This window comes from Nyctereutes procyonoides, unplaced genomic scaffold (genome assembly GCF_905146905.1).
Source record: "Nyctereutes procyonoides isolate TBG_1078 unplaced genomic scaffold, NYPRO_anot_genome, whole genome shotgun sequence".
NCBI classification, from domain to species: Eukaryota; Metazoa; Chordata; class Mammalia; order Carnivora; family Canidae; genus Nyctereutes; species Nyctereutes procyonoides.
Window position 1 is genome coordinate 22,987,548 of NW_026575159.1, and position 288,358 is coordinate 23,275,905.

Genomic DNA, 288,358 nt, shown 5'->3' on the forward strand with positions numbered 1-288,358 from the left:
GGGGATGCCAGCCTAGGTTTTGACCCAGAGCTCCAAGTCCAGGATGGGGTGGGTTATCTGCATTCTTGCCTCAGCTCCCCCACTCATGTGGCCAGAAGGTTCCCTTGGAAGACTGGATCCATTTGTCATTTATATGGTTGGAAGATTGTCATGGATGGTGTGAACACTCTGCCCCCCCCCCAATCCTGTAGCTCTCCCAGTTCTCCTGAGGAAAGAGGCATCGCCATATAAGTGAATTCAGGAGGGGCACCTGGGTGGCTCACTGGTTGAGCATCTGTCTTTGGCTCAGATCGTGATCCCAGGGTCCTGGGATCAAGTCCCGCATCAGGCCTTCGCAGGGAGCTCGCTTTTCTTCTGCTGTGTCTCTGCTCTCTCTTTGTGTGTCTCTCATGAATAAATAAATAAAATCTTAAAAAAATAATTGAGTTCAGGACACTCACTGGCAATGATTGGCTAGATGCAGAGGGACATAAGCATAATAGCAGATCTTCTTCTCTGTTTTTTTCTAGACTTTCTGTCCCTCTCCATGTGCAGAATGGTAAAACTGAGCCAGGATCCTCCCCTAACCCCTTCCAGCTATGAAATCTTGACCATTTCTCTCTTTCCATCATTTCTGCCCTACTCTGCTTGGTCTCAATTGTTTCCACTGGTGGAGAAGTAGAGAATGAGTACAGAAGCTGCCACACAGTTCAAGTTTGAGCCAGAGGGCAGTCTCTTGGGTCACAGTCAGCTGGCTAGCAGCTAAGAAAGTAGTACTCCGACTCCTCTCTGCTATTGCATGTGTGTGAGCGCATGCAATACGTTGATAAAACTGTCCTTGACAAAAATTTGTTAGCTCCTCTGAGCCCTCTTCTCAACTAGGTCCTCAACCTTGGCCTCTGTGTCTGTCCTGTCCTTGCTAGGTCAGCATGAGCAGTTTAGCAAGATTCCAACTAATCCATCACTTCCATCCTTGATATCTGATCAGATTCCTCAGTCCCACCTTTGAGTTTGTGTCCTCAACCAGCTTGGCCAAGAACCCTTTAATTCACTTAGCAGAACCACCCCACCCTTCACATCTCCGTCAGTGAATTTTTCATCCAGTGCCCCCCACCCCCTCTCCTTGGTTGTAGAATCCCCGCCTGTCCTGTCGTGTTTTGGAGTGGAATACCATCTCTTTCCCCTTGTTGCAATAGTCTTGAATAAGTCTTCCTTACCATTTTAATAAGTGTCAGAATAATTTTTTGTCTTTAAAGTATGTACGTTGTAAGTCTGTGTAGACGAGTTTCTCAGCTTGTCTTGGATGAAGAGGAAAAGGGAAAGACAGGATTAGGGTGCCTCTGTTTCCTCGCTTAAGCATCATTATGAAATCTAATAAATTCACCAATCCTAACAGTCCAGGCAGACCCTAGAAAGCAAGTCCATAGAGAAGGATTTGTATGTTTTGTTCACCACTGTGTCCATCACCACCTAGAAGAGAAAATGAATACCTATTTGAATAAAGAAATAACTATGTGCCCAGGGGTCAGCCCTGAGGGCAAAGAGCCATCTGGACAGAGGGAGTCCTGTGGTTTGCATGTGGGGCAATATGTGGTGTTTCCAGCACGGAGTGACCTGAGAATAAACTGGACATGGTCCCCCTTCCTGGCAGTACAGTCTAGTGGGAGAAAGCCAGCAACCAAACCATAATGCAAAGTCTAGGCAATGCTAAATAGGCAAAGTAGGGCAAGCTTGGAAGCACACATGAGAGCAGCTAACCAGTGTAGTGAGGTGGACAAGGAGGGTGCCCCAGAGGAAGTGACTTCTAGGGTGAGTCTTGAACTCAGCATCCGCAGCCGAGGGAATGGTGAGAAAGTACAGAGAAAGCAGGGAGCAATGCTAGCGGACTGGGAGGGATGAAGTGGTATTTGTCTGCCTGGGACATGGCAGGAGGGTGTGAGTAGAGACATGGTTGGAGAGGAGTCAGGGGCCAGGTCTGGATCGGAAGGGCTTTCCAGAGAGTTTGGGCTGTATACTCTGAGGTGACATGGTGACATGGTCCCAGTCTCAAGGGGTTCACATCTGATGAGGAAGCTTGAGAGGCCATGAATCTGTTATTTGGGCTCTGCATTTCCTTCCTCCAATGCATCCGTTCCTATATGAGGCCTGGATGCTATTGACCTTAACATTGGCCAAAATACTATTTTCAGGGGTTGGATTGTCTATCAGACATTGATTCCTTCAATTTAAGCAAAGGGGACGCGGAGCATGGCTTTTTAAACTGTTAACGTGAACTCTGATCTCATCTGTAATTAGCAGATGGGGAAGTCACAGACAATTAGCAATACAATGTGACAGCATCCACCTGGGTTGAGAGGCAGTGTGATGAGCTGTGGTGCACACTGGGAAATTGGAGGGGACAGCCCTGCTGTGCTGGTTGTCGGTGTCAATCTGGTACCACTGTCACCTTCTTCTAAGGTCTTTTTCTGCATCATAGAGAAGCCAGGGACTGGATCCCCAAACTGCCTCCTGCATGCAGTTCTGGGCTAGATTTTTAAGGTGCACAGTGTTTGAGGGATTGGGGGTCTGGTCAAGGAAAAATAGGTCACTACAAAGTGACAGTGGCTTGCACAGGTCTTGTTTGGGCAGCAGGTTGATAGGTTTGCAATACAGGACACCTAGCCCCAACATCCACACACTTAACCACTAGATGACATGGTTTCACTGGATTCCAGGAAGGTGAGCTTAAAGTCAAACAGCTTTAAGCTTCTCCTATGGGAGGAGAAACCAGCCTATTTACCAGCCTATTTACTCCGTCCTCTGGCCAGGAGTAACTGTGTGTGTGTGTGTGTGTGTGTGTGTGTGTGTGTGGTTGTGTTGGTAAGGGAAGCAGAAGGAGGAAGGAGAAGGGGAAGGGGAGGTGGAAAACCAGCTAGATGGGCCTTAGCTGAGCGGGGATTCAGGGGCTTGCTCTCAGGGCCATAGGGGCAACAGGAAGTTCAGGGCTCCTTCACAGAGGATTAGACAAGAAGCTCACAGGGCATCCAGGTGGTGGTGCCTGGATGTTTGGTTTCCCAGTCCAGGAGAAAGGTCTGGGCTTACCACCCAGGTTTGAGAATTATCAGTGGAGGTGTAGTTGATGTCACGGGAGATTTATGATAGATCTGGACCACATGGATGGGATGAAGGCAGTTTAGGATTAGAGTTGGACAACTGCTCTAAGAAGATTGACTGGGGTCAGAGAGGTCAAAGAAACACCAGCAGAGACGGGCTACAAAGAAGCCAGTGCTCTACAAGAAGGGAGTGGTGGGCTGGGTCAAACTCCATCAGGATCAAGCATCATGACTATCTCCAGCTTGGACTTTTCCTCTGAACTCCACTCACACGTCCAGATGGGCAATAGACATTTCCACTTCACCTGTCTAGAGGCAAACTTGTAGTCTTCCCTCCCCTGAAATCCATGGCCCTCCTTCCCCCCAAACCTGGCTCCTCCTTTTGTCCTTCGCATCTCAGCACCCTTTCTAGTTCCTCAGGCCTCAAACCTTGGGAGTTTATCCTGGCCTCTTCTCTTCCATACCTTACATCCAATCCACCATCAAATATCGTGAGCTCAGGGTTTATATATCCAGATATCCCCAGAATCTGACCACTTCTCACCCCCACAGCTACTAGCCTGGTGCAGGCACATCCATGTCTCACGGGTTACTGCAGTGGCCTCCTGGCTCATCGCTCTGCCTCCACTCTTGTCCTTATAGCTGTAACACAACATTGCTGATAGATGTTACTGCAAAAGCAGAAGCCCAAACATGTGACTCTGCTGTCCCAAACCCTTCACTGGTGGCCCATTTAATTTGGAGGAGAGCCCTCAGTGTTGAGGGGACAGCCAAAGGGTGTGGGCAGGTGGGAAGGTGAGCCAGTCTCTTTCTGGCCTGGCTGCTGAGGGATTTGTTTCAAACCTCAGTATGTTCCCAGTTCCCCACCACATCCTCACCCATGCCTTTGCTAAAAACCATTTGATGATCCCAAGTACAGGTCATCTGAACAAAAGAGATGTATTACTTTCAATCAAGAAGACATTTATTTCAACAGGAACATGGTAAGTGTCAGGGGAGATAACTCTCAGCTTGTGATGTCTTCTATGGACAGTGGGGGTTTCCCTTGTTATGTCTGTACACTCATCAGAAGCCACCCTGCAGCGCCCAAGTGCCATCAAGAGAGGGCACTTCTCTCAGAGACTGGTGCCCAAGGGAAGGTGTTCCAAAGTGTCCATAATTTGGGTGACTTCAGTAGTTTCTTTTTGGGTCAGTTTAGTCATTTTTGTAGAACAGCAAGCTATCACTCAAAATAATCCTTGGTAGATTGTTCACTGGGTGCTCCAAGCATGTAACATAACTGCCCCTCCAGTTGTTAATAATCTCTATCCCCTGAGGATGGTGAAGGTGGTTAATGGTAGGACTTCCGGTGTTAAGGAAAGATGAGAGGTTGGCTGCTGGCATTTGTAATAATCATCAGTTTGATCAATGACTCTAGGAGGGAAGGAGTTTTAAGACAAGGGACAAGGAATGACAGTATTTCCCCATTTTCTTGTATCGTTGAAATGTTTCTTTGGATTGGGAACCAGGGTCAAACTCGTAGTTATGGAGGAAGCATGAGTGAGATGGGACAGTCCTTTGATGTGGTGGGTGCCCCGTGTGTGTGTGTGTGTGTGTGTGTGTGTGTGTGTTGGGGGGGGGTGCAGTGATGCTAATCCTTTGAAACAGGCCTTGCAGAATTCCCCAGTGAGGAATGAGTGGGGTGGGGCCTTCAATGAGTATAGAGTTTTGAATCGATTGTTTTGCTAGGTTCTTTCTAAAAATCCTCTAGGCAAAAAGAGAGACACTACCTTAATCCAATAGCTTGGGAATTTCCAGTCCTTTGGATCATAAGGAAAATACAGGACATACCATAATGAATTGAAAACTTTATCATACATCTAGCTGGGATTAGCATTCTCCCCTGAAGGGAACAGCAGTATTTGGGAAAATACTGTAAGTACCCTGGAGGTAAGAACTTTGGAGGTGAGATACTGAGTGCAGCTCAAACAAATGAATTATCAATGACTCCTTGGGGCTGGCTCCCAGCTTTCTCTCTGACCTCATCTCACACCACACTCCTCCCCCTAACCCTGCTCCAGTTCCAGGCCTCCTATGGTCTACCCCAGGGCCTTAGAACCTGCTCTTGAAAGGGAGACGGAAGGAGGAGTGAGGAAGGGAGAAAAAGGACAGGGTGAGGAGGCCGGGTGATGAAGAAAGTTTGGGGTGATGGGAAATGCACTTGGAGAGAAGGTTAAAGAGCACTTTAAAGAGGGGAGATACCTAATATTTTTTTTCGAGGTATTTTGTTACTTCAGTGTTACTTCAGGAATGTTCCCTAATCCTTTGTCTTCCGTCCCTAAATTTTCAGCTACTGTATACGTGGGTACTTTGGGCAAGTTGTGTGTGTGTGAGTGGATGTGTGCACGTGTGTGAGTGCATATGCATGTGAGTGTGTGGGTGTGTGGAAGTGTATTTGCATGTGTGAGTGTGTGTGGGTGTGTTGGAGTATCTATGCATGTGAGTGTGTATGTGTGGTACGTGTGTGCACAAACTGAGAAGGGGCCGAGTTTCGGGTTGGGTCCCAGCAGTGTGGAGCAGAGGTGGGCTGTGGAGAAGTGGGTACCAGAAGCAGGTTATGACAAGGGTCGTGAGGGCTGTCAGGCACCACGGGCTTCCGGAGGCCTTGGAGCCAACCTCACTAGGGCTCCTGGGGCGGGGAGGACCTAAGATTACAGGGAGACCTTATTTACAGTGAGCAAATGAGAAGAGGGCAGAGCACCCACGTGGAGTCAAAGGGCACAAGACAGGGATCTGGTTCTCTGCACTGGCTGTTTCTACTCCTGGTTGTTGAATTTTGGCCAAATGTGTCCCCCCCTGCCTCCCCTTTGGGGCTTTCATTTTCCTCTGTGCAAAATCCAGTCTTTGGACCACATAAGATCTTTCATCTCTTTTCAGCTTTAACACTGTATTTTTAGACAGAGTTTTTTAAAAATTTATTTTTATTAATTTTTATGAGCCTTGGTGTGCTAGCATATTGAGATAATAAAATCTCTCCCTGAGAGTTATTATGAAAACCAACTGAAATCGCTTTTGGAAGTGGACTTTACAAACCATAAGGCACTCTGAAAATGGTTCTTATTACCATTATTGTTATAATAATGTCAAGACAGGAGTCAGTGTATTATGAAAGAACTATATTTGAAGTTATTTCCAAACGGAAGCTGATTGCACTCGAGTCAAGCTGTCTGTTTTATAAATGGAAAAGACAGGTGCATGGAGTCGACTCAGAGTGCTTATCAGAATGGCGATATTATCTTCCTGGGGCCAGAGGGGCAGGATGGTGGCTGGGTGTGTGTGGCTGATATGCAATTAATAATTCAAATCAGCACAGGGTGCTATTCGGCAGGGCACCCTGCCCCCTGGTAACTCATCCATAAAATATTGGGTTCAGTTGTTTGGAGCCCACAGCTAATCTGAGAGCAACATTCTCGCTTGCAAATGCTGGTTGGCACAGGGAGTAGAGTGTCAGAAAAGCCTGCGGGTCTGGAATAAAAATGTCAGGGAGGGAAATGAGTCTCCGACACTCCTTCCCTCACTGCATCCAGAAGGGCAGCCTTGAAATCTGGGTCAGCAGCAGTTACTGCAGCCCTGTGACAACTCGGCCTCGTGGGGAGCGCCATGCACGGTGTCCAGCCAGTCCCCTAGGTGAGGTGTCCACCTCCATCCCAGGAGTGGTCCAGACCCTCTGGCTCAGCGTGCAATCTCCGAGGGTCCATTGAAATCCTTTGCAGACCTTTAAGGCAATCCACATGCTTTCCTTTTGCTTAATTACTGTTTTTCCTATTATTAAAGCAACATATACTCATTAAAGCAAATTTTGGAAATGTGGACAAATAAACAACATGTAAAGACAAAAGCAAATGACAAATGTCTATTATTTCAGAAAAGCCATCGTGTGTAATAACAGCAACAAGCTATGTTGGGTGCAGCAGAGGGCCAAGCTGCTGGATGATGAGGTGCATTGTCGCTTGTCATCTGCCCGGCAGCCTTACAAGGCGACGGTGGGTGGACAATCGTTTATCGACACTTTGAATTCCACAACGCTCTAAAAGCTGACGTTTGTTTTATAAGGAATTTTGGTGCAAACAGGACCTGAAATGGGTCTGAGTTACAGACTCTAGCTATGCTATTTAGTGTGAATATTCCTGTATTGTTAGAACATTATTAACAGGTTTAATGACTGAGCACTGCCTGAGACCTCTTTGGGGGTATTCCCTAGTATATGACATTTTAACCAGTTCTGCTACTGGCCTAACATCAAACCACTGACAAGTGGGGATTCAAACCATGGTCTGTGCACCTCAAGGAACTGGCCTCGGAACTCTCAACCCAGTGCATTGGGACCTTTTGCACATGACAACTCACAAAGAGAGTGGGAGGCTTTCTGATCTCCTGGGGGTGGGGGGGTGGAGGAGGGCAGGTTGTTTAGGACCAGAGGGAGTGGTGCTGGGCTGTCCTGCAGGCTGCTGTTCCAGAGTTCTGCATGGCCTTCCCTTCTTAGCCTTCTGGGCCTGCAGGCTGCTGGCAGGGAGTCTGCTCACACTTTCAACTTTCATTTAATGCATATTATGCAGCCACTGCAGGGCTAGGCAGTGGTGCTTCAGGGGCAGGACTCTGGAATGAGAGCCCCTGGGTTTGAATCCCACCACCCACATATTCTGGTTCTAAGACCTTACCAGGTGAGTTGTTCAGATGTCTGTGCCTCAGCTTCCCCATCTGTAAAATGGTGATGATAACACAGTCCTGTCTTAAGTTCTAGCTCACATAGTCCCTAAGAAGGAGGGAAGCAGTGGGGCTGGTGTGGGACATGTCTGAGCTCCAAGTGATCCCCCTGACTTTTTGGGAGGGCAGAATGGGAGGCAGCAGGTCCTCAGACCCAGCCCTTGGAGGAATGCCTTACCCCTTCTCTAAGAGGAGCTGTGCTGTGCATCACCCACACAGGCTGATAAATGTGGGGAATGGGGTGCAGGGCGACCCGTATCAGCACCTAGATGTCAACATCATCAAAGATACAGGGTTATCAAGAAAGCCCCTCTATTGGGCCTGAACATATGTAGACTTAGCCAGCCCCTATCTGTGTTTCTCTTTGTATTTCACAATTTGGGGGAGAGTTTATACTTGCCATTAATAAGATCAAAGCTAAGATTTTCCCAAGCAGAATTCAGTGAGGGAAAATGTGAGGTTGGAGCCTCTGGCTGGAATATTATGCCAGGTTTGTTTCTGAGTTACACCAGGTTCCTAGAAATCATGTGACATTTAAGCTCTTTTAATAAAATGAGATGAACAGACCAAAAAAAGGGGTCAAACAGAAAACAGCTCTAATTTCAGCAAGACCGCCTTATACGGGGCCCAAGAAGAGGCGTGCTTCTCAGATAGTCAACCACAGGCCAGCTTCCTGGTTCTGTCTCTTGCCCTTCTACCCTCCCTGTGGAAAGGCTGGATACCTACCCGTGCCATGAAATGGGCTGACCCAGGGGCAGGGACTCAGTGATTCGGGGCTGTATAGGAGCAGAGGCCAGATGCCCCCTGTGGTAGGGTTCTGGGTGATCCAATGAAGATTCTCGACACCATCTTGCCATCTTGCCCTCTTGTTCCTCTGTTTGATGGAGCCCTGAAGGGTTCTGGACACCTCCAGACTCAGGATGGGGATGCCCATCACCTCCCTCTGTTTCACTTTGGGCCTTGTCATCACTGAGCCAGGGACAGGTTCTGGGTGAAGCTTGATAGCAGCAGCCCCACTGTCACCCCTATATTGGCAGCATCCAAGACCCTGGGCTGGCCCGATGCCCCCTACCTTGGTTTCTGCTTCATGATCTTGCTTAGGGCCACATTCTGCTTCTAGTCCAGAGACTTTGTCCTAAGTTCTAGCTCAGAGTTTAGAGACAAGATCTGTGCTTAGAAAACTATCTCCCTGGGGCTGGACCCATCTCATCATGGCCTGTCTGTTTCCCGGGGCATCTCTGCTGAACACTGCCCATAGATTCCAGAAGGACGCTGTGCTGTGGATCCAACCAAAGTTTGACAAACCACGTCAAGTTTCCTCTGTCTTTGCGATACTGTGCTGTCAGAGCCCGACCGCATCACTGAGGCCAGCCTCTTTGCTGGGACGTTTGCCAAGTCCCCAAGTCCCCAGCCTACATGAACTCAGCTCGCTGCCACCCGTGCCCCCCGCCACCGCTTTCCTGTGGTTCCAAGTCTCAGCACGCACTGAGCTTTACTCTGCTTAATGTAGCAGCTTGCCCTGAATAAACCTGGAGGCTTTCTCTGCATCTGTGAAGGTAATAAATGAAGCCTGGCGTTAGGAGGGCTTTATAGTTGACAGAGGTTTTCACCTGATACCCTCTTTTCACTCCACTGGGACCTCATGTATTTCTTTGATACATGTAGAGTTTCTGAGAGCAAAGGCCATTCAAAGACAGCTCAGCGTTCAAGGCCCCCACGCCCACCCACCGCCTGGGCTTTGTGCCTCTCTAGAGACAGTCTTTCTTCTACTGGGGCAGGGGGTCCTCACTGAGCTACTTCAGGTACGTGTTTCCTTGAGAGCGTGTCTCCTGGAGCTAGGTTTCTTCTGAATGGTTTCTTCTGTTGTTAAACGTCAAGCATCTAGAGAATGATTGAGATTTCAGACTTCTCCTTCCATGACTTAAACCTTGCACATTCTTCTAACACAGAACTTACCAGAAGAGCTCAGTGATGGCAGCAGTGAATTTAGACAAGGGTAGATTCTTATGGAAGAGATTATGCTTCTCACTACCTTTCGTTTTCCTCTTAGTAGTGGACACAGGAAGACCCCTTTCCCTAACTTCCCCTATAGTGAGTGGGGCCAATGACTGAGCTCTGGATGATGACAGAGCAAGAATGTGCCACTTCCAGGCCAGGTGCCTAAGACCTTCTGAGCAACACCCTCTCCTTCCCATCTTTTCTTTAGCTGGCTGGACATAGAGGATCAAGCAGAGTGCTTTACAACCTCAGTGGCAGGAGGTTAAGTCCTGAAATCACTGCATGGAGGTCCCCCTGCCCCACGTCCTACAGGATATGAGTGGGACAAATCTCACCGTGCTTCAGCCACTGAAGTGAGAGTTACCTGCTACAGCGGTCAGCGTTGACCGACCCATAGAGCTCTGATCCTAGTTCTGCAACTAACCACATGATCTGGGGAAAATCTTTTGATTTCCTGAGCTTTCTCATCTGCATCAAACTCTCCTGGTAGTGTTTGTGATCATGGGAGAGGAGTGGAGAATGCAGTCTTCCCAGGAGAGGCTGTAACCCACCTGCAACTGCCTCCTCACCCTGATGAGGGTAACTGTGCTTCCAACAGATCATGTGGGCTTGATCCCCACTTTGGGGCCTTCCCGATTCCTTTTGACTCCTTCACTTTTCTCCGGGGGTGCCTCTTGGTTGTCATTTAAAGCTCATATTCAACAGCAGGGCCTCAAAGAAGCCTTCCTTGTGAATTCCAATTCAACAGCATCCCTGACCCCCAGTTCTTTATCCCAACTGTCCTGATTTTCTTTATTGCATTTACCCCTATCTGGAAGTAGATCATTTACATGTTGGTTTATAGGAATATTGTCTATTAACCTCACTCCAAATGTTAGCCCTATGAGGCCAAGATTTTCACCAGGATTTCTTTGGAGCTTAGGAAAGCAGAGGCACACTGGGTGCTCAACACGTGCTGGTTGAAGGGACTTACTTACAGGGTACTGTGGGGGTTACATGAGGTCATTATGTAAAGAGCTTGGCATTGGGCCCTGCACATGACAGGGGCTCAATAAATGGCGGCTGTGTTGAACGTCTGTTTACACGTCCCTCTTTCACACTCAACTGTGAGCCTCTCAAGGTCAGGGACGTGGTCTTATTTTATCTGTTTCCCAAAGTACCTTGTACATCAGAGATGGCCAATAAGTGTTTGTGATGGAAGAGAAACTCAATCCTAGCTTCAATTTAGTGTAGCCAAAGACCAATGAAACCATCCTCGTTCTAAAAAAAATTAAACCTTTTTATTAGTATATTTATTTTATATATAAAAGAAATACAAAAAAAAGAAACACAAAGAAAATGCTTTTATGGCAAATCGGACTTGTCGGTGCCTTCAGCTTGGGCTCCAGGCTCTGGTCCGCTGGGTGTCAACAAAGTCCGCCGGTTGTAATGACCCTTGATAATCCCCGTGTTGTTGTTCTCATTGAGAAGCTGCTTCTGCCTTTGCCTGTTGAGGGACTGGACCAGGCCCAGGACCACCGCGGCCAGGGAGTACTGCCCGGGCAATCTTCTCGGAGGCAGGATGAATGGGTTGGGTTGGACTCTTCCCAGCAGAAAGTACGTTTTGATCTTTCCTTCCTGTTCACTGATGCCCTTCACGTAGATCTCCCCTCGGTAGTCAAAGGCAAAGCCCTGATCCTTCAGGATAAGATAGGTCTCCTCGGGGACTTGGATCCTGCCACTGACCCCCGTGCTGTCCATTCGACTCGCCAGATTCACGGTTTTGCCCCAAATGTCATACTGTGGCTTCTTTGCGCCGATGACGCCAGCTACCACCGAGCCGTGGCTGATGCCTGCGAGTGACCAAAGGGGTGAGAGATGAGAGGAGAGGGACATCAATGAGGTGTTCTCAGTTCTGCTGGGAGAGTGACCAGTGAGGGTGTAGTCTCTGTGGATAAACCGCAGGGCCCAGATCCGGCCTCAGTCACCCATGACACCTGGGTGGCCTGGGTCGGTTACTTAGCCTATGTGGACCTCACTTTTCTCATCTGCAAAGTAGAAGACGAATTGAGATAATGGAAGTAAAGCCTTGGCATGGTGCCTGGCAACCAGGGGGTGCGCAAGAGGAAGTTATTATTATTCTCACACGGATGCTGACTTATCTTGGCCTGTGGGACATACAGAGCACTGGACCAGGAGACAGGACCCTGGGGTCTCCTCCAGCCTCTGCTATTACAGTGCTCTGAGAGCTTGGGTGACTTTTCCTTTTCTGCCTGCATCCAGGTCCTGAGCATCATTCCTTGGTCCATGGCCAAAGCCTCCCAACAGGTCTCGCAGTCTCCCCGCCTTGTCCTCCTGCAGACCATCCTCCACACTGCTGCTGGAATGGGAGGGCTCTTGCTGGCACCCGTCTGACCAAGTTCCAACTCACTTCAACACCTGCTATGGCTCCTTTTGCCTGTAGGATGATGCCCATCGGCCCTGGGATCACAGGCAAGGGCCTCTCGAATCTGGCTCTTGCCTGCTTGGTCAGCCTCCTTCACCACCACTCTCCCCTCTACCTTCCCTCACACTGTACCCATGCTCAACTGCTTGAATTTTCCTCACCTGCTGGCCACCACCACCTCTATGCCTTTGTCCCTATGAACTATCCTGTCTGCCCCATCCCACAGTTTATTTGGCAAATGCCTTATAAGACAGTTTCAATGACTCCACTTTTAAGAAAAATAGATTTCTCCTAGGATGGATAGGAAAAATAGATTTCCCTAATAATGTTGGTGGGTATGCGTGTCTCCTTCTTATTAGACTTAGAATTTCTCATGTATTCTATAAAACTGGCTGGACACCTGCACAGTTTCAGCACTGTTCCAGGCACTAGGGAAATGGTGGGAAAGAAAAGAGATGCAGCTCCGACCCTCATGGAGCTTACTTTCTACTGGGGAGAGATGGAAACAAAATAAGTAATATATCAATGAATAATAAAGGCTATAAAGAAAAATCAATCAGGTTAGAGGGAGAGAGAAGTAGGAGGGGGGCATTTTGGAGAAGGGTGGTTAGGAAAGGCCTTTCTGAGCAGACTCTGAAGAAAGTGACAAGACAAGCCATGCAGATATCTGGGTTAGATGATTCCAGGCAGAGGGAAGAGTAAGCCCCTCCCCGCCCCACACAAAATAAAATAGAAGTGGCTGAGAAATTGGAGAAAGACCTTGCAGACTGCATGGGATTCACAGGGACGAAGATCTCTCCATGATTTGTAGAGAACTTCCCAGGCATTACCTCATCTGATTCCACATTACAACCACGAGGCGGATGTTGGGGGGAAATAATATCGTGCCCAGCTTGCACACGAGGAACTGACATTCAGAGGGTTTGAAAGGCTTGCCCAATGTCATACAGTCAGTCCCAGCAGACCCAAAACACAAACTAAGAGGCCCAGGGAAGTCGGGAAAATGATCTCCTAACCTCTGAACTATGCCAACATTCTGAGATTTCCCACCCAGAGTTGTCCCTGACCCTTACTTCGTTCAGGGTTGAAGATCTACTTTTTTTTTTTTTCAGTCCTGGTTCAATTGTGTGGTCATTGATTTCAGAGAGGACATGTAGGATCAATGGATGATGTGGGAATAGGCCCTGAACACCCCAGCTGTAGATAAAAAACACAAACATGACTTCTTTTTATTTCGATGAACAAAGGTGCGTGGCATTTGTGAGAGCTGACAAGTCAGATGCTGGGGTTTGTTGACCTCCATTTCTTGAAAGCTACTCAGGGATGGCCAAGTCAGTTAGACGGCAGGCTGGCCAGAGGACACCTGAACCATGACGATGGCGGCAAAGGCCATTTTAGCCTGCAGCCTGGCAGCCAGAATGTCACTGGGCTGTCTCCAAGTCTTGGAGCCACCACCAGAGCATCCATTTGGCTGCGTGATTGTTAAGCTATTGATCCCCATCTCTGGGCCTGCGTCTACCCGATATGAAAGCAGAATGTGGACCGGAGCAGGGATTGTCACACTGTGCTGGAGGAGGTCTTCGAAGATCAGCAGGGATCCTGAAGAAACTGGCAAGTTTTATACATGATAAAGGGTCACTCATCACATCACTGTGGTTTCTATTGCATTGTGGTGTTGTTCAAGGGTGTCTCTAAGCTCAATGAGCTGTGTGGCCAGGTGAACAGTCAAGAGGCTCTCTGCCTGTCCCTGCACGAACACAGCACCTGACATCCTTAGGAATCCAATCCTGCTTTTGCTTTAAGTTGTTGTCCCGAGGAACCAGGCAGCAGCACACTGGCCCACAGCATCAGAGGACCTGAAGTCAGGATGAAATGACAGGCCACTCCGCTCCCTCCCCCAGCAGGGCTGTGTGTGGATGGGTAACCACACAAACACGTTGCAGGAAAGGCAGGTATGGCATAGTGTTTGCGCTGCATTTCTGCACTCAGGCCAGGATCTTTCCCTGGCTTCCGGCACCCTGACAGAGAAGGATGCCAGTCAGGCCTGGGCTGATGCCACCCTGGTCCTCAAGGTCACCCTGAGCCCGCTGCATCTCACAGGACAAAGGGAGGCCCAGGGCAAGGGAGGCCCAAGGCAAAGGAGGGTCTGATGGAGGCAGGACAGCCAGCTATGTGGGGGGGTCCCCTTGCCACACCGTCAGCTGCGACTCACCAATCCGGAGTTCAAAATTGTTGAAGGAATGCTTGTTGATCTCCTGTATGCTCTCAGTCAGGGCGAGGGAGAAGTCGGCCAGGGCACACAAATGGCCCCACTTGTCTTCACATTGCTGGAGCAGAGGAGAGACAAGAAAAACAGTCACTGTGGTGAACGTGAACCTTTCCCCAGCGGGGGCTGCCCTATGTCCTAACCCAGCTGTGCAGCCCTAAGATGGACACAACCAAGTATGTGAGCCCCTGTACACTCGAGTGGGCAGGGTCCCCGAAATGTAGGATGATGGCGGATTTGCTTAAGCAAGTGGAATATGCGTGGTTCATCATATTCCTTTCTTCACGTCTACACTCATCTTGGCGGGTTGACACACCATGAATTCCTGAGTGTGTTCACCGATGTGTATGTGTGTGAGTGTGTGTGTGTTTGGGCTCTTATGTTTGCACGTGTAGTGTTTCTTTTTTTTTTTTTAAGATTTTATTTATTCATGAGAGACACAGAGAGAGGTAGAGACACAGGCAGAGGGAGAAGCAGGCTCCTCGCTGGGAGCCACCCAGGGGCCCTGCATGTGTAGTGTTTCCAGCCTAGGAAATCTGTATTTCCTTTGAAGCACTCACACTGTTTAAGGGACATTTCGCATAGACATTTCATGGATCTCCTGAGGGAAAAGCAGAGCAAGCACTCTGTGTCTCTCTGAATCTCAATCTCCTCATCTGTAAAATGAGTGATTAGTGTCCGTGCCCTGCCTGCCTCCCTGATTGTGTGAGACTGTGTGTGTGAAAGCACTTCGTGCCTCGCCAGAGCAGAGGTTGGCGAAACGTTTCAGTGATGGGCCAAATAGTAAATATTTTAGGCTTTGTCCTGGCTACTCAACATGCCATTTCAGCTTGGAAAGAGCCAAAGATAAACTCTAAATAAAGGGGTATGGCTGTGTTCCAATAAAATTTTATTGACAAAAACAATGGGTCAGATCTGGCAAGCAGGCCGTACTTTGTGGACCCCTGCTATAGAGCACCAGTCACCCAATGACTAATGGGGGTGTCTTACCAGATAGTTGATCATGGAATGTTTCTATGTTCTTAGTTGGAAAGCAAGCGAAGGAAGAACGAGAGGAAGAAATGAGGATTCCTTCTTCCCAGTAACTTAGACTCATAGCCATGTAGCATTTGTTGAGGATCTACTGGGTATAAGGCTTTTGTGTGGGGAGCATGACACGGTCTCAGGTCATTCATCCACTAACCCTGGAAGGTAGATGCTGGTGTACCCACTTGGCACTATGCCTGGCAAACAGCCCTCAAGAGAGTGGGAGCTATTATTATTATTAATAATCCCACAAGAACAAAAAAACAGGCTGGTACTAGGGGTTTGGTAACACTCACAACTAAATCATATCTAGGGTATTTCTTCACCCTGATTTTGTTTATCAAGTCAACAACAAGGTTCAGAATGGAGCCTAGAGGTTTCTCAATCATAAAGCAGCATCGATTCATCGAGTAGATCCTACTTCCCTCAGGAGCAAATGTACGTCACCCAACTAGATAATCCAATTCATCAGATTATCTCCCTACCAGTCCCTCCCCACACAGCCTGGTGACAGTGGCCCCACTGCCTTCAGGGACATGACAACAGTGAGGCCCCTGCCATATGTTGTGACTGAGTGCAAGGAGTTCCTTTACCTGTTTTTCAGGTGACAGGCCTGACACAGCCATGTAGGTGCTGCCAATTGTCTTGATCTTTTCAATGTCTTGAAACCGGTCTTCACCGAGCAGCTGAAACAGATCCAGGCAATGGTATTAGTCCTGGTGTTTATTCTTCGAGAAGACGGGGGCTTTCCTGAAAGAAGTCCCTGGCTCATAACGAGGACTACTTTTGTCTGGTTCAGCATCCTTGAGACAGCTACTTTTCTCTCTGAGAATCATGGAGTTGGGCAGTCAACATATGTTTCCTGAGCACCTGCTAATTGCCAGGTGCCATGATGGGTGTGCCCAGATAACTCTTTAAGGAGTATCATCATATCCAGTTGTTTTGGATTAAAAACATCACAACCCACATCCAACCTTTCAGAAGATCCCTAGCTCACCTTCAAGGATACCTAGATTCTGACTGTGTCTCACTGCCCACGCCACACAGGTCACATATCCATGAAGCCAGCCCTGAGTGGACAGCATAGGTTCAAAACCCAAACCTCCTTGGCTCCCAGGGCTAAGTTCTTATTTCCCTACTCTCTTATTTCCCTATGTTGGCAGGTATAAACATAACTTCTGGTTGTCCAACTCTCTGTTTCCTTTGAAGACTGAAATATGCTCAGGGGCTCATGCCACCCTGGGGCTGTGCAGACAGGTGGGCCAGACCAAGATGACGAGAAAGTGTTTTCTACACATGTCTTGCTATAGGCATCCTCTCAAAATTAATCCAGAGCTAAGAAAATCAGAAAAATTCCAGCTGGAGAGAAATTCTTCTGGGAAATAAGGGAAAACACTGGCAGGTGTTTTGTGATTTGCTTTGGGGTGTGTGTGTGTGTGTAGCCCGATTCACAGCTGAGGCAACCTTTGTTTATTATTTTTGTTTCTTGAGCTAAAGTGAAGCCACTGTTCTGCCCTGGTTGAGCTTCCACAAACTATACCTAGAAAAGGAAGTGGCTGGAGCAGCCTGCAGGTCTTCAGCCTGGATCATGTCTGACATTTGCCCTGAGATACCCCTAAGCAGGTTTGGTATCTTAGCAGCCCTACAATTGTTAAAATGTTAGCTCAGGGATCTTGGCATGTCTTCGAGTGCCCATCTCCCTCCCGCCACCTCCTTACACCTGCCTTTCCCCAGATTCCTGAGGGGACAGGGGGACTCTTCCTTCCGCTCTTCTCTTGGAACTACTTGGCCAAGGGCCAATTTCAGGCCAAGGCAAAGCTGCCTCCTCCTCAGAAGTCAATCAGAAGACAGCAAGAGGCTTCATCATTTCATCTAACGTCCATGCAGCACATTTATCCTGCATATAGCTAAAAGCATCTAGGGGCATAATGTGGTTCTGAATCAGCCCCTGTATTAATTCACTAGTCCTGCATGGAGTGGTGAGGTGTGGGAGCACCTTTCGGCCTTCAATGAAGTGGGGGCCGTAGGGTGGGGAGCCCCGGTGTCAGGTTATTGCAAATCCAGGCTGGGAGCATGTGCTCCATGCGATGTTCTGCTTTCCTCTGAGCCAAGAATGAATTTTGCAGGTTCCTGTGGTAATCTGATCAGTAAGAAGAGCAGCATCTTGGCTTAAGTCAGCACCAGGGCATCTGGCTAAAGCTCAGCCAACATAGAACACAGAAGGTCTCTCTTGACACAGAGGGAGAAGGCATGTCTGGGTGGCCCGGGGACCCATGGGGGGAAAGCTGAGAGTGCATGGGGTTGGCAGGCCAGGGAATGTTTCTGCTGATTACATGCCCTTCCCTCTTCTTCCTCTGCCCCTTCTCTTCTACTTCTTTCTGTTTCCTCCTCTTCTCTTTTTTCCTTTAAAATTTTTTTATTTAAAATTTAATTTAATTAATATATAGCGTATTATTAGTTTCAGAGGTAGAGTTTAGTGATTTACCAGTTGCATACAACACCCAGTGCTCATTCTATCAAGAGCCCTTCCTAATGCCTATCACCCAGTTACCCCATCTCCTCACCCTCCTCCCCTCTAGCAACCTTCAGTGTGTTTCCTAGAGTTAAGAGTCATGGTTTGTATCCCTCTCTGATTTTGTCTTATTTTATTTTTCCTTCCCTTCCCCTATGTTTATCTGTTTTGTTTCTTAAATTCCACATATGAGTGAGATCCTGTGATAATTATATTTCTCTGATTAACATATTTTGTTTAGCATAATACCCTCTAGTTCCATCCATATCATTGCAAATGGAAAGATTTCATTCTTTCTGATGGCTAATAGTCCATTGTGTATACACACCGCATCTTTATCCATCCATCTATCGATGGACATCTCAGCTCTTTCCATAGTTTGGCTATTGTGGACATTGCTGCTATAAACATTGGGGTGCAGATGCCCCTTTGGATCACTGTGTTTGTATCCTTTGCATAAATACCTAGTAGTGCAATTGCTGGGTCATGAGGATAGCTCTATTTTTAACTTTTTGAGGAACCTCTATACTGTTTTCCAGAACTGCTATACCAGTTTACATTCCCACCAGCAGCTTAAGAGGGTTCCCCTTTCTCTGCATCTTCGCCAGCATCTCCTTTTCTTGTCTCCTTCTCATCTCTGCCCTCCTCTCTTCTCCCACTTCTCTCCAGCTCCTCCTCCCCACCTCCTCCTGATCTAAAACCTAGCTCCTGGACCAATCAATCTCCCGCTCTCCTAGCCAATCCAACTTCCTTCTGCAAAAACCCACCTCTACCACTAGGAGCGTTGTCTGTGTGTGTGTGTGTGTGTGTGTGTGTGTGTGTGTGTGTGTGTGTTTAAGACATCAGATGCCTACAAATTGGGGTACAGAGAACAGATTTAGTTCAAATTCATTTACCACAATTTAAAAACATGCTCGTGAGCACTTTTGGAGGATGGAGGGGCTATAGTGCTTAAAATAAAACAAAACCTGATGGCTCAATCTTCTGTTAGGGGTGGTTTTTTTTTTTTAGTGTAGTGTTTTAATTTTTCTTAATTTAAATATGTTTTGGATTGCACCAGTTTATCGTCTCCTTGCTATTTGCCAGCTGATTTTTTGTCCACCATTTATTAATTGATTGACTGGTCCCTTTAGCAAATACTTAGTAAGCATCTGTTATGAACATCTTATGTTCTAGGTACAGCACTAGTCTTTGAGGATTTAACAGGATACATAAAAGTATAATTTCTATCTTTATGAGCTTATGTCCTGCCATGAAGACCTGGAATAAAGGTACTCACCCTCCACTCTCCACAACACAAGGCCCTCTTTATGAGTAAACTTACCACAGACTTCCCGTGTAAAGGTGACTCAATCATCTTGTCCCTCACTAGACTGTGAAGCCATGGAAGCAGGAGGTGACTATGTCTTACTTATCTTGATCCCAACCCCCATCCCTAGAATAACCAAAATGGCCTTTGTTGCCTTTTTGATTACAAAACTGGAATCATAAGTGCCAGTTAATGATTAAAAACCAAAACAGTATGGCACACCTAGTTTCAAATGTTGGCAGTGCTACTTAATGGTGGCAAAGCCTGAGCTCTCTTGATGTCTCTGAGCCTTCACTTATATTTATAAACATAAAATAAAGGCTAATATTCCTATCCTGTAGGTTTTGTTGAGGGATAAGTGACGACTGAATGTTACATATTGAAATTGTTTTGCATTTGCTGCAACAGGCGGTAAACACCTATATTAATAAGATGGGTCTCTGCCCCAGAACCTAGTGGCTAGTTGGGGAGGCAGATCTGTACACTGGAGGGTTTCAGGCTCTATGATGGAAGGTTTCAGGGTATAAGTTTTTCATTAAAATAGGAGTGACAACATTTACCTGGGTAGAAGGAGGATTAGAAGAGATGTCATAAGTAGAGATGATGTTTGAATGGACTGTTCAATATTGGGTTTTCATGATGTTGAGGGAGACAGGACAGGGTATGGGGAGGATGGCATAATTTTGGGCAGAAAGAGCAGAGTATGGAATAGCCAGGTGGGCATGCTTGTAAGCAGCTGGGTGGTGCTGAGTGGGGGTACTGGGTGGCACATGGTGGGAGGTAAGGGTGGAGAGGGTACAGGGGCAGCAAATGGAAAGCCTCAGGTGACCTCATGAGGAGTTGGTGAAAGGGAGCCACTGATGGGCTTTAGGTTTCAAAGGCTGTGAAAAGATAGTCGTGCTTTTGGTGATTGCTGGGGTGAGGTACAGGAATGCCACAGTCATCCAGGGGAAAGTAAGATGGCCCAAGGCAAGAAGGGGGCAGCACTGATGCTGAGGAAGGGGCAGACCAAAGAGCCATCAAGAAGGAACCCATGGGACTCAGTAGCTAAATGGAATGTGGGGATCGAGGGAGAGGATGTTGTTGAATGATGTCACAAATGCTCTTGTTTGTCACCTACATCTTTATGGGGCCATTCTCAAGAATGCCATGGCATTCATTGTTTGGCTGCTGACAATGCATGGCTGGAGCCTTTTTTTTTTTTAAGAACTGCCTTGGGCCATTGGGAGCCTCCTTGCTGGAAATACCTGGGAAGTGAGGCACTACCCGCCCCCCCCCCGCCCCCAACCACCACACACAAGGGACAGCCCACAGCCAATGGCTGACCAACACAGGTTTACAAAAGCTTGGCCCTCTTGCCTCCATGGGAAACATCTCTGTGGTACCACTTCTGCTCCTGAGATCCTGGGGATCAGGCTAGGAGGCTAGACCTCAATGAACCCTCATCTTTGCATGGCTTCTTCCCAAGCATTTTCTCAATGAATCACTTGCCTTCTCAGACCTGGGCAAATGGATGGACGACGGTGCCCTACCTCAAGCTAGAACATGGGGATCTGAGGACGATTGCACCTGCCAAGTCTGTTAATGTATATACAGTGTAGTATGAGTATATCCCCTCATGTCATGTGTCCTTTAGACTCTTGGAGCCTAACAGGAGCCTCCACTACCTGGAGCATGTGTATACTTGTATTTAGGTCTCTGACCAAATGCTAATTGATGGTTTCATCTCTGGCACTTTGAACAGATGGAGAAATGTCCCCATCAGTGCCCAGCCTCTGCAATGTCTGAGTAGCACCAGCCTCCAATCAAGTCCTGGTTTTGCCATTGGATGGTTATTTGCCATTGGGTTAGATTACCCAGCCTTACTGAGCCTTCTGATCTTGATCCCCCAGATGGAAAAACAATGGTGTGGTTATCTCCCGGGATACTAAATTAGCTAATACGTGTTTATGTTCAGACTGCAGCCTGGAGCTCTGTGAGTGCAAACCATGGCTATTGCTACAGTGAATGTGGTGTTGTGACAATAGTGATGCCCACCGGTGATCGTAGCTTTCAGAGGTTTTGGTTTTACCTCATCGAAGTCAGCAATGATCTCATTCAGCAGGCGCAGGCATTCCACTCCTTGGTTATTCATTTCAGTCTGAGAGTAAAAGTCAGCAAACCCGGGGATGGAGGCGAACATCACCCCGACGGCATCATAGGATTGAGAATACAGCTCCTGGACATGGAAACACACAGAGGGAGCCAGAAACAGTCAGTAGAGGCAAGGTTCTGCAGTGATGCTCCCTGTGCGCACGTGTATGTCTACACCCACACACAGGTTACCATGGGAAGGACAGACAATAGGGTTCTGACACCATCATGTCCACATAGGACCACTGACAATTCATGGTCTCCAGCCCCGGGGGGGCGCGGCGAGTTCTGACAGCACACCTCTTGTCCTTGGCTAGCTTCCTTCTCTGTTCCAGTAGCGAGTCCAAACCCTCACCCCGTCCCTAACTCCACTCCCCACTGGATTCCTCTCCAGAGATGATTTTGTCTCTTGCCTTTGTGGCAAACCTGAGGCTCTTGGGAGCTGCCCAGCTCTGTTCCAGTACTCATCCTTGTGTCTACATTCATTCTTGTTTTCATCCCGTTTGCTTCAGCTACAGACAATGCCTGTTCCTGCTGCCAAAGGTCAATGTTTCTACTGGATGTGTCAACAGCACCTGCTTCTAACTTCTTCAGCAACATCCTCCTGTTGTGATCCTTTTCTTTATTTCTTTTCTCCTCCCCCACATCCCTCCCCCTCTCCAAATGTTCCCTATATGGAGAAGTATGACACACCCTGGATCCTGAACACACCTGTGACCACCCACCAGTCTCTCTTCCTCTTCATCCAAACTTCTCAAACTGGTTCCCTCCACTGCCCGTTGCCACCCTGGCAGCGTTCATTCACATGTCAGCTGAGAGCAGGTCAGCCTGCCAGCCAAAGTGGAAAAAAATCACTACACAAGTACCGGGTCATGTCCTTGGGGAAACCTGTGCAGGTCGGTGTGGTCATCACTCGCAAGACCATGAGCCTCTTGACTTCCCTTGTTTTGGTGATGCCGCATCTGTGTTCCTTATTCCTGGTTCCTTCAGAGATGCCTTTTTGGGGGGGCTTGCCTCCCATCTGAAATGTAGGCGATTGCTGTGGTTCTGTCCTTGACCCACTGCTCGGGCCAATGTTCATACATTTACCTGGGCCATCTTATTTACTCTCAACCTTTCACCAACATTCAGGTGGGACAGACTCTGAATTCCTGTCTTCAAGTCAGCTCCTGTTCCTGGGCTCCCAGCTTCTGGGCCCCACGCTGGGTTGTCCTCATATTCCTCAAGCTATAAATGTTGGATGTTTCTCCTCTCCCCCTAAACCTGCTCCCTCATTCCCTCAGTGCTACCGAGTCATCAAGGTTAGAGATGCTCAGAGATGCCTTGACCCCTTCTTCCCCAACACGTCTGGATTCAATACATTGGCAAGTTCTGCTGGCTTTCTTTTCATCTCAAGTTTTTCTTTTTTTCTGTCCCTCCTGCCATTGCTATTTATCAGGGCCACTGGTTTTCCTCCCCATGCTGTGTTCCCTGACTCATCTTGTCCCATCCGGAGGCATGTTCCCTGTGGTGGCCGGAGTGATCTTTTAAACACAGAACACTGACCATGTCTTTCCCATTCTTAAAACCTTCCAGTGGCTCATGATTGCCCTCAGGATAAAGTGCAAACACAGCCGCATGACGCAGATTCATAGACTCATGCCCTCATTTCCACCCTTCTCTGCAGCCTCTACTGCCTGTGAGTCCCTGCATTGGACCTCGTGTTCCAGAAACACCGAAGCATTGTGCTCCTGCCTAGGCACGGTCGCTCCTCTCACAGAAGTCCCCCTGCGGGCCCTTGCATCGCTTGGCATGGAGCTTTCCTCTGACCGCCAGAGGGCACTATGCCCGCGGGAGCAGTGGGCTCACCGCTCCAGGAAATTAATGCCCCTCAGAGCTGCTCTCAGCCAGTGGCTTATGGTCCTCAGCTCCTTCATCCCCTGGGCCAGAGAGCTGTGAGGTAGGCTTTCTACAGGCTCCCGAATTCCCAGTGGGATTGAGCTCCAGGCGCCCCCAGAGGTTATGAGTCTGATAATTCAGCCCTGCCTTTCCTTCCCACTCTCTTGTCTAAGCTTGGCTTCCTGGGACCACCTCTAAGTGAATTATTTTCACCCAAATCCTTGTCTCAAAGTCTGCTTCTGGAAGAGTCAAACGAAGACACACACACACCTTCTTATCTCACTTGAATGCTTTTTATTCCTACTGTCTGTCCCTTGATGGGACATGTCCTTCCTTCCTGAAGTTAGCCTCCCTAGCCAGGCTACTTGTTTTCTGCCTTCATTAGCCATATAGATACAGTGGCTTCTTCTGCAAACCTTCCCGGACTGCAAATAGGGTCAGGAGGCTGAGTACACCCTGTGGACTGGATTCCATATCCCTGGCTGCCTGAATTATCACCTACAGCTTATCTCTTCCTTTAGTGTGAATTCCATAAGGCAAAGACCCCATGCCATTCATCTTAGTCCATTCTAATAATTCGGTTCATATTTTTGGGATGCCATAAATTATAGCCCCCACTATAATGCATGCTGTCCATAGGGTGTGGTACAAAGCAAATGCTCTAAACTGTTGGAATTAATGCCTCCCTGGTCTTTGCAGGAAACATCAAAGATTATGAAGTGCTTTCGTATGAATTCAGTGATTTAATTCTTGCAATGGTCCGGTGAAGTAGGCACGATTCTTATTGCCACTTTCCAGATAAGAATATGAGAGAGAGACAGAGAGAGAGGAGTAAAGCTAGTGTTTTGGATCATACAACTAGCAGTGGAAGAACCAGGGTTGGAGGTCCTCCAGGGTCCTCCCCACTCTGCACACTTGGGCTTGTCTCATCTGGTTTCCACGCACTCCATCTGAGAAAGATGGTGTCCCTGATTCAAGATCAATCAGTCTTGAGCTTCCAGAGTGGAGGAATCTGAATGAATTGGTCCAATTGCTGGTCCTCATCCAAAAGAGCACAGGCTGGTGGTGACTGGCAGCACTGGGTTGGGTTGGGCAGGGTGTGGGGAGTGCAGGTTGTGGTCAAGGAGCAGAGCAAGGGTACAGGGCTTTCTAAGTGTGGCCATTCACCTTGGCCTTGAGCAATGCAGTGATACCCCAGGAGGAGCCTGACTCCCTACTTTCTCTGATTCCTCCAATTGGCTGTGATTTGGAGAAAAAAAAACTGTCTCTTATGTATTATATCACTTTGTTCAGGCTGCCCTCACAAAGTGCCACAGACTGGGTGGTTTAAAAATCAGAAATTTATGTTCTCATGGTTCTGGAGGCTACAAAGTCCAGGCTCAAGGTGTCAGCAGACTTGATTTCTCCTGAGGGCTGTCTCCTTGACATTTTTCTCCCTGTATCCTCACATGGTCTCTCTGCTGTGTATGTCTGTGTCCTAATCGCCTCCTCTTAGAAGAACGCAGTCAGAGTTGATTAGGGCCCTGCCCTAATGGCCTTGTTGGAACTTAACCACCTCTTTAAATATCCTATTTCTAAATACAGTTGCATCCAGAAGTCTCGGGGGTTAGGACTTTAACATATGAATTATAGGAGATACAATTCAGCCCATAATGCTCCATTATTTTTATTTTCTGTTTAAAACAGAAAACAAGAGAAAACCCTACCAGAGCCCTCTGAAACCCCTTCCACAACACAGTGGGCCAGCTCACCTGCCATGTCTGCCTGGTGATATATAAATGCTGCTGTGGTATAAAGGCTGGTCACCAGGGGTTTCTCATCATCATTTATCTGCTGTAATGTTCTCACCAATCCTAGCTCCTGCCACCCTCTCCTTAGTTTCACTTCTCAGCCTCTGCCAACAACCAGAATGCTCCGATTGCTTATATAACACAAATAATGCTAATAATATCAGCTACATCTATGGAGCGCTTCCTGCACGACAAGCATCACACAGGATGCTGCACACACATCATTGCACTGAATGCTCACAAACCTCAGGACCTAGATACGGTTAAGATCCTGGTTTACTTGTGAGGACATTGAGGCATGTTGCAGTTAAGTAATTTACCCATGACCTGCAGTTGTTAGGAGACAAAGTTGGAATTCACACCCGCCCAGGGAGTCTGCCCAGAGCTCCTACTGCTGCTACTAATGCTAATAAGCAAACACCAGGACCATAGCCATCACCGCAATAACAACAATAATAATCAGGATGGTGCCTAGGAATAAATGTCACTGGGACTGGAAATTGGACCCAATAAGTCCCTCTGAATGGATGATTGATTTAACACTAGGTATTGGGGTTCCTAGGCCATAAACTCCAAGCCCTGTGACCTGAGTTCAGATCTCAACTCTGCTGTTTCCTATTGGAGGATGGGGGGGGGGTAGGACTGGGGTGGTAGGAGGCTCATTCCTCTCTGCCAAATGTTATCTGGAGAAGAGAGTGGCCAGAAGGAACCAAACCCAGGGCACAGGCTTTCAAGCACACTAGGTGGCCTAACTATACTGAACCCACCTTGCACCAGGCTGCGTTGGGCACTTCATGTGTTCTCACCTGATTTAATTCTCACACCAACTCAGCAAAGTCTGCATTATTTCCCATTAATCAGAGCAGGATATGTGCTCACAGAGGTTGGGTAAGCTGCCCTAAGTCACATAGCTAGTTATAAGCAAAGATGGAATTTGTGCTGCACACAGAAGAGGTGAGGGGTTTGGAGGGGCCATGGAAGAGCTCTAGTCACCTATCTACACCTTTAAAAACAGCCCCAGGGATGCCTGGGTGGCTCAGCGGTTGGGTGCCTGTCTTTGGCTCAGGTCATGATCCCCGGATCCGGGATCGAGTCCAAGCATCGGGCTCCCTGAGAGGAGTCTGCTTCTCTCTCTGCCTATGTCTCTGCCTCTCCTCTCAATCTGTGTCTCTCATGAATAAATAAATAAATCTTAAAAAAAATAAAAACAGCCCCATCATTCTACTCTCCCCAGTCAACTGCTTTGGATATGCCATCTGTTTTTGTTGTTGTTGTTGTTGTTATTTTGGGCTCAAAAAAAAATAAGAGCACTGTTAACTGGGGAGGGATTGGTGAATATAGAAGAGCAATTATTGTTCTATCATCCTCTGGTCTGGGCTTCGTAGAGGGTTTTGAGCATATGTGCACTCCCTGGTCTGCCCAGATATCAAGATGAAGACTCAGTCGGCTCTTTGTCTGGGGAACCCAGACCTCCCTGATTCCAGGTCCTGTGTTTCTTATACTGAGTCAAGCCACCTCTCTGCCAAGGAGAAGCAATGTCTGAGGCCTATTGACTTTATTAGCATCCTCAGGTTTCTGTGCCAACATCACCACCTTGGAGAGACCCTCCAGTGTCCACTCCCCCCCCTTCACTACTCTGTTCTCTTACTCAGCTTCTTCTGTCCTCGGAGGACTGATCACTCCTGGGTACCACGCTGCATATTTATTCATGTTCATGTCTATCTGCCCATGCAAACGCATGCTCCATATCACAGTTTGACCCCCAGGACCTAGAACAACACCTGGCATGGGGTTTCCCTCAATAAATACTTGCTGAATTCGAGTGAATGAGTGAATGAGTCGGGTCGGTGGGAGACTAGGCTCAGGAAGGAACCAAAAAGATGACAGCTCACACTGATCAAATATAACAGCGACAACCCGATGTGCTTCTAAAAGGTGCCAAGCACCATTTAGACACTTTGTGCATAGTTACTCATGGAAACATAGCAATAAGAGCAAGTTGGGAAGGATTGTTGCCTTGCAGGTGAGGAAAGTGAGGTCCAGAGAGGTTCATCACTTGCTCAGTTCCAGAGGTAGTGAGAGGAGGAGCCAAGATTGAATCTAGGGCATCAGGCTTTTTAGAGCACCATGTGGCCTTTCGATGCTGAACCCACCTGGCACCAGGCTGTGCTGGGCACTTCATGTGTTCTTACTCAATTTAGTTCTCACGCTAAAGTCAGCAAGATTGGAATTGTTTCCTCATTAATTGGATTACAAAATGGATTCAGAGAGGTTGGGTGAGCTGCTCCAGGTCATACAGCGGGCGAGCGGCAGAGATGAAATTTGTGCTATCTGGACTTTGCAGCACCTGGGACACCTGCTGTCATTAGTGTCCTTTCTACAGGTCTTAAAAAAGCTACAATGAGCAAGCAGGTTTCCCAGGACTGAGCAATAGCAATAGCCAGGTTGGGGTATTGGTGAGAAAGTCCCTGCCCTGGGGTGATGAGCACCAATCTAAGTCAGAAGTCCAGCGGAATGTAGAAGCTGCCAGAACCTTTGTGGGATGCCACAGCCAGAACCCACTGGACAAGATGTCCCAGGGGGTGAGGCTTTGCCCACCTGTATTTAGCTCGCTTGTCACTGCTGCCCCTTCTCTCCCATCCTCCCCTCACAGCAATGTGGCACAAAACACAAAATCTAGCTTTGAAGGTGAAGCAGACCTGGGTGTGAATTCAAGCTCACTACTCACTAGCATTGTGTTCAGACTTCTCTGAGGCTCAATTTCTTCTTCTAGGAAATGGGTATAATCATTCTTATCGCCTTACCGCTCACATCTGTGAGCCGTGCTGCGGCCTCGCGGAGGCTGGGACCCACACTCACGATGTCCAAACCCCAATCAGACTCTCAGAGGTTTGTATTGTAGTTCAGATTTGTAGCGGGAAGAGAAGCTAAGGATGCCTCTTGCAGTAACACAGCAGGGCACTGGGAGTTACTGCAGATCACAGCAGTCCCGCCTCTGCCTGTCACCCCTTCCCATGTCACATTACTCTTTCACACACATACACACACACACACACACACACACCCCTAGTCTTGCCAAACCCCTACAGGCACACGGTAGGGGCAGTGCAGCACAGAGGGAAGAAACCCAAGGGACTGGACTTGACTCACAGCTTTGCTTACATAGAGGGCATGTCATGGCCCTCTCTGAGCCTCCATGTCTTCGTCAATAATGTGGGGGTAGTGATCTCTCCTCTTAAGAATGTAACTGGAATGAAAGATCCTGGACATCACTTGCCTATCTCAGTACCTGGCTCACAGCAGGTGTTCGGTAAATAGTATTTATAGTGCGAACATTCTCTAGGCCATGTCAAAGCTTGGTGGCTAAGACTGGTCAAGTGTGAATTCCTGAAATAGTTAAAACCTCAAAGAAGCAGAACAGGACAGTTGACTGAAAATATCTTCTAGGATTAAGGCCGAACTGGTCATTTATTTTGCTCAGTGGAAGTTTGGCCTGGACCACAGCTGATGGCTTGGAGCCTCGGCAGCTCTGGGAGGTTCTCTCCTTTTCTAGAGAAAGCCAGCAAATTCCTGCTTTCCTCCTCTGGTCCCAAGTACCTTATTGTTTTGGTATTTTAACCGAAAAGTAGTTCTCTTTCCATCTCTCTTCTGGTTTTTCCTTTGATGGCTCGTGTTTCACCTGCTTCTTTGGGGGTCCTGCCCAATGCACATCACTAATCTCTCTGCTTCCTTGTCTTCATCAAGAAGCTCTTGCAGCAAAGGGCTTCCTGACCCTAGGGAGGCTTGAGAAAACCAGGTCTGAAGATGATTCTAGAGAGCTCCATCTGTTGAGTGGGGTGGGCGGTGCTTCGACATGCATCCAGGAGACCTTCAGGACCCAGTTGCATGAAGATTATTCAAGCAGCAGCTTACTCATCCCTTTCTCTTCTCTTCCGCTGATCTTGCTGTGGTGGCTTGGGTGGGAAACGGATCCTGGGGATTTCTCCTGATTTTACCCTCAGGCAAGGGTCATGCACCCAAATGTCTTCAGTGGATCAGCCGGTGACATCAGAGATAACATCTCACCCACATAGAGAGAGATGTTGCAGAGCCTGACACAGAAACACGTGCGCAGAGGTATATAAAACTCAAATCTCAATCCAGTCTCGCAATGGCTCTCACATTAAGGCCATCTTAGAGATGAGGCCCCTGGGGCCGGGGAGGCCCTGCACAGACATCGTGGTGCAAGGCAGTCTGGGTAGCCTGATGCTCTGGGGTAGCATGGTCTCCATTCTCCTGTGCTCACATGAGGGCAGCAGGATTCTCCCAGAGGTCAGGACCAGTGTGTCCAACTGCACCCCTCCCAACACCACTCTCCCTCCCGGCCAGACCAGCCTGAGCTCACCTCGTTGTCCCGGTCTTTCTCCAGGAAGTGGCGGGCTACGTGGCTGGGTAGAATGTTCCGGAGCATGTTCTCATTGTGTTCTCTTAGCTCTTTCATCTCGTTGATCTCCTCTTTGGCCTGTACTCGCCAAAGGAAGTCAAGGCGGGCTGTGTACTCCAGCTGTCGTGCATGAGAGAGAAAGAGAAGGAATGAGTGAGCTCTGGGGTGGGGGATACACAGCGTGAGAGGGGGAGAAGGCTTCTCTGGAATCCTTCACAAACAAAACAGAGCCCGAGCTGAACATTCGGAGGGGCATTTTGCCTGAGGCCCAGGGATCCAACGGTGATTAGACTCCACAGGCACCTGTGCTTTTGTGATTATGTAACTATCTGGGGATGTGTGTGTTGTCTACTAGATCGTAGGTGCTATGAGACCAGGAGTCCCTTCACCGGCTCAGTGACACCCTTACTGTGGAGTACCATGCCCAGCGCAGGGGAGATCCTCTGTCAATATTTGTTGACTCCACAAATAATAAAGCCAGCTAACACCCAAATGGTGCTTGCTATGTACGAGCTATTATTCTGAGCAATACACATTTCTTCACTCCTTTCATCACACAACAACCCTGATAGGGAGGTATCATTACCCATCCTTATTTTGCAGATGAGATGTTAAAGCAAACAGGGTTGAGTGACTTGACCAAAGTCACACAGTAGTTAGTGGGGAAGCCAGGATAGGAGCTAACTCCAGAGTCCAAGGCCAGAGTCTGAGCTCTTCATCACTGTGCAAGAGGAAGAAAGGAATAGAAGGATCGTGGATTTTACATTGTGCCACAGATGTGGCTTAGAGTCCTGGTCCCACATTCAAATGCTGTAACCTAGACTAGTGACTTCGTTAGAGATTCCTCATCTCTAAAGCTGATATGGACACCAGAGACCATGCAGGACCGGAAGAAGAATTATTTGGGAAGTTACAGAGAAGGCATGTGGCTCACAGTAGGTTCTCAACACATAGCATTACCTCCCTTGTGTCTTAGTATCGGTACTGGAGAGTGGACAGCTTCCTTTTTATTTTTTTTAAAGATTTAATTTATTTATTCATCAGAGACACAGAGAGCAGAGAGAGAGAGAGAGAGAGAGAGAGAGAGAGAGAGAGAGGCAGAGACACAGGCAGAGGGAGAAGCAGGCTCCATGCAGGGAGCCTGATGTGGGACTTGATCCCAGGACTCCAGGATCATGCCCTGGGCCAAAGGCAGGTGCTAAACCGCTGAGCCACCTGGGCTCAGCTTCTTTTTTAAAGAATCTCCAAAACCATATTTATCACAGCTTGGGGGATGCCATTCTTTCCAAGTCTTTAACTGTCGGAATGGACAACATGCTGCACGGCCAAACACGTGGTCAGACGCCCTGAATTCAAGGATCAAAAACATTCAGCTGGTTTCTTTCCTTTGTGTTATGTGAAAGCCTCAGTGGATGGTAAAAATTTGGAAAGACAGAGGCACAAGATTATTCCTTCAGCAGAATTTGTAATAGCAGAAGCTTGAAACAACCCCAGTGCTCATTTTGTTGGCTGAATAGACTATTGTACATGGCTATAAAATAAAAGGGGGGGCTGCTTCTCTCTACTTTGATGGACTAGTCTCCAAGTGGAGAAAAGCATGTGTAGTATGCCACCTTCGAGCTACTAAAGGAGCAGCTAGAAGGTATTATGCTAAGTGAAATAGAGAAAGATAAATACCATAGGATTACACTCGTATGTAGAATTTAGGGAACAAAACAGATGAACATAGGGGAAGGGAAGGAAAAATAAAATAAGATAAAAATAGAGAGGGAGGCAAACCATAAGAGATTCTTAATTCTAGGAAACAAACTGAGGGTTGCTGGAGGGGAGAGGGTTGGGGGGATGGGGTAACTGGGTGATGGGTATGAAGGAAGGCATGTGATGAGATGAGCACTGGGTGTTGTCTGCAATTGATGGATCACTGAACTCTACCCCTGAAACTAATAATACACTGTATGTTAACTAAACTGAATTTAAATAAAGAATCGAAAAAAAAAATAAAAAGGGGCATCTACTTCTCTCTTTCTCCATATATTTTTCTTTATTTATTGGAAAGTTGAAGAATAAAAAGTCAAACATTAAAAACTCATTACCGAAGAGATGAGGAAGGAAGGGAAATAGGGATAGAATTTAAAGTTTTAAAATTATTTTTTTAATTAATTAATTTTATTTTATTTTATAAATTTATTTTTTATTGGTGTTCAATTTGCCAACATATAGAATAACACCCAGTGCTCATCCCGTCAAGTGCCCACCTCAGTGCCCATCACCCAGTCACCCCCACTCCCCACCCACCTCCCCTTCCACCACCCCTAGTTCGTTTCCCAGAGTTAGGAGTCTCTCATGTTCCGTCTCCCTTTCTGAAATAAGTCAATCAGAGAAGGACAAACATTATATGGTCTCATTCATTTGGGGAATGTAAAAAATAGTGAAAAGGAATAAAGGGGAGGGGAGAGAAAATGAGTGGGAAAGTTTTAAAATTCTATCTTGTTTCATAAACTTGGGTGTAGAATCGTGGAAACATTTTACTTAATTATTTTTTTTTTAATTTTTTTTTTACTTATTTATTTATGATAGGCACACAGTGAGAGAGAGAGAGAGAGGCAGAGACACAGGCAGAGGGAGAAGCAGGCTCCATGCACCGGGAGCCCGACGTGGGATTCGATCCCGGGTCTCCAGGATCGCGCCCTGGGCCAAAGGCAGGCGCTAAACCGCTGCGCCACCCAGGGATCCCCATTTTACTTAATTATAAATTAAGTTTACATGGATGTTAAAAAAAAACTGTAAAAAGAAACACGCAGACAAACAAATGAATCTACACATATAACCATGCCGTGAGGAGATATCCCAAATATCTTAACACAATAATTTGATGACACATTTGTAGAGGGAACTATTCTGAGGATAAAAAGAACTCCAAGAGGATCTTAAAAGGATCTTAAAACTGTTTACAACAATTGTATTGTAGGTGGTAGTGTCTGTATCATTACTCTTAGACTACTGCATGTGAATTGCAGGACAAAGCAAATGGCTAATTGTATTGATGTCACTGAGAACTGGTATTTCTGGGAAGGAAAAAAAGTGCAGATATAAAAGATATAAAACTGATGGGTCTAAGCCAAAAGCCAATAAGTATCACTATGAATTCATGCTATATATATATTTTCTAGGTTGGCCCACTAATATAAAAGCCTAGACAATAGGGGCAGCTGGGTGGCTCAGTGGTTGAGCATCTGCCTTTAGCTCAGGTCGGGAGCCTGGAGTCCCGGGATCCAGTCCTGCATTAGGCTCCCTGCAGGGAGCCTGCTTCTCCCTCTGCCTATGTCTCTGTCCCTCTCTCTGTGTCTCTCATGAATAAATAAGTAAAATATTTTTTTTAAAGGCTAGAAATAATGAAAATCTAGTAGCAGTGGGAACTCCCAGTGTCCAGCCTGTGGTTTCCAACTGTCAATTGCTACAAAAATGAGCTCGCACTTTTTGCAGAAATGGCCAAAGTTTAGGGCAGAACATGTACAAGTCTGGACCATCTTTTCACACCAGAGAATAAGAAGACTCCCAGAAACTATGGGGGTTACGTGAACAGGCCCTCACATGTCAAAGATGTGACAAATTGAGCTTTAATAAGGATAATGATTGCAATAGATTGAAGCACAGAGAATACGGTAGCATGTGAGAGGTCAGAATGACACTTAAGACACACGACCTCTTTGATCATCTCTAGATGGTGTTTGGGGACAGATTGACTGGGAAACTTATGGGGAACACAGTGACAGGGAAATAATTAAGTATTTATCCTGACTTTGTTTTATGAGCTGCGCTTGGAGGAGTAGACTCTCCTTCAAACTGTATTCTCTCTAATGACTTAATGGAGTATTGATAGAATCGAGGTCTCACCACCTATGAAATAAAAGAACAAAGGCTATTCCTGTCAATAGCTGCTAATAAAAAAATATGAGCAGATATTACATGCCTGATAACAATAATCCACAAAACCAACCAAAAATATGTTTATTTTTGTAGAAAAAAAATTGAACCTGAATCTCAACAAGTTTCTAAACATAACTACCAATGCGGGAAAAACAATGGACAACAGACTGTTTAAGGCCCCAAGAGGATGCAAACTCTAAACTGGGAAGCATTATAGAAGTTAGATGACTCTCACCAAATATTGCCAGAAAAAAAGATATGGAGAGTAATCTTATAAATTAACAGACAAATGATATCAACCAATGGCAATACACAGATTTTCTTTGCAACCCAAATCAAGTAAATACACTTAAAAATATAATTATAAACCAATTAAGAAATTAAAACTGGGCCTAGAGATTTGACAATGTTAAAGAAACAGCATTTTCTTTTCCTAAAGTGTCTAATAGCATTGTTATTAGGTTAAAATTCTCTATCTTGATTAGATGCATATTGAAGCATTTACAAATAAAATAACAGGACATCTGGAGTTTGCTTCAAAATAATTGGAAAGGAGAGATGAGCAAAAAGAATAGGAAGACAGGCGAGAAAAGACACAGGAGTTCATGATTGTTGAAGTTGTGAGATCATTATGCAGTTCATAAGCTTTTGTATAGGTTTGAAATGTTCCATTAGAACAAAAAGTGAGTGGAGGCAGCAGGTTGCACAAAAGAATGCTGGTCTTGACTATTTAGCTGTGTGACCTTGGGAAAGTCATTTGACTTCTTGTATTTTGGTTCCCCTTTGAAAAAAATAAGGATAATAGTCTCCATTGTGTCTAGTCCAAGAGGCATGGATTATTATATGGATCTATCATGTGAACCAAATCACATGATTACATGCAAAAAAATTCTGAAATGTCTAAAATATAGATTTATAAAATACTACTGCACTTTAAGGCAGTAGGTCAGATCAAAGCTGTGCTTTAGCTTTTTCCCCCTCCAGATTCAAGAGCATCAAATTTTAATTTGTCAAGTTGCAGGACAGTATTTTCTTATCCGAATGAAATGTTTTGTTATATTCCTTAAAAATGCATGATTGGTTGAAGCAGGAGATCGTCTTTTATTTATTTTCTATTGAAAACCTTTCATCTGATTGAATTCAACTTGGAAACACAGGGAGGGAAATCTGGAGTCCTACAGTTGATTTCAGCTAGGATTTCCCAGTTACAAGAACACGTTTTACATGTCAGCCATGTGACGGCTGGTCACTGTGTTGAAGGCATGTCCATCAAGAGACTCTCATCCGAGTACAAGCTCTGCCTCTTGACAAAGCAAGTCTCAAGCAGGGAGGCATCACCTATTATTAAATGTCTGGGGAAGGAAAGTAGCCTTTCCAGCTTACTAAAGGTCTAGCATATAGAGCACCTACTACGAGCATGGTGCTGGGCGTACGAAGATGTGTGAAACTCTTCCTTTGATTTGCTCTCAGCTCATTGGTCAAGGGAGAAAAACAAGAGACAGGGGAACATGTTAAGGAAAGAGATAATTTCAACACAATGGTTAGAGCAGATGTGGACAGCACAAGGAAGGCATGGGCAGTGAGTTTCTTTCTTTCTTTCTTTCTTTCTTTCTTTCTTTCTTTCTTTCTTTCTTTCTTCTTTCTTTCTTTCAATATTTATTCATTTATTCATGAAAGACACACACACACACAGAGGCAGAGACATAGGTAGAGGGAGAAGCAGACTCCCTGTGGGGATCCTGATGCAGGATTCAATCCCCGGACCCCAAGATCACTCCCTGAGCCAAGGCAAGATGCTTAACCACTGAGCCACCCAGGCAGTGAATTTTTTTTTTCAGGCAGTGAATTTTTAAAAGTGAAAATTCCTTAGCATTTGGTCAAGAAATGTCAACTGACATGGAAGTGCAATCTCCTTCTTGATTTTCATCAAACCATTAGGGAAGTGGCTCTATGAGAAGAGTACCAGAGGAATGAACACATATTGTTCATAAGCTTTGTGCCAGGCTCTTAGCACATAAGGAGAGCTAATGCTGGTCCAGCTCTTGCCTTGGACCAGGCACTGTTCTAAAAACTTCCTATACACTGAAGCTCATTAGATACTGTATTATTCCCATTTCACAGGTGAGGAAATGGAGTCACAGTAAGGCAAAGTCAGGGCATTCTGATGCCAAGCTATGACTCTTGGCCCCTGTGCTATATGTACTTGACCTCATGGAGCCATTCTCCAACTCCAAGGCAACAACTATCATCCTCTTCTCCTTACAAGTAAAGAAATGGTGGCTCTTGGGCCTTGAGTTTCTCAATGTCAGTCATCCTCCCAGGGACATTGCTGAGACTCAAATTTAAGAATATGTGGTTCCAGGAGCACCTGAGTGGCTCAGTTGGTTATGCATCTGACTCTTGATTTCAGCTGAGGTCATGATCTCAGGGTCATGAGATTGAGCTCCACACTGGATTCCATGCTAGGTATGGAGCCTGCTTGGGATTCTCTCTTTCCCTCTCCTCCCCCCTACATGCTTTCTCTATTTCATTCTTTCTCTCTCTCTGAAAAAAAGGAATATTTAGTTCTAATGTTTGGATCGTTCCTTCTAAGGCACACAGTCCTGGTGCCTGTCTTTATCTGACCCGGAAGTAAGTGGCTGGAGACTTAATCTCTGTCCCCATCCATAGGTGTGTCTTCCTCTGCCATAAATGGAGCCCCTGTGGCAAAGCCCACACCTCAGGGCTGCAAGGGAACCAGGCAAGGTGGCAGACATCTGACTGCTGTTTCTTTCCGATGTTTAGAATGCTCACCTGCCTTGGAGGAGGAGGAAGTGATGGCATGTCACTTCCACATATGTGCAAGATGAAATTTCCCAATTGTTCACTTATATAACTCCCTCTATCCCTCTGGTGATGTCTAATTACCAGGCTGCTGCTGTGCACCATGCAGCTATGGGCATTATTCAACCTTTTAAAAAACTTAGGGCCCCTGAGTCACAAAGAAAAACTGGTAGAAGCAGGTAGCAGACTCAAGAGTGGACAGACTGGGTTCAGAGAAACAGGAGCCTGACAAATGCTGTAGACAGACGATGCAGAAGTGATGCAAGTGACACCAAAAGCCTCCTCTGGTAAAGAGGGACAGGGACAGGTGTGGAGACAAAAGAGACCTGGAAGTTTTGGGTTCCTGTTGCTATCTGGTGTTCCTTATTGGCTTTATGGCCTCAGTGACTTGGGACCAGATGTATAGTAATACTTCTCCTGTTTTCTCAGCGGCAGATCTGTTTTCCAAGTGAAACATTCATAGCTTCCAATTTTTGAAAACGTATTCTGTGTGCAAACTACTGGGATTTCTCATATAATCTTGTAACATTCTCATATAATCTTGTAACAACCCTATGAAGTAGAACCTGTTCTTAGTACACCTATTTTACAGGCAAGAGGAGTGAGACTCAGAAAATTAAGTAAATTGCTGAAGGTCGCATATCTACTAAGCGGCGGAGTTGGGGTTTGAATACTTCTCCCCAACATCAGAGCCTATAGACCTGTAACTGCTACTATTATGGGATGTGGTTATGTCATTTTAGAGCCTTTTGAAAGTTAAAAATTAGAAGGAGAAATATCAGATGTCACTTAAACACTCAGATCCTCACTATGCATGAATATACTCTTCCTTTACGCATAACCTTAACATGGTTAGGTTGTCTGTTTCCCAGGAAAACAAGAGAATAAAATACATTGAGTCAGAATGTCAAAAAGGTATTGAGAAAAGGCATTGCCAGGGCACAAAATAAAATTCCTTGAAACGACGGAAGAGGAGCACCTGGGTGGCTCAGTAGTTGAGCATCTGCCTTTGGCTTAGGTCATGATCCCAGGTCCTGGGATCGAGTCCCACATCAGGCTCTTTGTAGGGAGCCTGCTTCTCCCTCTGCCTGTGTCTCTGCCTCTCTCTCTCTCTCTCTGTATGTCCCTCATGAATAAAAAAAATAAAAAATAAAAAAGACATGGAATATATGACCCCAGCTCTGACAGATACCCAGAAATATCTAACTACAGGAGTTCTGGTGGTGGCTAGGTTTTGACATTTGGCTCAGTGTTTTGCTATAAATTCTGCTCACATTAAAAACCAAATCAATGACACACTGCAAGATTGAATGTCCTGGGCCATTGTGTTAGCTTCTCCAACTCCAAGGCAACAACTATCATCCTTTTCTCCTTACAGGTTAAGAATGTTAACCTCTTTCTGTCTCCAGTCTAGAGAAGTGGTAAGGGTGGGCTCTGGAGAAAGATCTGGATTTGAATCTAGTCCTCCTACTGACTAGATGAGTAGCATGACTTTCGTCATCTGTAAAATGAGACTGGTAGTTAACTACCATTCTGGGTCATCGGGAGGATGACATCAGATAATCCAGGCCCATGGTAGGAGCTTGATATACACTAACTCTTCCCCCTTGTCAAGTCTTTATATTTCTCTTTCTCCCCCTTGACTACATTTACCATCCCCCTTATTACATATAACTTTGTATGCATTTCTAGGTTCTAGGGGTTTGGGGCTGTTTCAGGGTTTCTCAGGGTTTATTACCTCCCCGTTTCCATGGTGATTTCTCAGTGCTATGTTTCTATTTTTGCTCTAGCTGAGAGTCTTCCTGTTTTGTTTTTCCCCTTTTCTGTTTTTTTTTTTTTTTTTTTAAATGCATGCAGACCAGAGAAAGATGGACCAGGATCCAGGCCAGGGCAGTGAAGCTGGCTGGGCCTGGCTTTAGCAGGGAGAGAAAATCACCCCAGCTGATGAACACCACAGCATCATGGTCTGAGTCCTCAAGGATGGAAAGTCCTACTGGCTACAGCAGGTAACCACCTCCTCACCCCCTGGGGCAAAGCCTGGTATCACACTCCCATGCAGAATAGTTTCTTGTCCTCCAACTCATGAAGTCCTCAGACAGTCTGATTCACACATAGCAGGTCCCTCATCCCATCATTTAGGGTTCCTCCAGGAGACTGGAACCTTTGGGGTCAGGGATGGGGTTTTGTACAGAGCCAGCCACAGCGCCCACCCCAGACCCCGGCAGAGTAGAGGCTCATAGGCAAGTGGCATCAATACACTTTAGGCACTTTATCTGCTTAAACAAATAAGTAATGAAGCACTTCCTATACTTATGTAAGGCAGTGTGCAAAATGCTGCACCTGAGAATCTCAAACGATTCTTCAAAACAGCCCCATTCAGGTGTTACTATCCTAATTTAGACCTGATCTTGGTTCAGGGAGACAAGCGACTTGCTTAAGGCGACAAACCGAGAGTCCGAGGTAGGACTGGAACCTGGGCCCAGCTGATCCTCAGACCTGCATGTTGACCTAGCACAGCACACAACTTCTCCAGCAATGATTTTATGTAGGCAATAATGCAATTGGGAGAGATCTCAGTTTGCTTCAGGCAGAAATTGAAAGCTTCCCCCACCCCCTTCCTCGTAACAATGACTTCTTTGGAAGAGATCTACCTGAAAGGCATTAAAACCACTTGGCTTGCCAAATCATCTTCTCTAGGGTTTTGTTTTTGTTTTTAGGTGGTTCTTAATAGGAATCAATTCATTAAGAATCGCAACTTGCTGCAGGCAGCTGGTGGTCATTTGCTGCATGGAAGAGCAGAGGCCTTGCAGGCTGGTTTCAGGGCAATGGGAAACACCATGTAGCCGAGGGGGGTTAGAGCAAAATGTCAGATTACCTGCTGTCCGTGGTAAAACACAGCAAGGAGAAACATGGCCATTAGCAGCAGCGATGCCTCCTTGGTCCCCAGAAAATCTCTGTTGGAAGAAGAAAGGCAAGTGGTGGTGTGGTTATAACCATGGAGGGACCCCAAGGAGACTCAATAGGAGACCGGGTTCAGGAAGGAGAGGGGAAACAGAAAGGGGTGGATATTTGTTGAGCGCCCACTGGATGCTGTCTGAGGGTTCCCACATAGGCTGATTCAGAAATCAGCTGGTTCTCAAGGGTATGAGGTCACACCTGGTGGCTGATGCTAGAGTCTAGTGTCTCAACAGCGCACTCACATTGATAACAATGTTTTCTCTTTGTGGGACACTTCCAGGCTTCAAAGAGCTTTGAAACTTTCTCATCACAAAAATCCGTGTGAAGACAAGGATCCCTTCCTTTCTCTTTAGATGCTATTCTCCTTCAGAGACAGGTACATGGTGCTGATGACATGGCCTCCTCTGTTCTAAGTGCTTTCACTTAGATTCTTAATTCTATGAATTGGGGGCTATTTTAATTCTTCTATCAATTTTTAAAATTCTTATACCAGTTCTGTGAGTCAGGCACTGTTATAATCCCCATTGCAATTCTCGTATCTTTTAATAAAGTCTTTGTTCTCTATGCGTCATCTCCTTCTGGACTGACACCCTTCCCCCTGCCGAAATGCTCCATTCACAGTCCTTTTTGGGGCACAAGGTGAAGTGTTGCTGGTCTGGCCTGTCTTGAGCTCTTCCAGGAGACCAAACCAGGGGGCTACTGAAGATGGTCAGTGGCAAAAGTGTGGTTTTTAAATTTTATTTTATTATTTTTTAAATATTTATTTATTCATGAAAGACATACAGAGAGAGGCAGAGACACAGGCAGAGGGAGAAGCAAGGTCCTTGTGGAACGCTGATGTAGGACTCGATCCCAGGACCCTGGGATCACGACCTGAGCCAAAGGCAGACGCTTAATCACTGAACCACCTAAGTCCTCCTCTTCTGTCATCTTAAGGAATTATATTGTGAGCTCTGGCAGTGGACAGAGGTGATTTGTGGCAATAGAGAGTCACCTTGACAGGCTTCCACTGGCTAATGAAGAACACTCAGGATAAAAATGTTTTAGACAAGTCGTTTCTGGGGACATGAGACTTGCTTTCCATCACCTCCTTTCTCCATCTCAGCCAATGCCCCCCTCAGCCATTCACTCTGGTGCTTGAGCCAAGTACAAAGGCAAACCTAGGAATCAGCCCTCACCACCTCAATATCCAAATCCTGTCTGCTCTTCTACTCCAATTACCCCCCAAGTCCTCCACTCTCTCCATCTCTACCTAACACCTGAGTCCAGCCACCATGACTTCTAGTACCCCCAGAATTGCCCTCCACCATCTATCTACTTCCTACGTGGTCACCAGAATCTTCTGTGTCATGAAAACCAGATCATGCCACTCTATATTTTATTGTCTCCTAACCACAACTCCAAACATGCACATACTCAGGAGTGACTTAACTCTGATGAGGCCTAAGGACACAGGGGGGCTTCAGAGACGAGATGCAGTGTGTAGAAGGAGGCGGGTGTGTGTGTGTGTGTGAACACTGATATGGTGGCACCCAGGTGGTCTCTGGCCTTCCTTTTCCTCTCCTTACTGGAGATAAGCAGGAGTAGCCCTGGGCTCAGGCAGTGGGGGCGTGAGCCCAGCTGCCAAGATCAGCCTCTTGCCTAACTTTCTGTAAAAGACCCTCCCAGCTGATCCAGGGCGGGGCCCAGTCAGGCTGGGCAGATAGGACAGGAACTCAGGAATGGAAATGTGCTTTCTCCTGGGGAGCTCTTGTGCCTACAGGGACCCAGGGGGCCAGGATGTCTGTGGGCTGGCACAATATTCAGATTTGTGAATTCCTAATTCCATCTGCTTTTCCTCAGAGATAAGATGCTAATAATAGATGGTCCTCATTATTGTGTCTGCTGTCTGTGGCCCCAGTGATACAATTATTGAGCACTACTGTGTGTCGGGCACATGCTGGGATATGGAAAATGAAGAAGGCTCACGGTCTTTGCCTTCAAAACTGTCCAGTAAAGGAAAGAATCACAGAGATCAGTTCATAACATATTACGCTCCTTTGTTAAACTACATCCTTGTTGCCATGGGAATACATGGGATGAGAAAGTAACCCAGGATGGGTGTCCTGAGAACACAGGGCTGAGTCTTCAAGGGTGATAAGACTTCCTAAAGGTAGGATGGGCTCTATAGGTGTGGGGCATATATCTTGCTTAGCTACCTGGTTTAAAAACTGCCAGCATCTGTTACTGCACCTGGTGGTGATGCTTTAAACAAATCCCTTCTTTGCATAGATTCATTTGAATGGGAGACATCCTGAATTTAACTCCTCCTGAGTGTGCTCTGCCCCGAACTCCTGCTCTCCCACGCACTTCTGACATCCTTTCCTTTGGGATATCAAAGACCTTTGTAAGGCCAGCAATTTATCAGGAATAGCACACTTTCAAGAGAAAACACAAATATCTCTTGAAAGCAGTGGTCGACCACAAATAAGGAGCTGGCTAGATTCAGAGGAAAAGTAAGAGAAAATGATTATGAACGGTTTCTTAGTCTTTAAGCTTTATTTCGCATGGAAAATTGAAGGCCAGAGTCAAGATTGCAAAATATGCACAGCAAGTTGGTCAGGCCAAGGAATATACAAAAATGATTGTTATTTGAGTTTAGGACTTTTTTCCCCCCCTGGTAGCTTCTGTGATTCTTTGAAGAACTTCTAAGAGACCCAAATGACCAAAATGTGTATGAAGTTATAACACTTGCCTTGATAATGGGTGGCAGAGACTTAAAACCAGGGACATTTTGACCAATTTATTTATACTAATAAAATCATGGAATTAAAAGGACCATCTCCCTTTGCTAATAGAAAGGCACATAATTAAGTGAAAATATATGTAGAATAATGTTAATTCTCAAAAGCTTTAACAGTCTTTAGAGAGCATCCTATCTGATGTCTCATAAAAATTAATGTTTGAGTGTTACTCATTACAGAAGTATTTATGCTAATGGTGTTAAATTTGGAAGCTAATATAAATTTACAAATAAGAAAATAAAGATTGTTTTTATGCCTGCCACCCAGACAAAACAGTGGTTAATATTTTGGAGCTAATGAGGGGGCATTCTGGATGGCTCAGTCGGTTGAGCGTCTGACCCTTGATTTTGGCTCAGGTCATGATCTCAGGGTCCTGGGATCAAGCCTCTGTCAGGTTCCATACTCAGGTGGAGTCTGCTTGAGGATTTTTCTCCCTCTCCCTGTGCCCCTCCCCCAGGTCTTCCTCTCTCTCTCTAAAATAAATAAATCTTTAAAAAATATTTTGGAGGCAACTAAATGTCATTTCCTTTTCCTCCATGCAAAAATATGTTTACACATTTAGGATTCTATGGTTCCTACTATTTTCGTGACCTACTTCTGTACTTTAGTATATATATTATGAAAATAATTCCATGTAATTAAATACTTCACAAGGCAAGTTTGGGTGGATCCATTCTATTCCACATTATGTATATAATAGACAATGTTGATAACCCTAGCGTGGCTTTCATTTTATAGATTTAAGATTGAGGACCAGGGAGCAGCTGAGGTCCAAACTCATACCACTGATTTCTATCGGGGCCAGGATGAGCATTTACATCTCAAGCACCAAGTTCAGAGCTTTAGCCACTGTGCATCTGATGCCAAATTCTTAGTTTAGCCATTAGCACTTTTTAAAAAAAGATCTTATTTATTTATTCACAGAGAGAGAGGTAGAGACACAGGTAGAGGGAGAAGTAGGCTCCATGTAGGGAGCCTGACGTGGGACTCGATCCCGGGTCTCCAGGATCAGGCCCTGGGCTGAAGACGGCACTAAACCACTGAGCCACCTGGGCTGCCCTAGCCATTAGCTCTTGTTTCCCCTTTTGAAACTCAAAATAAACCAGCCAGTTTGAATGATGCTTTATTCTGTCACTATGCTAGTGACTACATTTGCAAAGTGCTGTTCTTATGTCATATCTGTAGTAACACTTTACATACATGTTCCTCTTTAATTGTCATCTCAACGATTAAGATACTATTAGCCATATTCCAGGAAAGAAGAAACTGAGGCTCAGTTGTTCAATGCCTCACTCTAGTTCACTGGTCCAGTGAATGGTGAAGCCTGGCTGTCAATCGACATCTTAGTGATACTTTCCCAGTAGCTCCCATGCCTTCCTATATGCACTTACTTATAATTGCTTGCCTCTAAGATCCTTGAAAATGAGAATAATGTCTGATTCATTCATGAATCTGCAGGGCCTAGCAAAGGTGGGACATGTAAGTGCTTACAGGATGGGGAACATACTTGGTTTCAGGGTGATGGTGAGCAATAATCATAGAGGTTGTGGAGAGATGACACAGCTTGCTGTGAGTCAACAGTGGAAGATAATTCCCAAGTAGCTAATGCTAGTCATTTGTTTGTTTCACTCAACAAATTTTTAATTGGACACCTGCTGCCAGAGACTCTCCTATGTGCCAAAATTCAAGCACGAGTAATGGCTCTTGCCTTCAAAAGCTCCTACTCTAATGGAAGAGGAAGACAAGAAAATCAATGCTTGCAACACAGAGGGAGAAGTGCAATGATGAAACATGATGGGCACTGATTAGAAAATGAGGAATGATCAGAGAGGGCTTTACTGTCCTTGAGTTGGACCTTGAGAGGGATGGATTGGAAATAGGGAGATGGATGCATCTGGCAGGGGAATGTGCAGATGCTCACCCATAGCTGGAACACAGGATGTATACATGGTGGTCTTGGAGCTTTAGAAGGATAGATTAGGGGATTCATGGTGGCCAGATCAGGGACATGTGGAGTCCTTGAGAAATAGGACTTTTTGCTCCTTAGAGGCAATAAAGAGGCCCTTAGAGAGAGTGTTTAGGAGGGGGTGGGAGTGAGGTGGGGAGTAGCAGAAGGAGATACAAAATCCCAAATAGACTTCCTGCTAAGTATGGAACCTGACACAGGGCTAGATTTCAGGACCCTGAGATCACGACCTGAGCCAAAATCAAGAGTTGGATGCTCAACCGACTGAGTCACCCAGGTGCCCTGGAGCCCCTTCAAGGTTTTAAGAAGGATAATGAGTTGACCAGATGGCTCTGATGGCTTTGAGAGGGGTGAATCAGGAGTGGGGGCTGGGGCAGCAGTTAGGTGACAGCCGCCAGAGATGAGAGTAAGGATCTTTCTAGAACAGCATCATTTACGGCATGGAGGGGAAATGTGGGATAGTAATTGTTAATATTAATCCTGCTTGTTCGATGCCAGGTCTTGTGCTAAGTTTCTGGGATCACATTTGAATTATCAGATATTCCTACAACATAGGAGCAAGCAGTCATTATCCCCACTTTACAGGTGAGAAAAACCATGCTTAGTGAGATCGTCACTTTTCATGAATTCCCTTGGGATCACACAGCTGGCTGATGGCAGAGCTGGGGTTTGACCCTAAATGCATTACCTCCTAAACATGTACTCACACATGTTGTGATAGACTGCTTCCCTGTAAGTCATGCTGAGAAAGATGAATCTCCAAAGATTGATAAGATACTGGGGGAGAGGGTGCCTCTCCTGTTTTGGGCTCAGCATCACCCACTGAGATGTGGAGTTGTCATTGAGAGGCATCCTGTGCAGACTGGGAGATGCTGGTCTGAAGCATCTGGGACCTGCTCGCTGGAGATGCAGTAGGCAACCAGTGTAAGGCTCTTTGCAGTCTCCTTTACAGGGGTACCTGGCCCTCAGGAATGACTATCAGAATCCCATGAATCAATGTCAGGTCCTAAAATGTTGGCTAACTCCCCGACAGCATGAACAGACTGTGGCTGCCAACTGGTTGCACAGTGGCTACTGCACAGCTGACAGAGAAGGCTGAATGATTAGTTTAGATCTGCTGTGAGCCAAGTGTGAGTTGATACAATACTCTCCAGTGACTGACCCTGACTCAGAAAGAAACAGAAAGACACTCAGATGTCAGCAGCCATGAGCTTGGGATTGCATTGACACTTACAACCCTACCTAACAATTTCACTACAAGCTTTTCCTGAAGACCTCAGAACAGAATTCAGAACAAAGCCTCTCTCCTAAGGAGGGAGGGGCTAGGAATGCACAGTTATCGATCACCTACTATGTGCCAGGCCTACCAGAGCCTCACACAGCCCCAGAGAGAGGACAGCTATTCCATCTCACTGACTAGTAGACTGAGGCCCAGAGATGGGAAATGACTCCCTAATGCAACAGACTCTGGATCTGAAGCCAAAGCACTGGCTGGTCCATTAAAGCTGTGTTCCCCTTTGAACAACTAAATTGTAGCTGGTTTAATTTTATTTTTACCACAAATGTGGCTTATTTTGTTTGTACATCCCTTCGTCCTCTGTTTGGCCATGGGCTACCCATTGCCACTAACCATTTTACCTAATTTGAAACTGCCTTGACTTTCTTTGAACCCTGGGCATATGGTGAGAGATTCTTCAGCTTGGCTTAGAAGAGATGTATGCAGTATTGACAAAGGTGGACTTTGGAGCTGGGAAGAGCTGAGTTTGAATCTAGATCTGTTCTTTTTGGCCATATGCACCACGAAAATTGTTTAACCTTTCTGAGCCTGTGTTCCTCAGACGATTGCTGCAAGGATCAAACAGGGTCATGACCATAAAGTGTCTGATGCACACTCATGACAGATATAAATTAGCATCTAGAATTTATAAAGAACTTTTGCAAATCCAGTAAGAAAAAGGCAAATAAGCTAACAGAAAACCAGCCAAAGGATATGACCTGACAGTTCACCTAAAAGGAGATCCAAATGGTTAGTAACCAAACTTGCTCATGATCAACGACGTACTAATACAAATAATGTTGTAAAATTCACATTCATAATTTCAATAGGAATTTTAAAAGTCTAATAAGGTTGGAGGTGAGAATAAGGAGCAAAAGGACCATTGCTTGTGAGAGGGAAGTTGTTTATACAATTTGGTAATATTGTATAAACTGGAAAATACAGATTCACAATCCAGCAAGTTTGCTTTTAGATGTAAGTTTCAGAAGAGGTTTTCAATAATGGGCACTGAAGCATTTTTTAAGTAGGGAAAACTGCTAATAATCTGAATGTCTATTAATAGGTCAAAAGATAAGTATGTTTTGGTACGCTCCTATTATATCATCAGAACATATTATAGTTGCAGATTGTGGAAACACTCTGCAGAACTAAATCTGTGGATATCAACTTATATGTATCTAAAAAGTGCAATATTCCTTGACAATGAAACAAAGTTTTAAGTAATTTATAATATAGACAAAACTAAATATGTATTTAAAAACACGGATGGGAATGATACACATTAAGTGCATTAGAAGTTGGCTCTTAGGAGAAAGAGGAGATTAATGCCAGGAACAAGAACTTCAGCAAAATTATCTGAAATACTTTATCCTTTTAAAAGATGCAGAAGTAGGGGCGCCTGAGTGGCTCATTTGGTTAAGTGCCTGACTCTTGATTTTGGCTCAGGTGGTGATCTCAAGGTTGTGAGATCGAGCCCCCCATGAGGCTCCATGATCAGTGCAGAGTCTGAAGTCTGCTTGAGATTCTCTCTCTCTCTCTCAAATAAATAAATAAATCTTAAAAAAAGAAAGCAGAAGTAAATATGATTCATTATCACATTGTTTATTTCTAGAAGTTGGTTCATAGATGTTCATATGATTAGTATCCAGCACATTTTCTGAAGCTTTTTGGGCCATCTTGAACTTTTTCTCATGCAGTGAGCCCCTTACTGTGGTCTCAGGAAGCCCTGTGCTTCCTACACCTGAGGCCGGTTGCCTCTGTCATTTCTGGCTCAGGTGAGGCTCCATGTTGCAGGTGTGGGGTCTGGTTTCCCCATGGGGCTGTCACCAGGAAGCTCATGCAGAGACTGAGCTGTGACTCAGGAAACACAGGAAAGGGATGGAGCCAGTTGGGAGATTCCTCCCCCTTTCTCCACTTGAGATGCCTTTCCCATCTCACTGACCATCCAGAGACATCTGAGCTAAGTGGCTCCTTTCAATCTCCTCACAATGCACAAAATACCGTTTTGGCTTGCCTTTACTCCCAACCTTTTCTCCCTTCACTTTCCCTGTCCTGGAGTTGCACTGGCTTTTCTGCCTTATCTCTGACTCTGTCCCAAGAAGTCTAAAAAATCTAGCCTGAGATCTTATTTTTTGTGCTTTCCTGTATTTTGCAAATAATACAGTGCAAGGAGTGTAGCAAGTGTTTGATGCGCAGTGGCTGCTACTATTAATGTTGTCACAGTCAAATTATAATCAGACCCTACGCATCTTGGAGCTGTTAAATTGAAAGGAGTCATAAATTATTAGGTTTGGAGGAGACTGGAGTTACTCTTCAGCCCAAACTTTAAAACTGAATACTAAGGATTTTGCCTAGACTTGTCAGCCAGCAAATGCCTGAGCTGTGAACTAGAACTCAACATTCAACAGTCCCCAAGTTTTGGTAACACCATCTCAATAATTTTCCCAATGGTTCTATTTCCCTGCTAGGAGTTGAGAGCTTTTTGAGCTGTAATGGTGGGCACTTACTCTCCACTGTGGTTCAGGTTGTCGTAGCGCAGAAAGAGGCCTGCATAGATGGTCTCAGTCAGCAGGGCGTAGATGGCAATCATAATCAGCAGCACAGCCAGCTTCAGGACAGAGTTTAGGCGGAGGAACACTGCACAGGTCACCATGGCCAACACCCCAGTGAAGACAAAGTACTGGAAACAGAGAGAGGGGAGGTGGTCAGACTCAACAGGAATGTGGGAGGGTGGCTTTCCTTGGCCTGGGTGCTCACGGGGTCTCCTGATGGAGATGGCAGCAGAGCACCTCTGTCTGGAGACCTCAGGCTGTACTCAAGTCCAATTGCCTCCAACAGAACTTATCACTTCCTCACCACCTCCCAAAACCTCCGTTCTCTGGCGTTTGGGGACCATATACAACAGCCCTAAGCTACAACCCTCAATCTCTTCTTTGCTGCCGTTCTCTTCCCCATGTTCCATAGACAGGCCACCCTACACCTGTAGCCTCCACTTCCTTCAGAGAGCTCACATCCATGCAGCCCTCCCCTTCTGAGCTCTTTCTCTTTCAGTTCTAGAACAGTTTCCATCAGCTCTGTCTGCTTGTGGCCTCCAACCCCCCACTGAACACACACTGTCTTTCTCTCTCTGGAATTTCTACAACACAGACCTCATCATGGCAATCCTCGACTCAAAGGCCTTTCATGGCTCACCATCCCCTCAAATGGTGTTCTCCTTTCTGAGTGGGAAGCTCACATGGCCAGTGCGGGTCACATTCTCTTTCACTTTCCAAACCCAACATATGCTTCATCTCACCATCTACCTGTGCCTCCCAAGGCTGTTTCCTGATCCTCCTGGGCCTCTGTGCTCTGCATCTCATGTCCTCTTGCTCAGAGCTCATCCGTGTGACTAAGCCTCACTTCCCTGACAAGTGTCCACTCTTCTGAGGAGCCTCAGTGGGCATCTCCAGGTGCCCTGGACACTGTCTGCCATGACACCACCCACCCCAGGACAAGATAAATCTTCCTGTACAAGACATGGCTGTTCAAAAGGACAGGCTGGCAGCACTCGAGCTGGAATACTAGCATGGCTAGCATGGCCCCTACAGGTCAGTCAGCTTAGCCAGATTTTAGCCTTCTTTGGGATCCTTCCCACCCTCTTTCCCTTACAGAAGCATCGCACTGTATCACTCTGGGTGGCAGGTTTGGGTTCTGACTATCCAGTGGGGAAAAGAATAAAACTGGCATTGCCAAGGCCTACTTGGTGGCAGTACTTTGATCTTTATATACTTTTTCTCTTACAATTTTCAAAATACCTGGCCATGAGGGGAATCATAATTCCCACTTTACAGGTGAGGAGACTGAAGCTCACAGAGCTTATGTAAATTGTTCAAATTCTCACGACTGGAAAGTGGCACCAAAGACAGCCGCATGCAATCATGTCCCTGTATGTGTGACTTGTAGCAACTGGCTGTCTCCTCTCTCCTATCACAGAAAGATACAGTTTCAGCATGGGTGGAAGAGACCAATAAGAGCTTCTAGAAATATTTGAGCAACTATGGAAGATACTTTTATTGAATTCTTAAGCCAAATCAACTCATTAATGTATACTTTCAACAGTGATATCAACAAATCTGGATAGCACCCTGAGGAGAGGGCAAAGGCCCCGTGTCTTTCCTGTGCATTGGGTGGACTCAGAAATGAATAAGGCAGCGTCCTGTCCCTCAAGACCTCTGTGTCTGGAGCACCCTTTAGTTTTGTCTTTCTTAATCAGTCCAATTATGTCCATGTCTCAAATGGAGGATGAGCTTCCTTCAATTCTCCTTTAAGGTCCTCCCTTGGCAGGATTTTTCAGGTAACTCATCTTGATGCCACGAAGCCATCATTTTAACAGAGAGAGGAGAGGTAGAGAGACCTGACGTGTCCTGTTTCATTGTTACCTGCATCTTAATGAAGGGTTGTGCATGGTTATGTCAATGCAAATGATGCATCATGTATTAAATCAAAGCTGTCAAAAATGATTATGCCCTTGAGCAAAACTTTATGAGGGCACAACAGCTAAGTTTAAAAAATGTGATAAGGATTGCCTGAGTGGCTGCTGCAATCAGGGCATGTTGCTAGGCATTGGGAATTCCAAGGTGAGAGATGGCCTGGACCACACCCTGTGGTCTAAGATGTGAAGCAGATGTCAAGAGACCAACAGCAATATGCTGTGGGAAGTGCTCTGCCAGCAACCTGATCAAATGTGATGGAGAACAGGGACAAAAGGAACATGTTTGGATTTATGGGACAGGTGGATTTGAACTGGATCTGAAGGATGGATAGGATTCACATGACAGAAAATGGGAAAGGGAGAACATTCTAGAAAGATGGAATGACATGCATGCAAAGGGACAAAGGAACAAATCTACAGAATGAACTCCTTGGATATATCAAAGAACCACCTATTTCATCATAAAGAGAGCTAGTAACATAAGCAGGCAGGTAAGTTTCTAAAGAGTTACTCTCCTTCGTCCTCTGCTAAGACATCTGAAATTGTAAGAGTTAAGTACAGTCCCACATTTGCACAATGGATTGATGGATCTTTTTCTTTTTGTTGCCTCAACCAACTGTGTTGGTGTGCTCTTGGCAGCTCTGCCAGCTGCCCTCCTCCTACTGAAAGGAACCACCCTGATGCCTTGCACAGTTTTGGGAACTTTCTGCTTTGAAGTATAAAATTGAACCCTATGGTGATGCTATAAGCCACATCAAAGGATGAGGACCTTGGATAAATAACATCAGGAGCTTTAACCTCTGTCTCTTTTCTGGCTTGAATAACTAGCAGGAGTGGGATCAGGAAATGGAGAGGAACAGGAAGCCACAGAAGTCTCATGACTTTCTGAAAACCTCTCTTTGAGCTGCATCTGGACCTCTAAGTTGCATGTTTCCTAGAACCTAGGAGGATGCAGGATCCAGCATAATGACTACCTTCCTATCAAATGACAAATAGTCTGTGTCCTTTGAAGTTAGCCCAGGAGCTCAGAAGCTCCACAACTCCTAGAGGGTCCCCTGAATGGGTTCTGGGCATGAGGAGTTCACAGGTGTGGCAGGGCAGAGATAGAAGGCAAAGGCACATTGCAAAAACTCTTGTATGCCCTGCTGAGAAGTCTGTGCTTTGTTCTGCAGTCTGCAAGGAGCCATGGATGGGTTTCAGGTTTGTAATGGAATCATGGATCAGTGTTCTAGGAATAAACTGTCGCGTGGACTAGTCCAGGATGAATTGTAATTTATGGAGAAAAGCTGAAGGTTTAATGACAAGTTTGGGGACCGACTTGATAGATGGGGCAAGAGATACGTCTAGTTTTATGTGAAGGTGGGAAGAGGGAGGAGTCAGAACTGGTGCTAAACATCCCAGCAGGGATTAATCTATTAACTCAGAAAAAAACCCAACTACAGAATGAAAATGAGGAAAGGGAATGCGTTCAGCTTTAGGCTTCTCAAGCTTCAGGTATTGAGGATGATTCAGGAAGGTCAGCTCATGGCAACCACAGGTGACACGGTTCAGCTGACCCCATAGCTGTGGAGACCACCCAAGCAGAACATGAAAAGTAAAGACGGAAGATACAGAGACCAACCATAGAGACTCCCATGTTTGAGGGGCTGTGGAAGAAGAGAAATAAGACCGTTGATTAGAGATTGTTGGGGTATGAGAGGACAACGAGGAGATGGGAGTGAAAAACACATGTAGCCTCCCCCAAACAAAAATCTCCACAGACAAAGATTTTCAGGGGAGCATTTCAAAGGTAATGTATAGAAAATGTTTTCAAAATAATACTGGAAAGCAAGATGTAAAATTCTATATGCACTATAATCACAACAGTGCAAAATCTGGACACAGAAAGGACATGGCTTTGGAGTGGATTATTTCCATCAGTGAAGTCCTTTAATCTGATCATATCAAATGAAGCAGTGGGTCAAATGCATTCTGTTGCAGTGAGTCCTTCCATTCCCGAGAAGTCTGCATCTCATATAGTCATGGGGTTCTCTGCTTCTTCCTAGGTTTTAATGATGAAAAATAGTAATGCAGGATGTATATGAGAAATGTTAGGGACCAGGCAGTTTCCAGCAATCTTTGATAAAGAGCACACCATGCTGTGGTAATGTGAAGAAGGACTTGAATCCTGATCCACACAAGTCACACATGCTGGGCTGTCGAGCCCATTTGGTTACTGCCAAATTCTGTGGCATTATAAACTCACAGGAAACAAAAGGAAAGACAGCTGACAATTTTCAGAAGTTAGTGTCCTTCAAAGAAAGAATCCAAACTTTCAGATTCACACAAAATCTGATTCTCAATTATAACTCTTGGTACAAGCAACACAGTGAAGTGCACACAGGTCAAAGACAGAGGTAGCTCTGCTTCATCCTGAGCCTCCCTTCCTTGCATGGCCCAGAAGTGATAGTGTCAGGATCCTGGGGTCACCACAGGTACAGGTGGAGATGACCAACCCGCTTTTTACTAGAATGTGTAAGGCAGGGGAAAGGGACATTTTGCATATCCTGGGTGCTCCGCCACAATCCGACTGCTTTGGCTTATTCTAGATACTGGTTTCCATGACAGACCTTTCTTTTTCCCATACGAGGGGAAGAATGATGAATATTCTCTAGTTTATTATAGTTGTTAGCTTCAACCTGTCAAAACTGCATTTAAAGTCCACAAGTAGGAGCACCTGGTGGCTCAGTGGTTGAACGCCTGCCTTTGGCTCAGGTCGTGATCCCGAAGTCCTGGAATCCAGTCCCACATCAGGCTCCCCAGAGGGAGCCGGCTTCTCCCTCTGCCTATGTCTCTGCCTCTCTGTGTCTCTCAAGAATACATAAATGAAATCTTAAAAAAATAAAGTCCACAAGTAGATGAGATGCTTCTATCTGACTTTTGTTGAAGGCAGATGGACTCTTCTAGATATTTCTAGAAGCAACTACATTCTCAGTCAATACTTTCACCTTATAATCCTTCCTGGAAAGACATACCTGCATTGATGATATGTACAAATATTGACTATCCCAGGAAAGCTATGGATCAAAACTAATCAAAGAGCCTACACAGTATCTATTTCTTATGTAAAGGCATTATGACACAATGTTTTTTTTTTTTTTAAACGTGGGATGATGCTTATCTTGGCGGTGCTTACTGGTTGAGTCAATACACTCACTTGCAAGACTATGTCCTTATATTGGCTGAGCTTCTTTGATGACTGCTCAGATCTTTGTAAATTATCATCAGAGTCTTTTTTTTTAAATCAGAGTCTGTTTTTAAAAAACATCAAAAATGCAGTCTGTATTTGATTCCTAAACAGTGATGTCCAGGGAATCCCTGGGTGGCTCAGTGGTTTAGCACCTGCCTTCAGCCCAGGGCATGATCCTGGAGTCCCAGGATCAAGTCCCACATCAGGCTACCTGCATCGAGTCTGCTTTTCCCTCTGCTCCCACCCCCCAATCTCTCATGAGTAAATAAATAAAAATCTTAAAAAGAGAGAGGAGAGAGAGAGGAGTCTCTTATGGTTTGTCTCTCTCTGATTTCTTCCCATTCAGTTTTTTTAAAAAAAGCAATGATGTCCAGCCAGATTATGAATCCCATTGACTTCCAGAAATTAAGTGTGAATTTCAACTAACCATAGAGAGGACAGCAATCTGACATTGTGAAACATACATCTAGGAGGTATCCACTGTCAGCTAAGAATGATTAACAGAGAGGAACATGGTGACGTTGTTGGAATGAGAGTGTGTGCTCCAAGACCACCCCCTCAGCATGAGCAACAAGTGCAGAATCTGGAAGGATCTGGCTCCCTGAGGTCGATGCAATACAAGGAGGTCACCATCTTGGAAACAACTGGTGAGGCCAGGAGAATAATACGATGAAAGGGAAATAGGCTATGAAAATGTAGTCTGTTCACGTTTTTAGTCATACACTGGACACACGATCATGTCGATAAACCCATGTTTGGAGCATGGAGCCTTGTGCATTTAAAAAAATTTGTTATTGCTCTATCTTCCTTAAGTTCAGATCTCCACTTGGGCAGCACTATTTTTCCCTTGTTACCAATGGCTTCAAGGGAGAAACTAACATTTAATTAGTGCTTTATGGATGTCATCTCTATTTGTCACCCCAACAATCTTATGAGGTAGGTATTATTAAGAATCTCATTATAGGGGCACCTGGGTGGCTTAGTCAGTTAGGCAGATGAGTCTTTATCTCAGCTCAGGTCTTGATCTCAGGGTTCAAGACCCACGTTGGGCTCCACAACACAAATCAAAACAATAACAAATAATCCCATTATATAAGTGAGAAAACTAAGGCTCAGAGTAGTTAAGAGACTTGTCCAAGGCTGCACAGCAAGTACATGGCAGAAGAAGAGTCCTCGCTCATTCAAGGTCACCACACAGCCTCTGCCACCCATACCTGGTATCTTTCCCAAGTTATGTTAATGTCCTTAAAGACTTGAAATCTAAGCTTTAATGAGGTGGGACTTGTTGGTTTTTGGATCACCCTGTGCTTTTATGGCTTTTTTGCTCTTTGTGGGGAAAGGCGATTCCAAAAATTGATTGTGATTTGGGAAAAAACAAATTGTTCTTCTTTATATATTTAGTCATAACACATTATTGGCTCTGTGCAGAAAAAAAAATAAGCTCATAAAACATCCCTCTGTTCCACTAGAAAAAGTTCTGAAATTACTACAAAGCTATTTGATGCTTCTTCGTTTGAATGTTCTGGTGGGCTTCCTTCTGCAAGGAGTGTGGGAAAACCTAATTTTACCCTGTATTACAGCCAGAGACTTCTGACCACCCTGAATAAAGTGTCCTCCAAACCACTTGGAGTTCAGACTCCTACATGAAGAGTTAACCAGAGAAGTGAAGGCACTAGTGTTTTTTAATCATTACTTTTGGAATTTAAAAAATTTGCTCATTTACTCAACCGTGTATTCTTTTTTTCTTGTAATTGTTTCTCTTCCTCTTTCTGGCTCTTTCTTGCTCTTTCTCCCTCTTGCCTCTTTCAATCCCCCCCTTTCTTCTCTCATCTTCATCATGACAGTTAATATTTCTTAAGCAAAGACACAGATAATGACAACTCTATGGGAGACTGGCTCTCCCGGGCCCTTGAAAACGTTAGCAAGCTTGGACTGCTCCTGCATACAACTGACTATTCAAATGTGCCAGCACATATAATAAAGGGCTTGACTCTAAAATGGAGGTCTTCCCATCGAGGCTACTGAGAACCCTGTGCAGGTGTTTGAGATAATGACACTCTATATTTGTGTGTGTGATCTGCTTTTGTTTCACAAACCCATGTCTCTTCCCCCCCCCCCAGGCAATTTCTCACATCATCCTTGGAATGCCACTTTCTTCACTGTCATTTACTCTATCTTCATCCATTTTGAGTAATTGGTGAACTCGAGTTCAATACTAAAATAAACTTGGTACCATATATTAGAACAGCCTCTTATGCTTTATAGCACATCATCCATGTTTATTTTTTTTAATTTTTTTTAATTTATTTATGACAGTCACAGAGAGAGAGAGAGAGGCAGAGACACAGGCAGAGGGAGAAGCAAGCTCCATGCACCGGGAGCCTGACGTGGGATTCGATCCTGGATCTCCAGGATCGCGTCCTGGGCCAAAGACCGGCGCTAAACCACTGCGCCACCCAGGGATCCCATCATCCATGTTTATATGATGTTTCTAGCACATGCTTTCGGACTGAGTCCTGTTTCTCATAGGTTGAAGTAGAGAGGTCAGGTACACAGACGATGAAGCCAAAGCTCAGAGAGATGAAGGGATTTGAAGACAAATGTGTGTTGAGTACTGGGCAGCCTTGTGTGTAGATTAAGCCTTTTACAAGGTCTGAGTGTCTGATTCCTTCTTGTTTGGTAGATAAATCCCCAGGTAGAGAGGCACAGCCATATATATTAAGATGGCAACCCGTCAGTCAAATCAGGTTGTTTGTGGTAGATGGTGATGGAAAGAGTCCAGATGCTCACTTTTTAGGCCAGTGGGTACCTGCATCTAGGATGATGCCAGGAGTTGGCAAACATTTTGTCTTAGTGGGCCACACCATCTCTTGCAACTATTCAGCTCTGCCAATTGTACTATCAAAGTAGCCATAGTTGGGGTACCCAGGGGGCTCCACTGGTTGAGTAGCCAATTCTTGATTTCAGCTCAGGTCATGATCTCAGGGTCCTGGGATTGAGCCCCTGTCATGCTCTGGGCTCAATGTGGAGTCTACTTGAGGACTCTCTTTCCTCTACTCCTCTGCCTGTTCATGCTCTCTCTCTAGTAAGTAAATAAATCTTTACAAAAAACAAAGTAGCCATAGACAATTGGTAATAAATGGGTGTGGCTAAGCCCCAATCAAACCTTACTTACAAAACAGGTGGCAGTTAGAATTTCACTGGAGGCCACAGTTTGCTCACCCCTGAGCAAGATGATCCTTTGGTTGTGGGAGGAAAGTACTGAAACTCTTATTTACCTCACTTTTAAACATTTCTAATTTTTGAATATGTTCCATACTGTACACAATACATTATCACAGTGATACAGGAATGTAAGTTAGAGATAAACATATATTGGTAGTGCAGGCTCAAAACCTTCTTACAGGAAATCATAAATGCATCATGGCTGATGTTTAATGAGCAGGTATTTTGTGCTAGATGCTACTCTGGACAGGTTACATGGATTAATGCACTTAATCCTCACAACCACCCTTGAGGAAGGTACTACTTTCCTCCTCATTTTATAGATAAGGAAACCGAGGCACAGAGATGATGCTATGTCATCCAAAAGCCACTTTCTTAGGACTGGCAAACCCATGAGAGCTGTCTGTGGTCCTGAGTTTAGGTTTGGGGCTAAGGGGATACACTGTCTTAGAGTGAACTGGAAGCCCAGATTAATAGCTCAGTTTTATGTCAGATGACCTGTTGGGAGCTCCACATCTGCTAACTTGTCTAGGTAGGCACCCTGACAACATGATTATTCCCTAACCTCATAACAGCCACATGAAGAGGGTATTATTTTTCCCACTTTACAGACAAGGAAGCTCAGGTTGAGAGGGAATAAGAGCTGATTCAATATTCCACTGCTAGCAGGTGAAAGGGCTCAGCCAGGAGTGAAATCCAGCTTTGCCTAGCTCTCCAGATCTGATGGTTGGCCAACTCACTGTCTCCCAGGACACTCCTCATGCCCTCCAAACCTAGATGTTCTCAGGGACCTGGTGTCCCACAGAGTCCATGAGGCCTGTGATCCTTCAGTACTTGGTGGGAGGAGGTCCCCCCATGACAGCTAGTCCCATCCTGCCCTGGACATCCTAAAGAAAAGCCTAGTTCCTCCCTAGGAACTGAGGACCAAGCCTGGATGCAGAAGCAGGAGGTCAAAAACAAGCCAGCTAGGGTTTCAACTGCAGTTCCTAGTCTTGTGAGCTGAATTAGGAAGAGGAGGAGAGAAGGAAGGAAGGAAGGAAGGAAGGAAGGAAGGAAGGAAGGAAAGAGGGAAGGAAAGAGGGAAGGAAAGAAGTGAGGGAGGATGGGAGGCAGGCAGGAGTGGCGGTGAGTGGCACTGAACATGTTTCTTTTGGGGCCTCTGTTATATTATCTAGAAAGTGGAGGCGACAACCTCTTATTCCCCCACACAGCTGGAGAATTTTATGATGCTCTGCATATCAAATAGACGCTCTATACCTTGTAGGTGGCAGGAGCCTTTCTTCCATTTCCAGAATGTTTCTCACACTGATTCTGGGGCCTAGGTGAGACAACACAGAGCCCTTCTCCCACCCAAACAGTGGAGCGGTCTTAGGGAACAAGGGTCTACCTGGGTCCTCAGGGCATGAGGCAGGCCAGAGTCTGTTAGGACCTTCCAGCTGTCCTCTGTCCTGACTCAGAACTTCTGCCCCCAGGTGTAAAAGTCTGGGCTGCGCCTAACGCAGCCTAAACCTGTCCTTTGCCCGACACCATGGGCTGACCCCAAGGCTCAGGGCCAGACCTGTGGCTCCGCGGCCAAGGGAGGGTGAGACTTGCACAAGGATGGTGGGACAATCTCTGCTGGGACACCTCCCGACCCTATGGTGCTGCACTTTGCTTTAAGTTCAGTTGTGGTTTGCTGTGATTGTGACTCACTAGCTTCCTTCTTTCTAGCTCTCCCTCCCTACTCCTCTCTCCCTCCTTCCTTCCCTCTTTTCTTTTCCTTCCTTCTTTCATTCTCTCCTTCCTTTCCCCTTCCTTCCTTCCTTCCTTCCTTCCTTCCTTCCTTCCTTCCTTCCCTCCTTCTTTAACACAGCAAATGCCATTTGAGCCATAACTCTGCCCTGCGCTGGCAACAACAGCACATTCTGCTCTAAGATTTCGAGATGAGGAGGGGGGATGAGAGGAGGAGGGAAGGAAAGGGAAGAGGAAAATGAATAGAGTGGAGGTGAGTAAGGGAGAGAGGAGGAGGAGGAAGGAGGGAGAATTAGGAAAGCCTAGAAGTGGGAGTAGGAAAGAGGCAGGAGTGAGAAGGGAAGGCAGAGAAGAGGAAGGAGGAGGAAAGGGAGGAGGAGGAGGGGCAGGAGGAGCAGGAGGCAGAAGAAGGAGACCAGCCTCTGGAAGGCTTTCTGAGACCTTTCAGCCAGTCCTGCTCATGCGGAACTGGTGGAGGAACCTAGGCCCAAGTCTTGCCAAGGGGAGCTCGGGAATAAATACCTCTGGGTAGGAGCAGATATCTGTAAACACAGCTGAGGAATTGAAAGTCAGGTTCTTCAAGGGTATCGACTTGTCAAAATCACACCACAGCTGCGGATTAAAAAAAAAAGAAGAAAAACAACAACAAAACAAAACACAACAACACAGGAACGACAAAGTCAGTGCGAGTGCTGGCAACAGAGTGTGAGTCACTGCTGAGCTTCGGCAGGAGCCTGGGCAGACCAGGCCCTACAGGGGGTTGGGCAGGGGAGGGGGGCTTCATTCCAGAATGGACGTGCCAGCTGGGATCTCCTCTTTCATTTTAAAGAAGGTGCTGGCTCAAAAAAAGCATTTACAAGCCAGCCACGGAGCCAAGCATAGGGCAGTGGGATGTGCTTGTGGGACCCTGAAGAGAGCCAGATGGCAGGAGAGAAGGCCTGAGCTATGCTCGCAGCCTGTCTCTTCATCCACAGCTGGGTGGATTCCAGGGATCTGAGAGGCACGTCTTCCAGAAAGACTTTTAACAAGGGGTGCAGGAAAGCCGGGGTTGGGGATTCATTTCCTAGGCCAGACATTGCTACAGATTTTGTAGTGCTCAGGAAGGAGTAGCTACCATGGGCTGAATGCCTCCTCTGTGCCAGACACTTTGGACAAAAAAGCCTCACAACCACCTTGTGACGTAGCTATTGTTTTCATCCCCATTTTACAATAGAAAAATATGAAACTCTGAGAAGTAAAGTAACTTGTCTAGCATCACCGAGCCGGTAAGCGGTAGAGCTGAGATTTGATCGCAGGTCTATCTGACTCCAAAGCCTCTGAACTTCCTACTGCACCCTTGTGGCATGGGTGGCCCAGAGTTAACCCTGACCTAGAGTCACTGAACTTCTTTCCAAATCCTGCACCCCGGAAATACCTGATTCGTCAAGACTTGAGATCCTGGCTACGTCTCCGCAGGCCATGATCAATGCTCCTAAGCACTTCCATTTTCAATTGCAATAATCTATAAAATAGTCATTAGATGATGACTTTAGTTAGATTAGGATTTTCCTTTCTCTTTATCCCATAGAATCCTTTACGACAAGGCCAACCACAGAGCTTGAGCAACATGGACTCTAGGTAATTATTGGGCCATTCTGGACAATTAATTTCAGGCAGTATAAGCCTCCGACTCACGGGCTGACAATTGGGGGAGTCCACAGTTTGGGTCCCTGAACTTGTGGAGACCCTCCCTCGGGCCCAAAGGGCACAATGATGGGTTCAGCCACAAGATGATGCCTCTCCTAGCCTCTCCCAATGTGCCAAGTTCAAAACCTGGAATCAGACAGATCACTCCTAAAATCTAAGTCATGGACAACACCGACTGTATGTATTATCACAGAAAATGCTGTCACTATCATATTACCATTCTAGAGAGAAAATGAAATCATTAAAACATGGATCACCAAATTAAAAGCAAATGATAAATATGGCAGCTGGAGAGTCATCTGAGTTCAATGTGTCACATCCAATATGAACTCTTGGAAAGTCATAAGCAAGATCTCAAGCTTCCTGAAGTTTCCTTATCCATCACATGGGAACGGTAATACCTACCTGTAGCACATAGTAGGTGCTCAAGAAATGACAGCTCTTTTATTTCCATTCCCCCCACTCCCACTCCCAGAGATACAATTTAGCATTTGAGCATGAGTATGAGTTGTGGAGTCAGACAGACCTTATTAGCAAGTTATTTCATGTCTCTGAGCCTCAGTTTCCTTAGCCATAAGGTGGGGATAAGGAGACTTACCTCACGGGGTTTATGTGAGGAATTAACAAGAAAAACATGTACAGCTCCTCCTTCAGTGCATGGCACATAGCAGGTAGGTACTTAATTAGACGGAACTCTGATTCATGGTTATAATTGATTGGCCACCAATAATATAGAAACTTACGGGTGTCTGAGCTCTTTTGGAGCAAATGACCTCCCCCACTGGGAAAGAGACAATTTGCCACCAGTAAAGTGCACAGCTCTGACAGTGGCCGCATCTCTGTTCTGTCCCTAAGCTCGGGGCTGCACCAGGCACATGAAGGGAAGTGGTACCCATGCAAGAAGCTGCAGGCTTCATAAACCCTTCATTCCTCCCTGCCCGCAAGAAGCCAGAGGGTTGATGGGTTTGGATTGCTTACAATATTCAGGATGGCGCCCAGGAAGTTAATCAGGATGGATGCAAAGATGATGACATTCCGGGCCAAATAGGTCTCGTTAATCCAACAGCATGTCTTCCGGAGGACAAGGGGCAAACACTTATAATCCTCTGCTGTCGTGATGAGGACCAGAGCCGAATGCAGCATAATCAGGATGGAAAACTGGATGGCCATTGGCATCACCCTGAAAGGAAACCCAGAATGTTGGGTCACATGGCGTTGATTGTCTGATCCCCACTCACTGGACAACACTGGAAGGTAAGCATATCCATGACTGCCCTTCCCCAACTCTGGCACCCAATAATTCTCTAAAGCTCTGATTATTCAGGAAAAGGACTATCAGCAGGAGACATTTTTATTATATCCATCCCTAGAATATTTTGTGGAGAAATTTTGAAATGACCATCAAATATTTGACTTGATTTATTGTTCCTGTCCTTTTTTTGTTTTTTTACTTCTTTTATCATTCATTGATCTTTCTCACTAGGCAACTGCTGCCAAGGTAACACACCACTGGAATTTTATCTCAATATCCCAGCTGTGAGAGGGACCCAGATGCCCTTTCCCCTTTGTAGTGGATTTTATTAAACATTTTCCCTCTTGGTCTACTCCAATGCCAAGAACTTGAACTTGGAACCTGTTCCAAGTTGCTCAGTTTGGTCCTTGATTACCAAGATTTGCATGGAATATACCAGGTGCCACTTGAGACATGGGTAAGGGTATGATTTGAGTAGTACATTAAGGAGAACTCATCCTTGCCCAAGGCTTCAGCATCACCCCAAAGTATACATCTTGCGCTTTAAGGTCTCACCAAAGCTTAGGCCCATGGTAGCCCCTGTCTACTGGGCATCTCTGCTGGGTGTCAGACTGTTTGTAGCAACTCCGTGATCTCAAACCTCATCTCTGGAGGCGTCTCTGACTGCTTCCTTTCCTTACCAACCAACCTCTCACCAGGCATATTGCTTCCCCTTGGGAATTCACCCCTTGTTCTCTGTCCAGCCAACTGTTGCACATTGAAGCATACCTTGATGGAAGTGGCTCTTTCCTCTATACAGTGACATTCATCCATTTGGCTTTAGCATCTTCCACTGGTTGGTGCTCAATAAACAAACATTTAGTGAATGAAGTTAGACCTACCTCACTATCCTTCTGCCTGAATTGTCATATTTATTATCAATAGCACTAGCGTTGGTAATATACTGAACCCCAATTATGTGCTAGACACAATGCTAAGCAATTTATATAATTGCTGATGTCCATTCCTTGGAACAGACTTATCAAGTCTTTTGATCTTTCTTTTTCTTTTTTTCAGATGAAGGTTTAAGGCTCAGAGAAAAGCAACTTCCCAGGGGTTGCAGAGTTGGTTAGTGTTAGAGCTAAGATTTAAAGTCCACTGTACCATCCTAATCCCTTTCACGAGTAATAGACCTCCCACATGTGCTGTCATCTTTTTTGTCTTCCGTGGTTTCATCTACTTATTCATTCTACAAGCTTCTTCCTAGATACACTAGTTGGCACCATGGGATACATGGACACATGTTCTCCATCCTCTAGGAGATCATAATCTATAGGGGAATATGGACATACACATGATGAACATACACATGATGAGGATAATACGCTATGATCCATAAAGGGTTTTGCACAACCATCATCTAGAAAACAGGAAAAGCAATCAAGGGAGGCTTCACAAAAGAGGGGACATTTGGGTCAGGCCTTGGAGGTTGAGGAGAGGGTTCTAAGGAGGGAAAGGTGGGCAGCAAGAGAAGAGCATCAGGAGAGTAAGAGTGACCACTGTGTTTAGAACTTCCACTAACCCAAGTGGTGAGGCTGTTGGGCTCAAGAGTGAGGGCTCTCCTAAATGCTGTGTATGAAGTTCTGCATGGAGGTGAGATACATATGTTCCAGATATTTAATTGGGAAGGACAGGGTCAGATCTGTGTATCTGAGGAACAGTCACGGTGGGAGGTGGAGGATGGAGTGAAGAAGAGAGAAAGCGTTTAGCAGAGGTTTAGATAGTTGGGGCCCGAGTTACCAAGGGAGGGACATAAGGTAGCAGCACTGATAACTGGGAGGTTCAAGGAAAGACCTGGTGGTTCTCTTCATATGTTTTTGTGTGTGTGTTAGGGGGAGGTGGATGGCAGAGTGGCATCATTAAGGCTGACTCTCATGCTTTTTCGTCTTAAATGGCAAATGCAGGAAGAGAAGCTGGTCCATAGAAGGTAAGGATGGTGAACTTGATTTTGAGAAAATTGAATTTTTGGTCCTTGTGGATCATCCAGCTAGGGCCATGCAGATAGCTAGGCAGTTAGAGGGACGGTTGTGGAACTATGGGTCTGGAGTGAACAGGTGGCGGTTGAAGATCTATGAAGGAAGGAGTGTGCCCAAGGAGGGTAAGAAGTAAGGGAACCATAGGTGAAGCTACAGAAGAAGTTGATGGGCTGGAAGAAGAGAAGGCAGCAAAAGGAATTTAGGAAATGTAGTCAAATGATCAGGAGAGAAGGACACCCAGGAGGCAAGTCATTTGCAAGGTGGGGAATAGATAAGACTGGTAAGTCCCTCTGCGTGCTCAAGCATCACAAAATCTGGAAAGTCACTCTCTCTGACTTTTTTTGTTGGAGGTTTTAGAGTTTTCTTCTTCTTCTTTTTTAATGCTTGCACAGTTTTGATTTTATGGATCACCTTAACAGGAAATCTCTGCAGGAGTTCTAGATAAGAACAGAAGGTCTGTGCAGCAGTGGGTTCCCAGAGGGCTCTGGGCAGATGGGAAACATCCCCCCAAAACAGGCTGGAAAAACACTCCTGAACAGCACACCATCCTTCTGGGGCACCCAGGGGAGGCAAATGAAAGGGGACACAGGTGGATCGCTTTTGTCAGATAGTCCCTGGAGAAATGGGGCCAATTTCAAGCCTGATGCATCTCAATACCATGGGGCAGCCACTGAGAATACGAATGCCTTGTTTCAAAGTGTGAGGCGGAAGCAAAGCGTGCAAAGATTGCTCTGAGAGCTGCTAGGCAGGAGCCTCAGACTCCTCTGTGGTCCCCGCTGCCATCTGGGTAGTCTGTGGACCTGCATGGCCTGCCTGGCCCCAGGCTCCTGCTCTCTCCTCTCCGCCCTAAGGACTGTGCTTCTTCTGCTTCTGTGCTCTCTCCTGGGGAGAATGTCTTGTTCATCCTTCAAGGCTGTTTTTCTCTGGATTCTTCTATGATACCTGGTATAGAGCTGAGCACACAGAAAGAGCTCAATAAACTTTACTTGCTGACTTAACGCTTTTTGTGGGGAGAGAAGATGCTGTTCCTCCCCTCACCAGCCTTCATAGGAAAAAGGCTTCTTTCTCATCCATCCTCCAGCATCTCTGCGCATCCCCTTGCTTCTAGGAGGAGTCTGCCATTGGCTGATCAGAGCCTATCTGGGATGGTCAGTGGACCTGGTTCTTCTCGGAAGGAAGAGCCACTGTTGAAGTTCAATGTTTATGTGAAGTTTGGCCTCTGGCCCGCCCCTTCTTGTAGACCCACTAAGATGGTTGGGAAGCCAGAACCAGGACCTTCTCTGTAAGAAGAGGCCTGGTTATCTCCTCTTGGCAATGAAGCTCAGATGTCACCAGGAAGTACCAACAGACAACTGCTCAGATCTCCTTCCTTTGGGACCGGGGACGGGGTGGCAGTCGATGTGCCTTGTACTGGTCTTTCTCAGCTTTGTAGTCGTGAGATCCCACACTGGTGTGGGAGGTAGAATAGGAGACACAAGTAGAGGTCCAGGAGATTCAGAACGGACACCATGTGGTCTCTTGACTTCAACCACGTTCTCTATTCCAGGCTGTAGTTTTGCACAGGCAAAGCATGCGTTTGCTTGGCAATGTACAAAACTGATGTTTTGTTGCCCATCCAGCAGTTGAGTTTTTGGGTCCACTTCTGGTGGGGTGTTTCAGTATGCTGGGATTGGCACAGAGAACCCACCTGAGCCCTTAATGCCATTTTAAAGGATCAGCACTCCCTTCTGGGCTTACTGAAACAAAGGAAAGGGAGAAGCAATGGCCTGAGGGCTTACATTTCCCCAAATCTGGATACTGAATCATAATGTCCAATGCGATGGTATTTGGAGGTGGGGCATGTGGGACGTGATGAGGTCATGAGGGTGGAGCCCTCGTGAATGGGGTCAGTGCCCTCATAAAAGAGGCCCCCCAGAGCTCCCTGGCCTCTTCCTCCACATAAGGTCATAGGGACAAGCCAGGCAGAGGGCTCCCACCAGACACTGAATGTGCCAGTGCCTTGATCTTGGAATTCCAGCCTCCATAATTATGAGAAGTAAAGGTCTGCTGTCTATAAGCCCACAGTCTGTAGTATTTTGTTACAGCAGCTGGAAGGAGCTAGGACAGTAGGTAAAAGGTGGGCATGTGGGGTAGTGAATGGAAGAGTGAACAAAACCCTGGGTGTTTGAACCCATAGCCCCAAAACCTAACCAGGGACACAGCCTTGGGCAAGGTAACTAACTCTCCTGAGCATCATTTTTTAGTCTGCAAAACCAGAATTTTTAAGTCTACCTCTTAAAGGAGGCTCAGATTAAAATAATAAAGCTGTGTGCTTAGCACATAATACGAACTTAAAGAAACATCAAGTCTTCTCTATTCACAGTGAAATCCAGATAACCGAGGGCATTTCAAAGATCGATGGGAAGCATATTAATTATAAGATGCAAGGCGCTGGCGCTGCCTATAAAATTTCTCCAAGATTCTCTGCAGCAGCTCCTCAGTGTTCATTTCTTTCTGCACACATAAACATTATAACAACCAATTATAGTTTTTTAAATCTAATTATAGGGCTACTCAGGCGTCCAGGGGCTTTGAATTTGCTTTGCATTGTTGGTGTCCATAAGAGGCAAGGAAACCTCTCATTTCTGAAATCGAGTCCAAAAAAAAAAATGACAAGGGATTTGCAAACAGCTCTCTCCAAATCATTTCTAGATATTAAGTTCTAATTGCTCTCCGCAGTCTGTCTTTAAAACAGAGTCTGGGTTGGCATCACGACTGGCTGTTTGCTGGGAAGGTGGAGATCAATGAGTGCGAGTGAACAGCCTCTGGGCAGCTTGGGGTGCAGTTGTAAATGGAAGCTGGGATCACACCCAAAGATGACATTTGTACCACCCGCCAGAATCTGCAAAGCCTGTGGGTCCAATAGTGCTGTTGAGCCTCACAGCGACCCTGAGAGGTAGGTATTCTTAGCCACTTCAACAGATGAAAATACTACGGCTCAGGAAAAGGAAGGGAACCAGAATTTATCAAAATGGATACGGTTCTTTTACCTCTCACAGCAACCTTGGGAAGTGGGTATTGCTATTTCCATTTTACAGATGAGAAAATCGAGGTTCCTGAGAGGTCAAGTACATACATACAGCTAGAGAGGTGCACAGAAGTAGTAAGATCCAGTGCCTCTTTTTTTTTCCCTAGCCTCCTTCTCTTGCTTGCATATTTTCTCCTCCCTCTTCTTTCCTTTCCTCTCTCGTCCCCCCCTTCCTCCCTGTCTGTCCTCTACCCTTTCATCACCATGCTTGCAGACTGAGATACACCGTGCTACCATCACAAAAGATAATATTTCTGTCCTTTCCTCAGTTTATCCTTTTGGGAGAGGAACATCTGCGTGCGTGTGGAACTTGGAGCCCAGGGCTGAGCAAGCACTGTCCTTGCCAGGGTCCGCGACGCTTTGCTTTGCGGGCTGGGAGTCAGCCGTGGTCATAGGGGCAGAGCCCGCCTCCTCTGCTCAAAAGCCCATGACAGAAGAAATGCCAGGGAAAGGCACCTACCATCTGTTGAGCCGCAAAGAATCAGTCAGACACAAAATGAGTTGGAGAGGAAACAAGCACATGTAAATGAAAGCCTGTGCTATGCGTCTGGGGCACAGGGACCCCTCAATCCCCACAACATGCCGACTGTCTGGTCAGGGATCAACTGGGGATGCTTTCCTCACTGTCAGTTTCTTCTCTTCGACTGTGCAGGTGAGTTTGGGGCTCCAGCTGCTATTTCAGCTTGCACCCCTGAGTAAGAGACTCCTGCTGGCCAGCTGCTGCCTGAGAATGCACGTCTCTTCCCCTGAAGCCAGGAACTGGGGCTCGGGGCTGAGTCCCCATCCTTGGTCATGGCCCTTGGGAAGAAAGCCCACCCAGCCTTTCTGTCCCAGTGCCGCCCTGGGTTCCTCTCTCTCTTCCATCCCCCATAGCCCAGTCCATCTCTGACCTAACCATCTAGCAAATTCTTCCTCTCTGGTCCCCGCCCCACCCCACCCCCAACGCCCCCACCACTGTTATCTTGTCCCTACCGTTTCTCACCCCAGAGTCTGGCAACTGCCTTCTATTGGTCTTCCCTAAAGGCCCTCCTGCCTTTCCATCTGCCATGTTAGTGTGATCCTTCTACACACAAAGTCAACCACATCACTGCTTTGAATAAAAGCTTCGGTAATGTCTTCTTTGCCAACTCATCACAACTCCCCAGCTAAGCCTTACACACCCCTCATTTGCAGACACTCACTTTCCAGTCCTCCCTCTCCCCCAACCTCAGTCCTCTCTGGTGACCTGGCTGGTCCAGCAGGAGGCAGTCCAGATGTCAATGTCACCTCCTCTGGGAAGCCTGCCTTGATCTGTTTGCCTCACCTCATTCCTACACATCCTAGCTATTTGGCTAATTACCTTCCCACCCCTGACACTGTAAGCTTTATGAAGGCAGGGACCAGGACTGTGTACCTCCGCTGTGTAGCACAAACAGGCACATAAAGGATGTTTGTTGGGAACGTCAACACCCCGTGCTCCAGGAGTCAGGGGGAAGCATGCACCAGATATGGCCCTTCTTGGCTTCCAACTCTCTACTGGCAGGAGCGAAGAGGGGAGCCCGGGAAGTTTGGGTGAATCTGGCAAGATCCTGTTGTCTCTTGCAGCTCGCCACCCTGAGAGCATCCTCAAGATCCCACATAGTTCTTGGGGAGTCAGGAAACCCATCCTCTTATGGCCCTCCTTAGTACCTTTCCTGATTCATTCACTGCCATAGCAAATACCTATCTACTATATAGTATGTGCATTATCTGCATGCACAGCAGAGGCACACCTACTTATGGAGATATAGCATAGAAGTACCTACATATTCATCTAGACATATGCATATATTTTAATTATTTCTTTGACTCCAACCACTAGATTATAAGATCTAGGAGGGCACTTTTTTTGTCTTTTTTTTGTTCACTGATACATTTTCAGGATCTAACGCAGGTCTGGCTCATAACAGGGATTCAATTTAGCAGAGGTACACAGTCTTTCTTTTTTTCTCTCACTAAAAAACTTTTGATAAAAATGAAGCATAAATACAGAAAACCGCACCAAAGTATAACTTCATGAGCTATTATATATAACGTGTCTGCCTTTGTAATGACCACTGAGTTCATAAAATAGAACTTTGTAGGGCACTATTATAACCCTTTCTCCCACCCCCAATCATTCTCCTTTCCCCTTTATAGCTTTATCATCTATATTTAGACACTACAGCTTAGTCTTGCCATTTTTAATTGAATTTCCTTTATCTTTTAAGTCTTTCAAAAATGTGCAGGTTCTCTCTTTGTCTCTTTATTTTCATTACAACTTATTTATTAAAGAATATGTGCCGTTGGCCTATAGCATTTCCCACTGCCTGGATTTTACTTTTGCAGACTCATTCAATATCCTTTATCCTCCATGATTCTTGCAAGTTGGAAACTGGATTCAAAACCCTGATCAGACTTAGATTTAATCCTTTTGGTAAGACTATAAACGTGTTGTGTTCTTCCCATCAGGAGACATGGTTGTCTCTCCTTTTGTGCTAATAACATCCTCTGATGCTCAATTCCTAGATCCATTAATTCATTGGGATATTAGAAAATGGTGCTATTTTAATTCTATAATTTCTTTGAAAATTATTAGCATGAATAATTTTATGATGTCTTCACTCATCTATTTGGTGATTTTGTGGTACACTTTGTGCAGGCAAGACAGAAAACTATTTTTTTCTTTTCTTTTTTTTTTTTTTTTAACAATTTCCAAGATAACCAATCAGTTCTCTATCTTCCACCATTGGTTACCAACTTTCAAAAATGTCATTATAAACTCATAAAGCTAAAAATATTTGGTGGGTTTTCACTGACCATTTTAACAACTAGCCATACTAAAGCTAAATGATTTCATCTTTGGACAATGGGAACTTCTTTACCATGGCTTCCAAGTCCTTTAGACACGGCTAATAAACTTGATGGCTTCCTTACTTTCTAGTAGGACAAGATGTTCCAGGCTCATCTTGTGTGTTTCTTGCCGCAACTCTGGAATCATATGTACCTTCAAAAACTTTTTTAATAAAAATTGGAATATCATTTCAACAGCACTGCCTGTCCCCTTGTTATGCTCATAGATACTGGGTTGGACATTCTTTATGGGACTTTTCATATTTATATCTCCAATCCAGGATACCACCTTCAATTTTTTAGTTGTCCTATTTCCCTAGGCTCTACTCACTGTGACAGTTTCTTAGACTTCCTTTGCTTTAAGTGACATTGACAGTTGTGAGGCGTACTGTTGTGAGGCGTACTGGCCGGATATATTGTAGAATGTTTTTCAATTGGAATTTGTTTTTTTAGTAATAAATTTATTTTTTATTGGTGTTCAATTTACCAACATACAGAATAACACCCAGTGCTCATCCCGTCAAGTGCCCCTCTCAGTGCCCATCACCCATTCACCCCCACCCCCCGCCCTCCTCCCCTTCCATCACCCCTAGTTCGTTTCCCAGAGTTAGGAGTCTTTATGTTCTGTCTCCCTTTCTGATATTTCCCACAGCCCCCCCCACCATGATTAGGTTATGGGTTTTTGAGAGGAAGACCACAGAGGTTGTGTGCCATTCTCATCCAACATGACTCGTCACTGTTGATGAGAACTTTTATCAGCTGACTGGGAACATTTGTCATGTTTCTCCATGCTTTCCCTCCATGCATACTGTACTCTTTGGAAGGAAGTTACTTTAAGCATAGCCACATCCCCCCCATAGGAGTGAGAAGTTAAATTCCACCAATGAGGACAGAGTACATAAATTATATGGGATTTTTCTGAATAGGAGATTGATCTATTCTTAATTGATTTATTCATTGAATCATTTATTTCTATCAGGATTAACCCATAGATATTTATTTTATATTTTGGGTTACAGCCCAATTCTATTTTATTTATTTTCTTCCTTAGGTTGTTCCATTTTGGCTCTTGGGAGCTCTTTCAGAGGATTCCTGTGTCCCTCTGACAATCTCCCATCATTGTGTATGTGTGTATTTTAATGCTTCCTTATTTTCTGGCCCTCATCATTGTTAATAGGTATGTGATGGTATAGCATCATTGTTTTAATCTGCATTTCTTTAATAGAAAATTATATTGAGCATCTTCTCATATGCTCTTTTGACATTCTTGTACCTTCTCCGGTGAGGTGTTTGTTCAGAGCTGTTGTCTATTTTAAAAAATTGGGTCGTTTGTTTGTTATTGTTGAGTTTTAAGAATTCTTTGTGTATCTTGGATAGAAGTCCTTTATCAGATATGTGAGTTACAGATACTTTATTCTAGTCTGTGGCCCGTGGTTTCATTCCCTGACCAGTGTTTTTCACACACCAGAAATTTTAATTTTAAATAAGTCCAACTTGTCAGTTGTTTCTCTTGTGGATCATGATTTCGGCATTATGTCTAAAAACTCACCACTAAACCCAAGATTACAAATTTCTCCTATGTTTTCTTCTAGAAATTTTATAATGTTGTATTTAGGTATATGGACCATTTCCAGTTGAAAGGTACAAGGTTTGTGTATAGGCTCTTTTGTTTTTCATATGGACATCCAATTTTTCCAGTACTATTTGCCAAAAAAAATCATTTTTCCATTGAATTGACTGTGCACCTTGTCACAAACTAGTTGATTATATATACATTAGTGTGAGTCTATCTCTGGGCTCACTCTTCTGTTAACTAGGTGTCTGTTCTTTCTTTAATATCACGCTCTCTTGAATACAGTAGTTTTATATTATCTTAAAATTATGTAGTATAAATACTCTAGTTTTGTTTGCTTGTTTTTTGGTGTTTTATTGGTTATGCTGCCTCCTCTGTGTAACTAACTTCATCAATGGATATCTACAAACTTGCTTGCTGGGATTTTGAGTGATACTGTATTGAATTTACAATTAGATCCAGTTGGGAAGAACTGGCATCTTAGTAATATCAAGTCTTTGAATCCATGAACATTGAACTTATTTATATTTTAAAAATTTATTTCACTGGTGTTTTTAGTTTTATGTATACAGATCCTGTACCTATGTTGTTAGATATATATTTAAGTATTTAACTTTTGGTGTTTTAAAAATATTTTCTTTAACTTCAAATGCTAATTTTTAATTGCTGGTATATGGGGGCAACTGACTTTTTTTTTTTTTTTTTTTTTTTTTATTTACTTATGATAGTCACAGAGAGAGAGAGAGAGGCAGAGACACAGGCAGAGGGAGAAGCAGGCTCCATGCACCGGGAGCCCGACGTGGGATTCGATCCCGGGTCTCCAGGATCGCGCCCTGGGCCAAAGACAGGCGCCAAACCGCTGCGCCACCCAGGGATCCCGGGCAACTGACTTTTATATATTGACTTTGTATACTGTGAGCTTGCTACACTTGCTCACCAGTTTTAGTTTTTTTGTGGTGGATTTTTTGGGATTTTTTTATGTAGAAAGTCATGTCATTTGCAGAAACACCTAGTTTTATTTCTTCCTTTTCCATACATATACCTTTTATTCATTTTTGTTGTCTTATTTTACTAGCAAGGATGTGTAATATGATATTAAGTAGTTGTAGTGACATAGTACATTCTCAACTTGTTTCTGATATTAAGGGGAAAGGTTCCAGTCAGTCACCACTAAGAATGATGCTAGTCATAGGTTCTTTGTAGATTGTGTTTATCAAGTTAAGGAAGTTCCCTTCTACTCCTAGTTCTCTAAGAATTTTCACTTTAAATGGGCATTGGACTTTGTCAAATGCTTTTTCTGCGTCAATTGATGTGATCATACAATTTTTCTTCTTTAGCTTGTTAATAGGGTGGATTACACTGTTTGATTTTCAAATGCTGAATAAACCTTGCCTATCTGGAATACATTCTATCTGGTCTTAGTGTATAATTATTTTCACACATTGTTGGATTTGATTTGCTAATATTTCATTGAGAAATTCTGTGTTTATATTGATAAAATATATTGGTTTATAGTTTTCCATTATTTCAAAATCTTTACTGGATTTTGGTATTAGGGTAATGTTGCCCTCATAAAATGAGTTAGGAACTGTTCTTCCACTTCTAATTTCTGGATGAGGTTATGTAGAATTGTTATTATTTTTTCTCTATATCTTTGGTAGAATTTATCAGTGAAGCCATTTAGATTTGGTGTTTTATTTTTTTTTTAATTTTATAAATTAATTTTTATTGGTGTTCAATTTACCAACATACAGAATAACACCCAGTGCTCATCCTGTCAAGTGTACCCCTCAGTGCCCGTCACCCATTCACCCCCACCCCCACCCTCCTCCCCCTCCACCACCCCTAGTTCATTTCCCAGAGTTAGAAGTCTTTATGTTCTGTCTCCCTTTCTGATATTTCTCACACATTTCTTCTCCCTTCCCTTATATTCCCTTTCACTATTATTCATATTCCCCAAATGAATGAGAACATACACTGTTTGTCCTTCTCCGGTTACTGTGGCCAAGTTCAAAAAGGGTGTTGCCTGAGTTCTCCTCTGGGATTTTGATGGAATCTTGTCTCACATTTAGATCTTTCATCTATTTTGAGTTTATCTTTGTGTATGGTGCAAGAGAGTGGTCCAGTTTCATTCTTCTGCATGTGGATGTCCAATTTTCCCAGCACCATTTATTGAAGAGACTGTCTTTCTTCCAGTGGATCGTCTTTCCTCCTTTATCGTATATTAGTTGACCATAAAGTTCAGGGTCCACTTCTGGGTTCTCTGTTCTGTTCCGTTGATCTATATGTCTGTTTTTGTGCCAGTACCACACTGTCTTGATGAACACAGCTTTGTAGTACAACCTGAAATCTGGCATTGTGATGCCCCCAGATATGGTTTTCTTTTTTTAAAATTCCCCTGGCTGTTTGGGGTCTTTTCTGATTCCACACAAATCTTAAAATAATTTGTTCTAAGTCTCTGAAGAAAGTCCATGGTATTTTGATAGGGATTGCATTATACGTGTAAATTGCCCTGGGTAACATTGACATTTTCACAATATTAATTCTGCCAATCCATGAGCATGGAATATTTTTCCATCTCTTTGTGTCTTCCTCAATTTCTTTCAGAAGTGTTCTGTAGTTTTTAGGGTATATTTTGAGAACCATTTGAATGGTAAATGGTTCTCCAACCTTTTATTTCTTAGTCAGTTTTAAAATCATTAACTCCATTTCTTTAATTGATATAGGGATATTCAGGGATGCCTGGGTGGCTCAGCAGTTGAGCGTCTGCCTTCGGCTCAGGACGTGATCCCAGAGTTCCAGGATCAAGTCCCGCATTGGGCTCCTGCATGGAGTTTGCTTCTTTTTCCTCTATGTCTCTGCCTCTCTCTGTCTCTCATGAATAAATAAATAAAATCTTTAAATAAAAAGATATAGGGCTATTCAGGTTAACCTTTTCTTCTTGTATGGATTTAGATAGTTTGTGTCTCATTCAACAAATTGGTCTATTTCATCTCAGTCATCAAATTTATGGACCTAGAGTTGTATGTAGTATTCTTTTATTATCATTTCAATGTCCATGGGATCAGTAGCAAAACACTTTCTTTCACTTATGATACTGATAATCTCTGTGTGTGTGTTGCTTTCTCTGCCTCTCTCTTCTGTTTACTTGGCCAGGATACTATCAATTTTATTGATATTTTCAAAGAGCCAGATTTCAGTTTTGTTGATTTTTTCTGTTGTTTTCCTGTTTTCAATTTTGTTGATTTCTGTCCTAATTTATATGATTTCTTGCCTTCTGCTTATTTTAGGTTTAAATTTCTTTCATTCTCTCGTTTCCCAAGGTAGAATTTAGATTATTGATTTTAGATATTCCTCTTGTAATATATGCATTTATTGTCATAAATTCCCTCTAAGCACTGCTTTTACTACTTCTTACAAATTTTGATAAATTGTATTTTCATTTTCACTTAGTTGAAAATATTTTGAAATTTCTCTTGAGATTTTATTTTGGCCCATGTGTTAATATTCACGTGTTTTGACACTCTCTTTGTAGGCAGATACAAGACATAACATACATATTGTTATGTCCTTTTTGAGACCTGACTTTTTTTTTATCATTATATAATGTCCTCTTTGCTACTGATAATTTTTCTTGTTCTGAGTCTACTCTGATTGAAATTAATATAGTTACTACAGCTTTATTTTGATTAGTGTTAGCATGGTATCTCTTTCTCCATGCATTTACTTTTAACATATTTGAGTTTTTGTATTTAAGTGGGTTCTTAAATGGTCTGACCTGCTTGTCTTTTTTTCACTTATTTTTCTCTTTGTATTTAGTTTGAGAGTTTCTACTGACCTATATTCAAGCTCTCTGATTCTTTTGTTGGCCTTGTTGAATCTACTGATGAACACATTCATAATTTCTGTTGCAGTGTTTTTATTTCTAGCATTTGCTTTTGATTCTTTCTTAGAATTTCACTCTTCTTAGGCTGCCTATCTGTCTAATTTTTCCATTAGAACACTTAATATACTGTGGTTGCTTCAGCAGCACCATAAACTAAAATTGGAACGACACAGAGAAGATTAGCATGGCTTCTGCTTAAGGATGATGTTCAAATTCATGAAGAACTCTTAATACATTAAAAATAGTTATTCTAAATTCCTTTTCTGATCATTTTGGCATCTTTGTCATCCCTGAGGCTGATTCTAATGACTGCTTTGTCTCTTCTTTCCTTTTGGGATACCTTGTAATTTTTGGCTGAAAACTGGTCACATTGTATCAGATTGGAGAACCTGAGGCCAATTGATCTTTACTATGAGGATTTCAGTGAACCTCCCTTGGAGTTGGGCTACATTTAGTGTTTGCAGTAGCTATACAGGTACCAGTGGCTTCAAATCCCTCTTGTTCTTGTTTTTGTCTTCCCTCTTGAACTGGGCTCTTCTGAGAACTCCTCCTCAGAAAGAGTCTGTGTCTTGCAGTTCTTTCAGCCATAGTCCACCATTAATATTCTGGATTCTTGTCAGTGTGGTGGGAAGGTTGGGGGAGGGGACTCTGCCTTTTACTCTTCTTTTTAATAATAAAAATAAATTCTTCCTTCTCACCTTCTGTTCCTCTCAAAGCATCCCTTGCTGTGTTTATGTGCTCTATGTTCCTTCTTTTTAGGTCTTCATTTCTGAAATGTATCTTTCTTTTCCTTTTTATTTCCTTCCTGAGCTCTCTTGTTGAATTTCTAAGTTTTTCTACTTCTGGTTTAGGTTGTTATTTCATGTCTTGAGTCACATGAGATGCTTCCATTACTTTTGAAATAGTAAATTAAAGGTTTGATATTTGCTGTGGGCTTGTTTGGAGTGTTTTCATCAACTGTAAGGACATTGATCTACTTTTTCCTCTCTTTTTTCATATAATAGCTGAGCATGGGATTGCCACTAGCATGTTTTGTTGCTCACCTTTGTGTCAAACTAACTTTGCTGAACTTCTAGAAATAGTGTGGTTTAGGAGAATTAATTTTTACCTCTCCAGAGCTCTCTCTTTAGTTGTTTTTATGTGGTGTTCAAAAGTGTGATGGCTATATTCTCTTTCCACTTTTACAACAACCCTGGCTTTTCCTCTTTTCTATAGTCCTTACTGTGGACTGTGGGATCTTCTTGATTACCACCACACAGATCCTTCCAAGGTGCTATCCTGGGAGGGAGACAGGGTGGTCGGTGTGGCAGGTTCCCAGTGTGTGACAGTTCTCGCTCTTCAGACCCTACTGTAGGCCTTTGCACTCAATGGGTGCTGGATTGGACAAACTCCCTCACTTCCAGCTGCTTTTTCAATTTGCCTTGTGGTACTTCCCAGTGAATATTTATTGGCTAGATAGATATTCTATCTATCTGGAGTTCTTTTGTTCCCAGACATGACAGGTGCCTACTTGCTTGTTTCTGATTCCTCCCGCATGGATGCTGATGTCACACTAATCCTGTGGCTACTGGGAGATTGTCTCCACCCACTTCCATTTGGGAATTTATGGAGCATCATCTCATCTGTTTTCATTGTCAATACAGTCCACCGAGTGGTTTTGCTATCTAGCTTTTCAGATATGTGGGAATTTTGAGAGATTCAGAAATACACCACCTTCTGCTACCGTGTCCCTGGAGTTCCCTTTCTCCTTCTCCTAGTATCCCTGCTAATCCAGAGAAAGTCAAGCATGGCCATTCTTGGAGTGTTCCCTAGCTTGAACCCCTTTTATCATTGCAGACACAGAGCCTGTGTTAGTTCACTCCTTCTTCAGCCATGGTGCCCACCACATCTTCACACAAACCCTTTACTCTAGACTCTCCCACAGGCCCTCTACACTACAAACACAAAGTTTTTCATACCCCTGTGCCTTTGTCAGTGCTGGGAATGCTCTTCCACATACTCTTTCTATCTCATCCCACTCAGCTCAACATACTACCTTCCCTACAAACTCTTCCTTAAGCCATCTGGTCAGAATGAAATGGTAATTTTTGTACAAAGTAGCTAAGTACTTAGAAACACAGACTCTATCCTGGGTTCAATTCCTAGCTCAGTCATTATATAGGTGTGTGACCTTAGGTAATTCCTCATCTAAAAAATGGAAATAAGAGTGACCACTCACTTATTGGTTGCCTTTGAGGCTTTGCTGAGACAATCTGTGGCAGGGATTTAGCACATTCCCCCTAATGACACACTCATTAACTGGACGTCATCAATGATGTCTCTCTCTCCTGTTAAATTACATCTTAGAGGATGCAGACCTCCTCTTACAACATTATACACCTTCAAGGACTGGCATATTGCCAACCTGTATTAGAATTTGACAAATATGTGTCAATTACATGAAAGGGGAAAATTCAAGGCAAGTTTAGGGAGAAGGGACTTTACTTGAGAAAAGAGGCAGCAGCTTCCTTAAAGTGGAGGAAGAGCAAAAAGCATGGCCACTGGACTGACCCAGGACAAAGTTCAAATGCTGGCTCTGGCACCTGTGACCTGTACAATATATGTCTGGGTCTGAGAGACTGTCAAGAGCCCAGACTCTGGAATGAGACTTCCTGGATTGGAATTTGGGCTATAACATTTTCAACAGTGAGACCTTGTACAAAGTATCCCACTACTCTGGGCCTCAGTCCTCTCCTCTTTACAATGGGGATGAGAGCAGTACCTACCTCATAGTGTTACCATGAGGATTTCATGAGTTACTGCATGTAAAGTATTTGGAACAGTGACTGGCCTCATATAGGTGTTTGCAGTATGATTAAAGTGCCAATTTTGCTGGCCCAGGAACCTAGGATGCTGAATCTATGAACAACAAAGAGGTGATGAACAGAGGAACAAAACCAGGGTGATAGAGGCTCAAATACTTGCTGCCTTCATGGGTGCAATGTCAAAAAGAGTGGGACCTGTTTTGATTTTGGTTGTTGTTTTTATTATGATTATGGGCAAGATCATTGCCAGGGCAGAGCAATGGGATTACTCAGAGTAAGACAACCAGGATAGACACTGATATTGTCAAGCATTTTGGTGTGGATCCTGGATCCCATTATTTTAAATTCTGATCCCTTGGAAAGATCAGCTGGCTGGCTCCAGGTGAGGGACCATGAATTCACAGAGATATTTCATCTGAAAACTTACCTTGAAGAAGGAAGCAAACTTTGTATGGCCGTGATAAACAGAAGAAGGATAAATGCACACACCAAGTTTGACTTGAATACTTCATCCCTCATTTGAGAATACTGTAATTTTTAAAAAAAAGGAAAATAAATTACTTCACTGCAAAGGTGGACTTCAGGATCAGTTAAGTTTTACCAGTGCTTGGGTTGAGGGAAGACAGCGAGAAGAAATAAAGCATTACATGATCTTTTTTTTTTTAAAGAGGAATCTGTATCTTAATTAACCCTTCATGGAACATTAACTCCATCCCTCCTTCCAACCTTCCAGGGAGAGCCCAGGAGTGAATACAATTCCCTTTGCAGCAAAAGGGAATGGGATGGGGACTCTGCGCAAGCCTCTCCAGCTCTCCTCCCTCTGAACTAGCATCACTTGGACCAACAGAAGAGCACACATCCATATATGTCACAAATCAAATTCACATTGACTTTCTTCATGAGTAAACTTAAGTCATGGAAGGGTCTTGCGCTGTTTTTTGTTAGGTGTGAGATACAGACAAAGGTTTCACCTGGGTCTTCCTGCCTCCTTTTTTCATGAAAACTATTAAAAAATAAGATCACAGAATATTAGAAGAGACAGCATCCTAAGAGAGCTCCAGCAAGTGCATTTCATTTCACATGGAGAAACCCAATGATCGCCCCATGTGCTCCATGTCCTTCTGTTGTTTGCTCCAGGCTGCCCTGTGGAATGGTGCTAACTTCATTTTGATTATCCAGAGGGCTCAGTAATTTCACTGTTTAGCCTGAAAAGCTTCTGGAAGGCCAACACTCAATAGGCACTCTCCCTATTCCTGTCTAGTTTTCTGAACCATCTTGGAGTCCCTAAATGAAGAAGAATCCAATTCATTTAGAAGGGGGAAAGGATCTTTATAACTGAAGAATTAGTCTCAATTAAGCCCCACATTTTCCCTCAATGCCAGAGAGGTCAAGCAACTTGCCATAGATGACACAGCATGCAGATCATTTTTAGGTCAGGGGAACAGAAAGCTAAGCCTGGCTTTGGAACTTTGTAATCCCTGGTTTGAAATTCCATAATTATATAAAAGAAATAAGTAAATAAAATTCTGGCAATACTGCAGGCTCCACATCCCCAATAGCAAGAGAAGGTTTGAGTCAGGTCAACGAAATAATAAAATCCGTCCAACTTGTGGTTGGTGCGGTAGTCACCATCAACAGTTGCATGATTTTTATTCTCTTGCCTACTTCTGGTGTGGTCGGGGTTTTAGACTTAATGGACTGCTCCGTGTTATGGCTAATATGTGGGGAATAGCAATGTCCTGCAGCTGGCAAGCTCCACAGGGGAAGTGCAACACTACTCAGAGAGTGCATGTTCACTGCTGCTTCGGGGCAATGATTTTCCATCTGTTCCCCAGTACTGAGACCTCTGTCTGCTTGCTGACAACCTGCTTGGTGTCTGGAGGGGAAACTTGAATATTTCCCCAAAGAATCATGAGAAGTCACCCTCACTCCTGAAAAAACTACAGAATATCTGTATTACAAAGAGCACTACCTAAGAATGGGAACACAATCGTAGACAGGTTTCCGCATGCCAGCATGGAAATCAGTAAGTTAGCCCCAAAGCAGTTAACGCAAGGGAAGATACATGTCTGAATTTCTTTTAACAACTAATTGTATGAGATATAATTATCCCTTGTCAGCTGGCTCATGAATTTCACACCAGCGTTGTGACGTTGACCAGATCGTGAGATTATTAAAACAACAACAACAACTTTTAGTATACCTAATCCATATCTTCCTCATTTTCTGCATCTTCATCATCCCCACAATCATCATCACAGCTTGGAGTTGTAATGGCCTTGAGGAATCCTTTCTGTGATATCCCTAAGATCTACTCAAATGCCTGCTGATTTTCCTCAGATGACCTTTTCTGCTTTGTTGGGGCAAGTGGGTTTCTTTCTTCTGGGTTGGGACAGGCTCTAAACACTCTTTACTTGGTCACTCCCAGTGCCTGAGAACTCACTCCTTTGCAAAGGCTTCCTTTTCCCTGTTGGGTCCGTTTTTACTGTGAAGAGATCTTTCCTATAGACCCCAAGTCTGAGTCTCTGCCTCCTTTCCTTTCCTGAATGCTTCTCACTGATGACCTTCAAAATGTCACATAGTCATCATTTGTCCAGCCTAAAGTTGCACATGGCTTTAGGTGTTTCAGGCAGTTTGGAAAGACTTTCTCGGGTTCCAAATCTTCCACTCTGTCTGTGCCTCACTGTGAGGGAAACCAGTTTCTTTGAACTTCGCTTTTCTGATCTGTCAGATAGGGAGATGAATATAATTCATAGGTTCCCAACGTTATCATCTTATTTGTCCCAGAATTTAATAATAAATTCTATTATTTTCATGTCTGAACTCCAGTGCCAGCACCGTCATAAGAAAGAGTCTTCTAATATTTGGGACCCTGATGTCAAGTGAATGTAAAATGCTGGATTTCAGAATGGAGCGTATGGTTACTTTGGAAGCACAAAAGAGGACAGAACTATGGAAAGAATATTCCTAATTGGCTCCGGATAATAGGGTACTGATATCGGGTAGTGATTCATTTCACTTCCTCTTGACTTGTGAAGGTCTGAACGCTCAGGCTCGCAGCTATATTAAGTTACACGTCCGTTCTCTCCTGCCATCACTAGACACTGCTCACCTCACGTCTATTCTGTCCTCACGCGGCCCCACTTATCCTTTTAAGTCTTAGTGGTGAGCAAAATGAACTAACCTAGAATGAGACTACCTGGATTGGATGCCTGGCTCCAATACCTCCCAGCTATAGAGCCCTGGACAAGTTTACTAAGCTTTTTATGCCATGGTTTGCTCACCAAGACAATAAGGATAATAATAGGAACTCTCTCATTAGGGTTGCTGAGAGAATGAAAGAGTTAACAGATGCAAAATGCCTGGAGCAGGCGCCTAAGGGGCATGGCAACCTCATACAAGTGTTTCCTGTAATCAATTAGTTGTACTTATTTTATTGCCATGCTTTTTACTTTTTCCAAGCCTGCTTTCAACCTTGGTGTTGCCTTCTAGAATGCTGTCTTCCATTCCTCTGTACACAATGGTTCCTTGTACTCCATAGGGTCCCCCAGAGTGTGGCTGACTGATCGGTCCATCCAGTTAGAAAGGTTTCTTTTGAAAGAAATTATAATCCGTATGTGGTTTGTGGTGTTTTTTTTTTTGTTGTTGTTTGTTTGTTTGTTTGTTTTTGTCTCAGGAAAAGACCCTGCCTTTATTCCTTCCCCTGCCTCCTAAAAGATCCTCCACCAGCAGGAAGAATTCTCCACTTCTCCAGGGACTTTTAGGAAAGGTATCCTTGGAAATGACCACTGGGCCTTTACAATTCAGAGTCCTTGGTCTGCAAGAGAATATGAATATATATGGCAAGAAAATATTAAAATATATATTCATATACACGCGTAGGTGTATGAGACATTTGAGCATCAGATATGGAGAAAGAGTTTGTCAAGGTCAGTTAGGGGATTGGTGGCAAAGTTCAGACAATAGGCCACATCTCTCAGCTCTCAATAGTGTTTGCTCTAATAGACCACTCTCTGAGAGCAGAAAATGCCTGAAACCAGTACTTGAGCCAACTATATTGGGATTAATATCAATTAAAAAAGCATGTCACTTGGAACAAGTTACAAATGCTTTTTTGAGATCTTCAATTAGAATTTAGATTACTTTTTTTTCCCAATCTGGGTTGGGTTCTGGTTGATTCAGGAAATGGTCAAAATCTTACAAAATATTTTAATAATAATAACTAATGCCTGGTGCAGGGTAGGCACCATGCCATGTGGTTTACATGGATGAGCTCTTTTGGCTTTCACAACAACACTTTGAGGAAGACACTGTTTATCATATCCCCATTTTGCAGATAACAAATCTGAGGATTAGAATAATTGAGTAACTCACCCTGGGACTTCAGGGATTGGAAGTAACGGATCCAGAGTCTAGCCCTAGAGTGCCACGTCTCATTGGCTGCACTATCAGCTGCTACCTTGCTGTTTTCAAGGCAGGTTTATCTTCTTCACAGAGTGCACTGTAGTGTGTCTTGCTATATCTCAGTGATGTGGTTCATGATACCAAGAAAGGAAACATGTTAAAAATTTGTGTTCATGTAAATTGTGGCTAGAATGAGAGTAAAGCATGATCTGGGCCAAGCATGGTCCTTAGAAACACCCTGTGAATGAGTTTAATAAATTGCCACTGCTGAATTTTCATGATTGATGGATGGATCCTCAGGGCAAAGCAATACCAAGGAAAGAGCCCTTTTCTTAAGGCCTGTGTGGGTGAACCAACAACAGGGAAGGAAAGACACAATGAACTTTAATGGAGTAATGGAATAAGAAGAACCACAATCTCCAAGTGATTAAAAGATGTTTTAAAAATAAAAGTTTTCTCCTTGTTTGACCAAGTTGAGACATGGGGTCCCTTCCAAGAAGTGGGGGCAGGAAAACTGTGTGCTCCATTTTGTTACTGTCTGGGTATGTCAGCCCTGCATCCTCTGGAAAGGGATCTTTAGAAATGACACTGGGGCCATGAGGATCTATGGGTTCCTACAGGTTCTATCAAAAGGAAGCCTGGGACCTGAGTTTGGTCACACAAAGAAAAGTCTATTCTAGATTCTTCATCTATAAAGGTGTGACCAGGGAAGCTAGCTTTCAGAGGTGATGAACAGGGCTTCCAATCTTCTGTATCTACACCTGAGTCAGGCCTGGAAAATCTTCCTATATATGTGGAGGAAAATTATCCTTTTCTTCTAGATTAGCCACTTCAGCTATGAGCTCAAGAGTGCTGGCTAATTTCTCGCATCTCTTTAAGATGTGAAGAGTTCCAGCCAAAGCAATGACCTAGTTAATTGTCCACATTGCAACATTACTGTCTTTTTATCCAGTTGCGTATGTGAGATCATACAATTTTACAGGAGGAGTGGATTGCATTTGTCACCTTGGTCCAATGCTTACTCATGCCAATTTCACTCCATAAAATCTCTCCAAAATGAGCCATTAACTCCTGCCTGAAGATTGCCAGTGATGGAGGAAATCACCCCTCACTTGAGAGCCTGTTCCATCTTTGGATAAATCTAATTGGAAAAAGAGATCATTTTCGAGAAACACCTCTCATTAGTATAAATTCCTATGTTTGTTAAATTAAAGAAGAATCTTAGCTGGGACCATCTGCTCATTTTCATGAATGAATGAAGGAATTTAACTTCTATTGTTAAACTCATGCATTATGTAGCATGACAATGGCTAGAGCACCCTGAATTGATCATCTGAGTAAAAGGCATGATTGCAACAAAAAATTGCAACTAATTTTCAATAATTTCATATTTTGAAATAGACCATCTTCCCTATCCTGGTGTCTAGTGTCTAACCAAATCATCATCAGGAGTACTTCTGAGTGACAGGTTTGTCTGAGGAATGTCTCACCGTCATATTGCTTCCCAAGTAACCTGACCTTTGAGCAAAGGTAGATTTCTTCATCTTTAATATTAAGCTCATGAGAAATCATGCAAACGCATATCTAAGATGAACAACTTCAGAAGAATGAGGCTGGGAGAACACTGTCCGAGGCACAACAGAAGATCCTTAAAGACCATACAATATCATTAATGTGTTTTGATAGCATATTATGGTATCCTTCTTTGGTAGGAAGGTTGGCTGACATATGAGAATTCCAAACCGGACTTTCCAAAGTTTTCAACTGAAATCTTCCAGGTCACTTTCTCCCAAATATCCATCCTTGGGAGGACAGATTCCTCGTTTCTTGACTCGCTCAGTTCCCCAAGCCATGATAAGCCGAAGGGAGTGGTAACTACTCCTATGTTCTTTGCCTAGAAGCCCCAGGCTGTAGGTGTTGGTAATGTCATCACACGAAGCTTTAGGATTGCTTTAAGGATGGGGCCAATGTCTTCTGGGTTGAAATCATCATAATTCTACCATTGTACATTGCACTTATGGATGAAGTTGGTCTTTTTGACACTGAAAATCCTGGCTTTGTGGGATTGGAGCTAGCTAATTGGCCTGGGAAAAAGAGACAAGTGAAATGCCTCTTGATATCATTTGACTGCCTAGAGGGTGTTAGAAATAGCAGTAATTTTACAGGATAATATCATGAACATAAAGGAGTCTCACAAAGCTACTGTTTGAATAGGGATGGATTTTCTTCCGAAGCCTTTTTGAAATCCATTCTTCCCACCTGAAGGAGATGGCCTACATAATTGCTATTTTGGGCCTTACAACAGCAGTAAGAACTCAAGAATAACCTGAGACCACAACAGAATAATTCTTTTAAAAATAATTTAAAACAGAAGGTCATGGAAATGATCAGGAAGCGTCTGATTCAGAAAAATAAGAGAGAACACCTGAGACCATATGGTTCAGGATCCAGATTCCTATCTCTCTGCACCTAAATAAGAAACAGAATGGTTCAACAAATTCTGAACATCTTCCAGAAAAAAAAATACATGCATTTTTCTTCATTACCTAATTCCAGAGTCCAATATTCTAATCCATTAGAAAATTCATTCATCCACCTAGCTTTCTTGGCTTTGCCAAAATTCCTCCTTAATGATGTCATTCCACTCGTTATACAGGAGTAGATGGGAAAAAAGAAAAAAACATGTCAAAGTTTATGATGAATTTTTCCAGAACTCTTTCAAGCCCCTACTTAACTTCGATTTCTTAGTAAAAGATAGACGAAACGGAGAGAAATTCTGAATGCAGACAAGAACCAGCTGTACTCAGCCAAAGGATTATCTAACGGCTCCCTTGTGTGACAAATCCTTGTTTTTATGTGGCTGCTGACAGAAAGAAGGGTAACATCAAAGGAATGTTTTGAAAGTTCTCAGCACAAAACTTGGTTCATTACAAGTACTGTCTATGACAGGTATTATTGTTATTACCTAGAAAGCGGACAAAAGCTGGTAGCTGACTTGTGTGTGAAAAGGAAGCTCACCCTCAGTTTAGTCTAACATGCCTTTGGCCCTTAGAGATGGCACTTCTCTGGTCTGCCTGCCCTCTCAAGCCATTTGGTCTCACAACTCATTCCTTTATAGCTCATGCCACCCAGCCTTCTTTCTGGATACATAGCTCAGGGACAATTTGAGGGCTCAACGTTCCTATCCCCTCCTCCCACCCCCACCCCCCCACCCTCGCCCTAAGACAGAGGGATCTTACATATCTGTTTATTCAGTTATTTGGCTTTCAGAGGTGCATGGACAGTGAGAGTGATGGGGTGGTCATTGTTTTATCTGGGTGTTGCCAAGAACATGTGGCAGTGTGTGTGTGTGTGTGTGTGTGTCTATGTGTATGCGTGCATATGAGTCTGTGCATGTGCATGGGTCTGTGTATGGGGGGGTGGTAAACAAAAGATGAGAGAAATTTCCATTTAATTTTACTCTTTTCCTGCCCCCCCCCAGGTATCTGCCACATGCATAGCTATATAATGCCTCCCGTGCATCCCACCAGCCTCACCCTCAACACATTTCAAATGATGTGAAAAGCAGACACTTGAAAACAATAAGATCTTGCAATGTGCAGTAGAAAAAAAAATCTGAGTTCTGGAAAAAGAGTTAGATTTGAATCCCTGTTCTGCTGTCTTCTACACGTTTGAGCCTTGAGAAAGTTACCCCAACTTGCTGAGCTTCCCTCATTTATCAAACAGTAAAACTAATACCTACATGAAAAGACTGCTGTAAAAATTAGATGAGGTAACAAATATAAAATGTGTATGGTGGGTCCAGTAGAGTAGTAAGCAATCAACAAATGTCAGTTGCATTGGAGCACTGCTGCCTTGAGGCACTCATTAAGAATTATCTGTCTTTCATCTGCACAGCAACCTTGTGAGGATGGGAAGTTCAATGATCTGCCCAAGATCACAAGCTACAGTGTTAAGTTCGGATAGAGTGGAAGCCATGTCTGTCTTCCAACAGCACCTGCCTTGGTCTATGTCTGAAGCAATCAGTATGTAGCAAATACTCTGAGCTGTGTCTGAGGGGCTTCCCAGGGATCATGAGCGTGGAGCAGAAGTAAGACCTATGTGTGAAATATAAAATCCCTAGCTGGCTTGGTGTTGAGGAAAGAAGGGCATGGCCTTTGGGGTTGATCCAGCATGCAATGCCCTTAAAGAGAGCCAATCTTGCCCATCTTATTTGGAAGATGGTGATAATGGAGAATTTGGAATAATACAATCACTTGGAGAAAAGACAACTGAATGACTCTTACATATTTCAATATATCCCAGGGGCCAAGACTACCACTGCTTGTGTTTTCATGACTGGCAGGGAGGGCTGGGAAGGCCTCCTGCGATGTCCTGCCGGTATGAACTTGGTTAGTGCCCACCTTTACATACTTAAGTGATTATGTACTTATGAAGGCTGTGACCCTGGTATACAAGACACAGTAACAATGTCTCTTCCCACCATTTTTAGTGAGGTAGTTTCCTTAAAAAAGATTTAGAAGTCTGAGATTTCTGTTAAGTGAGGGTCTAGCCTCACCCAGATGTGGATTGACATAGCATTACTCACAAAGAAAGGGCAGAGAATAACTATTGCATTTATTCAAACATCTATTACATGAGAATCATGTCAACTAATTTTCGCTACAACCTAGTGAGGGGCAGGTATCATGATCATCATTCTCTCAGTGAAATCAACTTGTCCTGTGTCACCTAGTCAGTGACTGGTAGAAACTGGATTCGAGCCATGTCTATCCAGTAATCAAGTGTATGTTCTTTTTCTGTCATTTAACAAAGACCAGACACTTGTGGGATAAGGGAGGTGTTATGAATGTCCATCTGCATGAGGGAAGGCTCTCAACATGTCAGCATCCTCTAAGAACCCATAAATTCATCAACCATACTTTACTTCTATTGCCAAAGTGGGATTTGAACCAAGGTCTGCTTGACTCCAGAGTCTGAGTCTCTATGAACACTGTGAGCCGCCTTATGGAGACATTCCCTCTAGGCCTGCCTGAGGCCATATTGGCATCCAGTGTGGATCTAGGACCTGCTGTTATGACCTGATCTCTGAGGGTGTTTGGCAAGTGACAATCCCAAATCCTAATGTGCAGCCAAGGACAGAGAAGGCGGAGGGGGGACCAACTTGGGACAAAAGAATCCTGGAATCCTAAAGATAGGTCCCCTTGGAAAATCAGAATCTTTTGGACAGAGTGATGGGCGGGTACTTGTATTTTTAAAAAGATCCTCAGATGATCTACTTGAAAAAATATCAGCATATCACAAAGAGGCTTTTTATCATTTTAAATTTTCACAATCATGTAAGGAGGCCTTTTCTCAAAGGAAAAAGTTTTGGAATTTAGCAAAAAGATGCCAGCATTGAAAAAAAAAAGAAGTAAATCTAGTCATCATTGATATGGTTTGATTTTAATACTTAGCCTCCTAAAATGCACACATCGAAAGCATAAATTCCCGTAAACCAATTCTGAAGTATGTATTAAACTTAGCTTACTCTTTACTCGCGATGAGGAAGGTGGCAATAACTATTTGAACACTAAGCTTATTGAGGTCCCTCTGAGTACATGTCCCTGTGTTACTGAGCTCTCTTCAGGCACTACAGGTATTGGGCTGGTTTATCTGGCCTGAAAACATCCATAAATAATTGTAATTAATTGTCTACCCCATCCTAAGCTTCACAAGTAATAAATAATAAGCCTTGTCCTAGAAGAGAAATGAGGACCAGAGGCTGATAAATGTCCCCTTCCTCTAAGTGTTGAGGGGTTAAGTCTTTCGCTATAGATATAAAGAATACTCACAAATCAGTAACACTGAGGTGAGCACCTCAATGAAAGATGACAATTAAGACAAATGCGCCAATCACAAAGGGAGAAATAGAAAGACCAAAACATAAAAACATGTACAGACAGACTTCCAGCCTCAAGAATAATTAAAAAAAAAAAAGCGACAGGGGGGTGCTCTTTCTTATCAAAGTGGCAATTTAAAAGTAAAGGCACCACTTTGACAGCAATTTCTGAACGCACATCAAGTATTTTTAAATGTATGTTCTCTTGCTGCCATTTTTAGGATCTTATCCCAAGGAAAGAATTAAGCATGGATGTATGATTTAACTAAGACAATGTTTCCTGCAATGCAGTTTATAATCTGTAACAGTGAAAATCTGGGTAAAAAGCCCCAAAATGGTTAAAACATGCAACAAATTGTTTTGCAACTGCATATTTAATAACATGGGAAAAGGCTCAAGCAAAGAGTGCTTAACAGTGCATCACAAATCATTATGTGCAACATGGTCCCATTTTTTTTTACATGGTCCCATTTTAATAAAAAAAAATTCCTTGGATAAGTATACAGAATCACAGTCGTGAAAATGTAGTGTGGCAGATGCCAAAATGCTGACAGTGGTTATCCTGGGTCGAGAGATCACTTTCTTCTTTCTGTCTTATATGCTTGGCATAAACTTTTGTTAGTGAAAGGCATTCATTTTTTATAAGAAAAAAGTCATATATAAGAAAAGAAAAAAAATCCAGTATGATCAACAGTATTTGACAAACATGTCATGTTTTTACATCCGTTTACCATAATTCTAATTTTTATTTGCTCCTGAGATCTGTAGCTCTCTCAGGGAATTCTTAGCTTGAGGCTAAAGAAGGGCATGGGATTTTTCTGTGATTTTGGGGAAGACCTGGAGGGGATCTTTGATGCCTGGATAATGCCCCCCACTTCCATCCAGGGGTCTGCCCAGAAAGTCCTCATGGAGTTGCTGGGAGCTAGAGATGCTAAGAGCCATGGGTTCGAACCTGGCTGAGGCCCAAGCCCTGGCTCATGTTTCTTGTTACCCACACTAGTGAGTTTTGAAAGTGAAGGGAGATGCTACTCATAATCACAATGAGGAAATAAATGCCTTGGGCAAACCAGAGAGATAAGGGAACATGTGCTGCCCAAACTTGGTGATGCCACGAGTCATGAGCATGCTGCTCTGAAGCTTAACTCAAAAGATTCCTCTGTGTGTGTGTGTGTGTGTGTGTGTGTGTGTGTGACCATGAAATGACATGATAGGGTGGGAACAGAACTTCACAGTCTTCTCTCGTGAAGCTCCACTGTCAAGTGTCATGTCCCTATACCAGCTACAGGAGTCAAGACAGTCTCCTCTAAACTTCTTAATTTGAGCCTTTGTTCATTCAACAATTATTTGTACAGCAGCACGAGGTCTATGGAAGTCCTATTTCACATAACACCATTGGTAGAGATGCCCAATTTTATAAGCGAATGGGATCAGGAAACGTCCGAATGACATTTCGGAGGAGCTTTTCTGTTCCCTAATTCACTATAAAAATGGGGAGGAGAATGCATTCCCTTGTTCACACATCTCATTGTTTAAACAAAATGAAGCCTTTTCTTCCCCATAAAAATTCTAATGGTAAAAATCAGGGTTTCCATTTCCTATTTTCCTTTCGGAAAACATACTTTTATGGTCCAAACTTGCTCCTGAGAAGCAGGGTAGGGCAGTGGGAGGAAAGAAGTTTTTGGGGTCACAATACTGTATGTGATTCTAAGATGCACAATTTTCCCCTCACCTTTTAACGTTTCTGAAACCAGAATGCATCTTTCGTTCTTAAAGCCTTGCTTCTGCTGGCCAGCAGGGGGCAACATCAACCCAGGACCTCTTCACATCCAATTCTCTGCCTGAGTTTTTTTATTTTTTTATTTATTTTTTTTTTTTATAAATTAATTTTTATTGGTGTTCAATTTACCAACATACAGAATAACACCCAGTGCTCCTCCCGTCAAGTGTCCCCCTCCGTGCCCGTCACCCATTCACCCCCACCCCCCGCCCTCCTCCCCTTCCACCAAACAGTGTATGTTCTCACTTATTTGGGGAATATGAATAATAGTGAAGGGGAATATAAGGGAAGGGAGAAGAAATGTGTGGGAGATATCAGAAAGGGAGACAGAACATAAAGACTTCTAACTCTGGGAAATGAACTAGGGGTGCCTGAGTTTTTTTAAAGACCATGTTCAGTGTGTGAAATCAAGCGCTAAGGCTACGTGGATTCCACTTTGGAGCTGAACCTCTTGGACAGCTCCTTATTATTTTTTTCTTTCTAGCCAATTCCAGGAGATGGGCATGCGGGTTTCCTTACTCCCTTTAACTGCTGGGTGGGATTTCTTTTCCTGTCCATCCTTACCTCGAGGGGTAAGCCCTCCGGAGGAGTTCCCTCCAGACTCCCCGTACTGGGTTTTTCTTACCTAGCGCTGCATAGGAAATGGGGCATCTCATGGTTGATGGTACCTTAGAGTCAACAGAATATTGCAGCCAGATTTTGAGATCTATGACATCTACTTAACCTCTCGGTGGCTCAGTTTCTCTTTTATAAGCAGGATAGTAATGTTTTTCTGAGGATCCGATAAACTGATACACATAAACACCAGGCACACAGTAGACACACACTGATATTCTTCCCCAGTTCTAGAACCTTATGGACTTGAAGGCACTGTGTTAATTCGGCTAAGGTTCCAGGATTCTTTCCTACTTACTTTCTCCCCCAAATCCCCTACCCCTGCCTCCCACCTCATCCAAAGTTCAAAGAGGAGAGAATGAAGATACCACAGAATTGTTGCATTTATGCCAAGGCCTGGGAGAGAACAAGCCCCGGGACTCCCAGGAGAGACAGTGTGGTGAATATACTAGACAGTGGCGGGGGGCTCACAGAGGGCTGAGATCGAAGGCCCTCTACAGACGGGTGGATTTTGGGTAGGCCACCTAATCATTTCTCCATGTCTCCATTTCATCAAGTATAAAATAAGGCTCATAACAGCACTCACTTCACACTAATTGTTAGTGAATTTGTGCTACCAGCTTGGAATAGTGCCTGGTATTTGGTAGATACCCAATGGTTATTACTTATTGTATATCCTCTGCTCCACAGTAATGCATATCCTAGAGAGAGAGAGTCTCAGAGCAAGAGTCAATGAAGAGTGTCTCTGCGACAGGAGGAGAGTGCTTTCTGATGTGCCCCACAGTCCTCACCGTGAGGAACCCAGGCAGTGCAGAGCCCACGCTGGATAGCGCAAGGTTGGACTGTCAGTGGGCAAATGCCCTCATGTTGGTTCAGGATGCTACACTTTGCTTCACCTAGAAGAAACTCTCCTGTGCCCAGAAATCAATCTCAGACACTCTGTGCCCTGCATCCACCCCCAGATCCACCTCTGCTCCACCACCAGGTCCTGCAGATGAGATGCAGACATTACTGAATAAAACACATTAAAAATTATCTACAGTCTGCAAGGGTCGGGTCATTAGCGGAGCAAGTACATCTTTAGCAAGAATGAACAAAAGGGTTTTATATAGCTCTGGATGTAGGCATTTATCCAGGCTAACTGAGTAGATTCTTTACCAGACCAGATCACCCTTTTTTTTTCTAACTCCTTTGATGTGGCGACCATGGAAGAGAATGTCTTTGATTTGGACCTTAAGCCCTTCAATATATTACAAGTAAGAAAAGCCTGCTTGCTATTTGGGGAGGAGGGTTGTTCAGTGAGACACAATCTTTTGTCTCTTTTTGCTTTATTAGTACACAAGCACAATCCATTTCAAATTGTGGGCCAGAGGTGAAGATGTTAATTTTGGAGTTTGCAACCTTCAGTTAGTTAATCACAGAAACTCATCGAGAACAGTGCATGTGCACAGAAGTGTGAATTCTCCAAATCGAGGAAAGCGGAATGTCCCAGGCAGCTGAGCAAAGTAACAACAACAACAAAAAAAATTGCTCACTGGAGCTTCTCAGAGTATTGGATCAAACTCCTGAAATTTGCTGGCAAGTTCCCTGCTGCTTTTGCCTGAGGCTCCTGCAGAGGCCAAGCACCTCCTGTGCTCATCAGGGAAGGTCTGTTAGCTCCCATCAGTGCAGAGGAGAGCAGCCCAGATACGAGGGACAGCACTTGCCTCCTTACCCTACAACCTTTACAGTTAGTTGGAAACGAGGGCAGGACAGAGGCAAGGGAAGGCATCGTTATCAGTATGGTGATGGCTGCCCTTTTTGGACACTTACCCTAATCAGGGCATTGCCTGGAGCCTCTGCAACAGCCTAATTGGGAGGCTCGTCCGTTATCCTCACTGTGCATTGAGAACTCGTGCTCAGGAGGCTGCTTCACTGAAGGTCCCCATGGCAAGGAACTGGCGAAGGTGGGATTCCAACCCAGTGCTGAACCCCACCACCTGGCTCCTGTTCACTAGGCCTACACCAGGGGGTCTCTGACCAGCAGACAACTGGGAAAATGGTAGAAGACGTGTCTGTCATCTAAGAAAGGCAGTGTTTTTTTTTTTTTTTATCACTAATGCTTGTGTCAAGTTATTGGGTTTCCTCACACATCATGTGAGAGGGTTACGACCAACACGAGTTCTCCTAAAAGCAAAAGCAAGTGGGTGCTACTATCATGCAGGGTTAAAAAAAATCCCCAAATCGAGGGAACCTCTCTATCCTTTTAGTTATCTTCTCCTTAAGGAGCAAAGCTGAGGCCCTCTTCATCTAACCAGCATCTCCACTCATGGCCTTCAGTCTACTCATGATTTGCAAAGAGAAAAAGAAAAGACGGTACCAGACCAAACCAAACAAACAGACGACAAACACACAAATCATCACTGCAGCTCCGGGGCTCACTCTTTCGCTCGCTCGCTCTCTCTCTCTGGTCCCGTGAACATTTACGACAAGTAACTTCAGAAAAAGAGCCACTATAGAGACCCAGCTCTACCTTGTGCTCCAGGCTGGAGTCTTTAAACATCAGTGAGAATGGCTTGATATGCTCTCTTCTCAATTTATCGCCACTCCGCAAGTCGATGGTATGTTCTATTCTCTTGTTAATTTCCTCAGGCCCAGACTGGACATGCAAAGCTTGTGCAAGATGGTTTGGAAGTAGATTTATTGAATTTCTTGTTAGGGCAGCCAGAGTCTAGGGGGAAAGCACATGCAAACACAGTAAACCTGCGAGTCCCCTTCGGGTTAAAAAGAAATGCAATGTGTTTAGATAAGGTTGCATTGCAAACAGTAATAGCACTCCGAGCATGCAGTCGTATTCAGTGAAACCTACAGAAGTCCATCAGTTAGCGTTTGCTTCAGAGAAACACACCGTGGCAAAATATCACATCAAGGGGGACACTTGCCTGTCCTCTAGGTAGGTGCACTGAATTCCTTTGGTTTGGGTATTTCAAGGGTTGTTGGCTTGGAGATGTTAATCAAGACCCTTTCTCTAACCAGGCACATGCCGGGGATGAGAGAAAGAGAGTCAACAGAAATAACAGAAAGTAAAATAGCTGAAAAAAAAAAAGCCCACAGAAATGATTTTCTCCCACCGAGCAGAGTCCACGCTTTGGTGTGGTCTTTCCTTTAACCGTGGTGGAGAGACTGGGAGACCCAGGGCTTGCATTTTTTTGTTTGTTTGTTTTGGGCATTCCTCATGGTCAGAGAGCCAAACGTGCCAGGATCTCCTCCTTAAATTCAAAGATGGTTAGATTTTTGCACTTCACAAATTTGGTTTTCCACACACCCCCCCCATAGATCATGATATATCTGTATCTTCACAAAGATATATGTGCTTAATTTCCATTAGGCAAAAAAATGCAAGCAGCTGTGCCTCTCACCATTTCCCAGGGGTAAACAGCATGATGTGGGGAAAGGCACGGCCACCCTGGCTGGTCACATGGACGCAGCAACAGCACTGGCTTTTACAATCCGCCAGGTGTGGCATGGAAGCTCCTTGTCTCCTGCTCTTTCTGCGGCAGGTGACAACACCAACTGGCTGCATCGAGCCAAATGCAGTGCTTGCTCGCAGCTCCAATTTAAGACAACTGCTTGGACAAACCAGTGGGAGCTGGAGCTGAAGGGATATGAGGACAGGGGTGCCCATCTCCTCCTCCAGGAGATTTCCCAGGATGTGGTGCATTTGTAGAGTCAGGAAGTAAAAATGCTTTGCCTCTGTACACGCTCACTGTATCTGCTTTTCTCTGCCAGCCTCCCAGCCTGGGCAGCCTGTGGGAGCCAACGGAGCACCTGGGATGCCCTCTTGCCCGAACCCTTTGTGTATCCATGAGCCTTAGAGACACATGCTCAAGAGCCTGCGGCTCATCTACAGCCTGGTCAGATCCTCTGACTCCAGAGTCAGAGGCAGGGGCTTTGAGCTCATGGAGATCTTCTAGCCAATTCCATAAGGAGTCTTCCTATGGTGCTGTTAGACTCGTCATTTTAACTTTAATGGAGATGGTCAATGTAACTCAAATTCGAGGTCTCTAAAGAACTTCATAGGAGGGTTTTTACCACCAGTAGAATTTACTGAAACCCTTTCTCCAGCCCAGGATAAAGGATGGAGTTGCATGTGCCAACATTAGAAAGTAAAGTACATGCTCATAGGACGCTGAAGCAGTTAATTTCAGCTCTGAATACCAAGGAGGCTACTGCAGAGAAAAAGATAGATGTTAGGGGGAGGTAAGGCAGGATGAGAGGTGAGGAGGGCTGGAACAGGGAGAAGGAAGCAGGGACCAATGTTCCAGAAAATTGAACAGCACTAACCATGCAGGGCCGGAGGGCTTGAGCCCCTGGAACTAAATGCTGTTACAACAGCATCTCAGAATGGTCACACTGTGCAGCTCCCACTGATTTCTTCAGCAGAAATTCTTTGCACACAGTTTGGAAAATGATAAGATTGAGTTCTCTGTCTTGGAGAGAGGAGGGAAAGCCCCCATGCTGCTGTTGTCTGGGCATGCACTTTCACCCTCTCGCTTAGAGGTGCCAAATGCTCCCCCAGCAAGTGCTTGGAGCTGGGGCCAAACAGCTGGACCTGGAATTGGCTAAGTATCAGCTCATCACATTCATCATTAGGTATTTCTTTCTCTCCCTGACATTTTAATTTTTCTCGCAGTTTTCCTTCTGTGAACGAAATTGATCCTACCTACTCTATCAATCCCTCATGCCTTCACCAGCTGTTGTGCCTCTGGTTTTCACAGAGAAGGGGAGTTGCAAAAATATTTTTGGAGCCGATTTATAAATTACAATAGCAGCCACCAGTGCCATAACAGCTGTCTGGTATGACCACCTCTTTATAAAATAAAGGGCATTTTTTTTCAACAAGAATGCTATACTCTCGAAACAAAGGACAGTCCTTTATATTGAATGTATTTAAACTAATGGATAACTCTCTGCTTTGCCCTCATTTTTCTTATGTTGATCAGCACTGGTGAAGATGTCGTGAGGGATCGACTCCGATCTATAAGCAGCTCTTCAGAAAACCAGCAATACATATTGCTTTCTGGTTGCCTGTACAATTGGCTGCTTCAGAAGGCAGAAACCAGTTAAAGTCACCTGTCAGAGCTTTCCTACCCTCCTCACACACACGTACAGTTCTATCAGCTGTGTGGCTCCTTCAAATAAAAGAGAAGCCTGGAAGCACCTCTCTTTTTTTTCATCATTATTACCAGGTTACAGTGAAAAGAGCTGGGAAGGAGCCCTGGTATCAACATGTCAATGATACTGCCCTGGAGAATTCTTTTCTTATCCAGGCAATTATTTTTATTCTTTGCAATTATAACCCTGGGATTTTATTGCAGTAGTCGAGTGTTCAGGGGACCCGTTCCTGATCATTTGCTTTGTCAATGACATATGACCATCATACCTGCTGTTTGACCAGCAATCTCTCTGGTACCCACCTCACAGCTTCAGGATGTATATGTTCAAGGGAAAACTAGCATCAACTCAAGGTGTCAAGTGAATTGGAATTAAGGAGGGAAACCATCGGCTTTCACTCACCCTGTCCCCACCCCCATGCACCATTGCAAAGCATGGATGGCTTTGGGGGTGACTGTGATTCGAGATGATCTGGGATACCTCTCCTCCTCTATTAGTGATGACCACTAAGCTTTGATCAAGTGTGATACGCCTGCTGACACCAAGAATCCATGTGCTGATAACCTTCCCAGGGATTCATTGATAAGTAGTATTGGGGAAATGTGTAACGGGTCTCATGTGAAGAGTTAGAGTCATTATGGAACCAGTTATTTTTAATAGAATAGGTCTTTTTCTCTTTTTTTTTTACGATGGATAGCTGCAGTGGGAGCAAGATTAAAATCATGTTAAAAAATAGCATAAGCTTTCAAATAGGATTCTGATTGCAATTGACCTCTAAAATGTCAAGATTTTTCTTTTATGTAAACAACTTAAGCAGTTGGCTAGGAATAAAGAAACAAATGGATGAAATGGAAGGAAATGGGAACTGCCTGGAGAGTGATAGAATCATATATATATATATATATATATATATATATATACACACATATACACACAATTGAATACATATATCTGAATATATGTTTCAATGTATAACTAAAATACATATTATGTTTCCATACAATCCTAAATGTGTATCCTCATTTATTCACCTCAGCTGCTGTTTCCTGTATTCCTGACCTGTATTTGGGAGGTCAGACTGGGGCAGCAAGGTTAGGAAATATCAAAGGTTGTGGCTGAGTTGGCCTCTCAGATAGCTGCCTATCTGAGTGTCTTCACAAAAAGGCACTGCAGCCCTAGGATTTATCCTAAGCAAGATCTTCACCCTCCTGACACATTCCAATTACCTCCTTACTCATAGGGACTTAGGACAGATCAAAGCCCAGATGAGAACCAGGGCCCCTTCTCCCAAGTTTCTGAACATAAGGTCTGCCTGAGAGTCTTGGGGTTTGGGTGACAATCACCATCACAGGCTCCAGGTATGCTTGTGTAAACTGCATTTGAATGAACTGGAGCAAGCCATAAATCCTCTTAAACTCATCATCTGGTTTTGGCCCATGACTTTTCTTTGGCAATTGTCTTATACTTTATACATAGTGAAAATCTGTTTTTCCTACCGCCCTGTCACTTCATGGATGGCCATGAACTTTGGTATTCCTTAATCAGGTTGTGTCAGAAAATAAATTCCTCGCAATAAGATTTCAGGCTAAAGCTGTACCCTCCAGAAACATCCAGTGTTGTTGAGTCTGAAACACTTTAGCTCTTAGGGGTCACATATTCTAATCCCCAAATGCCCTCTAACACATCCCTAGAGACACTGTAATCAGCTGACACAGCTGTAGTGTTAGCAGTTGGGGAGGTCATCATTAATTCTCCTAGCTGAATCTTTTCAAAAAAACTTGCTCCAAAGAACACAGAATGAAGGGATGCTTCTTTACGAAATGGTTCTGAGGACCAATCAGTTGAAGAAATATGGATCCATTGCTGTTTATTGCCATCTCTCCTTGCCAGTCCCCCTGAGAGAAGGAATTCTCTTTTGTTAATTTCTTTGACCCAGAGTGCCTATGCCAGTCAGTACCCGGCACTTAGCAGCCACTCAGCACATATGTTGAATGAACAATTCTTACGTCCTCCTATTGGAGACTTACAGCACACATTATCGAAATTAAGGTACTGTTAAATTCTGCAGAAATGAGATTTTAAAACTCTGCATTTGCCAAACTTAGAACAAGATGTTTTTGGTTTTTTTTTGTTTTTGTTTTTCTTGAATCACCTCTACATGTTCCATGAAATACCAGGTGGGAAGTGTTGGTTTTGGTTTGAGATTCTTTGCTGCTTTTGTTCACACTTTCTACCTGCGGACCTGTCTCTGATCCCTCAGGAAGATCCTATTAACTTCCTGTTTTGTGCCCACCTTCTAGTGTATAGAATCAGACACAATGCAAATGATATCTGACCTTGTGCCAGAGCGTAGACACCTGCCATATGACGCACTAAACAATTACTCAGCCCATTATATTTTATGCATTCGAACCCAGATTATCTCAGCTGCATGCCCTACCACTTTTTAAAAAACCAGTTATACATCATCTTCTCCAGGAAGCCTGCTTGGGCCTGCATTTATCCTCAGCACAGCGGTTACTGTGATGTAGTGTAGTTGCTGTGTGTTTGTTTGTTCCTCTAGGTTCTGGTCTCCTTGAGGGTCAGGTACTGTGTTTTATCCATAACTCAGCCTCGAACATCTGGCATATTCGGTAGGTTCTTAATAAGGATGTGTGGAGTGAATGCATGCATGCATAAATGAATGAATGGCTGTCAGGCTGAGAAACTACATAGAACACTAGTAAGGGTATTGTTTCCAAACTCTTGCTATCAAAAATCATGTTATTTTTTTCCTATTCTCTCCCCAGTGGACATTGATGGGGAAAGATTCTGTTTAACAAACTGTGTTTATTAAATAAAAAGTACTTTCTTTTTCTACTATCCAATCAAATGCCTAGTCTTTGGTCAGCAGGAGATAAAAGGCATTACCACGCAGTTGAATACAATTCCAGCCAAGAGCAAGAGCCTTGAAAGACAGCCTTATGATGCTTGTCAACATGAGGTTTTATCCAGGATTCGATTCTATAATCCAGAGAATGCCACCCCCCTTCCTTACTACCTCCCCGTGCTGACCACTGAGGCACCAGAGGTCACAGATGACAAAATCAAAGCCTGGATTAACATCAATTTGAGTGTTGGCCACAGGACAGCCTGAAGTGGAGGCTGAAGTCATCAATGAAAATGCCCCTGGGAGACGGACATGGCAGCCTTGAGATGTGGATGTTGATGGTTGTGATCGGGCTCCCATGGTATGGGCCAGCTTGTCACTGATGTGGGAAAGATCCAGAGAAAATGCCAAGTCCGGCAGGCTTGGGGCTTTCACTGTGCTGAGATGCTTCATCTTTTACCAAGATTCTGCTTGCTTCCAGGCTCAGGCTGAAGCCTGCACTAGGAAGCAGCTACAGCCAAGGCGTCCTCAGCCAACTCCTGCTCACCCCTCCATGGCCTCCATGGAGCATTTCCCTGTGCTCACCCTCGAGACCTCTGCAGCTCTACATCAAACTTGCCACTTGCTTGATTTGGGTTGTGGAAAAGACTGAGGTTTTGCCTTTCACTCCCTACCCCACTTCCCAGGTCCTACAATCAGGCAAACGTGAGAAGAAATGGCCAGGAACAGAGACTACGCCTGAATGATAGCACCCAGCTGCATACATTAGAGCTATTTTTTTCTCTGTTTATTAAAACCCCAATCCAAACCCCAGAAGAGAAAGCTCCTACCTTAAAAAAAAAAAAAAAAAAAAAAAAGGACGCCTGGTTGGTTCAGCGGTTGAGCTTCTGCCTTTGGCCCAGGGCATGATCCTGGAGTCCCGGGATCAGGTCCCACATCGGGCTCCCTGCATGGAGCCTGCTTCTCCCTCTGCCTATGTCTCTGCCTCTTTCTCTGCATCTTTCATAAATAAATTAAAAAATCTTTAAAATAAAAGGAGTTTTTTTTTTTGGTTCCGTTTTTAAGAAAGCTCCCTTCTTAAGGAAGTTTTGAGGTGATCTAATTTACGATGATTTGCATTCAGGGCCTCAGGGGTAATGTTTGTTGTTGGGTTTGAAAGAGACACAATTTTTTCCCCCTCCAATCTAGGGATAGGGGAGCAGAAATATCCTTAGATATGGTACATAACACTTTCCTGGGAAGAAGGCTTTCAGTGGCATCTGGGTAAGTACTGAGTTGGGGGACCCTTGGGGGAAACATCTTTATGGGGCTTCCTGGAATCTACTGCATAGCTCTTCTTTCTTATAGGAATGGAAATGCTAGGGAACTGAGCCATCCTCCATACACAAGGTGTGTTAGTCAAGATTGTTGCAACTTTACCCATCTCCTAAGAGAAAATGAAGAACCACGTGCAGATCACATGCCTAGCAGTGCTTTAGTTAGGGATACCACTTACTTCTCTTTTATGTTTTGTATTTCTGTCACAATAATCTGTTTTCCAAACAAAGCCAAATAATGGCCAATGATATCTGATTGCAGGAGAGGTCTATGTGGTATCACTATGAGAGGAAGTTTCAATAATTTTCATAAGCTCATAGCTTCTGCTTCTAGAAATGAAATAACCAAGGGCAGAACTCTGTTTGCTAAAACAACAGTCCAGAAGTTTCCAACCAGCCTGTGCTTCTAGCAACCGTGCATAATCTGGTTCCCAAACCTCCATCGTGAGCACTCAGACATGAGTCTGGGGCCCAGGCTACCTGGATAATCATTGCTTTCTGGGTTTAGGCAGAACTGAAAGTATGCAAATATTGTCTGCATGTTACATTTGATAAGGAACAAAGTTGTATGAAATGCTTTAATTGGCCTTTGTCACTTTGTGTCCTGAAATTTATGATTAAAAGAATAAAACAATGATGTAGGAGGGACCCCTACATCTGGTAGATCCCTCAAGAAGCATTTTCTAGAGTTTTCTACTTATCTGAAGCCCACAGCCTCACTCCTGACCTTTCAAGTAATATTGATAAGCTGGATCATTAAGACTGTTTCTTCATTTGGGGGTTGAGGTCTCAGACATGCTGAGCTCTCTTCCCCAGTGTGCTTTGCCTGACATTTAATGCTTTGCTTTTGCTTCAGTTCATCCTACTGGAGGTTCATGGTCTTGGACTCACTGGTTTTGGTTCTCTTTCGATGAAGCGTGGGCAAATAGTCAGCTGTGTCTGAACTTCCAGGCCAACCACAAATCCAGGTGATGGGGCAGGGCCCTCAGGGTAAGAGGACTCGGAGCCCACAGAGGGAATCACCAGTATTCCAGATTTTGTCTCCAAGCTCTGGTCCAAGACCTCAGAGCCAGGTTAATCCAGGACAAGTGGTGTCTGACACTGATTCTGTGCTGCCTGAGAAGTTTGACTGGCTCTGTTCAGCCGATCCTCTATTAAGCTTATTCAAGATTTCTTACTCTGATACTATCCTTTGAGTTTCTCAGAAAGATGCTCATTTCAGTATGAGAATATGATTGTGCTTGAGTCACTTACACACTTGAACCATTTTTAATTAAAAAGAGCTGCTGAACCTCTGTAGAATTGGCTGAAACAGAACTTAGCACAACCATTCAGATATGGCCACTTTGAAGCCATGTGATTTGAGGCAAGTTGCCAATCAAAGTTTTAGCTTTTAAAATATCACACCCAGCATAATGTGTAGAATACATACGCAAACCCCAGCCCTCATCTCAGGGTCAGGTTTGAATGAGTGAGAGGGATGGGATGGGGTAAGCCCAGGAAAGAAGCAGGGTTCCTGCTCAGGACATGACTCGAGTTGGGGAGACTGACACTAATGTGTTTGTTTATAGGATCACAGGGCAGGTGTGGATCAAAATATCTATAGCGTTGTAATAACTGGACCAAAATGTCATAGAGGCTGTGGCTGGAGAGGTAACCACTACCCACTGACCAAATGACCTTTGAGGTTAGGTTAGGTACTTTCAGCTCAGGAAAGGAATCAACAAACATATCAGGACCTAAGTTACTGCGTTTTAGTTGTTGTTGTTTTGTGAACCTCCAAGATGTAGATTTTTCAGAACTGTCAATGCCACAGGGGAAAACATGAAAGGGGGAGGGCAGCCCATGCTTGTGGGTAGAGTGTGTGTGTGCATGTGCATGTGCATGTGTGCGTTCTTAGAAATTTGGAGAGAACTGAAATATGAGCATTACCTAAACATTTCTCTTTTGCAAAGTCTTGAAGTAACTTTTTCTTAAGAGTAGGAAATAAGTATTGTGTGAATTGCTGATAAATGACTCATGTTTGGTGTTTTAAAAAGTCTGTCCATCTGAGGTGTTTTTCAGGCTCCTATTCTACAATTTGCTACTTAAATCTAGTTTTTTTTCTTAAATCTAGTTATTGATGTTTTTTGCTAAAAACATCAATTTTTTTTGTTTGCTATTGATGTAATTTGCTTCCTTTGGAGTTACAAATGACTGACCTTCAAGAACCCAGACTTTCTTACTTCTCAGCAGGTATGGCAGGACAGAGCAAGGAAAAGAAGTTACTCAGGTCATGTTGTGTCTTTAGGACTTTGTGTCTTCTTCTTAACTTCTCTACCATAGACTTTTCTACTGGATTATCTCACTAATTCAGCTTTTCTGGGCTCTTGTTATCACCAGTGTTTGTTTTTGAGTTTATCATACTGAGATACGGAGTCTCGAGTGGGTGCTACCGCATATGATGTATGAGAAGCCCTTACTTGTCATGGTGGGAGATCCTTTTGGGAACTAAAAATGTCATAGAATAGGAAAAATGGCAATGGAACCTAGAGGTTCCTAATGTGGAATTCATGACAGTAGTTTGGGACCTTGAGATCTGAGGAAACCTTTCAAAAAGTTGCATCAATGCCCAGGAAGCACCAGGGCGATACCTTTTTGACCCTAAGTGAAGTAAAAATAAGTACGTGCATGAATAGCCAAGACAAGGTGGCTGAGGCCACAAGAAATGTCAAGTGTCTGCTCTGGGTGGGGGTGGAACCATCTGAGAGTGGTAACCCTGGTTTCCCCATACAGAGAAGCAGCAATGGTGAGCTATGTCACATGTACCCAACTGCTTTAAAAAGTAGGAATACAAACTCATTCATATCAAGTGCCATTTTGTGTGGGAAGAAAAACCTTCACACATATGACTTGCACTGGGTCAGAACAAGAAAAAGTATCTTCAGTGGGGAGAAGACAAAAGAAATCTGATGTAGCTCAATGAAGAAATTTTACATGAAGAGTCTTAACCTAGTCATTGGCTAAATTAGCACCAAGGTTAATACAACTTAGAACAGTTCAAGGAAATAAAGGAGTCAGGGGGGAAAAATTCAGATTTTTGTTCTTTCTCTTGCTACCTATCTTCACATATGTAAAATATCATATATTAGGGGCGCCTGGGGGGCTCAGTCGGTTAAGTGGCTGACTCCTGGTTTTGGCTCAGGTCATGATCTCAGGGTCCTGGGATCAAGCTCCACTTTGGGGCTTGAAGATTTCTCTCCCTCTTCCTCCGTCCCTCTCCCTAATTGTGCTCACTCGCTCTCTCTTTGAATAAATAAATCTTTAAAATTAAAGATTAAATCTGCATTCATTGGCTCTAGTTCCTCAGGCCACAGTTTTGTGACTCCCCAAATAACAAGTCATTCCCTGGTGAAAGTTGAGTCCAGCCAGTTTGTTTAGAAAGGTTTTAGCCAGTTATCGGCCATCGGGGAAGCACAGGCTGTGTGCTGTACCCTTGCCAACTATGGCACATTTGCAGGCTGGCAATGCCACATGAGCCACAAGCTCACTTCTACCTTTCTCTCTCCCACCTTAATCTAGCCCTGGAACTTCACAGAAAAGAAGGATGATTAGTCAAAGTTAATAGATCAAATTGCCTACTTAATCCACTCAATGCTCCCCGAAGGCTTCAAATCCACTTGCCTGTCTGAAGAGAGTGAAAAACCAGACCCCTCTAATGACTCTCCCCAGCTGAACTCAGAGGCTATCTTCTGAGTCAGGGCTAAGGAGAGCCTGGGGAGATTTGTTGTCAGAAAAAGTCATGTTACGGGAAGAGGCCAGATGCACTGCAGGGAAATGTACAAAGTCCTCCATGTTCTCTACCCCCCCCCCAAAGCCTGCAGATGTCCCATCCAGTGAACATCAAGGCTTAATCTGATGTTAAAATGGTTAAAAATAAGTTACTGATGGAGAAAAACTCACTTGTGATTTCCTGCCTGCAAGATTGGATCTGGACAATTAGACATTCGGCAGCTTATCACAAAAGCAGCAAGGTCTGAGAACACACCTTCTTTCTCTTTAAAAGCAATACTCAATGTTGCAGGCGTCTTTAGGAGTAGGAATTTTAGATTGGAGTTCTCAGTGGGTGAAGGGGGTGTGGAAGAAGCAGGTGCTTCTTCTTGAGTAGCAGAAACCCACACCAAGGCAGTGGTCTTGCCATCCTCTCCTCCTGGGTTCTTGCTCTTTCACCCTTGACCTTTCTCCTACTTGTGTGTGGATCTCAGTGTCATTGCCACTTCCTTGGGAGGGCCTTTCCCAATTACCCTACTTCAATTTTCTGCCCTTTGCCGATGCTGTCCTGTTATAATGATAGCAAGCTCACACTGAGCTTTTGACCTGGTGGTGATTCTCAGGGACAATGAGGTCTCTGCCAGCTTGGATCTCTTTTCTCATTTCTCTCCCCAGCCCCCAGCACAGCACTGGACAAGTGGCCTTTAGTAATGAATAAATGAATGAATGAATCGATGAATGAATGAATGAGTAAACAAATGAACATCTTGGTAGGGAGTGACTTACTTGCTATCATCAAGAGGATGACAGAGGTAAAATAAGCTTGGATTTAGAGAGTTCTTCTTGTGGACATTGGTTTGCACAAAAAAGGCACCTGCCACTTTGCCTCCTGCCCTTTAGGGGCAGAAATCCAAGTTAAGAAACCAAACCCCTGTGATCAATATGACTCAACAGAACATAATGATCATGTTGAAAGCAGGATGCTGAAAGAAGGCAAAGCGTGACAATGTTTGTAATGATGTTTGGGTGTTTACCTCATATAGTCAAAATTCAACTATCCAGAATCCTGAGAGACGGGGTAGGTTTCTTCTCTAGTTAGGTAAGATTTGACCCCAAACACCTTTTTATTTATTTGCTTTAGCTTGTTGCTGAATTTGATATTGATGCCTTAAGACAGTTCAGTGGATAATAATTATGCTAAACTGCCATCCTCCACTAGGATAGCTGTAACCAGTATCCACTGGTCCCCATTGCTTCCTGGTGAATTATGTGTTTCCTGGGCTTGGGATTCTGAAGCGTAGGTACAGTAAACTGTACTCACCAGTACAGCCACAGACCCCCTGGCCTGCACCTGGGGCTGAGAAATGGAATGGGCCAACGTCAGTACTTTAAGGAAGTGAAGGGATCCTCCAGGCAGACCCGCCCTGGTGCAGATGAGACCACTGGGTCCCAGAGGAGAGAAGTGGCTGCCAAAGGCCTGAAGGTAGTAAGTGGAGAGATCGGGGCTCTATTTTAGTTCTCTGGAGTTTTCCCTTCCCACTCCCATTTGGGCAAATTTTGGGTCCTGAAGAGATCTGCCCCTAGATCACGAGACTCACAACTGACAGGACTAACTAGTTTAATACAAGGAGCCTGGGTCAACTTGAGGGTTTTGATCAGCAGGGCAACCACATGAGAATTCTTTTCTCCCTCTGGACACAGAGAGCAGGGTCTAAGAATAGTCGCATCTGGGATTGAGGATGACATAATAACCCAATATGAACCCACTCCCTCCACATCTAGTCTCCTGGGCTCAAAATTCTCCAATGTGAGTGGGGACTACATCAAATGGTGGGGTGTTGTTTTATTACTAGGTACACAGGACAGACTGCCCAGCTTAGCCTTTGCCATGCAAACAGCTACCACATCAGGACATTCATGGGGTGATACGCCACCTAGTATGCCAGGACAAGCTCAAGGAATATCAGGTCATTTCCTAGAGCTTTCACAGAAAATTCCTAAATATCAGTGGTGACCCATCTTTAGAGGGTGCACACACACACACAGACACACACATACCCTTTTGAGACTGACTGACCTGGAAACAAAGTAGAAATACAGCATCTAAAGGGGAAGCAGTGTGGCTTGATGGACAACAGTATGTGGCTTTTGGAGTCAGACATAACTGGGTTTAATTGTAGCCCTGCTATTTACTGGATACACGTCCTTCAGGGAATTAATGAATGTCTATGAATCACAATTTCCTCATTTGTAAACCAGGCACGTCACACTTACCCTGTAAGGTTGGTGTACGCAAATTAAATGGAAAAGAGAGGAACAACACTCCCAACATGGTGCCCGACCCCAGACTCTTGACCCCTGTTAGCCTTAGTGATGCCGTGGATAGTTAGCTCTACCCCCAGCAATGAAGCGCGTTCGCATTTTGTTTTGTTGTGGAACAACAGAAATTTTACCTACGTTTTCAGTCTTCACAGGGCCCACATTATTTTCATGGTAATAATGATGACCCAAGTCAGTCTGCGGTGTAGAAATGACTACTATAGACAATGAAGTAGCAAATGTATACTTTTCTCCAGATGATTCTTCTAAAAAGCCTGGAGGAATAACAACAGCAAAATGTCTGTGTTGGGATGCCATGGTGAATGTGAAAGGGATGGACGGGACAGTGCTGAGGATTGCACAGTATCTGAGGACAGACCCTTGGCTCTGACAGGGGGCTGGCTTCTGAAAGAGGAGCTGCACCTCCCCTGGCCTATCATCTGTCATAAAAAATCAAATAAAAATGACTAATGACCTCACACCATACTTTTTACAGTGACAGGAAAGCTTCACTCTTTGGCAACCTTTTGAATTATTATGTCTACAATGCAGTCCGTCTGATGATAAGTTCATTGTTGCCCCTAGAATCCATTCCCCACAAGGTAGCCAAAGTGATCCCTTAAAAATGAAAATGTGATCGTGTCACTGTCCTTCTTAAAAACTTTCTATCATGTCCCTTAGAATAAAATCTAAAACTGGCAAGCTTGCATGACTGAGTTCCCATCTCCTTGAACTTCATTTCATATCCCTTTCTTCTCTGCTTATGATGTTCTAGCCACAGGGCTTTTTTTGCTCCTTTCTAACACACCAAACTTTTTCCTACTCCAGGGCCTTTGCACTAGCAGGTCCTCTGTCTACAAGGCTCTTTTCCTGGTTATTTGCATCCATGGTCCTTTCAACACTCAAACAGAATCTTCAGAGGACTCTATAATCCTTCTACAGTATTCTATCCACCTGCTATTCATCTATCTCTACTTCTTTTGTAGCACTTACATGTTTTACTTGGTTGTCTGCAGTCTCCATTCCCTTAAAAGGCAAACTCCTAGAAGATAGGGACCAAGTTTGTCTCCTCACTACTAGATCCTCAGGATCTAGAATACTGAGTGCCTGTTAAATATCTAATTGAAGAAAAGCTCAAGCCCACAAACAGATTTTTAGATACAGCATGCAACCAGCAGGGAAATGTGATCTTTTACATAAGGACCATTTTCTTAAGTCTTAACATCCCAAGTTTTGTCTTTATTCTGAGAGATTCAATGACCCTGTTGATGACTCATCCAATAATCTCACCTTGAAGTTTCTGGACATCCTCCCCTAAATGTCAAAATTTTCATCTTTGTTCTACTTCAATGACCTACTTGTGCTATTACAATATTTACTTTCAATAGTCCACTTGTGATTTAAACTTCCTGCCTTCTAGTTTTCTTACTTTCATTCCACCCAGAGGCTCAGAACACAGGGAGCCTCACTGGTAACCAAGCCTGGGTTCAGGAAGCCAAGACACCAAATCAATGAGCAGAACACCCACCCATGTCAAGAGTTAGGGATGCAAAGCATAAGTGTTCAGCGTGTCCAAGTACAACCTGGATACCAGAGCTCAGAGGGTTGAACCAGTAATTTTAACCCACATGGGTGCAGATACAGGGGAGGAAAGGGACATGACATCAGAACCAAGATAATATCTTCAGGTATAGACAGGGACTAGAAGATTCACACAAGGAGTCAGAAAGAATTCTTAGTGACTCCTCTTACTCTTTCGAACTACTGATAGACTCCTGAAATGGTCATCAGGAAGGGGAGAGGGGTTGCATTCTGGTTCTTCTCGGAGATCCAGAGCTCTCTGTTATCAGCTGTGACAATCTGGCTTCCAACTTCATCACCTCAACAAATCTGCCTCCTGCCAGTGATGTATGTCAGTCTAATTCCAACTGGTAGATCTTAGTCTTCACCTTACTGGGTCTCTTAGTTATAGTTGACATTGTTGATCACCCCTTCCTTCTCAGAATGCTCTGTTCTCCAGTCTTCCATGTCATCGCTTTCCTTTATTTTCTCTCCATCATTTTGACTGCTTCCTGCCTGTCTGTCATGGGATCCTTTCTCTCTTTCACCTCCTGCCTGGTGCCTCCCAGTATCCGCCCTATGCCATATTCCCTAGTAATCTGTGCTTTCAGTGAGCATGCAAATCCTGATGACTGCCAGATTCACCTCTCTTGCAGTGCTCTTTCATGCCAGAGCTTCAGAAGTATGTGTCCAATAGCCTTCTGAAAATCTGTCTCTGATCCATCCCAGGCACCTCAAGCTCAACGTGTCCTGAACTGAATTCCTCGTGTTTCTCTCCAGTGTCTTTCTATTCCAGGAGTGCTTATTTCAAAGGGCAGTTGGGCCATTGACTCCGTCACTCAGGATAGAAACCTGGACATCAAACTCAACTGGTTCCTCTCCCTTGCCACCTGTCACTATCATTTCATTCATTCATTCAACAAACTGTAATCAAGTCCTTCTATTTACCAGGTAGTGTTCTAACTGCCGGCTAAACAGTGGGTAAGTGAACTATGTAATTCCTGTCTTCACAATGCATGTAAGCTACTGGCTGACTTTACCTCTAAAGTATTTCTTTCCTCTGCCTCCCCTTCTCTTTTATTACTAGCAGTAGCTGGCATATAATAGAGGCTCAATTAATCTATTGAATGAATGAATACATGAGAATGTAACTATCTGAACATCTGCTGTCTACATAGCACAGATTATGGCTCAGCATACTGATGTCATTAACAATATTTCTGAGCACACATTATGAATTAATAGAAGCCAAAACATCTGGCCAATTTAGCTGGAAAAGCCCCAGTGAAGCATTAGTATGTTTTATCTGTGCTATGCAAACACTCAGATGGTCTGGACTTTCTGTGGAACTGACTGGGTATTTGGCAGAGTGCAGGCTCAGCCAGACCATTCCTGATCTCTACCAGGTGCATGTCATGTTTCTGAGTTCCAAACACAGCTCACTGACTTCTAGAGCTAAGCCTAAGTACAAACTCTGAGAGCTTGTGAGCATTTCAATCAATTCAGTCATTTCCACTTGGTTATTTATGAATATCAATACACATTCACTGGCTTTTAGGTCTGAAGGCATCAAAATGAATTGAGATTATTCATGCTGAACATGGCACAGATGGGTTATATCCAGGCAAAACTCAGGCATCACAAGAAATACATGGTATGGTTAAAGACCAAGATTAATAATCATTGACTGATAATGACATGTCATCACAGCTATTTCATAACACCAGCAAATATCTTCAGGATATCAGCAAAGAGAGTATTTCAACTATTCCTCTAATTTTACCAGATGGATGAATCGTGACATAAAACCAAGCATCTCCATCTCTCTCTTCTTGGTTCTCAACTATTAGTGGCAAGGTTAGTTACCTCAGAGATTAGAGCAATTAGGAATTATCCCAGTTTCTACAGTTGGCTTATATAGGAAATTTTTCCATTGGAATGATCAAAAACAAAAACAATAAAACCAAGAGAGAATTTTATGCAGAGTTACTGAGGTATCCAGGTTGAGGCACGTATCTCCTTCCTCTTAATAATCGGCATTCAGGCTCCAGCTAACAACAGGCAGAGGGAGCAGGGAGGACAGTCGGATGGCCATCCACCCACTGCAGCAAGTGTACAAGACCATCATTGTTTATAACAGCAAACCGTACCATGCATACCAATCCAAGGATGGAAAGCAGTAGGTGCTGAAATCAGTGATGACTTGTGTGGACATATAATTTGGAAGGGTGGAATTAAACACTCACAAAAGAAAAGTGAAGACCTAAAGGTAGACTCTGACAAGGCATGCGGGATTCACTGGACCTACATCCTTCCCCAGTGGAATCTGATCCATGTTCTGTAGCTTCTTCACACAGAACTGGAAAGAAACCGTTAACCTGGCCTCAGGTGCCCCATCCATTTTTTCAAAGGCAGAAGGAAGAGGGAAGACTTTGAACATTTTAACCTTCTCCATTTTAAATGCCTGATAAATTTTTCTTATCTACCAGTTAACAAGAAAAGTTTAGGTCCACGGATTAGAACAATGAACTCATTTACATCCTCATAAAGCTGTTGACACTTTTCACAGTGCTTTCAGCTTTTACTTGCCTCAGGAGCCTGTCAGAAGTTGTTTCCAAGTCTTATATGTTGGCTTTTGTTTGTTTCTTTTAAAAAGTATGACGGAGCTACACCATGAACTTACATGAATTTGACTATCTGTACTTGGCCTAAATGATTAAAAGTAAACTCCAAGGAGAGCAGGTGATTTTGCCCAGTCTCTGGACAAGCACACTGGGGACAGGAGCATCTCTGAATCCCTCTGATTCTCTCCCTCATCAACCTTATTTCTCCAGTACAGCTCGGAGTCTGAGCAACTCATTGGATTTAGTGTGATTCTGGTAGTTGGAAAAAAATAGTTTTTACAATAATTTGTACAAAATAATTTTGTACAAAATAATTTTACAATAATTATTGGTGATTTACCCCTATGTATTGACTCTCTGTAGCCCTATCCCTTATTTAAGATGCAAATCCACACTAAATAGGAATAGAACTACGTGGGTGGCTTTGAAATTGCCGGTTACTCTTGAAGTTCTCATGCTTACCCTTGGCATCACTTGATACTGCTTTTATATTCCTGGATCAATGGTACCCTTTTGATTTTAAATTTCAGAGGGCAACTCAGAACTCCTGGCATCCTAGCTACCTAAGGAATGGCATTCTCATGGACTTGATCCATGGACTTTTGTTGTTAGGTTAATCACATCAGTTTTCCCAGCATGAGTAATTTTGCAGGGAGTTGAGGATGGGGGTGGGAATTATAATCCACCTTCACATGACATTTATTTTCAGCTAGGTCAAAGAGAGAGAGAGTGAGAGAGAGAGAGCACACTGGGAACCCTCTGATATTTCTGGCATTTCCTGAAATTGCATACATAGCTTAAGTCTGTCCTGAGGAGAGATGTTTAATCATTTGCAGTTATGGTACTCAGACCAGAAAGGTTAAAGATGAATTGGTTTTCTCTGAATGCGTTTGGGCTGGGGTTGCACTTGAGCATACATTCATAGCTAACCAGAAGAAGGAAGCCAGGACTTACATTCTGTTTCCCCACTATGTTATCAAAGGGCAGTTCGGGGCTCCAGGATCCTTCTGTGAACGTCGCCCCACTGTTTCTCCTGTCTGAGGAGCTCACCGACTCCTTGACAATGTCTTCGGGCAACGACAGCAGACTCTCCTCAGGCTGCTTAATCAAATAGGTCTCTATATTATGCTTCCTCAAGAATTCGTTTCTTTCTTTCCCATGACCCTCTTCCACATTATAGTCACCGTTGAGGCAGTCCAGCGTGGCTTTGGAAATGTGAATCCTCCTGTGTGCACAAAGCATAGGTCATTATACACTCCTGGGGTGGCCTTCAAAGGCCATCGCTGTTGGTTGTCCTGTGCAAAACCAACATCAGAGCTACCCATAGGTACTGAGAATACATGCTCTCAAGGACGATATGCACTCCCCTGAAAAAGCAGAAAGAATAAAAGAAAACAGGATTACAAGCACAAATCAATGAGCAGCGTATTGCTGACTTTACCTCAAGGGGCACTGCAGCCTCCAATAAAATACAGCCCTACTGAGTTATACCTAAGCACTTCTGTTGGCTTTTCTTATGACTGTCATCAGCCTGATCCCAGCAACCTTCAAGAATCAGTGATTTTTTGGTGTTGTTGACTGTATTGAGAAAACAACCTACATACATGTTTCTGAACCCAAGAACAATCACTGCTCAAATCACCATTCAACAACGGCAGTTCTCTTAGTGTCCTGGGACTTTTCTTACCATTTTAATTTTCATGTATTTGTGCCTAGAATCTTCAACTTGTCTATAATCTTAGGAACAAAGGCAGGTCTTATAAGTTCACGGGGCTGCATAGAGGGTCTTATAGAAAAACTCTTCAAGATGCAATTTCCTCTATAAGGTGTATATGGCAAGGAACAGGGAGCAAATCTGTGAACACAGGTAGGCAGATGTCTGGCTAGGCTCACTCACAAGGTAAGTGACTCATTACTGCATCATCACCGTCTCACATCTCATGATCCAAGTTGTTATTTTGTTACAGCAAAACAACAGATGACATCAAGACTTAATGATCCTTAAGGATCAGACTTGACTTGTGGGAACTTCACATGGTAAATCCTTCGGGGAAGAGTTTTTCTGTCCTTCTAACTAACTCAGACTACTTATTTGTGCTGTGTGGTGGTCTGGGTAGATTAGTATGGTAATTATGAGCATGGGCTATTTGGCCAGATTGCCTGGATTAAAACCCTAGTTTTACCACTCGCTAGCTGGGAGATCTTGAGCAAGCTACTTAAATTTTCTACAAGTCTGTGCTTTTACCATAAATATGGGAAAATAAAAGTACCCATCTCTTGGGGTCACTGTACATACTATAAAAGAACATGCTTAAATTATTAAGAGTATTCTCAAAAATGCCTCTGTGATCATAGTACTGTTGTTTATTCCATACTTTCTCAAGGCTTACAGGATACAACTAAGCTCTAAAGAAGGCTTATAAGCCCCAATTCTCTGGGCTGTATCACTGCAGGGCTCATTTTCTGACACTGCTCCCCTCCTATACCCTATGCTTTCTCCAACTAATCAAGTAATTGGCATTTCTTTAAATTCAAGATGCAATGTCATGCCTACCAAATTCAGAACAAGCCATTCTCTCTGCCTAGAATGCTCATCCCATGTTTTCTACATGACAATTTCCTATTCCCCAATTCAGCTCAAAAGTCATTTCCCTTAGGCTGACTTTACTGCTTCTCTGAATGAATAGATGGATGAATAAGGTAGATGATCAGTATTTTGCTTGGCTTTTGCGATCTTAGAATATGTATATCCAAGGATACAATAACATTTTTTAAAAAGAGTATTTCCAAATGCATCATACTTTGAGTACTAGCTCTACTTCCCCATTCCCCTTTTTACTCATCCTGTTATGCTCCTTGCTTCCAGAGAATAACCTACTGCAGAGGACATATAAGGAAACAAAACTAAAAACAAAATGCATTTCTGATCACTTCAGATACATTCACCATGTTTTCCAAGTAAGTGTCATCATACATAGTCATTGATTTCAAAGGCAAGGCAAGATATTAAAAATAAAAGCATGGGACACATGTTTTGAACTTTCTGGAGAAATGTCTTCTAAGTGCAAATTATTCTCATGATGAATTTTATTACCACGTGGTAACTCAGTCAAATAGAAAAGTCATTGACCTTCTATGAAATGGATGCTCCAAGTCTTCTTTCTAGAAGCAAGTTCAGAGGCAGGTGCTACCAAGCTGTCTTTTTCTCCCAGGCAAAATGAAACTCCTGGGATGATTTTGTTAAGACTGGTGGTTGATTCTCTCTTAAAATAATTAAGTTAAATACTAACCTCATTTGATATTTTATCTGGATTCTACATTTTATTATTCTGCTATCAGTGCTCCAGGAGACTAATATTTGCATATACTAAATCAATATTATGTTTTCCACAGTGGAAGACATCCTCACTTTTATTTATTGCTGATTTTTCTGCTGAAGTTCTAATCAATACACACTTAAATATTTTGATAGGAACTGGGCTTCAGATGTTCATTTTCATCCTTGCTAGTGCCTTGAGCTTGAGAATGAAGCTTTTGCAGATGACAGTGTGGTAATTACATTTTCCCCCCAAAGAAATGAATCTGTTCTTAGACAATATTCTCATATATTGAATGTCGGGTCAACATCTTCTGGTAATTTCAAATGCCAGGATATAATAATAAGAGTCATGAGAGTACATAAGATGTAACAATTGGGTAACACTTATTTTGCATAAATGTCATTTTGTGGCCAAAGGTATTACTATATGCTTGGCTCAGTGGATCATCTCATGTAATTTTCATCCTTCCCAACAACTTTCAGGCACAGGCATTTCTTCCCCTCTTTTTGCAGATGGTGAAATTGGCCCAGAGACCATGAGTAAGTAACTGGCCTGAAGTCATATCAGTGGCAGATGGCAGTGCAGGACTGAGACAGGGACTTCCATTTTCAGAGACTTTTCAAGACCTTATAGATGTATCATATAGCTATCATTACAACCATGACCACAGTGAAATTTCCTGAGCACAGGACAAGGGATTTTACATGTATTATCTCATTGAACAAAAAGCTCAGGAACAATGGTTCTCAAAGTGTGGGACCAAGGCCAGAAGCATCAATACCCCCTGGGACCTTGTTAGGAAGGACTATTCTTAGATCTTCTCCAGACATATGGATCAGAAACTCTGAGAGTGGGGTCCAGTGCTGTATGGCTTAACAAGCCCTCAGGTGATTCAGATGCATGCCTAAATTTGAGAATTCCTGCTGGCTTGGGGCCATGTGGCTGGTGTCCATACCAGAGAAAGGGTTTTAATCCAATTCTGCATGACCTCAGGATCAGGGTACCAACCACTCACTAAGCCAATAAGTTGTACACCTCCTTCTCTCTTCTTCTGTTCTATGCATCATGCTAACCTCTGGGGATATAGTGAGGTCTTGGAGAGTCACAATAAGAAGACAGCCATGAGCAAGTTGGATAAATTAGAGTCTAGTGATTTAACAGCAATGCATAGTGAGGCACTTAATAGCTGTTTTTATGTGACATCTTTAGTTTCTTTGAGCCTCAGTCTTCTTATAAAAACAAGAAAGCTAAGACTGGCACACCTGGTTTCAGCACACTTCACTTTATTGCACTTTGTAGATATTCCATCTCTTACAAATTGAAAGTTGGGGCAATCCTGCATCAAGCAAGTTCACTGGTGTATTTCTCCAACAGTGTCTCTTCACTTCAGGTCTCTGTATCATGTTTTGGTAATCCTCACAAGATTTTAATCTTTTTCATTATTGTTGGATGTGTTATGCTGACCTCTGATCAGTGATTATGATTTGCTTAAAGTTCAGATGATGGTTAGCATTTTTTAGCAACAAAATATTTTAAACTAAGATATGTACAATTTTTTTAAGACATGATGGTACTGCACCTCAGGAGACTACAGTATAGTGTAAACTATATGTATAGTGTAAATTATATGCACTAGAAAAACAAAATGTTCACTTGACTTGATTTATTGCCATGTTTGCTTTATTGTGGGGATCTGGAATTGAACCCATGAGATCTCTAAGGTATGTCTGTATTTACTATGTGGAGTGTCATAAGATCAAAGGATGTAACATATTGATGGTAGTTAGCAGACTGGTGACTGCATGGCAGGTACTCATTACGTGTTTGAACTGGGGGCTAATTCTCACTGAAAGGAAAGGTAAGCTAAGTTTATTCCTATATATCTTGATTGACAGGAAAAGAAAATAGGTATTTGAAGAGCAAATAAGATCAAACTATTTCAAACCACGGAGGATTTGGAGACCTGTCTTGGTTTTACTATATTTCTGCACACCGGCACATCCTGTGCCTCAGCAGACCTGGATACTGTACAGAAGACTAAGTACTCTGTAAGTACTCTCTTAGTGGAAACCAGCTTATTTGAGGTGGATAGCCTCCTCAGCCCAACTTTACAGTGAAAGAACCTGGTGGAGATTCGGAAACTTGCCTCAGCTTCTATAACTGAGAAATAGTAAATCCACAGTTCCAACACATCCTAAGATTTAAACTCAGTCACTCTTGTGTTTCTTGGTATGATTGAGAATATGAGCTAAACTGGCCTCCGGAAGTCAAAGCAGAATGTCACACCCCTCCCGAAGCTGTGCTCTGTGGTTGGCAAAGGGAATTTGCTGAGAGTGTGGCAACTCTTCTTGTGGCGACACATTAAAGACATAAACATAGATGGGTTAGCTGTCTGGTTTGTTTGAATTCAGCTGGTACTTATTTGTAGGAAAATCCCAAAGAATTTAAGGATTTAAAAAACCCAGTGGTGACACACTAGGCATATCTTAGTTCTAAGCCCGCATGGCAGGTAGTGGTGACCATTAAAGACAGTGAGAGCTCCCTTAAAAGGATGGCAACTGGCACGAGGACATCATCCCACAGTTTACAAAGTGCTTCACACCCACTGCCTTATATAGCCTCAGACAGAACCTGTGAGGTGGGCTGTGTACATTTGGCAGATGAGAGAACAAATCCCCAAGGAAGAAGGACATTTCTTCGGTATTACGGTCTCTGGTGAAGAAAGTGAGGCTCAGAGAAGTTAAGTATTGGCCCGAGATCATGCAGACATAGCAACGGAAGCCACATCTGTGCTAAAATCACATACCAGGTGCTATGCATGCTTCTTACGATTTGCTAAAGTAACAGAGCTTAGTATGGGCCCGAGTCGAAATCCTAGTTTCTGTGATACCACCTGCTACTGTTTATTTCCCATGATACCATGTTACCCGATATTAAATATAATTAGCAAGGAATGATGGCAGACACCAGAGAACTCTGTGACTCCAAAGGTAGAGTTGGGGAAAGGAATATGGGTCTGCCTTTTGGTCTATCTATCTATCTATCTATCTCTATCTATCATCAGTAATCTGTTAGAGTACATGCAAGAACTTAGTACAACTTACTGGTTCACATATACCTAAAATCTTACTAGGCCCCATCTGTGTAAGCAGAATATTACTACTACCTTTCAGGGCTCAGTGAACCCTCCCAAGTCACAAATACCATTGGGGATTCCAGTGGTACCAATATCCACTGGTCTTGCCAGTCAAATTTGAAGAGGTGAATTTTCAAGGTAGGGTAAGGTCATATAGAAAGTCAGGAGGTCTTACCCACGAGAACTTCTTTGACAAGTTACAGACTCTGCATATATTCTGCTTTACAGGCACTGGCATAGGGTCTGGACACCAGTGTTTTTAAAAGATTCCTCTGTTGATTCCAATGGGAAATCAAGTCTAAAAACCAATGTTTTGCAGGGCTGGATCCTGAACACCTACATGTGGTCCCACCATCCTCACTGCCTGTGATGAATTTCACTAGGTTTTTGGAGCCAATATTTGTATGACATTTAAATGTTCTGACTCCTCTTCAAACAAGTGCTTCTTAGATGGCTACCTCTGAATTCTGCACACAGGAAACCAATCGTCACAAAGTGAGCAAGTGACAGAAGTTAAACAAGAAGAGGGCTTTGCAAAAAAAGAAGAAGAAGAAGAAGAAGAAGAAGAAGAAGAAGAAGAAGAAGAAGGCTTGTCGCTTTGTCTCGACTTACCCGGGGATTCCTCCAGATTCAAGTTTGTTCGCAATGTCCACATCCCAAGACCAGACATCAAACTGCCACTTCCGTAGGCCCAACACTCCACACAGCACCGAGCCCGAGTGGATTCCGATCCGCATGTCAACATCATGCTTTGTCCTTGACCTCACATACCTGTTGACATAGGTGAATGGAGACACATGCATAAAGCCAGAGTGGGCACTCTTGGCCTTGGCAGCAGCCCCATCCTCCCCAACTCTGTAAGGTCCACTCCTGCCCATTTATATGCCACCTATTCTGAAGCCTTCTTAGATTTTCTGGTAACTGGAAGGAATTTCTTGCTCCCCCAAGCTCTCCTAGTCTTCTACCTGAAATTTTAATTGTCCTTATCACCTTTCTCCCCAAACCTGCTCATCCTGTGCAATCTATCTCAGAGAATGGCATCATCATCTTTCTCTGTCCACTAGCACATAAACCTGAGATCAACTATAGATTCTGTCCTCTGTGACATACTCCATTTCCATGCCAAGTATATTCATTTTCACTGTTTCTTTATCTCTGTTCCTCTCACCAATCCTCTAGTGCAGCATGCTCTAGTCGGGGGGCCCTGCCCCAGCCTGATCTTTTTCCAGCCCACGCTCTCTAGGCTATCAGAAATACAAATGTGACCTCATCATTCCATCACTTCCTCCTTGAAGACTCTTTCCTGACCTCCTACCTCAAAAGCAGTGGTCTCTGGAGCAAAGTGCTCCCATCCCAGGGTTGAGTGGGTTCATCCATGGGCATGCAGGAAGATAATATTAGAACTTCCATTTATAGCTCTTTGAACATCTTTACCCAAATTTGATATATGGGTTGCCCTCACTGACCTCACAGGGTCCATTCCAGACTGTAAGCATTGAGGAAGTTTCTTGAGAAAAGGAATTCTATTTTCAGAAGGTTTCTACAGGCACCCACATCCCTTCTTAGCTTTCAGAGCAGTTCAAACAATTTTAGTTTGAGTTAAATGATGTCGTGTGCGTAGAAAGAAATTCAAATGGTAAAATATGGTCAACCCTTGAAACCACACCTAGAGATTCATGTCTTGCAAATAGTTGGGCTTAAAAGCATGACCCGCTCCCCAACACTGGTCTTTATGCTTTCTTTTATTCTTTCAAATTTGAAAGAATAACCAAAAGAATGATTTCATGTACAAAACCAAATTTTGTATTTGCTGTTTCTAACAAGTTGTAAGATAACACAAAGTGATTTAAATAAGAAAGTAAAATTGCAGTGGGTTGAAAATATAGAAATATTGAAATAAATCAGTTATGAGGAAGGCAGCCACAGAGGAAGGTCTGTGGATGAAGACACAATTCTTGTCCCTGGTAAAGATTCTAGTTTCTGGATCAATGTTTTGACTTTAACTTTTAAGTTAAAACTATAGAGTATCCTTTGTCCACTGATGAAGTAAATAGCAGAAGCCAAATTGAAAACTTGAATAAGGCAAGAGGAGAAACAGCATCCAGCACTCAAGAGGCACATTTCAGCTCTGGCACAGTTGCAGAGTGAGTTTCTGTGGGGCAGGTCGCTGGGAGAGGTCAACTGTGGATCCGCCAGCTGTGTCAAGTACTACAATACCAAGCACCTGGTAGGATTGTACTTTCCTGTATATTTCGGGATGGTTTTGGTTCAACAAAATGTGAACAGATGTGACATGTATGATTCGCTTCTGGGCAAAAGCTTTAAGAGCCTGAACAATCACACACATTCTCTCTCTTTCTCTTTTTTTCCTTTCCTTCTATGTCAATTGTCACTCGAGGACACTTGGAGGAGATTTCTAAACTGGGGTTCTTAAATGGGGATGATGTAGAGTGGTACCTTGCCACTCCTCCCAACCCTACCATAGGGACAGGAAATATGAGTAAAAGGTATATTTTTGCTGTTGTAGGCCACTAAGATTTGGGAGGATGTTTGTTGCTTCAGCATAACCAGGGCTAGGCTGACTGGTATGATCATCAGTCCCAATCTACCTTCATCTCATCACTTCTTCACTGTAAGGGTTAATATGGATTCTGGCACCAGATTACCTGAGTTTATATCTTGCTCTGCAATTTACTTGCTGTATGACCTCAGGGAAATTACTTAACTTGCATGTATCAAATGGGAATAATAATAGCATTGTCAGGGTGAAGCAAACAGATGTATGTCGAGTTGAGGAAGTATCTGGCACATGCGAAGGCACTTGGTTGCTTATCACATATGGAAGAACCACAGCCAGAAAGTAAAAGGATTTCCTTGTGGTCACATAGTTGGCAAGCGGGATTCTAGGACCAAACTGGGGTGTTGGGTCTTTCCACCTCACCCTCTTTGCAACATAGGTCCTGCATATGGCATGGGATCCTGGGCAAATAGCTTGGTCTGACCCTGAGTTTCAATAGCTGTGAAATAAAGCTCTAGCAGATCGCTTCACTAACAGAGATTTTGTGAGCCCCGAAGGAGGTAATGGATGTTAAAATGCTTTGCCAACTAATTGTGAGGGACTATTGAACAGCACACTGTGCTAATGCCATTAGGTAATTAACATGATACAGGGAACGCATTGGAACATCTTAATGAAATGGCATTTAGATTTTTTATTTTCTTCTACAAAACAAAAATCCTAATAAGACAAAATTTTCTTACTGCACTGTTTTTTTTTCTTCCTTTCTTTGTGTTATGTCTGGGATTTGACTTAAATGAAAGATAGGAATGAACTGTGTAAAAGTAATGAATAATTTACAGGTATTGATCCTCCTTGGAGAGGCTACCCAGTGGTTGCACAGAACAGCACACACACACTATGTGTTTCAAGATCAGCTCTTGAGGGGAGGACCTGTGAGCATTCTTGAAGCTGAAACAAAGGCATTCTGCTCTGAGTTAACAGGCTTGTTCACTTCTTCCAAGCAGAGCCCCAGAGATACTTTGCTGTGCCTCATCAGTCACAAATAAAAAGAATATGGCTATAGATCACTTGCATTCTAACTATGTGTACCCTCTCTTTCCTCCCCACAAACTCTGAGCTTCTGGAAGGCAGGGGTACTATCTCTTCTTTCCACATGCCCAGATCTTAACACAGCACTGAGTGCATAGGTATTGTCAGTGCTCAAAAGCATTTACTGCATTAATGGACAAAGCTCCAAGGCTTTCTTGCTCTATAGCTCCATGCTGTCCTAGGAATTTTCTACAAGTCCCAGGGAACCACGGAGATGTCTTTGAACCTGCCACGTTTTCCCCTTCAAATAAAGCAGCTTTGATCGCATCTGTTTCTCATGGCGGGCTTCCATCTAAGATTTCTTTTAAGGAAAGAAATTATTATTAGTTTTTGCAGCTGTATGTCGAGCTGGGGACCAATAACATAACAATCAACCTGCACAAAAATTGAAGATGTCATTTCTTTTATTTGAACCATCAAAGAGGAGAGTGCTTGGTATATGGTAAAACATGAAAACCCCGAGAAGTTTTCTTTTGATTTCAATGCTTCAAATGGTTCTGTTTTAGCCAACTAATCAATCTGTAGAAGGTGCTGGAGGAATGATAGGAAGCATAATCTAGTAGCCATCACTGATCTGTAAATCAGACTCTCTCTACTGTTAAATGAATAGATGAATAAAAAGACCAACTTCAGCAGCACCTGGTGAGCTCAGTTGGTTAAGGGTCAGACTTTTGATTTGGGCTCAGGTTGTGATCTCAGGGTCATAAGATCGAGACCCTTACGGGACTCCCCACTGAGTGTGGAGCCTGCATAAGATCCTCTCACCCTCTCATCCTGCCTAACTTCCCTCAGCCCCTCTGTTTCTCTCTTTCTAAAAAAAAAATCAACTTTACCACTGGAGCAGTTAGTACTGTGGGGGGAAGGATGCCCAACTCTCCAGCTTTGGGGGTAGAGACCAGAGCTCTGATCCTTGCTGGCTGTGGGAGCTAGAACAAACACATATGTTCCCCCTTCTTCTCTGGCAGTGGTATGATATCACCTCTCAATGCAAATCACTCTCAATACCACCAAGGGGCAGAGTCTGCATTGAAGGAGGCCAGGATGTGAACTTAGGTTTCCTCTCTTGCTGGCTGTGGCCCTCTGGCTAGGTGCATTAGGCTCCAAATCCTGCTCTCTCAGATGCAATGGGAAAGAGAGCAAGTCCTTTGCAGAGTTCTTAGGAAGCTTTGTAAAATCATGTATATAAAGCACTTAACGTGATGTAAGCAAACACTCAAAAGTGATAACTGATACTAATTTTTGTTAGTAGTAACAGTTTATACTTACATGAGTATTACACATGTTGAATTGGATAAAAGATTATAAATTGATCACACAGCCCTTTCCTGCTTAACTATGCCTGCATTCACTCTATTTAAAACAAAATGTTGGGGATCCCTGGGTGGCGCAGCGGTTTGGCGCCTGCCTTTGGCCCAGGGCGCGATCCTGGAGACCCGGGATCGAATTCCACATCGGGCTCCCAGTGCATGGAGCCTGCTTCTCCCTCTGCCTGTGTCTCTGCCTCTCTCTCTCTCTCTGTGTGACTATCATAAATAAAATAAAAATTAAAAAAAAAATAAAACAAAATGTCTTCAACCCACCCATTCAATATACCAGGTAGGCAGTTATACGCATAAATCGGCTCGCAAAGGATGAACTAACATAATTTAATAAAAACTGCGTGGCCCTCAGCTACCTGGAAGAAACGGTACCCTTGAACATTCTGGAAAAAAAGAAAGGCAAGAAAGTTAGTTATGGAGGTCATCTGTGATCAGTGCGCAGGATAAAACACAGGTGTCAAATCTTACCTTTACAATAACCCTGTAATGTATTATTCTTACCCACACCATTTTCCAGGGAACTGAGTTTCAAGAAGTGCCTTTCTTTAAAGTCACACAGCTACAAATGAAACAGCTGGAATTTCGTACCAGATGTGTGAGCCCAAACCCAACGGTCCATTTCTACTACCCTACATAGCTTATTTGTATAAAAAGAGAAGCCACGCTTAGGGGTATATGGAGCACTGGGATCTGTTCTGACTCCGCCCAATAGGCCAATGACAATCTCTAGAAATTAATTCCAGAGGCATCAAACTTATAATGAGCTCCCTTCTGTAGATTCCAGAGTTTACTGAGGGTTCCCCAGAGGTCTCTCACCATAGTGGTGGGGGCTGCTGGCCTGGTCGCTATAGATCCTGGCTTCACCTTCTGCTATGACGCATTCTATGGCCTCTGCTGGACATCAGTGTCAGACTGCCCAACAAAACACGGGGCCCATGTGCTTCTTAAAGTGTTTGAAAGCCTAGCATAGAAACTGCAATTCCACTACGTGCTTCAATTTGATTCCCACGGCAATTCTGAGAGGTAGCATAGCATGTCTCATCCTAGCATAGAAACTGCAATTCCACCACGTGCTTCAATTTGATTCCCACGGCAATTCTGAGAGGTAGGTAACTCAGTGTTTTAAGCTTCCATTTTATAGATGGGGGAATTGAGCCTCCAAGAGAATCTATTTCCTTTTCTGTGTCAGGCCTTTTACATTCATGATCTCATTTCATCCTCACAACTATCAAAAGCCACAGAGTTCATTCACTTGCTCCTTCATTCAACAAGCGTCTCTTGAAGAACTCTGCAGATGCAAGCAGTTAACCAAATGGACAAGTCAGGAAGTCAGTGTCCATATTCATAGAGCTCTGTTAGGAGGGTTTACTCCACTGCACAGCTAAGAAAGCCTGAGCAAGAGAGAGAGTAAGTCATTCAGTCGAGGTCAGTAAGTAATGGCCCCAGTCAGTCCTCACTGTGCCAGACTCCAAGCTGAGTGCTCTCCAGACCCTTTGCTGCTGCCTGTACTTCCTTCAGCATTAGACTCCTATTTTTCGGGTGGAAAGTAATGGAAAGACCTAATGTTGCAATTCTGTTCCTAAACAGTGCAGACCTAGTGAGAGAAACCATCTGGCCATCCATTTTCCATCACAGAGCTTTACGTTTTTCTCTTTTTCTACTAAAATAGATTTTTAAGAAACTAAGGTTGCCCAGATGTATGTGTGCGTGTGTGTGTGTATACTCTAGAAAGTATACTTCTTTAAACTCACAACCATTTTCTTGTTCCACTGAATATTAATTTTAGTAAACCATGATGCTTAATAGTTACCCATTTTCCTATTTGGTAGCATGTCAAAATTTATCTAAGTATTTCTTTGCTTTTGAACATTTACAGAGTCCAACAAACTGGCTCAGAGTCTTTCTCTGCCACTCACAAGCTGTGTGTCACTGTCAGAAGTTGCTCATCCCATCAAAGTTTCAGGTTCCTCCTCTGGGAAGTGGGGAAAGTAATAGTAGTATCCCCCAGGGTTTAGGTCAGGAACTTTTGTATATATTCTGGCACATGGTGAGCCTTCAATTAATAATAGCTTTATCAACTCTTATTACTAAATATCATCTGTTTTCACCATTATAATTTTGCAAACAAACAAACAAACAAACAAACAAAAAAACTCCTGTCTGTGGACTGAAGACCACTCTGACTGCTGCATCTTTAAGAGGAGAGAGGACTTTATGGGTGCTGTAGTGAATGGCGTTTCAGAACAAGGTGGGAAATGGGTTTAGGGGAACAAAATTGGGAGACAAACAGTGATTGATAGGGGGACGAAAAAGAAGGCAGGAGGGAAGAAAGGAAGGAAGGAAGGAAGGAAGGAAGGAAGGAAGGAAGGAAAGAAGAGAGGGAGGGAGAAGTGAGGTAGTAGAGAAACAGAGCAAAAAGGAAGTATAAAAAAGAGAGAGAAAGAAAGAGCAGGAGACACCAAGAGGGGGCTTAGTCATTCTTGCCTCAAATGAGGGCAGCAGAAACTCCTATTTTTCATTCCTTGTCCTCCAATGTTGCTTGGCAAGGCAACCCTGCCACAAGGATTAAGATCTTGCTCCAATTAACTGTTGGGGACCAGCCAGTTCCTGCTTGGCATTCTGGTGTCATTCTATGACTTTTTAGCAACTGCACTGAAAAGACCAGGCTCTGCAATTTTCATTAAGATTCATCAAGGAAGCCTTTTTAGATCATTAATAAAGCTACTGCATGGAACAGCCCACCTTAACTCCGGTGTCTTCTCAGCTATCAAGCCTCCCCAAAATAGACCCGGGGCATGTGAAGAGGAGCCACCTGGAGCCACTTCTCAATCTATTTAATGGAACTATTATCTAAACCTATTTTAATTAATTTAATTTTATGAACAGACATGCATAAGATGGTATTAAATGCTTCATTAGAAATAAAATTCCATTCAATCACTTTTTTTGCCACTCATATAGCTAATATCATGTTTCTAAAATCAAGTGTTTTTGATGGAATGGATTTACCATGAGGCTTGATTAAGGCTTATTATCTTGTTATTCTCAGATGTTTACTGACTTTCTCTCCTTCTCAATATTGGTTCTGCTAATTTATTAGGAATAAGTATAGTATCTCCTGAGCTGTGTGTTGAGCCTTCGGCTATTAGTGGCACGTTTCAGGCATCAGAAGCAATTGTAGAAACCTGGAGCTGAAAGGCAGGGTACTGTGATGGTGAAAGCCAATGGCTTTGGTGTCAGACGGCTCCAGATGGGTATTCCTTGTTCTGCTGTTGACTAGTGGTGTGATTTTGGGCAATTACACAAACTTTATAAGCTCCAGTTTCCTCACTGGTAAAGGAGAAGCCAACTTCCAAAGTTTCAATTAGTAAGGATGAACCCAGACAGCTCTACTGGTTGCTAATGGCTGACATCCATTCTGACTGGCTGCCCTAGATGATTCTGATTAGCTGGTACTGCGGCCACTCTAGTTGTTCGATATTTTGCCTACCACCCCTGTCTACCTCTTAGAATTGTCACAAGGACTTAATGAGATAATGCATGTAAAACACTTATTTCAGTGCTTGGCAAGTAGTAGAGCAGGTGTTCAATAAACCCTTAGCTATTATTTTACTAGAATAGAAACCACGAGAAAGGAATAGGTTTCTATAACTTAACTGAGTCAAATTCCTAGTGTTCAAACTCAGCCCCAACTATCAGATTCTATTAAATATTTGTATGGTCACAATGTGCCTGCCATCTATTTGGATTTTCAATTGGTTGCTCCAAAGTTGGGATCCTATGATACACATTTTACAGAAAAGTCCACATAGGCTCTGACAATTGAAGTTACACTTGTCCTCAGCCACTCACCTAATAATAGGAAGAAGCAGAAATCTGCTGACCGCAGGCCATGGGCTCACTTCATACATATACTCAGCATGTTCCCCAGAAGTCACCATTCAGGGACCACGACCATGATCAGCATGATCCAGCAATGAACTCTATCTTCAATAAAGTGGAACCCTGCCCCAAATTCTTGGAGCATCATCAGTTGATACATAAGCTCACTGTACTGATAAATGCTTCATTTAATTTAAATGTCTATGTCAGGTATTGTCTCTTACGGAGGCTCTCAGGATCTCAGGTTTGATGGCATACTACCACTCTCCCCTTTCTGTTCCACAGCTCTTACTCCATTCAGGGCCTCACATCTCTTCCCTGGATTGCTACATTATCGCCTTCCAGCCAGTTTCCTCCCTCTAGCACCTGCCTCCTCTCCTCTAGAGTCAACTGGAGAGAGAGTGACTTATGTCCGCAGTTACCTTCTTCATGCCCAGGCTGGAATATGATGCCTCCTCTGGAACATGACCCCTGCCATTGCCCGAGGCATAAATAGCCACAGCTGACTTACGAGGTCACCAACTATGTGTGCACTAACCCCACTGTCTGATTTAGAATTGTGATCAAAAAGGCTTACTACAAACGCCTAATACACACACACTTGCACATACATGCTTACACACACATACAGACATATGCATACACGTACTCATGCACTCACACCTACATGCCACACATGTGTACACACACATGCCACATACATATACATAAACACCTCATTTATATACATATGCACATGCACACACATTCACACACACAAACAGCTTCTGACATTCTTAGCAACTAGGACAATATATTCTTCATGCTTTTGTTTTCAGGAAAACACGTCTGTTTCTTAGTCAAAAAGGCCACTGTGGAGACACTTCTGTAAAAGACAAAATGCAGGGGAAACTACTTCTGTCATGCTTGTTCTTCTGACTGCCTGGACTCTCGTTCACTTGTGAATACTGCTGGTACTCTAACCAGCAGCAGCTGACCTCAGTGTCAGCATGGAACCCATCCTCACCTGTCTGGGATTGCAGGAGGATCTCCATCCCATATTCAGACTCACCTGTGACTATGGTACATGGTTGTTTTGTGTGCTAGTTTGTCATTGGTGCCAAAATTGTAAATCTAATCTAACAAAGAAATCACTGGAGTTCCTGGGATCTAGAGACCCAAGATCTGGATACCATCTCACCAACAGAGCACCAGTCCCTCACTGCTAGTCTGCACTTTGGGGACCAGTGTGTGACCCTAACTCTTTAAGGAAATGCCAAAAAAAAGGACAAGGAGAGGCCTTGACAAGGTGGGGATCATACCTCAACTAGAGATCCATCTCTGATGACAAATATACAGGGCAGTTAAGTAGTCTGGGAACATTAGTCAATAAATGACTTATTTTCATTACATGACAACATGTGTAATGTTATGAATGAGATAGTGGATAGTGGGTAGTTTCCCAGGTAGAGCAAATGCCTTTGGGTCTAAAGAAAAAAAATTGCATCTTGTGTAAGTGATGGTTAGGATTGTGATAAAGTTATGTAAATGGGATTCTCTTCTACACACATTCAGGTAGAAATATTGTCTGCCAATCTTTCCTCAGGCTTCTACACTTGATTCTGAGTGGCAGCTCTAGAAGTCTGAGCCCACTGCAACTAAAGTCACCTCATTCCAGAGTTCTACATATTCCTCTGAATCATATTTTGTGGCTAACTAGAAGAATTAATGCAGGACCTCCGGTCACCTCCCTCATAATCAGAGTGTTTGAATATTAATAGACTCTGATTCATACAGTTAAAAAATATCCTACTGAATGGTCTTATTCTAAGAGAGTAAAAGCAGCCCTTAAGAAACTGATGAGACAAAACCCTTGAGTCATTTCAAGTTATCCACAATGGATGTCTTATTGACCTATTCCAGAACTCCAGAAAGGAGCCTTCAGTTGGATAAAATAGTCAGAAGGAATAAGATTCTCTCCAGAGAGAGAAATGATAACATGCTAAGTATCTTAAGCATTTTGATAATCCCTGTTCATTTCTTCTGTATTATCATGTCTGCAGCATTTCTTCTGTTTAAGTGCAAGATACAAACTCCAATGGGAAATCTGTGGATCAGTGGATAAAGAAGATGTGCTGTGTACACACACACACACACACACACACACACACACACACACACACATATATATATATAATGGAATAGTAATCAGCTTTAAAAGAGAAGGAAATCCTACCATTTGCATCCATAAGGATGATCCTGGAGGGCATTATGTTAAGTGACATAAGCCAGACAAAGAAAGATAAATACTGTATATGTGAAATAATAATTAAAAAAAAGTCACAGAGAAACAGAGTAGAAGAGTGATTTCTAGGCCTGGAGGTGTGGGGGAAACAAGGTGATATCGGCCAAAGGGTACAAACTTTTGTTATGAGTAAGTTCTGAAGATCTGATGTAAGCATGGTGATTATAATTAATAATGCTGTATTGTATCCTTGAAATTTGCCAGAAGAGTGGATCTTAAGTGTCCTCACCAAAAAAAGAGAAAAAGATCACTAGGTGAGCCAAAGGATGTGTTAATTAACTTGGCCACCACAACATATCCGCATATCAAATCATCGCACTCTGCACTTTAAATACATATAATTTTTCTGGGTCAATTATATCACCATACAAATTTAAAAAAAATTGAAAGAAAGCCTGTGGAAAGTTTTGCCACTTAAACTTGATTTTGATGTGGCTGACCAAAAAAAAAATCACAGAACTGACAAAAGATTTTTGGAGCTGGTCTGGCCCAATTTCCTCATTTCATAGACAGTAAATCCAAGTCATCTCCCTAATGGATACCCATGCATAAGAGAAAGCCCGATGACCTGTTCATCACTGTACTTCCAGGGATTAGTGTGGTGGCATCTGACACTTGGTAGAGCCCCACATATTTTTTGTTGACTGACCTACCAGTTGGCTGGGAGAATAAAGTTCACATACCTAATCAGCTGTAGAATGCATTCAAAATAGTGAGCCTTCTGGCTGTTGGTCCCATTGCCTCCCTTGGAGCTAGTTAAAATATTATAATTCATCATAGTTTCCAGGGCAAAACTCACAAGTGTCCAAATAAACAGCTAAGAAGAATCTGTGGCCTTTTCCATCTACTAAAAGGGAAATCTGGGTTGGAACTTGTGGGCTTCTCTGTCCATGGTTCCTAGAGATGAGAACTTCTGCACTTCTGACAAAGAAGGGGCATGTCCTCTCTCTTCCTCCACCTGTCCCCTTGGTCTTAGGGATGATGATGGTTGGGTTTTTATCACACGCCCCATAGCAAAGCACCATGCCCCCTTGACTGAACCCAGGTCATGGGTTGGTTCCAGAGGTGGGACCCTGTCTGTCTGCCAGGGTAGTATATCTACCCATCAGGAATATGATATCACATTCTAGTGTCATACCATTGAAGCAATATCATATTTAGGGAAATAGCTTCTGTCGTCTCCTTAATTAAGGGCCTACATAGCCTTTCCTGATGTCAAGAGACCTCTGCCCAAAACCCAAATAAAGTCAGGGATCTGTCAGCAAGTAGAAGGAGTCAGGCACAATTTCTTGGTCATGGGTCCAATTGCTTAGATCCCTCCTGCCCACTTCAGGCTTGGTCTTGGAAGCCAGCAGGTGAGCTGAGCCTTCAGTGGAGGATGTGTGTGGGGTACAGTTGTTGTTCTCCCGCTGCTCTTTAATCCAGGCTGACACAGCTAAGGATCATAAACATAGCTACTGGACCACACAACCAAGGCATGAATTCACTGGAAGATTATTCTGGCCTGATAATAGCAGGATCTTCTTCCCTTATAAGATGAAGCCATCAGCCACTGAGAAGATTTCTACCCATGCACCCTCTTTACTGTGTTTTCTGTGGTTGGGCAAAATTACAATACTCAAAGGTTCGATTTGGAGCATCTTATTTGGAACCTCAATAGAGCTCTGACAAAACTGAGCTCCTGTCCCAAAGCCACAGTCTAATTCCAAAGTCCTTGACCCCAATAACTCTTGCCCTCTTGATTAAACTTCTATTTGTCAGATCCACTGACCAAGCTAAAAGCACTTGTCACACACTCATGGAGCCATTCCTGTTGGCCTCAAGGTAAAGTACAACCCTTATCATGGCTGAGAAGGCCCTGGGAGCCTTGCCTGCTCCAAGTCCGCAGTCCATCTGTCATCACCCTTTCTTCTCCAGGCTTTGGCAGCTGTCACCGTAGCACATCCCAACACTCCACAATCCAGCCACACTCTTCAGCCCTCCAGGATCTAATGCTTTCTCACCTTTCAGATAACAGCTTAGACAGCTCTACTCTGGAAATCCTTCTCCAGTATGCTGGCCCAAATGAGTTGTTCCTCTTCTATTCCCCCTCAGGCACCCTGGGTTGGATTCATCTCTGAACTTACTGTACCATACTGAGTTGTCTCCCACTCAATGGTAACCTCCTCGAAGGCAAGCACCACACCCAACTCCACAGGACATTGGTAATACAAATACACTATACAAGTTATTTTAAGTGAGGCATGACTAGAATGCAATGAAGCTGGCAGGTTCACTGGCTCATATGGGAGAGTTCATGGGCATGCAGGCTTTGTGCCATAAGTCACAGCATATCACCTTTCAACAAACATGTGGTCTACCACAAGGGATAGACAAATATCACAAAGGTGGTTTGTCTTCATGCACATTGAAGGCTTGGGTATTAGGGAGGAGATACCAGATTACCTGATGGTTTTGATCATGCTGAGGCCCATTTCAACGCAGCAGTGGGCGTGGTCCTGGCGGGGCTCAGGAAGCCCTGAAACACAGTAGTAACAGTCCCCCAGGATTTTAATGCGAAGGCAGTGATGCTCCTGAAAGGAAGGGTGGAAAGGAGAGGACTGAGTCAGCAGACAAGTAAGTGCTTCTGAAAGGCTTGGGAAGGAGGGCAGTGGTCTTCACTTTAGGGGTGAGGGAACAATTACCTTTGAAATGCACTTCTATTTTCTTCCTAAGAGATTGGTGCAGGGGTGCCCTAAGTAAGAGTTTGAAGGGCTCAGAAGTGAAATAGAGTCATGGAAAAACACTGAATTTTGAGCTCAAGAGATACAGGACCATATCCCAGCCCTGCCATGTCCTAGCCTTCTGATGTACACCCATAATGTGGGCAGGCCTGGCAAAGAGGGGACATCAAGCACACATGTTCAGTGTCCCCCTGTGAATCCTGTCCATCGATGTCTTTTTTTTTTTTGCAGATCAGGTCTCTGAATTAACATTTCTTAGCAGCCTTGCCTAATAATAAGCACTTAAAAGTATACATCACCCAAGGATCCCTACTCTTTTGACTCTAGGATCCTTTCCCAACTAGGGTACTGGCACTTTAAGAAGAGGGGCTGACTATGTCTTAAGTATCATTTTATACATGTATTTTTATTCATGTATTAGTTCATATGCTTTTTCATAAAAAAAATCTCAATAGGGCACTATGATAAGTCAAGCATTGTTCCTGATACAAAGGTGAATAATAATCACCCCTACGATACACCATATATTAAACAGAGTTAACCCTCACAATAACCTTATGAAGTCGGTACAATTTTTATCCTTGTTAACGTAAGGGTAGTACCTTCAGTACTCATAGGTAACAAGGATGGCACCATTGTTTGGCAGATCGCAGTCTTGAGGACATGATTCTTATCGAGTTTCAAAGAGCAACAAGCTCCAGGGAAATGGTGCATATTTCCACCATTGATGACGCAGGTTGGATGATGCAGGTCTTAGAAGAAAGAGGCCTTGACACAGCATAATGTAGGGGCAAAGAGCACCAGCTAAAGAGTCATACTGCACAGGATTAAATCTTACACTCCCTACAGCTACTTCTGAGCCTCAACTGCTTCATCCGCAAAATGGTAAGTGAACAGGACCTTGCTGTTGGACTGCGAGGACTGTTAAGATGATGCAATCAAGGGCTTAGTACAGGGTCCATCAGAAGAGCACTAAATCAGGGTTACCTGTCTTTGTGATGAGGAGTTGGACTCCTGCCCCTATTTCCTCACATCTCTGTCTATGATCATGGGCAGATGCCTTTCCCTTTTGTCTTCCTTGGATACATGGGTGGGACCAAATGACTTCTGAGATGTGACTCAGATCTGAAGTCCTAAAAACTTAGGGGCTTTGGGAGTGTGAGGCTCTTCTTGGGAAAGCAGGGTCCAAGGGCAGAGGAGAGGAGGAACACACAGAAAGGGGCCCACTGACACACCAGCAGCACAGTGGACATCTTTGTCCTGCCAACCCACATGGCACATGCTGGTTTCCTGATCTGATCGGGGGATTCAGCCACTGTGTTTAGGTAACAAATGAATGAAATCATTCTCCCAATACAAAACACAAATATCAGACAGGGACAAGAGAATGAGAACTGGCATGAGCACTTTCCTGTTTGGATCCAATTGCCAGGGCTTTGCCAACCTTCCCAAATGGGCACAGATGCAATCTTCAGAACTCTGACAGCATGCACAGCTGTCCCAGGGTTATTTTTAGGAGCTTGTGGTTCCTGTCTTTTGGCTGCTTTGAAGCAGCTAATTTTGCAAGAGACCTTCTGGTGGGGGTCTGATCAATAAGAGAAACTCGAGGCCATGCGCTGTATCTTTGGAGACCCCTAGTGTGTGGCTGGAACAGAGCCAGAGAGTATTTGTCCCCTGGGTCCTGGCAGTTTCCAGATTTGTGCCATCCATCGGACAGTTAAAAAAAAAAAAAACAACAACAACAAAACACAGATGGCCTGAGGGACTGCTATAGAGTTCAATTTTGTATTTTGCCAAAGAAGTATGAAAAAATCCATCAACAAACAAAACTACTATCCTCATGACTTTATGAAAGAAAGGGCATTTTTAATATCCAAAAAGTAAAAAAAAATCCTAAAAGGAAAGGTTTTTAGAATTAAATAAAGCTTTACAAAAACTCACTACATTACAGATAAATATGTACATATCTTATCTCTTGGCCACAAATCGAACTGCCCGATATTTGATTATGAAAGAGCATTTGAGAACCACTGATCAAATAAATCACAGATTCAGATTTTGCTGAGAACACTGAGGCTGAGAGACTCAGCAGTTGAATTCAGTCAACCACACTCTGGGGGAACAACCTGCTGTGAGTGACTCAGGTTGATAGTATTTTGGAGCACTGGGTATTGGCAGTGGGGAAGGAGGAAGCAAAGGGTAGACCAGGAAATGCTTTAGTCTAAGAATCCAACGTCTGCATTCTGGTCAGATTTACTAGCTGTTTGACCTTGGCTAAATCAGTGAAGACACTGATAAGTGAGTTACTATGCCCCATATAGGAAACATGTCAAAATAACCCATCTTGGGGGCACCTGGGTGGCTCAGTGGTTGAGCATCTGCCTTTGGCTCAGGTTGTGATCCTGAGATCCTGGGATGGAGTCCAATGGGGCCTGCTTCTCCCTCTGCCTATGTCTCTGCCTCTGTGTGTGTGTGTGTCCCATGAATCTTTAAAAAAATAACCCATCTTGTTCATAATACATAATAAAGTAACCATGGCCATGTAGATAATGCTGCTATAAACACTGGGGGGCATGTATCCCTTTGAATTAGCAGGTTTATATTCTTTGAGTAAATGCCCCATAGTGCAATTGCTGGGTAGTAGGGTAGCTCTATTTTTAACTTCTTGAGGAACTCCCATACTGTTTTCCAGAGTGGCTGCATCAGTTTACGTTCCCACCAACAATGCATGACTGTTCCCCTTTCTCCACATGCTCACCACCACCTGTCGTCTCTTCTGTTGTTGAATTTAGCCATTCTGACAGGTGTGAGGTGATACCTCATTGTAGGTTTTTTTTCTTTTTTTAAAGATTTTATTTATTTATTCATGAGAGACACAGAGAAAGAGAGAGGCAAAGACACAGGCAGAGGGAGAAGCAGGCTCCACGGGGGAAGACTGATGTGGAACTCGATTCTGGGTCTTCAGGATCCCACCCTGGGCTGAAGGCAGTGCTAAACCACTGGGCCACTGGGGCTGCCCCTCATTGTAGTTTTGATTTGCATTTCCCTGATGATGAGTGATGTTGAGCATCTTTTCATGTGTCTGTTGGCCATCTGGATCTCTCCCCTGGAAAAATGTCTATTCCCATCTTCTGTCCTTTTAAAAATTGGATTATTTGTTTTTTGGGTGTTGAGTTTTATGAGTTCTTTATATATTTTGGATACTAACTCTATCAGATATGTCATTTACAAATATCTTTTTCTATTTTATAGGTTGCTTTTTAGTTTTGTTGATCGTTTCCTTTGCTCTGCTTTTTCTTTTGATAACTAATGAATGGATAAAGAAGATGTGGTATATATATACAATGGAATATTGCTCAACCATAAACATGAATGAAATCTTTCCATTTGTATAACATGGATGAAACTAGAGAGTATAATGCTAAACAAAATAAGTCAGTCAGAGAAAGACAAATACCATATAATTTCATTCATATGTGGAATATAAGAAACAAAACAAATAAGCAAAAGCGAAAAAGAGAGAAGGAGAAACCAAGAAACTTAACTTCAGAGAATAAACTGATGGTTACTAGAGGGGGAGAAGGTGGGGGGATGGGTGAAATAGATGATGAGGATTAAGGAGGCCACTTGGTGTGATGACCACTAGGTGATGTAGGGAAGTGTTGAATCACTATATTGTACACCTGAAACTAATATCACACTGTATGTTAACTAACTGGAATTTAAATAAAAACTTTAAAAAATAAAAGAAATGTTATGGACTATATGTGATATTCTCTGCCTCTTAATCAGTAATTTTTTTAATCAGTAATTTTTTCCCTGAAAAAGACAGAAGTAAAAGCATTTTGGAAAAACTTGAGTAGGGAAAGGAAGTAATATTTATTGAGCATCTACTACATGCCAGGCTATGTGTTAAATACATAATATTTATCTTAGTGAGTCATCTTGACCACATTTTGAGTCATGTGCCATTTCATAGATGGCTTATGTCGTTAAGTGAAGGTCACAAAGCAAGTTAGAGGCAGAACTGGAATTCACACTCGTGTCTATCTGACTTTTGCATTCTATGCTTTTTCTCTACGAAACTGAAGACATGATGACAGAGTCCAGAATGGTAGATCTCCTGATAAAAACGTGTTTTGGATGGAAACAGTGTAAAATGGCTTATTATCCTTCTGGAACAGACATAGACAATATAGTGAATATGTCTGTGCTCAGGGCCTATTTTTCTCGTAAACAAAAGGGGGGGCTGACAGCCTCTTTGAAAAACTTTGAACCCAACATAAATGGTGTGTGTGTGTGTGCATGTGTGAAATATAAAAATATATACACATGAAAGATTTGTCTGGTCTGTCAAGTTCTGACAATTCACAGGCATATTTTTCTGATCAATTCCTATGAACTGTCAGATGACTTGACAGTAATATCCAGGCAACTTCTTTTTACCAGAAATTGCTTCAGAAACTTTATATTAAAGAAACTGTTTTCGAAAAATATACTGAAAAGGAAAAATAAAGTAGGGCATGGGTCTTCTTGCAAACTTTATTGAGTGAGTCTTAATATAATTCTTTTCTTTCCATCTCGATGGCTGTGATATAGTATACAAATTTTGGAAATTTATGAAATCATATTATGTTGGCCATAGATGATAATGAGGTGATAAATGCACCAAATTATCAAAGATGGTTATTTTGTTGGAAGGGATAGGATCACAGGGATATAACACTTTCTGTATACCTTTGATGTTTGAATTTTACATAAGAATAAGTCTGGCTTTAGTAAATCAGAAAAAAAATCAATACAAAGTGAAAGACTCTCAGAACAAAAACATTATGTATTTTTGAAAAAGTTGTATTAGAAACCATGACAATTTTATAATATTCTATCAATTGTAATTACACAAGTGACATGAATATATTGCCCTGGTAGATAAATCCCCTTGGGCAGTCCCTCCTCCTCAGACACACAGCACCCTGGAAGCCTGGCTCAGTTGCCCTCCTCAGAGGCTACTATGCATCCATCTACATCACCTGTTTATATATATGTACTATTTTTCATGCTCTGTAGCCGTATCACATCCTTAGCCATATTACATACCATGTTTACACATCTCAGACATGCTTTTTCTTTCCAGGCAAAACATGTCTTGAAATTCTGTCAGTACAGAAATATCTAGCTGATTATTTTTAATCTGTTCATTAACTTTCCATAGTGTTGGGTTCATTCCTTACAGCAATAATTTAGGTTGCTGGTTTGTCAGGAATTTAAAACAACTGCATAACAGTAAATATGTTCTTTGTTTTGCAATTTTAAAACCTTCATGATAGTATGCAAATTCTTTGTTCTTAATTCAGATGGAGGAAGGACAGGCAGCCATTACTTTATTTTTCTAAAAAAAGATCAAAGATGGAAAGTCACTAAAAATTTGCCAGGGGCATGATCAAGGGTTAAAAAACAAAAACAAAAAGCTCTACTCTAAGCAGCCTGAACCACAAGGGCACCCAGGAGTTCAGTCAAAGTAAGAGGAACTTGAAGTGGAAGCTTTGAAGTTTCCTGCATTTCAATAATGCACTAGGATAAACGGGTACCGTGTGTGAAGTTTACAAGCAAGGTGAGTTCTCTCCAATATGCAACGTAAACAAAATCTACAGCAAAAAAAAATCATGGCAAGGCAGATAGAGAATCCTTATAAAGCCACAGAATTTTGATGCTAAAAGAGTGCTAAAAGGGTCAATCCTAAAACCCTTTTATACAGAAATAGAGTTTGACCCAGTTGGTTAAGTGACCCGTCCACGGGTGGGGGCAAGAGCACTTATAGTAGGTTTTCTCATTCAGAGGTGAAGAATTGTTTTTATTGGCAGAGTTTCTCAAACTTTTCCAGGGAGGTCTCTGAGAGTGGTAGATATGGATGCACCCAGGGCGGGAGTTGGAGCTACCAGGCACTACTGGATGCTGAGTACTTATTTGGAGATGGACTCTAGGTTAAGAGACAAGTCACTTGTATTTTCCTTTTTTTTTCTTTTTTCATCTATCCTCCATTACAATTCTGATAGAATTGCTTGGACAGCAGCACATCTGTCATGTCTTGTGTCCCATCTCCTGAAATGCCCGTGGCACTGCTTGGTGGTCAAGAGCAAGCACCTGGGCCTGAATCACAGATGCAGCCACCTACTAGTAGTCCTGGGAAGACTATGTCTTGGTGCTTCAGTCACTCACTCTGTAAAATGGGAATAAATAACCTGTCTTGTAGGTCTGTTGTGAGAATTGATTTAGGGCATCCAGGGCAAACCAGAATTTTGAATAATATGCACCAGGCAGTTTATGAACGTTTAATAGTCTTATCAAAATTAATAAGAATTTTACTCCATCATGTAACTGTGCTTCATTGGGTGTTTTCTTTTCCTTCAAACATTTTTTTTCTTAAAATTTCATCAAGATTGGGGCACCTGGATGGCTCAGTGATTGAGCGTCTGCCTTCTACTCAGGTTGCAATCCCAGGATCCTGGGGTTGAGTCCCACATCCAGCTGCCTGCAAGGAGTCTGCTTCTCCCTCTGCCTATGTTTCTGCCTCTCTCTCTCTGTCTCTCATGAATAAATAAATAGAATATTTTTTTAAAAATTTCAGCAAGATTCACCCCAGAAAATGGAGTAGAGCTCCTTTTACCCACTGGGGTACTCCCCCGCCCCTCCTCCCTTGGCATTGTGTGCAAGGTACCAGGGTAAAAGGCTTGGTTATAGGACAAAGCCCACATCCTCTAAAAAGTTGCACCATGCCCTCCAAGTGGGCTTCTGCTTCCTCTTCAAGCTCCTTTCTCACTACAGTGCCCCCTCCTTGATGTTCTAGTCCTTTTTAACTTCTTCTAGCTCCCCACACAAGCAGCACATTCTTGAATTTTCCTGCTTTCCCATGTGTGCCACAGATCAGCCTAGAAGGTTTTTTTTTTATTTTGTTTTGTTTTATTGTCTAATCTGATACCAGGAAAGCAAATCTTCTGCTCTTCTTCAAGACCCAGTCTGTACACTGTCCTGCAGTTTTTATGGATTTTTTTCTCCCTTTACCAGACCTGAGCTTTCTGAGAACCAGGGACTGTTCTTTTCTTGCCAGAATCTTGCACGGTACCAAGTACCAAACATTGGTTGAACAACTTGGGTTAGATGTTACTTAGCAACCCTTTCCATGGGCCATTGGAGTTTACTGGGACCCTAAAAATTGACCCCAATCACATCTGTTGGTTTTCACTGCAAGGCCATTTCTGTTCATCGCAGGTCTTTGAATGGAAATCTTCAGAACCATAATGCAAAGTAGAAAAACTCCTGGGACTGGCACCAAGCTCCAGAGGGGCAACAGTAAAAAGAGGTGGCATACAATCTTCCCCACCTCCAAATTCCCAGCTCTTCAGGGAAACCCGAGCTTTCTCCTGTTGTGAGGTGGGCGGGGCTTGGTTTGTACCCCCTCCTCTGCCATGCCAGCGTCCTATTTACAGCTGTCTGATAGCTACAGGTGACAACCTGGGTTCCTTGGCAGGTCCCTTTCTTTCTCCCTGGCCTCATCTCCACCTCTCCCCACCTTTCACTTGCCCCTCTGGCAGCACTAAATCTCTTCTGGGTTCTCCACACATACAGAATGGCGTCTTTATTTTTGTTCTCCCCTCAGCACAAAATGACCTTCCCTGCCAGGGGTGCCCTGGGTAACAGAGTTGGTTAAGTGTCCGATTCTTGGTTTCAGCTCAGGCCATGATCTCAGGGTCTGGGGACTGAGCCCATGTTGGGCTCTGTGCTCAGCTTGGAGTCTGCTTAAGATTCTCTCTCTCTCTCTATCTCTCTCTCTGTCTCTGCCCCTCCGACTCATGCTCTCTCTCAAATAAATAAATAAATAAATAAATAAATAAATAAATAAATCTTTTTAAAAAATGACTGTCCCTGTTTCTTCACCTTGCTAATTGATGTATAATTTATATACAATAAAGCTTACTATTTTGGTAAAGGGTACAGTTATGTTCACATCTAGAACAGCTACATCACTCTCCAAATCACTGTACCCCATGCTTCTGTGCAAACAATCTACTCCATCCACCTCCAGCTTCTCGGTGCCACTTACCTCTTTTCCATCTCTATAATTTTGCCTCTCCTAAAATGTCTTATAAATGGAATCATAAAGTATCTAGGCTTTTTGGTCTGGCTTCTCTCGCCTGGCATATGGCTTTGGAGACTGATTGCTGTTTGTCTCACTGGTTTACCCCTTTTTGTCACAAGATAGTATTCTATTGCATTTCCCATTTTTATTTATTTATTTTTTAATTTCCCATTTTTAAGACTCAGTCCAAGAGTCACTTTCTCTGGGAAGTCTTCTCTGATGCTGGGGTTATGTGCTTAGGTGGCCTTCCCACAGCTTCCCAGACTCACCCTCATCATACACACAGCACATTGTGTAATGATCACTTATTGATGTGTCCCTGACTAGACTTAATCCTAGGAAGGACAAAGTGTGTTTTTACTGTTCTCATCCCCTCTACACAGTGCACAGTGCACATCCGGCAGGTACTCAGACCCACGTATGAGTGCCTCTTGTTGGAGGGAGGCAGCCTTAAATTCAGACATTTTGATGCTCTGAAAAATGAACTCCCACTTGATGTGGTTGCATTTGAGTCTCTCAACAGCCCTGTGAAGTTGGCACTGATAGACGCACTTTACAAGGGAGGAAATTAAGGCATGCCTGTTTCAACCCAAAGCCCACTCTAAAATACAGGACGACAATGATATTCTTCTGCAATGTGAGTGATTTTAAGACTAGAAATATGTGTTTTGATAGCAAACGTCCATCTCCTTTAGCCTGTTCTCTGGAGCCAGCTGAAAAATAGAGGTAGCGCCTTGTTGGCTAAAAACAAAGATGTTAGGTTAGAGCAAGCAAAATGGTGGTCCAGTAAAAGAGTGGCTCTTAAGAACAGGCTAATTGGTTTCAGATCACTGGAGTTGATGGGGAAGCTGTGGGCAGCCATCGCTGCCTGAACCAAACTGAGGCCACAGCCTGATGGCACCTGGCCACATCCCAGGGACAGGGTAAAAAGGGTTTTGGCTTAACTGTTACTCAATCAGCTATCTCCCAACTAGGAAAATTCATCTCACAAACCTCCCATCTGAGATCTACAAATAACTAACATCGGTCCCCAGAAGGTGCGAGGGTTGGGGGTCCATGCCAGGGAAGAGGAAGCAGAACGGGAGATATCGGTGATGAAGCCTGAGTCCTTCTCTCTCTAACTTCACATGCAGTCTGTCACTCCCTCAAGAGGCTAGAAGGGAATTAAATTCCACTCACATGGGCCAGTCGATCAAATCTGGCAAAGAGCTCGTTGAGCATCCTGACCAGCTCCTGGGCGGATAAGGTCGTGGAGAGGTTGGTAAATCCTTTAACATCTGCAAAAAGAATACTAGACAACAGGGGAGGGGCGGGGTGGGGAGAAAGCATATTAATATTTTACTCCATCCTGGAAGACATCAACATTATCCAAATAAATCAACCGTGGTCTGAGGTTCTCGCTCTCCCTGCCCCGAGAGTCAGGATGAATGTGTTGGTATTTAACAAACATCTCGGCAGACAGAGTACACCCAGGGGTTCAGGAAGGACAAGGGGGCAACGGAAAGCCCTTCTTCCTGTGCAGGGCCATGGAGTGTGGGCAATGCAAACAACCCCAAAGGGAATTTGTCACTATGAACAGATCAATTTGTTTTGGAAAGCAAATGAAGCTTTGTGAATTACCTCCTATTTTCACAAGGAACAGCAATGCAGATGCTGTGGACACAGAGTGAAATGGACACAGGGGGAAAAAGAGAATAAAAAATCTCATTATCTCTGGCAAATGACATACCTAAACCTGCAGGAAAATAGAGTTAGGCATTCTTCAAAAACTATGGGAATAAGTAGCAGCGCTGGGAGACCACGAACAGAATAGTTAATTACCTAAAATTCTCACTAAGGATTTACTAAGGATTTAAGTGAGGTCAGGTCTTATCGCTGCATATATTTGGCATAAGGAACAAGGGAAGTAGGGGAAGGCAGGGGAGTCCTTGAAAGCCTTCTGAAAGCAAGGCACTGTCTGAGCACTGTCTAAGTTCATCCATCCAGTTACTCTGTGGGGAAGGCACTCCACTGTGAAGATGAGCAAATGGGGGCTCAGAGAGGCAAGGAGACTTGCCTCATAGTCTACTCAGAGCATGTGGCAGTTGGAACTGTTCACTTGCATCATAGGGCACCGCCCCACCCCACCTCACCACACCTTCTCAGGGACCCACACAAGAGCAGGGGCCCCTCTGTGTGGAGCAAAAGGAAGCCTCGTGCACTGCTGGTGGGAACACAGACTGGTGCAGCCACTCTGGAAACCAGCATGGAGTCCTCAAAATATTAAAAATAGGATTACCGTACGATCCAGTAATTCCACTACTGGGTATTTTCCAAAGAATATGAAAACATTAATTTGAAAAAATATATAGACTCTTCCATTTATTGCAGTATTATTTACAATAGCTGAATTATGGGAGCAGCCCAAGGGTCCATCAACAGATAACTGGATAAAGAAGATGTGGTCTACATATGCAATAGAATATTTTTCAGCTTTTAGAAAGAGTGCAACCTTGCCATTTCCAATGATGTGGATGGATCTAGAGGGTATGATGTTAAGTGGAAATAAGTCAGAAAAAGACCAGTACCATATGATCTCACTCATATGAAGAATTTAAGAAACAAATGAACAAAAAAATGAGCAAAGGGAAAAAAGAGAGACAAACCAAGAAACAGACTATAGACAACACACTGGTGGTCACCAGAGGGAAGGAGGGGAGGGGAGGGGGGGGAAACAGGTGAAGGTGATTAAGAGGACATTAATTGTGATGAGCACTGAGTCATGTAAAGAAGTGTTGACTCACCATACTGTACACCTGAGACTACTAGAACACTGTGTGTTAACTGTATTGGAAATAAAATTAACAACAACTAAAAAAGGACCATTAGAAAGAGCTGGGGTACTTCTCATGTTGTATCATCTCTGCAGCTAGGATACCAGCTTAGCACTGTGTCAAACTTTTGGCTTTTGTTTTCCTTAGTGTTGGATAAAATAACGGGGAGTCTTATGATCAGCGTTAACTTATTTTGAATGCAATAGGTTAATTAGCCAGAAGACACTGTGGAATGTGTGTTGACTTATATTGGTTGCTCTCAGAATTCAGTGGTTCTTAAATTTGTTTCCATTACAAACCCTTTTAAGAATCTGATATAGGCTTGGAAATTCTATTAAAAATGCACAAGTATTCACAATTTTGCACATCATTTCGAGGAATTTGCACCTTCCCTGATGCCCACTCATGGGCTCATGAGAAATTCTTAGGGCCCAGTTTTTAAAAAAACCTATTGCTTGAATTAATTATTTAATGCCTTATAATTTCAGCAAATATTTATGCATCTACCATGTGTCTAGCTACACACTGTGCTAGGAAGTTCGATTAAATGATAAAAAAGACGCAGTGTGTGTCCTCAAGATGCTCACAGTGTACAGACTGAGATTGGCCAAACAAAGGATAGAGAGAAACAACACAAGAGATGGGTACAGCGGCCCCCTCCTTATCCAGGGGCGGGTGGGGGTATCCTTTCTAAGACCCCCAGGGGATGCCTGAACCTGCAGATAATATTGAACTCTATTTAGACTGTTTTTTTTTTTCCTATACCTGCATGCCTATGATAGAGTTTAATGTATAAATTAGGCACAGCAAGAGATTAACAACAACAGTAATAAAATAGAACAATTATAGCAACATACCGTAAAAAAAAGTTATGTGAATGTGGTGTCTCTCCACAAACATCTTTCTGAACAAAATGAGATGAAGCAGGGGTGGAGGAGGCTGGGGGGAGGGAATGATGCAGGCACTGTGCTCCAGTGTCAGGCTACTGTCTACCTTCTGACATTAAGTCAGAGGAGGATCATCTGCTTCTGGACTGCAGTTAATTGTGGGAAGCTGAAACTACAGGTAACAGGGAGACCACTGTACTCTGGCAGAAGGACACACTGGGGGATGACCATTGACAGGGGATTAGGACTTTGCCAATGCAGCAAAGTCTCAGCTGAGTTTTAAAGGACCTATGGAACTAGACAGATGGTAAAGCAAGAAGGATGGGCGGTTTGAGCAGAGAAATCGGCATCTACAAGGATCTGGTGGAAATGTGGCAAATGTACCGCAGCACTGCAAGAATTCAAGGGCAGCTAGTCAGAGGGTAGCATTGGTCAAGGGGATTGGGGAAGGAAGAGGAAAGGGTGTGTGCGAGTTAAAGATGTGGGGCGGGGGAATGTTGGAAATGGGCTCCTAAGCCAGTTGAAGAACACAGACTTTGTCCCGAAAGTAATAGAAAGCTAGTGAAGGGTTTTAAGCATGGGCATGATGCCTTTAGATTTCTAATGTATGAAGCTTCCTTTGGGCAAGTCACGACACGGTTACTGTACTGTACAGTGTTCCAATGGCACGGCACCTGCCAAGTATGTAGGATTGAGTCTAGACAGATCAGAGTTCAGAGCTAAGCTCACCACTCATGAATACCAGGACTTCAGGAAACTTCCCGAGCATCTCTAAGCCTTTGATTTTCGACTGGAGATAATTGTAGAACCTGCCTCGTTGGTGGGCAGCAAGTGTGTAGCACAGTGCCTGGCACAGTAGGTGCTCTGTAAGTGTATTAGCTCTTTTTATTATTTTACAAAAAAGTACTATAATTGAATGACTGCATTTGAGAGATATTGAGAGAAGAAAGGTAACAGGGGAGAAAGTATGACTATTAATTAGATCATTTGTTGCTTGCAGCAAAAAGAATTCCTAACTGATGACAAAAACAGGAACAAAAGGAACAGCACTATTTACAGAGTATCTACTGTGGACTGATACTGTCCTAAGTTCCACACGTACTAATTCATTGTTCCTCATAACAATCTATGAGGTAGGACCTACTGTGACCATCTCCCGTTTACAGATGAGGACACTGAGACCCGAGTAACTTGCCTCCACACATGAAAATCTAGGATTTGAGCCAGGCAGCCTGGCTCTGGAATCTATACTCTTTATCACTCTGGTATGCTACCTTCAACTTAAGGACAGTCATTGCCATGGCAGGTGGGAGTAGAAGGGCCCATTGATCATCCAGTCCAACCCACTCAACAGATCCGTTCACCCAAAACTAGTAATATCTATCTGTCTATACCAAGAATGGTTCATTCATTCATTCAGCGACTCATTAATGGAATGCCTACTTGTGCCAGAAAGTGGAATTATAGTGGTGAGCAGAAAGAACCATCCATCACAGCCCTTACAGAGCATGTAGCCTATTGAAAGAAGAAATGGATTTGCAGGCCAAAGGACAAGAAAGTTTCAGATGTGCTCAGTGATCCAATATCATTAAGTTTCTTGTGGTCTTCTGAACACACTGGACTTTATGCAACTGTGTCTGAACCCAATGTACCTGCTCCCTGGCAAAGCCTCTCTTTCCCGTACAAGCTACCTATTAAACCCCTACTTGTCCTTCAAGAAAACACTCATATGTTGAGACCCTGCTTTTATACAGAATTCCCCAAGCACAGACAGTCATTCCTATTCCAGCCTCTGACCCAGTCTACGGGGTTGTCTGTCATGGCATTTAACACTTGACAACACAAATATTTAGGACTAAGTGTGCTCCATCTACTAACTAAAAGATAGGAAGAAAGTCACTGCTGTATCCCCCGTGCCTAGTACACGGTGGCCCCATGACATGCTTCCTGAATTGAATCAACAGAAATCTTCAGAATGCAGTCTTTTTTTTTTTTTTTTCAGAGTGTGGTCATGGCCACCACTGGCATCTAATGCAGAATCTCAGGCCCCACTCCAGACCCACTGGATCAGAATCTGCTTTAAAAAGAGTCCCTAGTGATTCTAGTACACATCCAAGATAGATAACTTATGTTTAAACTATAGTTATGCAACGAGGGTTTGTTGACTAAAAAGATGAGAGGCAGAAACTAGGGCCCTGGTTTTCTCTGCATTGTCCATTCTGCTACCCCCAAGTGAGGAGCTTCAGGTCAGGTCTCTTGATTCTAGGTATGAACTTGGAACCTTCTGTGATAATCATCTTAGAGTGCATTCATTCTAGAATGTATTGAAGAGGCCCTGTTAATTTTCAAAATTAATTTGCTCCTATAAGTTACTTATCTGGCTAAAAATAACTATCATTACCTAATAGTTACTCTGCAAATAGAGAAACTTTGAGGAAGCTTTAGCAGGGTTCAAAAGAATTATTAAGAATATGGGCCCTGGGTAGACTCTTCTTCTAAACTGTGTGTCCTTGGGAAGATTATTTAACCTCTCTGAGCTTCCATTTTCTTGATAATAAAAAAGAGATCACCGAAGCAACTCTGTACTATTATGTACCAGTAAGTAACTTTTAAATCACAGCATAGTCCTCGGTAAGTGGAGGGTTTGGGGAAATTTTTGGGACTCAGAGTGTGTTTCATAGATTGCCATGCAGATGGGTCTCAAAAGCCAACAGTTTCTCTGGACCCACTCAGTTGCATTTTGCTTGTACATGAAACTCTGGTCTAAACGGTCAATGTGGTGGCCACCCATCTGGGCAGGGCTGGATGGAAAGAAGAGGCAGCCCAGAAACCAGATAGACTGAGTAAGCCTATAAGATTGAGGGTTTTCTGATTCCTAATGAAGGTTCACTGAATTGTCTAGTCTAACACTGGGAGAGGTAAAGACAAATTTACCCCTTGAGTAGATCCAAACAATGTGTGCCAGCAAATGTGCCAATGGACATAGTGTGCGGCTGGGTAAGAGGAAGGGGGAAGGGAGCTTTGCGAGATAAGTAAATCATACACCAAATCCACGAACGCTTGTCACTAGGAGAGGCTGCTGAGCTGGGGACTCTGTTCCCTTGTGTCTGGGTAGGGCCATGCAATCAGGTCACATCAATGGAATCTGAACTGAAGTGATGCATGTCATTTCTGGACCAAGGTGCTGATGAGCAGGTGTGTCTTTTCTACCTTTTTCCCTCCAAGAACTGAACAAAATCTCTGAGTCCCAGTGGAGGGCACAGATATAAAACTCAGGGACCTTTGTCCCTAAGTGTCCCGTTGACCAGGAGCATCAGCAAGGGACAGTTGTGTGAATAAATTTTATTGAATTGAAATCAGTGAAATTGAGAAGTTATGTGTTAGAGCAGATAGTAGTACTCTAAATAATGTGTCTTAAATATTTGGTGAAAAATAGGAGAAATGAATGGAATTGGGCAGAGGGACTAGAAGCCCAAAAGGCTTCCAGTAAAACATCATGCAGCCAAGTGGATCTGCAGAGAGGACCTGGGGAAGTCTCACATGGAAAGAGCTGAAATCAACATGAGAACCCAAACTGTCCAACTGCAAACCATTCAGTTTTTGGATAAGGAAAATGAGGCCCTGAAAAAAGAAACGATGCTGCCGAAGTCTGGAAGGAGATGTGGCTCCGAGAACGTGTTCTGGAATGAAAGGCCTAATAATGCACTGGGTCCCAGGCCCCTGGGCACAGTAAGGGCACCCGAGTGCTGCACCTCTTACTGTACCCTATCCTGGCACATATACATGGCAGGAGAAAAAGAATGGTATGAAATATCATCAATAGTCAGACATGTCCAGCAGACTGCTTTTAGAGCAGGGTCACAGAACAACAAACAACAATAAAAGCAACAGAGAAGAAAGAATGAACTTTATTTCAGGTGGGTTGCCCTGAAGACAAAGACACAGGACTGGAAATAATTTTAAAAATGCTCCCAACAGGATGCCTGGGCAACTCAGTGGTTGAGAACCTGCTTTTGGCTCAGGGCATGATCCCAGAATCTATATCCCCATCTCTCCTCCCTCACTCTAGGTCTTCCTCTTTTTATGATCCATTTGCACCCTTTGCTTACTTTAAAAATAGAACACCACTGTGTTCTATCACTGTGTGATAATTATAGATACATCCCTGAGCCCATTACCTACACTGATACTGATGAGTCTTCATTGTCGATGGGACCAATTTGTGGATCTGGGGAGTATCTTTCATGGGAGTGGCTATATGACAAAGGCTGTGTTGCCAACCCAGGCATTTATACCCAGTGTAGCTCTACTCTTGGACAAAACTCTGATAATGACCTCTATGGATACACTCACTGGATCAGAATCATGCTTTCTGTTGGACTTCCTTTCAAATGAGTGCCCCAGCATGCCAAGTGAATGCCTAGAGAAGCTGGTAAGAAGGAAAGTTGCTCTTCCTCTGACTAACGGGTACACTGGTTAGTTTAAGAGCTGTTTAACGTGTAAATTTTCCCCTACATTTGGGGATTTTCACCCCATGATATTTAGTGGGAGGGAGATATAATTCTACTGGACGAGTTGAAAGTGTCAGAAATCTGCTTTTCAGGCACTTCTGATGAGTGACTGGTCTAAACCAATCAGACACATCTGCCCCAGGCTTTACCTTGCCTTGCAAAAAGGCAGGGGGAGCAGGGAGTGACTGCAGGGCAGAGGCAGTCACATCCAGATCCTGGGGGACTGCAGGAGCAATCCAAGAGGTGGTAGCTATGTTGGGGAAGGCGACAGAGCTAGTAGCACAAGCAGTGGATTCTTCAGAAACAGTGGAGGCAGTGTCCTCACTGGTCTAGCGCTCTGCTCTGATTCTGGCCCATTTGCTAAGCCTGCCTCTCCATCCTTCCCCAATTACTGTGTGAGCTACTACTCAGCCTTTCTAATTCTTTTAAACCAACCAAGGTTAGGTTCTTTCTGCCTATTTTTTAAAAGTATTTTATTTATTTATTTATTCATGAGAGAGAGAGAGAGAGGCAGAGACACAGGCAGAGGGAGAAGCAGGCTCCATGCAGGGAGCCCGATGTGGGACTCCATCTGGGGTCCCCAGATCACGCTCTGCACTGAAGGCAGTGCTAAACTGCTGAGCCACCCAGGCTTCCTAGGTTCTTTCAGCTTATAATTAGGAAACATGTCTGAGACCATCAACAATATGCCCAGTGTTCTACTGTATGCTTACTCCTATTCTATGCTTTGTATATATCTTCAGTTACATCATCTGCATAAACCCCTGCAAGGTGGTTTTTATTAAAATGTTCACCTTACAGAGAAGGGTCCTGAGATTCAGGTATGTAAATTGCCCAAGGTTACATATAAGGAAGAGGTAGAGATGGAACTTTAAAGCTACTCTGTCTCATCAAGGAGCCCCCACCTTTGATGTTTCAGTACACACCGTACTGTCCAGGGCAGTGCTGGGCATAGAGAGGACACTAATGGATGGATGGCTGAAGGGATGGATGGGTGAATGGGTGGAAGGGTGGGCAGGTACAAGAGTAGGTAGATGGATGGATGAGTGGGTGGGTGGGTAGTCGGGTGGATGGGTGGGTTGGCCAAAAATATGTTCACAAAAGAAAAATCAGCCACAATTCTTTTTTATGTTGTTTTAAAGAAAGTTATAGGGATACAAGGAGAAGATCTACGTAATTGCCTTTGAGGTCTCCAGCTCACATTCTGAAATTATTTTTTCAAACATAGTGTAAAAGGCTTTTGCTTTTCACCTCAAAATATAAAGGCAGGCAAGCCAACATAATTGCATTTCTCTGACATTCTTCTCGAGCCTCAATTTGGAAATGAACTCCGTGATGAATAATCACTGGTTAAGGAATTAATCAACCACATGGAGAAAGGCTTTGACATTCAAGCAGACAGAAGTCACGGCAGTCCAATGGGAGCAGCCAGGCACACACCCTGATCATGCACAGAGCTGGGGTGAGGGTGCTGTGTTTCTCACCTGACATTCTCGTAACGATGGATGTAGATCCGATGGAACTGGTGCTGCAAGTGTTCGTCTTCAACATTGGTCATGTCATTGATCATTTCCAGGACGACAAACCGAGGAAGCACAGATAGAACGAGCCGTTCCTGGAATAGAGCAGAGGAGAGGGACAGTCCCGTTAGGCTGACCAGCAAGTCTGAGATGGTGCATGCACCAGGCAGGAGGCATGGGGTTCTCGACTGACTTTCTTGAGGAATTACTAACTTCATGCCATTCTTGAACACCACCAGTATCTACTGAGTACATGGTATTTGCCACTGTGTGGGAGGTCAAGTAGATGGTGGTGATCCAAGTGGATGGGGATTCTACTATTGTGGAACACACATTCTAACAGTAAGGCCCACTCAAAGGCACCCACACACATTCACAAAATGTGACAAGTGCTGTGCAAGAGGAGGTCATAATCAGAGTATGACGTGACTCAAATCAGGATAGAAAGCACCTTTCTGAGGATATGATCTTCAAGCTGATATCTGAAAGACTGGAGTGAGCCAGCCCTGTGTAGTGCAAGAAGAGAGGTCCAGGGAGAGGACACAGCAAGTGTTCAATTGTAAAAAAAAAAAAAAAAAAAAAAAAAAAAAAAGCAATGGTATGGATGGAGGGCCATGACAGAGGAGTGTAGTAATAAGCAATGAGGTTGCAGGTGTAGACAGATCTCGAGTGCCCATGGAAGATGTTGGTATCTCATTCCATCTACAACTGAAAGCCACTGAGTGGTCCCAAGCTGAGGAATCATGTAAACTGATGTAATTTTCAATTTAAAAATTTTAACACATTGCCCTGACTATGCTTTGGAGAAGGGAATGTGAGGTGGGGACCCAGGGTAGAGGTAGAGACCAGCTGGGGAAACTGCTCAGTGGTCCAGGTGAGGGGTGATGCTGAGACCAGATCTGGAGGACTAGCAGCCAGCTGGGATGGTAGGAGAAAGACAGAGTGCGACCACGGGGATGGCCAGGCTCTGAGTCTGGTGGGTGGGGACAGCATGCTACGATTACTGAAATGGGGGACAAACAGCAAAGCAAGAGTTAGGAGGCACTCTTTTTTTTTCTTTTTCTTTTTCAAGATTTTATTTATCTATTTGAGAGAGAGAGTGAGTGAGACAGCATGAGCAGGGAGGAGAGTCAGAGGCAGAGGGAAAAGTGGGCTCCCCGTTGAGCAGGGAGTCCAATGCCGGGCTTGATCCTAGAACCCCAGGATCATGACCTGAACTGAAGGCAGATGCTTAACCAACTGAGCCACCCAGTCACCTCTGGAGGCACCAACTCTTTATCAAGAGAGGAGATGAGACACACAGCCCATGTGTGTCTCAGTCTTTTTTGGACTGTGTGTAGACAATTAATATTCTTCCATTGTGATCAACACGGTAGATAAAAACAAAACAACAAGTTAGTCAACTAGCAACAAGACCTAAATCCTAAAAAGACCTGTGTTGTGGAAAGTGGTAAAAAATCTGGCCTCTTTGTTGTATAATTTGCTACAGTGTGGAAGCTGAGCTTAAGACAGGTAGATTCCAATCATTAACGTTTCTCGTATCTTCATAGTTATTTATGGATCTTGAGGATTTTCACTATTCGTTTGCAAAACCCTGAAAATAAGCAGGCACAAATAATTACTGCCATCGAATGGACTGTGTCCAGGAGGGATTAAATTACTTGCATGACCTATATAGTTACCTAGTGGCCGTGCCAGGAGGCAGTCCTTTACCATGTTATATTCTCTGATGGGACTCTTGGGTGGGGGGAAGCCCTGAGTTTTGAGGTAGACTGGACTTTGGACTCTGTCTCCATCACTGATAGTCACGTATATTTAAGTGAGCTTGGTCATCTCTGTGACTTAGTTTCCTAATTTGGTAAATAGTAATAAAATTATCTACTTCCCAGGGTTGCTGTGAGAATTCAAGAAATAAAATGTGTGACAGGCCTGGTGTGAATTCCCTCCTTCCTTGCTGTTCCTATGCAAAGGGCTTTATTAGTGAAGTGCCCACAGAGCTTCATACAATGCAGTTTCTCCTCTCTTGAAAGCTACTTCATGAGGTGCCTGGGTGGTTCAATGGTTGAGCGTCTGCCTTCAGCTCAGGCTGTGGTCCCTGAGTACCGGGATCAAATCCCACATCGGGCTCCCCTCAAGAGCCTGCTTCTCCCTCTGCCTGTGTCTCTGCCTCTCTCTCTGTCTCATGAATAAAAACTAAATAAAATTAAAAAAAAATAAAGAAAGAAAGCTGTCTAATTGTGGGACTGAGAAGCATGGTTCTTGCAAATGGCCTACATCATGTCCATTTTGTCCTCATTAGCTCTATCTGCCAACTTCTTAGGTATCCATGGTCCTGCTCATGCATCACTGCTGGACAGGAGTAGGTGCTAATCATGGGTTTGAGGGGCACTCAGTGCCTAAATATAGTAGGCACTCAATAAATACTTCCTAAACAAATGGTGAACCCACAGATGGCAGAAACTGTGCCCAGCTCATGAATGGATCCCCTACTATGGCCAGCAGAGTCCATGCACAGGATGATTGCTTGCTGAACAGATTCTTTGAGTGGCAATGTGCATTTAATCCTCTAAGTATGACATTAATGCTTTTATGGGAGACTTTAGAACTAAATTTTTGTATGGGGGCACCTGAGTGGCTCAGTGGTTGAGCATCTACCTTTGGCTCAGGTTGTGATCCTGGGGTCCTGGGATAGAGTCCCACATTGGACTCCCCATGGGGAGTCTGCTTCTTCCTTTGCCTGTGTCTCTGCCTCTCTCATGAATACATCAATAAGGCCTTAAAAATAAATAAATAAGTAAGTTAATTAATTTTGGGGCACCTGGGTGGCTCAGTCAGTTAAGTATCTGCCTTTGGGGATCCCTGGGTGGCGCAGCGGTTTGGCGCCTGCCTTTGGCCCAGGGCGCGATCCTGGAATCCCGGGATCGAATCCCACGTCAGGCTCCCGGTGCATGGAGCCTGCTTCTCCCTCTGCCTGTGTCTCTGCCTGTCTCTCTCTCTCTCTCTCTCTCTCTCTGTATGACTATTGTAAATAAAAAAAAAAAAAAATTAAAAAAAAAAAAAAAAAAGTATCTGCCTTTGGCTCAGGTCATGATCTCAAGGTCCTGGGATCCAGTCCCGAGTCAGGAGTCTACTTCTCCTTCCCCCCGCCTCCCCATACTCATGCACTATACTCTTTCTCTCACTGAAATAAATAACATCTTTTATAAAATTTAAATTAAAATTTTAATAGCAACATTCTCCAGCACTAACACTTGCCGGCCTCTGGTCAGTGGTGCTACTGGAAACTGACCAGTACCTGCTCCTCCCTTTGTAAAGCATTTTATGCAAGATGATGGGAATTTGCCTGGTCTACATACAGAAGTCCATTTTCAATACTTTCGTTTCCCTCAGATCTGTTCACTGCTTGAGAAACATCACTGAAGTCCCCCGAAAATACAATCAGAAAGAAAATGAGAAAGTTCACTCCTTAATACAATTTCCAGCTCCTGCGGAGGCACAATATCTGATTCTCTGGCTTTGGAGATCAGAAGTACAAGAGTGTTTCCTGGAGCCAGACTGTGGCCTGGGTGGCCTTTGTGCTCATATTCTGCACATCTTTTTATTTCCCCTGAGTGTTTTCCATCTGCAATGAAAAGGGCCCCGGGTTGATTCAAAGTGTACCACTGGCTCCTGCCCAGACTTCCTCTCAGCTCACATAACACGTTCTATTCACGTCATCATCCAAATGGTTTCATGGGCATCAACTGCTACAGTGACCCCTGGGGGGATGTCCAGGTGAAAAACAGTGAAGGATTCAGGAGCTTTATCTTATGCAGATGCTTGTCCTGGGGGAGAGTAAGGTAGCAGGGCAGGCCTCCATGCAGGCAGCATTTCTGGGCTTAGACACAGCAGGGACTCCTAAGGGCTTCAAAAAGAACTCACCACTCCCCTAGACTTATAAACTGAGATCTCTCCCAGACCTGTCTCTACTGTGGGCAAAGAGGTGTTAACTGCAGTAAAGGTAAGAGACATATATCTGGGGTTACAGACAGTATCTTATTTTCACTGACCACTCACACTGTAGCACACCAAATGCTTTGTACTCAGGATCCAATCAAAAACCTCATATTTATCATAGGAGGTAGCAAGTTACAATTTTCATCCCATTTTATATACAAGGATACTGAAATACAAAGAGTTTAGGGGAAATAGGACAGTCCAAGGTCATGCACTTGGCAAGCACATGGTGAAGACTCAAGCCTATGTTTTCTTTTTTCACTGAAACTTGGACCGTAATTTATCCATTTGTCCATTTAGTTGCCTTGTCAAGGAGTAGGTGCCATGTGACAGGTACAGTGCTGGGCATGGAGAATCAGCAGAAAACAAGAACAGGCATGGCACTTGCCTCTGGAGAGCCAGTGTTGTAGAACTACTAAATGGACCTTGGGAGAGATTCAGGGGAGCTGGTGGCTGCTTTAGAGAATGGTCAGTGAAGGACTCTGCATGGTGACCTACACGGAAAGCTAAAGGAGAGAAGGAAGCAATCCTATAGAAAACTAGAGAAGGTGCCGCAGGCACAGAAGGACAGCATGTACTGAGGCTATGGGATACAGTATTTTTTGAAATTCACTCATTCACATTTTTACTGAGATTCTACTGTAGACAAGTATGTCAGCTGCGATGAATATAGAAGTGAACAAGCAGATGTGGTCCTGAATTCCATGAGGGGCTCACAGGCTCAGTTTCAGAGATGACAGACACAAGAAGTGACAGTCATGGTATCAGAGAGGTGGCCGGCAGGAGTTTGACAAGCACTGACAGTAAGTCAGGAGCAGGCTTTCACCAACAGTGTGGACAGATAACCCAGTGACTTGGGACAGACTGCACTATAAGCCACAGATGAGGTCTTGGGAGCCTTGAAAGAATTGCCAAGGTAAAGGAGGAGAGGCTGGGCTTCTACTCAGTTTGTCATCCAGACTCAGAGAAAGACACAGAGCAAGTGATGAGAACTGGAGTCTGCAGAGACTAGACATTTGGTAGTTGGTCTCAGAGGAAGGCATATACTCATCACTGGCATAGGGACTTGCCACCCAAGGGTTCTAAAACAGGCAGCTATTCAATATGATCATGTTCCTCTGATCATACTGGACCTGCCCCTGGAATTCCTTCTCTATCTGGTCTGCTGAAGTGACACCACCTCTGTAAAGCTCCCCCTGAATCCTACCATGCTGCGTTGACCTGCCTGTTTCTGCTCTATCTACAACCTGCACCAGCCTCTGGACCAGTACCTGTACCACTGTAATTCAGTAACAGCTCTCCTGGCTGACCTCCACCTACCAACTCCCTAGATTACCTGACTCAGTGCTTCTGCTTTTTCTAGACCCTTCTTCACACCTGTCAGCTGGGTACTCATAGGGAGCTCTCTAAATGCCCACAACTTCTATTCCGTATGTAGCCCTGTGCTGGCCAGGAGTCACTGGGCTTACTACCAAATGCAATTATGTTGGTTTAGCTGTTAGTGCGCTCACTCTATTTAATTAGATGTTAAATTAAAATTTTTAAATAAGTAAGAATGAGTGTTGCTGTTTGTGTGAACATGGAATTGCTTTGGCAAGACTTGATAATGCTTTTTTTTTTCCTGAAGGTTTTATTTATTTATTCATGAAAGACACACAGATTGAGAGGCAGAGACATAGGCAAAGGGAGAAGCAGGCTTCCTGTGGGAGCCTGATGAGGGATTCAATCCCAGGACCCCGGGATCACAACCTGAGCTGAAGGCAGATGCTCAACCACTGAGCCACCCAGGCACCCCAAGACCTGGTAATACTTAGGCATTCTTTGATTTGCCTCATTCTTTGATTTGCTGAATGCCTATATCCTGGGAGCAGTCAGCACACAAGAACCAAGGCCCCGCCTTCACAGACCACAGCTCAGATCCTGAAACTTAGATGTGTGTCCATAGGGAAGTGACTTAACGTTTCCAAGCCTATTCTCTTCATGTGCAAAATGGTGATAGTAGCTCTAGCTCCCTTCTGGGGTTATCCTCAGGACCCAGTGAGATACATTTGATCAACATGCTTGGCAGCGGCACCATGCCCTGAGAGTCAGGGGAGGAAGTGCAATATAAGAATTTAAAACAATAGTAAGAGGACTAAATGTTGCTTTGCCTTTTATTATTATCACCATTCGTCGACTGGCTGAAATGACATCAGTGACAAAATGCTCCCCTCCACTCCCCAGGCATCCACTTAGCAGAGCACCCAGCTTATTGTCCTCCCCACAATCATTGGCTCTTTGACCCATCATTGGGCAATGCATGCCTTTGGCACCAGTCCTGCCCTCACCAAGGCTTAGCACAAGCACGCTTATCTTTAGGTGAGGATCACCTCTTGTATCAACAACTCTAACGTTATTAAATAAAAAGGGAGGCATTTTTTTTTGCTCTGGCAATACAATGATAATAAACCACAGGCACTGTGATGCTCAGGTATGATGCTGAGCTCTCCTGAAAGGAATTTAGTCAAAGGTGAGGGATCAAGAGCACATTTGCTATGCAGAAGACATTAGGTGCTCAATATGCTGCCAAGAAGCATCTCTTGAAAAATCTTTCTTTTAAGCACTTCTTATGGCTTCAGGATTTCAGTCTTTTTAGAGTGTGCTGAGAGGTCCTTTCACATAAGGCTTGCCACTTTTCTCACACAACACTAAGCATTGCGTAGTTTTCAATAAAGAGACATTGATAGATAGGTTGGAAATCACAATCAGAAGACCCGAATTTGCGTCTCTTTCTGGCATGTGCTTCCTCACTGTCTGATCTTGAGCCAGCTCCTTAATCTCTCTGAATCTGAGTTTTCTGAGGTGTAAAGGCAAGCATTGAACTTTGCTTTGCCTTCTTCACAGAGGGGCTTTACTGGATATTATGATGTCTTAAAAAAATATAGGAGGTCGACAGTGAGAGTGAGGGAAGATCATTCAGGCGATGAGCAAAGACCCAGGGGTTGGACAGAGGACAGCAAATTTGCTGGTGAGTTCACCGGTTGAGGTTCCTTGCAAAGGACTGGTCAGAACTGAGACTTGAGAATTCCACTGGAAACAATTTGGAATGGCCCTTGTATCATATGGCAAGGAATCTGGTCTTCAGCTAATGGGGAATAGGGAGCCAGTGATTTTTTAAGTGAGAGAAGAGGTGGGAGGTGACATCATTATTTGCATGACTACAGAGAATGGATTTCAGGGTGAGGGGACAGACAGAAAATGGATGACATAGTTGTTGTCACATCTCCAGCAAGCAGAGCAGATCTGAATGCAGGCCACTGCAATGGGCAAAGAGAGCAATCCAGAGAGCTGGAGAGGTCAAGGGAAGAAGGTACCATGTTGTAGATGGGCTGGAAAATTGTCCAAAGAGTTTTTGAAATTCCACAGGGAATGAAACAGTACAAAACAGAGGAAAAATGGTATATAAACATATATATGCAAAGATAGAAACATAAATTATATATTAAATTATAAATATATGTATATATAAGATAGATGATAGATAGATAGATAGATAGATAGATAGATAGATAGATATCCTGCTTGTACAGTGGCCCAAGAACCCAAAAGTGTCCCGTCTTCTGTTTTACTATGGTCATTTCAGTAGTGCCCAGAATGCTGGTGGACCAACAGAACAACACATGGGCCCTGTACATTGCAGTGGAAACAATATGCAATGCTAGCAGAGACTGCTCACCTGCTGGCAAGGCTCTAGGAAAAATGCAGACACATTCCCTAGCCCCAAATCATTCAAACTCTCAACCACTCCAGAGCCGCACGAGGCTGTCTCTTACATAGCATGTCCCAAAAGGAAATTGCTTGATAAAGAACTGCTTCTGGTTTTCAAAACTCATGTGGGGCTTGGGCAAGGGAGAGCATGGTAAAGAAAGAGCCGTGCATCTCTCTCTCTCTAACCTGAGAAAGACCAGGCTTGGAGCTCACTGCCCCTTCCCTTCAGCATCTGCTGATCCCCCGCAACAAATACTCAACACACTCAACTAGCTCCCACTTCTCTGCTTAACAACTGGCATCTAGCGGATGAGAGAACTTGGATTTTAGAGGCAGAAGGACCTCTGTACTGCTCCTCCCTCTCTTCCTAGTTGTGTGATTACACAGCCAAATCTCTTGATACTGGGCTGATAACACCTACCTCGTGGGGTGTTGAATGAATTGAGATAATCTAATAATACCTGGTACATAGGGAGGTTCCATGAAAGCCCCTTTTCTGAGCTCAGTTTTTCCTGCCAGAGTCGCTGAACATGTGAGTCAGTATACCTGGATAGTGTATACTGTGGTATACAGTAGGAACCCAATAAATGCTTACTAAATATTTCTCACTTGTAGCTGGGCTAACAGGTGGCCATTGTCATGTTTATTATTTCCCGCTAATAATAAACTTTGGTTACAGCTATGTCCTTTGCATTCCATACTCTTGTTCAGGTTGTTTAGAAGTGAAAGCACTGCTCAGTTAGAGGGCACCTTGTAGAATAGAGTTAAGTGGGAAAAATCAAGACTGGCCATGAAATGAATGTACATCCTAGGAGAAGCCCGTGTAACCTGTAGTAAAGAATCTTCAGTTCTTTTTCCATTTCCATCTCTCTATGATCATAAATCTGAAAAGGGGTTCCTTTCAATATTATTCATCCATTTATTTATTCATTATTTATTCATTCATTATTTTTCAAGCTCTTACACAAAATGACACAATTTAATGAAAAAAAGTGGCTACCCTCACCAAACTTCAGACAAGTATGTAAAGATATTAAGGTGGTAAATGCAGTGACGGATGGAAGATCAGGGACACTGTGGGTCCAGTTAAGGACATCTTGACTTGGTCAGGGAAGTTTTCCCAGAAGAGGTGGTACTTGAGCGGAGTTTTGCATTTGAGTAGAGGAAACTGTATGAGTGAAGCCATGAGGAAGTAACAGAGATGGTGTAGTCACAGCATTTCAAACAGTTGAAGGTAGAGAAGATAAGGGGTGGTCTTACAGGCACTTGTGTGCTAAGGAAGAGTAACCTCATCTTAAAAACTAAGGGAAGGGACACCTGGGTGGCTCAGCAGTTGAGCATCTGCCTTCAGCTCAGGGCATCATCCCGGTGTCCAGGGATTGAGTCCCACATCAGGAGCCTGCTTCTCCCTCAGCCTTCCCTCCTTCTCTCTCAGAGGGAGAGCCTCCCTCCTTCTCTCTCAGAGGGAGAGCCTTCTCCCTCTGCCTCTCTCTCTGTGTCTCTCATCAATCAATCAATCAATAAATAATCTTTGGGGGGAAAAAAGCTAAGGGAAACCACTAAAGTATCTTTTTCTTATTTGTAGTGAAGTGTTATTTACATAGAGGAATGTGTTCATATCCTATATGTACAGCAGTATGAATTTCCACAAACTGAACATACTCTTCTGAACAGAACCCAGACCTGGAAGCAGAACAAGACAGCACCCCAAAAAGCACTTTTGGGTCCCCAACAAGTCACTACTCCTTCAACAAGTAGGGAACACACTATTTGACAAAGCAAATGCCTAAGGAAGAATAGCAATCATATCAACAAAACATAATTTTGTCCACTGCCACTGCTACCACCAACTCTTGTTGATCACTCCTATGTGTCAAGCTCTGTACATGAATCATCTTGTTTTGTAATCATCACAGCTCATGAGGAATCTACTTCTATTTTATATATAATACATATTATATTTTATACTTACTTTATAGATATGGAATCTGAGGCACAGAGAGACCAGAGAGCTGTGCCGAAGGCACAGATTAGTACATGGCCGCACCTGAAGGCAGACCCAGGTGTCTTGATCCATGTTTAACAAGTGAGGTCTACATACCAGGCTCTGTACTATGGAGCTGATTTAGAGTTTATTTTTTCCTCGGGTGCAGTGGACCACCTGGGGCTGCCTCTCCTGTCACAAGCTTTTCTGCTTCTTTGTGTAATCTATCACAGAATATCATCTGCTACTCATTCATGCATCTGATAAACTGTTACATAGCAAGCAGGTACTAAGGAAGGAGCGAGTCAGGCTTTTTGCTGTGCACCTCACTGGGCAAAGCAGGGGAAGGGCTTCTCTTCCGCCTTCACCATGCTTGTGGTCTAGTTGGCTGGGAGACTGAAAATGACTGCAACAAAATATTAACAGCATTACAACAAAAACCAGCACAGGGCACCACTCTGGCTCTTGCATGTTCCAAAAGATGCTAGGATAACAGATGTGAAAGATGAAATGCTTTGAGCTGTTGAGAGTCAGAACTCCCAGTGACATAGATGAGTTTTTCCTGTTTTTTGAGCTTCATATAGTGGAATCATATAGTATGTTCTCCTTTGCATCTTCTGGTTTCTGTCACTCTATCTACATTTAGGAAGAAGGGGTCACATGTGGGTCTCATGTTCCTTGACCTTCTGGCAGCCACTGAAAGGAGGCATCCACTATTCCTCCTTGAAACAATTTTTGGTTCCAGTCCATGCGCTCTGGTCTTCTGATTTGTTGTTGTTGTTGTTGGCATGGTTTTCATTTTATTATTATTTTACCTTTTTAACATCTTTGCTGATTGTTTCTCCTCTACTCACCCCTTTAATGTTGGGGGACTCCAGAGTTTCTTCCTATCCTTGTTTACACTACTTGCCTGGATTAACTCTTCTAGAGACATGGCTTTTTATACCGTACATACGTTGACCCACTCTAGAGACTGTATTTCAACCTGAACCTCTCTGTTGGACTCTAAGCTCTACATCTAAGTGCCTACTTGACAACTCCACTGGGATGAACAATACTAATCTAAATTCACATGACCCAGATACATGCTTTGGTCCAGTTTCCCATCACTCATCTCAAAAACCACTGTCATCTAGGCACATGAACCTTTCTGCTCCTTGGCAAGCTTGTTCACATCTTATGGCCTCTGCAGTAGGTATTCCTTCTGCCTGGAATATTTTTGCTTCAGTTCCCTGCTTGGTTTGCCTTTTCCAACAGACCTCAGTTCCTCTGAGCCCATCTGGAATAGCACTCCAGGCTCTTCTTGCCTCTCATCAGTTTCCATAATCATGGCACTCATCATGATGAATAAGTTCACAGTTATTCATTTGTTCATCTGCTCACTGCTTATCTTCTCTCATCTCCCTGCAAGTCCATGAGAGCAAGGATCTTAGTGGTATCTTGAGAACCTTGAACAGTGTCTGGGACATAGTAGGCACTTGATAAATGCCAGCAAATTCACTTTATGAATGACTCACACTGCATCTTTCAGAGATAATCGGATTGAGGAATGGTGACTACTCAGAGGAGAATGAGACGGAAACAGGTGAGTTCAGAACGAATAAGACAGTCCATAGTGAGAGACCATGAAACATCAATGCCCTCATGACAATCCTCTCAATAGTGTCTGAGAACCCTGGAAACAAATCACCGAGAGCAGTTGATTCACAGGGTAATTGTGTATTAATTGGCATATTCAATGGCATAGAACATCCCTTTCTTCCAACATTTCAGGAGAACAGAAATTTCAGCGTATATGGGTTAATATAGGTCTCTTATGGTTTTTCTCATGTGTTTTGTTAAACTTTGTTCCTTTTGTCAACAGGGCTGGGATCAATTTGCCATTCTCTCTCTCTCTCTCTCTCTCTCTGAAAGATCAAAACTTAGACTTCAATTCATTTGGCCTTGTCGGGACGAAATAACTTGCAAGGTATCACAACGAAAGCAGAAATAAGACAATATTAAAAATAAAACTTAAAAAATACAAAGCATCTATTTTGGAATGGTTTCCCAAGCCTGAAAAATGATATTCCTTAAATATAACAATGGAACCAAAACACTTTGATATTCTCTCAGGTATCAATTTGTATATATTAACTTGTTTTGTAGTCAGAGGTGAACATATTATGTTCATTTAAAATGAAGTGTTTTCTCTAGGGAGGCATTTAGGAAACCACAGGAATGAGTCCCCATATTCACCAGCCTGGTCTTCACATTACCTGTGAGGAGGAAGAGGTTTTGCTCTGATGTAAGACACATGAGGTTTGAGTTCATTTTTCTACCTGAGTGATCTTGCTTGAGTGTCAATGTCTTTATCTGGACAATGGGAATGATAAGCAGCCGTCCACAGTCCTGCGAGGGTCTCAAGGGGAGGTGACACCAGAGTTGCTCATGTACTTGGCGTTCTGCCAAGGTTGATGGCTTTTCTGTCACCTTTCCTTCCCCACATTCCTTCCTTTCTACACTTTAACCTCTTAAATGGACCAGAAAAGAAGGCTTATATTAGATAATATAAACATCTAATACTAGATACTATATCTAGTGTAAATAATATATTAGAACATCCATTTTCAACATGTGCCTTTTTGGATAAGCCACAACAACATTTTGCTGAGAAATGAGAAAAAATTTGCCCAAGAAATCTAACTGTAAGTCGAAGTACCAGACTAAAAAATTTGGTACGTTTGGTACTAGATACTATATCTAGTGTAAATAATATATTAGAACATCCATTTTCAACATGTGCCTTTTTGGATAAGCCACAACAACATTTTGCTGAGAAATGAGAAAAAATTTGCCCAAGAAATCTAACTGTAAGTCGAAGTACCAGACTAAAAAATTTGGTACGTTTGGCACAGAAAGCCAGTGTTATTTTGAATACTCTTGATGATGTGTATATGCCACAAGCTTCCAAAGCTGCCCCCCTGTCTGTAAATGAAACTAGCACCGGTCCACCAAAGCACCATGCATGCTTCTGCTTCATTGTCTTTTGATAGGCTGTCCACATCCCCTACTTCTGTGCTTTATGGTCAACAGTGGTAGCCATCACCTTGGAGGAGGGACAGATGCTTCCCCTTGGGGTCCTGGGTCCTGAGGCATCACAATTACGTACAAAGGCTCTGGCCAGAGGGACCAGAGAGTCTGCTGGAATGGCATACGAGGGGTGTGGTGGGCTTGGTGGCCTAGCCCTCAGGGGTCTTCCCTACCACACGCAGCATTTTAAAAATTGGAGTTTGTGACACGTTTGTGAGCCTGTCATCAAATTTAGTGGATCATACACAGCATTGAAAAATGAAATAAATAAAAACAGAAAAACATCAGAATGGTTTCCTGGATATCTTCTCTGAGTTAAGTGTGGTTTCATGGGTATGTTCTCTATCTTACATATATGCCTTTGTCATACTAGATCATCAGGTAAAATGTACTTCTTACTGGGAGGTGCAGTCTGAAGAGTGAGAAGATCCCAAACATCCCTTTCTGAATTAAAGAGCCTGCAAAGTTAATTCCTGCATTTACCCCAAATCCTGCAGCTCTGGGTAGGATCTGCAGTTTGCAAATTAGATGTACTCTTGCAAGATTTAGAACGTGGAAGTGAGACAGAGGCTATTTTCCAGCTACTTCTGCTTTTTGTCACTGGCAGTCGTAGTCATGGAGATATTGGAATTTTAAGTGCATCGCTCTGGAGTCTAGTCACAAGATTTGTGGTGGTCAGGAAGGTGGCCACTATCCACATTTGCCAGGGCGGACCCAGAAGGTGGCATGGCTCTAGAGCTAAAAGCTGTGGTGGTAGTGGTTTCCTGATCTCTGCCCTTCACAGTGACTGGGAAGCTGGTCCACGAGGTCTAGGAGAGGAACATCAATGTCTCCAGAGAGGATTTCACCCTCCTCCAGGGCCCATGGATATGAAAAGTACTCATGTGTAACTGTGGAAAGGGGCAGGGGAGAAGGAAGGCATTTTATAATTTAATCAATACTCAAAAATCTTTTCTAAAATCTATCAGGCCAGGAGAAATTATGTACACTCTGGAAGTCCTTCTGACTCCACATTTGCAAATGTCACACCACACATCTCTCTACTTTCCTATTACATACCAAAAAAAAAAAAAAAAAAAGCACATTTGTCTCTGTTTACTCAATTCAATTTCCTTCAATAAGCAGTAATCATGCGTGATGTGTGCCAGGCTCATGTGTTCCTGGGAGCTGAATCAGACTCTGGCCCCAAAGAACATACAGCCTGTGGGGATTCCAAGATGTGTGGACTTCCCGATGGCTCCACTCCATTAGCTCTGTCATGGAAACAAGAAGCCTGCACTTTGGAACACTTAGTCATGACATGGGGCTGGGGAAATGAGGACCCATAGGTGCCTGTTCCTCAGTCATGCCACAAGCATTTATTTCAAGTAAATCTCACGATAGTCAGTGAAGTACATCAGATTATTCCAATTTAACAGATAAGGAAAAGCCACATCGAGTGGCATTCTTGTCCAAGTTTACACAGTTACTGAGGTGCAAAGCTGAGATTCAAAACCAGGTCTGTCTGACTCTACTGTCATGCAGCAACTAAGTTGCCTATAAACACTGTAGGTGTTTTCTCGGAAATAAATTTTCCAGGACGCCTGGGTCAGTTGATTAATGTCTGTCTTCAGTTCAGGTCATGATACCAGGGTCCTAGGATTGAGCCCTGCTTTGAGCCCCTGCTCAGCAGGGTGCCTGCTTCTCCCTCTCCCTCTGCCTCGCTCCCCCTGCTTGTGCACTCTCTCTCTCTCTCAAATAAATAAATAAAAAATCTTAAAAAAAAGTCATAAGGAAGAGAAAATGCATTTATAGTACTGTACTGCATTTATTGAAAAAAATCCACGTATAATGGACCCACCGTGTTGTTCAAGATGGGTCACTTATATATGTAAAGAGCATCATAATACAGCATGGACCACACAGTAAATGTTATATAAGACTAGTTGCTGCTAATTCTATCCAGGTAATGTTTAAGGTGAAGAGAAGGGTAAGAAATGGACTGGATTCTAAAGGCAGTGGAAATTTGCATCAGATTCTTAATCACCACAAAATCAGGTGGCTTAAAACAGCAGCAATTTATTCTCTCAGTGTTCTCGAAGTCAGAAGCCTGGGATCAAGGTGTAGGCAGGTTGGCTCCTTCAAGGAACTTTGAGGGAAAGACTGCCCCATATTGCTCCCCTAGCTTCTGGTGGCAGTCCTTAGCGCTCCTTGGCTTGTGCATCTCTCCAATCTCAAGTCTACATGGAGTCCTACATCTGTCAATTCCAGTCTCTGCCTCCTTTTGCACTTGCCCCTTGCCCCAGAGGTCTCTCCTCTCTATCTCTGTTTCTTCTTGCCTCGAGACCAGCCTGTCTCAACTTTGTAGACTCTGCTTGCTAATCAAAAGTAGTTTCAATATTTTTAAAAGATCAGTTTGGATTCTTTTGATTTTTTATAAATAAATTTTTAAAATGTCATTGTGTTATAGTAGATCTTCACTTAACTGATCCATGGAGGCTTCCAATATGTTCATAGTTTGGGTGCCCTGGCTATCCACCACCCACCCATGTCTGCTCCCTCACTTATGTCCTATCTTAAAGAACAGGCAGTAGTGTTTATTCACAAATCTGTTTATATTGGTTGTACTTGCTATTGCTATCATCAAATTAAATTGAGTATAGTGTAAACAACAAAATATTAGAGTGGAAAGAAAACAAGCGCTTGTTTCTATGAAAAAGAAATTGAACACTTTGAAATACTCAGTTTCCTTCTAAAATATTGCTCTCAAATTAGGGGAGGCAAGACATTTGCAAAAGACTAGAAACAAACACAAACGATTCTAGAATGGCCCTGTACTCAGATTGCTTAAAAGTATTTTTAAATTATCTGTTTTCTTTTATGGTGGATCCATTTTGCCTGTGGTTTATACAAAACAGACGATACAGAATTCCCATCAATGGACCTGTACTCAAATCCAGCTGAAATAAGCTATTTTAGGCATGAATCGTTTTTTAAAAACAATTATTCTATTTTCCCCTGCTCTATTCTACTACCACTTTTGAGATGTGCCTTCAACTATATCCAGGCAACCGAGCATGCCCTCCCTTTGGCATTTTATAGTTGGGCTGTGTCAGGTTTCCAATTTCAATTTCTTTAGTCAAAATTCCCTAGACGGGTTTGTGAGATAAAAGAGGCCCATTTGGCTCTCTGGCTGCTCCTCATCTTCTCTAGGCAGGATTAAAGGTATTAAGGGCAGTGATGGTGACGGATTCCTTCTATCTGAACTACCTTTGAAAATGTTAATTGTATGCAAATGAATGTAGGGTGATAGCCTCTCTTTGAATAGGAGGAGTATTTAAAATTAGTACTGCCCAGGGATGGAAAATATGGGTAAGAACACGAACAGCAAGAGGAAAAACTATAGTTACTAGAATCACAGTGTGTTCTGCTATTAAAGGTCAGAATATGACCCAGGGGGTCCAAAGGTTCAAGAACCGAAGTGTGGCCTCCAACTTTCACCCATATGCTGGATTTCCTCACAGCCACCTTTAGATATAAGGATTATCATTTCTGTTGGATGAAATATCCAAAATTCAGAGAGTTTAACGGATACACACCCAAGGTGACCCAGAGGTGGAGCTGGAACCAGCAATCAAATCCAAGTTTTTTTTCTTCAAAGTTCACACTCTTTCCACCACATCAGAAAATACAAATAATGTCCTGGGAAGATCACAGAGAATCAGGCAGCCAGATGGAATACAAGAGTTGGTTTTCCACCCACAAGAAGTAAACAGAAAACCTTGAATGAAGTCAGCTATTCTAGAAGAGTCAAGGCCATTAACACTAAGTCTCTGTTCAACTGCTCAGAATCTTAGCAGCGCTTACAGGGAATCATGGTGCTAATCACGACACCAGGCAAAGTGGAAAACTCTTTGCTAACTACAAACCTCAGTGCCAATCACAGCTCATGACTGGAAAGAGCAGAGGGAGCTTCCTAGAGGGGAAGTCTGAGCATCAGCTCCCTACAGGGGGTGTTGGTGAGATTCTCAGAGGCATAGCTTTAACATTTGTAGAGTTCTTTACAGTTGAAATAACACTTTTTCAGGCATTATGTAATTGTCTCTCAACATCCCCATGGGTTAGGGCAGGAATTATCAGTACTAATTGAGAGATGAGAAAGCTCATGCACAAAGTGGTTCAACAACTTGCTCAGTCATATAATAGAAATGGGAGGAGCATCTAGGGCAGCCCTGTCTAGTAGCAATATATTGTGAGACACATGTAAAATTCCTTAGTGCACACATTTTAAAAAGTAGAAAGAAACAGTGGACTCTCACGTCAATAGTATATTCTATTTGATCAAATAGAACAGCTCAAATATTATTTTGATGAGTCATCAATATGTAACCAACAATTAAAAAGTTATTAAGGGCATGTTTTGCATTCCTTTTGCTTTTGATATTGTCTTCAAAATCTGGTATGTATTTTATGCTTACAGCATATTTCAATTTAGACAAAGCATATTTTAGGTGCTCAGTAGCCACATGTGGCTGGTGGTTGAGCCCCTCATCTTTCTAGCTCTACTAAACTGCCTTACGTACACAGGTAAGGGGTGGTAACAGGGCATCTCATGCAAAGGGAGCTAAGGAACATGCAATTCAGGGTCCTGGAAAGACACAATTGGTACCTCAAAAAGGGTAACAGAGACGTTAATGAAGTCTTAAGGAACCCAACAATGGATGGTACAATATCCGAAGGCTAGGAAGAGTGACTCTACAAATACTCTTGGAAACTGGCAAATCCTGTAGCTGGAGAAGAGGGCTGCCTGAAAGAAGCTGTGGTCCTGGGTAGAAAAATGCAGCCATTGTCATTCCACAGCTTAGCCACATGCTTCATGCATTTCCAGTAGGTGTCATATGTTGGTAGTGTCTTCCATTTCATAGAGCAGAAAGAAAATGCGAAGACAACCTCTTTCTCAAGAGGAATCTCAGGGTGGAGTGACTACAGGTTGATAGATGAGTTCACACTAGTTAGGAACTGGTTAGCACTCATTAGAAAGCTAATCAGTGCGGGAGAGCTTAAATGGTATTAGAAAAATAAATACAGGGACAGTTAGCACATACATGGTGGAAACAGCATCAAAGGAATTGGCGTCACGGTTGATGTGGATGGATTGCATCAAAAAAATGTGTCATATTGGAAGAAAGTACATTTGGTGGGGGGATGGTGGTGAGAAGCTCCTGAATAGGCTGAGCCAGTGATACCACCGGGACATGCAGATGAAGCTGCCCAGCAGGATACTGAGGAGAGGCTTCTGGAGCTCAGGGAAAGAATATGGTGATAGAGATACTGACCTGGAACAATCCAGAAGCTGATGGCTGAAGTCATGGTAAATCACCACATGGGAGACCAGAGGCAAAAATGGTGATTCAATGGCTTTTTAAATTTAGTCAAAATGTAAGAATCAATTGCTCAGTCACACTAGCCATATCTCACATACTGCACAGCAGTCTTATGTGGCTGGTGGTCTCTGAATAACACAGCTCCAGAATATTCTAGAATATCAAGGGAAATGGATAGCCCAGTTGCAGAGCATTATATACTGGGGGAAGACGATGACAGGAATAACATTTCACTTCTTATCCCCAAAATATCTGAGGGAAATGGAAGTAAAATCATGAAAAGAAAGGAAATGACACGGACAGAAGGAGAGCATGGAGGTGGAGAAACCTGCAGGAGTAAGACCATCAAGAAGATGCCTTGAAATGACATTTATTTTTTTTTAGATTCGAGGCTGAAATCTGCCGACGTGAAGTCATGAATGTGAAGGGAAGAGGAGAAAGAGCAGCTGGCCTGAAAGATGCAGGAAGAAGCGTTGTTAAGTCTCAAAGAGAGGTTGGACTACTGGTTTTGGAGGGCAAAGACCCTGAACACCCTAGAGGATTTGCCAAATCTATTTATTCACAATTATTATTATTATTTTTTGCATAAAAACTACCAGGAAAGATGCCTGGGTGGCTTAGTGGTTGAGCATCTGCCTTCGGCTCAGGTTGTGATCTCAGGGTCCTGGGATTAAGTCCCACGTCGGGCTCCTCTCAGGGAGTTGCTTCACCCTCTGCCTATGCCTCTGCCTCTCTCTCTGTGTCTCTCACGAATAAATAAATAAAAACAAAGATTTTATTCATGAGTGACAGAGAGAGAGAGAGAGAGAGAGAGAGAGAGAGATTGAGAGGCAGAGACACAGGTAGAGGGAGAAGCAGGCTCTATGCAGAGAGCCCGATGTAGGATTCGATCCCGGGCCTCCAGGATCACACCCTGGGCCAAACGCAGGTGCTAAACTGCTGAGCCACCCAGGGATCCCTAAATAAATAAAATCTTAATAATAAAAAAAAGAGACTACTGGGAAAACACAACACTCATGACTATGTTCATTGTCTCTGCTCTTCTTCCCAGCTTGGGCTTCTCCCTTTCTAGATCCAGAGTTATTGTGAAGCACATAAATGAAACACAGATTCCATCTCCAATGAATTTACAGTGGAGAAGGAAAAATAAAGCAAAGGGCACAGCTGAATGTGGAAAGAGATTAACACCTTAAAGAAATACACACTCACACCAGTCACAGAGGTCGCAGTTGGGGAGAACAGAATGGGTCTCTGTGGAGAGTGATATTTGAGCTGAACTCTAAAAAAGGGCTGAGGTTTAGGGATGGAAGGAGTGTTGGGACAGGTAGGGAGAAGAGCAGCAGCAAAGGCATGAGTGTAAAAAGGTAATAACAATGTTTAGGAAAGCAAGAACATTCCAGTATACACTAGAGAATAGTTAATATGAAATAAACTAATTACAGATAAGGATGAGCATGATGGAAGGTACATGAATAGTCTTGAATGCAAGCGATGGAAAATAGTAGAAAAATGGCTTGATGATAGGAGACTCCAGAGGTTTTTTGGGATATAATGAGAAGACAGCAAGTTGGAGCAGAAATTCCAAATATTCTAAGATTCTGGAATTTTTGGGTCAACCTTGAATGAGTGAATGAATGAATGAATGAATGACAAGGCTCTGCCTTACTTAGTTATCTGTAACTTTAAAAACAATTCCCGGGTGCCTGGGTGGCTCAATTGGTTAAGTGTCTGCTTTCATCTCAGTTCATGATCCCAAGGTCCTGGGATTGAGTCCTCAATCAGGCTCCCTGCTCAGTGGAGAGCCTGCTTCTCCTTCTGCGCCTCCCCCTGCTCATGTGCAGGCTCTCTCTCTTTTTCTTTCTCAAATAAATAAATAAAATCTTAATAAAATAAATAAAAACAATTCCCTAGATTCTGTAGGGCACAAATGTGAATCAAACTTAACTCAGAACTCAGTAGAAATCCTATCTTTCTCACCCAAACTATTGTCCAAACCGAGAGTTCATATCAATGTTGTCTAAAGATGTTTAAGTTAAGCAGAATTGCTTTAATACAGCTAAAACATCTGCTGCATTTAATAATAATCTTCATGCTGCTGTAACATATGGCATCATCAGAAACTTTATTTCAGTGCCCCCAGAGCTTCTGAGACACCTCAAAATGCCATGATTACCATAAGCAGGTTTCAATAATTCTCAAACTAAAAGAAAAGCAATTAATGCATTTTAATACTTAAAATAAACATGGGCCATTGCATCATTTGGGAGAAGTGGGATTATAGTAACTACAATAATTATAATTCAGCTCCCCAAAGACAGATGTTCTAAGATTCAGCTTCTAGATGGAAAATGTCCCTAACAAGTCTGTAGAAGACATGTGTTAGGCCTGTCCCAGTCTATCCTGAATTGGATACAACTCCTCTCCCCACCATTTTTAATGGGGGTCATGGGAGGCACAGGTCCCTTTACTTTTACATAGGACAATTATTACAACATAACCCTCATGTGGTCAGAAGGAAGACCAGGAGCCAAAGTTTGAATTCAATATAACTGAGTTAAATAGACATTAATCAGAAGATCTTATATTCCAGCCATTGTGCTGGATAAATGCCAGAGAACCAGATGAATTGGAAAGAGCAGGTGCCTTTAAGTGGTCCATACCGGCTGTGGAGGACAGAGAGCAACTCAGACTAGCAAACGTCATCAAGTGTGACAGGCTCTATAACAGAGTTAACTTTAAGACATGCTGGAAGCGGGAGCAAAGCATTTCCTTTCGACCTGGAAAGATGAAAGCAAGCCTCATGGAGGAAGGGATGTTGGTGCAGAATTTTCAGGGTGAATACAGTAGAAGGGAGGTGGGTTTTCCAGGCTGGGAGAATCACAGAGTGCAAGGCAGTCAAAAAGCAATTCGGGATCTGATGGCCATATTAGGATATTACAAGAGTGGAGGGAGGGGAGGTCTGGGGAGAGATGATGGGTGCTAGAAGGTGGAGGGCCTATTGGGCCTTGTGTGGGGGTTTGGATTTTATCTTGGAGGGAATGTGGCCACTCTTGCAGGGAAAAGTAACATCAATGTCATTAAAATCACAGCATCCTCTTTAATATAGCTTGAATTATCCTCTGCCTCGGGCTAATAAGTGTTCATCCTTAATTCTCACCACCCTTGGAGGAAGGCAGCATCATCATGTTCATCTTACGCCCACAACATCAAGGTCTCCAGAGGCAGTAGTTTACCTACATTTCCACAGCCAGGAAGCACAGAAAACAGGATTGAAATACAGATCTTCCAGAAGTTGAGAGTTTGGCTCTTAACCTCTATCCTATACTGGCTCTGAACCAGACCAGAATTTGGAAGGGAAAACAGACTGGAGGAAGAGGAGCTGGAGACCAAGAGACCAGCTAGGAGATGTTTATCATGAGCTGGGCTAGTTACAGCTAAAGATAAAGTGCCCTTGCCTCTTCAAAGGAAAGAGCCAACATGTGCTCAACCTCTTGATGCCAATTGTCTAAATGAAACACGTCAACATTTGGACCCATTCAGTAGTTCCTGCCTGCCATTGTGCCAGCTGCTATGGGAGGATGTTGAGATGCCATCTTTAAGAAGCTTTGTTAAAAACTTAGTTTGAAGAGACATTGATCACGAAGTATTAACATTTGTTCATCTGTCCTGCCTGCTTGCTCTAAACCAGAGACCTACACATGCAACCTTATGTTATCCAAGGAAAAAACCTTCTTCCCCAGACCTCAAGCATCTCATTGTGCTGTAGGACCTGCTAAGCAAGAAGGAGCAGGGCTCATGTGCCAGTTAGCCTCTAGCTACTTCTTGGCAACTTTCTTTGGAAAAATTATTGGTAACCACTATTAAATACTGACAATCTCAGTCATTTTATAACCATATATTCCATGCTGGTTTTCAGGCACTGTTGGTGGGCTAAATGGAGGAATGAGCCATGGGTTACTCTTAAGTGGTCAGTTACCCTAACAGGGTAACAGGTATGCAATGGCTGAGGTTCAGTGCTCCATAGGTGTAATGGATTTTCTTCATTTTGGCATGCATAGCACATCGAGCACCATCAGCGTATAGTTAACATTCAATAAATATATATTGAACGGAAAAGTGAGCACAGTGGTATGCCATTGGAGGAAGTACACAACTTTACTAGGGGGCATCGAGAATGCCTACTTCTGTATGTTGCTGTCTTTCATCACATATATATAATATCATCAGTATCTTCACTAATTCTTTCTTCCCTCTCTTCTAATAATTAAAGTTCTACTCATCCTCCAGGCCCAATCCAGAGTACAGACTGAGACTAACTGGTCTCTGTAACCCCACCATGAATGGATGAATGGATGGATGAGTAAATAAAGGAATGATGGGAGAAGTCATCATAGGAGTGCTCATAACTGTCCCAACAAACTGTGTTCTCCCTTCTTTCAGGATGTTTGTGTGGTTATACCCTTACGTGGCATTCTTCATTGCTTCTCTACTGAGCTAAATCCTACTCACATGTCAACTCAGGCATCATTTCTTTTATGTAGCCTTCCATCAGCCTGTTTCTAGATTTGACCACCCATATGTTATTGCTCGAGGCACCTGTGTAACTATCCCTTTCCATACCTGTAAATTCTGAAGGACTAGGAACCAACTGCTAGTCACCGTTATGTTTCCAATGTGCAGCAAAGTTCATGGCATATAATTGATCTTCAAATAAATTAATTCATGATTGAACAAATTAAGTCATTTAAACACTTCCTGTGTATCCTACCATGAGATAAAGCCAGCTCTTGAAAAGTCCCACAAAACTTGAACGTTTCTTTGGAATAAGACCTCTTGATTCTGCATTTTGTAAGTATAAAAAAAATATAGTTTAGTGTCCTCTGGGATAATTTCCCAAGGAAAAAGGACCTGCTGTCACTTAGGACCTTCTAGTGTCTCCTTTGCATGGTCTAGAATTTCTAAGTTACAGTATTATAATTAGCTCTGATAAGAGGTAAATGAGATTAGATCTGTTAACGACACATGATATTTCAACAGACATGGAACCTAATGCTGAGCTCTGGCTGCTGGAATCCTAAGGCAGACCACCATCCTGATTTCCCACCAAATGAGTAACTTTTACATGGGGTTTCCACTGAGACAAACCAGTCCATGATATGTTCCCACAGGAGTCCTCCTGGGACTGAGCCATGTTGGCTGACTCACAGAAATTATTATGCACAATCATGCTAATAGAAACTCTTCACTGAGCAGCAAGAGTACTACACATAGTACTTCTCATTAAGGTGCCTCCTCAGGAAGGGTATTATTCCCATGCCACAGATGCAGAAACCACAGCTCAGAGTTTGCTCGAACTCATTAAGAGAGTAACTAATTCACCAAAGATGTCAAATCCTGAGCAGTCTGATTGGAAAGCCTTCTCTGCCCATTGACCACCCAGGAAGTTGTCAGGGACAGTGGAGACCTGAAGCCAAGACAAAATGTTAGCATTGAATGATACAGAGCCAGCTATTTTAGCTACTGCCTCTGGGGCCAGGAGGTGGTCAATATACCAGAAATACATTATTAGAATCGTGGGCACAGGTCTGTAACAACCTATCGCATATTTTGCTGTAAATTTAGAACAAAGAATGTTCCACCAAAGACTGCTTTTCTTTTAATGAGCTGACTTATAAATTGTTAAGGATTTTATTTATTAGAGAGAGGAGAGGGGGGGGGGCAGGGCAGAGGGAGAGGTAGAGAGGAACCCAAGCAGAATCCATGCTGAATGTGGAACCCAATGTGGGGCTTGATCTCATGACCCTGAAATCAGACCTGAGCTGAAACCTGAGTCGGTCGCTCAAATGACTGTGCTACCCAGGCACCTGCTGACTTATAATTCCATATTGATTTATACACATTATTTTACTTGAGGCAAACACAAAGCTGGAAAGAAAGATCTTTCCACATGTAGGGCTGAGGAACCAGGGCAGAGGGTTCAGTGGCTTTGGTGACCCAACTAGGAGGTAAGATGGCTATGAATGAATTCCAGTGACTATACATTACATTCCAGCTGTCTCTTGTTCTCCCCTTTGTATAGGATTCTTTTCTTCATCCTTCCACCAGCTTATAAAAATAAAGCTTATAAAGGACAGAGGAATGTCCCTCTACCATGTGGGATGACTATAGTCCTCACTGTGACTCCAAGACACTCAACTTGAAGGATGAGAAAAGAAGGAAAGTCTTATAGGTAGGATAAGGCAAGCATTTTCAGTATTTCTAATATTTCATAAACAGTAAATTTGAGCCTGAGCTTCCCAGACATCTCACCCCCAATTGCAGTTCTCTTTGCAATAGAGCATCGAAAACAGTCGAATAAATTATTAATACAGCAGTATTCTCTGAACTGGCATGCATCCCATGGAAAGAGTGACGGGCCAGGCTGGCAACTGCTCTGTTTTGTGGAGGAACACAACATATAGTCCTGGGAGATACTCCTGTTGAGTGCACAAGGTGATTTCAAGTTATTTTTCTAAATTATTTTACAGGGATATTCAGGACAGCTATAATAAATCTCTTATGAGCTTGCATAATTGTTCTAGACATTCATTTAGAAATTTCCTCCTTCTGATTCCTGTGAAGTCCATGTGGGGCCTGGAAATTCAGTAGTTTCCTCTGTGCCCCTGGCAATGACATATGGCAGTGGGATTGGAGCTTCAGCTGGTTGCACCTACCTGCCTCACCCATGATCACGCCAAGCCAGCTTTGTTCACTTCAAAGATCCATGTTTTAGTGTCAATTTGATCAAGTTAAGATGAAGAAAATGCAGCACTTTTTTTATAATTTCACAAACTATTATTTCATCAAGCTTAATATAACAAGTGGGTATCCACAGATGTAACATTTTTAAGAGTGCCTGAGATGATAGAACTAATACATCTGTTGAACATAGAATTCCCAAGAACATATAAATTTAGATTATATGTTGATTCTATGATGAATTTTCTATATATTCCTGTTATTCCTCTTTGAAAAAGGCTTTCAGAGGCAAAGATATGCATGACTTTTGAATACTATATGAACAATTTTCATGGGGCAAATATTTTTCAAAAGCTAATTTCATTATGGGAAAACATATAAATTAGGGCCAAAACTATTTTTAAAATCCTTATAACATCGACCCAATCAGGATGTCCAAGAAACTTCATTTCAATCTCTTCAAACTGGAAACTCATGGCCCTCAACCCAACCCAACCTCTGCTTTCCCTACTACATCCCCTGTCCTAGGATTGGTATCCTGTCCCATAAAATTTGTTGTGTACTGTAATCTCTTCTGAGAATCAGGATGAAGTATTAGGAACCCAACCTGTTCAGGATTCTTCCATAAGCTTACTACAATCTGAATTGGCATATAATGAAAATATTCATTTGAAATAACAATACCCAGTTTCAAAAAAAGATGGTAAAAAAAGAGAATGTTAACGGTTTTCAAGAACCATGGCCTTGTTCACAAACATAGATATCAGCCAACGTGTCAGAAAAGCCCATTGTGACCAATCGTTTTATTTCTTGTAGACAGCATTTAACTGAATGTGGAAAACAAGATCAACCGGCTTTGAGCTATAAGTCTAATGTAACTATTTTAGACTCTGGGATCCATGATGCAAACTTTAAGGATACACTTGAGGTCAGGAGGTGTTTGGGAAGGAAAAAAAGCTCCAAGTAGTTCAGACACAAGGCCTTTCCAACCAGTACCTGTCTCTGGTTTTCTGTCTCCAGGCGCAGCCTGGCCTCCACACACCTCCGAGTCTCTAGGAAGGCTTGGCGCTGGGCCCGATCTGACAGGTAACTGATAAAGATTCCAGCCGTGTTCATACACATGAATAACACCGCCTGGGCCACCACCTGAAACACATTTGCAAACACAGGCTGGTCAGATGGTTAAAACAAGAACTGTTTGGAGATAAGGAGGAAAACATAAAGAAAAAAATTCTAAGGTAAATCTTTTTTTTAAAGATTATCTATTTATTTATTCATGAGAGACACACAGAGAGAGGCAGAGACATAGACAGAGGGAGAAGCAGGCTCCTTGTGGGGATCCCAGCATAAGACTTGATCCCAGGACCCCGGGATTGTGATCTGAGCTGAAGGCAGATGATCAACTGCTGAGCCACACAGTTGTCCCTCTAAGGTAAATCTTAGGGTGGGAATCCAAACATTTAGTGTCAGGTTAATAGAACTGTGCCTTTCACCCAGGTCTTGGGTGAAATGTCATCCCCTCAGAGAGGTCTCCCTTGACCTTTCTATCCAATTTAAAGCTTCTTCTACTGCAAATTTGGATTTGAACTGAAACTGGTGTGATTAGGAATGCTTCTCTCTTTCTCACTCTGCCTCACCTCTCTTCTCTCACTAGCTGAAGTTTTTAGCCTTTTAGATGGTTGGAAAGGCAGATCAGAAGAAAGGAAAGGGGCCAAAAGGAAATGGCTAACAATTCTATTATTATAGTCCTTATAACTTTTCTCAAGGATGGAAAGGTAAATATGCCAGCAATGAATGCAAATAAAATCTTAGCAGAGAAATAGAAACCGCACACACAAAATGAAAATTCCATAAGTGGAAAACACAACATTGAAAATCAAAACAGCCATTGGAGGATATTAATAGCATAATGTAGATAACAGAAGAGAAAAACCAATAAACTTAAAGATAAATCATTAAACCAAGAATAATCTTAAAAGTAGAGAAAAATGTTACAGACAGGGGACATGCTTTCCAGTTCTGATAACGATTTTTAGGGTAAGTAAAAAGAAAGACATTTCTAAAGTACACTGAAATGAGGGGTACCTGGGTGGCTTAGTAGGCTGAGTATCTGATTCTTGGGCCTGCTCAGATCATGATCTTAGGGTTGTGAGATTGATCCCTGCATCGGGCTCATACTCAGTGTGGAGTCTGCTTGAGATTATCTCTCTCTCTCTTTCTCTCTCTCTCCCTCCCTCTGCCCCTCCCCCTGCTCTACTAAAAAAAATAAAAATAAACAAAATCCTTAAAAAGTAATAAAATACACTGAAAAGCTTGAAAGTGAAAACAAAATAAAGCTGGTTTTGCTGTGTAGATTCTATATATGAAAGAGAGCTGAAGGTAAAAAAACCACTAGTGATAAATAAGGTCACTATAAAATGATAAGCACTTTAACTCATCAGAAAGAGCTAAAAATTGTGAACTTGACCACATTTCACAACATAGCTCAGAATAAACAATTAAAAGCATGGTATAAGTCTATGGCATTATTTACAAATCTATCATCAGTGATCTATTTTTTACATGTTCAGCAGTCAACAGAGCAACCAGATTAAAAGAAATCAGCAAAGATAGAGACAATTTGAATAGCTCATACAACTAACAAACTTGAAATGTAACACAGTATGCAACAACTACATGGTACAAATTCTTTTTATGCACATATTGAATACTTAGAAATAGGATTTTATGAGAAAACCTGAAGGTAGCTTCAGCAAATTTCAAAGAACTACTACCATATAACTATAGTCAATTACTATAATAAAATCAATTTATTTTTATTTTTTCAAAGATTTTATTTATTCATTCATGAGAGACACAAAGAAAGAGAGGCAGAGACACAGGCAGAGGGAGAAGCAGGCTCCATGCGGGGAACCCCGCCTGGGACTCGATCCCGGGTCTACAGGGTCACACCCTGGGCTGAAGGTGGCGCTAAACCGCTGAGCTACCCGGGCTGGCCTAATAAAATCAATTTACAAATAAATTTAAAAAGATAACTAAGACAACATCATGTTTGGAAATTAAAAATATTTCTCACTAACTCAAGGATCTAAGAATATATTATAATGGAAAATATGTATAGTTAAAGAATAATATGAAAATACTACTGAACAAGGGACATTTGGGTGGGTAGGTCAGTGACTGAGCATCTGCCTTCAGCTCAGGGCATGATCCCAGGGTTTTGGGATTGAGTCCCACATCGGACTCCCTGCATGGAGCCTGCTTCTCTTTCTGCCTATATCTCTGCCTCTCTCTATATATCTCTCATGAATAAAATCTTAAAAAATATACTACTGAACAAAATTTAGTAGTCCGCATGGAGGAATGTATAGTAATAAATGCTTTATTAAAAATAAAGTCTGAAAATTAAAGTGCTATCCATTCAATTTTAGGATTTAGCAAAAAACAAAAAGCAGAATAAATCCAAAGCATGTAGAAGGGAAAAAAAATAGGAGCAGAAAGAAATTAAAAATAAATATACAATAAAGAGGATTAAGTCAAAAGTTTGTTTTCTGGAAAGACTAAGAAAGGATAGCAATTCTTATAAACTTAAAGAGAGAGATAGGGAGAGAAAAAGTCCAAATGAGCAATATGAAAATAAGAAATGGGACAAAGATATTGCAGAAATTAAAAGTTAATATGTTATGAAGTTTAAAGCTATAAAAAATCTGAAATGGAATTGATGTATTTCTGAAAATACATCTTTACCAGAACTGACTCAAGAAAAAGGAGAAAAAGTCAATAAATGGAACTATAATTAAAAATCTTTTCACAAGGAAAGTAATGGGCCAAGATGCCTTCATTGGGGCATTTTATAAAATATTTGTGGAAGAAAGAATTTAAAAATTTCATATCTCTTCCAGAGAATAGAACATTACAAACACTCCCAACAGTTTATGATGATGACATAACTTTGATACCAAAACCAATGTAGTTGGTGGGTAAAGGTAAGTAACTGGTAAATCTCACTCATTAGCAGGGAGAGAAATGCCTACACATGATATAGCAAAAAATTCAACAACGTATAAAAAAAAATAATTCAAATTGACAATTTGAATTTTCCCCAGAAATCCAAGGATAGTTTAACAATATCACCTCAACTGATGTAATTCACATTTATAGCTTTTAAAAAACATAATTATTCCATTGAGATGAAACAGCACTGATAAAATTCAGTATGTTTTCATTTAAAAAAACCCCTGACAGTAAAAATAAACTTTCTTAATCATTATGTAGAATAAGTACAGAAACAAAACCAAAAATACCTAAACCAAACATCCTGCTCAATGGTAAAAGGTTCAGGAGCATTTGTTTAAAGACCAGGATGCCAGTTACCATCAAATGTATTCCACACCATTCTGAAGTTCTAGCCAAATTAATAGGACACACACAAAAACACAATAAAAGTGATAAAGTGTGGAAAAGAAGAAATATACTTTCATTATTTTTTGATGATTATCTATGTGGAATATCCAAAAATCTCCACAGAAAAATTACTAAAATTAATAATAATTTAGCAAGGATGCTGGTTATAATATCAAAATAAAATGTCGGTTGCATTTCTATGTACCCATAACAAACCAAAAGAAATGAATTTAGTGGAGAAAATAATGGGATTTAATTTAAAATAATCAAATAAGACCTACAAAGATGGAGGGTTATATTCCATGTTATGGAAAGGAAAGAATTGCTACAGTAAAGTTCTCAAATCTCAGTGAGTATTTTTACCCCCAGTGGAATTCAAAATGATTCTAAAATTTATATGGAAGGGCAAAGGGTTAAAAATACATAAGATATTCTTAAAGAAGAACAAAATAGAAATACTTGCAGTACCAGATATTGAGACTTATCATAATGTTGTAGCAATTAAAGTATCATGTTCATGATGTAGGTATCCAAAAATTGACCAGTGGATGTCAACAGAGAACCCAGAAACACAAAAGCCAAAGTTTGGGCATCGTAGGACTGAGGAGAAAAGAGGGATTTTTCAACAAAGGATGTCAGGACAGTTTGTTATCCACTTGGAAAATAAATTAAAAGTAAACCCCTGCCTAATGCCACCCAAAGAAACATGAAAAGCACCTGCAGATGGATTAAAGTCCATGAGAGGCAAAACTATAAAGAATTTTAGAAGACAATCTAGGAGAATATTTTTGTTACCTTGATAGATTAAAATAAATCACAGGAGCACCTGGGTGGCTCAGTTGGTTGGTTATGCATCTGCCCTCAGCTCAGATCATGATCTCAAGGTCCTGGGATCAAACCCCACATAGGACTCCCTGCTCAGTGGGGAGTCTGCTTCTCCCTCTCCCTCGTTCTCTGCCCCGCCCCACTGCTCGTGCTCTCTCTCTCAACTAACTAAATAAAAATCTTTAAAAAAATAACAAAGAATACAAACTAGAAAGAATAGATGAATATATTTGATTAAATTAAAATTTAAGAATTTCTATACATTAAAAGCTAGCATAAATAAAATGGAAAGAAAAAAACTACACACAAAACTAAGAAAAGATATTTGTGATACTCATAACCAGCCAAGAATTCATTTTAGCTTATATGAACTTACACAAATCTATAAGAATATAGAAACAATCCTATAGAAAACAAAGGCAAAAGATAAACAGATATTTTGAATCTGAATATTCAATATGTGCAAAAAAGATAGACAGAGTGCGATAATCAATCTGGGAGCTGTAAGTTAAAGTCTGCACCCATTCCACACTGACCAGATTGGCTGTAAAAAGAAAAAATATATATAGTGGAGGATCATCAAGTTGGCAAGGATGCCAGTGGGGATGTGAAACGATGCAGGTACTTTGACTTTACACATTACTGTTTAATTTGTCCCCCCCCCCCCCCTAGAATTTCACCTTTCCACTCCATAGCCACTTTTGCATGTGTGGTTAGGAGACATCCCCAGGACTGTCTGGAATAGCATTCTTCATTAGGGCTTAAAACTGGAAATAATCCGAATGTCCACCATTAGTGGGTACCTATTCTGGGATGCATTAAAATAATGAAATATTACTCAGCATTGAAAATTTATGAACTATCCCCACATACATCCAAATGGATAAATACAGAAAATAGTAACATTTTAAAAAGTATGATCCAGTGACATAGGACAAAAAAAAAAAGAAAGGCAAGTAAAAGTAGACAATATACTATTTATGGACACACGAGGTGTGGCATTTTTTTCTTACCCATCAAATTGTCAATGATCAAAAATTTGAGGACATCCTCCTCTGGCTAGGTTGTGGGGTAAAGTCACTTTCATGCCTAGTTGTTGAAGATATGAATTTGGCAACACCTATCAAAGTGGACAATATTCATGCACACTTATCACAAATTATAAATATTTATTTGCTGGGTTGGCTGTTTGATGCTTGTCTGTAACACTGGATTATAACGCAAGGATGGTACTTGCTTGAGACAGCGATTGACACCTAGTGCCTTGCAGAGTGGATGTGCTCAGCACAGTGCCTGCTAACTGCTCAGCACCTAATAAGTACTAGATATTTGATGAATGGATAAACTGCTTTCCTATGTACCACCAATCATCATTTACAGGATGTGATGAAACAGTGACCTTATTCACAATAGCAATGACAATGTACAACACCAAAGACTATCCTTGACAACAATAATAGCAAATGTGTAAGAACTGGGGGAAAAAAGCTGAAGTATACAACATTACAGAGGGTAAAGGAGGAAGGCATACAGGGAAGGGACGCTAATTGTGGTTAACTATGTGAATACTGCCCGAATCACTTTATAACTTCAATATTATACTCCCAAGTGGAAGCTAGTGCAGTTGGTTAAGGGTTCGACTTTGGGTTTGGCTCAGGTCATGATCTGGTTATGAGATGGAGCCCTGCATTGGGCTCATGCTCAGAGGGGAGTCTGCTTGTGATTCTCTCTCTCCCTCTCCCTCCTCTGCCCTTCCCCCACTTGTGCCCTCTCTCTCTCTGAAATGAATAAATAAATCTTTTATAGAAAAGAATACATGAGTTAGAGTACCAAAGACGTTTTTACAAAAAGGATTTGGGTGCGGATAGTGGGGGGGGGGGGCTTGCCCAGCCTAAAGGTAATACGAATCATCATGCTTCAGTAAGTAAAATTCTGTGACAGCTGAGAAAATCTCAACTGACAAACTAAAGAAATAAATGGAGTGTGCTGCCCAGAAATAGACAAAAGAGAAGATAGTGAGTTTTTATTATGATGCATACAGCTCAACAATTCAGTGCAAAAAAATAATTGTCAGTAAAACGATGTGCTAATAGTCAACTACTGGGGAAAAAGATGGATGGTCACCTCATGCTATAATGTACACCAATAGATGCCAGTGGATTAAAGAGTTACCTGTGGAAAATGAGCTACTAAGCACAAAATCTCAAATTAAAGATAATTAGTTTTTTTCTTTTATTAAAGCAACCTGATTATTCCTGAAGTAGAAAGCAAATTGGCAACATGTTGCAGAATTGTACCCATTTCTTTTGATTCCTCTGACCCAACTTTTTTTTTTAAGATTTTATTTATTTGATACAGAGGGAGAGAGATCAAGCAGGGGGAGCAGCAGAGGGAGAAAGAGAAGCAGATTTTCCACTGAACAGGGAGCCCGATGCCGGGCTCAATCCCAAGACCCTGAGATCATGACCTGAGCTGAAAGGCAGACACTTAATCGACTGAGCCACCCAGGCATCCCTTGGTTATCTGTTTTAAGGAAATAATCAGGCATAGGACCAGAAACTTCTGTTAAGGAATTTTCACTGCAGCTTTTTTTGTGGGGAGAAAAAGGAAACTGCATATATTTTTTAAAAGATTTTATTTATTTATTTGATAGAGTGAGTTCATAAGCAGGGGCAGTAGCAGAGGGAGAGGGAGAAGCAGGCTCCTTGCTGAGCAGGGAGCCAGACGTGGGGCTTGAATCCAGGACTCCAGGATCATGACCTGCGCTGAAGGCTAACACTCAACCAACTGAGCTACCCAGGCACCTGGAAACTGCATATTTTTACCAGGGTGTGCATACACAAAAGAACATAAAATCCAGGAAAATATTTGATGGCATGAGCCACCATGTATGATACATTAAGTAAAATATAATTTAGAAAAATTTTAAAGATTTTATTTATTCATAAGAGACACAGAGAAGGAGGCAGTGGAAGAAGACACAGAGAAGGAGGCAGGGAGCCTGATGCGTGACTCGGTCCCAGGACCCCGGGATCACGACCTGAGCCAAAGGTGGATGCTCAACCACTGAACCATTTTAAAATGTATTTTAAATTAACTTTAATTTGAAAAGCTTTAAAACTTTTCCATTTAAAACCATATTAAAACACAAAGCTACAAATTCAATGCTTAAAATAAAGAGAAATGTATATGCATATAAAAGGAAATTTATGTGTATATATGTTTGCATGGGTACATTCATGCATATGTGTTAATGTGTGTGTGTGTGTCTGTCTGTGTATTGAAATAGGACAAACTCGCTTATGAAATTCTAACAAGATGGCATCAGGGAGGGACCCCTGGGTGGCTCAGCGGTTTGGCACCTGCCTTCAGCCCAGGGCCCGATCCTGGAGACCAGGGATCGAGTCCCACATCGGGCTCCCTGCATGGAGCCTGCTTCTCCCTCTGCCTGTGGATCTGCCTCTCTCTCTCTCTCTCTCTCTCTCTCTCTCATGAATAAATAAAATCTTTAAAAAAAATGGCATCAGGGAAACAAGCTGAAGAGAGACAGCACTGCAGAGGTGCTGGAGGAGAACAGAGCCCAGAAACAAACACTCATACACAGACTTGTTTCTCTGTCAGTAACTGACTTTACAAATACCTGCATTTTACAAAATGCTGGATTTTAGCACCAACAAAGTACCGCCTAAACCCTGCAATGTTCAGTAAGTTATTGTTGCTTTTTGTAACTAAATTTTATGAAGAAATTCTATTCCATTGTGGCTGCTGCGGACCTGTGGTTCCATGAAGGAGTTGCATATAGTGTGATGACTCTGTTGGATTGGTCATATTATGTAATCCTCCAACCTACAGCTCTACCTACATCCCCGTGAGCCTCCTCTGTAAGCCACCTCTGCCCTGGAGCTGATATGCTAAGTGAGAAATGCTTAAGAAACATTTGATCAATGCTCTAATTCTCTACACTTGCAGATCTGTAAATTGCCATGGATAAGCCTTCCTGACCCCTCGCTCCTATTAATTAATGTATCTATTCAAAATTATTTGTAGAGCAAATTCTACATCAGATATAGTTTCATAAATTGGCTATGTGCAAAGCAGATAAAAGCCTGCTCACACAGTAGGCAATCCACAGGCAATCCACAAATACACCAAGGACTATTTAATGGTGGTGGTGGCATAGCATAAATGCTATGAAGAAAAATACAACAGCAAAAGCAGGATAGAAAGTGATAAGGAAGAGTGGGACTGTTCCTTCACAGGGAACTCAGAGACAGCCTCTTTGATATGAAGACATTTGAGCAAAAACCTGAAAGAAATGAGGCCATGAGTCATGAAGATATTTGGGAAGAGCATTCCAGGCAGAGGGAATAGAAAGTGCAGAGGCTCTGTGGCAGGAGAACTAGAAGCCCACTCCAGCCCAGCATGAAGCCCACTGCCTCTGCAGTGGAGAGGGATGTCTGAGAGTGGGAACACATTTAGGAGGTGAGCTCTAAAGGGAACAAAGGGCCAGGCCCAGTAGGATATTGCGTCATGATAGGGATACAGGTATGCCCTTTTTCAGAAGTTCATGTTATGCCATTTGCTTTTACAAAAACCTACATTAGTACCTGTTTTTGTTACCTGAAAGAAATCTGAAGAAGATTTTTGCTTTTGCTGTAAGTAAAAATAGTGTCTAGAATTGACTGGTATGTCACAGAAGCCACAGCCACCCTGAGCAAGGAGAATGACAGCACCCAGCTCCTTCTTGGGGACCACACTCAGCATCTCAGCATCAACCGCCAGATCTTTATGTCTGTGAGCATCTGTGCTTTATCTCAACTAATTGTGTGTATCCATTAGCAAGATGTGTCCTAAGTGTATCAGAAAAGCCTAAAAGGTGGGGTCTGGGAATTTTTGGTTTTTGGGGTCTGGGAATGCTAACATTTTTCCATATAAGTTAACCATAATTGCTTCTTGGCTTTACACTATTTTTGGTCTATTAGAAGTTCCATAGGAGAATTCTACTTTTGGAAAGCAGGGGAAACCTGCATTGGTTTTCTCTCTGTGAGATGCGAAAGCACTGGAGAGTTCCAAGCTCTGGGGACTCAGAAAACAACCCATGTTCCATGTTGTAAGGGTGATGCTGGCTGCCCCAAACAGAACAGACTGGAGGAAGGGCAAGCCCAGGTTTAAAGAGACAAGCCAGAGGGCTCTTATGGAAGTCCCACTGGAGGGGAACCTGGATGACTCAGTCAGTTAAGCGTCTGCCTTTGGCTCGGGTCATGATCCTGGAATTGAGCTCCACATTGGGCTTGCTGCTCTGTGAGGAGACTTCTTCTCCCTCTGCCTCTGGCTGCCACCCCCTCTACTTGTGTGCTTTCTCTCTATCAAATAAATTAATAAAATCATAAAAAAATCCCACTGGAGAATTTGGCTCAGACGAGGGTAGGGTGACAATTATGCACATGTTGCGATGGGGCTGGACCCGAAATGCTCTTCAAAGGAAAGGATGGCTTGATTTGCAGATGGGTTTTGTGTGGAATATCAGAAAAAGAATGGAGACCAAGCGAACTCCAGAAACTCCATCACTGTGACTGCACAGAAGCACCAGGGGGCTTACTAATATGCCAACCTTCCTTTTTGTAGGTCCACAGGCCTTACTAAATTCTGAACTCCCAGAGGGCAGAGAACATGTCTGTGGTATCTCCATCTCTTCCGCAGAGCCTAGGATCCTAGTACTCAACAAATGTCTATCCAACTGTGTCCAATTGACTTACAGGCAGAAATCTCAATAACCCACAGCTTTGGTCCAGTTTTATAATCTCTGGGAATAAGAGGGTCATCACTGAGGTAGGAAGCCCTCTGCAACCTTATTCGGAAAAGGATGAGTCCCTCCCAATGTCCCCCCACCCCCTCCCTCATCCCCTGGCCATGGAAGGGTTCTCTGTGGGCCCAGGGGCCTCCTCTCACCCCAGGGCGAAGACCACGTGGGGCCACTGCTGTTTCAGGTCAGGGGGCTCAGAACCAGAAGGGCTCACAGAGTCAGCTTCTCCATTTGCATTTTGTCACTGTAGAAAGATCTCTTGCTATTCATTGCCAAGTAGTCAGATTGGAGGTGAGGGAAGAGGACTGGGTCCCTGAGGGTCTCATAATCAAAGTGTGCACTTTCTGGTTCCACTGGAGGACGCACTGCATTTTGTCTGTGGCTCACTTTGTGCAGCAAACATCACCAGGGTTTGCAGCCCAGGACGTTGATGGCTGGAGGACACCTGCTTTATTAAGAACAAAGGCAAGATCCTCCTTCCACTTGTTTTTGAGTCTCGGGAAGCATCCACTGAAGTGCTAATGTGTGTGGAAAGACCAGTTCTGGAAAAGTGATTCTGTCCCTGGAGATAGTTTTATTTTTAAAATTTAGAGAGAAAATGAAGGAGAGATGTGTCACAATCCAATAAGGATTGATTTGCATTTGGATAATTTTCAATATTTTAATGGAAACCAGAAATTTAAAAGCTGTTAGCCTGAAGCCTAATTTATATGAAATGCTGAAAACTAATTTTTAAAGGATTTCCACCTTGATTTGTCCTTAGCATTAATATTGCAGTATAAATTGTGGAGGCTATGCAGGCTGAAATTGGGAGACTGCATAATAGCAAGTATAACTTACTTTTTTGAGTTCATATTAAGTGCAGGGTATCTTAGGAAGTAATTTGCACATATGTTCTTACATAATCTCAATGGGGAAGGAAGTACTGTTATGTCCATATGAGAAAGCTGAAGTTCAGAGATATTAAGGAGCTTGTCTGAGGTTAAACAGCCATCAGGGTAGTAAGGCAGGGAACTGAACGCAGGAAGTCTGACTTTGCAGGATCCAAGCAAGGGCTGGCCAGGACCTGCAGGAGACCTTTGATATTCAGCAGAAATGGAGTCCTTTCAGGACTGGGATAGAATTTAGCAAATAAATACCGCACAATGCATGAGGCCTGCTAAATGTTTCACCACATAATGGGCATAGGTGAAAGATGCAGGTAGAGGCCTGGTATCTGCAGGTAAATGAACCTAGCTGATGAAGGTCTGGCATCATTCTCTAATTGATACCTAGCATTTATTGAGCACCTGGTATGTGACAGGAATCATTCTAAGTACCTGGCAGGTTTTCATTCACTTAGCCCTCACAGTAGCCCAATGTGGGAGGCACTGTTCATTCATTTGCTCAAGATAACAAAGGAAGACGGTAGCAGAGCTGGGGTGGAACCCGGGTCACAGAGCCAGCATTTTGAACTACTGTGCCCTCCAACCTCATCCCTGAGCCTTCTACTATACTAACACAATGAAAGTTCACTTGAGCCACAAATGTGGATGCAGCATATGCAGGATAGATAATAGGATCTGGCCATTTTTGTGGCTCAAGTGGTAGAGCATGGAATGGGGAAGGAGTCCTGGAGGAGCTGTGCGTGCTGCCCATCTGGTCTGTTCTAGCACAGTCCAGAAGCTATTTAGGTCGTTCTAGGAAATAAGAGAGAGTCACCCAAGGCAGGGAAAGGCCTTCAAACACATCTTAGAAATGGTTACTTGCATCAATTCAGAGATTCATGGAGCATTTGAGTGTGAACCAGGCCCTGTGCTAGCCAGGTGTCTGCATTCTTCTCTCTTTTCCTGACAAAGATGTTCTCAGCCACCAATTATCTCCATCTGTAAATGTTCAAAACAAAGCGCCAAGAGTAACTTGCCCAAGGGTAAGCAGCTCAGGAGATTCGGGAGCCAGGAGTAGCACCAGGCTCTTGACTCCCAATGCCTGTATTCTTTGCAAGCTGTGGCGTGTTTTCACAAGTCCTTCTGACAATTGGAGAAATGTCCCCATGTTTGGGCCTCTCTGTTTTTGGACCTAGGCCTATCCTCATGGACACTGATGGCTGCACACGGGCAGAGGGAAGGGCTGCAGAAGAAAGAAGCACGAACACAGGGGCGAATAAGGAAAATAATATCGGGAAGTTGTAATACTTTCCACAACCCCCGGGTGCATTCAGGTTCTGGGGTCCTGACAGAGTGAGTTAGGCAGCTACCCACAAGAGGCTTTTGCACCTGCCTAGTGCTGTAGCTTCTGTCGCCAGAGACCTGGGTTTGCATCCCTCATCTTCACTCCTTACTGGGCACTTGACCTTAGGCAAGTCACCTTTTGCCTCTTTGAGCCTCTACTTTCTCATCTGAACAATGGGAATAAAACTTTGCCTCATAGAAGTAATGTATATACATACATATCTGTGTCTACATATATATTATATATTAAATTATATAAAATATATAATATATATGTATATAGGTATGAAAGTACCTAAGAGATAACAGATATCCAATAGATGTAGGATATATATTTAAATATAAGGCCATCTTTTTTTTCCAAATTCTATTCTATGGTGTAACATAATTTTTTTTTCTGAATAAATGATGTCTTACAAATTTTCTTCCTCCAGGTTAAGAAATAACCTCAGAGGACCACAAAGTATTAAAATCTTTGGTATTTATGGTACTTTACAAACAATGTTTGTTTCTCATTATTTACTATCAGAGAAGACAGTAGAGGAAGGGACTAGGGAGCCAACTCTGGAGTCAGACAGAGTGGTCCTTAAATCACCATGTACCCTCAGGGTGACTGAGGCAAGCCATTCCCCTCTCAAAGGACCAGATGCTAAATAGCTCAGTTTGCCATGCTGCATAGACCTCAGCAGTCTAGCCCCATAGTGAAGGATCTGGATTCCCAATAACGCCAGCCACCTCCCTGATGCATGAACTTGGCCCAGTTAGTTCATTTCTCTGGCCTTCCAATTTCCTCACCTGTAAAACAAGAATCCTTTTCTAAAAATATCATTGGACAATTGACGAAAGCAATGAGCCAAAGGCCTGAAGCACACAGTGAGGACTCGGTGTCCTGACTGTGGTTGTGGTGATGGTCATTACTGCTCTGTTGTCCTCTATGTCATGTGATAACTCAGTGAGGGTCTGAGCAGGGAGGCAACACGGCCAGGTCTATGTTTCAGAAAGATCCCTCATGTTGTGGTGCGTGGAATGCGTCCAGCCAGGGTAAACTCCATCTGTGAGACTTCGGTGAAGAGTAGCACGGAGGAATGATAAACCTGATCCCCAGCAGTCGCTGATTGAACCGGAGGAACAGACAATACCACCAACATCCTCCACCAGGGACGTGGGCTCTCCCACACTGCCGGCCCGTGACCATGCTTCCTGCCTGCCCTTTATAAATAGTACACACTGAGTTGGAAAAATAAATCATGAGGAGAATGGAATGAAGTTTAAAAACAACAGAACGATAATGTAGTAAACTTACGTGGACATCTAAGAGAAAGATAGAAAGAAATTAATGAGTCCTGCTGAACTCAGCTCGTGTGCTGTAAGAAGTAGCACAGACGAATGGAAAACCTATATTAAAAAACTCGACTTCCATGAGCAGTGTCCCGAGAAATGACAACGTAATGAAGGGACAATGTGGTCTTTTCAGAAGACCGTAAAAAAGAGAAAATTTTGGAAAGAGAGAGAGAGAGAGAGAATTAGAAGAATAACAGAACAGAGGGAGAAGATTTTTCTCATGGAGTTAAGAAATTGTGACAGGAGGAAGAAGTAAAAAATAAGTGGCTAAACCCCTTCAAACTGGACAAGGTACAAAATGACAAGGTTAACTTTTTTAAATGTGAGAAACGTAACAGGTGGTTGGCCAAATTTTAAAGATAAACCATGCTATTGCAAAGCAGGTAAGATATTCACATGGTTATCATGTCCATTCACTGTCATTGGAGAGATGGATAAAACAAATAGCCTTAAGATACCAAGAGTGTTTTGCTGCCAGAGTAACTCCATCACCTAGAATCTCCGGTGCAAGAAGAGTGTAGGAGAACTTCTGTTTCCACACCCTGATTGTGTACCAGACAGTGTCCTTTGGCCTTTAAATGTGCCATTTTACAGAGAATTCAACAGCAATCCTGCTTAGTCTTATCAGCTCCGTTTCACAGAAAAGTGAGGCTCAGAGATGCTAAGTAATTACCCAGATCATGGAGCTCATAAGGGGTACCATGGTGGCCAATGGTCCTGGTTTGACTGGGACACAGAACTTAGTTTAAAACCTGAACCATCCTGGTCCTGCGAAAAGCAGGAGGAGTCTTCATCCATGCTCTTCCTCAGTGTCCATGAACTATGGGCCAGACAAATCAGCCCAGGGCCTGTTTTGTTGAGCTGGTAGGCTATGAGTGGTCTTCACATTATTTACGGAGTAGTGGAAGAAAGAGGAGGAGGAGGGGAAGATAGAGGAGGTGGAAGGAGAAGAGGATTTCATCATGTGGTTCACAAAATCTAAAATATTTAACTGTTCATTGTCTGGTCTTTCTTTTTTTTTAAAGAAGATTTTATTTATTTATCAGAGAGAACGCACACATATGTGCACAAGAAAGGGCAGGGGCAGAGGGAGAGGGAGAGAATCTCAAGCAGACTCCCTGTGGAGTGCAGAGTCCAATACAGGGCTTGATACCAGGACCCTGAGATCATGACCAGAGCCAAAATCAAGAGTCAGACACTCAAGCAACGGAGCCACCCAGGGGGCCCTATAGTTGGGCCTTTGCAGAAAAGTCTTGCTGACCCCTGCCTCCACCCATCATTCTGGGGTAATTTGGGGGAAAGAAGGTAGGTCCTTTTGGTCTTCATGGTTGTCTCGGGGTAGCAGCATGTGTGGGTGGATGCATGTGTGTGTGTGTGTGTGTGTGTGTGTGTGTGTGTGTGTGTGTGAATGTGGGAGGTAGAAGGTGAAATTGAGACAGGGAAGGGTGTGGTCATGAGTGACATCAGCTCACCAACCTGTCAGGGTTGGTAACCTGTCCCAATTTATAAAAATTGGGAATTTACTAGAATACGTGGTTTCTAGTCTAGTGTTCTTCCTCGTGAAGTAGGAGGACAGGTACAAAGAGTATTTCTACATTGTAGTAATTCCTGGTGGCTTCATGAACAAATCACTTCCTGGGCCATTGCAAATGACGGCCAATGTTACAAAAAAGGAAGCTACAAAGAACCATAGCTGGTTCTATCACCAACTATGTTTAGATGAGAAATGAGAATGAGAAATGTCAGAACTGATGTTTTCTGAAAGACTCATGATAATTCCCCAGAAAGGCATGGGTGAGTGCCTCTCATCTCTCTTCCACAGAGATGTTTGTTCAAAAGATTTTCATTTTTGATGAGACTGATCCTTCAAAACCATTCACAATTCTTGTTTGCAACAAGCATATAATACTTCTGGATCATCAGACCAAAGAAGGAAGGAAAAGGTATCTTATCCAACAGAGATAATGGCTAAGGTGAAGAGAAGCCATTTCTGGCAAACAGTAGGCACACGATAATGAGTGAATGTACAAACAGTAGAAAACATGAAATATTTCATGCAGAAATATCTCTATTGATTGATGGTTTGATAAATTACTCTTTCCCCTAACAAAGAATGAATATCACTGAATTAACTTGTCATAAATATTAATGACACAGAGGAAATCAGAGGCCTCTATGCTAGGTCAGAATCACATTCATACAAAACCCATGAGTATGAGACCTCCCAGCTTCCCCACACTATTATGAAGGTGAAGATGGCAGGTCCTATCCTTAGAGCAGTGGATCTGAAACGGGAGATTTTGTGTAGCCAGAGGCATTTGGCAATGTCTCGAAACATTCTGGAATGTCCCACCTTGAGGGGGCACCACAGCCTTTGGTGATGGAGGCCAGTGGTGCTGCTAACCATCTTACACTGTATAGCACACCCTCCCTCCCCAACAAGCAATCACCCTGCTCAATGACCAACAGTACCGAGGTGGGGAAACCCTACACTGCAGTTCTGCAGTCACCAACACACAGTCGATGCTCAGTAAATTACTACTAGATACGTGGGAGGTGCGTACTTTTGTTTTCAGAACTCACTTTGCTTGCAAAATACAACAATCATCTTTCAAGTATCTTCACATTTCTAGCCTTGTTACATGGATTTCTTTTCTTTGCAGAACTAACCTTGACCAATCCACTGAGCTGCACACCGAGAGGTAATAAAAACAGGACAGACGATGTCCTTGCCTGCAAGGGGCTCAAGTCTGGTATGGAAGAGAGACAATTAGATGTGTGATTCTCACATAGGTTGGTGGGTGTCAGGGCAGAGACACCCCAACGGCAACTGATGGTGATGGCTGTCATGCTAACAGCTGACGTCATTAACTAACAAATAGTATGAGTACCTGCTGTGTCATAGGCACTGATTTAAAGTTATGCCTGTATCAACTCATTTAATTCACAGGTCATCCAATGAAGTGGGTACTATGATTACTATTATTAAGTGACCCAATAATTAATCATTCAAATAAAACAACTTTGACAGTGAAAGGGGTCAGTCATTCAATGATTCTGGAATCAGAAGCATGGACCTCAACCACCCCAGGAAAACAGAGATGCACGACTGCCCAAAGCCCACTTACAGATGAGGAAACTGAGGCAAAGGCAAATTAAGAAGCTGACTTCCAGTCATTCCTCCATAAGTGGAAGGGCCAGGCTTGAAATCCAGCCAGACAGCCTTCAGAACCCACTTTTTTAAGTACCAACAACACCATGCTGTAAAGACAGCACATTAAAATGGAGTCTAATAGAGGGGTCTTGGAAGGTTTTCTGGAGGAGGTATCATTTAAGCTGAAGCTTGAATAACGCAAAGGAACTGGACAGGTCGAGAATGGGGATGGGATGTTGAAGGAGCAGTACGTGGAAGGGCCTGGTGACAAGAATAAGAGAGGATCATTTGGGAAGCTGAGAAAAGCCCAGCATTGTTAAACGGTAGGTCTGTGAGTGGCCAGATATGGGGGGTGGGAGCTGGGGAGGCATCTACTACATGTGTAGGGCTTCACCTAATAGTGTCATTAACTCAATAAATCATCATCCTTGGGGTCCCTGGGTGGTGCAGTCAGTTAAGCATCCGACTCTTAGTTTTGACTCAGGTCATGATCTCAGGGTCGTGAGATGGAGCCCCATGTTGGGCTCCGTGCTCAGCGGGGAGTCTGCTTGAGATTCTCTCTCCCTCTGCCCCTCCTGCTGCTCATGCTCTCTCTCTCTATCTGTAAAATAAATAAATAAATCTTCATTTTAATCCTGCCAAGTAGAACTTTTACCATTTTATATGAATAAGGAAACAGTCTTAGCCCCGCCACCGCCCCCAATGCCTGCATTTGACAGGAGAGCTGGGAGGATGTCTGATGCCAAAATCCATTCCATGTTCCTGCATCTAACCCTCCACAGCAGGACACCTGATCCTCTTTTATTTTAGGAGTCTGAAACAATTCCTCAAGTGTCCCAGCTAGAGATGGCTTCATCAAGGAACTGTCATTAGCATCACTGCTAATGGCTTTCATGTTAAGAAAAGATGCTTCTTCTAGGAGCTTAGGCACATATGCCCCCAGTCAGCTGTTATTTTATAATATAAAACATTTATAAATTATATACTATATAAAATGGTTATATAATATATATTATAATGGTTCATAATATAAGACCAAGAGCCAAGTCCAGAGAAGTTATGTCCAATGTGCATAGTATATTGGGGGAAGGTTCTTTATTTGACCTTGAGGTTCTACAAGGTGACAAATTAGAACACAGTGGATTTTTCGCATATGTACATTGAGTTTATACATATTCATTACAAGCTGGGGATGAGAAAGGAGGAGGGAGGGAGGGAGGAAGAAGAAAAGGAGACAGAAATCCAAGGATAAAGCATTCTAAATGGCTTGAGCAATACTGTCCACCAATGAGCACTCATGACCTGGCATGAGGAGGTGAGTATAGCATCTATTACCTGTTTCAGGCCAGTGGTCTTCAGCAGCTTACCCCCTGACCAGACTAGGTGTGTACTAGGCTTAAAGTTACATCTTTTTCACACATCATGGTCCCTCAACACAAACCAACTGCTTCTCCTGGAGGGAACCTGGCGATGTTGGGTTATAGAGTTGATATAGCCATTTACTGACTTTTCTGGCATTTCAGGGATTTTTTTTTTTTACAGCAGGATTTCTGACTAAGTTGTTAGCCTTAAAATCTCACCCAGTGTAAGCTGTGATTCCAGTGTGGTGTAGGCTCCACACAAGCAGCAACAGGTCCTCTTACGATACGTTACAGAAAAATGGAGGCGTTAACCAAAGAAGCAGCCACAGGAGAAGCCAACATCTTGATTCACACAACCCCTGCCAGAGTAGTTAGTGATGGTGGGTGCCTCACAAATGTTTTTAGAATAAAACAATGAATTCATGCCCCATGTGCTGCTGGCGGTCAGAAGAGAATGAAGAGTACTTTCTGGAAAGGAGCCTCAGGCACCGGCATTTTGCAACACTGTGTAGGAAATGAAGTCTATAAATATTCACCAGCAGGCGAATCAGCTATGTTTTGAAGACCCAAATGGACACTGATTCACTTCTCTTCCCTCCTCATCTGGGGCCTGTCAGGCAGCACATCTAATGTGCTTTATGGATACAGTTGGAAGGAGGCCAAGGGCTTGCTGGGCTGTGACTCAGGTGAATTGCTCCTGTGCTGATGGAGACCCCTGGTCAGGTCACTGGCAGGTCACTGAGGAAACAGCCACCTTTACCCTATTCTCCCTCTGTTCATGACACACAGGGCAGGGAAGAGCTGGGAATTTTGCTTTTGCTGCTTTTAAGTGTTTATTCTTCCTGGGTTAGGGTTAACTTTACAAATCTAGAAAGGAGGGGACAGTGTGAGCCTGGGGTGGTTCCGTTAGAGCTCAGTGGATAGATATGTGTGGGAGAGTCTGACTCCAGGAGCTCCAGACCAATGGACTTCCTTGATGGCAGAGGTTGTGTGGGGCAAGACGAGGTGTGAGACTGCAGGACCCAGTGGTTGCATTGTTTACCCCCTCCCAGGAGGTGCTCCCATGAGAGAATGAGGGAGCTCTCTGGTGTCATTTTGTAGTCAATACCCTCTAAATATGAGATGCCACCCTCTAGGAGGCTGTGAGCACTTTCCATCAAAGGCCTTATATGGTGCCGTGCCCCATTAGGAAGGATGGATGAGTCTGGGAAACAAGGGGAGGAGGAAGGAGGGGCCTTAGTTGCCATCACTCCTGGGGACCCACCTGGGGAGCCTGTGGTTACAGGGCCTGAACCTTGGGTTCTGAGCACTTCCACCAAATGACAACCAAGAGTCCCACTCAAGTAGACAATATGGCGGGCTGGGTCCTCATGCCACATGGCCATTAGGCAGGAGGAGTCATCATTCAGTCAAGAATCCTTCCCTGGCTGAAAAAGGCAAGGTGAACAGAAGCTCAAATGTCTGAGGGGTTAGGATCTGCATGACGCCATCAGGTAGACCACCAAGACCAGCAGAGGTGCTAGCTGAGGAGATGGGAATCTAGAACAAAGCACAGAGGAGGGGTCCCAAGATGAGCTGCAGCAGTGAGGGCTACAATTTACCCAATTAGCTGTCCTCCTCTAAGCTTCTGCAAGAAAAAGTCTTCCCAAGATCACAGAATGGCTCTCAAAACTTCAGTGCTGAAGAAATCCTGGAGGCACAAGGGATGAACTGTGGTGGGACCAGATCCTCGTCAGGAATGGAAGATGCATCCTCCCATGGTTACTGCAGGCAAACAGCCCTCAGCTGTCCACCTCCTTGGGAGACCACCTAGCTGAAGAGGACCTTCCCACCAAGATCATGCCCAGGACTGATCAACCAGGAAAACACCTGGAATGTACTCATAATTCCAACTCTGAGATCTCAGAACGATCACCTCAGTTTCAGAACTCACCACAGCAGGGACAGGTCTCTGTGGAAACCCCCTCAATTGTCCCTTTGCCTACTTCTGCCTCCAAGTCTTCCTGTCCATGAATGCTGATCCCAACAGCCTCCCCTAATAAACTTCTTACCCACTAACCTCCCTCCTAGAGTCTGCTTCTTGGAGGACTGAATCTGTAGCAGCCAGAAAGCACTCATTGCCCTTACTAATGTTGTCAGCCTCTAGTATTTGTGGAATGTGTGATTTAATTAACGAATACAATTAATTTGTACCATCCAGACCATCGGATGGATGATGATGGTGACGTCTTGTAGGTAGTTTCTCCTTTCTTTGTTCCTTTTATAAATATTTCCAAGTCTCAAGTCGGATCTATTTGAGATTCCAGTGGCAAATGAGACAACTAACATCCCATCCCTATGAGGCATCCTGTGGTGACTTTAATTTAGATCAAGTAGTACAGGGAAAGCCTCTCTGGGGATGGAATATTTCCATGAAACTTGAGAAATGAGGAAGGGTCAGCCAAAAAAACAGCCAGGGGACACCTATTACAGGCACAGTGATGGGGGGAAGGGGTGGAGGAGGAGAGGGATCCTACATTAAGCTCCAATCTTATTTCCCCTGATGTTCTTGGGTTGAACCACTCCTAGATCATGGTGGAAAACACTAGACTTCCACAGAAAATGATCTTTCTAGCAGTATGTCTCTGCCCCTAGAATCCTTCGCCCTCCAATGAATTGCACAAATCAGAATTACGTTTCCCTCCTTAGATGTTCCCCCCAACTCTCTTTCTCATTGCACAGCAGATGGCGGTGTCAAAGAGGTGGTGGCAGCAGTTCCTAAGGAAGTTTGTGGTGTGAGCATGAGGATGTGTTGTGTAATGTGATGGTTACTATGGCAATTTTTATTGGGTAATTGGGTTTGAAGAAACATTTTGATTCATCATTAGTTACTGAGCTAAAAACAGCACCTTACCAAGAGCTTGTTTTCTCTTAAAAATGCATCTTTTTTTCAGGGTTAATAAAGTACAGTACACACACCAAAAATTGGAGCATTTTCCCCAAGTCATCCATGTCTCATTTTGGACTTCCCAAAAGAAGGCCAAATTACTTCTGCTTTACTTTACCAAAAAAAAAAAGTGTTTATAAAGGAATGTCCATTGACCTAAGAGAGAAGGAAAAAAATAATTTATTAATGTCCAAGTGGAGTAGCCTAATTCATAAGGAAGGTGATTTTATATTGAGTAACCACAAAGTTTCTCAACTGTCCTATTTTACAAAGATGGGGCGCAAAGAAGTCTCTCAGAATTCCTTTCCTCTGATGAGTACAGATCATAGAGTGGTTTAAAAATGACTATCTCTCTGAGGACAAACACTGGTCGACATCGGCCGTAGGGAATAAACATGAACGGATGTATGTATTAGCAAGGCTTTTGTTTACCCTTGCTTTGTCAAGTGTACTCATTTAGCATCTGAATCAAATAAAACCTTCTTCCAAAATTTAACACACGGGGGTTATGAGTAAGTGCAATGTGTTTTGGTCTCCACTGCTGAGTTATATACCTTGTGACACATTAGGAAGTCAAAATATAATGGAAGCCAGGAACACAGAATGTCTTCAGCCCATGATGACAAATAGCTAACACCATGCTGTTTGCAATTTTCTCATAACCATGCTTATTCTAACTTTCAATCCTAATTCCACCACTGAACGCAGTGAAGCTGATTTTCCCCATTTAAAGAAGTGGGACAATTAACCTTCTAGGATTGGCACAGAATAAAAGGAGGTCATGTTCGGAAGAGCCCCGCCGTGGCACCTGCTATGCTTACCAGGCAGCACACAGATCTGCTTCTGGGATTTGAATCTCAGCTCTGTCTCTTACTAGTTGTGGGAAGAGAAGACATTTATTTAACCTCTCTAGGCCTTATGCTCCTCACGTTAAAGGAGGATAACAACTGTACCCACGTCACAGGTTGCTGTGACTGAGAGAAGTAATTACATAGAGCCCTTGATGTAGGAGGAGCGTTCAGTTTCCCTTAGCTGATCCTATCAATATTCATTCTTTTCCCTGTCTCATCTAGCCTGTAAATTCCTCTAATGAGGGATTATGTGCTGTGCCTAATTCTTTTGGACTTCGTAGCTATTGAGACAATGTCACCGATTTGGTGAACTGGTCCATCTGGAGAGTGAGAGGAGACAAGCATCTATTTGGAGCATCCTGGGTACACTGTGATATGTAGTCACCCTACCTATGGCGCACACTGCTGCATGAGCCAGAGGCCAAGTATACAAATCTTCAAACTACATTCCTGAGTAGCTGCTTGAATGAAGAGCAGTCACTTTGATTCATAGCCTATGTCTGAATAGTCTCTAGGTGTATGTCAATAAACGAAATGGGCTCTCCCTCACCATACAGGGACATAGACCATACATAGACCATAAATGAAGACATGCAAAATTATAGCACTTCTTGTGCATTGGTTAAAAAAAAATGCAATGGAGAGAATTAAAGGTGATGAGGGGGAGAAAGGAATGACCTCTTATTTTATACGAGATCAGGAAGGTACCTGTATTTGAACCTGAGAGGCTGTATTTGAACAGAGACTCAAAAAGGTGAGTAAACCATGCAGATATCCAAAGGAATTATGTCAAGTGTATATTCAATTATCAAAACCACTCACGGTAAATTCCTCAATAACACAAAAGGTAAAAAGAAAGGGTGATAGGTAAAATATAGGTCACCCAATGCTATACAGGCTTTATTTAAAAAGTCATTTCTACTACTTTCTTTTTTTTTTTTTTATAAATTAATTTTTATTGGTGTTCAATTTACCAACATACAGAATAACACCCAGTGCTCACAGATTCCCCAGGTTCTAATACAAAGAGTATGTAATTAAAAAATAAATAAATAAATAAATAAATAAATAAATAAATAAATAAATAAACCCTCGTGTGTTTGCATCAAAAAAAAAAATAAAAAAATAAAAAGTCATTTCAGATATGCCTGTTGTCTTCTGTATAATTTTGACTATTGGATCTCTCATGATTCCGCATGTATAGCTTTAACCAGTTGTTGCCAGTACAACACAACAGTGAAATTCAGTAAGTCTCTCCTGCTTGCGTGGTGCTTTATAAACAATATGTCATTCCTGACAATAACGCGTCAGAATGGGATGAGATGCCCACTTCTCAGGCGAGAAATCTGAGGTTCAGAGAGGTGTATAACTTTCTATGCACACAGTCAGGGAGCTGGGACTGGCCCTGAAATGCAGATCCAAGTCTGCTGGTTTCAGATGTCTGGCCTCTCTTTTCAAGACTCTGCTTCTAATACTAAACCCAGACAAAAAGCCTGTGACCATAAGAGAATGTGAGCAGACATCAAGACACGGTTTTTGAGGGAAATCCCTTCCTTCATTCATCATTCCACAAATATTTCCCGAGTGCCTACTGTGTGCCAGGGACTGTTCGAGACTCCTGGGATTCATTTATGGAAAGCGGATGCAATTTTCCTGTGTGCCTGCCTTGCTGACAGAGGTAAACAATAAAATGAAGTAAACTATTGGGGTAAAAAGTGATTTTAAAAAAACAAGCAAAGTAACAGGGAGAGGATGTGGGAGCAGGGATGTAGTGTGAGAGAGGTTACTAATGAGAATCCCAGGGTAGCTGCTAAGACCAAGAAGCTGACTTTCCTCCAAAATTTGGAGGAGGAGAGTAAGTGGATCATAGAGCTATTGGGGTAAAGAACTCTCCAGGCATGAGGAACACCAGGAGTAAGACCAGGAGGGAATGTCCAGAGAACTTCTAAGGAGAGATGAAGCTGGAGCAGAGTGAGCAACAGAGAGATTAGCAGGAGACAAAGCAGGAGGTGGAAGGACAGTGTGACCCAACATGAAATGGGGAGTCATGCTAGGTTTCTAGCAGAGAGGGAGCTACCTTGATGACATACTCAGATCCTATCCTCCAAAAAGCTCTTGGCCCATCAGCTAGAACTGGCTTCGTAAAAAATGGCACGTAAGCTGCCTCCTGAACTCCTCCTAAAATTTCTTTAGCTCCAGGAGTCGCTGTCCTGACCCCCATCCAGAATACTGGATAAAAGAAGCCTGCTTTGATCGGAAGTGGCCTTTGGTGGCCTTGACCATCCTCTTCGACTTGGAACGCCAGGGATTCTAAAGGCAAAGCAGGTAGAAATCCGAGCTGGATGATTGGAGGTATTTGGAATTGAATTCTTGCTCCCACTGGGAATTCTTCTGTAGATAATTGTCTTGGCTTTTGAATTTAAGTACAGAAAATATGTTTGCATAACCGCTCTTTATGATCTAGGAAGGGAAATGCTGGGAAGCCAGGTTGGAACAGGTGCTGGTTGTATTGAAGAGCCAATCCCACCCACCCCACCCCATCCCATCCTGGTGTCTGTGCAGGGCGGCCACCAGGGGTCGCTCCTCTTGCCTGTGCCCACCAAGCGGTTCTGACCTCACTGCCCAAGAGGGCCAGGCAACAGACCCCATTAGCAATCACAACCTGTGACCGGTTAATTCCCTTTGCCCATCAGAGTTTTAGAAATGGCACCAGAGAAGTATAACATGTAAGAGAAAAAAATCCAGTAGGAAATGAACTAAGATCAACAGCCCAGGATTGTAGCCTGCCTGGTGTTTGGATATACAGAAATCTTTCAGGCCTGAGCTCCCTCGCCCACTAGGCAGTGGGGCTAGAAATTTGTCCTCAGTGATAGAGTTATTATACCATCGGGTACATTAAATATCAGAAAAATTTAAAATATAAGTTGTATTACAAATGCCAAGTATATTTTTTGGTATGAGTGCTCTGAGTGGATCATTTGGAGTAAGTGTTGGTTCAAGGGAAAGAAGTGGGCTTTGAAATACATGTTCTCCTTCAATATTTAATCAAAATAGTGACTCAATGTTAGTTCCAATACTGTCTCCCTTAGCTATTATTATGTTTTAAAGGTCAAAGAGATCACTCAAAGATAGAGAGGTGGTTCTTTATCTTTCTTTTTCTTTTGGTAAAATAACATCTTGGAGAAGTGAAGTTTGCATTATATATATTTCTGTCCAGCTCTCAAAGGATTTGGAAATACCCATTCAAAATACCAAAGGCAGGGGCACCTGGGTGGCTCAGTTGGTTGGGCATCCAACTCTTAATTTCAGCGCAGGTCATGATCTCAAGGCAGTGAGATGAGGATCGGTGCTCAGCAGGTAGTCTGCTTGAGATGGTCCTTTTCCTTCTGCCTTCCCCCACCCACTCTCTCTCCCTCTCTCTCAAATAAGTGAATAAATCTTTTTTTTTTAAATCAGAGGCATTTATTTTCATAAATTAGGCTATTTGCTTGTGCTTTGACCTCAGCTTACTGCCAGCTTCTTCAGTTTAGCCACACTACTCTTCCCCAGTAGCTATTTCCTCAGTCATAATCATTACGGAGCAGCAGTTATGTGTGAGGCATTGTTCTAGAGCTGGAGACATGGCAGTAAATCAGAGACTCAATGTCTCTGCCATCACAGTTTGCCCTGCAGCCTATATATATAATTAATTGGCGATACTTACGGGCTGTGTGCTGTTCCAAGATGGTACCCGTATCACCTCTGTGAAAGCTCGCACTTCCCATATAAGACACACACCATATCTAGCCCTATTTTACAGATGAAAGAACAGAGGTTTATGGAGGCTGAGTAGCTTGCCAGCTCAGAATCTAATGAGTGGTGGTGGCAGGATCCAAAGCAAGCACTTGGACTCCGAAGCATGTGTTCTCCCTCACTTGACCAAAACACTTTCTTCAATTTGAGAGGAAATACAGGAGAGTGTATGTCTCCTGAAGATTAAGATCTAACCAAGGGCACGAACGTGGGCATATCATCTTCTCCCAGTGGAGGTCTAACTTCATCATCATGCCATTTTGTGGGTATCTCCATATCCTACCCATGAATTTCAAGTTCACCTACTATGTCCAGGATGAAGTCTTCCTTAGTCACAGTTAATGACACTTGTCTTCTAGCTTAAAATACTCTGAAAATGTTAGGGACTCTTATGGGGATGATGAAAGGGGAAGAGACTGGGGATGGTGGTGAAACTGATGGTAATGCTGATAGTCATAAAAATGATAATGTGTGCTATCTTAGGCAGCACTGACCTTTTTGCAACACACAGTTAGGACAACTGCCTAGATCGTGTCCATCACAAATGTTATTTTCTATAAGTAGGGTTGTCACATAAGGCAAAGGGCTCCTTAGGATGGGAGTGCATTCCCACCCTTAGAGTATTCAAGCATAATTGGGAGAAAAATTTGGTAGGAAATTTATAGATTAAATAGGGTAACCTATATCCCACTTTTTAAATGTTTTCTTCACTCCTCTCAGATCCATTCCCAAAACAGAGAAGATAAATGAGCAACAACATGACTCAAAAATCCTCCTCAGTAGTCTGTCTGTCTAGTGCTCTACCTATCTATCAATATCAGTGTCAGTTTCCTCTTCATAAAGTCCTTTATATTTATTTGCTTAAGTCAGCCTTAATGAGATCCACCATAAGAACTAAGCAATAAGACAAGAGTATTATGTTTCATAAAATTGTTATTTGCCACTTTAATGATACCATCTATTTAAAGACAGTGGAAGCCACAAGTATTTTTTGCCAGAACATAGACTATTAAAAGAAAAGCATCACCCTGGCATGACAATTTTGTGTAGGATCACTGGAGTTACAATTTGGCAGATTCATTAGGTCATCTGCTCCTGGTAGGATTCCTGTTCAGCCTCTGGTACTGAAAATATTTTATCTACAAGCTTTAGCCTTAACCAGGATTTAAGCCATAGAGAAATAGGCCAGTAGCCCAGCAGAAGCATTATCCTGAACCCTGGTCCAAACCAGTGTCATCTCACTTTCTTGGACAGTTGAAATCTGTTGTTAGACATCCTCCAGAGAAGCCAGAAGTCCCAACTGGGCCTGAACACTAGCCCTAGCCATTCCAATTCATTCATTTGTAAACACATATTTATCAAACATGGGGAGTCTGAGAATATTCTGGTGAATGAGCAAAACTGACTCATTCCCATTTTCTTCACAGTTACTATCTGGTAGGAAAGTCATGGAAAAAAAGACTCTCACAACATATACACAGTGCTATGTGTTTTCTAAGAAAAGCATAAGGGGAGGATCCCTGGGTGGCGCAGCGGTTTGGCGCCTGCCTTTGGCCCGGGGCGCAATCCTGGAGACCTGGGATCAAATCCCACGTCGGGCTCCCGGTGCATGGAGCCTGCTTCTCCCTCTGCCTGTGTCTCTGCCTCTCTCTCTCTCACTGTGTGCCTATCATAAATAAATAAAAATTAAAAAAAAAGAAAAGCATAAGGGAATTTGAAAATTTAATTAAGTGGTGGCCTAAGAGAGGGCAGAGGAAGCTTCCCTGAGAGAGGTTCCCCGAGCTGAATTAGAGGGAAGAGCACCTCAGGCAAGAGAGGAATAGAAACTCGGACTGCTCTGAGGCAGAAAAAGACATGGGTCTTTTGAGGAATTGAATGAAGGTCACATGATTTGAAGGACAGGAGAAAGGGTGGCAGATCTAAAAGGTGGGTCCCAGGAGGGAGTTCTTCCTTTGTTTTAAGAGCAATGAGGAGTTACTGACATTTACTGAAGGAATCTAAGCCATCATGCTATCATACGGACTGGAAAAGGTTGAAAGATGATGCAGGGAGGCTGTTGTGATTCAGGTGAGGAACAGTGTCTCCTTCACCAAAGTGAAAGGAGCAGATACAAAAGTGGGTGGGCTTGAGGACATTCTGGAGGCAAACTTGTCAGCAACTTGCAAAAGACTGGCCATGGGGACTGACAGAGAAGTGCTGGGGGTGTCTCTGGGCTTTCTGGCTCAGGCAGATCTAAGGATGGATGACAGACCCTTGGCTTCACTGAGGTGGAGAGCCACAAAGAAGACAAGGAAAGGGAAGCTGCTGGATGTAAAGATACAGCACTCCTTTCTGAAATTCAGGAGGTTTCTGGGACTTCTCTCCTTTTTAGAGTCCAATTATTCTACATCTAACCAATTATTTATAACATCGAGCCACAGAGTCATAAGCTTCAAATGAGAAGGGATCTCAAAAATTATTTAGCTTAGCCCCTTCCCCTTTGCCCCACACCCCTGACGATGGGCTGATGTTCTCTGCTGGGCACCTTCAAGGATGACTTTTTAATCTCACTAGGCCTGGTACAATTTCAAAGAGCTATATATAGGAAAACATCAGTTGTTTCCCTTGGGAAATAGTCCCTCACGTCTTCTCCAGCCATAATTATTGCCTGCCATTTATTTTAGTACTATAAATTATGTATCAGACGACACAACATCTGATCTAGGTCTTTCTGTTCCCCAAATCTCAACTACGGAGCAAAAAAAGAAAAAAAATCACCAAATGAAAATGGGTCTGTCATCTTATATGATCAGCTCGTCAAGTTTAAGAGTTGCAATACTGGGATCCCTGGGTGGCGCAGCGGTTTGGCGCCTGCCTTTGGCCCAGGGCGCGATCCTGGAGACCCGGGATCGAATCCCACGTCGGGCTCCCGGTGCATGGAGCCTGCTTCTCCCTCTGCCTGTGTCTCTGCCTCTCTCTCTCTCTCTCTCTCTCTCTCTCTCTGTGTGTGTGTGTGACTATCATGAATAAATAAAGAAAAAATATATAAAAAAAAGTTCCTTTATAAAAAAAAAAGAGTTGCAATACTATCTCAAAGAGTAGAGAACTTTAATTTATTGGCTGATACCCCATGAATATATTTTGCAGCTGGTATTGATTTGGATGCCATAATGGAGAACTAAAATAATAGTGGATTAAACACATTTGGAGCCTATTTTATGTCATATAAAAATATGTAGGGATGAGCAATCTAGGGCTGGTATGGTGACCTCTGAGCATTAACAGTGTCCTAAGATTCTGATTTCTGTGTGGTTCACCATCCTACTGTGTGGCTTCCATCCTCAATGGCTCCTCATGGCCCAAGATGGTTGGTGGAGGTGCCATCGTATCTGTTCACCTGGCAGTAAGATGGCTAAAGGAGGTGGGGTGGGCAAAAAAAAGTCCTCCCAGATGAATCAGGTATCTTTTCAAAACTTTCTGAAACCCTCCAGTAATGAATACCTCTATTTTATTGGCTACCCTTAGGTACAAAGGAGGTATGTCTGTGAGCATGCATACACACACTCTCTCATTCTCTCTCTCTCTCTCTCTCCTCTAACCCCCCTCCTTCTCTCTATATAAATGCACATTATACACATTACCTCTGAAGATAAAAATTTGGCTTGAGACACAAGGAAGAAGGACAATACATATTGGCAGCCACCCAGCAGTCTCTAAGATACAGCTGTACGCAGAAATCTGCCCCAGATAGAAAGTCAATGTCCTCAAATGGTTTATCATTCTAAAGAATGTGAAACAATATAAAGTGAAACTCAAAATCACATGGGCAACTAGGTTTAGATTACTCCCAAGAAGCTGTTTATTTTGCTAGAAGGGATTTAAGTATAAAGGGCTTGGTTTGCATATTTTATTTTATTTTTTTTTGGTTTGCATATTTTAATAAATTATGTAATGATCCTCTGCTTTTCCTTCTGGTGTAGCCACAAATTTGGTCTTGAAGACAGATGGTAAACTGTGAAGTCATCAAAACTTTAAGTTCTTCTGTCTCAAGTATCTTCCTTAAATGTTAGTTTTACTTTGGGTATGTGTAGTATGCACAGAAAGCCAGGTAAGGAAGTGTACCATTTCTCACATCTTTATAGTTTCAAGATCTGAAACCCATTGTAGCTGTTTGTAAAGACCATATAGGAGGAAGCCAGGTACCAATGGATAAAATTTTCTTTCTTGTCTTCTTGCCCTGAAAATATAAATGACTTAAAGATAGGAAACAGATCTTATTTGAAATTTCAGTCCTCCAGTTCAGCACACTGGAGACAGTTGAATGAAAGAAACACACTATTAAATATGAATATACATTTATTTCAATGGCAACCTGGTATGTGCAGGGTGCTGGTGGCAGGAGCCAGCAGGAACCCATGTATGGTTGAAGCCAAACAAACTTGAGGCTGAATCCTCACTTGGCCACACACATTCTGAATGACTTCAGTCAAATTAACCTCTGAACCTTAATTTCTTCATTTTGAAGTGAAGGTTATAATTCTACTACTAGTGCAGGAATACCATTAGGAGTGGACAGGATGTGTGTGAAACCATATAATGGTTCTGCCTTTTGGAACATCTGAGTTCTTTAAAGTCAGAGGCCTGGAAAAGGACTTCTAAAGGAGCAGTTCTCAAATGGTGTTGAGGGGTAAGCTTTGTGGTGCCTTGGCTGGTGGGGTAGAGATAGAATTGCAATGCAGGAAGGAAGCCAAAAGAGTTGACTTCCCTCCACTCTCCACCAATGCCATGCCTCTTTCCTTACTTTCATGTCTTATTGCTTAGTCTACTTTGAAGACGGGATTCCTGCTATTCTAAAATCTTTTGTTTATCCTATTTGTTGGAGGGAACCTGATGTTTACTATGAGTTTTTCTACCAATTTTGTCAATAGATTCATTTTGTTGTCATTTAATAGTTGTTTAATATTTAAAAAGGTTCATGGTTTGAATCCTGTCTGTGTGCATGACAAAGTAAAGTTTATTAGCTAAGCTTAGTTTATTAATTAAAGGCTGATCTTCTCAGAACTTTTTACATTCAAATTATCTGGAACCAAAGTCTTTTTTTGCAAAATGTCAAGTGAGCATTTGTTTCTCCCTTCTATAAAATTAGGATGAACTTTCTATAAGGGAAGACTTGAGTGTGGTTATCCGTAGGGAGACACAGCAGCAACAAGTGCAAGATGCTTTCTCTTCCTTATAAGAATGTTCTAAACACATGGCAAAATGGTGATTCCTAATGACTGGTGGTTCGTTCATGAAAGGCACACTGGAGTAGCAGTGGGTAGCCTAAAAGTTAGTGGACATTCCTTTACCCTGGGTGCAGTTTTGCTCTCAGTTTTTGACATGATCATTATTGTTGGCAGGGCACTCTCACTTCAGCCACCTGCAGCTGCTGTCCTATGTTGGGCAGAGCTCTGCAGCAACCCCAGAGCAAGCAAGCCTGTTACCTGTGACCACAGCATGCAGACCCATCTGTTTTACAGAAGTAACACAACTACTACTCAGTGCTTGGTGACTATTGTTTCTCCATTCACAGCATTTCATAGTCTTCAGCCCCTCCCATATTGATAAACAGTGAAATGCCTGAAATGTCCAGGAATCTCATCTCATGTTGTTACAGATGAAGTGACAAATGGACAGCAACATTCAGTGAGCTCCTCCAGACCCCAGTGTCTATTTTTGGGGGTCTACAGACAAAGAAGAGGGAACCACAAAAGCCAGACTCCCAGTTTCATTGCTTCTGGGTAATACTGACATAAAATGGCTTGTTGATCACAGCAGACATGCACATTCTGAAAAAGCCAGATAGGCAATTCTGACAAGCACCACAAAGTCACTAATTAAATATTCAAAAGAAACAATTGTCTGTCAATTAAATATCTCCATCACTATTCCCTTTGAAACAAATTGAATGGCTAAAATGACACGCAATTTTACAACTCGCGGTGTCAGTGTAATTAAACCACTAGAAGAAATTAAATATTAACTACCACCTAATAAGGAATTCTCTCAGTATTTGCTCAATCATTATTCATAATATTTCTCTTCCTTCTCAGAGGTCAATGACCTCAGCAAGCTATGTTTTTTAATAAGAACTGCCATTATCTGATCTTGGGAGCCAAACGAACCAGGAAAGGATACAAATCCCCACATTCACATTCACTGTAACTCACGGGAATAAAAATTTTACAGCTGGGAGGAACCTCAAAAATCATTTCATGGTGACAGACTTTCAAGAGTGGTGAGGAATTCGTTCTGAGGCCTTGGCAGATGGATTGGTCTGTACAAAGTTGTACCACACTGGATATAAAATCTGAGGTCAGTCTTTTGATGACTGTTTGGGTGCTATTTTAATACAATGTGTGGTCCCCTGGCTTCAAAGAGCAATAACATTGTTATTAGCATTGCTACCATTTGGAATACAAATCTTGTTTTTCCTCTTCTTTATTACTTTTAACTCTTTGCCTCTGAAACCAGCAACATTAATTGAGGTAAAGTGGCCTTAAAAGACCATCAAATCCAGGGGTAGTTTTGAAATGTGACAGATGTGGCTTAGAATCCCTTATTAACAGTAGGACCAAAGGGAAATTATGTAATACTCTGAGATCAGCATCCTTTGCTATGAGAAGGGGAGCAACAATACTCATGCTAAGGTGATTTATTCAGGGATTTATTCGGTAAGCCTCTGCTGCGAGCTCCCCTTGGGATGTGCCAATATCTAGTCCAGGGATATACACAAGGTCAGAGCCTGTCCTCAGAGAGCACACATTTTAGTAGTGGAAACAAAGACACCATAGTTCCAATTTTACCTGACAACCCCATTCCTCTTGTGGGTCTTAATTAGGAATAATTTCCTTATCTCAGCCCAAGTCAGATTTCTCCTTTGGAACAGAAACCAGAGCCAGGAGAGGGTGAGATGAACAAGATGTGCAGGATAGACTATGTCACAGGATTGGCATCCAATAGCAAGAGCCTTTTTACACTTTGTACCCTGGATGCCTTCCTAGCCTAAACCTAGTCATAGCCTGGCACCAGATCAGGTCATCTGGCCTGAAAGTACTTAACTCAGTTTGACATAGTCACACACTGAGGTCCCTATTTGATCAATGGCTGACTCTCATTCTAGATTAGAATCCATTTAAGAGCAAGATCTTGCATTCTTGTCCTCACCACCCTATCCTACTGCTTGCACCCTGCACACAGTGGTACTCCATATGTATTTGTCATGTGAAGGACTAAATAGAAGCATGAACTAATAAATGATGGAGGGATGTAGAGAGAACGAGGAGAGTCTAGAGTCAGGGACCTAAGCCCCCATTGGAGTGTCAGGGCAACCAAGGCCTTTCTCCCCAGACTAGATCTACAGGCTGGCAGCATGCAGCACCTGGGCACTTGCTAGAAATGCCAAATCTTGGGATCCCTTTCCTAAATCCAAAGGCTGAGCCAAGACCTCCAGGTGATTTCTCTGCATATTAAAATTCGCAAGCATTGGTCTACTGTACACAGTTGTTTAGAAAAGTAAAGCCAGAGAAAGGACCCCTCAGGGCAGAGGAGTCCACAGAAATGGTGGTCAATTTAAAAAATTAAGCTACAATAAAAAATAAAATGTATTGTGCAAAATCTATGATCTAGCCCAGATCTAAATATTCTAAATATTCCATGTATATTTCATCTCTGCAACAATCTTATGAACTAGTGTTATTATTCCCATTTACAGTTGAAGAAAGTGAGGTACAGAAAGATTAAGACCCTTATTGGTGTCATAAATTTACCAGTGGCAGTCAATCCCAGGTGATCTGAATCCTCATCCCGCATTGGGTTCACACTCCAGTGCTTCCTGTGATATGTGTGGGTCTGGCTCATGGCACCTCTCAATGCATGCCCTTCCTCACTGAAAGAGTCTTGCTCGAAAGACCATTTATCTTTTTGTCAAATTCCATAGTGTCTGCCTAGCCCTCCTCTCTTAAATGCCCCCTCAGAGTTCATTCAGATTCTTACAATCAAATGAGCAAACATAATTCTCTGATGGAACAAATGCCATTTGTTCTGAAGCTGGCACGTGTCTTGGAAGAGGGGCTGAGGGGAGGGTTCCCGGAGCTGGTGACCTGCAGGTGAATACTGGCAGACAAGGGACAAGATGACGGAAGAGTTGCCCCAAGAAGCAGACACAGGAGGAGCCCAGCACAAGGTGTCAGGAAACTGGGGATGGATTCAACTGTGGAATTTACTCCCAGGCACAAGTGGTGACAATCCTTGAATTTAGGAGCAGCCTACTCCCTGGTGGGTAAAGGGTGGCTTGGAGGCGCACAGGGAATGACAGAGTTCAGTGATCATGAGGCCTACACTGGAACAGTAAGGAGGAGGATGGATAGCTATGGGCAGATCCCAGTAACAGAAGACAACACCATCAGGAATTCACACAGATGATGGATGGGAAGCTGATGATTTTTGGTTTGTTGAGACTGAGCTGTCCTTGACAGCCCAGCAGGTCACTCAGGGGCCTGGTCTTAAACTTGGCCAAGAAAATTGGGCTAGAGATAGAGATTTAGAGGAGTAAGCAGCACCTAGATCCATGGTCAGTAGTGGCGGAAGGGAGGGATTGTCCAGGGGGATGTGTGCAAGGAGATATGTGGAACAGATATTAAAGGAATCCCAACACTGAAGAGGAGAACTGAAAAATCTGGGAAGAAAGAGAATGTAAGCAGCACTAGACTATATCATGGAGACACAACCATGACTCGGTACAACCCCGGCCTTTGTGAAGCTCACAGCCCAGCCGGCCAGAGATGTGGAGACCAGCAGCAGATGAACAGAGAAAGGCTGATGTGGTCAGCAGAGCAGGAGTGGCTAACTTGGTCTGGGGTCCTGGGAACCCTTGATGATCCTGTATTTCTCTCCACTACTCACAAAACTTTTTTAGGCATCAAGATACTCGTGGCTGAAGAAGCCAAGGCCATTTGGCCAAAGTCGCTGGGGAGGAAAAAAAGTGGCAAAAATAGGATGAGGATTTGTTTTAAGGAAATTTTCTTAACACGGTTTCAAAAATATCTCTGTCCATTGGCAGAGCTCAGAGTTGGTCTCAGGCTGAAATGCCATGGGCGGGGCCCCAAGGACTGCTTATGATGCCATTATTCACTTGGTAAAAGGGAAGAGCTGCATCTGTCTCTTAAATAGAGAAGGAAGCCTGGGTGGCTCAGTTGTTTGAGCGTCTGCCTTTGGCTCAGGTTGTCATCCTAAGGTCATGGGATCGAGTCCTGCAACAGGCTCCCTGCTCCAGGGGAAGCCTGCCTCCCCCTCTGTGTCTCTCATGAATAAATAAATAAAATCTTTACAAAAGAGAAAGAGTGAGAAGGAGGGGACTCTGTTCATTGGAAACTGACTGTAGGGGCCATGAACCCATATGCACATGTACTACCCACCACCAACAGGCGAGGAAAGCTCACCCAAGTAACAAGGGAAGTTTGACTTTGAACTTAAAAGAAAACAAGCTTGCTGTTCTTGATTCTTGAACTAATTGACAACAGAAAGAGGAACTAAGTGGGATACTTCCAAAAATGGAAGGCTTAACTCATAACCTTTTTTGGGGGGACTTCATGAGGACCATTTTAGTTAATTGCATGGGGTTCTAATATCTAAATTCAGGCTTGATTTTTCTGTGACGCAGTCTACAGATGAACTGATCCAGTTAGGGTACAAACTGGCCTTTCTGTGATAGGTTTTAAGCTGAAGGGAATGAACGGTAGTCTAGGCAATGATCTATTTACCATGCTCCTCAAAATCAACCAGTTTTGTGTGATGCTGTCCCCTTAGAAGTCAGTCAAACCAGCCCCTCTGCTCTGGTGTGGGGTGCCAGAAATGAGGTCTGAAGGTGGGAGAACCTCTTGCCCACAGCTGTACCTGTATGAAACTAGAAGGGAAACACCGACTGAAGACCAGAGGTTAGGCCGAAAGGGCCATTTGGGGTGTGCCACAAAGAATACTTGAGCAGGATGCTGGTGTTGGGGTTCACAGCCAAGGTATGAAGAACCAAGGAGGAAGCAAATGAAGTGAACCCTGTGTCAGGATTCTATTTTGTGTGGATGGGCCTGATCCATTTAAAATGTTCACAAATGAACACACACTTGATGGATAGTCTAGTGCCTAACTTTTCCCAGCCCCTTTCTCCTTCTTCTTTCTTTTTTGACTTAAGTGATCTGTATCATCACTTGGATTTTTCTTCATGTTGTGTACTAACTTTTTAAACACCTGTCCAGCAGAAACTCCGCTTGGGGCTTCCAGCCCAAAGCACTTTAGAAGGGGGTAACTCTGGATGTGTTCTCTGGTTTCCTGATGACCTCCTCTTTTGATATCTCTCTTCTTTCTTAGAGAAACAAATTTCTCTTCCCTCACTGATTACTCATTCCTTATTGAATACTGTGTGATTTGGAGGGGGTTGGGGTAGGTCAGCGGAAAGGAGGTGGTCATGTACTCTTTGTTCATTCCATTCACTCAAAAGTACCATGCTTGGTGATGTGAGGAGCACTTGGTAATATACTATATGTTGATAAATTGAATTTAAATACAAATAAACAAACAAACCATATTCAGGACTGTTTCACAGGCCAGGGTCTATGCTACATGCTAGGAACACAGAGATGTATAAGACACAGCCCTTGATCTCAAGGGACTCACAGGGAATGCTATGACATTGCTGTAATAGGGGACTAATACCAGATGTGCGATGTACCATGGAGAGGGAATGAATTGAGCTTTGCCTAAGCACCTGGTCTGCCTACCTTGCATGTAGAGATGGCTTTCCTGGAGCTCCAAGGTTTTAGCTAGGGTCACTGTGAACACAGACCAACTGGGCATGCCCAGAGCTGCAGACCCGCCTGACCCTCCTCAGCCTGAGGCAGTCACTCCCACCTGCCACATCTTCCAGTCCAGACTGGGGATGCATTGTTTGTGGTAAGGAACTCCTTAAATAACTGATCTGCTGGCCCTTTCCTGGGTCGTCATACACTCTCTTCACTAAGAAGGTTCATACCCATCCATAATGTCTTCTAGAATCTGATCTTCCCTTTCACACAACTCCTAAAAGAAGCCCAACACAGCTTTGATTTTTCATGCTTTAGAGGTCTGTAGTAAAACAAAAACAAAAACAAAAACAAAACAAGACAAAAAAAAAAACAAGCCTGAAACTTGCATCTGTATAAAATATTTACTGAATGCTGTGATCCAGATGTGCCTTTTTTAATAAAAGATTTATTTATTTGAGACAGAGGGAGAGCAGAGGAGGGGCAGAGGGAGAATCCTTCAAGTAGACTCCCCAGTGAGTGCAGAGCCTGACAAAGGACTCAATCTCACAACCCATGAAATCATGACCTGAGCCAAAACCAAGAGTTGGATACTTAATCAGCTGAGCCACCCCGGCGCCACTCCAGTCATGTTCTAAGAACCAGATACAAACTTCTCTACCTCTGCACTAGAATCACAAACTTCCTCCCAAATTCCATTCAAGTATCAGCTTCAATACAGCAATAACCTTGACTGTCCAGTACATAGCTGTGTCCCAGAACCTAGAACCCACTAGGTAGGCAACAAATACTTGTCGAACAACTTACCTATTCAGTCTTCATTCTCCCCTTCTTCCTATGCAATCCTGACTTTTTGAGATGCAGTAAAAGCTCATCTATTTTTGTCATCCTCCCTTAACCATGGAGTGGCTATGTGTCCAGTATTCTGGTCCCCACAATGTAAGCAGATGTCATTGGGCAGGGATCCCAGAGGAGCTCCTAGAAGGGCAACTCATTTAGTTGACAAATACCCATTGGCCATCTTAGTCTTTTGCTTCTTGTCCTTTGCCTTCTTATTTTTACTGCCTACAAAGAGGTCATGATGGCTTGGAGATGAAAGCAAATGGCTTTCAACTGACCTTCAGGAGAAGTCTTCCTGGTACGGAATCTACTTTAGGCCATCCCTTATGGATTGCTGTACAACTTTCCCCTGAAGAATCCCCATGGCATGGAGCTCATCACTTCAAAAAGCAGCCTCCTAGGCAGGTCTGTTTGTTTTAAAAAATCTTGGCTTTAGATGAACCCAAGTCTCTCACACTATAGTGACCATCAATTGATCTTTATTCTGTCCCAGAGGAGACACATAAAATAACCAGTCTGTCTTCACTGTGGTCGTACCCCAAATATTTGAGAACACTTACCATATATTTTCTACATCCCTGTATCCCTAGGCTTCTGAGGCTTCTTCCTTTTTTCTTGGTCTTGTTCTGTTAAAATATTTTATGCTACATTTCATCTTTCCATATTCTAAGCTAAAGATATATATATTTTTTGATTATGTACTTCCTAATCCTCAGTCATCTCTGTTTTATAAGCAATCGTGTGTATCCAGCATGTAATTCCATAAAGAAAAAAAAAAGAAGATTCTGAAATGGTTTCCTCCAGCCAACTGGAAAGCTAGCTGACACAGAACAAGATGTGTTGTTTATACAAGAAAGTGGATATAGTTCTTGTTTCATATTTTATACCTGTGTGCACTCTACATAGAAAGGGCAGCTTTTAAAATTTCCTCATTAAAAAACCCATTGATGTGATTTAATTTCACATCTAGCTCATGTCCCTCACCATGTAGAATTTTATCATTTCCTGATTTAGAAGAATTTTGTGCTTCAAAGACATTTTGGCATATAAGGCAGGAAGTGGCTCAGAATGAAGAGAAACCCCCAGGAGCTAAGGAATGTGTAAGATATCACACGTATGAAAATACAGGATCTAGAGAAATGAAATTCTAATATCAGATCACAGATATCCAAGAAACAAGGAATGGCAGGCTTATCTGACAACCCACTGAGTTATAACCCCAGTCCCTTGGTCAAGGTGGTGGTCACACAGTTGCATTTACAGGTGGCATGGCTCTTCTTCCTACCAGGCTGTGGCTTGGCCTCTCTTGGAATGTCTGGCACCTCAGGGGTTAATTAATCTACCTTGTTCTTTCCCTACCCTGCAGGGCTGAGAGAGAAATCTTGTGGTGAGAAGAGCTGGTTTCTGAGTGCTGCGTAACTGACCTGACTCCTTAAAATAGTCCTTCATAAACAAAACGCACATGATATCATTTGAGTGTGTAAATCCAATTCCATTTCCTGGGAAAGCACAGGGCAGATGGTGCTGCTCTGCTGTGGCTGGCTGGGTGAGGTGGCGTTCCTGCACCCAGATCCTAAGAAATGCCAGTGAAGAAATTTCTTCCAGGAGCCATCCTCTTGCTAACTAAGGTTTGAACCTACATAACATAGAAATCTGCCAAACTCTGGTTTCTGTTACCTTGATTTCCAGCAGACAGAAAACAAAGAACACGCTTCAAAAGCAATACATCGAGTGAACTGAAATCCTGTCCAACTGAAGATTCAGGACCTGCTAGTGTTCTCGAAGGATTAATGTTGTGCCCATTTGTGGGTAAGAGGAAAGGTTTGAGAGGAATGTGGCAAGTGTCTCCTGTGTTCTGAAAATAAACCCATGTAGGATCAACTAAAAGAGATACACTTGTGAAATGAATAAATTAGCATCCCAAGAAATATTTAGACAACAGTGAAATGTCACGGCAGTATGATTGTGGTAGTATCCTTTGATGACACGTTACCAGCAACACGAACTGTGGGATAAGCTCTTTTCTTTTTATGTTTCCTTTTTTTTTTAACTTATTTCACTTATTCTTGATGAGCCCTTACAGTGCCATCAATCATTAAGGTGTAAATATGACTAATGCATTTGTCCTACTTAGCATGACATTGCAGCAGCTGCTCCAGAAGGAAAAGTCCTCCGGCCTTCCCGGTTTTGATCTAATTATGCTCTGACCCACTGATACTGGTCAGGTGACATTACCGGATATGAAGGAAAACAAATTCATAATTCAATCTTGCAAAGCACACAACTTACAATCACTTTACAACTATCTCTAAATACGCAGGCACCAAGCCCATTTGCAACTCTAGAGCTGGGGTGGGGGATTGGGGGGTGGAGATGGGGGGTGGGTGGTGGGTGGTAACAGGCCAGGGCTGAAGTGATTTAAGTGGTCATTCCAGTAGTCATTAAAAATATCTTTGGCAAAGCCTGCATCTCCATCACAAAAAGGGGGGGGGGAGGAAGGAAAGAAGAGAGGGAGAGAGGATTAGAACCAAAAGGATGGTCTCTGGGCATTTTTCACAAGAAAGAAAAAGTAGTATTTCCATTTCTTGGCATTCAGAAGAACCTCTTGGGAATGGTGACAGTCAAATCTGGTTTTGAAAGACATTTTCTCAGACATGCTGGGACACTGCAATTATTTTTTTAAGCCTAAATGACTTTGCTAAAGGAAAATGTACAGAAACGGAGGTACTTGGAGTTTAAAAAACTGCACACCATAACTAGCAAGGTGCATTAAATAAAGGCCCAGTTGCACTCATTTAATGGATGTTTTGTGTTTCCAAGTGAGCACTTACCTTGATACTAACCACCAAATTGGGATGATTTAAATTATGTTAAAAAAATAAATAAAAATAATAAATAAATTACATGCCATTTGCTGTACATTAAGTAGTCATACAATTCCTTTGATTTGAGTTAGCAGATTTAGACAAAGAACACAGAATATACACTTAGGTTTAAATTTTACAAGTGGGGGATCCCTGGGTGGCGCAGCGGTTTGGCGCCTGCCTTTGGCTCAGGGTGCGATCCTGGAGACCCGGGATCGAGTCCCACGTCGGGCTCCCGGTGCATGGAGCCTGCTTCTCCCTCTGCCTGTGTCTCTGCCTCTCTCTCTCTCTCTGACTATCGTAAATAAAAAAAATTTAAATTTTACAAGTGGGGGGAGAGAGATTGGTAATCCCAATATGCTGAGTTTATGTCTACTGCAGAAGTCAATCCTTCATTTAAACCATCAAAAAATGTATTCTATATATTTTTTAAAGATTTATTTATTTTGAGAGAGAGAGAGTTCCTGAGCTTGCAAGTGCACAGAGGGAGGGGCAGAGGGAGAAGGTGAGAGAGAAAGAATCTCAAGAAGACTCCCCGCTGAGTGCAGAGCAACCCCTGAGTCTCCCCTCACCCCACACTGCCCAATCTGGGCTTGATCTCACAACGTAGAGACCATGACCTGAACCGAAATCAAGACTCAGGCCTTCCACCAACTGAGCTACCCAGGCGCACCTAAATCAGCAGAAATGCATTCTAAAGCATACACAAAGGCTGCTTCTCACCTGACCCTGCTCATATCATTAACCACCATCTTACCCAGTACAAACAATGCATTTTCTCCCAAAGGATTTTTCAAAGGTCAACGTAAGGTAAAAGTCCCTCGTTATTAGTTAAATTTCATGACCACAATTTAGTTAGTATTTTTCTGGCTCTCGCCTCTACTGTTTGATGAGATTTGTGTAAGACAGTAAAGAAAATGCTGCATGGAAATTCTGATCTGTCGGCATGCATGACCTTGAGCACTAACTAACCTGGATTTGCATACCTGGCTGTTTTGGCTCCTAGAGTTATCTCAGAGAAATCACCTTTACTCTGACACTTCTGCTTATCTGCCTCACCAAGAGGTACAGAAGACTAGCCACAAGCTTTAACATTTCAGAATCCCCAAGAGGAAACATACTGCAGTGATCTTTGTGGTTAAATATTGCTGCCTCTCAGTTTTCCAATAACTAAATGATCTTCACCATTTTGTCACTAATGAGCTGAAGAACGAGAACAAGAGGAGTTCCAGATGTTAGGTAGCTCGCATTACCATCACCAGCAATTAAGAGAGAGTAAAATGCGAATTACAGCAACAGTCCTTAGAACTTACCTGAGTCATGAAGGAACCTAGTAAATACGACCTTATTATTAATGGTTTACTTGTGCATATTAAGTAATTTTGTAATAAATGTTTAGATGGGTAAAGTGAACTGGCAGGATAAATAATTAAAGATGTGGAGGAAAAAAATCTGTGTTGTCTTTGGACAAAGGCACTAACTACTCTACTACCTGAATGATGTACATGAAGCAGGTTTAACTTGAGGTGAATGAGGAGGCATCCAGAGGAAGGAGGAGCTGCAGCCCTCACATTATCTATAATTGAACTTGCCAGAGTAGATAGAAAAGCAACCCTTTGACTGAGCTTTGAACCTTCTGGAAGGTTCCTTCATATCTCCAATGCCACTTGGGACCTGGAACATACACAGGTGCTCATATATATCTGCCATGGGCAATACCTCTTAGTCTGGGTGGGAAGTTTATGATTTAAGTCTAACAGTTCACTGAGTGGAGAAAATATAAACTACCTCTGCTGACAGCAAAGAACCTCCCGGGTGCCTTATTCCTGTTCTACCTGTGTCCACAGTGTAAAGGACATGATGCTCTAAATGAACAGAAGACCCTGTCTCATCATATAGGGTATCTGCAGATATTTGCAGCTTGGCTGTTACCCTGCCAAACTACAGATATAATTTCTGTCTGTAGGAAAAGAACAAAAACAGATTCTCGTAGCTTGGGTTAAGGGAAGGCAATCATTGACTCGTGTTACTTTTGAAAAATGGCATTTTCAGTAAGTGAAACGGTTGCTGAGGTGTGTTGACTTTACACTCTCGTGTAGCTTCTTGGTTCTTGAAAATGCTATGTTAAATGTGAGCCATCCTCTAATGAGACTCAGGATAAATGTGGAGAAAGATGATATTCCAGGGTCAAAGGTCTTCGGTTGACAAGTTTGTATCCAGCTGAGCAAGATGATAAGCTCCCTGCAAAGAGCCTATGCCTAGAAATTCAGACATTTTTCTCTCATGATTTCCCTTTGCCTTTTTTTCATTAAACGTTCATTCATGTGCTATACCAGGTATTGCCCTCTGGAGTAGTGAAACAGGTACTCCTTAGGCTCAAATTGACACAAATGTAGTTTGGAAGGAAACCCCCAAAAGATGTCTTAAGAATGAATGACTTTGGAGCTAGGATTTGAATTGTGTTCTTGCCACTTGTTAGGTTCACCATCTTTGGGATGGCTCACTAAACTTCCCAGAAATTTGTTTTTCTTCTATGGAACGAGAGTGAAGGATGTCATCTGTTTGTCATCATTAGATGTGATAATGTATGTAAAGGCCCTTAGTTACATGTAAAGCATTGTACAAATGTGAAGGATTATCACTGTGCTTTGATTTCTCCAAAGGGGTTTATGTATGAAAGACTTCCTTACACACTAACAACTTATGTGTGATTGTGCAAGTAGGAAGCTTTAACCAGCAGAACGTGAGGGGGCTTGGATATTTTATGATATTGCCTTTGCAATGAACAGTCTTATTCATTCAGTGCCTGTGTGCTGAGTGCCTGCTGGGTGCCTGGCGTTTTTCTAGGTGCTGAGGATAAACTGGTAAACGCATAGATGCCCACGCCTTTAGGTGGTGTTTACATTCCTGTTGGGTGGGGGGTGAGGGAAAAACAGAGTAAATACAAACAAATAAGATAATTTCAGATAGTGAACGTGCTCAGGAGAAAACAGAACAAACCACGCACCAGGGAGTAGCATGTGAACTGAGTTCAGAATACTAAGAACGTCTCAGTCACGTGAAGACCTGGGAAAAATTATTCTAGGCGGCAGGCACAAAGCCTAAGAAGTGGAGAAGGAGCTCAGGATCTCTGCGAGCAGAAAAAGGTACTGTGATTTGGAGCCTGGGGAGGAGAGGAAAAGGAAACATAATTAGAGACAGAAGGAACAACCAGTTTGTAAGGGGACCGGGTGACCATGGCAAGGAGTTAGGACGTTATTCTAATTGCTCCAAGAGGTCATTGGCAGGGCATGCTTCGCATGTTCCCAAACAGGGAAAACTAAACAGTACCTGTTCAAAAATCAGAGATGTTTTAAAAAGCGATTAATTCTCCACCTCACCCCACCTGCAAGAGGAAAAGGAAAGCCACTTAGACCTCTAGAGGGCGCCAAAGGAAAACATTTTGTAGCCAAAGCCACAAAGGTCTTTTCAGCACCCGAAGTCGGAGGAGAGCGCTCTGGCTGTTTCCCAGGAGTCTGGTAAGAGCTGACTCCCCTGGAAAACTGTAGTTTATCTACAATTCCTACCCAAACAGAAAGTCTAAATGAGCTTGGTTTGGATGTACCTGGAGCTTGGTTTTCAAGTGGGGGACTGTTTATCATGAGAGGGGAGCGGGAAGACATTGTGGGGTTATTTTTAATCTTCTCCCATCTGGTAGTATTTGAGTAGAGCATAAAACAAATATGAAGCCAAAATTTACTTTCTGGATTCATTTGGCAAGCAAAGTGTCTCTATACTTAGAACTTTGAAAATATTCATCATTTGCCACTTGGGATGTTGTTATTCTAAATACTATTCCAAACTTACTTGATGAAGTCTCTCAGCAATGTGTACTAAAGGAGGGCTACTGCATGGAAAGCAGTGGGTTATGATCAATGGGATTTTCTGCAAAAGAGCAGATACCTATGGTATCTCGTGAAAACAACTCCTAGCGAAAAAAGATAAGGGAAAAAGAGGAGGAGAAGGACAAAAAGGGGGATGAGAAGGGAAAAGGATCAAGAGAGGGAAGAAGAGTCTGATGATATGGAGGTACATAATAAAGAAAATGCAAAAAAGCAGGGCAACTTGGAAGGAATTGAGACTTTTAGAGGCCAGTGGGGTTCAGATCCAAGTGTACGGACGGGAAGACACAGGTCACAAAACATACTTTGCACAATCCCTAATTGAGATTTTTATCAGATGTGGGGCTTAAAAAAAAAAAACCCAAAACCTTTATTTATTCATGAGAGACACAGAGAGAGGCAGAGACCTAGGCAGAGAGAGAAACAGGCTCACTGTGGGGGAGCCTGATGCGGCACTTGATTCTAGGACCCCAGGATCACAACCTGAGCCAAAGGGAGACTCAACCACTGAGCCACTCAGGTGTCCCTATCAGAGGTGCATGTGAAAGGTTAACCATGATTTCAAGAAAATATTCAATGCTGTCTTTAATAAGAAGTTTAGCTGACCAGACCTTACAAACAGAGCCTCTCACCTCCCACTGCATGCCTAATGATCATAGCCAAGCACTTTATAATACTCTGTTCTACCCAAGAAGACTTCAAAAAGCACTTTAAAAGCAGCCAAACAGGTAAGGAACCTGAGTAAAGGTATACAGAGCCATCAGAGAAGACAGAGAATCCCAAATCCACTAGAAGCCCAGAAGGTCAATGATGGGCAAAGTGCTCTATAGGTGCCAGCATTCCAGAAAGCATGAGCAGCTTTCCGAGGTGTTGTACCTGGTTATTCAATGATATACTCAAACCCAAACACAAGGAAGAGGAGTTTTTAAGCTCCAATAGAGTAAAGTGGTGCAGAAGCTGAGTTTGGAGCAGAAACATACAAAGCAGGCCCTTGCCCAAGCACCTGTGTCAGTCTCCTATGTGGAAACATTTCAGCTTCCCTCATTTTTATGGAGAAACCCCCCAAATTCAGTCTTCTGCTACCTACCGGGGATTTGGCAAACAAAGTGCCAGACCATTAATTATCTATTGATTTTAATGGATTTCAACACTAAATTCTCCTTCACAGACAATGGGAACTCTGTTCCCAGTAACACATCCATATTTAAAGGGAAAGACAGGAAGAAAGGAAGAAAAGAGATGGAAGGTCAGGTTCCACCTAAATATTTCAGACCATCTACATCAAAATGCCCTTTATCAATTAAGCAAAACTTGCATTTTTGACCAAGACACTTCCCTGCCCACCCTACCAGCCCCAGATGAGGCTGATGGATGCAAAGCACTGGGTTTGGATCCCCCAAAATAAGACAAGATATCCTCTTAGATCACCAACGCAGTAAAGAATTCCTAAGTAAAATACGTGTCATGGAATTGTCGGAAAAACTGGATGATATAGCATATGCAGGGGCCCCACCAGCAATTATTATTCAACACATGCTATTATTTCCTCCTAGAATTGAGGGTTTGTGGCACAGAATCCCAACTCTGAATCCCAAAGTCCCTTAAAACAGCCTGCTGCGACTCTTGTGAGTAAAAGCTGTTAAGGAATGGGTCACCTTCTAAATCGGGGTGCATCTCCTCCCCTCTGTCTCCTGCTCCTGAGACTACAGATCCTGGGGGGGTGGGGAATGCGCAGAACAGAAAGAAGGCTGGTTCTTAGCTGGCGACAGAGAAGAATTACTCACAGAAGCAGAAGAGAAGGGCAGGGCTGGAAGAAACTTTAGAGGTCATTTACTTCCAACTCCTCTAAGATGAGTGAAACACCATCCCCCCAACACCCAGGACCTCCCAAGTGCAGGGCACTGCGCCAGGCTGGGGGAGGGGCCTCCAAGTGAGCCAGGCAAGCGGGCCTCTCCAAAAGCTATTTCTAAATAACCCAAGGGAGTCAAGGGGAGGGAAGAGCTAGGCAGGCAGTAGTTACCTGGTTGATGGAAATGACCGCCAGCCGGGGGATGACCACCTGCAGGACCACCTGCAGCAGCGAGGTGCCCAGGCCGGCCAGGATGGCCCAGGTGAGCGGCAGTGGCAGCATGCTGTAGGTGGCGAACAGCGTGAAGAGGACGTAGCCGATGCCATCACCCAGAAGCCCATAGCCGAGGCCTGCTGCCAAGATCTGGGTGGTCATGGCCACCCAAGTGACCACACCGCTGTACTGCAGGTACGTGTGCGAGGTGGTGTCCTTCCTGACCACCACCAGGGCGCAGATCACCACCTCGATGCCCGTGAAGAAGCCCAGGAGGATGCCCTTGAGCGGGTCCATGGGGGCCGAGGCCAGGCTCAAGTGGAGGACCAAGAGGGTGAGTTTGGTCAGCACGTCCAGCACGTTCATCACCACTTCGGATTTGCGCCTCTGGCCCAGGAAATAGCGCTGGTAGAGGCGCTCCAGATCCCGGGACTTGAAAGAGTTGCGCAGAGTGGGGAAAATGACCCCTCGGTAGCTGTAGCCGCCGCTGAGGAAGAAATCCGAGTTGCTCGGGGCGCAGTCGAGGTGCAGGAAGCCCAGGTCGCCCCCGCCGCCGCTGCCGCCGCCGCCGCCGCTGCCCCTGCCGCTGCCGCTGCCGCTGCGCTCCGGGAAGACTTTGGTGCCCCCGGTGCCGTGCGCCCTCTCCCCGGGGCCCAGCGAGTAGAGCGGCAGCGCCGCGTCTCCGCACCGCTGCGCCGCGGGGTGGTTGGGGCCGCCGCCCGCAGGGGCCGCGGCTTTGCCCGAGCCTCTGCTCCCGCCGCCGCCGCCGCCGCCGCCGCCGCCGCCCCGGTGCCCGTGGATGAAGCGCTGCTCGGTGATGTGCCGCACCGCCGTTTGCCATAGCAGCCGCTGCGGCCGAGCGCTGCCGCCGCCGTCGCCGGCCGGGGGCGTCGGGTGGATGGTGTAGAGCTCCTCGCTGCCGCCCAGGCAGCGCACCTCCGAGAGCTCCATGGCGCCGGGCCGAGGCGGCTGGGGGACAGGTCCCGGGGACCCCACGGCCGCCCCGCGGCCCCGCTCGCGCGAGCCCAGGACAGGAGGCCCCCCGCCCCCGCGCGTCAGGTCATAGTGCGCCCCGGAGCAAAGGGCGCCCGGAGGGTCGCCGCAGACCCCTGCCCCACGGCGCGGCTGGGACGCGCGCGGGTGCGGGCGCGGGCGCGGGCGCTCGGAGCCACGCAGCCCCCTTCTCCGGCTCGGGCTTCCCGGCCGCTCCTCGGCTCTGCGTCTTGGCGCAGCCTTGGCTCTCCGAGAGGCGCCTGGGCGCCGTGCTGCGCTCTGCTGCGCGCCGGGCGGGTCCGGGCTGCGGCACTGGGCTCGGGGCACCCCCGACCCGAGGGGGAGCGGCGGCGGCGGCGGCGGCGGCGGGTGCGAAGTTAGCCGCTGTGGCCGGAGCAGAGCCCTTCGGAGAACTCCATTGCGCCGGGATGGGGAGCCGGGGCGGAGCTTGGGGGGCGGGGGCAGAGAAGGGGGAGGCCTGGGGGTGGAGGGGTGCCTCGCGGAAGGCGGAGAGGTGGGAGCCTCGGGGCGAGCGAGTCACCAGACAGTTAATTTGGCGCCGGGGGTGTGCTGGGGCTCCCTCCTCGGCGCATCTCTGGCCGTCTCCTCTCCGAGGGCTGGCAGCGCGGCGCTGGCTCTGGCCCGTCGCATCCCTCGGGGGAGCGGGAGGGCGGCGGGGTCCCAGTCGCGGCTAGAAGGCGAGGTCGGCCCTTCCAGCTGTGCCTCCGAGGGGTCGGAGCCCACTGTTCCCGTTCCCTCCACTTCGCTCTTCGGAGTCCATTTGGGCCGGGAGCTGGGAGGCCCGGGAGGGAGGGGGGGAGGGCGCAGGAGAAAGTGGGGATCCGAAGCCAATGGCCCTGAGGACGCCGAGAAGCCACCGGGTGCGGATCCCTGAGGCCAAGAACGGCGGCTGGGCGGGTGCGGCGAGGAGAGAGGCCCGAAGCCGCGGGGCAGGCGACGGAGACGCCACCGGATCCAGGGACCCGCCGCGTGCCACCCCGGCGCGCTCCGAAGCGGGCTGCGGGCACCCGGCGGCGGGGAGCAATTTGGAGACCTGTCAGATCGGTCAGACACCCGCGGCGACTTAAACCCGCCCCCACGCCGAGCCACGCCCCCGGAACCGGGCGGGCGGGGGTGGTGGCGGCGGGGAGCTGGCACCCAGACCTGGCCAGGACGCCCCGGGTCTCGGAGGCAGCCGCACGCGCAGGCCGGCGTGGGTGAGGACGACCGCGCGCGCCCCGGCCTCCCCCCGCGCGGGCATCCAGCGCTCCAGCTGGCCGCGCGGGCCGGTTCCTCCACTATATACATATATATACATTTTTTTTTCTTTTTAGGCACTGGCTCCAGTCCTCAGCAGGTGCAGAGCCAGGACTCGTAGGCCGCTCTGCCCACGGACTCCGAGAGCTCAGCGCGATGAAACAGGGGGTCTCCTTCCCATCCCCCCCAACCCCCACCCCACCCCACCACCACCACCCGGGCGTCTTTTGGCGAAACCAGCTCTCGCGCTGCAAATGCAGAGACCGCTTCCAGCCAGAGCCTTTCCTACCCCCATCCGGAGGGGTGGGGGGCTCGTCCCCCGAGCGCCGTGCGCACCAAGTTTCTCCCTGCTGACAGTAGGGGGAGAGAGACGGGGACGCGCGGAACGCATTGCCAGCTGCCCTGCCCGCTGCAGCCCCGGTTTCCCGCCCTCTGGACTCCGCGCCCAGGGCAAAGCGTAGCGGCCGCAGCCCCGAGCCCGGCTGCAGGTGGCGGAGCCGCGGTGGCCGCCACCTCCGCCACCGCGAGCGACTGCGGCTGCAGCCAGCGGGGCCCGGGCCCTGAGCACAGTCAGCTGATGGCCAATGACGTCAGGCCCCGGGCGCTTTCTCGGCTCCCCGTGGCGTCCCGTGCAAGCCCAGGAGACCGCCAGGCTGCCCCCGCAGCCCTCCGGAAACAGCGATTTTCCCCTGCTCTCCCGAGGAGGAACTCCCCTCTCTCCGCCTGCCCTGAGCCGGAATAGCTCTAGATTAGGTCCCCTCCCCAGCCGCAGACTCCATCGCCAAGGGTTATTTGTGTCCACTGTGTCCCAGAAACACAGGATCCAATTCTTTTCTTTTTATTCTTTGCTATCCACACACATGCGTTTCCGTTTAAATCCAGAACCGGTCCGCTGCCTTGTATAGAGACTCCCAAGAGAGAAGGCTAACATTTCCCCCTCTCCCATAACAGATTTCTGGGATGTGATATACACCCTCAAAAAGACTCCTTTAATCCCAGACCTTTAGAGTTGTCAGTCTACCATTTCTCAAGAGAACAGAATTAAATGCTCGGTTTTAAATAGAAAGAAGGTCGGTTCTATTTTTAAGCTGGTTTGTGGATGAATTAATGTAACTATAAAGATCTCCCGGAGTAGCTGTCCCACTCCCAAGGGGCTGGGGTTAAGGGCAAAGCGCTCCCCAAAACTCAGTTGTGCAGTTATCTAGACCTTAATGATCATCGTCGCGGAAAAGAAACACTGCTTGCTTCTCCCTTTCTGAACTGCTTGGACTCATCAGCCTCTCCAGCTCTCCTGAAAGTCTGGTGGGGGGTGGGGAGTGGGGGAGTGAAGGGGTGGAGGTGGGGAGTAAGGAGTGTCTTGACTTGAAGAGAAGAGAGAGCCCAAAGAGGGCAGAAGGCTGGTGGGGGAGGGAGACTGGTTCTTGCAGTATGCCAGGATGTGTGCCCAGCTGTGTCCTCTCCCTGCAGGCACTGCCCCAAGTCATCTGTGCTAATGACCATATTAGTAAACTTGGCAGTGCAAGACACCTCTTTATTTTCTCAATCTTTCTCCTTGGGAGCCTGAGAACTCAGCCTGAATAAATGAGGGGTTGAATGCAGATGGAACTTTCCTATGAAAATCTTCCTCCTGGACATATCCCAGGATGATTTATTCAGCAGCAAAGAAGGCATGCCAAAGAGGGGGAGACTGGACCCAATCAGATAAAGTGACTCAGGCTGATGAATGAGCATAGCACGCTACAGAAGAAAAAAAACAGAATTTAATAGACTCAGGTTGAACCTAAAATATCAGGGAGAAAATGTTGCATATCTGGTCAACTGACTCTTCTGAAAGTTCCTTTGCCATAAGGGGTGTTAGAACAGGTTGTTTTAAACAAGAGCATGGATGACAACTAGATCCAATTCTTCTTGTTGGGATGATACAGTGCCATGCAGCCCCCAAAACATTCTGTTTTCGAATGACAGTGTTGGCATTACACAAATATTGAGAGACTTTTTGGAGAATGCAAACCACCAAATGATGGTCACTTAAGGTAACAAACTGCTTTGAGGCTACAATGGGCATCTGGTCATGTGATCACTTATTCCCTGCTTATTTATTATGGGTGGGTCTCTGCTATGTTCAGGGACAATGCTTTGCAAACTCACTATCTTTTTATACACAGTTGCCTTCTCTTGCCTGTCCCTGTATCTTTCTCTCTCCCCAGCCATTTCCTTCCCATGAAATACTATTCACCTCATCCTTCAAAGCCTGGGCAGTGTCTCTGCACAAATCCTTTCCTGTTATTCCCTGTGAAAATTCAGAACTTCCTTCTGTGAAAGAAGCTTCCAAAAGGAGGAAGCATTGCTAAAAGGAGTCACTCAAAATAGAGTCAGAAGGATCTCAAGGAAGTAGGGGCTAGGCACATCCCCTGTTGTAATTCTCAGAACTTTTGACTTTTGTCAATTGCAAATCTACCACCTTCTGGAACACATCCTCCTACTTTGGACTAAAATAGAGATAATGTAACACCTGTTAGCCAAATAACCAACCTTGTATAGGAAGTCAGTTTAAACTTTGCCAGCACCAATCACAATTCTTTCAAAACAACTTATGTAACCTTGTGGGTTTTGCCTTTATAAACCCCCGGTACCACTTTCACATTCTTCAGGGGCATGTGTTGGACTTCTGTGGATTCTGCGTCTTCTGTATCTCTTGGGCTGCAATTCCTAAGACCCCAGATACACGTGTTTGATCACTTTACTGCCTTGTTGTCTTCTTGGGGGACCCATCTCTGTTGTCTGCAAGTCTATTCTGGTACTGCTGGTGTGGCACTTACTATGGGGACTGGCTCTGCCCCCACTTGCTTACCCATTTGTCTCTCATGTCTCCCCATGAAGCAGTGAACACATCGAAGGAGAGAACTGATTTTCCTTGGCCCCATCACCTCCAGTTTCTTTCTTTTTTTTTTTCACCTCCAGTTTCTAGCAACTATGGCACTAATCTTAAACATGAAGCCATCAGTTATTTTACCAGGAAAAAAAAAACAGGTTTATTTGGGAATAGCAATTTGGGACATACAAGCTATGGAAAAAACACAGGTCAGTCCAACAAACAAAGGAGAGGAATGCTATTTTATAAGGAGAAGGAGAAAGTTGGGGAGGGTTGATTTGAAAGCAAGTCTTTTGGAGAAAGGCAAGAGTTTGGGGTGATGCCAGTTTCTCATGGGTAAGTTGCAGGGGTAGAGGATTTCTTGAAGATTCGGTGTAGGTCTTACCTCTGGGGGACTTGGAACTGATCATTCTTATCTGTTGATGATTTTTCTTTGGAGTCTACATTACAATTTTTCCTGTAGTTGTAATTCTGCCTGTTATGGCTTGCTCTTCCCGCCTCCCTACCTGACTTTACTGAGGTTTCCCTTTATTAATTTTCACAAGTGTACGTGAAGATAATAAGATTAGCAACAACTGGGACGCCTGGGTGGCTCAGGGTTTGAGTGCCTGCCTTCGACCTAGGACCTGTGTGGAGCCTGCTTCTCTCTCTGCCTATGTCTCTGCCTCTCTGTGTGTGTGTCTCTGATGAATAAATAAATAAAATCTTTAAGAGTGAAAAAATAGATTAGCAACAATTTATTGAGCACTTTAGACTTTACAAACATCCCATTTAAGCATCACAGCAGTTCTCTGAGTTAAAGAGAAAAAGTGTTATTTCCATTTCACTGGCTAAGATACTGAGGCTCCATGTGGCTAAGTAACTTGCCTGGTATCTCATGGTTAATAGATAACAAAATTCCAGCAAACAAATTTATTCTTTTTCCAGCAAATAAATTTAGATTGTATAATTCTAGCATTCACTTTGTAAAAATGCTGTCATAGTAGTCAACAAATGTTGACCTAATTTAAATAATACTGATAGAAATGAAAATTTCAGATATTTTTGGACTTTCCAAATGCAAATTAAGTAAGAGACTTTTGAAATCTTTAGGCTTTGAAAGTCTGGTAGCATGACCCTGAATGGCAGGTAGAAGTAACAGAACTAATTCTTGTCTGGGTAGAGGGTCTGTTAGGTTTTGTGCAGTTCAATCCACAGATGCTGTTTCTACAGTTTGTGAAAAAGCAGATTTTTCACATACTGGATTTAACCAAAATAATTGCTTTTGTTTACTTCCTTTGGGTAGTGGTGGGAAAGCATCCTCTTGTCCAATTAGAACATACTATTGTTTGCCTTGTGATGCCAATGCATACCACTGGCCACATTTACAGAGGTGCATTTAAAAAAAGGAAATCTGTTTTCCTCCAATGCATCTTTGACTTTGTAGGTTAAGTATATTAACATAAATTTAAATTTTATTAGCACTGGGCCCTTTTCAAGATACCCGTAGAAACCCTGCCACTCACTGAAGACATAAAATATTCACATGTAAAAGAAAAGATGGACTCAGTTCAGGAAGGGGACCTGAAACCAGAGAGATCCTGTTTCCAAGGGGAAGGAGGGTGTTTGTGACAGGGCAGCTTCCAAAGCTGGAAATCCTTAAAGGAAGAGTACATGAAATTAGTGAAGAGGAACATCTTAAATGTACACCACACACCACACACAAAAAACAAAGCAAATGGTAACAAAATGCAGTGACAGATGTGTCAACTCGATTGTGGTGATGAACTCACATTTTATACCAAGTTTTACAAGTTTTAAATATGCACATTTTTTTATATTTGAATATACCTCAATAAAGCTGCAGGTGGGGGGAGGACATGCCTGTTTTGCCTGCAAGCAGTACTCTTAGGAAATATCAAAGGCCTTATTAACTGCTTTGATGGAAGTCCAGGAAAAAGTCAATGGCTAAAGTAAGTAGGGCTTACTTTTTATCACGGCCATTATTCAAAGTGTACGTAAATGTCTAATCATTATGCTGTACCCTAAAACTAATATAACACTGTGTGTCAACCTTACTTAAATTAATAAAGTAAGTAGGGTTCATCCATGGAAACAGTGTATGAATTAAAAACCTTGGACCCACATTTCATCTGGAATGCAATGCAATGTCTAATAGGAAAAACAAAGTATCCATCTTGTTTCTATCTTGTATTTTCTTTGCCTTGAAAAATGCAAGAGAGAAAAAAAAGACCTTTTGTATACATTTTGGGTCTTCACAGAAACTAGTTTAAATTGGATATTTGTGCCTAGAAGGGGAAGAGAGTCTCATCAGTGGGAAAATAATTCTGAAACACCATATTTATATGTGGAATTCATAAATTTGTCAAATGGGAGGAAGACATCTTAAAGGGACTTAAATATTCTTTTCTTCTTAAAAGATAGATTCCCAGTAGAATCAATCAGTTGAGAGTTGGACTCTTGTTTTCAGCTCAGGTCATGATCTCAGGGTGGTGAGATCAAGCCCAGCATCAGGTCCCGAGGGTTGTGGGGTCTGCTTGAGATTCTCTTCCTCTGCCCCTCCCCTGCAGAGGAATTTATTTAAATAAATAAATAAATAAATAAATAAATAAATAAATAAATAATCTTTTTTAAAAAAGATGATTCCCTTGTCTTTCACTTAATTACAGCATGAGCTTACTATGAATGACATCACTTACTAAGGCTTCACTTACTGAAATAGGACAAGAACACACACGTATACTGCCCATTGGAGAAACTGTGAAGTTAGCTAAAAGTGGTAACAATGAAAGAAAAAATATGAGAATTTCCAGCTAGCTCACCCATATGACCAGACCCTCTTTTGGCCATGGTTTAAGACCTGCTTTTTAATTTGACACACATATGAAGTCTTGGGACAAAATGATCAGACTCCATGGGAAGTAAAGCAGATCATTTTCCTCATTCTCTTGGGGAAAAAAAGATTAAAAAAACCTACCTGAGTGCTATTTCAATAACACAAAACATCTTATTTTGTAAATATTTCACCCCCATTACTGACACACACGCCCCAGGAAATCTTTGGGAATCTACGTAGAATATTAAGCTAAAAATTTATAGATGACATTATAATATAAATATTTATACACATTTATGAAGTGGTATATATGGATCTGTCCCTTAAACGAGTGTAAAATAAATATATTTCTTTAAAAAATCAATGTATTTCTGTTTTTACCCAGTTGGCGAGACATTTAACTCACATCCTTCTTGAGGCTTTCCTTTGTACCCTCCTAATCCTGGAGAGATGCCCCGGTTCTAGGCTGTTGCAGCAGTGCCCAGGTGTGTCAGGAGTAGAGTGTGCACCCATGAATGTGCATGCCCTGTGGTCTTCAGCTCTACATTCATAAAGGTCACCACTGAGGCAGTGGGTCTTTTGTTCTTTTCTCATGGTCTCTGTGGGAGAGTCTTCATAGGTCTGCCTCTGTCCCATGTGCTTGATGTAGCACATTGCCCTTCCTCTCTGGGGTGATGAGTCCTCTCCAGGGCACTACTGAAAAGCCATTACTTAAGACATGCTTGCTTTCTCTGTTTCTCTCTGTCCATCCTTCTGTCAGTCTCTCTTCCTGCTCCAGCTTAGGAGTATCCCCTTTACACTGATGAAAATCCTCGCTTTATGTTTCCTCCAAGCCCATCTGATTTTCCCCATGCACATGTGTTCCTCCTGACACTTTATGCTTCTTGTAACTCTAAACTTTTGAGTTCTCTTTGGGGATTATATTTTTGTAAAAACAAAAGATGAAAAGATTGCTTTTGCTTTCTGCTCCCTCTTTATGGAAGTGATTTTTAAAAAGCTTGAATGAAGACAAGGAAAAAGAGGAGCACACAAAAGTGAGCCCCATGAATTAATATCTCAAAACATGATTCATATATACAAGTGTATGAGATTCATCCCTCCTCCCAATCTATATATATATATGCATATATATTTTTTACACTGTGGATTCCAACCAAATCAGAGACTGCAAAATTACTTGATGGGTCACAATTAGCATTTAAAGAATAAATAAAAGGGAGTAAAATAGAATAATAACAATTATGTCTTGCTACTCTATACAAAGGCATTTTTTAGCATCCAAATTCTTCCTCTCTGAAGTAAAGAACAAAAGAAACTTTGATAAAATTTCAGAAAAAGGCTCTTATCAAGTTCTTGGTGTTACAATACTTGAAATCCACAAAACATAAACTTTAGTTTAACATGGTATTTCTTACTCCTCAAATTGATATTTGAATTGTTATACAAATACGAATCAAATAGATTTGGATAGTGTGAGCTACACATATACACACACTACATAGAAATAAATGAATGTTTGGAAGTGGTTGGTCTAGTCCTCAGATGCTTTCTAGAATCATTAAATATTATGCTTATGGAGCACCTGGGTGGCTCAGTGGGTTGGGCACCTGCCTTCAGCTCTGGTCATGATCCCAGAACCCTGGGATCAAGTCCTGTGTGAGGCTCCCTGCTCCCTGCAGTGAGTCTGCTTCTCCTCCCTGCTTATGCACACACACAACACTCTCTCATAAATAAATAAATAAATAAATAAATAAATAAATAAATAAATAATCTTACAAAAATATGTTTACCTAAAGCCATAGTTTAGTGAAATGAGTTGATTTTTTAGTCAAGAAGACTCTTTCTTGAGTTCTAACTTTACAAGGTACTATCTCCATGACATTGACCAATTCCTTAACCTTTCAAACTTTCATAATATGGGAGAAAATATCAACTTTGCCAGGTTTTGTGAAAACTAAAGGCAATTTATCATAAAGCAACTGGTACAGTATAACACATGTAGCAAATGTTCAATATTTAAGACCTTACCCTACCTCATCCACTCTATTAATAAGATCTGTTAACTACTGATAGAGTAGGTGACAACTTTCTTCTATTTCTTCCACTTCCACTGCTGGGTTGTTTTTTTTTTTTTTTCCTAGCCACATCCTCTCTCACCTAGATGATGGTAGTAAACAGAACATGTCTCTCTAGTTATAGCCTGCCTCCTTTCTCCAGCTGCTGTGATCATTCTAAACTAAAAATATGAATGTGTTGGGGTGCCTGGGTGGCTCAGTCAGTCAAGCGTCTGCCTTCAGCTCAGGTCATGATCTCAGGGTTCTGGGATCGAGCCCCTGTCCAGCTCTTCACTCAACGAGGGGTCTGCTTTTCCTTCTTCCTCTGGCCCTCCCCTGCCCATGCTCTTTCTCTCAAACAAATATATATGTATGTATACGTGTGTGTGTGTGTATATGTGTATGAATGTACCACTCTTTATTGTGGAAAAAAATACACAACATAAAATTCACCCTCCCAGCAATTTCCAAGTTTACAATACAATACCTTCAACTACATGCAAGCTGCTGTGCAGCATATTCCCAAAACCCCTTGCCATCCTACATGACTGAAACTTTGTATTAACCAAAGAACAACTCCCCACCTCCCTTTGCTCAATCCAACATGTAGCTCCCTGGTTAAAACAGTGCAATGACTCTTCTTTGCCCCTCTCTGCCTTACAATCAAATACAAATGTCTCAAAAAAAAAAAAAAAAGACAAATGTCTCTAGGACTGTTCCTCTCCAGTGTCCTCTCCCATTGCTGCCCATCTTGCCCTCAGGCCTTTGGCAACACTGGACTACATTCAGCTCCCCAAACATATCTTGCTCTCCCTTCTCCTTGAATCTAGGGGTTTGCTGTTCCTGTTTCCTGGAGTGTCTTCCTGCCCATCCTTCTGCTCTTAGTATGGATACCATTTCCTCCAGGGAATGTCTCCCTGGCCTCCAATATCTGGGTTAGATGTCTTTATAAGGATGACAATAAATGATGGGAAAATCCAAACAAGAGTGGCTTAAACAAATAAGGTTATTTTTATTACATGACAAGAAGTACGGATGTGGAAATTTGCTGGTTTGTTTCAGGAAGTCAGTTATATCTGGGGCTTTGTATTGGCAACTCTAGAATTCCTTTGGCCTTTTCCTCATGGTTCCAAGATGGTTACAGCCTCTTTTAGCATTCATCCTCTTGTACCACATGGAAAAATCAAAGCAGAGATGGGAAATTGCTCTTTCTCCTATCTCCTTCTTATCAGAGGTGAAAAAGTCTTTCCAGATCCCCCTAGAAGATTCCCATATATATGTCCTTGGCCAGAACTATATCCCATGCTTACGCCTAAGTCAGAACATGGCCACCTTTCTACTGATCAAGAGATCTGACACAAGGAAGCATGTGGGAGGTGGGTCTTGAGTAGAAACAGAGATTATCTTATAGCTGCTATTAGCTCTTTGCCTAGCAAGCTGTACATCTCTATCCAGTCACCTCCCCTTGGTTCATCTGTGGTAGCCAGACTTTAAGATGACCTCCAACATCCTGGTGTTCATGCTCTTATCATATGAGAATCAGTTTTTGTGATCAATAGAATGCATCAGAAATTGCACATCATTTCTAAGGTTAGACCATTCTGTTAGCCCTCCCTTGCATTGCCTCCTCTTGGGGAAGTCAGCCACCATATTGTGAGGACCCTCGGGCGTCCTATGTATTCAGGAGCTAAGGCCTCCTACCAAAAATCAGCAAGAAATGGATGCCTCCTTCCAGCAGCTATTTGGAAGTGAAATTTCCTGCCCCAATCAAGCCTTGCAGCTATGAACCATGAAGTCCATGAACCAGAATCACCCAGTTAAGTTGCTTTTGGATTTGTGATCCACATCAACTGTAAAACAATAGATGTTTATGGTTTTAAGCCCCTAAATTTTATGGTTATTTTAAAAAAGATGTTATTTATTTATTCATGAGAGACAGAGCAGGAGAGAAGGAAACAGGGGCAGGGAGAAGCAGGCTTCCCATAGAGCTGGGAGCCTGATGTGGGGCTCAATCCAGGACCCTGGGATCATGACCTGAGCCAAAGGCAGATGCTTAATGGACTAAGCCACCCAGGTGCCCCTTGCAGTTATTTGTTATGCAGCAATAAGTAACTGATACATTATCTGACTGCCCCAGTAAAGTACAACTGTCTTTTTTCTTTTTTAAAGATTTTATTTACTTATTTGAGAGGGAGAGAGAGAGAAAGAGAGAGAGAGAGAGAGAGCATGGGCAGGGAGGCAGGAGGGGCAGAGGAAGAGGGAAAGGGAGAGAATCTCAAGCAGATTCCATGCTGAGCGAGGAGCCCAGTGTGTCACTTGATCTCACGACCCTGAGATCATGACCCAAAATCAAGAGTGGGATGCTTCACTGAGTGATCCACCCAGGTGCCCCAAAGTATGTTTCTTAAAACCAAAACAAAACCTAGCCATAGGAACAACAATGAGCCAGTCATCAGGAATTTGAGGTAGGGGTTATCTCATAAACAAGACAATATCACTTCTTAGTTTAAAATTGCTCACTAGCATCCTATGGTACTAGGAATATTTCACTTCTTGCACTTTATTTGCTCATTCATGGATGGATGGATATAGACAGTAGAGATACCAGGACGAGACGCTTGCACTAGGCCCTGGGACACTGACACTCACTGATTAGCTAAGAAGAAAAGGTGAACAGGACAAGCTCCTCTTACTCTTGCTTGATGTTCTTTCTGTCTGGAGTCTCTTTCCAGATCACTGCTTGCCTGGCTCATTCTGGTCTTACTCAGAAGTCACCTCCTCAGAGGAGTGATTCTTGCCTTAAGTTACCTGACCCCAGAATTTTCTGACCAAAAATATCTGTTCACTTCCCATGTCAGACATCTTATCATCTGCAATGATCACATTTACTTGTTTTACTTGTTCTCTGCCTTCTCTGACTAAAACATTTTCTCCTTGGGGGCAAGGACCTTTCTGCCTTACTTGCCACTGTCTCCTCAGGGTTTGGCACATAATAGAAGCTTAGTAAACAGCTTTCAAATGAATTTGTGAAAATGACCTAGTTTAGTCATTAGTTGCTAACTAACTAACTGACTAGTGGCTGATAGAGGCAAACCATGCAAGCTGAGTTAGCCAGGCCAGGAGAAAACTCACACTTTATATGAGCTGGAGAAAAAAAAAATCTTCAAAATTAGCAAAGGAAAGACAATAGCCTTGAGACTGTTAAATTGGATTCTAATCAGGGCATTTCCTCCTGGAGCAACCCCTCTCACGAGTACATGAAATAAGTTGTTAAGAGCACCTTGTAAATAGCAGGGTTGGTGCCACTCTGTCAGGGACGGGGGTCAGGAGGGTGCTTTCAATGCATCTGCACGCATCCAGAATAACTTCCCTACTCGGATACAGATTGTGGAAGGGTTGGAACTCTAATTTCTTTCCAAAGGCCAAGAGGTTATTGATTGGTATTATTTTCAGCTGCAAGTTATAGCATACCTGCGTTAGTCTGCTCAGGCTGTCATAGCAAAATGCCACAGGCTGGGGGCTCTAACAACACACATTTATCCTTCATAGTTCTTGAGACTGGGAAGTCCAATCAAGGTGCTTCTTGATCCAGTTCCTAGTAAAAACCCACTTTCTGGCTCACAGATGTCTGCCTTCCTGCTCTGTGTGATCCCTCTTCTTCTGTTTATAAAGCCATTAATTCTATCAAAGGTCCCACCTTCATGATTTCCTCTAACCCTAATTACCTTCCAAAGCCCTCCCCTCCAAATGCTAGCACACTGGGGGTTAGGGCTTCAACACATGACTACGGTGGGAGGAACACAATTCCATCCACCGCAGTACATGCATAACTAGCTTAGTGGTTCATCTTCCCCCAGGTAGGTACTTGCAAACATGGAGCCAGAATCTCCAAGACGTTTGGGGGTAGATTCTCCTGGCCTCCTCCATCTCTCATTTCATTGTATATTCCTTGCCAGCCAAGAAGGTGAGAGAAAGACAGTTTTCCAGCCATCACAAACAACACACACCTCTATCCACTTTGCCACTTCAAGTGCTATTTTTGTGCTATAGTCGTTTACAAATTTACCAGCCTTGCCAGACATCCAGAGAAGTCTCAAGTCCATGGTGCCTGCAATGACTTTGGTGGCAAAGGGTGAGGGTGAGCAAAGGAGGAAGCCTGGAAAGGGAGAGGGAATGTGGGAGGGAGGAAATAAAGAAGGAAGTGAAAAGAAGAGGAAAGGAGAAAGGAAGGAGAAAAAGGGGAGGAAGGCAGCAAAGGTTTTGATGTCATTGTCCTAAAGGGGAAGAGGAAGGAAGAATAGAGGAAGAGGAAGAGAGGCAGGAGGGAGAGGAAAAGGAGGGTAAGCCCGATGCATCCACAGGCTTTACTATAGGGAACCCACATGAGAACTCTGCTAGGCAGTCATCATCAGCCCCCACAATACCAATGGGGAAACTGAGGCCTTATCAGGCTCAAACAGCGATTCATCTGCATGATTTAGAAACGGGACTCAGTATCAACAGAGGCTTTGAAGGTCATGTGCTCATCACTAAGTCACAGGAGAAAAGGCAGGAGCAGAACAGGAAATGAGTGAGGAGCCAAGCAGGGAATGGAAAGAACAGGGAGGAGGAGACAAAGTAGCCCATGTTAAGATCAAAGGGGACGACATCTGGTACTCTCTCGTCTTCATTAAAGCTGTGGTTACTCTTTAACGACTGTGCACACTACTAGTCAGGTTGATTAATTAGACTCGAGTGTACTTACAAACCCCAGGGAGGTTGCCAATAAATAGTGTCTAGACACTGTAGCTGCAGAACCGGAAAGGAGGTCATCACAAATAAAGCTGCGTCCTTTGGCTTCAGTTCCTGGTGAGGTTGACTGGCTAGAAGGCAGGATTTGGTCATGCCTTCTCCCTGTGTCCAGAGCTAAGAGCCCAGCCCTCCTGACTTCATCTGAGAGCCCCCATGATGAAGAGATGGCTTAGGGTAGCCATGTGGCCCTGAGCGGGGGTCCCAATATCCAAGGCCCGTTTGTTCAAAGCCTCAAATTGACTAAGGACCACAACTCTTACCCTTTGTCATTATTCCTCCTTTCCTGCTCCTCCTTCCCCTCCCTCTTTTCTCCTCATCCTCCCTTTCCCCCTACTTCTTCTCTCTTCCTCCTCTTCCTCTTCCTCTTCTCTTTCTCCTCCTTCTTTATTTCTCTTTCCCTCTTATCCTTCATCCTTTCCTTCCTCTCTCCTTTTTTTCTTTCCTTTTCTTTCTATATTTCTACATTTCAGTCATTGAACTAACTTAGCTCCAAGACCATCAGTCTCTGGAAGCTTCCATGTTTCTCATTCCCAGAGGATAGAAATGCTTCACCAACAGCCTGATCAGGTGCTTTTACCTAGAGCACCATCTTTGGTCAGGTTGGCATGATCCGCTAGTACCCCATGTGGCTACTGCGATATGGCCCATGGATCACCTGAATTAGTATTTACTGACTAATCAAGCATTTATTGAGTGTCTACTGTATGCCAGAGAACACTCAAATGAATGCAACATGGTTCCTGTCTTCAGTGGTTTAGAGTAATCTTGGGGAATTCCTCTTCACATTTTACCAGCTTTCCATAAACCCATTCTCATTTAATGTACTCACAGATTTGGATTCTTGGCACTATTGTCCTCTTTTACCTCATCTGTAGGATTAGAATTAAGAGCTCAAGTTCTGGAGTTGGACTTGAGTTCAACTTGGCTTAATCATGGCCTGAGGCACATTACTTCTCTTGAATGTGCTTTGGCTTCCTTATCTCCAGTTGGATAATAGCACCAGTCAAAATAGTGTGTGTGTGTGTGTGTGTGTGTGTGTGTGTGCATGTGTGTAAGAATGAGAATGAACGAAGGTAATGTATGCACATAGGTGCCCAGTGGTTATAAGCTGCTACTGCTATTGTTATTATGGCCTTCGTGTTATTGATTACTAGAACTGCAAAATTGAGTTTCAGATAAATTAAATGGCTTGCTCAATATCACTCACTATCTACTGGCAGAACTAGATTTTATTTTAGGTGGAGGGAAAGAAACTCTTACCTGTGTATGGCCCTGAATTCTAATTCCAAGGCAATATAACTGCCCAGATAGCAGAACATCAGGCAAATCACCTCCATCCCAAACATATGGCAATTAGCACCTGCAACCACAGGACTTTAGGCTCTTGCGATATTTCAGAACTAGTTGTTGAAGGTTGTGTGCATATACCTCCACATGCACACGTGCATTGTATCTGTGAGTGTGTGTGTGCAGACCTTTTCTCCCCATCCCACATAGCTCTTGAACTATATTCAAAGGAGTAGTTCTCATAGAAATTCTAGTCAAATTGGAAACTGACAATTTGATGAGAAGTCAGAAAATGGGACCTTGAGAATCCTCTAGCCAAACCCTTTCAGATATTCAAGAGTTCCCTTCTCTCTGTGGTAGTAACTAAGGAATCAAATGTCAAGAAGGAGCCCCTGACTTCTTGATTCCCAGGAACTATAATGAGCAGATCCCAGAGCTGAGCTGAGTGGAACATGGCTCATGAATGAGAGCTAATTCTATTTGTGTTAAGCCACTGAGCTTTGGAGATGTTTGTTATTGTGGAACAATCCAGCTTCTCTTGACTGACACTAGAAATTTGAACTTCACAGCGGGAGCCAGTGATGTCCAGATTTTCAGTACCATGGAGACCCCAACTGACACGGGGATTACCCAATAAGCATTCCGTGAGCACCTACTTGCTCCAGGTTACATAGGAACCTAATGTGCAGACATGGAGTTGTTTCCCTTCTCAGGGAGTGTGCTGGAGAAAGGGTGAGACAAAGAACTGAATTCGTGGCTGCAGCCCAAGGGGCAAGAAGCATTGGTTGAGTCAGGTCTTAGTAAGCAAGTAAAAGTAAGTTAAGACAAGAAGGATATGGATTATTTCAAGTAGAGGAAGCAGCACTGTGAGGCAGGGACAAATGGAAAATCCTGGCACATTAAGGGTTCTGCAAGCATACATTGTATTGGCGTCTAGGGTGAGGGAGGGGAAATAGACTGAAGTGAAGCTAGAAAAGTAGGTCCAGACCACCTGCGGTGCCATGTAAGGGGGTTTGTTCTCTTAGCACATCATGGGTTGGTGCTGACAGACTTTTTTGTTCCATGTAATCCTCCCGGCAATCCTGCGAGGCAATATTATCATCCCTAATACAAAGGGATAAACTGGGGTTCAAAGAGGTCAAGTAAGACTTTTTCTTGGATCTTTCATTCTCAGCTGTATTTATGTATCTATTTATTTATGAATGAATGACATCAGTGACATGTAACGTTGTGTAAGTTTAAGGTATACTGTGTATTGACTTGGTATTTTTTTCGATTGTGGTATGATTAGCACCATAGGGGCAGCTCACATCTCTTACCACGTCTATAATTATCATCTTATTTTTGTGGTGAGAACATTTAAGGTCTAGTCTCTTAGCAACTCTGAAGTATACAATACACTATTGTTGACTGTAATCACCATGCTGTGCATGACAAACTCGTACTTAGAAGATGAATAAATTCTGGAGATCAAATGGAATGAGATGCTTTGATTCCACAACTGGTAAGCCACCCAACTTATTGATGCTTGGCCTTGCCTCTGGCAGCCCTCTGGGTCCTCAGCTCTTCCACTGACTGCCTTTATTTTGCCATAGGATGGCCCCTAAACTCTCTCTTCAGAGCCATACTACCTGAAATTCCTCCTGGCCCCAATTTCCCCATCCCTTCTACTCCAGATTATTATTTTTTTTCATTACGTTTATTACTGTCTGCAAGTTTTTCTTTGTCACATACTCTACTTTTATATTTTTTTCCTTGTGTCTTTCCTTTAGAATATAAATCCCATGGGAACTGGATTGTTGTTCATTTTATTTACCACCATGTCCCTTGCACTGAGCATAGGTGCCAGACTCAGGGTAGATGCCTAAGGAATATTCGTGGAAGGAATGAATGGTCCAATGAATGACCGCCTCGAAGGCATACTCTGGGAAGACAGTCCTGTTACTATGATGATGGTTTAGGGTAACACTGCTGACTCAAGAAAAATATTTGTTTTCGGGATTTTACCCATAATGAGACTCCCTTAATTCCTATATATCATCCAGCATTAGTACTAAGAGGTTGAAGCAGAGTTCTTTTTCAAAAACCAAAGCAAAACAAGTAACATAAAAAAAAAAATCATCCAAAACAATTGAGGAAGGCTATGTGTTTAGCAAGGATCCTTTGAATTTATCAAATCTATGCTGAGCACCGAAAATATTTCAAACGTTCCTGAGGATACAGTTATAAGCACCACCACATCCCTACTCATGTTACCCAAAGCTGGCATCTTTTTCATCATTATTTTATGCAGTGGACTTTCAATGATCATCTCAATGACATTTTATATCTGGAAAAGCACATGGTTCTTGAATAAAAGACTCCTAATGGATTGAGCTCTGTGAGGAAATAAATCAAAGATAGAAGTCTAGAATTTTAGAGTTGTGTGGTCTGATATAATTTCAGCTCATGTCTTTGGTTTATAAATGGAAAACTGAATCGCAGATTTTAAGTGACATGTCTGAGGGGACACATAAGATAATGAGAGATTTGGATTCTCTGATTCCTATTTTAAAGTTTTTCCTGTGCAGAAAACTAAAAATTAAAAATTAAAAGAAATAGAGGGGGTTCTTCCCTTCAAAGCAATGTTTTCCCACTCTAATGGGGCATGACTGATGGGATTTGTAGTAAATTACGATTTCTACCTGATGACTCCTTAACCAAACAGAAATTACCAGTTGAATGGTGCTGAACTCTTTATTACCTGACAAGAGTTGTGTGATGTGAACTAGCTTTATTTTTTCTTGTTTCTGAGGTGTTGTTTGGTTGCAATTGCACCTTTAGTCATTGTTTTCAACCTACATATCTAATGCTCTGTTGACTCATGCTCACTTTTAGATTTAAAGCTCCATTTTGTCCTTGCTAATTAAAATTAGCCCACCACTTAGGCGGGCACAGAAGATAGGGTTGTATTCCACTGCTTAACAGATGAGACATTTTGTGGAAGGTCCTGTTTATTTGAATCTGGTCACCATCACCTCGGAATGCCAGCACATGTACGGTACTAATACTGAGCTTGAAAATTTCTCCTGTACATATGCTCTTACCTTCCTCTTACAGAGGCTAGAAGAGGTTCCTTTAACTCGAAATTTCTCGAACATGGTTGGAATAGAGTAGATTACTGGGGCACTCTTGTCATACTGATCTCTGTGGGTGCCAGGATCCTAAGACCATTGGTCTGGCAAACTCATGGGAGCTTTTGGATGAAGAGTAAGGCCTGGTGACTGAGGTCAAGTGGGGTCTCTCCAGGCAAGGAGCAGAAGTAACATTGGTTCTTCTTGTTCTACTGTTAAATGTGAAGCACGTCCAGGCAGCCTTAGTCACAGAACACTGTTTCTGCCCTTTGTGGACCAGACGTCTGCAGGGTTGAGGAAGAAGATCATGCTCCAGGTGCACAGCCTGCAGCCCAGGTGGTAGGAGGGAGCCAGCTGGAGGCAGCTTCTAGAATGTCCACAGCCACAGCTGCATTGGCCAGCCCAGAGACCCCATTTTCACAAATACAAGCTACTTCTGTTTGATTTGCTGATGATGTGGTAGTTTGCTCTTTGCTTTTAGTGATTCTTCTATCCTCTTTTAGTCCAAAGTAGCTGTAGAGGATAACCGCCTTAACCATTTCCATTTTTTCTCAAATGAGAACTTCTGCCGCGTTTGAAATACTCTGTATGAAAATGTTTGATTGCTTTTGAAATCTGTTTACGTCGTCGCCAGACATTTCCTCAATACTTCTGTCAGTGAAAGATGAGAAAGATCTTTTGGATTCTGCAAATTTCATTTCCGCCATTGCAAATTCTGAATGGTCGTAAAATGGTTTTACATTTTATTATCACCTACTTGTACAAAGATAGTTTTTAGCGGTGGCGACTATTAAAACTTTGAAAAGAACCTCATTAAAAAGTTATCAATCAGCAATTGTGTGTGGCCAGTTCAAGCATAAAGTCCACTATGAAATAAAAGTTATCACCAGAGACGCAAGTTCAATCTGCCTGTTTGAATTTTCACGGGATTTTATTCCGAAGTTTCACACAAGTTTGATATTTAATACCTTCCACCATGATTTTTATTTTATCTTTTCTTATCACAATTATATTTTTAAGATAATTTAATGATATTTTTTCTCTACTACCAGCTTTACCGCACTAAAAAATAGTATCATATTTCCCGTTGCATTAAAAAGAATTCTACATTACACCCTAGCACACTTGACAGTCCTTTTATGACTATTGTGGTAATAATAATGATCCTTGTTATAAGTGATTTATAGTTTATTTGAAAAGAAAACTCTCACTAGCTTATACAACAACTTGATGAAAGAAGGTTGTTTTCCATCTTTGTAAAGGTGAGGAGAGAAAACACTGAGGTTAGCAGTCTTTCCTACATTCCCTCAAACTGTGAATGCCCCATCTCTTTGTGCCTCCTGTCCTGTGTGTCAAAACCCAAGTTCCTCAAGAAAAGAGATGACTATGTCCAACCAGACTAGAAAACTGAGATGGTGCTGGTTATTAGTACACTCACCATTTACAAAACTTGTTTAAGGGGCATCTGGGTGGCTTAGCAGTTGAGTGTCTGTCTTCAGCTCAGGGTGTGGTCCTGGGGTCTTAGGATCAACTCCCATATCAGGCTTTCCACAGGGAGCCTGCTTCTCCCTCTGCCTATATCTCTATCTCTCTCTCTCTGTGTGTGTGTGTGTGTGTGTCTCATGAATAATTAAAAAAAATTTGTTTAAATGCATAATCCCAGCACCTGGCTGGCTCAGTGGGTGGAACACTGGACTCTTGATCTCAGGGCTGTAATTTTGAGCCTTGTGTTGGGTGTAGAGATTACTTAAAAATAAATAAAAAATAAAATATTTAAAACTAACTAACTAAATAAATAAAATGCATAATCCCAGAAATCTATGTAAACCTTCATCTTCATATGTTCCTAAACATTGCAGGAGAAGGAATGAAAAAATCAGCCTTCTGTTAGTACATGGTGGTTTGCTCTTGAATAATAGAATATCTGGCTCCTAGGAAAAAGTGCTCTGCTAGGTCACCAAAGAAGGTATGAAAAGGTACATGATCTGGAAATGTGTGAAGTGATATGCTCAGGAGAAAAGTCATGCAAGCCATGCATTGCCCACAGTAATGGACACGTGAGTCAAGGTGTAAAAACGGACTTATGTGACAACATTCAACTGCAATCTTTCTCCAGCTCTGTGCCATCTGCTGTCCTAAGATGTCTTGTCATATGCCACCATCTCTCACATCTCTCTCCTTTCCTTTCAGCTCCATTGTCACTTTCTCGCTCCAAGTTCTAGCAGCCTCTTCATTGGTCTTTCTGCATCCTTCTCTTTTTTGGTTGTTGATTCTCTTCTGCACCATCAGCGTGATCTTTTTGCACACTACTGGTCTGGTCAACAAATCTGCTAAGCCCCCCAGTAGCTTCTACTGCTAATCCCCAGGATGGAGCTTGGTCAGGGCCTCTCCTGACCCAGCCTCCACCCACCACTCCACCCTCACTTGCTCCAAGGGTCACCACCTACCCCACTCTCAAAGGACCTCCCACTCCTCACCAGCCATGGATGGATGTCTGTGCACCTTCACCCCTCTGTGCCTTCCCTCCCTCTGATCACCTCAATTACTCCTTTCATCAGTAATATCTCTCCTTCATTGCTGCATCCTCAGAGAATCTTTTCCTGACACCTCTGTTCCCCTGTTTCACAAGCTCTGGAAAGATGGTGTAATGTTTTCTCAGTTGTGCCTCTCATCTTGGTGGTTTTTCATTTATTTGGCAGTTATTTGATTATTGTCTGTTTTTCCAGCTAAACCATTTATAGCCTATGAAGAAGGACTGTGCCTTTTCCCCCTCATCATTGTGGCTCCAGGGAACAATATGGAGTCTGATCCAATGGGAATGCTTAGTGCATCTCAGCTGCTATTTATTATTATTTTTAGTGACCCCAGTCTATGTACTTCTGATGAAATGGCTGGTGTTTGCAGTCAATGCCCTTTTCCTGACTTTGGCTCCTATAATTTCTACAATAGCAAAGCCTGACTTCTTCCTCCATCACTGTGTCCTACCATTGCCTCCTCTAGGACAGAGGCAAGCTCTAGCATGTCCTTCAAGGAGTCTTTAGAGGTGATGACAGTGGCAACACCAGAGCCTAGGTCTGACCCCATCAGGCCCAAGGGGCTTCTGCTTTCTGAGAGCCTGGAAAGAAGAGCTAGGGCACATTGCCAAGTACCACAGTGGAGTTGATACCCCATGGGATAAGCTTGGGCCAGTGGCTGACAAAATAGGGGAAGGAACTGGCTCATAAATCGCTCACCCTTCTTTTTTCTAGGAAACTCAGACTTAGGTAATTTTCTTTATTGTTTAAAATATCTTAATTCTTCTCCAGGGGCATCAATGTAGTCAACTAGAGAAAATATTGGACTTCATGCATTTATTAGGTAGATACTTATTGATGTCTTACTAGCAGGATTCTGGGACCTTTTAGGTACAAAAATGCAGAAAAAGTTATTCCTCAACTTTATTTTTTTAAAGATTTTATTTATTTATTCATGAGAGACACACAGAGAGAGGCAGAGACAGACAGAGGGAGAAACAGGATCCTCACAGGGAGCTAGATGGGGGACTTGATCCCGGGACCAGGATCATGCCCTGAGCCAAAGGCACTGAACCACTGAGCCACCCAGGCGTTCTATTCCTCAACTGTAGACACCACTTTTAAGGTGATCTGGCAAATCTCGTATCTGAGAAACATAGTGGAGAAGGTCCAGCAAAGCATCGGGTGAAATGAAGGACACCCCTGGGACCTGGTATAAACTAACTTCATTTATTACCTGCTTCATTTTGTGGAAGTATTTTGGGCACTCAGAGCTGCCCAGCTCAGGACGGTGAAGAATGAGAGTTGATATAACCATAAAACACAGCATTTTGGGGGGCAAAGCAGGATGTTCAAGAAGCTGTTTAATCCTTATCAAACCTGTGTTTGGTACTGCCTTCCTCTTTAGGGCATAATAGCCATGAAATGGGATGAATATATTTCAGGTATGAACTGAAATTTGTACTTGCCGAATAAAAATATTACACCTTGTGTTACATACCATTTCAGTCTTTAAGATTTTAAACAGAAATAAGCATCCCGAGTGATCACGTGGAATGACAGAAGCAACTCTCCTCTTTTTTCTCTTTACATCATGACACTGTCTCTATTTATCTCTCACCTGTTGGGTAAATTGAGGGGTATGTACCTTCACCTGCTGGACACTAGAACCGCATGTACAGTTGAGGGGAGCCCAAAGATCCCTCATCATTATACACTTACTCTCAAAAACAATGTGCAGAGCTAGATCTGCCCATGTCAGGGCAGTTTTTTGAATGGACCTCTAGTTTTATTAATGGACAAAGAACATGCTGGTTTGGTTTGTGTACACATTAGTAAAACTCAACTGTACTAACAGCAATTGTTTCAACTTAGAACAGCAGCTATTTTGAAGGAATGTGCACCTTCTCACTGACCTTGTTTAAAATTGCCAGTGAATGGTGATGATAAAAGCAGGTGGATGTTCAGCTAGGTATGTGTACTATGCCTATAAAAGTCTTTAAGATCATGCACTTTCTGATTGTTTCCATCCAGTCCTGGATCTTGTGTGCTTGGATTCTGGAGCTAAGTGAAATGGTTCAAACCTGGCATCCTTAGTTCTTAGCTTGTGTGATTTTTGGAAAGCTGATTAACCTCTTTGTGACCCAGTTTTTTTCACCTGAAAAATTCAGATGGAGAAGGAACTTCCTAATAGAATTGTTATGAATGCTGCATAAGTTCATATGAACAGTGTTTGGATGAATGCCTGGAGCATAATAAACACTTACTGGACGTTAGCTTTTAGCTCATCTAATTCACAAGAGGGTAAAGTGAGGCCCTGGGGTAAAGTCAGCCAGGGACATAGACAGGGCTGACATCCAAGTCCACTAGATCTGAACTCAGTTCTCTGATCTCTAAATAATGATTAATAAGATTAATATAATTAAAATGAATGGCTGATTAATAAGACCTGAGGACTCAGAACTCTAAAATATGAGAAGAGTTGTTTTGGGGAAACTGGTTTATGCATTTTCACGTTAGTTTTTCAAAGTTGGGGGCAAGCTATAATCTCTCTTCCTCACTTTGATACTGGCCACACACTGTATGCACCTGCTGGCTGCTCATAAATTGATGCTTCTATTACTATCATTATTGTACATGAGGGCTGTCCACAGAAATATAATGCAAGCCAGGAGGGCTTGCCATACCTCTAACTTTAAACTTTCAGTAACCACATTTCAAAAGGAAAAAGAAAGATGTTGAAATTGTTTTAATAATTAAAAAATAAAGTCATAAATTATTATTAAGATAAATTATTTAAATAAAATAATTTAAAATATAGTTTATTTAATCCAAAATATTTAGCCAAATATTATCATTTTAAACATCAATATAAAATTGTAATGAGATCTTTTATATATTTTTTCTGCTTAGTCTTTGAAATATAGTATGCAGTATGTAGCATGTGGTATGTAGTATGCAGATGCGTGGTTCAGTCAGTTAAGCATCTTCCTTCAGCTCAGGTCATGATCTCAGGATCCTGGAATCCAGCCCCATTTTGGGCTCCCTGCTCAGTGGGGAGCCTGCTTCTCCCTCTCCCTCTGCTGCTTCTCCTGCTTGTGCTTTCTTACTCTTTCACTGTCTCTCATATAAATAAAGAAAATCTGAAAAAAATAAAGAAATCCAGTATGTATTGTGCACTAGAACATATTTCAATTGGAACTAGTTACATTGCAAATGTTTAATAGGTATGAATAACTAATGGCTACTCTATTAGACAGCACAAGTATAGATAGTTACCTATAGATAGTAATCCTGAATTTTGAAATATTTTATATAAAATATAATATGTGTGTGGGTATGTGCATGTGATATTCCAATGATATAACCAACCAATCAAGATCTTTGTAAGGTCTACTTATAGTTTAGCACAAGGAAACAAAATCAGAAATGTTGTTTTTCCTAATGAGCAATTACGCTTCCACTGGTCAGCTTTTGAGACCTATGTCAACTGAGGTTGATTGCATTGACTGCAATACAGGAAACTTATAGCTAAATTGAGCATTCTATCATAATAGTTATCTTCACCCAGGAGCCTGGGTGGCTCAGTCCTTCAAGTGAACAACTCTTGGTTTTGGCTCTGCTCCTGATCTCAGGGGTTGTGAGATTGAGACCTGCTTCGGGTTCCACGCTCAACAGGGAGCCTGCTTAAGATGCCCTCTCTCCTTCTCTCTCTCTATCACCCCAGCCCCCAGGCACACATGCTTTCTCTCTCTCTCTTTTTTTTTAAAGTTGTCTTTAGCCCAAGTGTTTCCTGTCCTACTCTTGGCTCCTTTATTATTATTATTTTTTGTTTTAACAATTTGCCTAATGTTTCCAAAGCTACTTATTCTTGTTTAGTGAACACTATTTGAAAAGCATAAATAATCTATAAAATAATGAGTGAATAAAGCCTTCTAGGAAGCATTTCTTGGTACCTGCTTCAGACAGATTATTGGGCTGAATGAATTATAGCTGTAGGTGAGATGTGACTTGGAGTTTAGGATTCTTGGAAGAGTAATTAAATCTCAAACTCTAAATTCAGATATTTTCAGAGACTGGAAAAGCTGAGAGATGATTTAGCTCAACTTGCTGAGGCCCATGGAAGTTAAGCAACTGTCTTAAAGGCTTTGAGATGGTTAATGGCAGAGCTGGCATTTATACTGAATTTCTAGTATATGTCCTGCCTTTACATCCATTTCAATAAGATCCCAATAAACTAATTTTCAAATAATCAGCTGTTCTTTGTGAGTGGGCAGAGGCATTTTGGCTGGGGCAATTTAAATCTTGACATTTGCTGGTGTGTTGGACTCAGGGTAATAGTGATTCACATATTATTTGCTGAGGGAAAACTGTGCTGGACCTAATTGGGCTATCCTGTGAAGGAGTCTAGGCTCTCCACTCCTGATAATAGGCCCATTATTCACATGAGATGACACTCCACTGGGAGTTTGGATCATAGATACTGGTTTTCATCAAGTGTACTCGATAAAACCACATAACACGCTAATTGCTGAAATTAGTAAAATTTGGCATTGGTTTGGGAGAAAAAGCAGACACTCTCATATGCTTATCTCAAGACTTTTGGAGAGCACTTTGTAAATGTGTGTCCAAAGCCTCAACAATAGACATACCCGCTGACCAAAAACAGAGGTTCTAGGTATTTATCGTAAGGCAGCTTAAAGCCTTTGTCTATGTCTACCTCTGTGAGATTTCTGTTCATGTCTTTTTCCCATTTCATGATTGGATTGTTTATTTCTTTGCTGTTGAGTTTAATAAGTTCTTTATAGATCTTGGAAACTAGCCCTTTATCTGATACGTCATTTGCAAATATCTTCTCCCATTCTGTAGGGTTGTCTTCTAGTTTTGTTGACTGTATCTTTTGCTGTGCAAAAGCTTCTTATCTTGATGAAGTCCCAATAGTTCATTTTTGCTTTTGTTTCTTTTGCCTTCGTGGATGTATCTTGCAAAAAGTTACTGTGGCCGAGTTCCAAAAGGGTGTTGCCTGTGTTCTCCTCTAGGATTTTGATGGAATCTTGTCTCACATTTAGATCTTTAATCCATTTTGAGTTTATCTTTGTGTATGGTGTAAGGGAGTGGTCTAGTCTCATTCTTCTGCATGTGGATGTCCAATTTTCCCAGCACCATTTATTGAAGAGGCTGTCTTTCTTCCAGTGGATAGTCTTTCCTCCTTTATCGAATATTAGTTGGCCATAAAGTTTAGGGTCCACTTCTGGATTCTCTATTCTGTTCCATTGATCTATGTGTCTGTTTTTGTGCCAGTACCACACTGTCTTGATGACCACAGCTTTGTAGTACAACCTGAAATCTGGCATTGTGATACCCCCAGCTATGGTTTTCTTTTTTAAAATTCCCCTGGCTATTCGGGGTCTTTTCTGATTCCACACAGATCTTAAAATAATTTGTTCTAACTGTCTGAACAGAAAGTTCATGGTATTTTGATAGGGATTGCATTAAACGTGTAAATTGCCCTGGGTAACATTGACATTTTCACAATATTAATTCTGCCAATCCATGAGCATGGAATATTTTTCCATCTCTTTGTGTCTTCCTCAATTTCTTTCAGAAGTGTTCTATAGTTTTTAGGGTATAGATCCTTTACCTCTTTGGTTAGGTTTATTCCTAGGTATCTTAGGCTTTTGGGTGCAATTGTAAATGGGATTGACTCCTTAATTTCTCTTTCTTCTGTCTCATTGTTAGTGTATAGAAATGCCACTGACTTCTGGGCATTGATTTTGTATCCTGCCAAATTGCTGTATGAGTTCTAGCAATCTTGGGGTGGAGTCTTTTGGGTTTTCTATGTAGAGTATCATGTCATCAGCGAAGAGGGAGAGTTTGACTTCTTCTTTGCCAATTTGAATGCCTTTAATGTCCTTTTGTTGTCTGATTGCTGAGGCTAGGACTTCCAGTACTATGTTGAATAGCAGTGGTGAGAGTGGACATCCCTGTCTTGTTCCTGATCTTAGGAGAAAGGCTCCCAGTGCTTCCTCACTGAGAATTATATTTGCTGTGGGCTTTTTGTAGATGGCGTTTAAGATGTTGAGGAATGTTCCCTCTATCCCTACACTCTGAAGAGTTTTGATCAGGAATGGATGCTGTATTTTGTAAAATGCTTTCTCTGCATCTAATGAGAGGATCATATTGTTCTTGGACACCTGCACCCCGATGTTTATAGCAGCAATGTCCACAATAGCCAAACTGTGGAAGGAGCCTCGGTGTCCATCAAAAGATGAATGGATAAAGAAGATGTGGTTTATGTATACAATGGAATATTACTCAGCCATTAGAAATGACAAATACCCACCATTTGCTTCAATGTGGATGGAACTGGAGGGTATTATGCTGAGTGAAATAAGTCAATCGGAGAAGGACAAACATTGTAAGTTCTCATTCATTTGGGGAATATAAATAATAGTGAAAGGGAATAGAAGGGAAGGGAGAAGAAATGGGTAGGAAATATCAGAAAGGGAGACAGAACATGGAAGACTCCTACTCTGGGAAACGAACTAGGGGTGGTGGAAGTGGAGGAGGGCGGGGGTGGGGATGAATGGGTGACGGGCACTGAGGGGGGCACTTGATGGGATGAGCACTGGGTGTTATTCTGTATGTTGGCAAATTGAACAACAATAAAAATAAATTTATTATTAAAAAAAAGAGAGAAAAAAAATAAAGCCTCTGTTTATGCACTGACCTTATATAAAGTACATTCCTGTCACATTTCTGATCCTTATCAGGACCTGGGAAGTAGGGCAAAGCCAATTATGCCCATTTTGTAGTTTAAGAAAGCAGCGGTGGGCAGCACGGGTGGCTCAGTGGTTTAGCGCTGCCTTCAGCCCAGGGCATCATGATCCTAGAAGACCCAGGATCCAGTCCCACGTCAGGTTCCCTGCATGGAGCCTGCTTCTCCCTCTGCCTGTGTCTCTGCCTCTCTCTCTCTCATGAATAAATAAATGAAATCTTAAAAAAAAAAAGAAAGCAGTGGTTGAGCAAGTTCAGGCCACTAGCTTGTGGCCTCATAGCTAATAGAGAAAAGCTTGTCCTCAAACCTGTCTCCAAATCCCGTACTCTGAACACTATGATGACTGTTCTACAGTGTTTACCCACTTCAAATATATTTTGTGGTAGGATTTCCAGATAAAATATAGGACATCCATTTAAATTCAAATTTAATATCAATAATAATTTTTAGTTTAAGTACGTTCCTAAACATTACATAGATGTCCGTGTAATGTTGGATGCACACCCATACTCAAGTTTTATTTGTTGTTTATCTGAAATTCAGATTGAATTGTCTTATATTTCTATTCCTTTAATCTGGCAGCTCTGTTCTATGGGTGCCAGGGTCCCAGGTCTGAAAACAACCAGATGAATGACAAAAAGAGTGGAAAGTACAAAGCCATTCAGCCAGGCTCGAAGCATCAGAAGTCAACAGGAGTTGTCTAACGTTGGAGAGACAGCAAGCAGAAAACCACTCAACAAAGACAGAATCACAGAATAGCTATGAATATCTTACATTGTGTAGTTATGAAAATCAATCCCAATCTCTCCAAGAAGGAGTATTTTAATTGCTCAAGAGTCAGGAAATGGGGTGAAATAAATAGACAAGAAAATCTACTGGATCATATAGAAAATATAATGAAGGAAATACAGAGTTAAATACTTGATGGAGAGAAAACATGTTTATGGTGGTGTACAGGCATGAATGACAATAGATCACAGTAAATTCATTTATTGGAAGTATAATTAAGACAGAGAGGTGGAAGATAAAGAACAAGTAGAATGTGAGTCAACACCATTATTGTCATTTATTAAAGAAATAAACAGAGTATAAATAGAGTCCAGTCAGGTTTTTTTGAAACACATCAAATATATATATTCAGGAGGTTTATTAGGAACACACAATGAGGGAGTAAGGAAAGGCTGGGATAGGCAGAGGGAGACATTCAACTGTAATACGCTTAGCACAGAGAACTCAACTAAAAGCTTGGGAGGCTCTGGGGGACAGAGGTTGTCCCAATTTGGAGCAAGAGTTCTAAGTTTTGTACCTCTGCATAGATTAGTCATTGCATGAGGACTGCCCCTGGGGTTGGCAGGCAGATCCCTTTGGCTTAAGATAATTCCCAGAAAGAGACAAAGTGGCACAGTTATCAGGGGACAGACACTCTTGGCAGATGGGAAGATGAATGCTTTGGGCCTGAAGGAGATCAGAGTGACACACCACAATGTCTGCTGCCTTCTGCCCCTCATTCTGTTCAGATCTGCTTGCTTCATATGCTACATTTAAGCCATATGAGACCAACTTCTCTTGGATCTTGGATGGAGTCTTTTCTTGGAGAAACTTAGAAGAAAAAGTTAGCAGGATGATCCACAGCTCCACTTTTGCAGCTGGTCTTCAGGCTATATCTGAATCGCATCATTTTTCTGGTTTATCTAGGTTCCCTTTACTTCTAGTTGATATCTATGCTGGTTTAGTTGTCTTACCTGATTGATAACACAGATCCTCATCTCTTTGGTCTCAGACCTTGGTCAACATGCTCTTTTCAGGGGTTAGCCTCAGTACTTGAGCACTTTCTGTCAAGGTTGGGCAGGGAAGCATCAAGTGATGCTCTGTAGACCTCTTGAGTGTCAAATTCATTCTCTGCAGGCCCACTGTCCAGCAGTGGGGGCTCTGTTACAGATAATCCCAGTTGATTACCCCCGCACAGTTGATTACCATTACACCTTGCTTGCTGGTGCCCTGGCAAAAAAATTCTGAAGTGACCAGGTGGCAGCTGTGGCCTAAAGGTCAGTGGGCAGTTGACTATGTCTCCTGGTGGGGGACTGGTTTTAAGGCCTGACTTGAGCAATGTGGGTGACTAATCTGTAGGGTGGATTCCACCCTATAGGTATGGCTAGCTCTTAATCTTAGTGATCCAGGAAGAAGGTATACCTAACAACACTCATGGCAGACATTTGGAGAAAGAGATAGCATGAGAAGATGCTGGACATGGCAGCTCAATGGACTGAATGTGTTCTCTGAAACTCATCTGTTAAAATTCTAACTCCCAATGTGACAGTAACAAATAATGGGGCCTTTGGAAGATAATTGGGCTGTGAGGGTGGAACCCTCATGAATGGGATTAGTGCCCTTATAAGAGAGACCCCAGACAGCTCCCTCACCCTTTCTACCATATGAAGATGCAAGGAGAAGGTGGCAGTCTGCAACCTGAAGAGGAGCCTCCCCAGAATCTGACCATGTTGGCATCCTGATCTCAGACTTCTGACCTCTACAATTGTAAGAAAGAAGTTTCTGCTGTTTCCATACCATAGTGCTAGTTTTTTGGTACTTGGTTATAGCTTCCTAACTAAGATGAGCTGGAAGAGCCAAGGCTGTGAAATCAAACAGGTCCAAGTATAAACCTCAGCTCTGCTATCACCCAGCTCTCCTGGCCTTCTCAGGGACTCCGTTTCATTTGGATAAAGGGGCTATAAATATAGCATACATGTCCTTATGCTTGTTTACTGAACAAGGGAGTTTAGAGAGAAAGCATACTTACTACATATCTTGGTAGGTGGCCCACTCCTGCCTTACAAATACCTGTCCACTGTCCACTTCATTTGAATTATGAAGACAGCCTTCAAGAAAAGCACTTCAGAACAAATAGAAAAAGACTTTCTAGGAAATGAGAGCAGACAGGGAAAACAGGAAAGGAAGAATAAGGCATCCCTAAGTGATCTTTTATTTGATCCTTAAATGTGTTTGACATAAAAATGGCAGATTAAAAGATGCAGGGCTCAAACCAAAAGTTAGTAAACATGCAGATTGCAGTGAAATCATGAACAATTTGCAATGGAGCTCGTACTGTTGCAATGACAAAGAGCAAACATGAACTTTGTTAGTGAAAGCATCACCAGCGAAGTGAAGAAGAGTGTGAGGTGTACATTGGACTTGATTGAAATGCAAGTTCAATAAGATACAATATTTTGCTTTTTATGGCTGTTCATTTAAGACTAGGAAAGATTCGAACCAGCTACCAATTTTTATCCTCTGCACCAAAACAATCAATTTTTAGAAGGAAGGTCCAAAGAGACAACTCACCATTTTAGTTCATTTAATTTTTCCAACAACTTTATTACAAAAAAGGAGTGGTTCCCCAAAACCCTAAGATTTAGATCGAAGAAGCAGGATTTCCCACATCACACAGCCAGCGTAGGGCAGTATTAGGATTGAACTTCCAAAGGCCATACCAATTCTACTGTTCTGTGTTCCTTCATCCCATGCTTCTGCATTTGCTTTGTGATAATTCATGTTTATAAAGTATTCAAGAAATGCATATTTTCACAGTGATTCTTGGAATATTTGTAATTTTTATGTGGATAAAGCAGTTAATATGTACACAAGAACATGAACTAGAAAAACCAACCTGCAAGTCACATGCCTCAAATGACAATCTATCAGGCAACCACCATGGGTTGAGTGTCCATGTGCTGAACCTGTTTTCCATATGAGACCTTCTCTCCATGCCTTCTTCTAAGAACTGTTAATCATAACTGTGAAAAAGCTGACAGGTTCTATTTCCAACATAAGCTCTTCTTAATTTATTTCCTGTGACTAGTTCCTAATTTAAATTAGCTGCTTGTTTTCATGGACAAATCCACTACATAGTCTTTGTTTTATAACCAATCTCATATTATTTTCATTCTTATTCCAGCTTTCTTTGTTTTCCCCTCCTGTTATTTGCTCTTCTTTATTTTTTTAAGATTCTATTTTACTTATTTATTTCACAGAGACAGAAAGAAAGAGAGAGGGAGAGTGCATAAGCAAAAGGAGCAGGAGAGGGAGAATCAGGCTACCACTGAGTAGGGAGTGCAATGCTAGGCTTGATTTCAAGACCCCAGGATCATGACCTGAACCAAAGGCAGACACTTAACCAACTGAGCCACCCAGGCGCCCCTGTTAATTGCTCTTCTGGTGATTTTTAATGACAATACCAAATACATTCCAATAGAAAAAGTCCATAAGCACAATTATTTGGAGAGACCTTTGATTATAGACGCTTGCCTTCTTTACCTCTGAACTTTATAATTTTTTAATACTTTCTATGTGTCAGGACCTAGTAAAGATGAACCAGAGGTTTCTGCCTCCTAGGGGCACATATTATAGATACTGGAGTGCTAAAGACCTGCACCAAATATCTACAATATAATGTAACACGTGCTATAGTCGAAATGAGCTCCAAATACTGATGGAACACTCAGTGCTTAATTGGTTTGTCCAGAGAGAGTCAGGTAATACATTCCTGAAAAAGTGATATTTGAGCAGAGTCTTCAAGATGCGGTAAAACTTTTCATGATAGAGAAATTGAGGGAGAAGAACATTCTACTCTATTGAGTGCTTACGGATTGGCTTTGTTGGAGTATATGTTAAATACATAATATGTAGGTAGGGCATACTGAAGAATTTCAGAGGTGGGAGAATGATACACAGCACAGGCAAGAGCCACTAGGGATGTGATTTTGGTAATACTGGCCCTTGTTTGGGGCCTTTAAAGCTACAGGATGAGGCTGGACTCCAAGAAGCATCAGAGGGAGGGCAGTGGACATGCCCAGTGGAAAGGAAACTGAGATATTTATTTACCCCATAATTCCTAGGACAACATGATTTTACCCTAGTGGCAGGAGACCCAACATTCGTGAGGCTATAGTCTGTCTTTGAGGAAGAGGCTGTCTGTTAGAGTTTGCAGGGTGTGGGCCCAGGAGTCATTGGACCTGGATTTGAATTCTGGTGCCAATACTGGGTAGCTTTGGCCGTGTCACTGAACCTCTCTGGGCCTGGCTTCCCTGTCCATACGACTGAGTTTGTACTATGTAAGCTGCAGAGTGTTTGTAAAGATCGGAGTTAGTATATTAACATGCTTTGAATACAAAACACAAAGCAGGTGCTAAATCAATGGTAGTTATTACTATCGTTATTTGGAATTTCCCAGTCTAGTAAAAGAGTGTGGAGAGGAATGACAAAATGTGAAATCAGAAATCTCCAGAATTCAGGTGGCAGAAAAACAAGTCTGATTACACGGGGAGTCTGCTGACAGATCTCAAAGCATACAGTGGGGATGTCAGCAGGGATCCTGGCGAACAACTCATGCCACCCACCACCCACTTCACAGGTGAAGATTTGATGTAGAGAAAGGAGAAGGACTTATTTGTGCCTTCCAGCGATTGACAAAATATTCCTTCTAAGTAGAAAAAACCAAAACCAAAGCCAAAACAAAACAAATTAAAAAAAAAAAGGCCACAAAAACAGATCTAGGTAATGGGAAGTCAAACACCAGGTAACTGTTGAATGAAGGCAGAAGAAAAAGCAATTTGGGACACATCTGCCATGTTTTTCAGAGATTACAAAGTAATGCCTGCTAGGCAGACAACCTAAAAGGAGAGAAATACTAGTCCTTAACCTGTTCCATGAGTCCAGGGAAAGGGCTAAGCGGAGCAGATGGGATGCTAGGGCACCCTGATTGGGACTCTTGGTTCAGTCTTGGCACTGCCTTGTCCTTGAAGATATCCCCAAGCTGATCTGGCCCCCTCTATGAAGGCCGACTGAGCTGGCGCATTACATCTGGCCTGATGCTTTGATAGTGCAGGAGAATCGGATCCCCGTCCTGGAAATCATACACAGAACACCATGGGCAGAATAACAAGTGTAAAAAAGGTGGTTTGTTCTTATTGTCCTTTTTTCCAAAGTCTGGCTCTTATAACTCGTGGAGTCTCTGACTCTAATTTTGAGGGAAGAGGAAGTTCCTGAGAAGGCCACAAATATCCATTTCACCCTGCCATGTGAGATCCTGCTCCTCCATGCAGAGTGTGCCTTGCTACTTCTTTGTTCACTTCCCCTGGTTTTACTCTGTGCCTGAAGAGGCCCCAGTAAGAACCAGCCTGAGCACACAAATGGCTAGACGTTCGACATCAAAATGATTTTATCTGCGTCAAGCCCGACATCTGCACAATGGACCCTGTGTAATCTTGAGACGTGAACCCCCCGTGTGCCGTTTGCCAAGGGGCTGGAAGCAGAGTGTTTGTTTCATGAAACTGGGGACAATGTGAAGTTAGAAAGCCCAGGATAGCCTGAACCCTTGGCTGTCACATGGCCATAGATCAAACCTGGTTCTTGGAGTCCCTGTGGCCACGTGTGACAGCTTTATCACTCTGACACGAGTAGTCAAATATACTTCCCCTTTTCTTCTCTTTTTTTTCTTTTTAAGATTTTATTTATTTATTGGACAGAGAGAGAGCACAAGGAGGGGGAGCACTGGGCAGAAGGAGGAGAAACAGGCTCTCAGCTGAGCAGGGAGCCCAGTGTGGGGCTCGATTCCAGGAGCCTGGGATCATGATCTGAGCTGAAGGCAGATGCTTAACCACCCAGCACCCTACTTATCCTTTTATTTTTTTTCAAGATTTTATTTATTCATGAGAGACACAGAGAGAGAGAGAAAGAGAGACAGAGAGAGAGAGAGACAGAGAAAGGCAGAGACATAGGCAGAGGGAGAAGCAGGCTCCATGCAAGGATCCTGATGTGGGACTTGATCTCAGGACTCCGGGATCACACCCTGGGCCGAAGGCAGGCGCTAAACCGCTGAGCCACCCAGGGATTCCCCTACTTATCCTTTTCAAAGTGAAAATTACCTTATTGCTAGAGTGAGAAATGAACTTACTTTTCCCCCCCTGTGGCAGCACAAACCAGGCAATGCCATGGAATACAGGAGGCTGGATACTGCAACTTGGAGGCACTATCCCATGACTCCCGATATTAGACTCCAATGACACTAGACACACTTCAATCCATGCTGGTTCTTTCTAAGATATGGCTTTCTCTGTTTAATTAATTAATTAATTGTTTAATTAATTAATTTTTAAGTAGATTCCATGCGCAGACAAGGAGCCCCGTACAGGGGTTGAACTCACGACCCTGAGATCAAGATCCGAGGTGAGATCATGAGTCTGACCCTTAATCAACTGAACCATCCAGGAGCCCTGGCTTTCTCTGTTTAGATGTCCTATGCTTGAATGGAGATTATTTTTAATCTGCAAAAACAGTTTCCATTAAGTGAAATCATTCTGGTGCTTTGCTTTTTCCCAATATGCAGTTTTGTTTGTGTGTTTTTTTAGGATGCTTTACTATAGTTTGTGCCCCTTCCGTGGCTCTCTTTCCCTCCTGGGAGATGACACAAGAACCTGAGAATTCCTTACCTCTTCCAATAGTTCAGCTTCATACAAGTTTCTTTGTAGAATATTAATTTCTGCTTGTTTTCATACTCTTAAATTAATTAAAATCCTTATTTTCTAATTAATATTTACCTACCAATTATTCCCTTTTTTAAAACTTCTGATTTTATTTATTTTGGCCCCACACTCTTTTTTTTTGATCAGTCTATCTAAAGGTTTATCCGTATTTTTTTTTGTCTTTTCAGTGAGCCACCTCTTAGTTTCATTGACATTATCTAGTCTCTATTTGATTTATTTCCACTCTGATCTTTATCATTTCTCTTTCACTAACTTTGGACTTTCTCTTTTTCTAGTTTCTTTGGATGTAAGTTTTGACGGTTTGTTAGCAATTTTTCTTGTTTCTTGTATTATGCCCGTGTCGCCCACTGTTGAGCTTCCCTCTTAGAAAAGCTTTCTCTGTGACCCATAGATTGTGGCGTATTTTCCGTTTTCATTTGTTTGAAAGAATTTGGGAATTTCCTGTGTGACGTCTTTGTTACCTGTTGATTGGTTAGTAACATGGTGTTTAGCCTCCATCTGTTTGTGAGTTTTTCCAATTTGTTTGTGTAATTGATTTCTGGAGTCATAATGTTGTGTTGGACAAGGTGCTTGATAGGAGCTCATTCTCACACTTATCGAGACTTGTTGTGTGGTTTAGTTTGTGATCTGCCTGGAGATTGTTTCATGTGTTGTTCCTTTTTAAATTCACTATTTGCAGCATAACATCTTTCTGGGTTGAGTTTTCTTCTCCATGAAGTACACCCTTTAGTATTTTTAATTTTTTTTCCAGTCTCTTAGCGGGAACTGCTCTGAAATTTTGTCTTAAAATTTCTTCATGACACGCTTATTCCTGGATGCAAGTTTCAGCGGGTCTAGGATTCTACTACAGGCTGACAGTGATGTCCTCTCTAAACATTGATGATATGGTATTATTGTTCACGGGTTTCTACTGTTGCTGGTCTGAGATATATTCTTTCTTAGCCATTCGGTTTTGCTCTCCCTGGTTACTTCCAACAACTTATCTTCAGTTTCCTGCTTTTTTTCATGAAGAGGTCTAGATTTGGATTTACTTTTCTTTTCATTTCTTTTTGTTTTTAAAGATTTATTTATTTCAGACACAGAGAGAAAGAGCATGAGTAGAGGGAAGGCCACAGAAAGGGGGAGACACAGTCTCCCCTGAGCAGGGACCATGACCTGGGACCATGACCTGTGCTGAAAGCAGACACCTAACCAACTGAGCCACTAGGAGACCCAGATTTACTTTTCTTTATCCCATACATAACCCATTGTTATTTTCAATATGAACATTGCTGCTTTTCTATGCTGCTGGAAAGTTCTCAGACATTAGCATATTTTGCCTTTCCCTATTTTGTCTGTTCTCTCCTTGTAGAGTGACTAATAGACATGTGTTGGGGCATCACAGTCTATCTAGTTCCCATATCTTCTCCCTGCTGCTTTTTGTGTATTTTCCTCAAATCTATTTCTCATTATCTGCTTCTCTCTGAAGAGTTGGTTATGTTTAATTTGCTGTTTAACTTGCCCATTGAGTTTTCAATTTCAGTGACTGTTTTGTTCATTTATGGAAGTTTCTTTCACATTGTTCTGTTCTTAGGTTTCCAATTTCTTCTTTTAATGTCTGCAGTCACTCAACACCTATTTATAGTCTTTTTTTTCCATTGCTATTATTTGAAATGCTTGGCATTCTAAAATCATATGTTTTGTCTTCTGACATTGCTCATGGCTTATTTGCCTGTTCCATGGAGAAGTTTGGGAAAAGGTTGAGACTAAACTCTGACATCAGAACACATGGATTTGAATTTTGAGTTTGGTATTTGTTAGCTGAGTGATCTTGAATTAGTTGCAGACAAACTCTTCATGGCTGACTTTCCTCAAATGTAAAATGAACATATTAACGGAACCTATCCTAATGAGATAGTATGCATTAATGTTACATTTACAATGACTAGAAAGTGTATGATACATAAGAATTGCTCAGAAATGTTAGTTCTATCACCATCATCATCTATTTGGGTTTGTGAACTTGTCTTCAGTGGGCTTTGTCTTTCTGAATCCCATGAATCCTGGTGTGGTAGGGCATTCCCACATGGTGGTTTTCTACTTACTTTTCTCAGACATCTCAGGAGGATCTCCTGTGTGGATTCATGTTCTATTTTAATTTATAAGGCTTTGTGTTATGGAGCCACAAAGCAGTGTAAATTGAACACCCAAACCTGAGGGTCAGCAGGCTCATATTAGGGTCTGAGGAGGCCCAACGAAGAGTCATAGTAAACAGGAATAGCAAGTATATTCATATTAAAGAGGTTTACTATCTAGTCACAAAGACAGCGGGCCCTGCCTGCCTCTCTGGAACTTTAAACATGAACAAGCAGAGGGTAATGCATACTTTCTGTGGCTTGGCTGATCCCAAAAGCTATAGAAGAAAAGGAAAATGCTGAAGTAAAACGTGTCCAATTCATATGCCAACCTCCTAGTTAGATAAGTTGCTCTTCCTCCTCTGAAGAGGTGAGGGATCAGGAGAGGGCAATAGGGTTATAATAAAGGAAGCTCCTCCTAATGGAAACATGAAGCCAAGGGCAAGAAGATTCCCCTACTATTGGTTCCCTAACCTGCAACTGCACATCAACAGCTCAGATGAATTCCAGGACAACTTGTGGCATGCCTGAACATGTGAGTTATATCATGGCTGTGTGTACTATCTAGGCTACTGGGTGGTTTTCACAAGTCTGCACTTTTATGTAGGGTGTAGTCTTTCTGACGTCTGATGGCGGGGGTCTTACTTTCAACTCCTTGTTTTGCAGCCCAAAGCCCTGGGATCTAAGACTGGACGTGAGACCACAGTCGGAGGCTTACTGGTTGAGCACCACTTTCCTTCCTTGAAAGCTCAGCTGCACAGTTAAAGGAATATTTGTGTTACTTCCTCTGGCATTTTAAGACATTTTGAAACAGTAATTTAATCTATGCTGCTATGTTATTAGAAGCTAAGGGCCCCTTTGTTATGCTCAGCACAAGTACACCTGCCCGCTGCATGCCTAGTTCTTAGTCATACTTTTCCTTGTTTTTCTCTGTCCTTCTGTCTGTTGGTCTTTCTACCTATCTTTCTATCTTTCTGTAGTTTGCTGCCTTGCTGTTACTCCTTGTCTCTCCCCAATCTCTCCTACTTCTATTTTTTTCTCTACTGGCTTAATTTTCTATTGGCTTCCCTTTTTTGTTGTTTGTTTGTTTGTTTTTGTTTTTGTTTTTTGTTTTTTTGGTCTTACTGCAAATATTTGTTATTTCATATCCAGAATCTAGCTCAGAATCTATCTAGAATCAATATCTATTGAACAAGAGTAACTTTCCCTCTTTATGGAAAAGACAAATTGCTGCTCTGGATCTATGCTAAACATGTAGCACTTACTGGAAGACACACCTACATGATACTACTCCTGGTGCTATTGCTTTTCCATCACTAGTCATGTCACACCCCTCATATCATCACATGTATTTAATGTGTATCCTCATCCAGGGACTTTTCTACAAACTTCTAATGTATAAAATCATTAAATCCTCATAATCTTCTTAGAGCAAAGATACCATCATTACTGCCCTCTTGCTAATAATGAAATTTAAAAACTTGTTTTAGTGAGAAGTTCAATAACTTATTTTAGATCAGTAATTCTCAACTAGGGAGAATTTTGTTCCCTTTCCAGGGTCATTTGGCAATGTCAGGAGGCATTTTTGGTTTTTACAATAGGAGTAGGGGATCCTACTGACATCTCCTGTGTAGAGCCCAGGGGTGTTGCCAAGCACTCTATAAAGCACAGGACAGCCACTCATGGTTAAAGAATTGGTCTTGAATGCCAACAGCACAAAGGTTGAGGAAATTTTGGGCTAAATAAAGTATGCATTGTCCTATATCTTTAAAAATAGCATATATCTATAGTGTTTAAAACTAACCTGTCATTCTCTGTGCTAAAGTGTGAGGTTTTTTTTAATTGCAGTTATTGATATAATTGGACCTATATTGGCCAACTTAAATTATTACAGTCCGTATTTAATCCTACATTACTACTCTATTTAATCCTATATTACCTTCAAAAACTTGACTCTGTGTCAGAGATCATCAATTCTTCTTCACATCTTTGTGACTAATGGAAAGAACTGAATGTTGAAAAGGTGTTAATTAGATATTAATTAATGGGATTTCTAATGGGATGTGGGAGGCCCTTTCCTTTTGGCCCTATCTATAAAATGAGGCGGGGGGCTCCTGGGTGGCTCAATCAGCTAAGTGTCTGCCTTCAACTCAGGTCATGATCCCAGGGTCCTGGGATCACCATCAGGCTCCCTGCTCAGCGGGGAGCCTGCTTCTCCCTCTCCCTCTGCCCTTCCCCTTGCTTATTCTCTCTCTCTCTCTCTCTCTCTCGCTCTCTCACTCTTGTGCACTCTCTCTCTCTCTCAAATAAAATCTTAAAAAAAGTTTCTCTCTCTGCCTCTCTCTCTCTCTCTCTCCTTCCTTTCCTAAAAAAATAAAAATCAACTAAAATGAGTTGATTGTATTAGACAATTTAAAAATTCTTATTATAAATTACATTTTTTTTTTGTAGTGGAAACATTACTTCAGCTCACTGAATCTTGACAAGCTTCTTCCCTCCCACTTATAAACTTCTATGTGCTCTTGTAGATGAACCGGAGCATACGGCTCCTTCTGGCCCATAGACTCCAAGAGCTGCTTCTGAATAGAAGCATTTAAGTAAGAGCCAGTGTGTGACACCCCCCCACCCCGCCCCATCTTTTCTGGCCACAAATGACATCTAAGGTTGCCTTTGAGATGATAAAGCCTTCATCAGTCTGGGTCTAGGACTCTGCTGATCAGAGATGCTGAGTAACATCTCATGTAAGTGAAAAGAAGCTTTTGTGTGTTAAGCCACTGAGATTTTGGAGTTTGCTATAGCCACACAGTCTCTTTTATACCTTCTCAGTGTGACCATTAGTTGAGAAAATGTTTGACCAAGTATTTATAAGATAATAAAATGGTAGATACAGAGAGAGGATGGAAGAATAATTCACCACCTTCTTTATGTTCCTACATCATTTAGTTCCTACCACCAATATAACTGGTGCCTCGCTGAAGTGTAATATATATATATTACACTTCAGCGAGGCACCAGTTATATTGTTATATAACCAGTTATATATATATATATATATATATATATATATATTATATATATGTTTACATAGGCTCATCTCCACTAGAGTATAAGACTCATATTTGGGATTTTATGTCAGGATGATGCCTTATTTATCCTAATAGTCACAGGTCTAATAGTTGCCAAGTACTAAGTAGGTTCATGGATTTGGGGCAAAATAATGACTGTGTGAATGTATGAAAGCAACTGACACAGGACCCTGAACATAAATGGATACTCCAGCAAATGTTTGGTTAAATGAATGAGTAAATGAATATCTGAATACACAGAAGATCGAATGAGGCCATTATACACCAGGAAAGGGGGTGGAAAATACAAGAATTTAAGCAGGACCTTAAGACTGAGGGTTGGGGGGTCTCCGAGACAATCTCTCTGTGTTTTTTTTTTAATCTCTGTGTGTTTAATGGAGTATGTGTCAGATCTGATGGTAATCAATCTGCTGGGACACAGAAGGAAAGGTGTCAGGAAACTCCCTGCAACTCATGACAGTGCTGTCTTTGGCAGTGGTGGGGAGGGCCAAAAGTCCTCTGGATGCATGGTGTGGGGTTACAAAGCTGCCTAAGGGCACCCAGCAAGGGGAAACATATATTAGTAAAGCAGTGGTTATGAAAAATCTTTATTTATGTCTAGGGCTTAAGGAAAGCTGCTGAACTCCAGTCTGAGGACCAGTGGAGGGAAGGGGGGCAAATGATTCTGGAGACTGAAAAAACCTGCTCAGGTGTCCTGGATCTGGCTTAGAGTCTGGGAAGTGGCTATGCCCCAGGGCCTAGGGTCCTAGCCTGGACAAAGGGCCTAATCTGGATGCTGCTTTTGGGCCCAATTTAGAGGCTGCCTCTGCTTAGTAGCCAGGAACACTGCCTCTTGGTTGCAGATCACCCATTTCCCCAGCTTCCTGAGTGAGTCAAGGATGTCACCTTGTTGCTATGCATCTGCTCTGAGATTGCTACTGGAAATGATTCCTTTGAACACTTGAATAATTTTTTATGTTGGAGTTGCTTTATTACTAGTTGTAGGGTGGGGTTAGGATAGTTAGTACACTCCAGCATTGCACTCTGGGGACATACAGGGCTATTTTATCTGACTTCTGAGCTGTGAGGGATGTGGGGTATGGAAATATACTCTGGTTACAGGTAATAACAGAACCTCACATTAATTGGACAGTTCCTAGTTGCTTGGGTGCTCTGCTAAGGATTTTACAAAAAAGCAAGACTCTTGAATTGATTTATCTATTATTTATTTATTTTTTAATGTTTCATTTACTTATTTGAGAGAGAGAATAAGCAAGCAGGGGGAGGGACTGAGGGAAAGGAGGGGGAAAGAATCTCAAGCAGACTCCACATTGAGCACAGAGCCCAATGAGGGGTTCAAACTCATGACTCTGAGATCATGACCTGAGCTGAAACCAAGAGTCAGACAACTGAGTCACCCAATCTTCCCAAGACTCCTGAATTTATCCAGCAGTGGGACTTTGTGAAAATCTTTTAACTTTTTTTAGATCTCAGCCTCCCCATCTCAGAAATCAGATAATAATTCTACTGCCTTGGGGCATCTGGGTGGCTCAGTGGTTGAGCATCTGCCTTTGGCTCAGGTCATGATCCCGGGCTCCTGGGATCCAGTCTCATGTCCGGCTCCCTGCAGGGAGCCTGCTTCTCCCTCTGACTATGTTTCTGCCTTTCTCTGTGTGTCTCTCATGAATAAATAAATAAAATCTAAAAAAAAATAATTCTACTGCCTCTCAGAGCTGCTATACATATAAGTTAATGTGTGAAAAGGGCTTAGGACTACTTGACAGTGTTAGTCCTCAGCCACAGTTATTGATTTCGGTGGCTAGCATTTAATCTTCCCTACAGTTCAGTGGTATTATCATTATTCTCTCTTTCCCCATATAGAAACTAAGGCTGAAGTAATGAAGCTGTGTACGATATAGGGAGGGTAGGAAATCTCTGTCTGACTCTGGAGCCTGGACCCTGAGCCATTCCTGGGTCGAATAGTATCCTCTCCAAATTCATGGAACCTCAGTGGAAACAACCAAAATTTCCAAGATGAGTGAAGAAAATGTGGTGCACACAGACAATGTACATTTCAACCTTAAAGAAGACAATTCTGTAATAGGACACAACATGGGTGGACCTTGAGGACATTCTCCTAAATTAAAAAAGTCAGCCACAAAAGGCAGATACTGTGTGATTTTTCTTATAAGAAGTCCCTGAAATAGGGACACCTGGGTGGCTCAGTGGTTGAGCATCTGCCTTCAGCTCAGGTCGTGATCCTAGGGTCCTGGAATCCAGTTCCGCATTGGGATCCCTGCAGGGAGCCTGCTTCTCCCTCTGCCTATGTCTCTGCCTCTCTCTGTGTCTCTCATGAATAAATAGGCAAAATCTTAAACAAAACCAGAGATACAGAGATATACATAGGGAGAAATCCATGTAAAGATGAAGACAGGTATTGGAGTGTATCAACAAGCTGAAAGATGCCAAGGATTGTCACAACCACCAGAACCAGGAGGGATTCTTTCTTCGGACCTTCAGAGGGAGTGAAACCCTGGGAACAAGCTCAGGTTTGTATTTAGTCTTCAGAACTGTGGGAAATTAAGTGCCTGTTTTCCTGAGCGACTCTGCTTGTGGTTACACTTGCCCTGCAAAACTAGCTCAGCCACAGTGAGCCCTGCCTGAGGGCTGCTGGGGGACAGTGTTGCCCCCCTAAATGGAGCTGTTTTTGAGGAAGAGGGTGTGGGATTCTCTGTGGAGCCTTTCCTGTACCTAACTGGCAAGGTTATTTTTAACTTTAGCTTCTGAAGTTTATAATGAGGGCTTTTCTCACTTTTCAGTAGGAGTCAGACTTTACACCCCAACATGCAGGCTTTTAAAATGGCAGAGTTGTAGAAAGGGCTTGTGACAATGCCTAGCGGGTGAATCTTTGTCTTCGATGGTTATGGACTCCTAGCAAAATCCATTTTCATCATCATCGTTATCATCATCAGCAACAGAAACCCAAACAAATATTGTGCCAAGCACACTAACTGCATGATCACATTTAATCCTCATTATGCATGCAGAGGTAGCTGCTATTATTTCCACTTTACAAATAAGAACACTGCTGCTCAGAGTACAAGCAGAGCATCACATCGAGATGAGGTGCTGCTGGCTCACGGCACTCAACTCATTCCCTTAAATGTCATCCCTGATGGACGGGGGCTTCAAGGGAAGTTTCTGTAAAAGAGAAATGGCTACGAATAGTCAAACCTCATTTGTATCTAACACTCTCCATTCCATCAGATGAGGATGAAAATCACTCCAACCACCTTGAGTCCTCATACTTTGAATGGCTGGAACAATGTAAAATCAAATTGCTGCTTTCAGTTTTGAGAAGCTACAAAAGAAAAGAACCCCATAAGAATCAGAGGTTAGTTTGGAATCAAAGGCTACTAGTACTCTGTATATTTCACTGAGGAAATAAATCATTGAAGTGATGTCAGAGGGCATTTCTGGGGCTCAATGTAGACAAAAGTTTTCATAGGTGGAGAGTTAACAAACCACAAGACTTTCCATCTAGGGGGAAAATGAAATGTAGCAAGTATCTGACTTTATGTGTATTTTCACACCGATTCTTCTGCAACCCACAAGGTAGGCATCAAGTAGCCCTATTTTACACATGATTAAGAGTGGAGCTTAGAGATGCTGTGTGACCTGCCTGAGATCTCAAAATGCTCATCTCTCTCGCTCTGAGTGATATTTATCATTAATGTTCCAGAATACTCCAGAAGCTATTTTAAGGATTTGACATGGATTATCTCATTTTACCTTCACAAGCAACCCTAAGAGGTAGATTCTGTTATCCCCATTTTATAATGGAGACCCTTGGATTATTTAAATCACCGTCCCAGGTCACCAAGTGACAGAGGCAGGGTTTGAACCCCAATGGTGGTTTTCTTATTCTGTGACCTTTTCTCTCAAACGTGCAGCATGCGGTGTAGGCAAAGTAGCAGCAGCCACTATAGCAGTAATAGTAATAAAAAATAATGTGTCCCTAGGTTAGGAAATTTAGACTGTTTGCAAAGGACTTGAGAGGACAGGGAAGAGGGCAGTGGGGCAGATGCGAGAGGCAGAAGACAGCATTCTCTGGTTGGGGAGAATGGAGTAAAGAGCAGAGCTGGAAGGGAGAGATTCTGGGAGAAGGCAAGGCTATGTGTTCTCTGGCACAGCTCAGCAGTAGTGGGTAAGAAATCGAATAGGGGCAGAAGTAGCACTGAACGAAGCTGGAGCCCAAGGTTTGGACTCACCCAGGAACTAGAAGAACATCTCTGAGAGAAGTCCACAGTTAGAGAGGCCTTGGCATTGGAGCTGGGGACTTAAAGGCAATGTCACCAGGTTCTTATGGTGCAGGGAAGCATCGGCTACTTCCTGAGTTGCCAATGTCATTCTGATCCAAATCAATCAATACATCTAACACTTTTCATATAGTTTCTCATTAACCTTGTTTTCTCTTTGATAAAATTATTTTCTTGATCATGTTCTGCTTTCTTTCAGCCAAGGACTCGGGGATAGGGAAGTGGCGAAGGAAATGAACATGTTTTCAATGACTGCCGTGTGCCACCACTGTATGTGCATCAGCCATTCAGTCCTAGAGCAACCAACACTACAGAGGAAGAATCATTATCCCAATTTGGCAGATGAAGGATAAGCCTGGAAGAGGTTAATGACTTGCCTATGATCATTCAGCAAAATGACTCACCCCAGCGATAAAATAACTTGCCTACGAAGTTAAATGACTTGTGTTAGAGGTTGACCAGGAAATTACATGACTTCCCAAGATCATTTAGATTTTGCTGGCTCCAAAGTCAGGCTTGAAAGTCTTATGCTGTCTGCTGTCCCAGAGTCTTTTTATGTCCTTTGAGCACCCAACACAGAGATAAACTCTCACCAGGCACTCAATAAAAGTTTCTCTTGATTGTGGAGCTGAGATGACTAAGTCCAGCACCAGGATGGGCCTCTGGCATTATTTTTTCCAGCTGTGTATTCAGGAGGAGCCCTGGATATCCTGGAAATGAAAGCCAAATAAACACCAGCTTAATTCAGGTAATAATTTAACATCTAATAATGCTAATTCTATGTGATATCCTCCTTTAGATGGAGGCCCTCAAAGTCCCACTCAACAGATGTGCTCATTTTCTTCTTAGATGCCTTCCTGTCAGGTGTTTCGGTAGGTATTGGAGGGACCTCTAATGAAAAGGTCAGTCCTTGATCAGGTGTCTGTAGAGTATGGAAACACTGCTGTACTGTCCCTCTTGCTTCTCTTGTGATCCGGTAGGGAGGTCTGGGCTTCAGTTTGTTTTCAGGAAAGTGAAGATGTTGAATCTTTCATGAATTCTTAATGAGTGTACTTAAAGGGAGCCTTAAAAGTTCCAACCAGGGGGAAGGACAAATCTTGAGTTTGGAGACGGACATCTCTTTGGAGTCCTGGTTTTGTCTGTCCTCGCTGGATGCTTGAATATATTCTTAAACTCTGAAACCTCTGTTTTCCTTAATTATTCTTTTTTTCTTTAAAAGTGCTAATAACCACCGTCCAGGCTCCCAGGGGAAGGTTCTCCCTGGGGGTTGTGCAGTGGAGGAGACTGACAACCATTCTAGCCTGGATCCTGGAGTGGCTTCCTCAGTGGTCTCCCCACTCACCTTCATGCCTCTCCACCACCCTTTCTCCACACAACAGCCCCCTGGAAACCCACACGAAAACATGGATCAGGGGCACCTGGGTGGCTCAGTTGGCTAAAAGCATCTGCCTTCAGCTCAGGTCATGATCCCAGGGTTCTGGGATCTAGCTTTCTGCTCAGTGGGGAGTTTGCTTTTCCCTCTGCCACTCATTTTTCTAATCAAAGATCACAGCATGTTCTTTCCAACTGCCTTCAACTTCTGCTACTGTCTCTGGGACCTGTTAACTGCTTCCTCCTCCTCCCTCTACTTAGAAAGAATAGTCACTGGCTCTCAGGGGCTTCACCATCCCTGTGAGATCTCCTTAATCTGCTCATACTTTGGAAAATATCCCCTCTATAAACTCTACCCCCATTTGACTGTGTATCTGTTCAGGACTCTGATATAACTCCTTTGGAAAATGTCCCAGTCTTGGCCTACTACTCAGTAGCATTCCCACTTTACATACACACAAAGTGTTTTTTCTGACCATTTCTTTTATTATTTTTTTTAATGTTCTGCAAATTGTTCACTGCTTGGGAAATCATATCCCTATGTCAGGACTGATATTTAGCTGGTGTTGATGGGCTCGGCCCCCCTGGTTTTAATGCTGGCTCCCATCTTGACTGCTTGCTCAAAAGCCATATCTGTACCAGTTATAACTATTGGAAGAGTTGCTGTCCACAAAGGCCATGCCCACTGCGATATTTGAGTCACCCAGAGCAAGTGGCCTGCGTTTGTAGTTGTTATGCTCTCTGTGATATTGTGCATGTGTATAAATGAAAATGTTTATGTGTTAGTCTCCTATTGCTGTAGTAGGTCATTGCTACCGACATGGTGGCTTAAGACAACATAGATTTATTATCATATAGTACTGGAGGTCAGAAGTCTGAAAAGGAGACATACGGGGCTCAAGTTAAAGTGTGGGCGCGTTGCATTCTTTGGAGGCTCTAGGAGAGGATCTACTTCCTAGCCTTTCCTAGCTTCTAGATGCTGCTTGAATTCCTTGGCTCATGACCTTCCATCCTCAAAGCCAGCAACGGCTGGCTGAGTCTTGCTTTTCCTGCTGCATCCCTCTGAAACCCACCCACAGTCCTCTCTCATTTATAAGGATCTTTGTGATTCCATTTGGTCCACCCGAACAATCTAGGATAATCGCCCATCTCAAATTCGGCTGATAAGCAGCCTTGATTATACCTGTAACCTTAATCCCCCTTGCCATATTGCATAAAATATTCACTGGTCCTAGAGTTATGACATGGACATCATCTACCACGACACAGATATTCACACAGCTCTTATTTTAAAACGTTTAAGAGAAAAAATGTATGTAACAGTTAATTGTCTTGCTTCTTTGAAATCCTTACTTTTTCATTTCAAGTAGGGGTAAGCAGCTAACAACTTCTTTTAGTATAGTTGTCCGTTTTACCAAACTTAAGAGAATTATGTTGATCTCACATTGATTTTTGAAATTATATATGTGAGTATCATATCATATTATATCATATAAATAAACTTTATTTCTAAGTAGTAAAGGAATCATTAGATTTGTTTGTAACAAGATGGGAGTAGAGAATCTGATAGTGTTGAGAAGCACTCTACTAGATATATCTCATGTTCCCATGACAGTGACTGGTGTGCAGCAGAGCTCAGTAAGTTTTGGGGGAGTGGATGAACAGGTGGATCAATTAGTTGCCTTCAGCGTTAGTATGAGGAGCTTGGTGGGCACTGCTGTGTGTTGTTTGAAGGATACCTCACTAAGTCGAGGTCAAAACCTCTACACCATTGGCTTCTGAGGCTCAGAACAATTTATACAACATTCTGGTCCCCAAGAAAAAAACAAATTCTGCGACAAGAGGATTCCCCTTGCAGGTGGCCTTTTAGGGGAGGAAATGAACAGTTTCTCATTTGCTCAGTGTAAATTTCCTTAGGATTGCAGGTTGAGATTAATGAGCTCAGGAATGGAGCACTGAAAAAAAGATGAAAAAAAGAAAAAAAAAGAAGAAAGAAAAAGAATCAAGCAGAGTTCCCGGTGTTCTTTGGGAATATATTGTTCCCAGGGACTATTGACTTGCCTAATTCTTAAAATTCTTGCCTGTTGTTCTTTCCGTGGCTTCTTCTATTCTGCTCTGAAAAGGATTTCTCTTCCTACATTTCAAGCAGTTCCCTCCAATTGGCCCATGTTCCTCTTTGACTGTAAACAGGTCTTCCTATCCTGTGTGTCCCTGAGCTGTGTGTCGCCCAGAGATTTGCACTAGCTGCAGTGAAAACGTTTGTAGCTAAATCTTTTACCTGGAAATAATCTTAGAGCCCCAATGTCTTCATTTTGTTAAAGAAGAAATAGAGAAGCCCAGAGATCTGAGGACTTCCATCAGGTTGTGTACCTGGTTAGTGGTAGTGTTTGGCAGGGAAGCCTTCACTGGGGATTCTCAATCAATGTACACAATTTTGTGCTTGAGCTGGAAGTGGAAGCAAAATAAAACATATACATACCCACACATACATAATGCACATATTAATTATATAATTTCATTTAAAGTCATACATGCCATTGAAAGGCACTATCAGAATATGGAGGGAATTTGCATAAAATATACATTTTTAAGTATGAAAAGGAAACAGTGAAAATGAGAAAAATGGAAAGAAGAAAAGGAGAACTCTATGTGCAGTAATTTACATACTGACAGCAAGTTTCTTTGAATGGAATATACAAATGTATGTAAATTGGCCTGACTATTTAAGAAAAAGATATGCAAATATATGTCCACAGAAATCTGCTACCCGTCATGTTGAAGCTGAATAACAAGATGCTTGATTTTCCCTCAAATTATTTTTCTTCTTTCCGGAATGTTCCCTGAGGAAACTCTAGGACCAAATTCCTGCCCATCTAGCATTTCAGTGATCTGTGTGTCCATATTATGTGCACTCCAAGCCAAGCGTCAGATGGGATGCTGGAGTCACAAAGGTGAATAAAACAGAGAAGGCACTAGTCTTCAAGGAGCTCAGAGTCTAACAGGAGACACACATGTACAGGAACTCCCATGATGTGCCATTGGGAACATGCACTCAGTGTACAAATGCATTCGTTGGATCATACACTCACTGGGATACATATGTCATTCAATTCACTGTAATAAGATGGGACCAGTGAGTCTCACCAAGTGAGAGCTATTCTGTGATACATCTGGTGTCCCTCATGTTCTCATGTCTGGCAGTACCTTGCTTTGTGGACTCTCTCACCTTTTCCTTGAGTTCTCATCTTTTATTGCTTCCGGGTCATCTTTTCTAAGTCCTTATTTGGATTCAACACCTTCCAGGGTTTTCTGATGGTCATCAATCCTGACCAGGTCATTCAGAGGGTGGCAAGGATCTATGTAGCCCTTTCTAGGTCTATCCCTCTCTGATTCTATATTGAACTTAATATAAACTGAATCACAGAGACAAAAACCTAAAGAAACAAAGGGGCAGAAAGAGGGAACTGATTTCTCTTGAAGGAGAAGCTTTCAAAATGCAAGGGCTTAGGGAAGGCAGACAAGAAATCAAAAGCCCATAATCCCTCCTTTAGTGTGTGATCTTGGCTCAGACACAACCCCTTTGGAATAAAGCAGAAGAAATACTATATACTTCGAAATGTTGTGAGGAAGAGTGAATGAAACCAATAGCAAAAAATGTATGTTTTCATCCCAGAAACTTCCCCTAGACTTCAGGCTCATAGAAACAACAGAGTACTTGAGATCTCCATGTGAACATCTAAGATTAATCTCAAAACATGCCTAAAATTGATCTACTGGTCTTCTGATCCCCCAAAGCTGTTCCACACACATCCTTACCTATGTCAGTTGTTGACCACTCCATTCTTCTAGTTGTTCAGGCCAGACTCTTGGAGTTACCTTTGACTCCTTTCTTTCACACGTCACATATTACACATGAGAAAACCTTATGTCCACATTTGATATACAACCAGAGAGTCTCACCATTCTTTCGAACTCCACTGCTACCACCATGGCCGAAGCCACCATAGTCTCTGATTTCAGGGATTTCCATAATCTCTGTGCAAGTCTCCCCTTTCTGCCTGTGTGTCCCTATAGAGCAGAGAAGACAATGTGATCCTTGAAAATCTTCAGTCAGATCATATCACTTCTCAAAATTCTGCAATGATGCTCCATTTTTGCTCAGAGCAAAAGCCAAAGCCTTTGCAATGACTGGCAAAGGTTTGCATGAAAAGACCCCACAGTTCCTCTGACCTTCCCCCTCTCCCCACTTCCCCCCTCACCCCTTCCAGCCCCTGCCTCCCTGATGCCACTGCTTTCTCTGATTTAGCCTCACTGGCCAACCCACTGCTGATGTGGCTGCATGTGGCTGCTATGGGGCCTTTGCACTGTTCCCTCTGCCTGACACCCTCTTTTCCATGCAGTCTCTTGGCTCATTTTTTTATCTTTTTAAGTCTTTGCTCAGATGTCACCGTGTCAATGAAACCTAATGTCACCACCAAATTCGATACCACAGTTCCCTCCCTGGTACTTTCTCTCCTCTTCATCTGCTTTATTTGTTCTTTTTAGTTAAGTATCACCTGCCTCTTGCTAACAAGCTGGAAGATGTATTGATCTATTGTGTTTATTATTAATTGTGTATTTCCCCACTGCATAATTGAAGCTCCTTTTAGGGCAGAGATCTTGGTCTGTTTTGTACAACATGCCTAAGTCTGTGTCTAGAAACATATTTGTCTAGAAACCAGGAACTCCATACATATTTGTCAAATGAGAGCAACACCTGCGGTAAAGCAAGCACGTAATTGTAATATGTTTTCTCTTTCTTGCCTTGCCATCAGCTGAAAAGCCGCACCCAGTTAGCAGGTAAATAAGGAGTAGGGATGTGAAGTACACCCAAGGACTACGGTCCACACTGCTCAGTGGTGTACAGGAAGTCATTAAGAGACCGGGGCTAAGAGGTCATCACAAGAATTTTTTCTCTTTTTGTTTTATCTGTATGAGTTATCTGTATGTTAACTAAACTCACTGTGAGCATCCTTTCATAACACAGGTGAGTTAAAAACTGTCATGATGCACAGCTTAAACTTCTAGAGTGATGTGTGTCGATTACTTCTCAATAACACTGGAAGAAAATGAAAAGCTCCAGACTGTGAAGGTCAAAAAAAGAAATGGCCACCAGCCATCTTTCCTCCCTGCCCCTGCTGTGACACGGTCCCCATTCAGTATGGATTATCAAGGATCCAGAGGAGACACTCTCCACCAGGGAGGCAGTCCTTCCTCCTGGCATAGGTTCGTCTCTCTTTGGGACAAGTGCCATGTTTCCTCCTCCTCCTCATGCAGGTGCCACGTTCCACTGCATGTTGTGAACAGAGGTACTGTGCTCCTCACCAGGAAGCACTGAGCCTCTGCTCTGTTTCCTCTTCTCAGCGACAGACCCTGTCACTCAGCCTGAGTTTCATGGCTTTTCTTTGTTGAATAGATTTTTCTTTGCCTACGTGTGAGAAAGTTTCTTCCTTCCTGGTCACACCTGTTTTGGCTTCTCAGCTGATTCTGGGCTGTCTCATCCGTGACTTAGTCCCCCAAGCCCAGGGCTTGGGAAGAATAGGACAGAGGATGGATTATTAATAAGAACACGTTGCCCAAATAGTATGTCATCTCAGTTTCCAGAGCACTTTCCTATCTGTTGACTTCTCATTCTCACAAAGGGTTGGTCCTGCTTATGACGGTTCCAAGGCAGTGGCATTTAGAATAAGATGACTCTGCATTTACTCAGGGCTTGTCCACTTACCAGCTGGGTGATCTTGGAAGTCTTGCATGGCCTCTCTCAGCCTTATTTGGATCAGGACTAATGACTGCGTGATCCTAAAGTCTACCATCCAGACCTAGATACTTTTGAGCTTAAAAGTGAGTACTTTTCCAATCTCAGCTATTGTAAATAATGCTGGAATAAACATGTGGAATCTAAAAAACCAAATGAATAAACAAACCAAAAGCAGAATCAGACCTGTAAATACAGAGAACAAGCTGATGGTCGCCAGAGGTGTGGGGGTGGGGAGATGGGCCAAACGGGTGAAGGAGAGTGGGAGATAAAGGTTGCTAGTTTTGGAATGAATAAGGCAAGGGAATAAAAGTCACAGCATAAGGAATATAGGTCAATGATACCGTAATGGTGTTTGTATGGTGGCAGATGGTAGCTATACTTGTGGTGAGAATGGGATAATGTATAAACTTGTCTAATCACTATGTTGTATACCTGAAACTAATGTGACACTGTGTGTCCGCTGCATTCAAATAAAAATTTTTTTTCCGGGATCGAGTTCCATGTCGGGCTCCCTGCATGGAGCCTGCTTCTCTCTCTGCCTGTGTCTCTGTCTCTCTGTCTCTCTGTCTCTCTCTCTGTCTCATGAATAAATAAATAAAATCTTAAAAAAAATTTTCAAGTACTTAGAAAAAATATTTCATTTATTTACAGTGAGCTGGGGGAGGGGCAGAGGGAAAGAAAGAGAAAGAGAGAGAGACGGAGAGAAAGAGAATATCCAGCAGATTCTGTGCTGAGTTTGGAGCCCACTCAGGGTTTGATCTTACCACTCTGAGACATAACCTGAGCTGAAATCAAGAGTCGGACGCTCAACCAACTAAGCCACCCAAGCACCCCTGGTGTACTTTTAATAATTGTATGAAGATACGAGCTTTCCTGGCTCTGTTCCAGGGCTATCAGGATCACCTTTGCTAATGATGATACTTCTCACTTATAATACTAATGCTAATACTAATACAAAACAACCAGTGATAATAATACTAGTATTTATATCTCGTATTAATAAGTATTGATATCTAATAATACTAAAGATAATACTTATAAGTGATTGTGAAGACTAAAAATACATGTTAAAAGCACTTACATATTGTTAAATGATATGTAAGTGTCCAGTGTTTAAAATCTGAGGAGAGAGACCAGGTGGATCATTCCTGAACAAGTAGCAGCTAAGGTATAGAGGGGTTAGTGAGATTCTTCACAGCTATCCAGATGGTAAATGACAAGGAGGGTTTCTAACTTTCAGTCTAAAATGAACGGCTAACAGACACATGAAGAAATGCTCAATATCACTTGGCATCACGGAAATACAAATCAAAACAACAATGCAATACCACCTCACGCGTCAGAATGGCTAACAGATGTTGGCAAGGACATGGATAAAGGGGAGCCCTCTTGCACTCTTGGCGGGAATGAAAACTGGTACATTCACTCTGGAAAACAGTATGGAGTTTTCTCAAAAAGTTAAAAATAGAGTTACTCTAGGACTCTGCAATTGCACTATTAAGTATTTATCCAAAGCATACAAACATAGTGATTCGATAGGGGCACCTGCACCCCAATGTTTATAGCAGCAATGTCCACAATAACCAAACTATGGAAAGAGCCCAGCTGTCCATCAATGGATAAATGGATAAAAAAGATGTAGTCTATATACACAATGGAATATTACTCAGTCATCAAAAAGAATGAAATCTTGCCATTTGCAATGACATGAATGCAACTAGAGGTTATTATGCTAAGTGAAATAAGTCAGTCAGAGAAAGACAAATACCATATGACTTCACTCATATGTGGGATTTAAGAAACAAAACAGATGAATATAGGGGAAAGGAAGGAAAAATAAAATTGGATAAAAACAGAGAGGAAGGTGGACCATAAGAGACTCTTAACTCTAGGGAACAACCTGAGGGACGTGCATGAGGATGGGGTAACTGGGTGATGGGCATTGAGGAGGGCACGTAATGTGATGAGCACTCTGTGTTGTATGCAACTGATGAATAACTAAATGCTACCCGTGGAACTAATAGTACACTATATGTTAACTAAATTGAATTTAAATAAAAAATTAAAAAATAAATAAAATGAATGCCTGTTTTTGTTTTTTAATTTTTTCAACATTCAGAGGCATATTCTGCTATCCACCTGGAGGGAAACCATGCCTGTTTGCTCAGTAATGAAGTCCTTGAAGGCAGGGCCTGGGTCTTGTTAATCCTTTGTTCTCAGTACTTGTTAGAAAACCCAGCATGATGCACAGCCTTGGTGGATGAAATGACGACTGGATGAACACGTTGTTGGAGTAAGTTCTGAAGGAATGGTGATCACAACAGGTACTTTCCCTTCCCTAGAAGGCAGGTAGAAGGAAACACTCAGGATGTGGACTAGAATCAATGAGAGAGTCTGTGTAAGCTGAAAGTGTCAGGAGGCCAGAGTGGTGGCCTTGCCTTCCAGCTAGCCTGGTGATATTTATATGGCAAGTAAAATGCTTACACTTAGCAGGTTCTTAACAAATGTTGATTTAATCAACATCCACAGGTGTGGTCTATTTGACATGAAGAGGAATATGGGATTTTTGTAGAAAACAACCAAATAGTTATAAACTTTTGGCCAAGAGAACCAAACACCTGGGAAAGGCATGAGCAGATGGTAGCAGACAACACCAGCTTAGAGGTGTTCCCTGAGTGCTGCAGGGCTGACCTTTGATGGATGGTCTCATGCACTGCTGATCCTCCCCAGCAGGAGATACTGGTAATTCATCCTTTTGCTTTGGGTTCACCTGAGACTTCTGAAAGGTATGACACAGCTCTCTCTGAACCACACATCTAATGGCTGTGATTGCCAGGATTCTAATCCATATGCATTCCACCAAGACATCTTGTCTTTTACTGTTCATTTCTCCTTTTGTGAAATTTCTTTTTTTTTTTATAAATTAATTTTTATTGGTGTTCAATTTACCAACATACAGAATAACACCCAGTGCTCATCCCGTCAAGTGTCCCCCTCCGTGCCCGTCACCCATTCACCCCCACCCCCCGCCCTCCTCCCCTTCCACCACCCCTAGTTCATTTCCCAGAGTTAGAAGTCTTTATGTTCTGTGTCCCTTTCTGATATCTCCCACACATTTCTTCTCCCTTCCCTTATATTCCCCTTCACTATTATTCATATTCCCCAAATGAGTGAGAACATACACTGTTTGTCCTTCTCCGATTGACTTACTTCACTCAGCATAATACCCTCCAGTTCCATCCACGTTGAAGCAAATGGTGGGTATTTGTTGTTTCTAATGGCTGAGTAATATTCCATTGTATACATAAACCACATCTTCTTTATCCATTCATCTTTCGATGGGCACCGAGGCTCCTTCCACAGTTTGGCTATTGTGGACATGGCTGCTAGAAACATCGGGGTGCAGGTGCCCCGGCGTTTCATTGCATCTGAATCTTCGGGGTAAATCCCTAACAGTGCAATTGCTGGGTCGTAGGGCAGGTCTATTTTTAACTCTTTGAGGAACCTCCACACAGTTTTCCAGAGTGGCTGCACCAGTTCACATTCCCACCAACAGTGTAATTTCAATTAAAGTAATCTCTAGGAAATTTTATACACCGGACACAAATAACTGTTTGCAGATCGGAGACTTTTGTAAAGTAAGACTAGACCAGAACTTCCTAAAGTTCACTGAACACTAACCCAGCAAGATGTTCCATGACAAAGGGTCCCATGGATAACAACAGATGTGATACCCTATTTCTCCCCAGTAAACTCCCAATGCATCTTAGAGACCCTACAAGACCTTCCATAAGAAACGTAGCTTTGTGAGACATGGCATTCTCTACATTTATTTATTTTATTTTAAAAAAATTTTTTTTAAATTTTTTATTTATTTATGATAGTCACAGAGAGAGAGAGAGAGAGAGGCAGAGACACAGGCAGAGGGAGAAGCAGGCTCCATGCACCGGGAGCCTGACGTGGGATTCGATCCCGGGTCTCCAGGATCGCGCCCTGGGCCAAAGGCAAGCGCCAAACCACTGCGCCACCCAGGGATCCCCATTCTCTACATTTAAAAATTTTTTCCCTAAACACCCTTTCTCACCTACTAACATCCCATAATTCCAGTGTTTAATAAAATACACATTGGGAGATGCTGGGCTGGGAACATTTCCACTATTCTTTTCAACTCTGAAATTCTGATCTTTTTCAAGAGAGCAGCTAGTGGCCTATTTGGAGAAGCCTGAGTAAATGCTCTTGGTTGCCAACCCACATTTGGGGGATATTTATTTGTTTATTTATTCGCATCTGTGCTTAGGGGGCCAGCATAGATAATTCAGGAAAAGTGAACCATTCTCATCAAGCAAAGTGTCTCTAAGAAGCCGAGTCCTGTGTCTACTCACCCTGAAGAAAGTGGCTATAAAGAGGAATTCCATCTTGTGGAAGCCATGAGATGCAGGAACGTTCCGATTTACAATGTTTCAGTGGCTGGTTCAAGGCTGGGGAAAAAGTTGAGTTTGTGGTCTTGCCTGTAAGCTCTGACATCCTCAGACAGCAAGAATTGGTACCTTTTAGGAAAGAGACTTTAAATAACTCAGAGCTGGCAATCTGTGTTCCAGAGGATGTGTCTTCTCTTTATTTTTCACATTGTTAGGTCGTCCTGATCAGGCTGATTGTTGTTTATTTAATGACCCCTCTTGGCTTTTCCAGGCAGTGGGGGTTTCATTAGTGACACAGGCTAGGTCTGAGAAGGAAAAAGGCAAGTCCAGCTATGGATCTTCCATGAGGCACTACTTAACAAGAATCCCTGCCAGGCTGCTGGAGCAGTCTCTCGTCTTCCCCAAAAGTGGGCCTTGTTTGAGATGACTAGCTGACATTGGATTCAAAACTATTTTTTGGCAAGAAGAGGAGACATTAAGGATCTGGGTTCCAACGTGGGCCCCAAATTAGGCTTTGAGTGGAGCTTGAACCTCTGGAGGTTCCAATAAGACCTTGTTTTCATGGGACTTCTAGCCTCATGGCAAGGAGACAGCGTACAAGGAAACAAATGGACGAATAAAAGAATTTCAGATGGTCACAAATACTGTGAAGAAACAAAATATAAAGAAGTAAGAAAAAATAAGTAGGAGTGTGAGTGGGGTGGCTAATGGGTGATCATGGAAGGCCTCCTGAAGAGGTGGCATTTGAACTAAAAGCTGAATGCCAAAGAGGGGCTCCCATGGAAAGATCCAGGGGCAGCCCTCCATGCAGAGGGAGCAGTAACACCTGCCCTAACTTGGAGACAAGTGTGTCTGGTTTGAGAACAAAAAGATGTCCAGTGTGGCTGGAATTTATGGAATGAGTGAGTGGTAGGACTTTCCTCCCTTCTATACAATCTGAAGCCACTGAGAATTTTAAACAAGGTTGTCATGCAATGTTCTTTATGCTTAGAAGGCTGGTTCTGGCTGTTTGGAGATAGGAATCAGGGGGAGGGTGGGGGAGAAGAGCAGAAGCAGTGGGACAAGGTTAATAAAGTGGCCCAGGCTGGAGAAGAGATGTCCTAGATTGTGGCTGTGTAGGTGTTATAATCCCAAATAGTGTCACACAAGTAGGCAATAATGCTAGCTAGCTATCATTATAGTTATTATCCGATGTCTCACAGCTCCATGTCCCACAGAGTTCCAAGTTGCTTTCCCAGCTCTTGGGTTAAAAGGGATAAGGTATTTTCCAATTCCTCCCTCCCCCCGTCCCTCCCTCCCTCCTACCTTCCTTTTTCTCTTTCTTTTCTTTTTCTCTTTCTTTTCTTTTCTTTTTTCTCTTTCTTTCTTTCTTTCTTTCTTTCTTTCTTTCTTTCTTTCTTTCTTTCATTCAACATATAGACATAGACAACATATAGTACATCCTTAGTTTCAGATGTAGAGTTCAATAATTCATCAGTTGCATATAACACCCAGTGCTCATCATATCACATGCCGTCTTTAATACCCATCACCTAATTACCCCATCCGGCATCCACCTTCCCTCCAGTGACCCTCAGTTTGTTTCTTAGAGTTAAGAGTCTCTCATGGTTTCTCTCCCTCTCTGATCACTTTCCTTTCAGTTTTCCCTCTTATCTCCTATGATCTTCTGTGCTGTTTCTTATATTCCAAATATGAGTGAACCCATAGGATAATTGTCTTTTTTTCTGATTGACTTATTTCACTCAGCGTAATAGCCTCCAATTCCATCCATGTCAATGTAAATGGTAGGTATTCATTCTTTTTGATGGCTGAGCAATATCCCATTGTATATATTTACCAATCTTTATCCATTCATCTGTCTAGGGACATCTCAGCTCTTTCCATATTTGGGCTATTGTGGACATTGCTGCTATAAACAATGGATTGCAGATGCCCCTTCAGATGACTATGTTTGTATCCTTTGGGTAAATATCTAGTGGTGCAACTGCTGGATCATGGGTAGCTCTAGTTTTAACTTTTTAAGAAATCTCCATACTGTTTTCCAGAGTAGCTATACCAGTTTGCATTCTCAACAAGAATGTAAGAGGGTTCCTCTTTCTCCACATCCTAGACAACACCTGTCATTTCCTGAGTTGTTCATTTTAGCCATTCTGACTAGTGTGAGGTAGAGGTATTGCCCAGTTTCTGGAAGGTGCTTCTTTCCTAGGCCTATGGGGCTGGCAGTTTCCAGCCAAAAGGTGCTATGGGTCAGAGAAAGCCTGGAAACCCTAGTGTCCACCTGACCATCATCATACACACAGGCCTAATCTAGGAGATGAGCAGGACTCTGAAGAACACACAGGAACTAAGGGACCCATGTGGGACATGTTCTCTCCCGGGCTATTACTGTCCCTGCAAGGATGTGTATAATTGTCTATAAATAAACACCTTCCAGAGCTGCTGCCATACGATAAATCACTTTAATCTCCACTAAATCTTGCATCCTTTTGCATTTTAAATGAAAGCTTGTATTTTTAAAACACTTTTTTTTTATGTAGCTCAAAATTAGCTGTGTTTCCCCTTGATTTTTCTGCAACTGACTGAGTCCAAGGCTCCCCTTGGTAGTAGATGTCCTTCTTCCACCAATTCCTTCACTGAGCATCCATAATGACCATGGACCTTCACCCTTGTGCCCTTTTTCATCTCCCTCTCATACTTTATCTTCCCATAGAGAAAGAGGAGGAAAAAAAGAGAATCTTCTTACCAACAGGACATGGGTCATTGCTCATTTCCTCCAAGAACATTTTAGCCTTATTGCCACCCTAAAATATGTCTGTATGGCACAAGGATTATTTTTAGGCTGATTACTTTTAGGAAGCAGCAGACTCACGAAAAAACTCTGAATTCTGAGTACAAGTCATCTCTTTAGATGAGACACATTTACATTTGTAAGAGAAATCTCTTTCATCAGGGTGTCTCCCTCTTTGTACCAGAAAGAGAAGGATGAGGAAATCTCTAGAAACTCTTAGCTATTGGGATGACAATGACCCAAATCTGCATAACTAACTTTCCCCACTTACTGTGCTTTCCCTGATAGCCTCCTATAATTGGCTACCCCCAACCCCCTACCCCCATGTCTTCTTGTATCTTGAGCTGAAGACAATATTTAAGGTGAGCAAGAATTCCTATCTCCTCAAAGGCCCTTCTAGCTGGACTAAGAATCAAATTGACATGAGACATATTAACAGGAAAAAATCAAATATAATAGACATACATATGGGGATGCCACACAGACATGGAAGTTCCAAAGGCAGTCAGGCAATATGAGGTATAAATGTCATTCTGAACTATGGAGAAAGGGGCAAGGGTCTAGAAGACACCACACTTCAGAGGAAAGTGTGTGTGATATCTAAATGTAGTGTCTCTCCTGATTGGTTGGGGACCCTGCCAATTTGGGACAATGATTGGATGGGGGCTGGTCAGTGAAAGGATTCACCTGAACCAGGACAAAGGAGATAGAAGTTGATTGAATATGCTATGGGTGAGCCAGACAGTAGAGGAGGAGCTGTCTGCAACCAAGCAGTGGGTGGGGGCTGTTTTTAAATGGAGAAGATGAGGGGGTATGGCAACATATGGAATCTTCCCATTCTTGGTAACTGTGTCTGGTTGCAAATAACGCATTGGTTAGGTAGGGCCTATGGATATTTTGAGGTGGATCACCTATGGGACTGTCTGTATTCAGCCAGGTGGTCACCGCAGGCCCTTTCGCCTTGATCAAGTCTCCATGCCTCAAGCCTATTGTCTAAAAGTGGCCTCTACAGAAAGGAATGCACTCCACAGAGCAGTAAAAAGACCAGATGTTTGGTAATGAGATGTTAGCCCTACCATACAGATGGGTCACTCAGATAAAATTTGTCTCTGTTAATAACCCTTATTGCTGGGCAAGACCCTCAATTTAGATTCTTCTGTGTTATTAAGGGAGGAACAAAAGTCTCTTGAGCCTGCAGGGTCTCAAGTGCCTTCAGCTCAAAATAATCCACATGCCAACATGGCACATTCTAGGGGTTGGAGACAGGCTATCCTGATCTCCTTTACCTTTAAACATCAATTTTTTCTTCAGTTTTTTTAAAATAAAATTTTAGCAACAAAGGACCAATCAACTAATCAACTACCAGAGGAGATTCCCTGCAGAGATTTTGGATGTGTTTCACATATGTTCGATTATGTGAATATTTCTATTGGAATATCACAATTCAATTTCTTGCAGCCTCCATTATGTCCGTTTTCTCTACAGCATCCCTACAACTCGGTCTAAGGAGCAGTAACCAGATATTTTACTAGTTCTTCCACACAGGATTTGAGGAGAATCTATGTATTGTGCAGTTGCTACGTTTATGTAAGATAGATAAACCATGAGGTGTAGCAGACAGAAGGAAAGATTGGAAGACAGGAGACACAACCATCAGCTCTGGCTCTGTCTCTGCCTCAACATGCTGCATGGCCTCTGGCAAGTAATATTAACTCTCTGATTTCATCCTTTCTTATTTGAGACCGACTGAAGCTTGATGTCTAAATCTCCATCTGATGCTGAGGTTGTAGCACTCTGGGCTTGAACAGCTGACCTATTTGAGGGCTGGTAATAAGGTGCTTCAACTTCTATGATCCATCAAAATGTGTGTCTGTGGAATTCTGGCTTTCATTTTGTGAGAAAAATCACAGCATTATGGATGACCTCAGAGAATGGGATCCAAACTAGACTGCTGGGCATTCTTCGGAAAGGGGAATGGACGGGACAGGAGTTAGTAGGTCTCTACCTTCTTTGAGAGAACCTGACATTTTCACAGCCACTCAGCAGGGGCAGAAGTGACTGAGAGGGTGCAGACGCTGGTGTTCCAGGGGTATTCTGAAAGAGGAGCTGACGTGGCTGAGTATTGGTTCTAGAATCCTGAGTTCTCTCCCTGCAGTGTGAGTTGACCATCGGGGATGCTCTGTGAGCCTCCCTGATCCAGCCTCCCTGATGGGGAGATGGGCCACAGTAATCAAAACATAAAGACAGCCCTTTGACTTGGTGATGGGGGATATCTGGTGACGTGGCTATTGCCAGCCAACCTCTCATGTTTGCCACCACCTGTAACCTCTCCACTACTCTGTGAAGTAGCTATCTCTAGACTGTTTTTACAGATGAGAGAGTGGCTCAATGGCTTCGTACTGGCCCAGTCTTATCCATCTGGGACCGTAGTCTGAATCTGTGTCTGCCTAAACCTAAGCCTCCATTCTGTCCACTGAGCCATGCAGCTTCTAGAGTCAGTGTTCCTGGCCAGAAGTGTCTCCCCTTATAATGCTTCTACACCTTTCCCCTAGAAATGGTTTTCTTTCATCAGCGTCCTCAGGATCCTTCTGGAAGTTCTTGATGAGCGCTGTTTGTGTCTTTATTAAGAGCATAAAGATCTACAGGAATTGCAGCAGAATGTGGAGAGGATCCATGGATTGAGAATCAGGAGCAGGCACATGTGGATCAACAATTTTGAAGGACAGTGCGGTACCTGATTCCAGAATGTTTTGTTGCGCTTTGTTGAATTGGAACTGAGGAAGCAGAGGGAAGCTTAATGTAAGCAAGGTATCTGTGCAGTTGGGGAAAGCTTATGGGTCAGCTTCCATATGGCTAAGAAATTTACTGATGTTAGGAATAAGCCTAGAATTTATGCAGTACCCCTACTTTTATTTTTTATGGAGAGGGAAGTGGAGCCTTGGCTTGTGTTGAGCCATGCTGTGGTCTGAATTTGCACATACAGAAAAGTGCAAACTTCACTTCAGATTTCAAATACTTAGTAAGAAAACAAATGTAAAATTTCTCATTAATAATTATTAACTTAAGCAAAAAATAATTATTAACTGATTGTTAAATAATTGTCCTGCAGATGTATTGGGTTAAATGACATATATTTAAAATTAATTTCACTTGTTTCTTTCTACTCTTTAAATATGACCACTAGAAAATTTTAAATTACATATATGATTTGAATTATATTTCAGACTGGGCTGGCTCAGAAGAAGAAAGTGACTTGCTTGGAGACACAGAACCAAATCAAGTTGGGACCAGAAACCAGGAATCCTGACTTAGGCTCTCTCCCCAGTCTCTCTTCTCCTCTTTCCCTCATCTTTCTCTTGGTCCTCCTCACACACTTGATCCAGGACCAGTTCTTACCATTGGTCCATGCAGGGCTTCTCCTGATTCCCCATTCATGTGTTGTTCCCCACAACCCTCCACCTTGCCACCCCAGCCCTCGACATTGTTTTATTTTTTTTATTTTTTATTTTTTTTAAATATTTTTATTTTATTTATTTATGATAGTCACAGAGAGAGAGAGAGAGAGAGGCAGAGACACAGGCAGAGGGAGAAGCAGGCTCCATGCACCGGGAGCCCGACGTGGGATTCGATCCCGGGTCTCCAGGATCGCGCCCTGGGCCAAAGGCAGGCGCCAAACCGCTGCGCCACCCAGGGATCCCTCGACATTGTTTTATAAGATGGGGTGACTCTATCTCTGGAAGAAACAGTGAAATCTGCTCTCTGTGGCTCAGAACATGTTCAATATATACAGCAATTTAATTCTTTGGTGTTCTTTCAAAGCTACATTTTAAAAAATATTTGTTCAATATTTATTTAGAGAGATTACAAATAAACCACTATTTTATTATTAAAATTATTTACTGCTTGCTTTTTGCTCCATTAAGAGTGTTATGACATGCAAATGAACATGAAAGAAAATTGTCTTATTTGAAATGATATTTTATTCCAGTTTTCATTAAGATCATAATTAAACTTTTAACTGATTTAGCATTACAAGAAAGATAAAGCATAGCAAACAAATGTTCTGAAAGTTAACTGGGAAGCGAGTTTGTATTATAAAGCCCTTTCAAAAATAGTGAGAAGTCTATGGGAGAGAGCTGAGGGTGGCTGGAGGTGAAGGGGCTTGGGGGATGGGATAACTGGGTGATGGGCATCAAGGAGGGGACGTGACATGATGAACACTGATTGTTGTCTGCAACTGATGAATTGCTGCACTCCACAACTGAAACTGGTGAGGTGCTATATGTTGCTAATTGAATTTAAATAAAAAAAAAACAGTGAGAAATCTAAAATGAGGTACTTTAAAAGGTATTATAATGATTTTATTACTTCCTAATGTATAGCATCAGAAGTTTGAGATCTAAGTCACTTATCATAAAATTCACTCATTTTGAAGTATTCAGTAGTGCTTAATCTAATCACAGAATTGCGCAACCATAACCACAGTCAATTTTATAACATTTTCATCAGCTCAGAAAGAGACTCTGTATCCTTTAGCTGTCACTTCCCTACTCCCTATGCCTGGGCCCCTCAGCCCCAAGCAATTTCCTGACTCTACAGATTTCTCCATTTTGGACTTCCATATGAATAGACTCATCTAGCATGCAGCACTACCCAGTTTCTATCTTACTCAAGATACTGGTCACTCACCTCTCTACTGACAGAAGCTGCAGGCACATAGACTCCATCACAGCAGTAATGCCCCATATGATAATTGTCTTTCTCTGATTGGTGGGGGGATAGGATCCCTGGGTGATGGGCACTAAGGAGAACACATGTTGAGATGAGCACTGGGTGTTATACTATGTGCTGGCAAATTGAATTTAAATTTAAAAAAATAAAAAAATAAAGAGTGAATTTATGGCAAAAAAAATAAAACTAAAACTGCAAGAAGCACAACAGCAATGCCCCATGTATCAGGTGCTTTCAGCAGAGCGAGGAAAACCGTTAGCTCCAAGTCACTGTCATGTGGCTAGTGAGGCACTGAGGTTGCTACCCCTAGCTGCACAATGTAATTTTAGTGCCATGCTGCAAAAACTTCTAAACAGAAATAAAACAGAAAATATCAGTAGGAAGTCTTTTTTTCATTTTTACTCTAGAACACTTTTATTGGCGAGAGTGGAACAAATGTAATTTTCTCCAATTCTATAGGTTCTCGGTGAAAATTTGAGCTAACTGGCATCTGCTCTGATTTATTTCAGTTCCATGTTTGTGCCCTTGGAGATTAATGTTCCAATGACAATCTTCTTAGTCCGGCTCAGTTTGTGCTTACCTTTTTCTATCAGTGTGGCTATCCTCCTGTTGAACTTTATATTCTTGCAGTATCCAATTTCTTACTATTTCCCAGAATACTTTGTTCTTTCATGCTGCAGGGCAATGGGAGTCATTAAGAAGCTTTAATCAATAAAGTGACACAGTCAGATTTGCACTTTTGAAAGATGGCTCTAGCCACCTATGGAGGGTCATTTGGAAGGACATAAAACCAGCTCCACACAGGCATATAAATTCAATGGACCACTGTGTTACTCCATGAGACAAGGAGCTTGGTGGCCTGAGCCAAGCTAGTAGAAGTAGAATGGAGAGTTGACATTTTTAAGAGTAGACATGGATAGCTTCTGCCAGAGAAAAGGGAGGTGGGAAATGGACAAAATAGATAAAGGGGATTAAGAGGTACAAACTTTCAGTTATAAAATAAATAAGTCATGGAGATGGAAAGCACAGCATAAGGAATATAGTCGATAATATTGTAATGGCGTTGTATAGTGACTACATGTGTTGTGGTGAGCCTTGAAAATGTATGCAGTTGTCAAATTGATATGTTGTATACCTGAAACTAACATAGCATCACATGTTAATTGTGCTTCAATAATAAAAAGATTTTTTAATTGATAGTTGTTGGTGCTGAATACGTGTAAGAGACTAAAAGATTAACCTGGCTTCTGGGTCATGGTAGAGATGGCATCTTTCTTCACTAGGATAGGAGAAATGGAGGAGAAACACATTAGGGTAGGAAATAGCTCACTCATTTAGCCTGAGTTTAATGGTCCTGAGCAACATCTTAGAGATGCTGAGTTGGCGGTTGTATATATATGTCATAACTCAGGAGAAAGGTTTTGGTCAGATCTAGAGTTGTCAATACCTAGTTTACTTATGGTTGCAACCACCCAGCATGTTTATGGTTGCAATCAGCATATTTATGGTAGCAATCATCAGGCATGATTCATACATGTGGGAGACCTATTAGGGACTGAGGTTTGAGAAATGAGCAGAATAACAGGAAATCATAAAAAAAAAAGGCTGACAAGGGTTAACCAGAAAGCTTGGAGAAGTCACTAGAAGGATGTGGTGTCAGGGAAACCAATGGAAAAAGTTATTTAAGAAGGAGGCCCATGTTCATGATAATTAAGGCAAAGAATGAAAGTGTTCATTGGCTTTCTGGCAAGGAGGTCATTGGTGACCTTGGTTAGGGCCACAAAAGAGGAGGGTGGGCTAGATGTTAGGCTTCAGTGCACTGGGGGATTTCAGTGAGGTGAGAAAGTGGTAAGAGTACATATAATTAAGTTGGCTCTATCGGTTGGTAGCTTGAGGATGATATGGAATAAGAGAAAAAGTATTTGTGATTTGGAAGAAAATGCCCATAGCATTGTATACTGGTCTCTCCATTGAATTTATCACGTTGTATTTGTGTCTATCTCTGCAGCATTTATCCCTGAACTTCCTAAGAACAGTCCTAAGAACAGAACACTGTTTTGTCCATCTTAGAATCCCCAGTCCCCTGACACACCACTGACAATATTTTGTAACAATAAGATTGTTAACAGTTTACAATATTTTGTTAAAGGCTGTTTAATAATAGAATGAATAAGAGGGAAATATCTAGGATATTCTTATGCCAGGATCTGCCATTTAGTTTAAAGGAAATAACTATCAAAAAGCAAAGATTGCCCAAGATTTTCTTTGCTGGAATCTGATGTCTTTTAGTAAAAGCAACATGTTTGCATGTCTGTATATTCAGTGCCTAGCACAATGCCCAGTGCATACGAGGTGATCCCCAAAGACTTCTTTTTAAAAAATGTATTTTTATTTTATTTAAATTCAGTTAATTAACATATAGTATATTATTAATTTTAGAAGTAGAGTTTAGTGATTCACCAGTTGCGTATAACACCCAATGCTCATTCCATGAAATGCTCTCCTTAATGCCTCTCCCCTAGTTACCCCAAACCCCCACCTGCCTCCCTTCCAGCAACCTTGTTTGTTCTGTAGAGTTAAGTCTCTTAAGGTCCCTGAAGGCTTCTTACTGTAAATAGCAGTGAAGTGACAGTCCAGACAATGGATGTAGAGTCTGTGCGGAGCCTGAACCAGACTGGGGAAGAGAAGATTGGGGATCTCACAATCACTTTCTTCAAACATCAGAGGGCCTGCCAGGTGCAGTGAAGTATAGGTGCCTTTTCCATGACTCCAAAGAATGACAGTAGAACAAAGGGAAAAAGTCAGCAAAATATCAGTCAGCAACTGAACTCAATTATTATTGCTCTTGTCTAGGTACCTTGTTCTTTGACCACGAATGTTGAGATTCATAATTTATAAATAAGTTTATGCTTATTTCATAAAATTATTTTCCTTGACTTCACTTTGGCAAAATAATTCTTTATATTTTTATAATGAAAATTTTCATGTTACTTGTTTTCTGTTGACAAAAATACATTATAAGATTAAAATATAAAATAGGGTTCTATTCAAAGGTTATGAAATTTGAGTATGTTTCCAGAAAATGTAAGCTAAATGCAAGCTTAGATGTAAATTACATTTCCATAAAATGTACACATTTGAGAAGTTAAAATTATTTTGCATATGTTTCTGAAATGTTGTCTTATAAAATATTTCATGTTGCTTTTTAAAATTCAAGTGGAAAACATAATTAAATTTGATTAGTATCAAAAATATTCAGCAAAATTATTCAAATACAGTTATTTCCTTTATTTTTAATGTGATTAAATTTTATTAAATATATGTATGAAAATAAGATATTCGTATTTCTTGCATCTGATGCCCATCAAGCTGCCAATGTAAAGTCTTAGGATAACGCTCTATGCATGTTACATCTAAGCTTAAGAACATACAATTTTAAGCAGGAAGTGCATTGTTTAATATTGCAAAATGTTTCTCAGTTGACGTGTGCAGTTATTCTGAATACTCAGCTAATTCTGCGTATCTTTGAAACCATACATTGGAATACAAAGAGAGTCCCCCAAAATGATTGTTTGGCATTCCTGGGAAATTGATGCCTGATTATAACCAAGGACTGTTGTGTTCATGAAGGGAAAAACTGAGCTACTTGCTTTATCTTTTGCCTTCCTGAAGCATTTTCACCCCTGGGGTCCTCTGTGCAAAGTTGCGACCACCTCTGTTCACAAATCTTCATGGCATTTGCACTTGGCATCTTTCATTTCAAGAATATATGGTAAGAGAAATGCTCCTGTGAGGCCTGAGCAGTGTTAGACACGAGAACTAGTGTTTGGGTTTATGGGTTGTGCTGTGCAGTTGCTGGGTATCAGATCCCAAGAGGCAAGAGTGCACACATGCACTTTAATAAATTTCCTTTTTATGTGCATTTGTGATATGCAGGATTCTCTAAAAACAGGCTTCAGGGCAAGGTCACCTCTCATGCCAGGGGCTGTGGGAGGTACTGGTGGATATGGCAGATTGGCACTCAACCTCTCTCCAACCTTCCCCAGTATACTTATTTATTTATTTATTTTTCGTAAATTTGGTCATCTATAAATTACATTCCCAAACTCTGTTTTAAGTAGGGTTCGGCTAAATCTAGTTTCTGCCAGGGTGGTTGTGCTCTCAGGAGATTTGGAAGACAGAATTGCACCAGGA

General features: G+C 43.0%; 1 protein-coding gene and 1 non-coding gene across 2 annotated transcripts; one reads left to right on the plus strand and one right to left on the minus strand.

The window, feature by feature from the left end:
• Nucleotides 1-11,156: 11,156 nt before the first annotated feature.
• On the minus strand, nt 11,157-220,633 carry ADCY8 (adenylate cyclase 8). The gene is made up of 18 exons (XM_055314450.1): nt 219,488-220,633; nt 173,401-173,550; nt 147,469-147,599; nt 138,953-139,064; nt 129,362-129,489; nt 116,434-116,592; nt 110,320-110,590; nt 92,286-92,483; nt 77,524-77,624; nt 60,628-60,829; nt 58,486-58,575; nt 47,815-47,987; nt 39,200-39,278; nt 29,536-29,694; nt 21,422-21,568; nt 16,123-16,215; nt 14,450-14,564; nt 11,157-11,644 (listed from the first exon to the last, which is right to left on the minus strand). The coding sequence occupies exons 1-18, from the start codon at nt 220,478-220,480 to the stop codon at nt 11,157-11,159; spliced, it is 3,789 nt and encodes a 1,262-aa protein (XP_055170425.1). The 5' UTR covers nt 220,481-220,633.
• Nucleotides 74,423-74,528, plus strand: LOC129502685 (U6 spliceosomal RNA). The gene has a single exon (XR_008663008.1). It is a non-coding gene; the product is annotated as a U6 spliceosomal RNA (small nuclear RNA).
• Nucleotides 220,634-288,358: the final 67,725 nt, after the last annotated feature.

What these genes read in the sequence shown, in the direction of transcription:
- ADCY8 (XM_055314450.1), bottom strand. Translation starts at nt 220,480, where the DNA reads ATGGAGCTCTCGGAGGTGCGCTGCCTGGGCGGCAGCGAGGAGCTCTAC. An exon ending in AGCATGATCAAAACCATCAG is followed by an intron (nt 116,593 to 129,361) that starts GTAATCTGGTAT and finishes CTATGTCAACAG; the next exon opens with GTATGTGAGGTCAAGGACAA. An exon ending in ATATCTGCTCCTACCCAGAG is followed by an intron (nt 47,988 to 58,485) that starts GTATTTATTCCC and finishes CTCTGTTTCCAG; the next exon opens with TACTTTGTCTTCACTGGGGT.